This window comes from Vicugna pacos, chromosome 26 (assembly GCF_048564905.1).
Source record: "Vicugna pacos chromosome 26, VicPac4, whole genome shotgun sequence".
NCBI lineage: Eukaryota > Metazoa > Chordata > Mammalia > Artiodactyla > Camelidae > Vicugna > Vicugna pacos.
In genome coordinates this window covers 5,861,567-6,114,921 of record NC_133012.1, presented here as the reverse complement: position 1 = coordinate 6,114,921, position 253,355 = coordinate 5,861,567, and the positions used below count along the sequence as shown (strand labels likewise).

Sequence of the window (253,355 nt, the reverse complement as noted above, 5' to 3'; positions counted from 1 at the left end):
GAGGACCCAGAAACTGAGTGCCCTGTGGCACCCCGCCCCCGCCCCCATTCTCATGCATTCACAAACCAGGGGGCAGGCAGGGCCCCATTTTGACCCCGGAGATGAGATACCCCAGGATGTTAGGGGCCATGTCAGTCCTATAACGGGTCCTCCTGACTCAGTGCCGTGTCCTTCCCACACCCAGCACAGATCCCTGCTTTTCTTTTCTCTGTTCCCCTCATTCCCACCGCCCCCACCCCAAACACAAACACACACACACATACACACGCACACATAGGGATGTGGAAAAGGTAGGCAGCCAGATCTGGCCTGTCTGCCTTGGCCTTTGACCCCCTCCTTGGCCAATTGACATGCACCCCCCGCTGGGCGAGGTCACCCGGCAGCGAGGAGGGTCTGCGCCTCCGTGGTCTGTGGCTTGAATCCTGCAGTGGCTGCAGCAGGGCTGTGAGAGGGAGCGGGGCTTCCAGACCGGCCCATCAGGTCAGGGGCCAAGGGATACCCAGCCTCAGCAACCCCAGAGCGGTGAACAAAGTTCAAACCAAAACACGGACCACCAGACATCTCTGGTCAAGCCTGCAGGTCAATGAAAGCCCCCAGAAACGTCGGGGTTCCAGCTGAACGGGCATGAGTCGAGGAGGGGGAGGAGGGGTTAGGGGAAAGTGATGGCGGTTGGCTCTGAGGTCTGAGATGGGTTGTGGAGAGGAAGATTCCTGGCTCGGGGGGAGAGGGGCGGGAGGGAGAAGGAGACTAGGTCCAGGGCCAGTCGTGTGCACGGGACACACGGGGCCTCCAGCCGGCTGGGCCGCCTTGGCTCCGAGGAGGGCAGCGGCCTTTCTGCGTATCGGGAGGCGCTAGGGCCTCGCGGACGGACGCGCTGGCGAGGGGAGGGCGCCCTCTCGGGAGGGCGGGCGGGGGCTGGCGGCGGCGGGAGCGGCGCCGCGCCGAGCTGCCTCCATCCATGGCACGGAGCGGCGGCGGCGGCGGCGGCAGGAGCCCGGCGCGATCCGCTAGATCTCAGCCCTGCGCCGAGCAAGCAGGCGACGCGGAGGGGCCCGGCCTCAACCCGCCCGGGAGCGCCTCGCAGAGACTCGGGCCGCGCCGCCGGGGGCCGCCTGCGCTGCGCTGACAGCCGCGCCCGCGTCCTCCCCGCCGGGGCGCTCGCCGGACATGCCCCCGGGGCGCGGCGGCGGGGACCCCGGGGCTTGCCTCCGCCCAGGGCCCCCCGCCCCGCCCTCGGGCGCCCCGGGCCCTCGCTGAGCACGCCTCCCGCACGCCCGGGTCCCTCTGGCCAGCGCGCAGACGGGTCCCAGCGCTGTCGGTACCCGCGGGGCGATGGGCTGATGGGCGCCGCGGGACGCAGGATGCGGGGGGCGCCCGCGCGCCTGCTGCTGCCGCTGCTGCCGTGGCTGCTGCTCCTGGCGCCCGAGACCCGGGGCGCGCCCGGCTGCCCTGTCCCCATCCGCAGCTGCAAGTGCTCAGGGGAGCGGCCCAAGGGGCTAAGTGGCGGCGCCCCCAACCCGGCGCGCAGGAGGGTGGTGTGCGGCGGCGGAGACCTCCCGGAGCCTCCCGAGCCCGGCCTTCTGCCTAACAGCACCGTTACCCTGTGAGTACCCTGCTCCGCCGGCCCGGCCCGATCCCCGACGAGGGGGCGAATGGAGACCAGATGGGAGGGGTGGGAAAAGAGGGTCAGAGACGATGCCGCCACTTCCGAGACTCTAGGACAGGCCTGAGTCCAGAAGCTGAGAAGGGAGGCTTGGAGAAGTAGGGGAAAGAGTAAAGCTCCAAGGGTGTAGAGGGAGGAAGGAGCTTAGGGGGCCGGGTGCGCCCCAAAGAGAGGCACCGCGAGCGCCCACTCACCTGCACAGGTGAAGGGGACTGCGCGCTGGCGGGACGCCCACTCCCCTTGAGTTTCCAACTTGGGCTGATGTTGCGGACTTCGGGGACCTGATGTGGGTGGCATGGGGGAAGGCTCAGGAAAGATGAACGCCCGCGGCCGAGTAGGTGGCTGTGGTCGTTACCACCGCGGGCGCGTCCCTGGCCGCACTGGAGGAGTCTCCTGGGTTCGCCCCGCGGGCCTGGCTCCGCCAGGTGGGGGACGCTCCAGCCGACCCCGGAGCCTGCTAGCCTATATAGGACAGGCGGGAGGGTGGGCTCGAAACGCTCTGTCCTTGGGGTGCAGGCGCTTCTGGTCTAAATGAGACTCTGGCGTCCTGATTCCTCTTGGGCCCCTGTCCCGCCGCGGGCATTTGTGAAGTGAGCTCTGCTCTGGGCCCTGCATCCCTCCCACTTCTTTCCCTCCCCGGATATAACATGAGTTTGGCTGTCTCACGATTGACTTCTTTGCGCAAAGATTGCGAAGAAAGCAAGCTGGCTGAGGGGAAGGAACCGTCCTTCCGTCATCCCGTTTCCCTTCTCAGCCAGGGCCTTATGAAGCCCTCACTTTGCTGGCAACCAGCGCGGCTCTTTGCGCCGCAACCCCACCGCAAGCCGCCCCAATGGGGGGTCCGAAGTCTCCGCAACCGCAGTTAGCGACCCCTCCCCACCGCAAGGATTTCCTGCGCAGACCACGTGCTCGGAGCCCCACGCGTGCCGTGGAGTGGAGGGTCCGGCCCTAGCGGCGACCCCTTCCTTTCCTGTCATGGATCCAAACTCCAAGCCGCTTCCCCTTCCCTGTCCTCCTGACCCCAGTGGCAACCGTTTCCCTACCGCCCCTTGCCCGGAGTTGGATCTGGCTCACAGTCTGTCCGATTGTGTCCAGAACAATACAGTAACGCCTCTGGTTGGGTGAGTTCAGAGGCTGCCTGCTTCCTGACAGGACACAACTGGTCAGCCTCTGACGTTGACCGCCTGGCCTGCATTTTCCCAGCTGGGGTGGGTGTGTGTATGTGTGCATTTGGGGAGGTGGAAGCCGGGTGTCTGCTCTCTCCCACGTCCCAGCAGCTCAGGCATATGGTCATGGCCTGGGAAGGCAGCTGTGGCAGCCAATTCAGGTCCCTCGGAGGGTCCACTGGTGTTGAAGTGTCCAGACAGGCCTGGGCATTCCCCAGCCCACTCAGTTCTGGAGGAGAAAAATGCTTGCTGTGTGGAATGGCTGGGCAGGTGTCTGTGTGAGTCCCCGCTAGGCAGTGATAGTTGGGTTCTGGGGTGGGGTGGGGGTGGTGCGTACTGGATCTTGTGGCTAGGCTCACACACATGTGCTGGGATTAGGGAATACTAACATACTGAAGGCAGAAAGAAGGGGGGAACCTTAAAAAAGGTGGTTTTGCAGTACATCTTAGAATGATTTGGCAGCTAATGTTTTCCAGCCATAGCTAATTCCCATCGACCCACTCTGAGCAGAAAGCAGGGCCAACACTTGGTGAGAATATGCTGGGACAGGGTGGCAGCCAACAGCTCAGCTAGCTCACCTTGCCATCCCAGACCATCCCCAGAAGGCCTCCTCCTGCCCTGTTTTCCCAGGCCACTGACCTACCTGGCTTATGGTACCTTCCAAAGGAACAGCCCCCCTGCACCTAGCCGGACATCCCCAAGGACAACAGACAGGGCAAGCTGGAGCGGGCCGTGAGAGCCCACTGGCCCATCAGTCCCGGGGGCGACTAACACCAGCCACGGACACATCACTTAGTCTCTCCCCACAGGCTCCACATAATCCCATCCTGATTGCAACCCTTCCCCCAAGCTGGCTTCTGAAGGGAAAAGAGCCCACGTTCTTCTTCAGCAGAAGGTGGGCAAGGATTCTCTGCTGGGGGCTCAGTGCCTCCAGCACACCCATCCCTACCCAGCGTGCATCTTGAGGGAAGAGGAAGAGGAGGGCTGGGAAGGGGATTCCACTGCTCCAGCCTGGCAGCCAAGAGAGGCTGCAAGCACCAGAACCTTCCCACCTCCCAGACTCCTCCTCCTTACTCTTTTAAAATTCTTTTTTTTCCACACACATTTCCCCTTTCACCTCTTTGCCCATCACCTGGTGCAAACAACAGGACTTGAGCCAATAGTCTGCATTTTGACTTTGCCTTCCCTCTGCCTCTCCTGTTTTCCTTCAGAAAGGGCCACCAGCTCCCAGTCCCCTTCACACAGCACCCTGGCCGCATGGGTCCTCCGGGGGGACTCGGGCCCCCACCTTGGCCGACTGTTCAGGCGGAGAAAGTGTTAGATAAGGCGCCTGTCTGCAAGCAGCCTGCCGTCTCTGCTCAGCTGCCAGGCCGTTCAAGGGCAATCCTGTGAACCATCCTGTTCATCTCACTGCAGCCCCTTCTACCCCCACCCTGTTATCTCAACTTCTGCCTTCTGTTTTTGTAGACTGCAGGCCCCCTCTCCCCATCCTTGGCTTTTTCCCCCTCTCTAATGGATTTTCATTCGCACTTTTCCAGGAAAGCAGAACTCTTGGCTTCCTTCCCGATCCATCTGTCCCTCCGCACCCCCCCAGGCTTATGGCCCAGTCCACGGGGCAGCTGTGGGCACGAATGTTCCCTGCCGTCCAGAGCAGGAGGCTTGAAGGGTCTCCCCGGAGGGGAAAGGTCTCGCGGGGGATGGCTTATCACAAGGCGAACCTGGGTGGGGGAGGAAGACGCAGACTACTGTGACCCCCCACGCCCGCCCCTGGGCAGCCCTCTGGTTCTGGGCTCTGGGAGTTAGAGTGAGGGGGAGGAGGGATAATAAGGAATTCCAGGAAAGGACTGATAATGGATAACTCTAGAAGGAAATCTGCGGTGAGGACCTCCCAGGACCTCTGAGCAGCCTCTCGGAGGATACCAAGCAGTGTCATAAATTCCTAGGCCCCTGGGCTGGAAAGGGCCTTAGGGATCAGCAGGTCCAGCCCCTACTGCTGCATCTGACAGCTGAGCACACTGAGGCCAGATGCGGAGGGGGCCAGGTCTTGCCAGCGGTCACAGGGCTTAGCTGTCACCAGCATCAGGATTAGCTGCTTGGATTTGCTTACTTTTTCTCTCAGGTAAGAGACTCCCTGTTCACCTGGCTGGACTTGGGACCCAATGGACTCAAAGGCTGCTTTAAAAAACCCAGTTCCTTCCCAGCAGGACCCAGGCCCTTTGACCTGGGAACATTCCAAGGCTGGGTGGGGAGGGGGAGCGGGCATGGGACGGGTCACTCACTCCAGATTCTCCCAGAGCCGACAAGCCCTCATCCACTCGGCCTCCCCTTTCGGGGGACTGCCCATCACTTAGGCCAACCTCGTAGGGGAGAAAGGGTATTTGCCCGACAGATGTGCCTGGCAGTGGCTGGGACCTTTTGCTGTGAGTTTGGTGGTCTTCATGGGGGGGAGGGGAGCCCCCTTCACGGCCCCTGTGCTGGTCCCAGCCTCAGGGAAGCAGTTCTTGAGCACAGATCTCCCTCTGGACCTCCAGCTCCAGACAGGGCCCTCCCCTCAGGACCCCTCACTCCAGCCACCAGGATCCAGTTTGGGACGGGGGACTTTGGGGCAAAGTGTGCCAACTGTTTGCACAGAGCCTGAGGGGAGGGGAGAGACGCTGACTGGAGGGGCGGGCCCATGCGGCTTCCCCACCCCCTTCCCTTCCACCCTCTTTCCCCCATATGGTTCTCATAAGGTCTGGGCTCAGAGACAGCAGCCAGAGGAAGTGGCTGTGTACAGAGAGCTTTTGTGCGGGAGAGGAGGGGGAGGGGGAGGGAGCGAAGAGAAAGGAGAGAGGAAAGAGGTAGGAGGGTGCAAGGTCTCAGCTGTAGCCCCCCGATGACTTGGGCTCTGGGACCCCCGCTTCTCTGAAGTGGGGGCCCCAGAAGAAGCCTACGTCGCCCCCTTCCCTGACCTTTCTTGACTACCCACTGGAGGAGCCAGCCCAGCTCCAGGATTCATCAGCCCCTTCCTGGAGGTCTTCCTGGAGGAACCCCCGCACCAGGCAGACAACAGCCCTCTTCGCTTTCTGGTTGAGTCCTCAGCACACCCAAGAGACCAGAGGTGCCGAGCCCCAAAGGGAACTGCTATAATTCAGCCTCCCAGGGGGACCAGGACCCAGGATGGGTTATTTGGCCTGAATCATTCAGAAGCCATACAAGGACCCAGCCACTCCTGATCCCCAAGGAAGACCTTTCCTGACGCCCACACAGATCGCCCCTCTGTGTCCAGGTTGCAGGGAGAGGCAATCCCTGCTCGTGGTGAGTCTGAGAATTTCCCCCAAAGACACAGGCAAACCAGTGTAATTCGAACCTCGCCATAAATTGACCCTTAAATTTGGGGTCATGTTTTGAAAGGGAGCGAGTGTTTCTAAATTTCTGCCACATGGGAGCCATTGGGATAAGAACCCTTTCCTGAAGGAGAAAAAGTTCCAGCCACCTTGGAGCTGATCCCTGTCCTCCCATTCAACGAGCTCTCCTCACTGAAGCCCAGAGAGGGGAGGCGAGTTCCCCAATGCCACACAGCCTAGACGAGGACCCCTCACTCCCCCACCACCCTGAGATAGAGCTGGCCCTCCTTCTCCGTAGGACTGGACAGAGAGCAGGGGAGGAGAGAGGAGGGAAAGAGCCCTGGGCTGAGGAACCAGAAGGAAAATCCGGTAACTGCTAGGAAGGGGCTGTTCAGAGGGGCTGTTTATTTTCATTCCCCCAGCCCAGCCGCTCTGTTCTATTTAGAGCTCAGACACTGACAGGACAAAGCTGCCTCCTCCCCTTCCTCCCTTCTCCAGGGGCCCCCATCCTTCCCAAACTCCAGAACATTCCTCTGCTTTTAGGACTGGGTGATGGGGGTGGGGGAGCAGACATGTGGAGTGTAGCTAACTCGGACAGTCTCCTAGGACCCGGTTTTCCCAGCCTCGGGAGTGGAGAGAGACAGGCTGCTAAGATGGATGGGGCCAGGTGAGGGGCAGGGGACCAACCTGTCACGGAGGAGCAGGGAACCGGCTGGAGAGAGTGGCCGAGGAGGGAGTTCCAGCCTGAACTTGAGGGGCCAGACAGCTCCCAGCTGGAAAGCTAAGGGGAGGTGTGAGAGCCCCCTCTTCCCTCTCCTCTCCCCGCCCCCATTCCCGCAGGGCTCTTTGCCTGCTGGGAACCGTGTTGGAGCAGAAACTCTAGACTTCAGGCTCCAGGAGACGCAGTATCCAGGATGGGAAAAGCCACCAAATGTAAGGAGTGGGAGTCTTCAGTCCAGACCCTTCTGTTACTGAGAAGACCCCCAGGGAGCAGCTGACCTGCTCAAGGTCACACAGCTCCTAGCCAGACCCCAGGCCTCCCGCCGGTCAGCCGGTTCCCACACAGACCAGTCCCAGACGTCCTCCCTGGGGACAGGGCTGGGAGGTCCACTAATCCACTTCCTCCATGAGGATGTGTGAGCCTTGGGAAAGGGGCGCCCACCCCCAGTGATGGCCTAACACGTGTACTGAGGAGACCTCTGTAAGACATCACTGTGGACTTGGCTGGGGAAGTGGAGGCAAGAGGAATCCGCCTCTGACGGGAAGACTGGGATTCACGGACCACCTCCACCTTCCCTGGAGCTCTGCCCCTCCACGTACCCATCCACTCACTCCACCAGCCCCTGCTGAGCATCCTGTGCCTGGAGTTGAGAAACCTTGTCTCTGCCCTCAGGGGCCTTGCAGTCTTCCTGGAGCAGGACAGGAGCAGTGCCTCCTCTGGGGTGAAAGGATTAAAGGACTAATTTACACTTAGATATTATAGACTGATAACAGACAGAGCCTTTCAGGTTTATCTGTATTTAAAAAGAAACCCATTTTCTTCACCTAAAAGCTTGGTGGTGATGTTAGGCCACATGTGCAGGAAGGGTTTAAGGTCGTTTGGGAGTAAATTCCCAGCTTCCTCAAACTGGTGGACACCCACACACAAATAGTCCATCCCGTGTGACATCGCCCTCCACCTTCCATGAATGTTTGTGGACCCGAGCGTCCCACAGGGCCAAGCCTAACGCACAGTAGGTGTTAGTGTAGATTTGGAGAATGAATGAACGCCCAGGGGTGAATGATTACAGCAGATGCAATTGTATGCGCTCAAGCCCCAGTGCTAGGGGCCCCCAAATCCCTGACATGACCACCGGCCACCACCATGACAGATTAGTCCTCCCATCCCAGCCCCAATTTCTTGGTTCTGCCCACTGACCATCAGGATGCGGTGCTGTTGCACAGAGAGTAGGTTCGAGACAAGGAGGCAGGAAGGCCCACGTGTGGGAGCCGTTGCAAGACAGTGTCCCTCTTGACCTTCACCTCAGGCCCTGCCTGGACTGCTGGCTTCGAGGCCAAGGTCAGAGACCATCTCAGGACATGGCCCTCTAAAGCCTGGGGAAGGGAGGCCCTACCTGGGTGTCTGCCTAACCAGTAGCTGTCCAGGGTCGCCTGGACAGACTTCCAGCCAAGGGAGAGCTGGCCGGAGGTGCTGGAGTACTGTGCGTCCCCTCCAGCATTTCTGTCCCCTGCAGTCGGGCTCAGTGGTCGTTGGGCAGCCTTTAGCCTGAGGTGGGTCACAGCAGGGCCCATGGACTAGAGGCGGTCTCCTGTTTGGAGGCCCCATCATTGTACCAGCCGTGCTAACATGTACCCAAAACAGAACCAAGTGTTGCCAATTGGTATAATGTGACATTTGGTAGTTATATCGTTAAGCATTCATTAATTTAGTTTTGTAGCATTTATATTTCAGGAGTGATTTTTTTTTTAGGTTTCAGATGTCCTCGTGGGCCCTGGGTGCTGTGCCGGGGGAGGTGAGGTGAAATGCTGGAATGTTGTTTCACCCTGAGGTGCAGCTGGTTATGGGCCTGAGGCCTTTTTGGTGTCAGCAAGCAGACCACCCTCCTCCCCTCACGGAGGGTCCCCTGAAGACACTGTTAGGGTACCAGCAGCAGGCGTTGGAGACAGAGCCTTCCCAGCACAGAGGGCCTTGGCGATGGCTGGATTCCAGTCACAGGCTCCCTGGAGAGCACCGAGCCCCAGAGTCCAGGCCTGTGATCTTCGCATCTGTGTGTTGCGGCGGGGGAGGCTGGGGGGATGACATACATGACTCTTCCTGCACATGTGAGAACCTTTGGTTCAGGCCTGTGCTGGCCCCACACCCCATGAAGCAGTGCCCACATGACCCCTCCAGGGTCATCTTTGATGTTGGGCTGGGACCTGGTGAGTCCCTGTGGCTGCCCAGAGGCCACAAGGCCTCTGCAGATGCCAGCCACTCACTCCCTTGGCCTCCAGCCTCATTAGCGGTAACTCTGCTGGCTTCTCTTCCCTAAAATAGGACCCTAGCCGGGAGAGAGTTCTGAAGTGGACTCAGTGTGCCCCCTCTCCTTGGCTGGATTTCAGATTCTAGGGTAGAGAACAGGGCACCCCAGGGACTGGCCCCCCTTCCTGTGAAAACGTGATGTTAGGGTAGCAGACTGCGGGTGCAGGGCCGGGGGGAGGGTGGGAGGAAGAGGCTGAGGCTGCCGCTGCCTGGGGTCTGAGAGCCTGGGGTCTGAGAGGCGTGGTTGGGAAGGTGATGTACCTGGTGGGCTCCCTGTGCTGGTGCGGGGGGGGGGGGGGCCGGGGAGGCTGAGCCTGTCCGGGTGGGGTGGGGGCGTCGGGATGGGGTAAAGACGCGTCGTGTCTGAAACTCTAGACAGAAGCGTGTGGCCGCCCTGCCTGTTTTCCTCCCAAGACAGCCTAGTGTGGTGGGAACACTTTTCTTCCTACTGGATGAGGCTGTGCGCATGTGTGTGTATGTGCGTGTAGGTGTGCGTGCGTGTGCGTGTATTTCATTTACCCCATTAGCAGCCCCGTAACTGCCAGCTCCCTGCATACCCCCAAATATTCTCTGTCCCAAGTCAGTGCCCCTCTCCCTGACCAAACCTACAAGGGGCACCTCCAGAGAATGAAGCTGTTGGGCACCAGGGAGGCCATTCTGCTGATAATCTGGGTCTGAAGTAAAACCAGCTCAGCCCAGTCTAGCTTGTTAAGGCCAAAAGGTCCAATTCCGGGTGTTTGAGGACTTAAACCATACCGACACCTGCTGAAGTCTGTCCAAGAGCTGGAAACATGGCAAGAAGGGGCTCATTGGAGGAGAAGGATGCAGTGCTGTTTGTCTGGTTGCCCCTGCTTTTGTGAGTAGCTTAGAGGGTGGGGGGTCGAGAACAGCTTCTCAGCCATGAGAAAAAAAAGCCCTCATTTCAAGGATTTCCAGGCTGGAGGTTGCACTGGGCTAGCCAAGCTGGAAACATGGGCTGCTGCTGACCCCCACCCCCACCCCCGCCCCACTGTGCCCTCTCCTCCCCAGCCCAACAGAGGCTGCCTTAGAGAGCTTGGGCCCGGGGGTGAGAGCCGGAAGATGAGTTGTTCTGGACCAGAGGCTGGTCCCCACTTGCCTTGGGGGCCTGTCCCCATCCTTTACTCTGCTCCCATGCGTATATGCACGCGCACCACCCTGGTTGCCTCAGTATCTCTCCGGCAGCCCAGACTTCCTCCTGGGTCGGTGCTGGCTACAAGAAGACTGATCAGGGATAAGGATTAAAGCCACCAGCCCCTTGTGGCTCCTGAGTACTTGCAGTGTGGCTGGTCTGAATTGAAATGTGCTGGATTGAGAATCCACACCAAATACTGATATTTTCCCAAAAAAGGAAAATATCTCACTGATAACTTTCCATATCGATTACATGTTGAAACGATAACATTTTGGATACATTGGGGTAAACAAAATATATTATTAAAATTAATTTAATTTTTAAACTTTTTACAAAATGTGGCTACTAGAACAGTCTAAATTCCATATGCATCGCACATTGTACTTCTATTGGCTGGCCCTGGGTGAAAGAATTTGGGGGATGCGAAAGGTGTTCAAAGGGTAAAGGCCAAAGAGTCTGGAGAATGTGGGGTACCTATCCCCCTGCCCCCGCACCACCTCTAGACTAGTCTGGACAGGGTTCTCCAACTAGGATCCCTGGATGTAATCTCGGAGATCTGGCAGTCGGAGAATTTTTTTAATTTTCTGTTTTCAATTCAATGATCTTTAAAGAAAAGTCTTTGCAGATGATTTTGAGATAACTTTTTGTTCTAAGGTATTTTCAAAGTGTAAGGTTCTCCTTTCTAAAGTCAGCGTTTCTCAAACTGGAATCCTCAGGTGATATTGGCAGGAAATAAGAACCTTTTCCCCTCCCTTTAACAGTCCATACTCTCCTCAAGTTTGAGAATGTTCTCGGGGTTCCCCTTCATGCATGGGGATTTGTGATAATCTGGCCTCCCATTCCTCTGTCCTTCCGTACCACTTACCTCTCCCCTGTGCCCTCATCTTTTTTCCTCCCCAAGACCCAGGGAGGGGCAGCCCCTGGGGGAAACCCTGGGGGTTGGGGGAGGCTGAAACAGATGCCCCTTCTTCACCCTCCTTCCTGACATTTCAGGACCCGCCCCAACATGCCTACGGATACTAAGAGGTCCTCAGGCCTCGCTGACATTTAATGCAACTTCTGAACCTCAGACTCTGAGGATGTGTGAGGGCATGAGCTGCAGATGAGCTGGGCCGGCTTTGACTTAAAAGTCTCACCATCCAGAGGCTGTCAGCACCGAGGGAGCCGCCCCAGCGCCACCAGGGCCTGGATGAGACTGTTAGGCGCCCTAAGAACTGACAAGATTATTTACAATCGGCCACTCTATATAATGCAAAGTGAAACTGTTCGAACCCATAAAATGAGAACAAAGCGGTTCGTGAAAGTTCTAAGTGTTCGTGTGATGACTACTGTGATATACTTTTTGAAATATCAAGATGACGTTTTGTGTGTGTTTGTGTGTGTGTGTGTGTGAAGCACTTTGGGCCCACCCCGAATTCCTCCACACAGTCACCCTTCAGTCCTCGCTGGGAAGTGTCACTACTGAAGGGATGGTTAGGTGGAAACCAGAAGGGGAGGAGGGGTGTCTGTGAAGAAGGGAGACGGGAGGAAAGAGATGAGGGGTCTACCTCTTCCCACTGACCCCGAAAGCCCCTTCCACCCTTGCCTCCTTCCCGGCCATGGTCTGTTTTCCATGTGCCTCCTGACCGTGGAGGAGCTGGGGCCTCAGATGTCTGGGGTCCTCTCACTGCCTGTCTTGGCATGTGCAGCCCCACTCCCAGTGAGCTCTGAGCTAAGGCCTCTCGTGCCCTGTCCCCAGCCCTGCCCTCTCCCTTCCTGTCCAGCCTGGAGGCTGCCCACCGGAGAGAAGGCCTGAGGCCTGCACCTCTGTCCTTCCCCGTCCGTTTTCCACCACTCAGAGCGAAGAAGGGAACCCCTTTGCCTCAGCCCGGGGCAGCCAAGAGGTTGGGCTGGGAGGCTCATTAAAGCTTTTTAATAAGCAATTAACTCATGGGATGAGCCCTTTGGCTGGTCTGAACGCTCTCCTCCCAGCAGGGAGCCTGGCAGAGAAAGGCTGAGTGGGTGGGCAGAGGGGGTTCAGTCAGGAGCTTGGGGCCCCTTTCCGCACCCCCAAAACAAACGAATAAATAAACAGGACTTCAAGTGGGCAGAGGCTGGGGCCTGGGCTTCCTCCCATCCCCTCTCCCAGGAGGCCCAGGACTCCATCAGTTTCCGGTCAAGGCTGCAGCCAGGCTGGAGAGGCCCGGGCACTCAGTCCCTCTGAGTTGGCGGCCTATGGCGAGGGGTCCCTTTCTGGTGAGGTCCTCGTGCTCACAGAGTGTTGGAGACCCCGAGGAACAGCAGCTCCTCCCACCTGCTCCCACACCTGCCGGGCTGCTTGTTCCACCTGCCAGGGTCCTGACCAGTTCAGCTCATTCTCCCCACTACTGTCCTCAGGATGCTAGGCTGATGGCTTGAGCAAGACAGAGCAGTGGGGGCAGGAGGGGGGCGCTGTGGGCTCGGCCCCATGGGCTCGGCCCCGTGGTTCCAAGGTGCAAAGGGAGCATTTCATCTTCACACCTGCTCAGCGTGCCAGCATACAGAGCCCTGAGTCAGACCCAGGCTAGGGGGAGGCCCAGGGCAGATGAAATGCCTGAACCAGGGCTCAGTGAGCCAGCCAGCCTGTCCAAACATTCACTGGCTTCTCCCTGTGATCTCTTGGAGCAGATGGTGGGGTTGTTCTTTGCACAAATTCAGAGGGTGCCACTTATACAGAAGGCAACATTCTCCCATCTGTGTTCTCCCTGTTCCTTCAGGCTCTTGAGCAACAACAAGATCACTGGGCTCCGGAATGGATCCTTCCTGGGACTGTCCCTGCTGGAGAAATTGTAAGTGCTTGGGCAAGTTGGGGCGGAAGTCATGGGCAAGAGTTCAATCCAAGGAGAATGAGGAATATTGGCTGCTGAGGGACACCCCTCCCGGCAACCCAGAGCCTGCTGGCTAAGGAGGGCCCAGAGTCAGACTTGATCACCAATAGGAGGGCAGAGGGGCTGGTCTGGGAGAGAGCGACCAGCTCCCTCACCAGGGACGGCAGAGAGAAGTAGGGACACCTCGCTGGTCCAGGCGGGATGGGGCTACGGGAAGCTCATTAACGCTTTTTAATGAGGAATTATCTCGGAGGGTTGAGCCCCTTAACTGGCCAGCAGCTGCCTCCCCCTCCCAGCTGGGGGCCCAGCATAAAGGGCAGAGAGAGGATTTAGTGGGACTGAGGCCGCTTTCCTCCTTCCCTAAACACAATCAACAAACAAAGCACCAAAGGGCCAGAGCCCTGGGCTGAGGGTGGGGAGAGTGGATCATATCTGATTCTCCACCCCCCACCCTGCCCCACCACTGCCCTGGTATAGAGCTGCATCAGAGCTGCATCAGAACAGCATCTTCAGGCTGCCCTATGGGGCCCGGCAGGCTGGCGTGGGATTCAGGGCTGCAAGGGCCCTGCTGGCCCAAGAGAACTTCCTTCCCAGAGTTAGGGACCTGCCCTGGTCACGGGCAAGTCCGTGCCAAATGAGGGGTTTGAATCAACCCTTGTCGCAATTCCCAGTTCCGCTGGCGGCTCCCAGATCCACAGCCTGTTACAAAAGCTTTGGGTCTTGTCTCCTCCGTGGAACACCTGGGCCTCCTGCCCCTCCTGGAGCCCGATCCTTGCCCTCTCCCCCACCTCCAAGCCCCTCTCTCCTCCCTGGGCTCCCACCCTGCTGGGTGTTCACAAGGCCTCCAACAGGGCCCTGCCGCCTCTAGTGCCATTTTGCCTAAAAGTCTTGGATCAGAGCAATGGAGGATAGTAAAGAACAAGGCAGAAGCGCGCTCTTGAAGAGCCAAAGAAATTGCAGTCAGTGAGACCACACACTCCGCCGCGTGGATTAGAGTGAAGCAGGTTGGGGTTTCCGTAAAGTCCAAAGGAGGGATCAGCAAAGGCTGCACCGTCCAAGGGCAATAGGGATGCACTGTCCACACTCTCTGCCCGACACGGAGGGTAGATCTTTAGCCAGGACAACAAGCTTATGAGTTCTGCTCTATCACACCTACTTCACAGGGAAAGGGAAGGCCTCTTCCCCCTCCCCCGGGGCTGTGAGGAAAGCTTGACGGCCTGGCTGGGTTAGTAGGGGTGGAAAGGGGCCAACCCGCACTTGGGATGGAAAGGCAGAGTGGGCTCTGTGTGATCGGGGCGTGTTGAGGGTGGGAGGCGTCCGGTTTGTTGTCCGTGGTGTATGTACAGCCGCGACCAGGTCCCTCTGCCCGTCTGCTCAGACAGGGAGAAAGGGCTGCCACCAAGCTGCTATTTAAGGCCCCTTCGGTACCAAGAAATAGGGAAAGATTTTATCTCCCACGAGCAGCTAAGCATCCGGGAGCTGTGATTCCTACACTTAGCCCAGGCTTGGTCTTAGAGGGCCAAATGGCCGGAAACCAGACTCTCCTTCCAGGGATGTTTTGGAGAAAGACAAACCACAGCTGCCTGCCGCCCTTTGCCCCAGCCGACCAGGGCCAGTCACCGGCCAGAGTCCGTCTCCCGAAACCTTAGCACAAGCGAGAGCTGCCGGGAGCCTCTTGAGGCCTCACAGGCATCTTCCCATCTTTGCCCTTTCACCTCATCAGCGAGGGACCTGCTAATTCTGCCCTCTTGTCCTCGTCCTTCAATCTCATGAGGGTAGATTTTCCCACGATGATGAGGAGAAGGCCCTTTCCTTCCCACCACTGCAAACCTACCCACCCGGACTCCTGTCTACAGCACTGGGACCCGGGTCACCGCCCAGCAGGTGCATTCAGACCATGGGAAGCAAGCAGAGAAAAGTGAGAGGCAAGCTGGGAACAATGACTAAGTGCTTAGAAAGGGCACTGGAGTGAGAGTTCAAAGTCGTGAGTTGGAGCCCCTGACCTGGTAGGTAGGAATTGTCTGGTAATGTGCTGCAGAGATGTTCCCTGAGCTCCGTGTGTGCTGAACAGGCAGACCAAGTGTGAGCTCCGTGTGTGTGAACAGGCAGAGCGAGTGCCCGCCCCCGTGGAACTTACCCTCCACTGACGGGACCCAGAAAATAGCAAATAAATGCATAATAGGTCAACAGACCATAAATGCTGCAAAGAAAACCAAAGTGGAAGGGTAAGGGGGACAGAGAGCAATGGGTGGGGGTGTTGCTTTATGTAGTGAGGTTAAGGAAGGCCTCGCTGAAGGTGACAGAGCCCAAGCCCCAGGGAGGGAGGAACCTGGCAGGTCAGGGAGCCGTTGGGAGGACCCTGGGGGCCAGTCTGCCTGGTGAGTTTGAGGCACAGAAGAAGGGCGGCAAGACGGTAGGTAATGGGAGATGGAATCAGAGGGATGCCTCACTTTGGGGCCTCAGTTTCTTCATCTGTAAAAAGTCAGGGGACAGGGTGATTTGTAAAGCACATTATGGACTTAAAATTCCACGATCCTTGGATGTGTGCATGTGCGTGTGTGAGTGCGAGAGAGAGAGACCCACAGTCCTGCAGGAGAAGAAAAAGAGCAGAAAACCCAGTGATGCAACCAGGATTGCAGAGGAGGGGAGGCCTCTGGGCAGAGGGGATGCCAAGTTCAGCAGGTGCCCGTGCCTCCCAGGGATGGAGAGGTAGTGCAGAGGCTGGAGGACCCCAGGGTATCCAGCCTGGCTGGTCACCACTGTATCAGGCAGGCTTCTCCAGAGAGGTAGGACCAATAGGAGATGTGTGTGTGTGTGTGCGCGCGCGTGTGTGTGTGTGTATATGTGTGTATGTCCTTATATAAATATACAAAGAAATTCTTTTCTTTCTTTATAAAGAAATTTATTTTAAGGAAATGGTTCATGTGATTGTGGGAGCTGGCAAATCCAAAATCTGCAGGGCCAGCCAGCAGGCTGGAAAGTCAGGCAGGAACTGAAGCTACAGTCTTCAGGCAGAACTTCTCTGGGAAAAATCAGCGTTTTCCCTTAGGGCCTTCAACTGATTGGATGAGGCCCACCCATATTAGCAAAGTCAGCTCTTTAGTTAAAGTCAACTGATTGTAGATGTTTACCACATCTACTAAATACCTACAGAGCAGCACCTAGATTAGTGTTTGACTAAGTCACTAGGTGCTGTTGTCTGACACATGAAATTAATCATCACAATCCCTACTCACTACCCCAGGGCTAGGGAGAGGTCCTAGAGATGCTAATTCATCAGGTCGGCAGGGGCCTGGGAATTGTTAACAAGGTATGCGGGGCGATTCTCATGCTCATTGGGGTTGGGAACCAGTGGACCAGATGACCTCTACACTGTGGGCCCATTCATCACAAATGAGACGCCGTGGCCTGGCGTGCAGTTGGTGCCAGGAAACACTGATCTCTCTGTCCTGTCAGGCTCCACTGTCCAGGCCGGGGCAGCTGAACCCACGGCAGTCTCACATCCCACAGTCCATGCAGCAAGTCCTGTGGGAGGATTGAGGCCCGTCTGAGAACTGAAACAGTAGGTCTGGGCTGCTCCAGACTGGAGTCTGCCAGCCCGTGCTGAGAGCCCCTTTGGCCTCTGCGAACGGGTCCAGTCTAAGTGTGGGGGGTGCAGGTCTGCATGGCCCCCGTTTGGCAGCGCAGGGCCCTGAGGCTGGGAAGGGGACACAGAGAGGGCGAGGAGGGGATGTGCCTGAGATGATCCCGTGGGAGGACCCATGCTCCAGAGCAGTGGGGGTGGGATGGGAGGACATAACTTTGTCAGCCAGGCAGGCCGGACAAGAGGACATGAAACAGTCCAGCAGAGCTCATGGCCAGCCCAGGAGTGTGCAGAAGGGCCCAGACATGTGAAGCCTTCTTCTTTGTGACCTGTTGCCCTCTGCATGGACTGGCCTCATGTTGCCCAGAGGAAAGACCTTTCGGGTGGAGGGGGAGGTGATGAAACTCCTCCCTGGAGCAAAAAGAGGCTGGGATTGAATGCCACCTCAGTCATTTGCCTTCTGGGTGCCTGTTCAAGCCCCAGGCTTCTCACCTGGCCCATGGGCCAGGGTGCAGCTCCCTGGCAGGTCATCCGGGAAGAGGGCCAGGGACAGCTCGCCTCTCAGTACACGGCTGTCCCCTTCTACTCAGAAAGTTCCAAGTGGCAAGCTGTCATACTGGCTGCCCCTCATCACTTAGACTTGTCCAGAGCCCCCAGCCCTCGGGGGGCAGTCATGGGGTTGAGGTGTACACTCGGGGATTCCTTTGGTCCTTCACATCTCTGCCCAGATCCCCCACATTCTGCAGGGAGCAGGCCACCAGAAGACTTTCCTGGGCTCTGGATGCCCCAGTCACAGCGAGAAGCCGCCAGACCCGGGACCGAGCCGGCCCCACGGCAGACAGCCCCTAGGAGAGGCCCAGGGAGCAGGGGCTGGGCGTGCACGCCTGTGTGTGGGTCTGTGTGGACACACGCCCCTCAAGGCCTGTGCACGCCTGGGAGAAAGGGTCTGGGGTGGGGAGCCTGGGCAGCCCCAGGATGATTTGTCATTGCCTAATGAGATTAATGAGCCCCGGGGGCTGGTATGCAGCGATGCTGGGGCGCTCATTAGACGCAGATGCTCACGGGAACGATGGGGGGGCCTGGAGGGGCGGGGGTGCGGCTCACCCGCCAGGTGGTTTCCATTAATCTGTGGGCGGAGCCAAGGGTAAGGCCAGCGGGCTCTGTCCTTCCTCCCCCTCCGTCGGCACTCACGCAGGAGAGGAATGCAGCCGCAGCCGAGAGGCTGCCCCGGCTCTGGCGCAGCTGAGGGCCCAGGAAGGGAGGCTGATGGGTTTGGGGACAGCCCTCTTGCTCGCTGATGTAGGCCCCATGCCTGGCACAGGGTATGTGCTCAATAAATACCTATTGGATGAGATCAGAGACAAGAGGGGCTGGGGCAAGGGGGTGGGAGGGAAGCTGAGACCATCTGGGGTTTCGGCCTGGCCACCAGAAACTCCCTCCCTCTCCTCCCCACAGACAACCTCCATACCTGCAGGGGTGTTCTGCCCACTCCTCTGCCAGCCCTCCCCCACCCCACCCCCAGCTTTCTAATGAACCCTGGAAGTCCTGGAGGGCCCCGGAGAGCGGCTTTGTGGCCTCCAAACCTATAATTTGGTTTTCAAACCCACAAGCAGGGAGGTCTGTGGGGGCCAAAGGGAGCCCCACCCTGTCCAAAATGTGGGTACATGCGCGCGCACACACACACACACACACCATCATACAAACTCAGACACTCTTAACAGCTTTCGTGAGACATAATTTACATACCATAAAGTTCATGCGCTTAAAGCATATGATCCCAGGACTTGGAGTATACTTACACAGTTGTGCAATCATCATCATCATCTAATTTTAGAACATTTTCATCATCCCCTAAAGCTTTGACTCATTAGCAATCACTCCCCATTCCTCCACCCCGTTTCCCAGTCCTAAACAACCACTAATCTATCTTCTGTCTCAATAGACTTGCCTATTCTGGACAGTTCATAGAAATGGGATCACACACTATATAATCTTTTGTAACTGGATTCTTTCACGGAGCGTTATATTTTCAAGGTTCATCCATATTATAGCAAGTATCAACACGTCACTGCTTATTATGGCCAAATAGTTTTCCATTGTACGAAGATACCGCATTTTGTTTATTCATTCCTTAGTTGATGGACATTTGGGGTGTCTCCACTTCTTGGCTTATGAATAATGCTGCTATGAACATTCCTGTATATGTTCTTGTGTGCATGTATGTTCACTTCTCTTGGATATATACGAGGAGTGGAATTACTCGGTCATACGGTCACTTTAACTGCCCAGCTGTTTTCCAAAGTGGCTGCACCATTTTAAACTCCCACCAACAATGCATAAGGATTCCTTCCAATCTCTGTTTTTTTAATTCTAGCCACCTTAATAGATGTGCCGTGGAATCTCACTGTGGGTCAGATCTGCATTTCCCTAACAGCATTGAGCGCCTTCTCACGCATTAATTGGCCATTTGTATATCCTCTTTGAAGAAATGTCTATTCAAATCCTTTGCCCACTTTTTTTTTCAGCTGGGTTATTTGCCTTTTTATTATTAAGTTACAAGTGTTCTTTATGTCTTCTACATAGAAGCCCCTTATCCCCAGACATTTTCTCTCATCCCGTGGGCTGTCTTTCATTTTTTAATGATATCCTTTAAAGAGCAAAAGCTTTCACTTTTTATTAAGTCCAGCTTATCAATCTGCTCTTTTATTGCTTGGGCTCACACACTAACTCTTACATACTCAGCTTCCTGAGCTCTTCTCTTTCCCATGAAGGGCATAGGACAAGATCTGCTCCCAGGAACACCCTGCCCCCAGCTTCTGCCATAAGGTGTCCTTCTCCTCCATGTGGATGTAGATACAGGGAAAGGGGTGTGTCCGGGCTCTGGTCCGTCTAGGTTGGGCAAGGCGGGTAGAGAGGGAGGCTCCACCCATAGGCTGCACTTTCTCCAGCTTCCAAGACCAGGGCTCTGTGGAAGCAGACGAGGGGCGTGAGACTCCACATCACAGAAACATCTGTATCCTCGTGACCTCGCCCAAGAAATGAAGGGATCCGATTAGAAAGTCTAGAGCAGGGGTTCGTCACCTTGGTTCCACAAGCCCCTGAAATTGTTACCGGAAAAAGGGAAATAAGAATTACCTCAGTTCTTAGTCACCTGAGAAAAAAGAATTTCTAATGAGAGACAGAAAGCGTGATATGAGTGAAATTTTTATTAGTGAAGTAGAAAGATAGTAAAAGACAGTATACTCCCAAGACCTGGGAGCAGGCCAACCCAAGAGATGAAAAATGGCGCCGTTCCTTTGTTTTACCTGTTTTCATATCCTGTTTCATGATTGATTGATTGATTGATTGATTGACAACTCAGGTTCCCTGCGCTCTGGCCCGCCCATCCCCTTTTGGGCAGGTTCATTGGGTCAGGTTATACCAGGTCCCCCTCCCCTGCGCAGCTGCAGCGCCTTGGTTTTAACTGGCTCCTTTTACTGGCCCTCTTTTAAAGAAAGTAAAAATTTCTGGAGTCCCTGTCCCTGAACACAGACCCACTGCCGTTTTCTGGGTTGATCCTTTCCTCTTCCTCTCCCCCTGCCCAGTGCTCATTTCTATCTAGACTACCTAACAAAATCATGTGCACAATGTTGAGGGTAGTGCGTCCTTCTGGGGCGGGAATCCACAGCCATCATCAGATTTTCAAAAGGATGTTCCCAGCCAAGAAGGGTGCAGAGCCACCAACCTATAGGCACCTTGCAGGTCCCCCCAGAATCTGAGCTCTATGGTAGCATTTCCTCCTACTGCCAGGGGGGCATGGCCCCAGAGCTGCGTTCCCTGCCTCAGCTGCCCAGGGGCCAGACCCCAAACCCCATCAGGCTATCAGCTCAGCTCAGGGAGCCGCCCCTGGCCTGTGCCCCCTTGGGAGAGGACCCAGGACTGGTTGGTCGGGGCCAGCAGGCCAACTCTGAGGGTACTCTGTCCAAGGGCTGCTTTGGTCACCCTGGAAGCCACTCTGAGGGCATGAGGCCAGGGGTCAGAACCACTGACACTTGCTGGAAGCTCCCGTCTCAGAAGGCCCCAGCCTGGCCACAGGCTGCAGGAAACCCAGGGCAGGAAGGGGCTGGGCCCAAGCGGGCTGCCTTGCTCCCATCTGCAGAGCATCAGTGGGGCAGCCGGGTGGGGGTTCTGGAGGGGGGCTGGGGAGGAAATGAGAATAAACACAGTAAGCGGAGAGGGAAGGGGCGGGGGGCTGTGGCCTGGGCCCCTTGGCAGCCCATGAAGGGAAGTGACACAATGAGGAATGTGTTTCCCTCTGCCCGTCCCCCGCACGGGGTGGGAGGCAGAGCCCTGAGAATGGCCAGACCCCAACAGGGGCCGGGGGGCACAGGCTGGAGCAGCACTGGAGGACGGGGCTGTGAGGGCGGGGGTCTGGGCAGCAAGAAGAGGGGTGACCGGCAGGAAGGGCGCTTACTCCGCTGTCTCCAGCCTCCACCCTGCATGAGCGTTCTAGGGGCTGTGTTCTCGAATGTTCCCTGTCTGCACCCAGCACTGGGCGCCTCCCAGCATGCTGGCTGTGGAAGTCATCCCGCCTCCAGGAAACCAGGCCCTTCTGGTGGCTTTCTCTTCTTTCTCAAGGGGGCACAGGGTTGTGGAGGAGAGGGAGCTGAGGTATGAGGACCCATGGGCTGTGGGCAGGGATCAGCAGGGGATCCATTTCATTTCTCTCTGTCTCTGTCTCTATGGTTCTGTTTCTGTCTCTCTCTGGGGGTGTTTACGTCCCCAGCTGGGACTGCCTGTGTGAAAACAGGCCCCCTGGTGGGACGGCACCTCCCCATCCTGGACACCCATTTCCTCTCCCCCAGCAGGGAGCCGACTCGGTTAACCCCCTCCTGCCCATAACCCAGAGGTGCCCCTGAGCTTTGACAGGCAGAGCCAAGAGCCCCTGCCTTAGTCTGGGCTGGGGGTGGCAGGGCCTTGGAAAGCAGGTTGACCCCACTGGCCAACCTAAGTTGCTTATTCTAGGAATCCCCTGTCCTTGCCCTCCTGGGTCCTTGGTTGGGGCCGGGAGGATGTCAGAAAGCCAGGAGTGAGCTGGGAGGCTGTAGCCCCCTGCCAGGTGCCAGGAGGGGAGGCTGGCAGGCAGTGAGGCCTCCTGGTAAGGTCTCTGTGGGCCTGTTCTGATTTGGGTAGGAAAGACCCAGGTGGCCCTTGGGTAGGTGGGCGAGTGGCTGGTCATCTAGGCACCTCTCCCTGTGGCTGTGCCCATGCAGAGGACGGAGTGCTGAGGCAGGCCAGGGGGCCAACCCTCACCTTGGGCCTCAGTGGTCCCAGAGGGCTAAAGGGGTTGGTGGGGGGCTGGGGCCAGGTGGGCACTGGCCAGTCCCCTGTGGGCAGAAAGTGTCCCTTCAGCCCTGCCTCTACTGCCCCTGGGGGACGTGACAAACGGGAGGTTGAGTTGGAGCCACTGGACCCTGGGACAGAAGTGACTGACGATTCACCTGCAGTCTGCGCCTCCTGGTGGGTGACCCTTGGCCCTGTGGAGCCTGGGGGAAGGGGAAGACCACCCTCTTCTGTCCAGTCTGTGACTTGCTGGAGCTGAGCCTGAGGTGACACTTCCCCTGTTCCCCTGTCACCTTCTCTCCTCACTGTGGGTCCTAGGAGACCTGGGGGAATGCAGCAGGTGACCACAAACAAGCCTTCGCCCCTTTGGCGTCAGCTTCCTCACCTGAGGACTGAGGGGCCGGCCTGGGGATGAACTGCCCTGCCTGGAGTCAGAGACTCGGGTCAGCATCCATGTGGTCACCAAGCAGTCCCGTGACCTCTTCCTCACCTGCCAGACGGAGAGATCTGCAGGCTGGTGATGAAAGTACCTGTCCCTTTACCTTCGTGTAGCAATTTACAAAAGACCGGAACACCCCTTGTCAATGACTCCCACAGCAGCCTTGAGAGACCGAGAAACTCAGGGCAGCTCAGAGGTAAAGCACATGGGAACCGAGGCCTCCTTTATTTCCACCGTGTTCCACCTCCTCATCCCACCCGTCTCTTGGCCTCTGCATCCTCCCCAACGCGTGTGACCAGTACCCCTTATGGTAGCCAGGGAGGCTGAGGGGACCCATCTGAGGGGCTGTCCTTCATCCAACCTCCCGGCCAGCACTGAGGAGAGCAGGGATCGAGAGGGAAACCGAGAACCCAGCACTTCTGGAGGCAGGGAGGCTGCCCACCCCCAGGGGAGCCATGTGGCCCCCCTGAGTGAGCAGGAGAGGTGAGAAGACCTCACTTGCCTCCCACAGGGACCTGAGGAACAACATCATCAGCACAGTGCAGCCCGGCGCCTTCCTGGGTCTGGGGGAGCTGAAGCGCTTGTGAGTGGCCTGTCCCACCCCCGCCCCCGGCCCCTCTCATCCCTGAGAAAGTCCCATGGGCCCACTGTCCCCCTTCTCGGCCTCCCTCACTGCCCCCTCCACAGCACATGGGCTGGGGACAGACCAGCAGACATATAGAGCCCCGGCCCCATCTCCTTTTTTCTCCGCTCCCCCACACAAGCCCCAGCACACTTTTTAAAATGTGTGTGTCCCTCACAAGTAGATCCGTGTGCTGCCACGTGGCCGACTTGCTGAGGTTGTGTGTGTCTCCCCAGAGATCTCTCCAACAACCGGATTGGCTGTCTCACTTCTGAGACCTTCCAAGGCCTCCCCCGGCTTCTCCGGCTGTGAGTGAGGGGTGGTGGGGGGGTGGGCAGAGGGAAGGCTCCCCCACACCCTCACGGGAGCCTGTGGTCTCTCCCCTCACCCCTCCCTCCTTGGGCCCAGAAGAGCCTGAGATCCTGTCTCCTGCTCCCTGCTCCCTGCAGAAACATATCTGGAAACATCTTCTCCAGCCTGCAACCTGGGGTCTTTGATGAACTGCCAGCCCTTAAGGTGGTGTGAGTATGCTTCCCCAGCCCCAGGACACAGGCCTTTGCTTCCTTCCTCTGCCCAGGAGGGAGACACATAAGCACCGTGACCACGTGGCCAGCCTCTGAGGAGGCAGTACCGACAATGGCTGCAGCTCCACCATGCGCACCTTCTCGTGCAGGGGTGGTGTGAAGGTGGTGTGTGTGTCTGTGCACACAGACAACACACACACAAACCTCTGCCCTCCCCGACCCCCTCCAGCCTCAGTCCCTCCCTGGGGCTCCATCCTCACCCCGATAAGCCCCCACTCCCTCTGCTTTACCCTGAGGCCCCTCCACCCACTCTGCAGGGACTTCGGCACCGAGTTCCTGACGTGTGACTGCCACCTGCGCTGGCTGCTGCCCTGGGCCCGGAATCACTCCCTGCAGCTGTCGGAGCGCACGCTCTGTGCCTACCCCAGCACCCTACATGCCCAGGCCCTGGGCAGCCTCCAGGAGGCCCAGCTGCGATGCGGTGAGCAGAACCCCCACCGCAGGCCTCAGGTCCTAGGCTCCTTCCTCAAGGGCCATGCTGGCTCACGGCTCCCTGTGTCTGCAGAGTCGTGGTGCGGTGGTCTTGGTCTCCAGGGCATCCTCTCCCTCAGATCCCACTGGGGGCCGGTCCGCCATCAACTTTTCTGAACTTCCTTTGGGGCTGCTGTCTGTTTTCATCTGGTCCCACCTCTTGGGGTGACTAGTGTGCTGTGGAAGGGAGCTCTTTTATTCGTCCACAGCCCGCCTGCTCTTCTCCTGTTCTCTTATCTCTGGAGACTCTCCTGCCCCCTTCTCCTTCCCAACCAGAGTGGGCTCCTGACAGAGGGGCCTGGCCCTGCCCCTACCGGGGCCCCCTGCCGGCACACTCGGGCCTCACTGCTGGTGTCCCCTCCCGCAGAGGGGGCCCTGGAGCTGCACACACACCACCTCATCCCATCCCTCCGCCAAGTGGTGTTCCAGGGCGACCGGCTGCCCTTCCAGTGCTCTGCCAGCTACCTGGGCAACGACACCCACATCCGCTGGTACCACAATCGGGCCCCCGTGGAGGGAGACGAACAGGCAGGCATCCTCCTGGCAGCCAGCCTCATCCACGACTGCACCTTCATCACCAGGTACAGGCCCTGCGGCCCCTTCTCAGCCCACGGTACCCCTCACCCCCCACCCCAGGGAGCTGGTTCCTGGAAAAATGTGTGCGTGTGTTTATGGGGACCCAGGACTAAGTCATAAACGGTCTGGAAAAAGGATCAAAATTAAATGCTTGATAGAAAAAAATGACTGCATGGCCACGTCTTCAGTGCCTTTCCAATGCTAGAGCGGCTCTCACCTAGATCATGGGACCTGATCGCTCCAAAAGTCTTGCAAGAGGTATTATTTATCTTCCTGATAGAGGCGGGGAAATTGAAGCTCAGAAAAACACTATCATAAGGCCAGTCAGTCTTAAAGGGGTAGGTACTTCTATCCCTGGCTGGATTAAAGAAAAAGAGCCTGAAGCTGGTGCCCTGTGCACCCCAGGGCGGTGCCTGGGTGCTCCGGGAGGGCGGCGTGGGCGCTGGGAGCGCCTCCAGCCAGCCCTTCGCCCGCCCGCAGTGAGCTGACCCTGTCTCACATCGGCGTGTGGGCCTCAGGCGAATGGGAGTGCTCGGTGTCCACGGTCCAGGGAAACGCCAGCAAGAAGGTGGAGATTGTGGTGCTGGAGACCTCGGCCTCCTACTGCCCTGCTGAGCGCGTCGCCAATAACCGCGGGGACTTCAGGTTCGAGAACCCCCCCTCACCCCCTGCTCCTGCCTCTGGGACCGCAGGTGATCCTTCTCCCTGACCGCTCTAAGATGGAGAAAACACCTACTTCTGTCACTCAACTCTAAGTCCCACTGTTGTATTTAGAGACCATATCTTTTTGTATAAAACCATCCTCTGAGATGTGCTGTGCACAACAAAGGGTTTTTGTTGTTTTCTGGTTTTTTTTTTTTGCTTCTTTACACGAATATTTTTCAAAGTTTTCCCACTATGAGTATCACATTTTAATATCCCAGTGGCCCCTTCAGTGAGGCAGAGCAGGTGATCTCCCCATCGTACAGCTGAGAATACTAAGGCCCAGAAAGGATAAGTGACTTGAACTCAGGACTCCAAGTCCAGCCCCTCCAACACCAGTGCCAGCCCTGTCTCAACAAACGCAGACTTAGAAAGAAGGTGGAACTTGGGAAGCCCTTGATTGCCAGTCTGAAGACAGTCTTCTGGACCCCTCCCCCAGGTCCCAAGGGGTCTGGCCTCACAGTTCTAAGGGCAGGGGAGGGACCCTCATCCTGAGGAGCCTGGGTAATCGGAAACTTCCCATCTCTGTCCCCAGGTGGCCTCGAACTCTGGCTGGCATCACAGCCTACCAGTCCTGCCTGCAGTACCCCTTCACCTCGGTGCCCCTGAGCGGGGGCGCCCCTGGTACCCGGGCCTCCCGCCGCTGTGACCGTGCTGGCCGCTGGGAGCCGGGGGACTACTCCCACTGTCTGTACACCAACGACATCACCCGTGTGCTCTACACCTTCGTGCTGGTGAGGCTGGGAGAGGAGGGGAGCTTGGGGCGTGGGGAATGGGAAGGAGAGAAGCCTGCTGGGCCCACGGGGTCCGGGGAGGCCACCCTCGTGGCTGCTCCGCCCTCCTCAGGATGCAGCCAGGGGCCAGGGGGCCGGCACATCTTGTGGTGCTCCCTCCTCTAGCCCCTCTGCCAGGGGATTCAGAACTCCCAGGGTCACACTAGGGACATGTGAGCCCCTCTCAAGCATCTGTCCCCCAGCACAGCAAAGGCAGCCTTAAGGGGGAAAACAAGGACAGCATGATGTCGTCCCATTGTCCTTAGGCCGGTGGCAAGAGCAGTGGGTGGCCCTGAGTCAAGGAGAGCTCGCTCCTTACATGCTCCTCCCACCTGGACTAGACCCCACTCCACGGCCCTGTCACCCTGAGCATTAGCACAGAGGAAGGGGCCCCCGGGGCCGTTCTGGGGTAAAAAGACCAAGACTGGACAATGCCCTTTCTTCCCCACACCCTAGATGCCCATCAACGCTTCCAACGCGCTGACCCTGGCCCACCAGCTGCGAGTGTACACAGCCGAGGCTGCCAGCTTCTCTGACATGATGGATGTAGTATATGTGGCTCAGATGATCCAGAAGTTTCTGGGTTATGTCGACCAGATCAAAGAGGTGAGATTAAGTCCAACCTGTGGAAACCCCCCGCCCCGCATCTGCTCAAGCCTCTGGCACCCTGGCCCTGGGTCCCCAGCCCTCAGTGACTCCCTGTGCCCTCCCCGCCCAGCTGGTAGAGGTGATGGTGGACATGGCCAGCAACCTAATGCTGGTGGACGAGCACCTGCTGTGGCTGGCCCAGCGCGAGGACAAGGCCTGCAGCGGCATCGTGGGTGCCCTGGAGCGCATCGGGGGGGCTGCCCTGAGCCCCCACGCCCAGCACATCTCTGTGGTACTGTGGGTCAGCTGGGTGGACCCTCCTTAGGGGTCTGGCACAGGGAGGGACCTTAGAAGCAACTGGGAACAGCCCTCGTTATCCGGGAGCAAGTCCTCCAAGTGTGCACCTGCTGTGTGCCCAGTGAGCAAGAACACTGAACACAGTTGTGCAGAATCAAATCCCGAGTCATCAGGAGCAGTGCAAGGGAGAGGGAGGCCAGTGACACCAGTTATGCATGGCTTTACGGGTGGGCAGGGAATGCACAGGAGGAAGGGGAGGAGGAGAAGAGACAGGAGGAAGGCTTGGGAGCAGGGCAACAGTACCAGGAGGGAGTGAGGGGTGACGGAGACTTCTGTTCCCTGGGAAGAGGGGTATTTCCAATGGTGGGCCTAAGCAGAGCCGGGCATAGCATCTTCTGTACGTGTGAGGTTGTGCTGGGCAGTTTGGGAGATACAAGGAGGTGGGACGTGGACCCTGCCCTCTGGCCCAGTTGGGGCAGAGCTAGGACGGGTTAAGAGGTGAGCCAGATACAAGGTGGGTGTGAGTGGGTGGGAGGACGGGACTGCAGAGTGGGAAGAAGGTGCCGTGGCCGCGGTTGGGAAGACCACCGCAGACTGCCTGGCTTGAGAGACAGAGAGCAACCAAGGGGAGGGCGTCGGCCTGAGCAGATCTGTGGTCTCGGGCAAGAGAAGGCTGAGAGAGGGGTGACCAGGTCCCTGTCCCCAGAACTCAAGGAATGTGGCACTGGAGGCCTACCTCATCAAGCCGCACAGCTACGTGGGCCTGACGTGCACAGCCTTCCAGAGGAGGGAGGCAGGAGCGCTCGGCGCCCGGCCCGCAGGCCCCAGCCAGCATCCCTTGCCTGAGCCAGAGCCCCTGGCTGACCAGCAGCTCCGCTTCCGCTGCACCACCGGGAGGCCCAATGTTTCTCTGTCGTCCTTCCATATCAAGGTGGGCACCGGGGCAGGGAGGATGCTGATGCAGGCATCAGATGCAGGTGCCTGGGGGCGGGGGGGGGCGGTGTGAAGGGAAGCAGGGCTCAGAAAGGGGGGCCAGGAGAGGTGGGAGGAGGGGCTGGAGGACACCAGTGCCCCAGGGGACCCCAGATGTCTCTGAGGAACTCCTGTGTCCCCCCCAGAACAGCGTGGCCCTGGCCTCCATTCAGCTGCCGCCCAGTCTGTTCTCATCCCTTCCGGCTGCCCTGGCCCCCCCAGCACCCCCAGACTGCACCCTGCAGCTGCTTGTCTTCCGAAACGGCCGCCTCTTCCGCAGCCATGGCAATGCTTCCCGCCCTGGAGCCGCCGGGCCTGGCAAGAGGCGTGGTGTGGCCACCCCGGTCATCTTTGCAGGAACCAGTAAGGGCTTGAAACCCCCAGTTACCCACCATCGCACTGCCCGGGGTTCCCTCCCACTATGTGCCTTGTGCCTTTGTCCTGCCCTTACCTCGCCTGCACTCTCGACACCCTGGTGGAGGTGATGAGGATGGTAGCCCCGCACCATTTTGAAGGATGATGTGGGGCAGAGACATCCTTTAAAGGAAGGTATTGGTGGAGAAAAGGCTCAGAAGACACTGGATTTCATATCCCAGATTTGCCAGATTTCAAAAGGGCTGTAGGCACAAATCCTCCACCACATATCTTCCTCCGTCTTGTCCCCGACCGACCGCAGCCCCAGAGTCCTCCCTTCCTGGGCATGTTGCCACCACTCACTTGGCACTTAGGGTGGGCCACCTCCCGGTACTTTTGATTTTGACTCATCCTTGTGTCTCCCCAGTTAGGCAAGGACCTGGGGGGCAGGCCTGCATCTGGCATATATCCCCCAAGCCTAGAGCAGGCATCAGTGTTCAGTGCATGAGCCCGCCTCCTGCCTCCGGGGCCTGTGTGCCCCTGAGCGGACCCCTCCCTCCCCCATAGGTGGCTGTGGTGTGGGAAACCTGACAGAGCCGGTGGCCGTTTCCCTGCGGCACTGGGCTGAGGGCGCTGAGCCTGTGGCAGCTTGGTGGAGCCAGGAGGGGCCGGGGGGACCCGGAGGCTGGAGCTCCGAGGGCTGCCAGCTCCGCTCCAGCCAGCCCAACGTCAGCTCCCTGCACTGCCAGCACCTGGGCAATGTGGCTGTGCTCATGGTGAGTGTAGTGGGGGCCGGGGGCACTCTGATCACTGAGGCCACAGAGAAATGGGCCTCGGGGCAGTCAGGACTCACGGGGAAATATCCCTCTGGTCTTCCCCACACCTGTTCACCTTTCAGGAGACAGGGAGGTCCTGCCTCCACTCCCACATCCCGACATGGAGAGAGAGGGACCAGGAACCCCCCAGCCTGGTCTTCACAGCCTGTCCTCTCTGACACCCAGATGGTTAAAGTGAAAAAAAAAAATCTGAGATCCTTTCTTCTTTCTAGGCCTCCTCCCCACTCAGCCCTGTCCAGCTCCCTAGCCCCCAGCACATCTCATAGCCCGCCTCCCCAGATGCCGAGCGGGCATGCAGCTCTACCACAGAACCTTCCCCCTCCTTCCTCAACACTGATTTGTAGGCTGGGAACCTGAAAAGTCCCAGAAACGCAGGTCATTAACACTACTGAGACTGACTTTCCTTTCTAAGAGTAGATGTTGGGGTGCTTACATCTTTGCTGCCTGGATGGCCTGAGGCCCAAAGCTGACTGGGCTTGGGAAGAGGGAAACTGGCCTAGGGGACTGGCCAAGACTCCACGGGGCGGCCTCTCTACCCTGGGCTTCCTAATACTCCTCTCCTCTCCCCTGCCCTCCCAGGAGCTGAGTGCCTTCCCCCGGGAGGTGGGGGGCCCAGGGGCAGGGCTGCACCCCGTCGTGTACCCCTGCACAGCCCTGCTGCTGCTCTGCCTCTTCTCCACCATCATCACCTACATCCTCAACCACAGGTGGGGGCTCCTGCAGGGAGGGAGGGTGCGGTGGAAAGGCCACAGGGGTCACTAAGTACTGGCAAGTGTTCCTTTCCTGGGCTCCTGCCTAGCCTTTTACTTGAAGGTTCTGGGGCTGGAAAACACAGGGGTTAAGGGATCTGTCACATTCACACCCATGCACATACATGGATATCTGCTTTTCCCCCTTTGGCTCTGCCAGTGACCCTGAGAACCTATGGGCCTGACCTTGGGTTGGGTGGCCCATTAATTAAAGACTGTTTCTGAGGCAGCTCCATCCAGGTGTCCCGGAAGGGCTGGCACATGCTGCTGAACCTGTGCTTCCACATGGCCATGACCTCCGCCGTCTTTGCTGGAGGCATCACACTCACCAACTACCAGATGGTCTGCCAGGCGGTAAGCAGGAGAGGGGCTGGGGTGGGGGCCCCAAGACTGATGGCAGCCCGGCATACAGTAGGAAGGCACATGGGAAGAAAGGGGTGCTTGTGCTAAGAGGCTCCAGCTCCACTGTTCTGTGTCCAGCCCTGTGGGGAAGGTGGGCATGAGAGTAGGGGGCAGAAGGAAGCAGAGAAACTAGGAGACAGGACTTCAAAGTGGAGAGTGGGGATTTGCAATGGAAGAGAGGTTGGAGATGAGCCAGGTAGCAATGGCAGGGTCATGGAGAGTCCCCGGCATGGGAGAGAAGCTGGGGCTGGAAGGAGAGAGGGTAACAGCAGGGACAGAACCTTGGGGAGGATCTGGGTGGAGCTGGGGGCTGGGCACATGGGAGGCGTGGAAGGTCACTGCAGGGCTGAGGTTCTGGGATGGCCGGTCCCCCAGCCTCAGTGCTTTGACTCCCCAGGTGGGCATCACCCTGCACTACTCTTCGCTGTCCACACTGCTCTGGATGGGTGTGAAGGCCCGCGTCCTCCACAAGGAGCTCACATGGAGGGTGCCCCCTCCACAGGAAGGGGACGCTGCGCTGCCTGCCCCCCGACCCATGCTCCGGTGTGTGCCTCCATCTGTCAGCCTTGTGGAGGGAAAAGGCTCGGGGTTGGGGGATACGACACCAAAATTGGTTCTCGCAGGGTGGATGCAGGGTGGGTGGGTCCAAGGTCCTGGGAGGTCACACTCCAAAGACAGAAGAGGCAAAGCCCTAGATGGCGCCAGGTTGCCCAACCCCATGGAGGGGGAGCATCCTTGGGGTTTCAGGCCTGACAAGGCCAGGAGAGAAGTGACTCCAGACAACATTAAGCAGGGATCCTGAGAACCTGAGCGGCACCCCTGGTTTCTGCACCTCTTAGGATGACAGCAATTCTGGCCTCTATCCCTTAGAACAGTCTTGGCCAAGTCCCCTAGGGATCTACTGATCCTGCCCTGTAGGGGGCCTTGCATCTCTGGCAAAAAAAAAAAAACAGACAATTTTTAGGGAAAAAAGAGGTGAGACAGAGACCCTAAGTTGAGGGTTCTGAGAACCTGTCCGCCCTCGATCCCCATCTCTCACGCCCAAACCCCGTTCCTCCCCAGGTTCTATCTGATCGCCGGAGGGATCCCACTCATCATCTGTGGCATCACAGCTGCGGTCAACATCCACAACTACCGTGACCACGGCCCCTAGTGAGTGTGCTGCCTGCCCACCCCACACCTACCAGCCCCGCCCTGCTGCCTCCTTCACCGGCAGGGGCAACTGCCTGCCCCCGCCCCTACTCCCGGCCACCCACCCCTAGCCCCTGCATGTTGACCAGTCTGCCTCTCCACTCACCATAGCCTACCTACCCACCCACCCAGCCTCGGGGCCCCACCTCAGACAAGCTGTCCATGTCTCCCCTCAGCTGCTGGCTCGTGTGGCGTCCAAGCCTGGGAGCCTTCTACATCCCGGTGGCTTTGATTCTGCTCATCACCTGGATCTATTTCCTGTGCGCCGGGCTGCGCTTGCGGGATCCACTGGCACAGAGCCCAAAGGGGGGCGCCAGCAGGGTCTCCCTGGAGCCAGGGGAAGAGCTGAGGGGTTCCACCAGGCTCAGGAGCAGCGGCCCCCTCCTGAGTGACTCAGGTTCCCTTCTCGCTGCTGGGAGTGCAGGGGCCGTGACACCTGGGCCTCCAGAGGATGGTGACAGCCTCTATTCCCCGGGAGTACAGCTGGGGGCGCTGGTGACCACGCATTTCCTGTACCTGGCCATGTGGGCCTGCGGGGCTCTTACCGTGTCCCAGCGCTGGCTGCCCCGGGTAGTGTGCAGCTGTTTGTATGGGGTGGCGGCCTCGGCCCTGGGCCTTTTCGTGTTCACCCACCACTGTGCCAGGCGCAGGGACGTCCGGGCCTCCTGGCGCACCTGCTGTCCCCCTGCCTCGGCCTCCCGCGCCTCCCCGCGAGCTGTGCCTGCCGCCCCCGAGGACGGGTCCCCGGTGCTCGGAGAGGGGCCCCCGTCCCTCAAGTCGTCCCCGAGCGCTAGCAGTGGCCACGTGCCGCCCCCGGGCCCCTGCAAGCTCACCAACCTGCAGCTGGCGCAGAGCCAGACGTGTGAGGCGGGGGCGGCGGCCCGCGGGGAGGGGGAGCCCGAGTTCACGGGCTCACGGGGGGGACTCGGCCCGCGCCACCCCAACAACGTGCACCACGGCCGCCGGGGCCACAAGGCCCGAGCCAAGGGGCACCGCGCGGGGGAGGCGGGCGGCAAGAACCGGCTAAAGGCGCTGCGCGGGGGCGCGGCCGGGGCGGCCGAGCTGCTGTCCAGCGAGAGCGGCAGCCTGCACAACAGCCCGTCCGACAGCTACCCGGGCAGCAGCCGCAACAGCCCGGGCGCCGGCCACCGGCTGGAGGGCGAGCCCATGCTCACGCCGTCGGAGGGCAGCGACACGAGCGCCGCGCCGCTCCCCGAGGCCGGCCGGCCGGGCCAGCGCCGCAGTGCCAGCCGCGACAACCTCAAGGGCGGCGGGGGTGGCGCGCTGGAGAAGGAGAGCAAGCGCCGCTCGTACCCGCTCAACACCGCCAGCCTGAACGGCGCCCCCAAGGGCAGCAAGTACGACGACATCACCTTGATGGGCGCGGAGGCGGCCGGGGGCGGCTGCATGAAGACAGGCCTCTGGAAAAGCGAGACCACAGTCTAGGGTGGAGGCGGCCTGGCCCCATGGGGGCCCTCAAAGACGTCTATCGGTACGTCCCCAGGTTTGAGGCAGTAGTGCCTTGCTGCGTCCGGGCTCACCAGCTTTCGTCCTGGACCCTGAGGAAAGGAGAGGCAGAGGCTGCCACTGCCGAGGGGCCATCCTGCGGAGTAGCGACAGACAATCCCTGAAACTCAGGCAGGATTCAGTTCCGTCCCAGCCCAGGCTAGTTTCGGCAGTACCTGCCGTCCAGGGGTGGGAGGGGAGGTCCTATCAGCCTGTGGAGTGACCAAGAGTGGAAGGGACAGCACAGGTCAGATGGATTCCTCCTAAGGTACTCCCCACACCTGTCCACACCGTCTCACTGGCCGCCATCAGCCCTATCATGCAAACATAGATGATGGGAGCCTGAGAACACTTCTGTCCTCACTGCTCTCCTCTGAAGTCACCCATCTGTGCCCAGATACAGTTTTTGGCTTACAAGGGAGCCAGCCTACTAGATGAGTCAGACAACCAGGGCCAATGGGAGGGAACAAGGTGCTGCTTTTCAGATTAACTATGCAAGAGGAGAAGGTGGGGCGGGGTGAAAGGCGGCAGTGGGGGAATCAACTAGTTCCATGGAAGAGGGGCAGGTGGAAGGGTGCACAATTAGGACTAGACACCATTCCCACAGGACTGGCAAACCATACAGCAGGGCTCAGAGGTGGCCTTCAGGACAAAGCCAAGGCCTGACACCTAAGAAGCTGACTGCCTGATGCCTGGGGATGATCTGAGGGAAGTCGAGAGAGGTAGTGCTTAGATCTGGGGCCAAAGCTAGTCATGCCCTAAACCCAGTCCTACAAACCATGCCCTTAAGAGGGGCTCCAGGGCTAGGCCGCAGCACGGGAGGAGCACTTACTGTTCAGTTACAGAACTTGCATCCCGCCAAGGGACCGAGGAAGAGCACGTCCCTCCCTCCATGAGGCCCCATGGGAGAGGCGCTCCAATCATTGGATCTCCAGCTCTATATTAAGGAGAAACTTCCAAAACATCAAACCAGCTTCCGGCCTTATAGAAGCCTGAGCCAAATCCCCGAGGCAGGGGTAGGGCCCCTGCAGCTCACCTGGGGCCTCCACCCTCACTACTTTTATTTAAACACCAGCACTCACATTTTCCCCCAACCTAAAAAGCCACCACCAGCCTTTGATCACAGGACCCAGCAAGAGCGGAGGGAACCTTGGGCCTTGTGAAGCCACAGGAGAACCAGGCCTGGTCCACACCCCCTCCCAGGCTCCACGTCACCACAGCCTGACCACTAAGGCGCGAGAAGACGCAGGGGTTGGGAGAAAACCCGCACGTGACGGGATGGATCCTGTTATTTATGCTTGCTGCACAGACAATATTAGAAAACAAAGCAAAAAGCGAAAAAAAAAAAGCTTTGTATTATTCGTCCACATATGCTGGCTGCTGTTTCCATACCCTGCCGACGCCTTAGCACTGGAGAGCTTTTTGCAATACGCTGGGGAGAGGGGAGGGAGGGAGGAAAAGTGCCAAAGAAAACATGTTTTTAAAAGCTCGGGTTTTATACAATAGAATGTTTTCTAGCAGATGCCTCTTGTTTTAATATATTAAAATTTTGCAAAGCCCTTTGAGCCATGACCTTACTCCACCCACGGCCCTTTCGTTATGTGGGAGAGGATCTCTTGACACCACACACATGAACCCACCAAAGCCTCTGGATGGACACAGGGCAGAGGGCTGCCCAGTTCTTGTCCTCTGAGGGCTGACACGCTGAGAATGCCAACTGCTCAGCCCCATCAGCCCTGCAGTAGGGTATCCAATTCGAACCAGGAGTAGGAGAGCGCCTGACAGTCTCCTAACAGTCCCAGAGGAAAGCCAGCCCACAGAATAGGAATACAGACAACCCACTTTCTGGGACCAGGGGATGGGACTCTCTCCGACCCAGCGTCCCTGCCTTCCTTCTGACTTCTACTCCAGCACCTGGGCTCCCAATAACTGCAGAGCCTCTCTAGGGTCCTTTAAACAAGAACAGCAATACTTAAGGACTTGTATACACTGATTTCTCTAGACACGTTGGGCCTGTTATCAGGCTGCTATCAGAAGGGTCATGTGCCCATCACCCCGGATGTGCATCAGGGAGGGTTAGGAACACTCATGGCAGCCTGTCTAGCAGCTTGGGCTCTCTGGAAGTCCCTGACTTCCTGAGGGGTACGCAAATACTGCTCGATTTCACTATCAGAAATGTTCTCATCTCCGGTGACCGTGGAGACAGGCAGGGTGGGACAGATCCGCTTTGGGGGCTTCAACATGCAGGGTGGGAGGAGGAGAGCAGGGCTTGCTGGCCGCTTCCCCTCAGGCAAATCTAAGGAGCTTCCCTCCACCGACTCTGTTCCCTGTCCCTGCCCCTGGCCTCGGCCCTGTAGCTCCTTCTCCCCGATGTCTGTCCCTGCCGTTCCATCTCGAAAAGCCTTCCGGACCAATGTGTGGCGATGCTGGAGAAGGTCACCAATGTGCTTCACCACAGACCGTTTGTCAAGCTTCAGAACCTGCAACCAGGCCAGCTGCTCCGCCATCCGCAGCAGCACGGCCAGCAGCTCCTGCAGGCGGGAGGAAGCAGGGTAGGGCAGGTCCACGTTCGCCAATTTACAAAATCGGGCAAGGGAACACGTCAGCCGATCTGAAGGCTGCAGTGACTGCCAAGCCAGGAAAGTAGCGGCGGTGATGACAGGCAAGGGATGCCGCCCGGTCACCAGCCACGTCTCATCCGCCAGCTCCACCAACTGCAGCGTTCGAGATAGCATCTTCTCTTTGTCTTCCACGTACTTGGCTGGCACAGATGGGGAGGCTTGAAACAGTTTGAAGCTGCAATAAGCAAAATGAGGGTCTGGTCTCAATACCTATGGGGAACTGCTCTTCCAAGGTGAGGAAGATGGGCAAGCTAGTCTATTCTCCTGGGAACACTCAAGCTTGCTGGGCACAAGTTTATCCTGGTACCAAGGGAAGACAGGGTGAGTTTCCTGATAGAGAGGGGAAGGGCAGGAGGATGCAGAAGGGAGCTAACATTTGTTGACTGCCACCCCCCATCAGCCATTGTTCTGAGTGCTTTACAAACGTTCTCCTCTCATCTACTCCACACTCCATTCTGTGCATTTATAGTTGAAAAACTTGCCCCTAGTCACCCAGCTAGAAAGTAACCAAGCTTCAAACCCCCGACTATTTGACACCAATAGCCTTTGTCTTCCACATACTTGGCTGGCACAGATGACAGGGCTTGAAACAGTTTGAAGTTGAAATAAGCAAACTGAGCGTCTGGTCTCAATACCTATGGGGAACTGCTCTTCCAAATATTTGTCAGGCAAAAAGAAAAGAACACAGCTACTTACAAAAAAAAACAAAACAAAACAAAACAAAAAAAACACTTCTAACTCCAGCTCTGTCATTTCTTAGCATCCCTTCAATGCTAACTGCAGATGATCCTGCTGAGACAGGGTTGTATGCAGCCAAGCAGGCCGTGTACAATATGACATGTGGAACCCAGGAGCCCTGTGCCAAGGTCAATACCTACATTCCTACATCATTAGGTTCCTGTGAGAGCAAAGGGATTTGAAAATTCTAGCATTCAGGAAATGTAAAATGGGATTAATCTGGTTAGTACTAGGCACCAGAGAAGGAGAAGAGATTTTTCTCCCGCACCCTTGTAAGATGAGCTTTGGTCCAAAGGAGATGGTCAGAGGTAAAAGGATTCAGGTCTAAACCCATCCCATCCCAGTGTCTCCCACTAGGCAGGTACCTGCTACAGTAGGTCTTCACCAGGTCTACCAAGCACAGAGACGGCACATCCAGTCCCAGGAGTTTCACTATCTGCATGTAGGTGCCAGAAAATACATCCAAATCTGCATAGAGCAGGGTGCAGATGGTTCCCATGGTCAGGGGCCAGTTACGCTGCCGGCAGGTAATTAAGACACAGCACCCCACCAACACCTCCTTCTTCTGCAGCCTGGCAGCTCGGATGCCAGAGTGCCGGTAGGCCTGTTGGTAGTAGGCAACTGCTGTGTCTTCAAATGTTGGTGGCAGCTGCAGAACTCGACAGAGGTCTCTCACTCGGCGGAGACCTAAGAAAACCCACAGCAGGAGAGAGGGGTCCCAAAAATACATTAAAAGGATCATACACCATGACCAAGTGGGATTTATCCCAGAGATACAAGGACTTTTCAATATCCATCCATCAATGTGACACACCATATTAACAGACTGAAGAAGAAAAGCCATATGATCGTCTCAGTTGATGCAGAAAAAGCTTTTTATAAAACTTAACATCCATTTAAAATAAAAACTCTCCAGAAAGTGGGCACAGAGGGAACATACTTCAACACAATAAAAGGACATATATGACAAACTCACAGCTAACATGGTGAAAAGCTGAAAGCATTTTCTTTGAGATCAGGAACAAGACAAGGATGCTCACTCTGCCCGTTTTTATTCAACATAGTTTGGAAGTCTTAGCCACAGCAATCAGACAACAAAAAGAAATAAAAGGAATCCAAATTAAAAAGGAAAAAAGTGAAACTGTCACTGTTTGCAGATGACATGATACTACACAGAGAGAGCTGAAAGGAGCCACCAAGCAGCTCCCAGCAATTTCTGCTAAACTTGCCTCAGATAGCAGATGCACAAATAATGGACCTTTCTACAATAAAAGTGACACTTGGTGAGGTCATTCTAAAGGCATAATAAAGACATCTGTGCAAAGAAGTCACATTTCAGCGCCCATCTTTTGGAGGCTGGTTTGATTTGGGGCCAGGCCAAGCCAAAGTTTGATCTGGGCTCTTTGAGTCAACTTCACACATATCCTCAAGAAAATCTAAACCTTCTACTGATTTGCTACCTCTCTTAGAAACATCTCCATCCTTTATTTCTAATTACCATTCTCTTCTATGCTGCATTACACGGTAATGCTGAAAACAGGAAAGGCAAGCAGATGGGCTGGACCATCAGGAGAACTTTTTTTAAAGCCACTGTATCAGAAAAGGTTGATTCTTACCTCGTTGCTGGCTGCGACTAACTTGTTCGTTTTCCCCTGTGCTTCGGGAATAGGTTACTTCTGTAATATAGTGGACAAAAAATAGCTTGTTTAGATTTTATTCACCAAATCCCTGCCCTCCTGCCAAACAAAACACGAGGAGCAGAACCAAAATCATCAGGTAATCTGCTCCCTGTCTCACAAAAGGTGCCCATCTTTACACCTTAAAGGTCCATCCTGCCATCTATGACCACAAGCAGTACTAGAGACTGAGGAAGATCAGGACTGCAGGAAAGTAGTTCCAAATGTTCTAAATTTCTACTTGTCCTTCCTGTACATCCAATACAGGCAATTTTCCTGCCTGCAGATTTTGAGGGCTGCGTTGGTCAGGGACTTGGAAAGCAAAGAAAAAACGATGCTTTTGTCAATCAGTGTTCAAAATTACTTCGGGGTAATAGTATTTTCTGTATTCACAAGGAACTGACCCACAATCCTCCCACCATGTCCAGATTAAGTAAATTGAGTGGAACTTTGTTTCTCTCTTTGCTCTACTTATTCCAAGTTTATTAATACCTACTACATATACCATACACGGTGCTAAGGAAACACACGTGAACGGCAGTTCCTGACTTTCTGTAGCTCACTCGTTCACTTTAGACCGTTTTCTCCCGTATTTAAGTGTGTACATGACAAGCAGAGGACAGGAGATAAGCAGAATCTAACGTCAATCCCTCCACCGCCCCAGGCTGTGCCCAAGGCCCTGGAAAAGCCGGCCCAAGTACCTCGGAGGTTGCCTTCGTCACTGAAGGTGGTCGTAAGGACTCCCTCGGTGACCACGCAGCCACATTCGGAGCACACCAGCTGGCTCTGCGAATAGTGCGAGTCTTCCACGAGCTCAGTGGAGCCGCAATCGGGGCAGCGGCCTCCGCCCGGCATCTCACAACCCGTCCAGAGCCGAGGAAGCTTCCAGACAACCGCCTCTCACGTCGACAACAGCCACAGTGCAGAAACAGGAAGTAGGAGGGGAGCTTTCTAAGCTCTGCACCTTTCTCTTCCGGTCAGAGCGACGGCAGTACCATAGGTAGTTCCCTCCGCGCCTGCGGCGGCGCGCCGCTTCCGGTCCCGTTCTCCTTCGGACTCGGGTAGCAACGTGAGCTAAGCGATGAGGTTCCTGGTGTGGACTGCGTCTTCAGGACGCAACCTGTAATTAGTTCCAAGTGGGCCAGACTAAGGGTTGCATTTGGGTGCGGTTACCACCTACGTGTACTCGCATAACGGAGAAGAAATTATGGCCATCCACAAACGTCTCTCCTTTCTAAAGCGCTAAGAGAATCGCAGATTCTCCGCTTCTCTTTCATAACGAATGTTTACTTTTGCCATAGTACAAAATTTGTGTCTAAAAGGGAGAATAGCGTAGTGAAAGAGCAGGAAATTGTGTTCTTTACACAGCAGCTTCCCCTCGAGCAAATTGTTTGCTGTCTTTGCATTCCATTTTTCTCCAATGTAGAATGAGAGCATTATAAGATAAAATGGGGTGTGGGGGTGGCGAGAGAACAAGGATGTTGAGTTAAAATCCAGAGTGGCAACCTCAAATGCTTTCAGAGGCGAGGCAAGGAATGTCTAAAGGAGTTGGTGAGAAAGACTATGCGGCAGTCAGGCCTTTGACAAACTGAAGATTCAAGCAGATTTGAATGTTTTTGAAACATTGAGCTTTAAGATGCTCGAAGATCCTAGCTTCAAAGTTCCTAGCATGGTATAGTTCAAAGAAGCTTGAGCAAAAATGTGCCTCTAGCCATGTTTTTTTTTTTAACAATGAGAAACCAAGCTTACAAATTAGAGATTTTTGTATGTTATGTTTGAACACAAATTAAAAGTCACTAAAGAGAGTGTGTTTTTTCATAAATAAATCCTAATAGCACTCATTAAGAATAAAGATTTTAACACTTGAAAGTTTTAGAATCAGTTCTGTGGGAAAAAAAAAAGTTGAGTTAAATGACAAAGACAACCAGAGGTCAGTCCCTTCTGACTCCAAGAAAATAGATGGGAGTCATCATAGCAAGTGCTGAAGGTATGTGGAGAATTTCTGTTTCTCAGTCTGATAATGGAGAATATCAGGAGGCCCTTGGAATTATCAGACTTTAGAAGCTGTTGTGGGCTCAATTTCAACCTTTCTTTGGGAGTTGGGGTAGAGGGTGAGATCAGGACTTCCCCCTGAGAACAGAAAATGACTGGACAGCTCCCATGCAGACTGAATTCAGGGACAAGAGTGTCTTGTCAACCCCTTAACAAATAGAGAATAATTTAGGAATTAAATACAGGTTACAGCTGCCTTCCTTAGAAGACCGATAAATTATGTGCCCTGGAGCTGAAATTTTTTCAAAATAAAAATCAAGCTTATTAGTCTGAAGAGACAAGGCAACACAATGACCATGTACCCAGTGAGTCCTCAAACAGGATTTGAGCTTCAAACATAAAGGATTCTGATCAGACAGAGCTATAGCTTCTTTTGAAAGAGCTACAGTTAGCCATCAGGTACAGAGGACTCTATGCCTTAAAAGACTGTGAGTTCCCTGGACCGTGGTACAGAACAAGAGCATCTCTGACAAAAAAAAAAGATTGCATTTTGCCTATAATCCAAGCACCAGCCTTCTCTGCTGAAGGTGTCACTTTCCTCCAGTATAAATTGGGAAAGATATGCTGTGCCTTACAAGAATTGTCCATGCAGCCCTTCTGGCTCACAAGTCCCTCACCTCTTCTCACAGCTACTTCAAAGTCTACCCTCCCTCCCTACTGCACAACAGAACTCCCTGCATCTTGGACCTCAGTGAGTGGAAAGGATTCCAGGTGTTAGTTGGCCAGTGAACACAAAGCAGCTAAACTTCTATTTTTTTCATTTTCCACACAAGCATCACATGGGACAGTTAATGGATTTTGCTGAAAGGTTGAAGAACTTAATGTGATTATAGTATAAAGGAAAAATTTTTTGTGAAATGGGAACTTTCATCAGGCTCTCCTCACAGGTCAAGAGGAAAGCATTAAAAACCAAATAAACCAAAAAAAAACCTTCAAAAGATGTCAGTCCCTTCTTTTCCACACTCAGTCTCTCTCTTTGATAGCCACATCTAAGAATACCATCCCTTCCCCCAAGAGACTGTATTCTCAGAATGTGAGGACTACCCTCCTTTTTAGAGAAGTCCCATTCACGACCACAGGCTTTGATCAGACTGGAGGATCCACCCCTCCCCCAACCAAGGGATGCAGTAATCCCCAACAGTCCATTCCCTGACATGCGAGTTGCTCCTTCCAGACCTACACCACGTGAGGGCTTCAGCACGACGGCCGTGGGTGGGCTTTGGTGTTCCAAGTCCCCTCTCTTCTCGGCTTCCCTGCCAGTGTGAGGTATGGCTGAAGATTTATTTCTGGTTGTCCAGCAGATCAACACTGATACACGCTTGCATGCTCACGTGTGTGCATACAGCTCTTGGGGACATCCACTAGTTTTAGACAGTGCGGTGGACATCCTCACTGGGAAGGGGAAAGATGTCCTTAGAAGCAGCATAATTAGCATTGGGCATAGTTCTTTATGTTTTCATATAGAACAGCATCAGACTCTTCTCATCCCCAATTTTGTGCGGATCTGGAAACTAACTGTATTTTTTTAAAGTGGGATTTTATTACAGAGTTATCTGCCCATACCTGAGCCTGGAATTCTGCTTTCCCCAACACTACACATAGCAAAGTGGAAAAGCAGTTTTATGATCCTCTAATCCTAGGGGCAGACGGAAGGAATTCTCTTTTCCAGCCACAACTATGTGACTATGTGATGAAGTAAGAGAGCCTTGCCCTCAGACATAAACAGGCTGGGAGGTGGGCAGGACCCAGGCCAGAAGATGGCGCACTCTACTAAGACATGCCAAGTCTGGGGTTCATGTTCTCAGGAAGAAATGTATTTACTTAGGAAATTTATTTGCCTTCCTTCAGGAAATCGGAACAGATGCATCATCCTTAGTGCCTTTCCTGTTGCTATGAACTCTACTAAGGTTGCCATCATTCAACGACAGTGATTATCTGTTTAACAGACACTTCTTGCAACCCTGTCCCCTCCCCTCCCTGAGCCTGTGAAACTGGAACTGTGTTTCTCGTCTGTATCCCCGGAGTCCACATGGTACCTGGCATGCAGGCTGTTGGAATGCTGAGTGCCCGGGCTGGGCTGGATTAGAGCAGAAAGCTGCTGGCATCTGCTACAGTCCAGATGTGAAATCCGGATCATAAGGCCAGAGTTCTTTCTAGAGAGGAGACAGAGGAGGAAGGCACTGTGGGCCTGGCCTGAAAGAAGCCCTCGGCTAGATGAGTGTATTCTGATTAGTTGTTTGTCTGTCCGACTTCCCCTTTGTTACAAGTCTCTCTGGGGATGACCTGGCTTTGTCATCCCTGTGTCCCTGGAGCACCTCCTGTAGCTGTTCAGCTCCCATGAGCACCTGGTGGGACTGTCAGAAGCAGCAGAGACACCAAATTCCTCAGGTAGGATCATTCCTAATCTGGAGAAGGTAACCAGGGGAAGTTGGGCTGCTGTCAGGGCCTCACCCCTGGGTTCCTTCAGGCTCAAATGACTTTAACCCAGTTTCACTCTGAGCCCAGAGGACAGTCTCCTGGTCACACTGGGCCTTGGAGACTTTCTGACTGGATTTCCTCCCGGTCTCCTCACCTCTTTGGTGGACACTGTTTTCTTTTCCAATACTTCCGGTGACACGGCCTCGGGACAGGACGTGGCCAGGACTTCCTAAACCCTGGGGGCAAAAGCCTTCCCTCTTTCACTTTCCCCTTTTGAGTTGTTTATTCTGTGACCCCAACAGACTTTCCCTCCTCTGGACTGAGGGTCAGTCACTGTGTTCGATTTCTTGACTCCTACGAACAAAGGCATCTGGGAACTCTGAGAGGGTGGTCGCAGGCCCCGAGCTGCACAGGCCTGGAGCGTGAGCAGTCACCTCACCTGGCACTTCCCTCCCCGAGGAGCTGTGGCTCATCCAGCTGTGTCTTGAGGCATTGGGCCACGTGGGCTCCACTTTCCCTGCCTGCTCCAACCCTCCAGGATTCCAGGTCACTCAGAACGTGATCTCCTTGGCCCCCCAAATGATCCTAGACCAGGGGCTGGCGAACCTTTTCTGTAAAGGGCCAGGTAGCAAATATGTAGGCTTGGTGGATGATAAGGTCTTTGTCTCCATCACTCAAGTCAGCGCTTGCAACGTGGAAATAGCTGTAGACAGTTACTTAAAAGAGCATGCCTGTATTCCAATAAATTTGGTGGACACTAAAATTTGAATTTCATGTCATCTCTGTGTGTCATGAAATATTATTATTTTGATTTTTTTCTTTAAAAAAAGTTTTTTGCAGGGGGAGATAATTAAATGTTTATTTTTAGTTTTTTTTCGATGAAGGTACTGGGGATTGAACCCAGGGCCTCATGCATGCTAAGCACACACTCTACCACTGAGCTATGTCCTCCCCACCATTTTGGTTTTTTAAGTTAAAACATGTAAAAATTTCCACTATTCAGTGTGGTGTTGTTGACTGTTGTCATCTTTCTGGCCATTCCATGTCTAGACTTATTCAGCCCACATTTAAAAAAAAGGGGGGGGGGAGTGCATCCTTGGCTTGAGGTCTACATAACAAGAGAGAAGCCATAGCTTGCTGACAGCTGCCCTAGAACTCCAGGTGGGAGAGGTGAGGAGTGCAAATCCTTTCTTAACAACCTGCAGTGGGACCCCAAGCAAACTCAAGTTCTGATGTCTCGGGAGGTCTCCATTTCCTCATCTGCATGATGGAACTATTCTCTGTCTTGATGAAAATAGAAATAGTACTCAGCAGTGCTTAGCAAAAAGCAGAAACTCAATAAATGGGCCTTCTTTTTGTGGTCAAGTTTCAGCCTGAAGTGGGCACTTGACACGCAAGGACAGAAGCAGCTTTCTCTCAGCATCGCCGTGGTGACTATTTCCAGGGCTCAGGATACAGGCGTCTGTGTAAACTAGTCAAACATCGAATGGTGAAGTGAGGACATGCTCCCTCAGGAGATTTGGTGGCTTTGGGATAGCTGGCCTCACACAGCTCAGCTAAGCCAGTTTTGAACTTGAATGTGAAACGTTTGCTCCTGTTTTCCCTGGAGGGGAAGAGGGCAGAGCCCAAAAGGTGATGCCAGCCCACAACAGAAGCCCAGCCCTGTCCACTTAGAGATGGGGCCCAAGGGCTAGAAGAGCACATGCTGCTGACGCTTTGGCCGTGGTTAAAGACAGGTAACTGTCCCCTGTGAGTGACATTTTCCATAGGGAGGGGCGCAGGGCACCCCTCCAAAAACAAGGGAAGTGAACCTTGGGAGGGAACACTGGGGGTCATTTATGTGAACTTTCCCTTAGAGTCTCTCCTTCCAGAAGGCTTTTTGTTCGTAACAAACCCGGAAGGCTGGGAGGGCTTTTGTTTGTTTGACCTAATTTGTTTTAGTTACTTAAAAAAAATCGTAATACAGTTTTTAAAGGTACTCATCTGGGCAGTCCCGAACCCAGTGTGAATTCACATCATGCTCCAGAAGTGAAGACTTCACCCTCTGGGAGATCAGTGGGGCAGGGCTGGGGAGGTGGGTGGTGGCATGGGGGGGAGGGAATCAAGGAAGTGGCCTTGTTCATATGCTCAGCTGAAGGTGACCGCTGCCAAGGCAAAGGTGGCAGCTTTCAGCACTAGGGACAGGAAATTCAGACAATGTTCTTTGGGTAAATGCCATGGTCTCTCCAAAATACGGGAGTTTCAGGGTGAAGGAATCAGAGGTGTCCCATCCTCTGCAGGAGAAGGGGCACCGGGACTCCTGGGTGCCAGGCAAGGTGGCGGCAGCAGGAATCCAGGCGAGAGACCCTCGTGAGGGGACAAACACTGGTCTCCCAGCGAGAGGTTTTCCAGGAAGACAGGAAATTTTTAGTGCACCCATTATGAAACTACAGACACAAATTTCTGAAAGGTAGTACCATTTTATTTAGTGTTGTAGGAAATTTTAGGTTACTTCTTAAAGACAAAACCAAAGAAATTCAAAATTCCCCAAGTAACAAAGCAGGAAATAATAATTCTATAATCCAAAAATGCTGGGTGGGCTTTCAATCAGAAGGAGGAAGAAGTCAAGTTAGTAGCTCACATAATAGACAGGCGCAATCACAGGGTTGAGGTTGATACGAATACTAGCAGGTTAAGCGCTCCACCTAAGGCAACAGATCTTTCACAGCCTTGAGGGATCATTGCTGAGTAGTTCTAAAAAAGGAAAAAAGGCTGATGGGGAGAAGGCGCCCAGGGAAGGAAGATCTGTATCCTTTAACATTAAATCGCCTTTGGTCTTCAATCCAGCCTGTGGCTGAGTGTCGTGGCTCCTCCTCCCTCTATGCCCTTCTGAGCCCCCACTGTTAGCAAAGCTGTATCCCATTTACGTATCCCATTCACCACGCACACACCCCTCCACCCGGGGTCATGGTTGTTCACCTGTCTGTATGGCAAATGGCAGACTTCCGTGCACCTCCATTCTGCTACCCAAGGAGGTTGACATTCAGGAAATAAAAGGGGTGGGCGGGACATCTGCCAAAGTCCAAGGACTGAGATGATATGAAAACAACCGGGCAAAGGATTGACATGTTTTCAGCAAGCTGGCCTCTAACTGAAGTTCGCTGCAAGGTATTTGGTATTTCATCAGATATGTCCCTGAAGTTCTGACTGCTCTTCCCGGAGGGCAGCCAGGCAAGGCCGAGAGCAAGCTGCTCCTGCTTCTCCAGAGCATAGCCCCCTCCCAGGGCCCATCAGTTCCATGAGCACTAACAGCAGCTAGAGGCAAATCTGGGCTCTCCCTGTGCAGACAGATGGGTGTAAGCCCTCAGCCCCACGCCAGCTGCAGGAGCTCCAGCCCTCCAACCCACCAGCCCCTGCTACTGGCTCCGAGCAGGCTCCAGCTTTCCCAGGTGAGTTCTCCCTCACAGTAGAGTCCTCAAGGACAGCTGTTACCCAGTGGCCTCCAGGTGACCCACTCTGAGAGGTGTCAGAATGCTACATGTTGAATTTTTTTTTTCCAGCAGTGGTAGAAACTGAACACCCTCGAAGTAAATTGTCCTTCATTCTCCAGTTCTCAAGTGGTATCTCAGAGCAGAGACGTTTGCCTCCACCCGATGTCCCTCTCAAACCTGGACTGAGTCCCACACCCGAGGTCCTAGCAGCACATCTCTCCACAGCCACCACCTCTTGGGAAGAACTTGGGCCTTCACACCAGCTCTTCCCAGGAGAAACTGCTCAGCACACCTGCCCCCCCAGTGCCTTGGGTTATCACAGTCAAAATACATTTACATCAAGTAAAAAACACATTGCAGGGCAGATATATACACATACATTTTCAGAATTCAAGAGAATACACGGCTCTCTTTATAGAGATGTAAATAAATTTCACAGCACTACAAAAAAAACAAGTCATCTGAGAAGTTTACAGTGGTCCCCAGGACTGGAGGAGAGTATTAAATAAAACAGCTATATTAAAAGCTAATTAAAAGCTCATCAGGTAAATCAAGTTCAGTATCATCCTTCAGATTAAAGTGCTCTGATATTAACTCACGTGGCAGCCAATGGGATCCTGAAAAGGGATTCCACTGCCAATAATCTTGCTTCTTAACTTCAGTATAACAAGAACGAACACAGAAGAGAGTCCCAATTGAATTACCGCTGTTATCTCAGCCCTGCCCACCCCCTTGGCCAGTGATACCTGTCCCCCATGGGGGATGTTGAGATTTGATGAGATTCTGTCAAAACTGGGAGGGAAAAAATGAGTAATGCAGAAACATGGTATTTTCAGGTTACTAATCAGTATCAGGTTACTAACAGTGAGATTACCTGAAGAGTCTGCACAGGTGCTATTAGTTAAGAAGGGCAAGTGTCCTAATTAAATATATATAATATATATATGTGCTAATCTAGTTTTCAAAATATAGCGATCTGAAAATAAGTATCTTCTTGCTCTTCACAATTTTATAACAAGGCAGGGAAATGCTGGGAAGAGCTGCTAAGGAAACCAGGGATTCCAGTGAAGGCACAGGGAGGGAAGGGCCGCAGGGGTCCTGCTGAAATCAGGTGGAACCACTTTAGTAACTGCTTGGGTCACCCGGTCCCTTATCAAGGCACTGACCTGGCCACCCTGGCCGGCAGGGACCCTGCTATTGCAAAAAGAGGGACTCTGAGCGCCTTCCCCAGCTGCAAAGTGACTCTAACCCCCCTGGTCTCCCTTCTGTACCTCCATGACAGGCCCTCTGGATTGACAGAGAATGGGTTTTAAGGCTACAGAGTAGTGGCAGCTGATGTTTGCAAAAGGCAGCTTGTTCCAAATTTAAAAGGCACATCAGAGGTGCTCCCTAAACGCCTCTGCTCCAGTCAAAACAAAAAGACCAAGTCTAAGAAACCAGGCAGGTTTACCTGGTGGCAAAATTTCACATCTGCAGCCAAAAAGCCACGCCTGAGCTACTCAAAAGCCGAGAAAGTCCTGTATAACACAGCCCCAATCACATGGTCCTTGGCATCTCCCCCCAAGCTTTAATGACTGGGGGAGACGTACTTTAAAAATCTCAACATCAAACAAGGAAAATCCCAATGTTAAAATACATTAATACCCCAGCGCCATCTGAACCCTCTGTACCAGGATCAGATCTTGTGACGTCTCTGGTCAGGGCATAAAATATTTACAACATGGCTAAAGGCACAGTGGCATTTGAAAAGAAAACCCTGGGAATGTACAATAAAAGATTCATTGTAATCATTAACCTGACTTCCCCAGGCAGGATGGACTCTTGCCAGATAACAGGCAAGGGAGACGGGGGATTCGGAGCCTGGGCACCGGCTCTCAGGCACACCGAGTCCTCGGCCTTGGGAGCGGGCAGAAACAGATTCACAAAAATGTCTCGGTGCCGGAGGCTGACGACTCACATCTTTCCTGCTTTTTTGCCGACCTGCGAGGGGACCCGGAGGATGTTGGGGGTCTCCTCCATGACCCGGACCAGCAGATTGTCGATGTAGTCTTCCAGCTGGCGAACCTGAGACTCCTTTTTGCTGATTGTTTCTTTCTGCCTGAGGACCAGCTGGATCAGCTCATCGTGGGTCAGCTGTGCGTAAGCAAAGGCAGGGTCCGAGGGCTTGTATTTCTTTGGAGAGGGGAGAAGTAGGGAGGAAAGTGATAAAGTCAGCAAAGTCAAACAGCTAAAAGAAATATGTAAGAGGTTTCTTAGTGACTAAGTCTCCTGGGAATTCGTTTTTGATTTGGGTGGAAAATGGGTTGTTGGCTGATGAAGTTTTCTGTAAAGGGCCTTTTATTCCTTTAGACTTGCTGAAGGCAGACATTCATGGGGTCCCCCTTCTAGACCTCCATGATTCTACTGGTGATTTCCCAGAGTCTTCAACCAAAAAGTTGCATGTCTGGGAAAGCACTCTGGAGACTGGTTGTACAACAATAAGAATGTACTTAACACGGCTGAAATGGACACTTAAAAATGGCTAAGAGGGTACATTTCGTGTTGTTTATTTTATCACAATTATTTTTTAAAGCTGCCTGTTTGCATAGCCTATCAAGAAAAAAAGCAGTCTTCATAAACAAAAGTCAAGAATTTGTCCTCAGGGGTTCTCAGATTATACATCAGTTATCAGAAGATTTTATTTATTCAGAAATGTTGATTACGTAAGATGGTCTGCAGGAGAGTTAAGGAGATGGGAAGAAGCAGTTGTCACCTGAAGGGAGCGGCAGGCAGGTGGTCCTCGAGAGGCGAGGCCAGGTCCCCACAGTGCCCGCCACACCTGGGGCTTCACCTGAGGTTCCAGGGGTTGGGGCCCAGAGAGGGACGACATGCCCCTGGTGCTGGACAACCAAGAGGCCACGGCTACCCAGGTGCTTGGGACAAGCCCCAAAGATGGAGTGGCATCTGAGCTAGACACTGGAGATGAATTAAAATTAATCTTCCCCTCCAAGTAACAGGATTTTGTTTTAATTTACTCATCATGGAAAAATCTCAAATCCAGAAAACGGAAAATATTATTACCCATAACTCCAACACCTAACATTTGGGTCTCTTTCTTATTTTTCCTGAGTTTCTTTAGGATATTTTTTACAACTTTACCATCATACAGAATCAAGTTTTATAGCTTTTTTAAAACGATTATTTTGTGAGCATTTTCCCACTATTAAATTTTAGAAAAATTGCCTTTTAAATGGACGTGTAAAATTCCATTATATTTTAACCGTCTCTCTGTTGCTGGATATTTAGGTTGGTTTCAATTTTCATAATTACATAATAACATACTTATTTAAATGCATGAACATAAACTTTTGGTCATATCCCTAAATATCGTCTTAAGGCAAATGCATAGAATTGAAAAGGCTTGTACACTTGAGGAACTTCCTACAAACTGTCAAACAGCTATTCAGTTTGGATTCTGTAATCTAAAGAGGAAAGTATGTAGGACTTTGAAATCATTGGTAGTTCCTATTTTTGTGATGACAACTAAAAAAATTAAAAAGCAATCCAACAATTACAGAAAGTGAGCAGTGGCCGTGGAGAGGAAGAGGTGCACAAAACATGCCCATTAAATCAAGAAACAACAGGGCCCATTGTCACATATTTCCTTCCAGGATTTTTACACTGGATTTTTCCCCCATAGTTGTACTAATAATGACGTATATTCAAATTTGTATCCAACTTCTCCCATATAATATGACAGATGATTTTTGGATCTAGTTGGCTGTATTATTTTCAAATGGAAGTGCTGAAGCCACCTGAATAAATAATACATTCCTAGTTATTAATCATCTATAAAGGATGGCGGCCCTGAAACAATAACCAAAAAAAAAAAAAAAAGACATTATAGCAGTGATTCAGCTAGCTTTTCATAACTTCAGCTATGCAATTTCTTTTCTGAACCTCTCTCTTTGCGACATTCCAAAGAGTAGTTATTTTTATAAATACTGTTTGTGCCTTAGTACAAAGCCTCTATTCTATGGCCGGCCAATAGCGATCTCCAGGAACCTTTCCATTTTGACTCAGAATATTTACTAGCTATGGTCCAGGACCAACCACCCGCTTTGCTGCAGCCAGGCAGAGGGGCAGCAGGCGGGCACAGAAACTGTGAGCAAAATAAGCAGCAGTGGCCTTTGTTTTAAGGCAAGTTACTGTCTTGGTCAGGGCTGGGAGATAAGCCCCTGGTTAAATGAGCTTTGAAGAGTAAACAGAATGGGAACCAAGGGTCTTCTTGCTCACTTCCCGAAAGCTAGGTGTTTGTTTCTCTTTGGAGCCAAGCTGCATTCCACAGTAAAAGGAAGAGGGCAGAGGAGGCTGCCGAGTGACTCCAGTTTTCGGTATTGTCCTTTCCATGCTGTTCTACCCAGTTTCCTGGTAAATATCGTTAACCCCGGGAAGGCAAAAGCTGCCTGTTCCACACAACCACAGAAGCCAGCCAAGCCGAGCTGATGCAGTTACAGTCCATTTTTCGGCTTGGGCTAAAATATAGTAGGTACACAGTTCTGGCTACAGCTGATCATCATTTTGAGAATGATGCTGATCAACGATGCCCTGTCAGTAGGCACCACAAGGGAAGAGAGAGCAAGGCTGCCAGAAGACGCTAACTTGTTTTCAGCAACAGTTTGTTAGCATGACTCAGCCTCTCCACCCGAAACTCAGGTCTCGGAAACTCAGATCTCCGGCTTTCAGTGAACCTTCAGCCCAGCTCCTGGAGGCAAAGGTGGAACGGAGCCAGAGGCATTAACCACCACCCAACAGTTAAAAAATGCTTGTAGGGAGTGGGGGAGGGAAATAGTTCAGTGATAAGAGTGCCTGCTTAGCATGCACAAGGTCCTGGGTTCAATCCCAGTCCCTCCATTAAAAAAGAAAAAAAGCTTGTAGGAATGAAGGAGACATGAGCGAAGTTTCATTTTAAAAACACAAAAACTCTGCGATGTCCTAGAATCCATGGAAATGTAAAATCTGATTGAATGAAACTTTCAGATGCCCAGCACTATAACAGAAATAAAGTTTATGTCTACCAACTGCAGTACCCAGCGGTCAGTTAGGAAATTCCTCTCCGCGTGTTTGAAACACATCTTTGCTCGTTAATGGTCCCCAGTTACTCAGTAAATCATTCTCCTCCATCCATGTGACAATGAGTCAAAGACCAGAGGTGTGTAACAAGGCACAACTCTAAATCCCTCTGATTTTAGAACCAGAAAGGGCAGGATGAAGACACGCCACAGCAGAGAGCACCTGGGGGGTTGGTTTTGTTAATGTTCGTCATCCAAGCCTTTTAAAGAGAAGGAATCCTCTAACTGAGCAATATTCTTCCTGGAAATCTAGCTTAAGGAAATAATCTACAAGAAGGGAAAAGATCTATGCAAGCAATTGTTGACTACAGTGTTATTCATATTGAAAAACAGAGAACAAGCTAACAATAACCGGGGAGTGGGTGATGGCATAACCATTTCAAAGAATAATTAAGTAGCAACATGCAGAAATGTTTCTGATCTAATACTAAGTGAAAAGGAATCTCAGAGTGTTTACATGCAGGTGATGGAGCTGGAAAATCACCATTTTGCAACTACCATATTCACCAGCAGACAGCAATGGAGAAAGGCTGATAAGGAACAGGATGTTTACATGGTCTGAAATTAATTCCCCCCACACTTCTTACTCATCGTTAAGGGAAGAAATAGCAACTTTGCCCTGAAGAAACTAGCGGACACCGCCTGAACTAAGTCATCAGAGTTAACACCCCACTAATGGGACAGGCTGGTGTCAGGGGCCTCTTTACACGAGACACTGAGAACATTATTTCTATGGTTAATTCCTGCCAAAAATGCACAGCCTTGACCAAACCACGAGGAGACATAAGACATTTCATATTTAGGTGTAAAAGGAGCATGATGTATGCAACTTACTCTCTAGTAATTCAGAAAAAAATATGTACATAGATACAAAGAGAATGGAGAGGGAGAAGGTGAGAAAACAAATCTGTTGAAATGTCAACAACTGGTGAATTGGGGTGAAAAGCACACAGGAGTTCTTTGTACTATCCTTGCAACATTCTTAAAGTTACAAAAAAGTCTATCTATGTAATGATTACAGTATAAGAATTTTACTTTGTTGCCAAGAGGAGAAAAACGCGTGGGAAAATGAACGTATCTGATATGAATGGGCCGGGGGTGGTAGTGGTGGTGATGCTTTCCTCTTGTTAAAAAGAAGTCCTGGTGTCAATCATGTTGCTTGAGACTCAAAAAAAATCCAGCGGCTGCCAAATAACTACAAGGGGAAAAGTAAGCATCCAGTGGAAAGTGCAGGGGCTTCCAGAGATGATCCAGAGACAAGAGGCATATGGTTAAGTCACTCCCAGCATGACCTGCTGCCCCAGGAGATGTGTGTAACGGTGGGTCTGACGGTGTGTGCTGTCGATCCCTAACTAACACGCCTGCTTCTGCAGAAGACGTACCTTCATCATGGCTTCGTTGATCAAGTTCTCACTGATGATGGTGGCAGTTCCCAAGCTGGAGTTCGCAACCTTGGTGGCTGTCGTGTTCATCGGCTTCACAGGATGAGGTCTAAAGAGAAGGGGACAGAAGTTTTAGACGTGTCTGTAACGGCAGAGCCCGGAGACGGCCCAGCTCCTGGGGGCAGCCAGCAGGAGCGGTGGCGGGGGGGGCGTGGGGACATGCCGCACTGGCATCTCCGGTCCCTCACACGCCAGCATTCCTTCAGAAGTGAGAGCCGTCAGCACCAAGCAGCCACACGCAAGCCAACAAGGCACGCCTTACAGCCGGGTGTCCTGACCTTCTCACAAGACCCGTGGTCTTGTTCTCAACGTCAGGAGAACAGCGGTGGTTGCCAGTGGCAGGGACGTGGGTGGTGGAGATGAAGGTGGGTCAAAAGGCACAAACGTCCAGTTATAAGTAAGTTTTGGGATATAATGTAAAAAGCACGATGGCTATGATTAAAATACTGAATCAGTTTTTCAAAGTTGCTCAGAGTGAGTCTTAGAAGTTCTCATTACAAGGAAAAAAAAATCTGTGACTCTGGGAGGCAGTGGATGTTAACTGAACTTGTGATCATTTCACAATACATACAGTTATCAAATCATCACATCATACACATTAAACTTATCAACTTTCTATACCTCATTCAAACTGGGAAAAAAGAAAGAAACAAAGGAAGAAGAAAGAGTTCATAACAAACATGCCTGCTTTCCACTGGGCGGTGGTTAGAGCAAGATTTCAGCACTGCTGGGCTCTCCCACCCAACGTCAGCTGGTTTCTGAGACTCTAAAATAAACGAGTGGTCACGGTGCTTCTCTGCGATAAGAGCTCCAAATCAGACCGTGCAGAACGAGCCCGAATCTATCTTTGAAGATGACTGCTACTGTGTTCTTGCTACAAAGTTCCTGCTGCAAACGCAGGGGTATCTTGTGTTGTCCCCAGCCCAGGGGACAGCCCTTCCAGCCAAACAGGGGGGATGGACCATCAGAACAGCTGCAGACAAGAAGCAAAGGGGAGGGTGCTGGTAACATTCAGGAGGACGGTCTCCCCGACTCTCACCTGTGCTTGGCTGACCCCGATCCAGCGCTTGGCTGAGCTGAGACCGGCTGTGTCTCTGAGGGTGAGACCCAGGCCTGAAGAAGCGGCTTCCTCTTGCCAGAATTTTCCACTTTACCCGCGGAGCCCTCTGCTGTTGCTTTTTTTTGAGATTCTGCTGTATTGGTGTGGTGGGTGTCAGAGTGTGGAGAGCTGGGGGGAGGGTGTGTGGCAGGAAAGGGCTCAGGAAAAGGGGTGCTGGCCCCAGGGGGAGCCAGGGTGGCAAGAGGCTGACCTGGCCTCCCATTTCCCACGGGTTTTGCCTCCTCGCCATCACCAGGGCCCCGCGGCTGTTCATCCAAGTGAGAGCTCTCGCCAAGATGGGGCTCATGAACTGCTGGGGCTGGAGTCTGCTCTGGGGAAGCTGGGACAGGTGCCCTGGGCGCTGCCCATCTGGGGTCCTGCAGGCTCTCTGCTGACCTGCTGGCCTCTCCGCTGGGGCTTTTCTCCATCTCAGGGCGAGTGGGCGAGGTGCTCCGAGAAGAAGCCCCTCCTCCCAGAGCCGCCACCTTGGCTGGACCCCTGTTGTCTTCATCCTGATCCACTCTCTCATCATCTGATGCGACTTCGGGGATGGAAGGAAGGGTCAGGTCCAGATGGGCCATAACTGGGGGCTTCATCTCGCAGGTTGACTGGAGGCTGCACGGGGGATCAGGCAGCAGACCTTCGTGGTCACTGGCTTTGCTCTGGTTCCGAGCCATCCAAGTGTCGTCTCTCTCAGTCCTAAAGAGAGGACTGTCTCTCCCCGAGCTGGCCGTGCGTGTGGGGCCGTCTGAGAAACCCCCCTGGGAGGATAGGAGGGGAGGGCGACCCGCCAGGGAAGCGGGCCCAGGCTCAGCCACAGCCTCCCTCTTCTGTGACTCTCCTGCATCCCACGTATTTCCAGGGACAGCCCCTTCTCGAATTGGCCCCTGGGGGTCCCCTCTGTCCCTGTGGATGAGCGCAGGGGCCTCCTCCACCTCCTCTTCCATAAAGAGCTTCTCGGAAAACGATACCCACTTCTGGATCTTCTCTCCACCCTCACTAGCATCCAGACCCATCTCTTCCCATCTCTGCATCTCCGAGTCGAGTGAGGGGACCAACTCTCCCAGGGGAAGGGCGGCTGCTGCTTCTTTAACTGCAGGACTCACCCTGCCATCTCCGGCGGTGTCCCCCACAGGTGACCTAGACAGACCCTCTGAGTCTGTGTCCTTCCCCATCAGAGGCTCCCCTGTGAGGCTTTCAATCCTGCCTCTTCCAAGAGAAAGGGCAGATGTTACTTCTCCAGCCTCTTCAGATGAAGGGATGTCACCTTGCTGTTTTTTGGGGGGAATCCCCAGAAGCTCTTCTTCTTGCCCCATATCAGGCGGTGTCAGGAAAGACTGTTCTGGGTCATTCCGGCTGGTCTTCCCCATGGGAGAATCTTCCATTCCTTTACCCACCGGAACAGGGGGCTGTTTGGGAAGTGAGCCCTTGGTCCAAGAAGCAGTATCTGGATCTTGTATTAAGCTCTCCTTTTGCGGCTCTGGTTTAAGAAGCGAAGGTGGTTCTTCAGAACTGGCTTGGCCAGTGTCTGTGGACAGCCAGTTTTCAATCGGAGTGGACGTGGAGATGGGGGCTACTATGGGGGATGAGAAAGAGGAGGAGACAGAAGGAGACTGAGGGGACTGGCTCTCTGAATCATGCCCCGGTTTAGACAGGACAGGTGTCTGATCAGAACTGGAGGAGAGAGCAGAGAAAGAGAGAGCAGGGCCGGGGCGGGGAAGGAGGCGGGGGCGGGGTGTGGGCTGACCCTCTGGAGACACGTCCAGTCTGCAAAAAGGACAAAATAAAACCTGCAGGTCAGTTGCAGACGCAACGTGAGAGGCAAAAAGAACATGTAAAAATAAAGGTTTTCGAAAGGCGAGAACTTTTTTTTTTTACACTGGGGGCAGTATCTTGAGAAGCTAGAGGAACACCAGTGCTTAACCCACAAAAGGCACACTTTTATCACCAAGCACGGCTGCCACAGAAAGGTCTGTGGCAACAGAAACAAAAGGATCCAGGCAAAGCAACAGTCTACAGTCTCGTCTGGTGATAAACAAAAAGCATCTAAAAAGTGCAAAGTCATATAAGGCACACCACAAGGCAACAGGCAGACTTTGAAGATAAACAGTGTGTGTGTGTGTGTGTGTGTGTGTGTGTGCGTGAAATCAAAGTAGGCAGAATCTCAAAAAAAAGCCTCTCCCACCCTAGACCACAGGAATATCGTGTGAATGTGAGTCATGCTGAGAAACAGAACCGCCAAGGCTCTTGCGACAAGGCGCAGAGTAAACACACACTGAGAACCCTCAAGGGTCTCTCAGGCCAGCAAACCCACACCAAAGTGCCAGGAGGAAAGTCTACATCTGCCCCGGAGGGACGGTAAGAGCTTCATAAACCCGGTTCCGCAAATACCACTGCTGAAACCTGGTCTTTCCCGACGGCTACAAGACCCAGGCGTTCCACTGTGGCCTGATTATCTCACTGAGATGGACAAACCAGTCCCAGGTACTTTTGCCAGAAGCAAAAATGTTTGCCGAGAAAACGCTTGCGGCAAAGATGATTACACCTGGGAGATGCCGGACTAGGGACAGACCACACCTGCAGTGGCTCGGGGTGGGGACACGTCACTGCAGTCCGTGCGGGTGGACCCGGCTGGCAGCAGGGACTGGCTGAGAAACAACTCAGACTTCTACCCGGACCACCATGGACCAACAAGCAAGGCCTGCCCTAATGTAGGCCAGGCTGCGAGGCCAGAGGGAGGGGCCGAGACTTACCGGGGTTTCACAGCTCTGGTCTGGGGAGCCCTTGGCAAGGCAACTGGTGGTGCAGGTGGAGACTCGGGCTGTGGGTCAGCTTCAGGTTCTGGGATCTGCACATCTTCAAAGGGGTTCAGGGATCTACCTCGTTCGGAGACAACAGCCGCCGGCTCTTTCTCTGACCTCCTCCCAAGGTCTTCAGCTGGCCCCGGCCTGTCCTCCCGGGGTTTCGCCCCCGAGGGCGGGCCTTCCTGCTCCTTCCTGGGGGCAGCAGACGGGCTTTCACCCTCACTGCCCTTGGCTGCGTCCTTCCTCCCCGTCACCAGGGAGAGCAGAGAGGACTTCTTGTTCTCCTGTTTCTTGCTCTCTTTGGTTTCTTTCGCAGCCTCCAAGGTCGCTGGAGCAGTGTTCTCCCGAAGGTCCGCGCTGCCCCTTGGCTGGTAGGATGGCAGAGTCATGGACTTGAAAGAGTCCTTTGTGGAAGACTCAGAAGACACGACACCTCCCTCCCCAGACTCTTTCCAAGGCCGAGTGGCCAGGTTTTCCGTAGAGGAGAACAAACGCTTCTTCCTGAAGCCCTGGGGGGACGGGGAGGAGGACGGAGAGCTGTCCTTGGTCTCACTCTTGGCTTCAGGCTGCTCCACGTAGACGTGGTTCCCGTTGATACAGACGTTAGAGCGGGAAAGGACGTCATTCTTTGACCGAAGGCCGCCCAGGAAGGAGAGCCCTTCCTTCTTGGGGAGGCTGAAGTTGATCTGGTTCAGCTGCTTAGGATCCTCACTGGCTGTTCTCTTGTGAGACAAGACTGTGGGGAGAAGTGAAAAGTCAGGGGGATGGGTCACAACTGGAGGGGGCGAGGCTTTTGCCTGCATCTGAGAACATTTTTGGCTGTCACAGCTGGGGTGGGGGGTGTGCTGCGGGCATCAGCAGGTGGAGGCCAGGGTGCTGCTAAAGATCCTACAGTGTACAGGGTGGCTCCCACGACAGAGTTATCCACCCAAACTGTCAATGTGCTGAGGCTGAGAAACCCCGCGTGGAGCCAAGGAAAAGGGCAGCGCTCTTGATAGAGGCACAGAACCTGGCCAATAGCAGGGATTTGGTGGTTGAAACTGAAGTTCAAAATACACAGTTAGTTCAGAGTTAAAGGAACTGGATTCCTCAGCTTTCATTAGGGATGTATCCCATGGATGCTCAATATAAATACCCGATGAATTAATGAAATATCAGAATTACCGTCAGGTTCCATGGTTTCACCTTTAATAATAAAAATACTCCTGAATGGATTCATTCTGCTAGCTCCAAAAGCTTGTACTAGTGCACGTCAGTTATAGAGCCAGACATTATAGAAAAGGCATTTACACAGAAACCAGAGGGTTAGAAATAGAGAAGGCTTCCTAACCAGGATTACCCATCACTACCACCACTACCATCATCACCACCACCATCACCATCATCAACCATCACCATCACCATCATCATTTTAATAACTGAAGGGCTGAATTAGCATCTTTCTCTTAAGATCTGTTTGTTTCTTCTCTCCCAAAGCAAAGTAAGCTAAGCTGAGAGAGAGACCACGTAAGAGGAAGGAGGAGGAAACTCACCATCTGAGGCGGAGGATGACTCATCCTCGTCATCATCCTCCCACCGGGACTGAAAGTCTCCAGGACGAAGCAGCACTCTGTCTGACTTTGAAGTGGGCAGGACAGACATGGACTGGGAGAGCGGCGTTTTCTGCAGGTTGGACTTGGAAAACAAGGTCTTGATCCTTGACTTCTTCTTCTTGTCTTTGGAAGGAGACTCGTCATCGCTGTCCACCACGGGCGCCACACTGGGGACAATGGCTGATGCGGTATCTGACGCGCTGTCCTTGTTCTTCGCCTTGATCTTGTCCTTTAGTTTCCCAAATGGATTCCGAGACTTGTCTTTCACGGAGAGGTCAAACATGCTAGCGGTCATGTTGTTTCTCATAAACTGGATGTCAACCTCAATTTCTCCTCGCTCTTTATCCTTCTTTCCTGGTTTGGATTTCAAGGTATACCACCTACAAGGAGAAAGGCTGGGAGGTCACCTTCGAACTGAAGGGCTGCCACAGTGTTCACAGCCCCCCTCCCCCATACAGACGCAGCCCAGCCTCTCTTCTTTGTGGGGGGAGGAGGACATAACTTGCAGCTTTACTTCTGAGAAGACACCCCCTGGGCAAAGATGGGATCTGACCCTCTACTTAGGGTGCAGTCACCTAAAATCTTGATTCAGTAACGAGGTATTTCTAAGAACAAAATAAACATTCCATCAGATCACTTCCTATGACTGGTTTTTTCCTTCAATGTAGGAAAAATGCAAAGATCAACACACAGTTAAGGTACAATGCAAGTCTACAACTGCATCTCAGAGGAAAGTGAGAGTTGGTTGAACAGTCCCTGCCAGGGAGTGATGGAAAATATAAGACAGAGTTAAAAAAAATATTTATTAAAGTAAAAGAAGTGAAAGAAGCCAGTCACAAAGTGACAAGCGTTGTATGGTTCCGCTCATGCGAGGTGCCTGGAGCAGTCAAGAGACAGAAAAGAGAATGGTGGTTGCTGGGGTGGGGTGGGGAGTCAGTGCTTAATGGTCATAGGGTTTCAGTTGGGAAAAGAAAAGTTTTGAAGATGGACGGTGGTGACAGTTACACAGCAATGTGAGTATACCTAATGCACAGAACTGTATGCTTAAAAATGGTCAGAATGGCCAATTTTGTTATATGTGTTTTAACACAATAAGAAAAAATGAGAAACTGACAGGAAGAATCTGCCCTTAGCTTAATAATCAGCAAAAAGAATATTTCAAGCACTATTCAAGTACTTCTCTTGGTCATTTGCAAACCATGTGACAACAAGGCAAATGATAATATATCAGCCCAAATCCACTGAAAGACAAACCAGAGAAAGGAAACCTTCCCGTGTTATTTCCACCCAGTGGCCTGCAAGGACGAGCCTGTGAGTAGCCCGGCCTCCAGAGAGCCAACAAGTCCAAGCACACAGTCTACCCACGGCCACCCCGGGTCACCCTCACACCGAGAACCCACATTCTGATGCTCTTTTCAGTGACCTAGTTTAGAGCTGAGGGCCGTGGACTTTAAGGAAATGATGGTTTTGCCCAAAGAAGCAGGATTTCCTCCTTCACCTCCAGCCTGTCTTGCTCACAGGGCAGATCGCTGCCCCCACTATCTGAGCTCACCCTACACTTAAAGGGGAGCAGAAGCACACTGGGAAATACCCTCCTTCAAGTCTCACAAGAATGACTTGAAGTCGCTGTTACACCCACTCTGCAGATGAGGCAATCGAGGCTCACAAGTCAGGGATCTAGTACAAGGTCTTGCCACTGTTAAGGGCACACAGCCAGGGTTCTGCGCCAGCTCTGCAGCTTCTCCAAAGGTCCCTTCCCTCACACCGAAACTCCTGCCCTGTGTTCTCTCCTAACTCACCCTTGCTGACCACCCCCTTTACAACACTCAGGAAAGAGGGCTGAAATTTAAATTCTTTCTAAGGAAGGTTTAAGCTTCAAAGTTGTGCCCTAAAATAACAGATGGGGGGAAAGCCCACTGTAGCTGGCATCCACCATAACTCTTAAGGTTACACGTAAAGTCCAGTATACAAAGTCATCAAGAAGGACTTGAATTGGATTAACAAAATACAGCCAAGATCTGAAAAAATGATGTGAGCTACGATTTTGGACCTCTAGGAGAAATCTTTTATGATTTTTAAAACTACCGTCCACAGCTGGAGGCGGGGGAAGATGCAGACAGACTCACCCCGCCAGCCAGCCCAGCCGAGGGTCTTTCCAATACATTTCCCAGGGCCCAGCCTGGCACAGTTTGCATATTTGTCACTTAGATGTTGAGAGGATTATTTGTATCTTTCTCTTCTGACAGTCATGTGCTGAACGGTAGCCTTGGTGACGAGTGGTGGTTCGCTTCTGTAAATACCAATGGTAAGCACCTGAAAGGGGGAAGTTGCTGAAAGCTGAATGCGGAGGCTCAGATGACCACACTAGCCACAAGCAGAGAGCCTCACCTCTCTACCCAGGGGCGGGGCATCGGTCAGGGCCTTCTCCCAGCTCTTCCACACAGCCTTTCTGTTCGCCCTCCCAGGGGACGAAAAGACCTTCAGAGAATGCCACTTGCCAGTTCCCGGAAGGGCCGCCTTCCCCAAAGTTTCGGCACCAAAGTCTGTTTATTTTGAACAAAGCTGTAACCAACTCCTGGATCCTCCTGGGGGCCTGTTATCACCTGATGTACCAGTTCAATCCCTGGGCAGCAGAGGGGGATTTGTTTTGGAAACTTCTAACACCACTAGGAGGTGTAAACAGGCACTTCGGACTGTTCCTGTTGCTTATTTTCACAAGCAAACCTAAAACCAAAGACCAGGTGGCCAAGAACAGCCACAGGGCTGTTTAAGGATGTGAACAGCAGATGGAATCACAGGCAGGTAAGCAGCCCATGTGAATCTGTGCTGGATTTATTAAAGCTGGAAAGGAAGGCAGGAATTCTTCCAGCAATACTATCCTGATCATTAAATTCAAACAGCGTAAGCAAGGAGGCTTTGACACAAGCATAACTTGATAATCTGTGAAAGCCACGATCCGTAAATATCTCACCCTAAGAAATTCCAAACCAGAACATATTTGTGGGTTTCAACATTTAAGCACTGGTTCAAATTTTAAGTGTTTCTGTCCATTTGACTTTCAGTGTGCCTTACGGAAGTATTTTATAAATAATCAGGTCCCAGGTACGGCCACACAGCATGTGATGGCAGGGGTGGGTGTGTCCCAGCTCTACCCAGAAAGCTTGCATTATCTCAGAAATCTGGGCTGGGTTTTTCAGTACAAAGGGCAGAGTACAGAAAGCAAGCCATAATCCCAATGGAGCAAGTTGATTTTTAAGCCCATATTTTAAAAAGAAAATTCCTGCAACCTCTCAAAAAAAGGAAAAAATAAAATGACCCCTTCTATAAGCAAATAATCATTTTTACTTAGAGTTAAAACTCAGTTCTTCCAAAATGAAAAAAGGATCTCTGAATACATAGAAAGTAACAGGAAACGTATACCAACTGTGTTTGAAAGTAGTAACAGGCTAAGGGTAAAAATTCAAATCATACAAAATGATTCAGAAGGAAAACCTGTCTTCAGACCCCTCCATGTCCCTCAGTCAAGTGAGGATCTTGAGAATATACGTACAAGTCAAAATGCATATTATCCAAACAGGCTGCCTTACTGTTTGGGAGTTCTTTGGGTTTTGATTTTTTTGGTCAAACACAAGACAACTACTGCTAAAAATATAGGAAAATTCACTTAAGTCTTCCACACTTTCAGAAAGATGTCTTATTAAGAACAGCAAGGGGATGTAATAAAGAACGAGCTGGGTACGGGAAGGAAGCCACGCAGGACACAGGACACGGGATCTGCCTCCCGAGTGGCCCCAGCTGGAGAACCAGTGCCTGGAACTACGCTGTCAAATCTGCACTTTTAAACAGTCATTTTGAGAACAGCTAAAACCACCCAAGCGTGCCCCATGCTCAGGGCTGGTTTGCCTCTGAATGTCTGTTTCTCAGCACGAGGAAGCTGATCCCGGGGGCCTTCCATCAGAATGTGACAGTCAGGGCCGTGTGGTTCCTGCCACTGGGAAATGAAAGGTCTCACGGTGCATCCCTGCGGACATGCGGGATTACACTTGTGAAGGACTGACTGGTACGCCTGCAGCTGAAACAAACATGTTTTCCCTTTGAAACATTCCAGAGGGTAGACGCAGACAGAAAAAATGATGGCTTCAAAGATTCCAGACACAGAGAAATGATGGCTTCAAAGATTTGGTTCAAATGTTTTTTACATGGTAGGCACTGTTAATAAAAATGAAGAGGTCAGAATTTTTTTTTTTCTTACGGAAAAAAAAAAGGAAGAAACAAAAATTGAAGAGGCCAGATTCTGCCCTGAAGAGCTTACCCACCAGTGGAATGGGGAGCAGGCTCACCAAACATCCCAGAGGGTTTGCCACATTGAAACAACTGCTGCTTTTTCTTCCTGACTATGAAGCATGAGAAAATAATTAGACATGAAAAGAAACTCCTGCTAAATCTTACAGTTTCATCACAAATACGGACTCACACACAAAGGAGGTTCTCAGCTAATTTAAATCCCCAGGGGCTCTAAGAACCACTTACTTGGGGACTCAGTAAAATGAATTAACACTGTACCCTCCCACTGGACACAGGAGGTCCAGGAAAGACACGGCAAAGGAAGACCATCAGCTCTACGAGTCACTTCATCTTTACGTGTTAGTGTTCATTTCAAGGGATCCTCGTCCACGGGTCCAAAGTCAGTGGTGGACTGCCTCTTTCCCTTACTGTGCAAAATCTCAACCATGACTTGTCGCATTAGTTCGCCCCACGGTAACCAAGCTTCGTGGCCCAGGGGATGATGGCCTCAGGTGAGGAAGGAAGCAGGAAGAACAGAGCAGCACCTGAGTGTAGTGTTTGAGGTGGAGGACGCACTCGATCTTTCTTAGATGGAGAAATTTAAAAAGCCAGTTCATTGTTTTCTCCGGGGAATAAAATAAGGCTGCAAGTCACGTGGGGTTGGCAGATGAGAATATGTACAGGGGGTTCTGAAAGGGAGTGATTGCACATGGGGAAAAGGCCCAGCCTCTTCTCTTGGTAGCCTAGAAGCAATGCGTAGCAAACAGGGACAGAGGTGCTTATGACCTATAAAATATTTGTGGTGTGCACCCTGCAGAAGCTAAGCAGTCTAACGAGTTTTGTTATTGACCCAGGTAGCTGGTCCTCATTACCTAACTCTGAATACAGAATCATCAGTCAGCCAGCTTTGCCTCCTGAGGTGGACCGTCTCCTCTGCCCACTGTCAGCTACTTGCTGGTAGAACTTGAGGGTTGCAAATGGCTCCTTTTTCACCCTAAACCCTAAAACAGCCATTCTGACAGCACTGAAAGGCTATCTGTAGCCACCAAATTCGATCCTAAAAGGCTGGTAAATGACATGGTAAAGAAGAGATGACAGAAAAAGCAGGTTGAAAGACTTTTGATCTTTCTATACTATTTGCTCTACAAAAATTCCCTTAGAAAGTACTTAAAACAGGTTACAGAAAAACTTTTTAATATGTTTAAAAAACTGACACATGTGTTAATCCAACCATTCATTCCCTTTTGATGTATTTTCTTGAAGTCTTTTTGCTGTACGTTTTAATAACTAGCCGAGAGACTTTAGACAAGTTACTTAACTTCTCTGTGGCTCCAGCTCCTCTTCTGAAATGGGGTTAAAAGCACCCACCTCCTTCCTTAGTGGAAGTGGAAGATGATACTAAGACCTACCTTTATTTAAACTACATTTGGAACTTTGTGTAAATAGAAATAAACATGAGTTTATTTCAAAAAAAAAAAGGATGTTACGAAGATTAAATGGCATAATAAATATATATAAAGAGCTTAGAAGAGTGTCTGGCACTCAATAAACACTCCGTAAGTGTTAGCTATGATTATGACTTAGTAAGACACATGCAATTCCGTCGTAACGTGTTAAATATAATTGTCTCACGGTCTTCACACTCACCATTTTTAATGGCTGTATGGGATTCTGTGAGGTGCATTTATGCCACAGTTCACCCGTGCACAAGGCTCTCAAAGGGAATTTAAAATATCAGCAGTTCAGACTGACTGTATTCCTAAGGATCCACACTTAGGCCAGCAAACACAAAGAACAATGATCTGCATTTGAAGGGAGTAGGAGAAGACTCAATTGTAAAATCAGTTTGTAGGACACAATTTCCGGAAGTGAAAAGTACACACAACTTTTTAAAATACCATGATCAGCATACACTTTCTGGAACTGATCACAAGATTTCATGACCATCAGATAGAATTATACAGGGTTTCTTTGTAGATGGGAGAGACAAGAAATAGAGGGTCCCCAAGCTATTTCAGACATAGGCCAAGACGACATAACTGGGTAAAGTATAAGGATCAAAAGACATATTTCCCAAGTTGAAAGCAATCCCAAGCTCCTTGTAGGTGAAGACTAAAGGAAAGGCATCGGTCTTTTAAGATTCTGTAAGAATGAGAAAAATGCCCGTAAATGTCCACTGCTCCTCCAATCACCTAGTACAATTTTTCAGTTGATCATATCTCAAAAAGCCACAAATGTTAATAATAGTCTACCATCAGATCAGGTATCTCGCCTCTTGCCCAAATATAAACACCACTGGCGTATTCTCTGAGGTCTGCCAAAGAATAGTCTCGCGGCAGCCATGGGGTCCTCTGTGACCCCTGCAAAGAAACGTTAAGGACGGAAAAAGAATATGCAGTGGTTTGGTCCACCACCTCTTGGTCAGGATCAAGGAATATAAACTTCAGCAGGACAACATCAAAGAACATTCAGTCCACTCTCTACCCAAAGACAGACTTATGCTCCTTTCTGTGAGGGTTCTGGCAGCAAAGCATCCATGATTTTAGCTTGTAATCAAGGTAAGTCCCAAAGAGGAGGGGAAAACTGCACATCCAGAGTGTTTTAAAATCCTGTTCTAACAATAAATGGTTAGTAAAAAGGAAAAGGAAAACCCCAGAGGACTGGGGCTGTAGGAGGCGACACCCTTAAAGAAACAGCCCAGGACCCGCCTGTCGCTGGTGCCCCTCACACACAAGCAGATGCCCTGTTTTTTAATGATCACAAGAGGCCTTTTCACACCAGGCTTTCTGGAAGCCTCACTCATTCTCCCCAGGCTAGCCACGTCCTTTTTAACAGAAGAGAATTTTAGAAGTGAAGTGTGTAGCAGTCACACCTCTAGAAATGTTTCTTTGGGATTTCCTATAAAAGCCTTCCCTCTGCTCCATTCAGAGGCCGGCATCCAGGAAAAGACACTTAATTACCGCTGCCTTTTTTCTCTCTGCGGGCACATTCCTAAATGTGTCCCTCAGGGACACCCTGGAGACCAAAGCCCTTGATTTTTCTCTAACAGATTATCTACAGACCTCTCCCTGCAGGAAAGGAATTTCTCGTCTCATTAGTGGCTAAGAGCGGCTCCTTTGCCAAAGGCACGGTGAGCTGCAGGTGACATGACCCGGTTCTTCGGTGTCGAGCAGGAGCGCTGACAACAAGCCGTCCCCCAAACTGGGACACCGGGAAACAGAAAGAAGCAGGGCTCTGACCTCCTACTGTGGCCACCCCTTGACTTTAATCCAAGGCCTAATGTGAGATTAAACAGTTCTCCACGTCCACAGGGCCAACAACCACAGCCACTCACCCAGAGACGTCTGAGCTCCTGGGCCGGGTCACACAGCAAAGAACGAGACGGAAGTGATCCCTGGCCAGGGGGACAGTGGGTGAGCGTCCAGCCTGGTCTCCTCCTGAGCCAGCTGGGGCATGACCCTAGGACACCTTAAGGGGAGCAGAACCCACCCACCAAGTTTATTCCAACACAGTTGACGTAGGCAGCAGGCTGGTTTACGTCAAGGGCTGATACAAGGATCTGAGTGTTAATTTTGTTGGAATTCAAAGGCCCTGGGGTTTAGAGATCCGCACCAGATCCAGAACCAAAGGCCACCCAGGCACTGCTCTGAGATGAAGATAAGGCCTTGAAAGAACTCCTATCACTCCCTCCACTGGGGCGAGGGTGTCTTAATCCCCTGGAGCTAAACCAGAGCTCACATCCCTCCAAAAGGTGAGACGCACATGGCACTTAAAATTGTAGCAGTTTAATGGATAGCTAAGATTGTTAAGGGGGAAGAAGGGGGAAAGGTATAGCTCAGTGGTAAAGCACATGCTTAGCATACACGAGGTGCTGGGTTCAATCCCCAGTACCTCCATTTAAAAAAGAAAATTTTTTTAAGGGGTGTAGGAAGAGTGATCTCAGCAAGTATGTCAGAGTTGATGACATTTTAATAAGCACATGTATTGTTTTTAATGTAATTAGAAACTTTTTCAGTTAATAACTACAATCAAAATGACACAGATGCTATTCACAAAAACCTCCCTCTGATGGTAGTTGTAGAAACACAACCAAAGTCTTTGTAACCAAAAGGAAGTTTAAGCAAAACAAAAAGGGTACAAGGCTCTTTCGCACACACGCCTTCCCTGATGTGAAGAACTTCTAAATAGTGGACTTCCTGGCGTCCAGAATTGTATTTTTCATGTATGGGTTTACCCTCCCTCGTGTTGTATATTATTTTCTCCTTTTCTTCGTCCTGTATTCCTTGCAGCAGTGACCTCACCGTGGAGCACACGGGGTGAGGTCCCACCGGCTATGCTGTTACAAAACAAAGCCTTGGCCTGTGTTAAAACTGCCAGTACCTGAAGACACACAGATACACACCCTGGCTTCAGTGGTGTTTCCTGCTCATTCACTCCAACAGGAGACTCACCTCACAGGCATCACTGCCCATGTTGCCTCTGTAATGGTGACCTCACTCTCATATCACGGTGACAGAAAGAAACCAGCCACCATTTCCTGGTTCGTTTTCAACGGCAAGTTCTCCTTATTTTATTTGTTCATTCTTATCACTTCCTCTCACTCATCCCCACCCACATCCACTCCATCGCCATTACACCAACGGAACCTCTGAAATATTTCTGAAATCCACCCACCTCCGTCCATCACCACACCCGTCACCCTGGTCCCCGAACCACCAATCGTTGCCTAGATTACTGCCAGAGCCTCCCATTTTGCCTGTCTGATTCCAGGCACGGCCTGCTCCAAATCTGTTCTCCACCCAATAGCCACGGTGATTTTTCACAAACTAGATCACATCACCCCTCTGTTTTCAAAACTCAGTGGCTTCCACCACTATTAAATGAAGCCCTGCCTTCCTCCTCAGCTCAAACTACACAACTTCTCCAGCCTCCTAGGAGTTCCTCCCTCAGGGCCTTTGCACAGGCTGCTCCCCCTACTACTACTCTTCACCAGAAAAATTCCTCTTTATCCTTCAGATCTCCACCTCGGAGAGGCTGTCTGCAATCTCCTGCTTTACATTATGTCCCTTTTGCTCTTTTCTCTTATGATAACCCTGTTCTTTCCCTCCACCAAACTTACCGTAACACACTGTTATTTATGGGTTCATTTGTTGACTGTCTATATCCCCCACAAGGCTCTGAGCTTCCTGAGAGCAGGGATCATGTCTGTTCTGTTCATCATTGTTTACAATGTATACCCAGTGCCTAGTACAGAGTAGACATTAAAAAATATTTACTAAAAGTATGGATGAACTTTAAAGACAAGGGGAAAAAAAAAGTTAGAACTTTCCCCATACTATTGTCTTACAAATATGATCATAATCAAATTAGACCACAAAAAACACGAGGGAACAGTGACTCTGAAGCACCCTCACCCTTCTTAGTCATTTCGTTCCCCTGCTGGATCCCAGAGCCCACAGATCACTGGTCTTGGCCACTAAGCTATCAGTTTCCAGTGCTAGGTGGGAGGGGACAGTGCCGGGTCAGAGGTGGGAGGGTTTCCAGTGAGGCCCAGTGTCATCTTTAAGGGGAATCCCAAGCAAAGAAAAACCTAACTAGTAACAACATTGCTCAGATTTTCCAGTCTGCTACAAAAAAGCTAAACATCCTTAGGAAACTCAAAGACACATGCACAAATTTGTGAATTCTAGATCTCTGCTCATCTATCATTTCTCTGCCTCCAAATCTCCCAGAAAAACAACTACCTGGACCTTCTTTCTAATCACTTGAATTTCCTTTGGTAACTTATTACACCGTCTTACTCTACTTAGAGTTCTCCCAAGTGTCTCGCCTTTATCAGTATCCAAGTCCTCTCATATGCAACCGAATTCCCTCTTGATTCTTCAAGAGATACAAGAAACTGACTCTCCATCACTCACTCTTCAACCTGGAAGGCTATGACAGTATTACATTTCATGCTATTTAGTTACACACTGGCCTGAATGAATATTTTAATCTGTCTTTAAGAGAGCATTTCCCCCAATTTTATTGCTCTTAGTATCCTAAAACGGTTTTGTTTGTTTGTTTGTTAAATCAATCTAGGACCCCAAACTACACAAGACCAGAGAGCAGAGCAGAGAATCTCACATGTTGGTCACCTGATTCTGCCTCTCAGATTCATGTCTGTTTTATGATCTTGGGACTTAACTGACCCTCATTTAAGGCCCAACTGAGTGAAACCCCAGGTCTTTAACAGATCCGTACACACAAACTGGCTCTCCGTACCCACAGGTTCTGCATCCTTGGATCGAAAATATTTTGGGGGAAAAGAATTCCAGAAAGTTCCAAAAAGCAAAATTTGGATTTGCTGCACTGGCTACTATTTATGGCATTTACATCATATTTACAATGCATTTACATCTTATTAGGCATTACAAGGAACCTAGAGATGACAAAGCATACAAGAGAACTGCGGAGGCTAAGTGCTAATATTAAGCCATTTTACATAAGGCACTTGAGTGTCCACAGATTTTGGTATCCCTGGGTAGAGGAGGTCCTGGAACCAGTCGCCCTTGATATGAGGAACAACTGTATCAGTGCAAAACCAATTCATTTAAATCTCTTCTTTTTATTTATTTCTGTATTTTTATTGAAGTATAGCCAATGTTGTGTCAATTTCCAGCGTACAGCATTATAGTTCAGTCATACATATTCATACACATATTCATTTTCTTTTTCATTATAGATTACTACAAGATATTGAATATAGTTCCCTGTGCTCTACAGTGTAAACTTGTTATTTATCTATTTTATACATATCAATTTCTTCTTAACTAAAGGGGCCATACACACTTCCCTGTTAAATGTATCCTATCCATATGAAAGTCTGTTTCGTGTTTAAAGATCTGTGTCATCACACTAAACAAGGTCCCCACAACCTGAGTCATTACAAAAAGCATAGTCTTTTGACTCCAAATATGTGATAGACGGGGGCTTATCAAGAGAACAAATGGAAATATTAGTAAGTTAGCTCTTAACGCCTTGAGTTTCAGCTCCGGGGCCCATGGGAGAAGAAAAAGTCATACTCCAGAGCAGCAACTCTTCTTTGTAGAGATTAACGCACAAGCACATGTACACCCACACCAACCTATAGACCAAGATTTGAGCTTTTGTTTTGTTTCTAGCTTTTAATGTCTAAGGTGGAGTCACAACCATTAATAATTAATTCAAATGACTTTCCTAGCCCAACTAGTTTTTTTCTGTTAAACTTCTGCCTCTCAGTGTATATCTCGTGCTCCAAATTTCAGCTACCTTGAGCACGCAGGTGATGTACCAGGACACCAGACAGGCTTAATTCAACTGGGTTCCCCCAGGACTTTGGAAAGTCCCAGGAAGTGACAGATAGAAAGCTTGCCAGTTCATCTACTGCTAGAGGAGCAAAGATGACATCCTTTGCAGTTATTAATAAAAAACATCGACTAAGCACCATTTTCCCACAAGTTGATACTAAGTGGGCATAAGCTCATCTAATAGAGATGGGAGTAATCACCTAGGTTTCGGAATACATCGGAGAGGATGAGGAAAATGAAGATGCAGAGATTGAACGCTTCTTTGTTCTTTGCTTTATGAGGGGGAGGCAATTAGGTTTACTTCTATTTGGAGAAGCGACTGGGGATTGAAACCAGGACCTTGTGAATGCTAAGCATGCGCTCTACCACTTGAGCTATATATACCCTCCCCCCACCACCCTTCTTGAAATAAGGAGCTTGAGGAGGTTTTCATTCCTTACAAAGCAGTAACAGACCCTTTTGAATCTCTACACAGGGCTCCATTAATCCAGGAAACTGGAAACATCTTATAAACATCAATTAAGGCTGGCCACAAGCTCCATCTATAAATAGGGAAACTTGGGTGTTTGGAGACCAAGCTGTCCGAAGCCCAACAATGAGTCAGGGCCAGAGTGGACACCAGACCCAGGAATCTGGACTCCCCATCTCTGGCAGGGAGATGTGATCTATCTTTTCAGGGAATAAAACGTTCACGTAAGAAACAGACGGCAGAAACAGACGATAAGATCTGCACATCTTGGGATGGGACAAGACAAAGGATGGCCAACGGTGCCTAGTTGAAGCTGGAAAGGAAGCCAGCCCAAGGCCCCAAATGTCATTTAATCAAACGGAAAAGTAATACTGCTTCATCTCTGCTCAGCAAAGACACAGCTGCTCACCTCATGGCTTGCAAATTAATGCCTCAAAGATACCCCATCCACCTTCACCTTGAGGCTGTCTGTTTTTATCTGATTTGAGTTCAGAAGTGCCTATTCATCTCTGACCAGATAAGGGAAGCAGGTATTACAGTTGCAAGCACCCTACAGAAAAGGGAGTCCAGTCACTTCAAATCATCTGGCTTTTCCTGTCTCCTTCACCAGAGAAAGTTAAAACACTGTTTATATCTAAAACACAGTGTGAATCAGAGTGCTTCATAAACTGCGGGAATTAGGTGATAACATGACTGGCTTGCATATTTAAGGTCCAGCAAAGCAACCAGTTAAGTTAAGCAAGGCTAGCTTTTGGTATACTAGAGGAGCATAAGCAAATGTTCCATTCCAAACACCTGCAAGAGAGAACTAATAAATCGGTAACACGCTGGAGTGATTTCCCAGCAGGAGTGTGATACCCTAACACAGAAGTCTTGAAGGGGAAGCCACAGGTGAGCAGCCAACCACCCCGAGTAGGACTGGAGACAACGTGACAAACTCCAGAGAGAAACAATGCCTACTTTTCAGTTCAGCTTGGCCAAGGGCTCCAGCCATCACTGGGAAATCCTTACTGATATGGGGCCCAGGGCAAACAAGCTTAATATTTCTCGCTCTGAAAGTTAAGACCAAGCTGTTCTAGCATTCCTGGGGGAGGAGAGGAGGGGGGGGAGGAGAGGAGGGAGGGAGGGAGGGAGGGGCAAATTCTCTCGACCAACCCCTTAGGCGGCAGTGAGGTGGGGGGTGGGGAAGACAGCCCTCACCCGGCAGCCAGCATTCCCCATTCCTCAGCACCCCCCACCCCCCACCGGGCACTGTAACGCCCAGCGCTGTCCCTGGGCGAGCCTCTAGGGCCATAGTGTCAGTGGGTTTCACTGCTCCGGTTAATCCTCCCTGAACCCTGGCCCAGCCATTCTCCAAGTGTCCGGTACAGTGAAATACCCAGGAAGCTTTCCACGTAAGCTAACGCGTATATCAAATATACACTCTACCCACACTAAGCCCGCATGCATTTTTCAATTCATCAAAAATTCATTAAATGATTACTAAGTTTCAGGCGGGGAGCGCGGTCCTGCAGATTAAAAAACGCCCCAGGTACTCCTAACCCCGCTTTCAAAGGGCCCACATACCGGGAGAGCTGGGGCGGGATAGCCCAAGAAGGTGAAGCTAGGTGAGAATACTGTTACTGGTCGAGGGGATCCCTCTCGAAAGCCCTCGCCCCGTCCGTCCCCTTGGGGGGACACACTCAAAAAGGGTCTCACAGCCCAGGTCACGCATCCTCCCCTCGCTGTCCCGCTCCGCGTCCTCGCCCCCGGCCCGCACTCACTGGGTCTTCTTGCGGCCCTGGTCCCGGTGCAGCTCCCTCAGGTCCACCTCGGCGCGGCCCAGGAACTTGTCGAGGCCGAGCAGCGCGCGGTGCAGCACGGTGAGCTGCAGGGTGGCGGCGGCGGCGGGCGCGGCCTCGGCCGACAGCAGTGGCGGCAGCTCGAAGGTGGCCTCCTCCCGCCACACGGGCGCGCCCAGGCTGCGCTCCGACACCGAGGTGGCGTACTTCTCCTTGCCCACCTGGATCACCGCGTACGCGTCGCTAGTGCCCCCAGGGCCTTTGGCCCTCAGGCCTCGCGCCTGCAGCACCGTCACCTGCACGTGGGTTGGGGACCACACGGCCCCCAGGCCCCTGCCCCCCGAGGCCGCCAGGGACATGGTGACGGCTCAGCAGTCCGACAGAAAGCAAACAGAAGATCGCCGCGACTCGCGGCCTCTACGGCCCGCCCCGCCGCCCCGGCCACTTTAAGGCTTCCGGCCACGCCCCCTCACGGCCACGCCCCTCCACCCGCCCCACCTGCGAGTGCCGGGCCCGCCTCCTACGCTCAGGCCCAGCGGAGCTCCCTGGTGCCGAGGGCGGGGCTGGCGCGGCGCGGGCGGGGGCGGGGCTTGGAGAATTCCAGTCTGAGGGTGGGTAGGTGAGGGCTGGGGTCCCCAACTGCCAAAGATCGCGTGGTCCAACCAGAACTGGCCGGAGCAGCGACTGGGCAGTTAGACTTCATTTCCAATCTGGCGTTGCCAACTGGCAGGTGTGTGGCCTTGCACAGATTACCTAACATCCTTGGGTCACAGTTTCTTTGTCTGTAAAATGAGCTAACAATCACCCCATAATAATGTCACCTGGCACAGGGTGAGCTCAATAAACGGTAGCTATGAGGGTGATAAGGGACGCGATCCTAAATTCACTGTTTTTCCTGCTTTGGCCGTTACTCTGGAGGAAAATGGGTTCAGGGATGGTGCCGGGTGACGGGGACCCAGAAGGGTGATTTGAGAGCCTGGAAAGGGGAAGGTAAAGGAGAGGGGCGGGAGGTGGTGTGGGAGTGTTGTTTTCCCCACCCTCACCAAATAAGGTGAGGCCCAGAGGCTAAATCCGGGAAGGTGAGGAAAGGAGGAACTGAAAATGGGATTGCCAAACGGGCCTCCCCGAGGCGGTTCCTCATTTCTCCCTGGCTGGACCCTCCTCAGTCTCTCCTAGGCCTTTACCTCTGGGCGCCCAGTCAGACATTTCCTTGTTCCATTAGATTGGCCCATTCCCTTCCTTCCCAATATCCCACTTCAAAGAGTCAAATATTGATCATCAGATTGCAAGGGTGACTTTGAAGGTTTTTTAGGTTTTACAGTTAAGAAAAGGCTCAGAGCAGAGCAGTGTTTTGTTCTAGTCCCTACAACAAAGCCGAGAGTAGAACCCGGGTGTCCTAACTCCCATCCAGTGTTTTCGCTTAATCCCTTGCTTCTTCCAGATCCTCAGAACCCCAATCTTGAGACTCTAATGAACTCATCTCTAAACAGAAACAAACTCACATACATAGTAAACAATTTTATGGTTACCAGGGGAAGAGGGTGGGAAGGGATACATTTGGGCGTTCAAGATTTGCAAATATTAACTACTATATATAAAAATAGATTTAAAAAAACAAATTTCTTCTGTATAGCACAGGGAACTATATTCAATATCTTGTAATAACCTTTAATGAAAAAGAATATGAAAACAAATATATGTATGTATATGTATGATGGACGTTATGCTCGCCACGAGAAACTGACACATTTGTAACTGACCATATACTTCAATTAAAATATAAAAAGAACCCCAATCTTGGATTGCTTCTAGTTTCCCACCTGACCTCTAGGTTGATCTCCCTTCTAGCCACACTGTACACTGCCTGCTCGAAATCCTGCAGGGTTGCCTCACCACCAACTACATTAACCTCAGACCTACCAAAGATTTCAAGGCATTCCTGTCTGGGCCGCATCCTGAATCACTCTCCTCCATCTCCTGAACAAACTGTAGTCCAGATAATCTCCCTGCCTCAGGCCTTTACTCACTTGGTATCACTCCATCGCATGCTTGCCCTGCCCACCTCTCTGCCTACCCACGTCCTGCCCACAAGAGGGCTTCACTTGGATTTCTCCAAGATTTGGTTTCTGACAGCCCTCTTCAAGGCAGGACCAGGTGGTGACTTATTTGTCTCCTCCACAGCCCCTAGAGGAAACCTGGGCACACAGTAGGTCCTCAGGAAGTGCTATGGAATTGGAGAGTTTGCAGGTTATCCCAACCCACCATGGAGTGCATAGTGTTTCCTTTCACAGTGTAAGAAATTGGAAGACAGACATTATGCCTCAGGTTTGCGACTGAGGGCGGCTACCATGATGGAAAGGCCTATTTAGTAGGTTGTAAATATTTAACTGTGATCGGAAGGGAAAAGGATGCAGGCACCAGACGTGTAAGTGGCAGGAAAGCCCAACAGAACTCTGTTGTTTGTGCCATTTCCCCTGCTTGACAATCTCTTAACCTCATTCAACCTCGTGGCTCTCTTCATTATTGTGAAGATTTATTGAGAATGCGCTTGGCGCCCAGCATGGGCTAAGGGCTGCGGATGGAGGGCACACACCCAGTTCCGAGGCACACCATGACCCAAGCTGTGAAGGAAGTCCTGTGTTAATAAAATGCTTTGGATGTTCCGAGGAGAGAGCGATTTCTCTAAGCAGGTGGATTATGAAGGAAGTGCCTTGAGCCAGGCCCTAAACAATACCAAATTTGACAGGCAGACATGGGGACGTGGAGGAAGAGCATCTCAGGAGACAGCAGACCAGCCAAAGCCAGGGGGCACATTTAGGAGTTATGAGTACTCCACTGGAGCTGGATTGTGGGATACTTTGGGAGGACGCTGGGGCTGGGTGGGGGAGATAAAACAGCCAAGGTAGGTGGGCCTAGATCAGGCAGATCATGAACACCAAGCTAAGGGGAACACTTCAGGTGGTAAGGAGGTGTGAGCAAAAGTTACCAATAGCAGGGCAGGTCACAGCCAGATGCCTATCCTCATTTCCACCTGGGACTGTCTGCTTCTGGCCCCATTCTGCCCTACCCCGACCCATAGGCGTGACTATTCTAAGTTGATACTGCATTAAATAAGGCACCACCGTACTCCCCTCTGCCCACGGTTGTCCTACCTGTCCACTGCTCCTGTGCACCCTAGCTGGACCAAGTCAAAGATTTTCAGCTCTGGTTTCCTTCCCCTACACTCACATCATTTGTGATGCCTCCACAGTAAAAAAAAGAAACAGGGATGAAGCATAGCAGGACAGCCTGCTGGGTGTGACATGGGCTGAGTAAGATGCAAAGCATCCTATCCACTGGTGGAAAGGAATAGAAGGCAGAGGGAGAGGCATGAGGGAGGAAGAACCAGGAACACTGGTGACGTCATGTGTTTGGGTTTCTGTCAGACACCAGCAGGCTCTGTGTGAACGCAGAGAGGGTAGGTTGGGGGAGAACAGGGCTGCCTCGCCCCTACCCTCCCCAGAGAAATCCAGACCCTGCTCTCTAGACACTTAAGGAGTGGAGTTGACCAGAAAACTTGTCAGAGGAGAGATGCCAGGAGGTCCAGTACAGGGCGTGCTTGGGAGCTGGCTTGCTGCCCTCCCACACTGCCTTCTTGTGGCTTCCTCCCCTCCTCCTACCACCAGAGCACCTTGTCCCTCAAGGCTTACCTACTGATTGCCCAGAGTCTAAGAGGCTGTCTTCTCTCAGTTTTATAGAGCCACAGTCTAGGTGGGGGGGAACAGACCCAGCGACAAGGACAAGGACGAGGGCCAGCCTGGTCCCCACCTGCCCTCGGAGGAATTCACCTGGGTCTGCTGACCCCTGTCGGGTTCCCTGAATTCCGAGGGTTTTGTAAACACCTCCCACAGCCAGGGTGTGGAGAGATGACTGCTCTCTCCTCTCGCCCTGCCCCACCTCCAGCCCTGGCCGGGAGAGGAAAGAGTTTCAGTGGACAAGGGGCCCGCCCGGCAGGTTAGACCTGTCCTCCTCCCAAAGCAGCAGAGCAGAGAGAGCCTGGGCCTGGGCCTCTCCCTGGGAACACTGAGCTTTGCAGTGAGGTCTCAGGGGGATCGGCTTTTAGGCTCGGCTGGAAGGTTTCCCCTCCGCAGCCATCACGTCCAGCCACTCCAGGTGGGAGGCAGGGCCGGCCTCCCCACGGCCCCTCAGTATCCCCCAGAGCATGACCGTTCTCAAAAGTCACCCTGGGGATGGATGCCTGACATGCCCTCCCAAGGGAGGAGCAGAAAGGGGCTGGTGGGGCTGCTGGTCCTTCTCCTTTGCCTCAGACTCTGGGGTGTGGTGACAACAGTCCATCCATGTGACTCATTTGCTGGGGTGCTGCATAAACAGCCCTCTGGCTTCTCAGGGTCCAGCTGCCTCAGCCTCCTTCCTGCCTCTTCAGTTGACTGAGATTCTTTCCAGATGCAGGAGCAGGGGCATCCTGCTTCTCCACAAGATCCAAGTTCTCTTCCCTTTGCCCCAGGGGCTGTGGCAATGAGGAGGCTGAAACCATGGCCCAGCGGACAGAGGAGGGAGGGTCTCACCAGGCAAATGGCTCAACCATTTCCCTACAATCTTGTCGACAGTATTACTCTGTTGAACAAAGCTTCCCTCACGGATAACATAAAGGTATTGTCTTTCCAACCTGTCAGGTCCCTTCCAGGAAGAGCCCTGAATCCCACAAATGAAAGGTATAGAGTGTGCAGCCCTCGCCTTCCCACCTTCCGCACAAAGCTTTCCCTCTGCCGCTCCCACGAGGAACCGCTGCCTGTCTCCCAGCCTGTTGCTGCTGCTCTGAGTCAGCACTGGTTTTACTCCCTGGCAAGCACCCCGAAGGCGGGAGATGTGTTCCTCACCTTTGCCGTAACCATCTCTAGTTCTCCCAACTCCATTGCCAGTGGACAGCAGCCCCAGTTAAGTAGAGGAGACACGAAGGACCCCTTAAACCTTCAGCATTAATCCATTCCCTTCCTTCCCCCTCTACCACCACCTGGATAGCCATCTTTTTAAAATATAAGGTTTACTGTTTCTAATTATAAAAGAAATCTGCGTTCATCGTAGATGTGAGCCATACTGCACCTTTCCAGAATCAGTTTCACTGCATACGGGGGTGGGGAAGCAGAAGTTTTGAGTGTTTACTCCTCTTTGAATTGTCCCATTGAAGCTGCCCCTCAGGGTCTTGTTCTCTTCCTGGCCTCTCCCGTATAAGCCACAAGCCTCTACTTTCTCCACCGCTGGGACCCACCTCCCTTCCTAGGACACAGAACTCATCACAGCAGAACCAGCCAGGAGGGGAATGTGAGTAGCCCCACCAACCCTTTACTCCTCTTCCCTCTCGAAGCCACAACACATGACACAGGGCTGATGGCTGCGCTGACTTTTGACACCCTAAGGAATTCTAATGGAGACCTGGAAGCTTAAAGCCCAGCCCAGCCCTTGATGCTTTGAGAGGTCTGAACCAGGTTCTAACCAGCTTCTCTCCTTAAGGGCCCTCTTCTTACCTGCCCCTTTCACCCCTCTTATGAATCTCTGCCCACCTTCGAGAAATCCCATCCCTTACCCATCCTAAGATGTGTAATATTTCTCCTAAGTCTGAAAGATTCACTCTGGGGTAACTTCTTCCCCACCACCACCCCAGAGACCCACGCTCCAAGTTTGGGGATGCCTTCAGCAAGGAAGGTCAGTGATACTAAATTTTCTAGAAAAGCAAGGGAACCAAAGGGCCTGTTCCTTGGCATGATTGGGTCCTCCAATTCAAGTTTTCTTCAAAACTTGAAGACCCAAAAAATACATATACATGTCCCCAAAACAAACGTTTCTGAGAGAGGGTACCACCTAAACCCCATAATGAGAAAGAAAATATTGTCATCAGCATCCATGATTTTAATATACGTCTGTATTTAAATCTAACATATTCAGAATATGGAAGAAAGATGTTTATATGACATAGGAACAGATGTCTTAAAACAAACTTTCTTATAGCATTCAGCATAGCTATAAGCAAGGAAAGAGGAAGAAAATGAAAATGTGCTGTAAACATGATATACAGAAAAGTGCACGAAATTGTCCAGCCTGGTGAATTTTCACCACCCAGATCCAGAACTAGGTTAGAGTCAGCACCTGCAGAAATCTCCCTGGAGTGCCCCCAAGTCACTAGGCTCGCTCCTTTCCAAAGGTAACCACTAACCTGACTTCTATCCACATAGATCAGTCTTGCTATTTTTGAACATTATGTAAATGACTCATATACGTTAGGTATTTATTTGAGGTCTGGCTTCTTTTACTCCGTTTTATGTTTGTGAAATTCACCAGTGGGGTTCACATAGCAGTAATTTGCTCACCTTTATTGTTCTGTAGTTTTCCACAGTGTGACTATACCACAGTTTATTTTTCATTCTACAGTTGAACTTCTGGCCCCCAGAACTAACAGAGAGAGAATAAATTACTATTGTTTTAAGCTGCCAAGCATGCGTGGTAATTTGCTACAGTAACCACGGGAAATTAATCCAAGCCTATTAGGAAAAAATTTGCTATAGATTCTCCTATGTCTTTTGGTGCATCTGCATAAACATACACACACTCCTAAGAATGGAATTGCTGGATCACAGGATGGATATACGTTTAGCACTAAGAGATATTGCCAAACCCTTTTCCAAAGGAGTGATACCAATTTATACTCCCATTCACAACTTCTGAGAGATCCAGTTTCTCCACGTCTTTGTCAGCTTTGGTATTGTCAGTCTTCCCTAGTCTGTCCTGGTGGACATGCAGTGGCCTTCATTTGTATTTCCCTGATGACTGATGAGGCTTTGTGCTTGTTTATCGGCTGTTTGGACATGGTCTTTCGTGATGTGCCTATTCGTTTCTCTTGTCCATTTTTCTTTTCGTATTGATTCTTCCTTATTGATTCACGGGCTATATATGATATATGTGTGTATATTCCACCTTTGCCAAAAAAAAAAAAAACTAATGCAAATATCCTCTCCCACTCTGTGGCTTGCCTTTTCACTCTCTTAGTGGTGTTTTTGAGTGAAAAGAAATTCCTACATTTAATGAAATACAAGTTACCAATCTTTTATGGTTAATGCATTTGTATCCCATTTAAGAAATCTGGGGGTAAGGGATATAGCTCAGTGGTAGAGCACATGCTTGGTGTGCACAAAGTCCTGAGTTCAATCCCCAGTGCCTTCGTTAGGGGGAAAAAGTTCGAAAATAAATAAATAAATAATTTTATTTTTTCTTTTAAAGAAATGTTTGCTGCATCAAAGTCATGAATACAGTATCCTTTATAATCTTCTAGAAGCTTTATTGCCTTACTTTCACATTTAAGCTAGCAACTATCTAGGATTAATTTTTGTGTATATTTAAAAGATAATTTTCCCCCAAAGAAGCTAAAACCATGACTCAAACAGATACAAAAATGAACACATGTTAAATTTTTACTTAACTTATTAAGAAAGAAAAGTGGCAAGGTGTTTCAACCTGTTCCAAGGTGAATCCAAAGAACAGACAGGTGTTTAGGTCAGGAATACTGAAATGAACGTGCAAATTGACACAAAACTGGTTTTTTCCACTGGGGGTGGTGTCCATCCATCAGATAGAATTTATTTTCATGAGTTTTGCATTGCTATCGATTACCTGTAAGTTAGAGTTATAAAACAGCTGCCATAAAATCAAAATCAGATAACACAAAGCTATGCCACAGGAAATGCAGTTGTCCTTGAAGCACAAAATTTTCTCTAGTATGTAATATGATAGGGGTCAAGGTTCTTTTTTTTCCCCCCTCTTAGACTCACTGCCATTTATTAAAAACACCAGCTTTCCCCACCAGCTCTTCAATGTCACCATTATGTGTGAACTGGCTTCTGAACTCTATCCCACTCCATTGGTCTATTAGTCTATTCTTTTTTTCTTTATTGAAATAGAGTCGATTTACAATGTTGTGTTAATTTCTGGTGTGCAGCATACTGATTCAGTTATACCTATGGATATATATTCCTTTTTGTATTTTTTCATTGTAGGCTTTTACAAGGTATTGAGTATAGTTCCCTATGCTATACAGCACGACCTTGTTATCTATTTCATATATAGCAGTGTGTGTCTGCAATATCAGTCTATTCCTGAACCAGTGCCACACCCACCATCTTAATTATTATAGCTTTATAATACATATAGGTATCTAGTAACGTGAAGCCTTCAATTTTGTCCTTCCTTTGTCTACATGTCTTGGCTATTCTTGGTCCTTTGCATTTTCATATACATTTTAGAATCAATGGTTCATTTCTTTTAAAAAAAATTGTTCAATTTTGATTGAGATTGCATTGAGTTTACAGACTTATTTGGGGAAATTTGACATCTTTACAATATTGAATCTTCCAAACAATGAACAAGATATGTCCTTTTTTTTTTAAACATTTTTCATTGAGTTATAGTCATTTTACAATGTGTCAAATTCCAGTGTAGAGCACAATTTTTCAGTTATACATGAACATACATATATTCATTGTCACATTTTTTTTTCACTGTGAGCTACCACAAGATCTTATACATTTCCCTGTGCTATACAATATAATCTTACTTATCTATTCTGCATATGCCTGTCAGTATCTACAAATTTTGAAATCCCAGTCTGTCCCTTCCCACCCCCAACCCACTTGGCAACCACAAGTTTGTATTCTATGTCTATGAGTCTGTTTCTGTTTTGTATTTATGGTGTTTTTTTTGTTTTTTTTTTTTTTGGTTCCACATATGAGCGATCTCATATGGTATTTTTCTTTCTCTTTCTGGCTTACTTCACTCAGAATGACATTCTCCAGGGACATCCATGTTGCTGCAAATGGTGTTGTGTTGTCGTTTCTTACAGCTGAATAGTAAGGTATGTCCTTTTTAAGTTTAACTTCTCTCAATATTTGTCATTTTCTATATAGATCTTGTATGTCTTTTGCTAGATTTATTCCTAAATATTTGATTTTTTTTACATTTTTTTATTGATTCATAGTCATTTTACAGTGTTGTGTCAAATTCCAGTGTTCAGCACAATTTTTCAGTCATTCATGGACATATACACACTCATTGTCACATTTTTTTCTCTGTGATTTATCATAACATTTTGTGTATATTTCCCTGTGCTATACAGTGTAATCTTGTTTATCTATTCTACAATTTTGAAATCCCAGTCTATCCCTTCCCACCCTCTACCCCCAATATTTGATATTTTTGATGCTATTGTAAATAGTATGGCTTTACATTTTCCATTTCCTAAAATAGCCATTGATAGTTGATAATAGCCTAAGATAAGTCAGTCAGTCACAAAACACAGAGCAACGCTTGGTCCTTCTTCAATCTCCCTCTTCCTCTCTGACATATACACCCCCCAGTGGGGTCCTTCAGGCCTGCAAGGAGTGAAAAATACAGCTTCTAGGTCTTTAAATGGCTGCTCCCTTGAGAACACAAACATAACCATTTGAAAATGGTGTTAAATTCTTAACCTAAGGCCTTCCTCATTCACCTCAGTTTCTTCTTTTTTTTTTTAAATATCAAGCCTCTTTTATTTATTTTATTGAAATATAATTCACATAACATAAAATTCACCATTTGAAGTGTGTAACTTGGTGGGTTTTAGTATTTTCACTATGTTGGGCAGCCACCACCATTATTTAACATTATCATCACCTGAACATTATCATCACCTTGAACATTATCATCACCTGAAAAAGAAACCCCATACCTTTTAGCAACCAATGCCAGTTCCTCCTCCTCCATCCCCTGGCAACCACTAACCTGTTCTCTGTCTCTGTGGATTTGCCTAGTTTGACATCTCTTACAAATGGACTCATACAATCTGCGGCCTTTTGTATTCAGCTCCTTTCACTTAGCCTAATGTTTTCCAGGTTCACCCAGGTTGTGGCGTGGGATAGAACTTCACCTATTTTTCTCTCATCATTTCAGTTTTCATCCAGTAAAGGAGTGAGGGGGTCAGAGTCAAGGCTGTTGGGTTCTGCTTCCTTTTTCCACAGGAGATCCTCTCTCTGCCATCAATCGCGAAAGATTCTGGATGTTACGGTGACTAAGAGATGGAGTCATTTTCTTATATTAGCACTAAGTTCAGCCAATATCAGAACATCTAACCTTCTAGAACCATATTTTTCTTTCTATTTATTTGTGTCCTGCCCTGTTTCAAAAAAGATTTAAGGCTGCTTGCAAAACCACATAAGTGAAGATAAACAACATAAATTAGAACACAGGAAAGGTGACGCAGAGGGAAAACGAGGGTAGGGGCATGAAAGTGCGCTAAGAGTGAGCGGCGTGCCATGGAGCCCCAGAGGCACGCTGGGCTTTGGCCTGTTGGGCTTTTAAAAACTTGCTGAAGCTGTCAAACCAGTGTTGTTTTCATTCCCCAGAATCCTGTCATTGTTGGGGACAAAGCCCAGTGAAACAATCAAATCCGGATTCCCAGGACAGAAGACCTCCTACCTAATCTGATGCTCTAACCAACGCAGAAACGTCCGCAGTTGACCAAGCAGTCCACGCTTTCTGGAACGCACACTCACTGGAGGAACTCCTGAAATTTAAAAATATGTTTAAGGAGGTGGTTTTTCAAGTATTTGCTCTGTTTTACTGTGGAGTCCCAGACACCTCAGAGCAGTTTAGCTTTCTATGGAAAGGGGGACTCCTACAACCAGAGGGCACAGGCAAAGCCTTCGAAGCCACCCTGAACCAGGAGGAGGGTGAGTCAGTCTGGGGGATGCAGGGTGTGTGGGAATGCCTGCTAATTTCCTTACCCCTCCCAGACAAGCTGCAGGTGGCCGCCACCCAGGACTTCACCTGAACAGCATTCCAAGGACATTTCGGATACCAACACACGTGAGAAAACGGATGAGAACAGATCTCAGCCTCCTCCTCCCCAGGGCCAGCCGAGGAGTTCTTTAGAGGTCAAAGAGGAAGAAGATTCTGATCTCCCATACCCTCCTCTGCTCTGGCAGATGGAAAGAGAGAATTACCAGGGTAGATGTGCTACATCTCAAGTTAAAAATTCAGGTTTCGTCTTCCCGGCTCCCAAGTTTGCTAAACAGCACCACCTGCTGTCTCAAAAGTCAGGAAACAGGAGAGAGCGGATGTGTGTGAGGTTTGCAGATTCACATTTAGAGTGGACTTGAGTTTCCCTCCCTCTGCACCCATGAGACTCTCAGGAAAAGCCCTCTTCTCCACAGCGCCTGCCTCCTCCATTTCAACCCCTCCTCCATCAAAACCCGCCGATTTCCCATAGCTTTATGTGAATTCAACCCCCAGCACCACATCAATGATTTCTCCAACACCAACTCACCATTGATCAAACAGATCCTAAGCGCACATTCTGCACTGCACTTCCTGGTAGGAAGGGGTGGTTAGCTGCTCAGGGTCTGGAAGGGTAGACCCCTAGAAGGTCTCACGGAGGATGTGTTGTTGACTAGCACCTTTTTTTTTTTCCAGTATTGACGAAACACACATAATATGACATTTACATGTTTTAAGCTGTACAGTTCAGTCCTGTTAAGTGCATTCACATCCTCGTGCAACCCATCTCCAGAACTCTTTCCATCTTAATCCCAGTCACATTTTCAACACCACTCTCCCCGAATTCTCACTTTCTACTCCCTGTCTCAGAGCTCAAGTTCTTCTTGACAGTCATACATTTTTTTCCCGTCGACTCCATAAAGCCTCGTGTGAGGGCCCAGGAAGACTGCCCCAAAGAGGTACTGACTTTGGCTGTAAGGGAAACTGCAGGAAATGAAAACCACACTCAGGTGCCAACTCTAAACTTTGACAGATTGAGGCTGCGGCAAATAGCCCAGATTTCTGCAGAATTGCCCTATCCCAGGTGGCATACCTGGTTCTCGTGTTCTATGGAGAAAGGAGCCAATTAATCAATAAAAGCGCTATCGCAAATATTCAAGAACCTTCTATGTGCCAGTCACAGATTCAACAAGACAGATTCAACCCTTGTGCTATTTTACATTAAACTGGCACAGAGAATTAAACAAAATAAATACAAAGTGTGGTAAGAAGTATAAAGGAATCAAAAATAAATATATTTGGAGGGGAGAAAAGATCTTACTTTGCAGGATGGGTACATAAAAGCCTTTCAGGGGGAGACCTGTAAGCTGAGAGCTGGGCTCCACTCAATGAAAAATACCTGACCTTGCAAAAAGCAGAGAAGGAGTTACTGGCAGGAGAGTCTGTGCAAAGGCCCTGAGACAGGAAGCCCTGTTTATACTGGAGGAACTGGAAGAAGGCTGCTATGGCTGGCGTGTGGGATAGAACAAGGGAGAGAGTGGAGCTTAAACCCTGAATCACGGGGTCAGGTATTGTGTGTCCGTGGGAGAGGAGTAGGCGAGCACACAGATCTGGCTGCCGCAGAAAAGGGAACCTAGAGCGAAGGAAGAGAAGGCCTGCTGGGGGCGCTCAGGAGCAGTTCGGGGTCCATCCTCCATGCCCTACCCCTACCCCACCGCGGGTCAGCCTTCCAGTCTTTTTGCCCAGGGTCCCAGGCCTATTCCTAGGTAGAGAATGCCTTTCTCCCACCCCTGGGCTCCCACCTACCCGCAGGCTGGTCGTTGGCCCCTTAAAAACCGCCGCCCGCGGTCGGATGCTCGGCCGCGGGTACCGCACGGGTCTCCTAGGTCCGCTCTGTCCGGGAGGCTGCGCGCTTGCCCCACCACAGAATACATCCTCGGCTTTCCTCAGCCCAAGGTGGGGCGTCCTCCCGACCCTGCCCCCCCCTCAACGCACACACACCCGGGATTTGGGGCCGAGCCTGGGGCCATCTCTGCCTGCGGAGAACGGAGTTTCCTGATGCGTCTGCAGCCACTTGCCGAGCAGTAAAAATCGGGCGCCTCTCCCCGATTTTCTTTCACTACTAGGTCTTGCTGGGACTCACAGCCGATGAAAAAGGGGGGAAAAGGCAGCCCAGGAACTCTGGGAAAGCTCAGTGGGCGACCCACAACCGGTGTGCTGCGCCCGCACGCGTGGGTACGCGTCTCCGTGATCCCCTGGAACCCCCTGGAAGCCCCGCGCGCCCCGGCGGGGAAAACCTCGGGGTCCCCGGGCACCAACAAGATCCCCGACCGCAGGTCGAGGGGCGGCGCTGTCTGCACTTTGGAATACTTCCTCCTCGGCGCGCTCCTCCCGAACATGCACACGTCAAGTACCTGAGGAAGCCTGGGCCAGCCAGGTCGCCGTCGCCGTCAGTGATGCCCGGGAGGAGCCTGCCCCGCTCCAGGAAAGACCGAGCCGCGGTGTCGGTGCAGAACCGCGCGAGCCGGGGCCTGGAACCTGGCCTCCCTGCAGCCTCGCCGGCCGGCGGCTGCTCTCGCTGGTGGAGCCCACGTCCTGGCACAGGGCTTTCCCCGTCCTAAGAAAGCCTGTAGAACAGTCCCCCGCTCCTACCTGTGCCTTCATCTCCTTGTCCGCACCAGCCCTGCGGTGGGCAAGTCCCCTTCATCCCTTCTTCCCCGCGCAGAGCGCAGAGGACCGCATCTGCTCCGAGCCGACGTGGGTCTCCAACTCTTGCTTCTCCGCGAGGCGCCAGAGGTAGAGTTGGCTCCGAGCATGCGGACCCTGGAGGCTCCTCTCAGGCCTCAGCAGCCTCCTTCTGGGCCCTGTTCTGGGTGCTTATTACCAGCTCGGGGGTAGAGGCAAGAAAGAGCCCTTGAGGGGCAAGAATGATGGGTCGATGGAAGCAGCCTGTGTGGGAAAAGGCAGCATCCGCTGCAGGGGTCAAAGCACCAAGCATACCAACTCCTGCAGACCTTCCTAGCTGTGCGACCTGGGCGGGGCAGGTTACTGATGCTCGCCCAGACAGTAAAAGAGGGTGATGATGGTGATGCTGCTGCTGCTGATAATGATAACAACAACAATAACAATAGTAATAATAACCACTTACCTCTTTGAATTGTTATGAATATTAAATAAGTGCTTAGAACAGAACAGCTTGAGACAGCATCCCATAGTCATTAGCTGTAATAGTAATGGTTATTGTTACAGTTTGGACTCCATCGAAGAGCCAGATGGGGTCACTGACAATTTCCTCAACTGAAGACCCCACTTCAGGGGCCAGTCCTGAAGACCTTCGGAACCTACAGTTTGGGCAACTAAGTCCTCTTGAGTTAACCTTTTCCTGAAACTCACTTAGCACTCATTACATGTCACCTTTTATGATTAACTCCCTCCCCCCTTTTTTTTTTTACCATGTGAGTTGTATTTCCCCAGCCAGAGTGGAGGGCACCATAAGAGCAGCCACTGTGTCTTATACCTTTTAGTATCCTGGGAGTTTGCAGAGTTCCATGTATTAGCAGATACCTAGTAAGTATTCATTCCTTATTAATATGCCAGGGACCCTTGCTCAGGTGGTTCTCAACCCTGGGATATCCTTCCAGCTCCCCTTCACCTATTATCCCGATCCTAGCCATACATCAAAAGCCAAACCAAGTCCTACCTCCGCATGAGATCTTCCCCAGCTATTCTCGCCCACTCGAAGTGTTCCTTTTCTAAATTCCTGGCATATTTACTATCTAGACAACCTACTGTGACTTTTTATTACATTCAGCTTTGAAATGGCACTTCTGTTTCAGTGACTAAGGTTACCTTCCAACAAGACTGAAAACCTCTGGAGAAGAGGATCTATACTGTTCCTGGTTTTTTGTTTTTATTTTGTTTTGGAGGGGTTTTTTTTCTTTTTTTTGCACACCTTCTGATGTCCAGATGCTATGGTCTGAATGTTTGTGTCCTCTCAAAATTCCTGTGCTGAAACCTAATCCCTGATGTGACAGTATTTGGCTGTGGTTAGGTCATGAAGGTGGACCCCCCGTGCATGGGATTAGTGGCTTTATGAAAGAGACTCCTCACTCCTGACACCATGTGAGGTTACAGCCGGAAGGTGCTGTTTATCAACCAGCAGGTGGGCCTTTCACCAGACCCTGAATCTGTTGGCAACTTATCTTGGACTTCCCAGCTTCCAGGATTCTAAGAAATAAATTTCTGTTGCTTATAAGCCACCCGTTTATGATATTTTGTTATAGCGGCCCAAATGGACTAAGACACCGGATTAGGGCATTAACATGGCAGGTACTCAACAAATATGAGACATCCCCTTCTTTTCTGGGTCCTTTTTCCCCTTCTTTGCTGAGGCCAGATCAGTGCTCCATAAACAGAGAGTGCTTTGCAGAGAAATGAGTTGTAACAATGAATAATCAGCACAGGATTTTTGCAAAGACTGAATCTTTTATTCCCATCAGGAGTCATTTACTTTTGGAAGTTACTTCTTGGAGTCCTTTGTGAAGAGGACAGCCTCACTGATGCTCTGAGTGATGTAATCTATGTTACAGGCATTGATACAGGTGAAATTGATCCTCCCATTCCTGGGGATGTAGATATGCTTTTTCTTGACCAGGTATTCCACCTGTTGGGCTGGTGATAACCACAGGGTCTCAGATCCTGCGGTGGCCACCTCTAGCTCCTCTCTAGCCCAGGGCGGGTTACAGAAGATAGGGAGTGTCAGCATTTCTGGGGATCCAGAAGAGTCTTTAAAGCAGTTCCACTTTCCTCAGGAAAGAATCAAGGTGTAGGGTAAAGCTATGGACTGGCATCTAGTTCACGAACTTTATGCTCAGATACAAGCCCAAATTCAAGGTCAGGAAGAGGGGAGCTTCCCCCTCCTAGACACTTACAGCTGAGTCCAAGATAGCTGTGGGACCCCTTCTGCTCAGTGATGTGATCCCAGGAGCCAGGGGTTCCCAGGAGCCGGAGCTTCTCCTTCACCTTTTCCTTGATGAGCATGATGTTATCCACAACCCCTTCCAGACTCTGCTTCCTGCCAAGGGAAAGGCAGCAAAAAATTAAAGTGTGAGATCGCCCCATGCTCTCAACCTGCTCATTGCCTTTCCACTCTTTTCCCTTCAAAAGCCCCCAACCAGAGCACCTGAGGTCACGCTCGAGGAGCCAGGGCATCTGGGATGGTTGTAAATGGGAGGGGTCCCAGCCCACAGCAATGTAAGCGAGCAAAGCAGACTGTTAAGCAGACTTTGCCAGAGCAGCAAGCCTTTGATGCTTCTTCATCTCCACCTGCAATCTTGAGGAGTTCCAATAATTCAGTAATAATTTGTCCTGTGTCCAAAAATAAGGTCCTATTACCTACTCCCTCAAGGTTGGGCACTCTCAGTTTAGACACTGACATTGGTACATTGGCTCCTCAGTACAAAGAGGCAGCATGTGCAGGAGATGCACCCACTGCATCCTGCGGATCAGCAGGTCTGTGCTATCCAGAGGCTCTGCCCCTCCCCCGTCCTGCGCTCACCCCTCACCCTTACCATTCTCCCTGCAGAGCAGGGTTACAGAGGATGGAGGTGATAATGCGCGCACCCGTGGAAGGAGGGCTCAGCCACAGGGCCCGGGCGTAGTTCATCAGCTGGGAGAGGACGCACAGCAGGAGCTCGTTGCTGAGGGCCACCACGACAAGGATCCCCACTCCTTCATCTGCGGCATCAGGACGGACAGCCTGTCTCAGCCTCCCCCACCACTGCCAAGGCCTTCCCCTAGGTCTCTGCCTCCAGCCTGGCAGGAGACAGAGCTGGGCTACAGGGCCCTCAGCCCAGCCCAGCCCAGCCCGGCCAAGCTGGTAGCCAGGCCCCAGGAAGTTGCCAGAGGCTCTTCTTCCAGAAAAAAGTAGTAGCCACATGTAAGAGTCTTAAAGGTGGGAAAGACCTGAAAGATCACTAAGTCCCACCCCCTCATCTTAGAGGAAACAGCGTTGCCTAAGGTAGGGGATGAGATGACTAAACTGGAGTCAGTTTTAGTAGCTGAGTTGAGACTGTACCACAGAACCTGACTTGGGGCTCAGTGCCCCTCCCTTCTGCCTCCACCGTGCCCCCTCTGGAAGCCTGGCAGGTAGGAGGTGTCAAGCACATCGCTTGGGCCCCTGGCATGGCACCACTTCAGCACCAGGCCCTCCCTTCTCCTGCCCACACCGTACCGTAAATGCCAAAAATTTTGGACAGAGACTGGCTGCAGAAGAACTCAAAGCCTCGAGATACAAAGTATTTTAAGAATCTAGTCTCTTCTTCCAGATCACCGGTGGATAAACCTTGACAGGGAATGTCAAAAAATGGAAATATCCGCTTGCTCTGTAGGAGAAAAGAAAGTGAGACAAGGGACGGAGGAGACAGATGCGGTGAGAGACGGGAGAGTCAGGCGGGAGGGCAGGCGCACCTTCATCATGGACATCAACTTTATCCACTGACTCTGTGACAGCTTGCAGTTGGCGACGTTCCCCATCACAAAGACACAGCCGCGCGGGGCCTGCTGCAGGTAGAGACAGTCCCATCAGGCGCAGCCCCTGCCAGGTGGTGGTGGCCCCGCGAAACTGGGAGGAGACGTGGTCCTCCATGTTGGTTTCTACTTAAGGGCTAGGAATTGAAGACTCGAAAAGGCCTTGGATGACTAGTAGGGTGGAGGGAAGGAAAGGAAAATTAAGTGTAAATCAGGCCTGGGGAGACGTTACTGAGCAGGGCACCTCTACCTCTACCACATCCAGGAGCATGCTGGGGTCCAAGCACAGCTTCGTGGAGTCCCAGAAGGAGCATTCATAAACTGAAAAACCCAAGTCCTGGAAGATGAGTCCATACGATTCTGTGGGAACACAGCTCCCCATTAGCTGCTACATCAGAGAATGGGCCTGGGGGTCGGTGGCCAAAGGTAGGAAAATAACAGGAAAAGGAAAAGCATTCTTTGGCCCGCCCATCATTTTTCTCATGACAGAGAGCGAGGAGGATAACACTGAAGACTGCACATGGGGTGGGACTCGGGAACAGGGCGATGGGGACCTGCTGTCACCCTCACCTGCCCATCACTCACCTTTTTGAGAAGAAATGATGTAAACTATTTGAGAATCCCGATACCAGGTTTTGAGAAACTGGGCTCCAAGTTGGAAAGCACCACTGTCACCCACAGTGTGCACACCCCCTACCTGCCAGCAAAAATTAAGTAGGAATAGTAGAAGAGTGATGGGGACCCCAGTCCCCCCAGGTGGTGACATTTCCCAAACAACGCTTGGGAAGGGGTACCACTTTCTCCAGGAGGTCAAAGCCACATGCTCCAATACATACACCTCCCTCCATCCACTTATTTAACCAGGTTTACTGAGCACCTACTATGTGACAGACACTGTAGTAGGCACTTGGGATAAACCAGGGAACAAAACAAAGACCCCCACCCTTGTGGTGTTCACGTCCATAGCAATCATGGGCAGCCTTTGTCTGCAAAGGGCCAAACAGTAAATATTTCAGGCTTTTGGGCCATATAACTACTCAATTCTGCCTTTATAAGAGAAAGCAGCTCTTGGCAAGACAAACCAATCAGTTCCAATAACATTTTCTGGACACTGAAATTTGAATTTCGTGTAATTTTCATGTGCCACAAAATAATAATCCTCTTTTCATGCTCAACCATGAAAAGAACATAAAACCATTTTGAAAAGGGTAATGGCGATGCTAGCACTTCAGACTCAGATCATTCCCTTCTCGAAAGAGCCTGCGCATCAGCGGTGTGGGCTGGTGAGGAGAGCCCTGGCTTTGGGCTCCGATCCTGGCTCTGCCCTTCCATGACTACGCTTGGGACTCTCTGACCCTCGAGGGGGCCCTCCGAAGTCTCTTTCAGTTTTAAAACTGTGCAATCTCTGATCTGCACTCCTTGTGTCTCTGTGAGTGAAGGAAGAGCCCTGCTTCTCACCCTGTTCTCCATAATGACTTGGCTGTTCTTTCCAAAGAGGAGACTCAAGGAGGCCTGGATGAATGAATTCATGCCCATCACTGGCATGTACTCATAGTTCAGGGAGGGATCCTGTGCGATCTGCAGTCGGATCTTGCGCACCATGGGGGACACCCAGGGTTGGCCTTCCTTGGTCATGCAGACTGTGAGGGGAAGAGCAGAGGGAGCTTTGGGCGCCAGGACTTGGTGCCTCTGAGTTTGGGCTCTGCAGACAGCCCACCAAAAAATTCACCTGTCCTGGCTCTCTAAGAGCTTTGGAAAGTTGCCTAGGAAAAGGCAACGTTCCTTTTCTATTACCCTCTTTATGAAAAGAATGTGTTGTTAGTGAATGTGTATAATTTTTGCCTTTTTTAAACAGACAACAGAAACCTCTGCCATTTTAAAGGACAAAAATGACTGACATCTAGGTGGCCAACAGGCGCATGAAAAGATGTTCAATATTGCTAATTATTAGAGAAATGCAAATCAAAATTACAACGAGTTATCACCACACACCAGTCAGAATGGCCATCATTTAAAAGTCCACAAACAATAAACGCTGGAGAGGGTGTGCAGAAAAAGGAGCCCTCTTACACTGTTGGTGGGAATGTAGGCTGGTACAGCCAATATGGAGAACAGTATGGAGGTGCTTTAAAAAATTAAAAATAGTGGGGATGGGGAGGGTATAGCTCAAGTGGTAGAGCGCATGCTTAGCACACACAAGGTCCTGGGTTCGATCCCCAGCACCTCCTCTAAAAATAAATAAACCTAATTACCACCTCTCCCAAAAATAAAAAAAAAAATTAAAAAATTTTTTTTAATTAAAAATAGAGTTCCCATATGATCCAGCAATCCCACCCCTGGGCAGTTATCTAGAAAAGATGAAAACTGTAATTCAAAAATATACATGCACCCCAATGTTCATAGCAGCACTATTTACAATAGCCATGACATGAAAACAACTTGAATGTCCGTTGACAGATAAATGGGTAAAGAAGATGTGATATATATACAATGGAATACTACTTAGCCATAAAAATGAAATAATGCCATTTGCAGCAACATGGATGGACCTAGAGATTATTATACTAAGTGAAGTAAGTCAGACAGAGAAAGACAATATCATATGTTATCACTTATATGTGGAATCTGAAAAAAAAGATACAAATGTACTTATTTACAAACCGGAAGGACTCGTGGACATAGAAAACAAACTACGGTTACCAAATGGAAAAGGAGGGAGGGATAAATTAGGAGTTTGGGATTAACACATGCACACTACTATATATAAAACAGATGAGCAACAAGGACCTACTGTACAGCACGGGGAACAATATTCAATATCTTGTAATCACTTATAATGGAAAAGAATCTGAAAAAGAATATATACGTGTGTGTATGTGTAACTGAATCATTTTGCTGTACACCTGAAACTAACACAACGTTGTAAATCAACTATATTTCAAAAAATTAAAATTAAAAAAAAAAGACAATGTGAGAGTTATAGATGCATGAAACCAAACAAAGGTGACCCTGACTTGCTCAGCGGCAAGGGCTGGCTGCACACTGAAAGTGTCCGTTTTAGGAACTAGTCTATGTTCAGGCACAGGAGAGGGAGGCGGGTAGAATGAAGAGGCTGAAGGAAGCGCAGTGTCCCTGCTGTCCTGCATGTAGGGCTGCGGGAGGATACAGCTCTTACCAAACACCTGGAGCCCTGAGAGAAGGGCAGAGGACACAGAATGACCCGGGACATTTTCTGCTCTTTTTCCCACTGGGCGATTCTGTTAACAAGGACAGATCTCAGCCTGCGGAGGCTCCCGACTACCTCCGGACTCCTCTGCCGCGGTGGAACTCTGCCCTCCTAGAGGTAATTACGGTATACTACATCGCACACTACTAAACTACCACGCACGCATCTACCGCTATAGGCCAGGAACATCTTGTTAGGGTGATCGTCTTGTTTGTAGGTCTTCAGCAAGCTGCCTTCCAGCTTCTGGGCTAGAGGCACATCTGTGAACACGGACAGACTGGGCATTGCTGAGCGAGAGTGAAGCCAAGACTATGCCTCCGCTCCTGAGCTCTTCTGCCCGGCAGCCTTCCTCCAAGTCTGAACCGGACAGACCTGCCTCTTCCCAGAACCTTGGTGGCTCCAACGCAGAGGCTCCGGACAACTGGTTACTGGAGCAACAGAACCCCACCACGCAGTCTCCATGGTGGCCATCCTCAGGGCTGTGGGAATATTCCAAAGCACTTAGGGAGCATCCTCTGAGAGAAGGGGCTGGGGGAGAGCAGAGGAAGGAATTCCCAGGTGCTTCTCCTTAACTCACTGCCTTCTCTAGTCACCTTATCAGAATAACAGATCAGCCCCCTAGAAGATGGAGAACCGTGGGCAGGCAACGAGCCACGGCAGGACTTCTCCTGCAGCAGAGAGAACCTCAGACCCAGCAGCAGTGTGAGTTGAGGGATAATGTTTAAAGAACTATTACTTTCATTTTGCTCAGGGCTCCAGATGTTCAAAGGAATAGAAAGAAAATGCTGTTTTCTCCTGCAGTTATTTTAATAAAGAGTCTAATGGTTAGAAACAAAGTAATTTGCAACTTGGTCAGCCCTGTTTTTCTCAGTGATCTAGAAGCAAGCACTTCTACAACTGTGAACTGTTCCAGTGGAGGCCGAGCAGCCGATGCAGAAGGTAAAGGTCAAGGGCAGAAGGAGTTGGCTTCTAAAGTATGAGGTTACACCCCACTAGCTGGGGCAGCCAATGACTACCTGATTGTGTCGTGCAAAGAGCCAGCCCTCTTCACTCGGGGGAATCTGTGTGGTTCAATCTGCACTCCAGGATCCACCCCCTAATCAGGTCAAAGTTAGACTTGACCTGGGGCCCCCGTCCTTGCACGGCCCCCTCCCTGTCACATTCCTGCTTCTCCAACTTCTTTGCAGGGCATGGCCTCTGAAAATCACGTTCCCAAATTCCTGACTTCACCTGTGCTTCCAGGGAAACTGCCTTGAGACAAATGACTGTGAAAGTTATCCCTATAATGGTAAAAAAAAAAAAAAAAAAAAAAAAAAAAAAACCTTTAAAACTTCAAAGAACAAAGAACACAGATATCCAACAATCAGTCCACAACCAGAGCTAACATTTTGACGTACCCTCTTCCGGTTTTCTTCTCTAAGATGCTTCTGTTTTAAGATTATTGATATCAAAATGGCCGTGTCATTTTTCATCATATTTTTTTCACTTCACATTTCCGTTGTGAGAATCTTAACATCTGTGCCAATGAGAACTTTCTATGGGCGAGTAATAAAAATCCCAAACCAAAGTAACTCGAGCAAGAGATGGAATTGATCAGCCCTGTAACTGGGCGGGCCAGGGTGTTTCTGACTTCACTGGTGGGTCGGATTAGAGCGTAAGGTGTCATCAGGGTTCCAGCTTCATCTTCTGTGGTTCCCTTGGCTCTGCTCTTTAGGCTGCTTCCGCTTTGTTCTCAGGCTGACTCTGGACATGGGAGCAAAAGCAATGTAGCACATGTGCAAAAAAGGATACATATTTGAGGAATTTATATTGCAGCTCTATTGCAAATAAGCTAAATGCCAATTACCGAAGGAATGTTTACATTAATAATGGGATGGCCATATAATGGAATTCTCTGCAGCTGTGAAAGGCAGCCCTACGTGTACAAATGTGGGAAAATCTCCAAGATACATCATTAAGTAAAAACAAAGGAGGTACTAATAGAGAGCAAAGTGGGGAACATTTTGGGGGAAATAAAAGATACGTCTGCATGTATATCCACAGAAAATCTCTGGAGGGATTCCTGAGAAGCAGGTAACTGCGATTGCCTCTTTAAAGTGGAACTGGCTGGTTGGTAGAAAGGACAGGGAATAACTGACTTGCTTTCCACCATAATGTCTGAAGCAAGGTCCTGGATCAACACCCCACCGTGCACAACAGACAGCAGGCAAGACATGTGAGTAGTCTTCGCTCCCCAGGGAAACAGGGAGCTTGCCGGTTATAGGGGGGATTGGCTTTCCCCAACTGGCTCATGTTGGTTCATCAGTTACCAGGGAAACCAGCAGAAGGGCACGCCCCTCACCGCCCCTTCGATAAACTATCTTAGCAGAGATGAAGATTAGAACAATCACTAACTGGTGCAGAGGCATTTACTGACTAGGCTCTATGATCAGAGGGAAGACCAGTCAGGTGAGGGGCATGTAGATGAGGCAGGCGCTGGGGGAGCAGGGGATGTACAGAGAGCGAGAGAACAGCCATCTTGAGTGGGCCGATCGTCCACTTACAGATCCAACTCCAGCTTCTTTCCTAACTTCAGACGTGGGAATCCAAATGCCTCTTTAATATTCCAATAAATCATTAATAGATTTTTCAGATTTACTGTGTCCAAAAACTAACTCATGTTTTCATATCCTCCCATCATTTTCCCCCCATTTTAGTAAACGGCAAGTTCATTCTGCCAGGTGCTCAGGCCAGAACTCGCCATCCCCAACTTCTCTCTTCCCTTACACCCTACATCCAAGCTATCAGCAAACCCTGTCGGTTTTACTTTGTAACACATCTGGAGTCTGTTTCCTCAATAAGAAGTTGTTGCTGGGAGGGATGTTTGGGTGGATGAGCAGAGGGTATAATCTGTGTTTAGATGGATGACAGAGGGTACAGTCTGTGTGAAGGTACAGAAACCAAGAAAAATGAATTCTTTGGTGAATTAAGTCTGGTTGGAAGAAAAGTGTATGGGGGAGGGGGTGGTGAGAAATCAGGTTAGGAATGTAGGCACTTGTCCATCTGATGCCAGGTCCTTATGTTCAGGGATCCGAATCTCACTCCCAAATGATTCAGAAAACCACTGAGTGATTTTAGGAAAGAGAATGACACTGTCAGATCTATATTTTAGAAAAATCCCTCTGGGAGCTTGCAGATGATGAATTGGAAGAGAGCCAGAACAAGGCAAGAAGTCCAAGTGTAAGCTATTTTAGTTAATTCGATTAAGAAGTGATGATGGCTTGGGCTATGGCAGTGGCTAATTGGTAGACTTGCCACATGTCCTCCATAAAAATACCATGCCCCAGACCAAGCGTGGAGGGAGATGTTGGTTCTGAAAAAGAAACTGCCTGATGTAAACAATAACTTCTGTATCAGTAATAATGTTCACTTACTTTTGTCCAAATTTTCTACCTTTTTTTAAACATAATAAACAGAGCTTTTTCATTACAACAGCTTGCAAGAAATGTTCAAAAGCAAGGGCAAGGTTTTTTAAAAAATGTTTCATGTAAGATCAGAAGTGAGCAGAACACAGGGGTCAAACCAGCAAGCTCGCAACCCTACGGCAGGGATGGGTGTGAGAGTGGGTTAGGGAGAAAGAATGAGTTTGCTCTTGAGATTAGCTCTTCCCTCTGAGTCTTGATGTTGCTGGAGCAGTAATGTTTGCCATCAGCCCCATGTTTCTGTCCTTTCCCCAAGATGAGAAGAATTTCCCCATTGGCAAAGCCACTGCCTGCGGCTCTGGACGAATGTCCCAATGTCAACTAGACTCAGACTTGGACCCAAGGGGAGTGCTCAGAGGGGCCCGATCACATGATCCAGTGACTGGGCGAGGAGACAGAGAAGCCGTGGGTGGCACTGAGCTGATGCAAAGCTCTCCCATTCCCAGCTCTGCCTTCTCTGGGGAGAAGTGACCCCTCCCCTCTCCCTTCTGAGAATACTAACAGTGGAAGCAATAAAACTTCATCTCGTTTCTTGCTAAAGAGACTTCGGAACTGTGTTTGCTGTGCCTTTATGTTATCCAGTGTGACTCCTCACTAGCAATACAGAAAGGAAAACTGTAGTTAAATGGGCTCTGGACCTTTGGCTCCTAATTTTCTTAAAAGATTTTGGGGGCAGGGGCAAGGAGTTGCAGAATGTCTGGTCATTCCCTCACTAGTGAAGAACAGAGGCTGAGATGCTGTTCCTGGAACAGGCAGGCAAGAATCTCCCACAGTCCTTTGGAGGAGAGTAGAGCATGACAGATCATGGGGACTTCCTGAGCTCCAGTCCCATTGTATTTTGGTTTCTGATAGGAACTCTTTAAAAACAGCACCAGAGCAAGACTGTTAGAAAGAGCAGAGCCTGAGGCAGGATCATGAGGGAAGTCTATATTCGTTTTCTATTGTGTCACAAATCACCACAAAGCAGCTCAGAGCCACAAACATTTACTCACAGTTTTCATGGGTCAGGAGTCCGGGTACCGGTTAGCTGGGTCTTCTGCTCAGGGTCTCACCTGGCTGCAATGATGATCTTGTTGGCTGGAACCACAGTCTCACTTGGGGCTCAGGAGCCTCTCCCAGGCTCACATGGACTCTTGCAGCTGTAGAATGCATGGTGGTTAGCTCCTTCAAGGCTAGTGGCAGCATCTGTCTTCTTCTGTCGCTGACCTTCTTTTAAAGGGATCACCTGATTAGGTCAGGCCCACCCAGGATAATCTCCCTTTTTACTTAAGTCAACTGATTAGGGACCTTAATTACCTCTTCGATATCCCTTCACCTCTGCCATATAATGTAACATGACCACAGGAGTAACATCCCACACCTTTGCCATTTCTATTTGTGAGAGGCAAATTACAGGCCCCACTCACATTCAAGGGGAGGGTCCTTGGAGGTCATCTGCCTACCACAGAGCCCAAGAGCTTCTGGCGAGAACAGCACTTCCCTGAGGAGGGACTGGAGTGGATGATAATCTTACAAGACCAGGACTCTTAGTGAAAGGGTTCACAAGTGTCTCTCACTGTAGTGGGTTGAACAGTAGCCACGCCCCAAAGATATGTCAACCTGGAACTTCAGAATGTGACCTCACTTGGAAGAAGCGGTCATGGCAGACTTAATTAAGGTCAGGATCTTGAGATGAGATCATCCTGGATTAGGATTAGGCCCCAAATCCAAATATGATGTCTCTTATAAAGAAAAACCTGTGTCTTTATAAGGGACAGAAAAGGAGATGACACTCAGGGACACAGTGGGAAAGTGAAGACAGAGGTAGAGATGGGACTGATGTGTCTCTAAGTCAAAGAAAGCCAAAAATCCCCACAGCCACCAGAAGCTGGGAAAGGGACGTGGAACAGATTCTCCTCCAGAGCCTCTGGAGGGAACTAGCCCTGTCCACGCCTCGATTTTGGACTCGCAGCCTTCAGAACTGTGAGAGGACACATTTCTGTTGTTTTAAGCCATGAAGGGTGTGGTAATTCGTTGCCGCAGTCTTTGCATGTGGAATCAAGTTAAAATGAAGTCATTCTGAAGTAAGCTGGGGGCTGATCCAAATGGCTGGTGTCCTGATAAAAGGAGGGAAGTGTGGACACAGACACACTGAGGGAGAAGAAGGCATGCAAGGGTGGAAGCAGAACTTGCAGTGATGCAGCTGCAAGCCAGGCAACGCCAATGTCGGCCGACAACCACCAGGAACAGCCAGAGACAAAAAAGGACTCTTCCCCAGGAGCCTTCAGAGCGAGCATGCTCCTGCAGTCAACACCTTGATTTTGGACTTCTAGCCCCTAGAACTGTGAGAGAATAATTTTCTGTTTGTGGTCCTGTGTTATGGAAGGCTTGGCAAACTACGACATCATCTCCCTCTTCTGGTTCCTTAGAGTTCCACTCTCATGTATGTACCATAAAGCACTGATGTCCAGAAATGCCCTCAATCTTAAACCTTCTGTGCATCCTTAAAATTAGCTCATTGTACGTGTTGCAACCCAATGATGTGGTGAGCCAAACCAGGACTGAAATGTCAGGCACAGGCGAGATCAGGGTCTGAATGGGAAACGAGAGCAGGAGGAGGAGGTGTTCAGTAACATGAATGTGAAACCAGCGGAGTCAGTCCGAGGTGGGGATGAACCTGTAGAAGAAAGACCAGGAGGACACACCCACGGTGACCAAAGACAGGTGGGTCCAAGGACCAGACTGTTTATGGAAGCAGAACTAAACAAGGACCAAAACCAGGAGACCTGGGACTAGTCATAGCTCCGTGCTCTGATGGCACGACTTCCACTTCAAAAGCAGCCTGCAGGAGCTAAGGAGAACAGTAATATAATCTCCATTTGATTCGCAGGCAAACAGAGATGCTACAGTAACATGCCCAGTGTGACTGATTGTGAGCAGTGTGTGTGGGGAAAAGAAAGTGAACTTCGGAGTCTGGTAGCCAGGGGTAGCAAACTCTGATTTCTGTGTGGCTGTATTTTTTACTCTGTTGTTACTACAACAAAAAATTTGAAGAGCACCTCTTTCTGAGTTGGCATATTTATTGGTGTTCACGAAAGGGGCATTTCCTTCCTTCTTTTCTTACTTGTTTTTCCAACTCCAAATCCCATGCAGTGTAGACTACCAACCACAGTGTTGCCTTTCATTGACGAGTAATCATGGCTACTCACAATTCACCTCTCCAGAAGTCAGTTTCTACACCCATTTTATCAAAGGATGGGGCTAAACCTTTTCTAGGGTCTCTTCCAGCCAACTTGGGAAGTCCACACATGTTGTACCTCACATCGCCATCAGGGGGCGCGCCTCGCACCGCTGAGCCCTTGGATGGAGCGCCCCTGCTCTGCATAAACGCTGAAGCTGCGAAGCTCTGCCTAGAGATTCACGGAGGTAGATGAGAGCCAGACATCCCTGTCACCCTCATTCCCCTTCTAAAGGCAAGAGAGGAGAGGAAGGTTTATTCGCAGTTTATTCTATACATGAGGAAACTGAAGACAGCATTTTGATTTTCCTCAATCTCATGATAGGATGAGCTGCGAAATGTTCAGTGGCCTTCTGGAATTTCTGCTAATTAAACTGAGTTGCGCGTTATACCTAATTAGCCTAAGGCAGACTTGGCCAGGGCTTTTGGCCCTGGGGTAGGGGAAGGTTAGCAGAACTGGACCCTCACTGCCGGCTCCACTTCTCCCCCGGACAGACACACAAACACAGACATATTCCCTCCACCACGGGGTCTGAGAGGGAGCCTGGATCTCTGGCTTTGGGGATAGAACCATAAAGAAGCACCTTTTCCATGGTCTTCACCTGGGCCCCGAGGACAAGAGAGAGAAGCTTCTCCACTCTGTAAGGGTTGGGGGATGCGCTGGTGTAGGATAATAGCCCTGTGACTGCCCATGGGGACCCCAACATGCATTTACCACCATGCCCCAGAAACTTCCAGGGGGAGAGTCCTAGAGAAGTCTGTCATCACCCTCCGCTGACCCTAATTCTGCCTTCCCTTAGCAGTTCCCCACAACCCTCCCCAATGCAGAAGGCAGGTCAGCTCTGAGTCCTCCGGCTTAGCCCTCTTCTCCCAGTCACTTCTGCCCACACCCAGGCAGGGCCAGGGGTTCCCAGGGCCCTTTAGTCCTCATTGGTCTGTGAGTCTTCACATCTCTAGGCTCAGAGGATGGGTGTTTGTCTTTCACAGCTGAGTGCTCGGGCCCTGTGCTAGCGAGAGCAGCCCGCCAGGCATGCAAGGACGTAAATCTCCCTCAGCCTGACACCTGGCCACAAGTTGCTGGAGAAATGACCAGAGTTGCTGGCTGCCTCTCCATCTGTCAGAGGCACTGGTGACAATTCGCAGACAAGAGTCCGCAGCTCCGGTGCAAGTCTAAACACTCCCGAGGAGCCTGACAGCTGGCACACGGGTGCGTGTCGAGCAAGACTCGAGCCGTATGAGCTCCTGGATCGCGTTCAAGGACAATTCTACAATCCAGAGCCCCCTTCCTCCCACCCCTAAATCATTCTTCTCCCCCGCCTAGGTCTGACCTGGCAACTTCGCTCAGCGATGTTGGGAAAATATCCCAAGATGGGGAGAGAGGCCCTCTTACTTACTCCTAGGCTAAAGCAAGACTTCCCTCTCCACTAAGGGTTCAGAAGTTGAGTTCTTGCCAAGAAACCTTCCACATCTCAGACACCAGAGATCGCGCACCCCTCTGGGTGGAAAAGGAGAAAGTCATCTGTGGTATGCAAACATCCTAAGAAATAAAACCTGGACTCCTGGACAAAAGAGCCGCCGAGTCCAGGTCCAGTTCCCAGGGAACACCCATATGTGGAAATCCACTGAGCTTATCCTCAGGGCAGATCAAAGTTTTATAATTCCGGAGCCCCTGAACTTAGCCGAGGCATTGTAGTTGCTGTCATACAACACGTTAAACTTCTGATGATTTACTGGCACTCTGCCCATGGAGTTGAAATAAGAACTCACAAAAATGACCCAGGGGTTTCCACAGAAATTTTCTTTCCATAGGAAACTGCCTGATAAGGTTGCTAAAAATTGGAATAAAGGGGGAGGGGGAATGATCAACGACTAACTTCAGTTTGACTTCAAAGGGATGATATGGACTTCCGCAGCCCAGGAAAGGAAGTGGGAAGGTGGAAGTTTGGGAAAGGATGGGAAATGTCAGAATATATTTATAACCCAAGACGTCTGCCCAACACAAACAATGCTCTGTGCCTCCAGACACACCCACACACGTCCAGCACCGAGCAAAACTGGCTCCTGATGGCAACGGGAGCTCATGAATCCACCATAGGCTTATAGAACAGGAGTGACACTTCCTCCTGTGGGCCCTCTGCTCAGTCCTGGGAGTACGATGGCTTCCAGGAGATCGGAAAGGGTGGGGAGGCAGAAGTGTCAAAGGCTCAAACTCCGTTCCCTTCACCCAAACAGACTATTCATCTTTTTGTTTCATGAGGATTAGGAAGAAAGGAGCAAGGATTAGTCCTAATTTATTGCCTCTGTCAAAAGCTAGCTCCAAGAAGGGAGTAAATGGATTATGAAAAGAAAACAAGTAGAGAAAAAAGAGGGTAACGGGTAAACTGCATTCAGTAATATTTATTAATTTGATTTTAAAAGGAAAAGAAGAGATCCGTCCTAATGGTTCACCTCCTTATGAACCCAGGAAACCTCCCCTACCCCAACCCTAGAGAAGTCCTTCTGACACCACTGTGAGGTAGATCAGAGCCATCCTGTGTCTTAAAGTGACCGAGGCTGGTGCTTAGAGAGCCAGCATGAGAGAACCAGGGACAAAACCCCAAACTTGACTTTTCCTAGCATCCTCTTCTTAGCCTGGGTCTCCAGGCCTCCAGGACACTGAATGGCTCCGGAGGTCCGGGTGGCAGGAGGAATGGAACTGGGGGGGGGGGCGGCTCTCTTAGCCCTAAGCACACAGTACACAAGTCAGCAAGGTGATGTGTGCCTGGCCAAAGCTACCCCGCCTGCCGCAGGGGCAGCAGGGCACAGGCAGCCGGACACTCCAGCTACTGAGGTAGTGGTGAAGTTCAGGGCTGGGCTTTAGAAACGTTCTCTCAGCAAGAAAGAGAGAGGATGGTGAAAACCCACTTGGTAAGAAATCCCCCTTCCCAGCCAGGCCCCCCTCCCCCTCCCATGGCCCAGTCATCAGGTTCAGGAGGGCAGGATTTTCCAGCTGGGAAACTCCACAGGGCTCATTCTGAACAGAGGCCAGAGGCTTTCCAAAGGTTCTGGATCAACGGAGTTATTTCTTCAAGGCCTAAGAAAGTCCCCAGGAAGCCCTGGAAAAAAAAAATGGAGATGTCTTGGGATGAGAGGGCAAAGGATGGGGAGGAGGGCACTGGGGGCAGGGATTGGAGGTCAGGGACCTGGGAAAGCACCTGGAATTAAACAAAAGCTTCCAGGTTCCACCCAACCACAAAGGGCCACCCTGCCCTGTTCCCACCAGGAAGAATTCGTGCTCACAGGTTTCTCACTTCCATCGGCCCTCAGGTGGGTTCTCACCTTCAGAGCTATCAAACTTTTCAAAGAAACCAGAGCTGAGCCCCAGGGCTGGGAAGGGGGGTGGGGGTGGGGGCTCTAGTCTTCTCTGCAAGTCATAGTCAGCCCAAGAGGCGGCAAGAAATCTGGGCAGAGAGAGAACTGAGCTAGAAAACCCAAAGTAGAGCCGGACAGACGGCTCAGAGCCCTCGGGCACAGTGCTCCCGGGCTGAAGAATAACCCACCCTCCCTCCTTTGCTTCAACCCCAGGGTGGAGGGGGTCGGATACGGGAAAGGAAAGGGACCTGGGTTACATTTTGGCTCCCTACTCCGTGCCTCCCTTCTCTCAGTGCGGAGGCCCTCTCCAGACCCATCGTCTAATACCAAAAACCAAACTCAAATAATTGACCAAAGGAGATACCGAATGCTTTTTGATCCCGAGCCGCAAACCCCTTTGCCTCGGCTACCTACCGGTCGAGCGATGGGCGCTGCCTGGACTCCGCCGGGGTAGTCAGGGCCACGGGGACGCCAGAGAGGGCACCGGGTGGGGAGGCGGCGGCGTGGTGCTCCCCCCTCCGGCAGCGGCACAGCAGGCGGCGGAAGGCGCTGCGAAAGTCAGGGCTGCGGCAGTAGATGAGAGGGTTAAAGGCAGAGTTGGCATAGCCTAGAGAGTTAAGGGCGAGGAAAGCCGGGCCGGGCACCAGAGAGGGGCCCCCGAGGGCGCGCACCACGTTGGCCACAAAAAAGGGCAACCAGCAGAGAGTGAAGGTTCCCATGATGAGACCCAAGGTGCGCAAGGCGCGGTGCTCCCGCAGGGGCAGAAGGCGAGCCGGCCGCCGGCCGCAGGAGGGGACACCCGCGGGCGAGGCGCACGGCCGGGCGGGGCCGGGGGACCCGGAGCAAGACGGAGCCGGCGGAGACTCCTCTGGCGGGAAGCGGCCCCGCTCCCGGCGCAGCAAGCTCAGTTGGCGCCTAGCCACGACGAAAACTCGCGCGTAGACGAAGAGCATCACCAGGAGCGGAAAGTAGAAGGATACCGAAGAGGAGAGCAGCGCGTAGGGCATGTTGGAGGCGAAGGCGCAGCAGCGCGGGTTGGAGTGGCAACGCTGCGCCTCGGCGTCGGCCCCCATGCGCCACCATTTGCTCATGATGGGCGCAAACGACACCGCGGCGGACACGATCCACACCAGGACCACGGCCGCCCGGGCGCGGCGTTTGGTGACCAGCGCCCCGTAGCGCAGCGGGTTGGTCACCGCCAGGTAGCGGTCCACAGCCAGGGCGCACAGGGTTTCAATGCTGGCGGTCACACACAGCACGTCTACCGAGGTCCACAGTTCGCAACCAGTGGCGCCCAAGGGCCAGTGGCCGGTCAGCGCCAACGTGGCCCCCGGCGGCACTACCAGTAGTCCCACCACCAGATCGGCTGCGGCCAGCGAAGTCACAAACACGTTGGTCATGGTCTGGAGTCTTGGCGTCCGGGCGATGGCCACTATTACCAGTAGGTTGCCTCCCACGGTGGCCAGCACCGCCAGCGCCAATAGCGCCCCCGCCAGTGCCACCGCCCACGGCACCCCTGGCAGCCCACTCGCGTTGGCAGTATTGGGCCCCAGGGTGGGGACATCTGGCCACGGAGCCAGAGAGCTATTCCCATGAGGCCACGGAGCCATTCCCGCGTCGCGCGTGGGGCGGGAGAGAGGGAAGGGATCACCCAGCTTAACCGGCTCAGGGGTGGGGGCAGCGGGGCGTGGGAGCGATTCCCCCGGCCTGGGCCATCTTCCCCAGTTGACCAGGAGAGAACGCTCAGCCTCACCACCCCCCACCCCCACTCTTGGGTGCCACCGCTGGGGAGTGGGGGAGGAGTGGCGGCCCTTAAAGGAGCAGCGACCAATAGTCTCGACGCTCGGCGTCAGGAGAGGAATTGGGGGATAGGGAGGGAAAAGAAATGGATACCCGACGTCTCTATTAGCCAAATCTGGATTACGGCCGCTGTGACTTCCCTGCCACGACGTGCACGCTTCTGCAATGACCAGCTCCACGCGCTCAGCACAGTACTCCGGGGGCACTGATTTTCTGGAACTCTGCACCAATTTCTCCGGAAGGTCCAGCAGCAACGCTAGGGAAAGGGGAATGAAGAACCCCGCTCCTTTACCGTGTCAGGGGAAAAGGTAACCCTCCCAAGGCAAGCGGAAGCCCCCACAGTAGCCCGCCATCTACTGGGGTGCCCTCCCTTAAGGATATTGTAAGTTAAGTTTACATAGGGCAGCCAGCGTCTTCCCTCTTCTCCTGAGACCTCCTTCCAATGAGATCTGGCCCCTTCCCTTCTATTCATTTACCTTCCCTGTCACTCTAGTTTTCTGTTTTGTTTTGTTTTGTTTCCTTTTCAGCTGATAGAAAAATCTTCCATTTCTCAGCAGTCTTTATCATTGTCTACTCATTTTAATATGGATTTGGCCTCATGTAGCCTGAGAGGCTGAGAGTTTCCCTTTATCTATCTTCCCCACTCCACAGTGCCCCCTCTGCACACTTTTCCACCTAGAAAACTTCTAGCTGGTCTCCTTCTCTTAAAATGCTCCTTTTGTCAAGACATGCTAAACAGGACCACATGGGTCCCAGGTTGAGGCTCATCCAACCATCACCCCCAGCTCTCTACATCCATCACGATGGCAAAGTGTTCCCTCTACTTCCTGGAAGATTTTATTCATAAACTTTTAAAAATTAGAAGACACTGAGTTGAGGAATCCCCATGTTGTGTCTTTGTGTGTGAAACCATGGACCTGTTTTTTCTTCTGTTATCTTTTTTTTTTTTTTTGGCCTTCTTTTTATTGAAGTATAGTCAGCTTACAATGTTGTGTCATTTCTGGTGTACAGCATCCTGTTTCAGTCATACATATACATGCACATATTCATTTTCATATTCTTTTTCATTATAAGTTACTGCAAGATATTGAATATAGTTCCCTGTGTATACAGTAGGACTTTGTAGTTTATCTATTTTATGTATAGTACTTAGTTTCTGCAAGTCTCAAGTTGGTTTTCTATGTCTGTGAATCTGTTTCTGTTTCATAAATAAATTCATTTGTGTTTCTTTTTTATATTCCACATATAAGTGATATCATATGGTATTTTTCCTTCTCTTTCTGACTTCACTTAGAATGATGATCTCCAGGTCCATCCATGTTGCTGCAAATGGCATTATTTTATTCTTTTTTATGGCTGAGTAGTATTCCATTGTATATACCACAACTTCTTCATCCAGTCCTCTGTTGATGGACATTTAGGTTGCTTCCATGTCTTGGCTATTGTACATAGTGCTGCTGTGAACATTGGGGTGCATGTGTCTTTTCAAATATAGTTTTCTCCAGGTATAGGCCCAGGAGTGGGATTGCTGGATCATATGGTAAGTTTATTTTTAGTTTTTTAAGGAAACTCCATACTGTCCTCCCCATAGTCATAGACCTGGTATTTTAACACCTCTTGAAGTCTCCCCTACAGTCCAGTTGGAGGTTCCCCTCGCCTGAAGAAGCCCAGAGCCTCCTCCCCTTCCTCACTCGCTCCCCTCACCCAGACAGAAGGCTGGTTCCTGAGCCAAGCTCTCCCAGTCTCTAAGCTGGGTCCTCTCAAACTGGTTGTGGGGAGATGAGGCTGCAAAATAAGCCCCTGGGTTCAAGTTGTAGGACAGGCAGGAAGATATAATACCTTTATTAAGTCCTATTAGAACCTGATCCTTGAGCTGTCTTGCTTTCTCCTCTGAAACAATGGGGCAAAAGGGAAAAAAAAATTATAATGGAAAATGCCTCCAGGGCCATGCCTTAGCGAGTCTCTTTTGAACAGCTCTGTATTTCAAAAGAACTCTGTATAGTCACTGGTCTAACCAATCCCTCTGGGAGGCCAGGGGCTGGGAGTTAGACTGGAGGGGAAGTGAGGACCTAAAATTATCCCCAAGGAAAAAGAACCAATTCGTCTCCTGGGGACCTAGTAGCTCACCCACGAGAGGGTTGTTCAGTGGCTTCCAAGCAAATGCCTTCCCTTTACATGCAGTACCCCAAGCAGGCCTAGCGAGTGGAGGTGGAGAGGTCTGGCCTCTGCCCCCCACCCCCAGTCATGCCCTGGTGGTGACGGCCCCACTTGGCTGGAGTCTTGACTGTGGCCTCCTGTTGACCATCAGGGCAGTCACTCCCAAGCCAGGTTTTGCAACACCCCAGAGTGTTGCCAGTTATCTGAAAGGGGTGTCATAAGATTCTCAACCAGTCATCTCTAAAACAAATCCATGTCATCCAGCAGTCCCCACTCCCCTCACCCTCAGGACACCAGAGTGTGGGGAGGGGACAAGGCAGGGAGAGGGGTGCCAGGAAGTCCAGCAACTTCAGAGTTCAAAGCCTGCCATTGCTTTAGGGGTGACCTTGTTATTCTGAGGAAGTGTGTAAAAATGTTTATGTTTCAAAAAAGACAAGATTTCCCAAACTATGTGAGTGTGCCTGCATTTGGGGAATGAATAGGCTGATAACCAAAGGAGATTATGTGGAGAGGAATTCTGGCCCCTGTTGGAGGAGGCTTTTATGAGCCAGCAGAGAGCAGTGCTTCAGCACCTGGCAAGGGGCCCCACTGCTCCAGCCATGCCGTCCCCCCTCACCCACCTACCCACCACCCCGGCCACCACCGCCATTCTCAGGCTGACCTCCTCCCTCCCATAGTCCCCCAACCCCCAACCCCTGCCTTGATCTGTGGGATTATTCTCTTTTTTTGTGCTTTTGTGTTTCCTAATTTTATCTTTTGAATAGGTAATGCATTCACATTAGTCAGCGATCAAAACATACAAAATGTATGGGAGGTTATAGCTCAGTGGTAGAGTGTGAGCTTAGCATGTACGAGGTCCTGGGTTCAATCCCCAGTCCCTCCATTAAAAAAAAAAAATGCATGGGATAGAAAATTGCCTTCATCCTGGTTTTCAAGTCCCTAGCAGGTCACCACCATTAGTCTCTTGTTTCTCTTTCCAGTAATATTTTATATATGAACAAGTCAATTCCAGATGCATTTGCCTTTGTCAGTCCTTTTCTACACAAATAGCAGTAAAATGTACCCACTGTCCTGAACCTTGCATATTTTACTTTAACAATATGTATCTGTGACCTCTCCATGCCAAAACACAAAAGCTGCCATTTTAGTATTCCACTGTTTGGATGTACCATAATCTGTGAAACCAGTCGGCTATTCAGAGGCATCTGATTTACTTCCAATCTTTCCTAATAGATGACATTGTAATCGTGTGATTTTACACGTGTGTGAATATATTTGAAGAATAAATCCCTATAAAGAGAATTGCTTTGTTGTGAGGTATACACTTGGCAAATTCACGAGATACTGCCCCACTTCCCTTTCCAGGCAATGTACTCATATACCCTCTTGCCATCATTTTTGCTGGTCAGCCGAGGGCTGGAGGCAAGTGGCCTCCTGCTCTGGGAAGTCATCCTAATGACTGGCCCCAGGGGAGCTGGTGCTGCCCAGTGTGTAGAGGTCAGCCAACTGTGGATACAAGCAAACATTGCCCAGAGAGAGCTTTACTCTGGCCCTGGGTCCCCAGATAACCTTTGTTCTGTGCCCTTGGAAGCAGACTATGAGTGTGGGCCTCTGAATCTACTGAGGTCAGGCCGCCAGGCTGCTGCTGTTTTTGTGTTGGGGGCTCCAAGGATGCAGGTCATCCTGTGGTGTCAGGGGCCCAGTTGTGTGATGGTCCGTGATTCAGCAGAACCAGAAGAGGCAGCAGCTGCCTGATGCGCAGAAGTTCTAATGGCAGGTGTTCTCTCCTTCCCTTGTTGGTTGTATCTTGTGCTCCATCCTGTAAGTATCATGGCCAGGTACATGTGTGTGCCTGTGTCTATGTTCGTGTTTATGTGACAGGGTAGGAGGAAGCCTAGGGGACGTCAGGTGACTGAGCCTTGGACTTCGTCCAAGACTATGTGCATTCCAATTTTCCCCTCGGTTTCCTGTCTCTCTTCTACTGTAATCATCCATTCAGTTTTTGAAATGCTGTGTGTAGATGTGGACTCCAAACTGATGGTTTGGTGTTTGCTGTTTCTCCTTTTGTCACTATTAGTCTGGGGGATAAGATGGTGATGGCACAGAGTAAGGGCTAGAAAAGATCTTAAAGATCAAATTCAACACCAAGATTTTACCGAATTAAAAAGCTGGTGGGAATGTAGTTTGGTGCAGCCACTATGGAGAACAGTATGGAGATTCATTAAAAGACTAAGAATGGACTTACCATATGATCCAGCAATCCCACTCCCAGGCATATATCTGGAGAAAACCCCAACTTGAAAAGATACATGCACCCAATGTTCATAGCAGCACTATGTACAGTAGCCAAGACATGGAAGCAACCTAAATGTCCATGAACAAATGACTGGTATAAAGATGTGGTATGTATGTGATGGAATACTACTCAGCCATAAAAAAGAATGAAATAATGATGTTTCCAGCAACATGGTTGGACCTAGAAATTATCCTACTAAGTGAAGTCAGACAGAGAAAGAGAAACATCATATGATATCACTTACATGTGGAATCTAAAACAATGACACAAATGGACTTATATATGAAACAGAAACAGACTCATAGACATAGCAAACATTATGGTTACCAAAGGGGGAAGGGAGGAAGGGAGGGATAAATTAGGAGTTTGGAGTTAGCAGATCCAAACTATATAAAATAAACAACAAATTTCTACTGTATAGCACAGGGTATTATATCTTGTCATAACCTACAATGAAAAAGAATATATATATATATATGTATATATATAACTGAATCACTTTGCTGTATACCAGAAACTAACACAACATTGTAAATCAACTATACTTCAATTTTAAAAAATTAAAAAATAAAAAAGCTGAGGCCTGGAGAGGAAACTGAGGCGGGGCCACAACCACACAGTAAAGGTTCATCCCCGACAGGTGCCCGGGCATCCGAGGACCTGGCTCCTTTTCCAAAGCACCTGCCCTGGCTCCCTGCCAGTCTGTGGCCGGTGCCATCTCCCAGCCTGTCCTCTAGGACTCAGAAAGGACCTTGCCCGGCCCCTAGAACTGAAAAGGAGCCCCCAGCCTAAGACGTTCCTTTTCTTCTACAACATGGCATGGCCAAATCTACCTACATCTGATGCTCCCCAAGGAAAGGAGCTTGAAAGGGAGGCAGAGAAGGGGCCTCCATTCTTAGGAAACAAGGTCCCCTGGTGCCTAAGGCTTGGGACAAGAGGCTTAGATGGGCAGAGAAATGGGTGGGCAACTAGAATTTTCTAGCAGAGACTTTTCTCTTGTCCTTGGTCATCTATGGAAGAAAGGACTAGGAAATGTTTCTTTTTCTCCTATAGTAGGAAGAGAAATCTTTGTTCTAATCTCTGAATAATCACTAAAATCCTTGACCAGTAGAGAGGCTGCTCCCCCGGGATGGGGAAGGATCACACAGCCCCCCTGCAGCCCAGACAAGAATTTCTTGGGGTTCTGGAAGGGAGGTGGGGGAGGGATCTGGAGAGTTGGGGAGGGAGACGAGCAGGAGAGGGTGCCCACCAGCCCCCAGATCATGCCTTCCGAGTCACCCTGGATACTTTTTTGGCTCATTTCCTTACATCCCATTTCCTTGATTGGAGAAGGAGCAACGTGGGAGAGGGCGGATCCACTGAGCTGCTTGGATCTGCTGTCTCCCTGGGAGGGAAACTCAAACAAGCTAGAGCCCTTTCAGGCTCAGAAGGAGACTGGCACTCAAGCTGCACGTTCTCTGGCCTTTCTGCCCCATCAGCCCAACTTTCGCCCGAGGAACAGGTGCTGAGCAAAGCAGGGCCAGCACTTGGAAGGAGAAGCAGCAGAACAATGAGATGGTTTCTCCTCCGACAGGGACACCCAGGCCTCGCATGATGAGCCCCTCCAGTTAAGACAGAGCAGAGAGCTTTCCTGTCTGGGAAGAGGAAGGAAGCTGAGCCCTGCAAATCCTTTTGGATGGCCAAAGCCCATCAGGAAGGAATCCAGCCGGAGGTGGTCGAAGTGCAGATGGCAGCAGAGAGGCTGTGCCGGGGGAAAGTGTTTCCTGTTTTTGAAGATGTCATGGATGGGAAAATGCCATTTTTTTTTAATCCCAAGGGGAGGGAAGGGATTTTGCTTCAACAGGAGAGGGAGGAGGAGGAGGAGGGGACACCCTTGAGCCTGTCATGCAGCAGTCATCACGGGAGGACCTTGCTGGTGGGGGTACGGCAGCCCCAGGCTCGCTGGGCACTTCTCTCTGTGCCAGTCCCTACATCAGGCCTCCTGATATAGCGGTGACTAGGATCAGCTCCTGCCCCCAGGCAGGGGGCTCCCAACGCATAGAAGGGGTTGGGGTTCACTCTGTTCTGCGGGAAGAGTGCTGCCAGTCTTGAATCAGCAGCCTTGGGTGCAGACATCGGGCGGGACAGCTTTGTCCCGTGGTGGAGAAGAGAAGGAATGCATGGAAGGGCACCCCTTGGGGACACCAAGATGACACCTTCGAGGACAGCCTGCTGTACCTTTCACTCAGCCTTGAGATGTCCTCCTCTGGCCTCAGCTGGAAGCTTGTTCTACCTTCTCTGCTGGACAGGGGTTTGGGCAAGTGTCAGGCAGGGGGGTGGAGGTACAGCGGGGGCTGGAGCCTGGAAGCAGGTCTTTATCAGTGACCCCCTCTGCTTCCTGGAATTTGGATTGTCCCCTGGTTCCTTGAAAGAGACAAAAAGTTTAAGCCAGTGACAACAGAGGGTGCAGAAGAAGAATGGGTGAAGGAAGGGCGGAGTTCTGAGCTGGGGCAAGTCGGGGTGGGGCTGGGCTCCCCCAGAGCAGGAAGGTGGCTTTGTTTGGAGGGGCACAGTTTATCTGCAAGCCCAAAGTGAGGAGGGCCTGGAAGGGGCGGGGAACAGGGAGACAAGGAGGAGAAGGATATAAACAGTGCTGGGAATGCCGGCTCTCTCCTGGGAGGTGGGGGCAGTGGAAGACAGCCCTAGATTTCTAAAACACATCTTTCCCTTTTTGGCATCTGGACCCCATTAAAATATTCCAGATGAGGCCATGGGCATTCAAGGCCCAGGGTGCCTGTGGCTTCCAAGGCCCCTTCAGGACCACAGAATCCTAAAGAAATGGCATTAGGAAGGGAAAGAGTCCTTGTTAAGGGCAGTGTGGGCCTCCCACTCCCTCACTCCCTCTCGGGAAGAAGGAGGAGCCAGTAAAGCAATTGGAATCAGTTTCAGGTGGTGCCAGGGGCCTGGGGACAAGAAGGATCCATCGTTTTGGGGAACCAGTTAGAGAACTGCCCACATTCTTTGACTGGCCATCCATCTTCAGAGCCGAGATACACACCCAGCAAGGCAGAAGCTCAGAAGGAAGAGCTCTCTCCTAGGGGCGCACACACAGATGGGCACAAGTGTCCCCCTCGCACGCCATACACATGCAGACCAGATATTTCATCATCAGAGTCACACAAACTCAGAGATGCATACACACGACCAGAGACTCAGACGTACACCCACCCCCGCCCAGAGAGTCATCGCACGCATGTGCAAAGTCACGCACAACCAGCCCAGGCCCACTTGGCCCTAGATGCAAGCCCCCAGCCCTGCACCGAAGCCCCGAGCCTGTGCTCCACGTGGGCACGCTCCAGCTGTTGCACTGGGAACGAAACAGCAAACCTCAAGGCCGCAGAAAGCTCAGCCCCGCGCAGCAGCGGAACCAGGTCAGAGGCCGGCACACTTGGCTGCATCTCTCACCACTCATCTCTCAGTAGTGGTGCTAATGGCGCAGAACTGCAGGTCCCGAGTCTGCCGTGGGAAAGTCCTTTTAAAGCATGAAAGGAAGAGCAGCCTAAATTAAACCCAGCATCAGCCCTGCCTGCTCAGAGGGGACAAGTCACTGGCTCCCCGGCTCTCCCCAGTGCGTTGTCATTCATCCCAGGGAAACTGCTCAGGCCAGTCCTTTTTTTGGAAGAGGGATGGCTGAGAAAGAATGTCTGTCCTCTTGTGTTGATTACTCACTCATCATTCAACACTTACCATATACAACCCTGAGCTGGGCACCGAGCTAGGTGCTGGGAGACCCTGAGAGTATCCGACGTGGTGGCCAACTTCAGAGTCCCAGAAGGCAGGACTGAAACACGAGAAAATAACAGAAGGGCAGTGATCACCAGATTTCAAGGAAGAAGAAATCCCTTCCAGATGAGGGGGTTCAGAAAACAATCTGATGAAGATGGGAATTGTAGATGAGTGTTAACAAGCGTTAACAAGTTTTCAGGATGACACAGCATGTGACTTGAAGACAGAAAGATGGCTTCCTCCAAGGAAAACATATTCTCCTGAGAATTCCATCATTATAAATGCATGTGCTTTACTGAAGGTTTTATTTCTTATTAAAATGGAAACACCTCTGAAAGAACGTCTCTTGGTCAGTTATACCTAAGGGTGAATGACTTTACGAGCTCCATTGCTGAGAAGAGTTTGCCCAAGGGGTAGAGAGTGTGAGGACCTTGGATGCTCTTGGGGAGGAAGGCGGAAATTTCTTTCTGGACGGACAGTCCAAACCCAAGCACGGGCAGGGCTTGGGGGACTGAGCCCTTTGATGAAGGAGAGGGATGGGCCCTTTGAACAGCTTATGCGGGGTGATACCTCATGTTCAAAGCATAACCAGGAAAGTTCAATGGATTGGATCACGATTCTTTCGTGAAACTTTGAAACAAGGAACGTTTTGGCAAAATAAGGGGAAGGAACTAAGGGCTGGGTAACCTGAAATCCAGGCTGACCAGTCACAAAGGTGATTACATGTTTTGGTGGGGTTTTTTTGAGGGAGGAGGGTAATTAGGTTTTTTTTTTTAATTTTAATGCAGGTACAAAGGACTGAACCCAAGATCTCACACATGCTAAGCACACACTCTCCCACTGAGCTAACCCTGCCCCTGTTTAAATTAAAACAATATAGCACAACTTTGTAAATCAACTATACTTCAATTCTAAAATATGATAAATAATTAAAAAATAAAACAGTGGTGGAGACAAAAAAGGAGCTTACCAGCAAACAGCCTGGTGAGGCTTGGAGATTCACTAATTCAACCAGGGTTCTTTACAGAATAATAAACCTCTTACAGCTGCTTTGGTGTTTATATGACAAACTCATCACAGGCCAGTGGGAGACCTGTTTGGGGTTGACCAGCCCTCCAGGGAAATTCAGGGCAACTGGGGGCCTGTTGGGGAGTGTCTGGGTTCTGTGTCATGAGTCAAGTTGTCCCAGGTTCCTTAGGACCAGGACAACCAGGACTCAGGGGCCCACTTCTGAAGACTCTATCTGGAGTCTCTGAGGCAGCCAGCGCTGCCCTACATCTGTCATACAGGGAGCAGACTAGAACGAGTCCAGCCTTAGGAATGCAGCAAGTCAAATGGCTAATTCTGTTTTCTCGCTTGCCGCCAAATCCTGCCTCCTTCCTGTCTGCATCCTTCCCTCTTTGTTTCCAGTGTCCTAAGTACATTTTGTAAAAAGAGATCAAGAAACAGAAACTACCCCCCTCCCCGTCCCAGACAGCCCCACTGCCTGTCCCCACTACTTCACTTCCCAAATTTCACACTGGCAGACAACTGTGTCCAACCTCTGCGTCACTGGGGAGGTCTTCCCCAGGGCCCATCCCTCCTCTCGGTTCCCTCAGCTCCCCCGAGGGAGAAGGAGGAGGCCTGGGGGTGGAAAGGGAGCAGTCGATCTAGGGGTGAGGGGGCCCCACATGTGGAGGCCTTCGTGGGGGCTGTGACAAAACTGGCCAGTAGAAGGGTGGGAGGGGAGCTGCCTTGGATACCAGCAACCACTCAGAGATAGAAGGGGAGCCTTCTCTGGGCCTCTGGCTAAGCAGCTCAACTTGTGGGCAATGTGGAGGTATTGAAGTGGCACAGCCTAGAGAGCACACAGGGCAACGGCGGGAGGCGGCGGTGAGAGCTGTGGGCAACACAGGCGGAGGGAAGACCCGTGATGAAGCAGCCCTCTCAGCCCCGTGCTGCGCTGGGTCCTGGCAGCCACCACAGCCACCCAGGCCCTGCTCGACCAATTAAGCATCATTCAGGGCTCATTTCTTCCTTGAGCTTCTTTGCTTGGTTTGGCTTACTTTCCACTCACATGTCTGGGCTCACATCTCCCCCCGGACAAGAAAGTGATTCCAATGTCATGATACCATTTAAGACCAAAGGCCGCAGCCCCAGGTGCCAGGGAGGCGTTCTGGGATGGCGCGATGGGAGTGAGGAAGGCTTGGGCCTGCGGGAGACAGGGAGGATGCTCAGGCACCATCTGTGATCACCAGGGAAATGCCGTGGGCCCCGTGGGATGGGGAATCCGCACCCATAGGCTAGGGAGTTGCATTTTTAGTCACTTCCAGCATCTGCAGTCCTCTCTATAGGCTGCAGGAAGGAAGTCCCTCCAATGTAATCCTGCCACGACCTCCCCCACCTCCTCAGTATAAAAACGAAATGCTTCCTACAGTATAGCACAGGGAGCTATATTCAGTGGCCTGTAGTAACTAGTAATGAAAAAGAATATGTCTATATATGTGTAACTGAGTCACTATGCTGTACACCAGAAACTAACACAACGTTGTAAATCAACCATAAATAAATAAAGCCACTATCACCACCTCCAAAAATAAATAAGTAAATGAAATGCTGCCTCTCCAAATGCTTCCAGCCTGGGAACCAAAGGGTCACTGGTGCCTGCTTTTCATTCCAGCCACTGTTTCCACTCCTCCCGGCCCCCACCCAAGCCCTCCACCCCTAATGAGCCATTGAGTACCGGAAGAGGAAATGCCAGCAAGATGCGGGGCCAGGGGGCCTGGTGGCCTCATGGGCTCCAAAGGAGAGCTTGGCTGTCCTGATGTCATCGCTTCGGGCTCTTCCTGCCCAGCTCTGGGCTGGTGCTGGCAAGTGATGAAGCCTCTGAGCTACTTAAGCTGGGATCTCGGGTTGCTGATGCACCCTGGAAACAAGATGCTTGCTGGGGACCAGGCGACTCCGAGAAGAGCAGGGCAAGAATATTCATCTCAGTCTGTTCTGTCCACAAAATAACTGAAGACCCACCGGGTACAGAACACCTTCCAGGGCCTGGTGAGAAACAAAAAAAGTAGAAGACACAATAATGTCCTTCCCAAGCCCCACGTGTTGTAGGTGTTTGAATGCACAGCTGAAAAATAGGAACACTCACCAATTTTCATGTTAATGAGGGCAAAATAATTTGATGAAATTCAAGGGGGATATGCAGAGGAAAGTATAGGAGCTAATCCAGGAACATTTTTTCACAGGTGAGTTTTTTGAGTTTTGAACTGTTTCCTGATGGATGAGGGTGAAAAATGTATGTATATGAAGCTTATGATTAGAGGTATAGTTTGCATCCCTGTAGCAAGAAGGATGTTACCTAGAGAAGGAAGAACACAAGTGAAAAACATTCAAACCAAAGATACCCTTACCCCTTTGCAACAAGAAACATTAAGTGTGAGGTTTGGAAGATGGATGATAACGAATCAGCATGTTGGAACAATAGAGCATTCTAGCTAATCAAACCCTTTGTTTTTTAACAGTGCCTGTTTTAAAACTCTTTCTTATTCCAATTTATACTAATTGGAATGCCTTTTAAGAATAGTGGGATGATTTTAGGCTTACCCCAAGACATATTGTGGATATCTGGAAGTTATTTTGTTAAATAAAATCCTGAGAAAAGGGGAAGTTCTCACAACATACAGGACTGAGCTAATGGAAACAGATTTCCTCCTAACCCCACAAATATATAAATGTGCTAGATAAACAACCCTCTCTGTTTCTCTCTCTCTCTCTCTCTCTAAAACAAAGGTTTAAAAAAAAATGGAAAGGAAATCCCCATATTCTAGAACCAAAGGTGGAACCCACAGCCAGAGAGAGCTGTCTTATGACCCTGACCAGGCCATCAGGGAAGGCACTGGGCCTAGGTGTGGGCTAGAATGGAGACCCTTGGGTAAAGCTGCCCAAAAAGGAACTCGAAAAACTCTTGCACCAGTCCAGAGAAGCAGAAAGCAAGATTGCTGTGTCTCAGAGCACAAGATGGGGTGTGGGGGGGAGAACAGTCTCCTATAAGAAATTACCAGCTCAAGCCTACTTTGTGTGGATCTAAACTTCCACCACGTGCCCCATGAGGTGAGAATTCTAAGCCATGCAATTAACATGAAAGCTCCTCCAGGCTGTGTTCAGCCCTAGGGTCTCAGCAAAAGAAAATGCAAAATGGTTTTACGTCTAGAGCATTCTCACTGAACTGAAAACAGCCCTGGCTGAAGATGAGTACGTGATAAATATTTAGAAACCACAAGAAGAAATGAAACACCTGAAGAAAGCTAAGAAAACACAGGTAATGGGAGAGTCAGCATTCCGAGAACGATACATAATGGAATAATCTGAAAGACACTGCAAAATAAGCAAACTTAGAGTTACTAACAGAATAGAGGCTGTAATGAAAAAAATAGGGCGTTTTTAGAAAAGGGCAGCCAAATGTGGAAAAGAGCCAAATAGAACATCTAGAAACAAGCAGTCACCGAAATTCCTGATTTCCCCTTTGTGTGTGACTTGTTCCGGGTAACCCCAGTTTCCATCCTGCCTCTTCACCTAAATTTGCAACACGTTCTACACCTCTCCTTTCTCCCATTGAAATGAGAGTTCTCAGAAGGCAAAAGGGCAAATGGTCTATTCAGGATCGAGTCCAGCACGTAACTATTAATCAGGAACAGGAAGATACCAGGCTTTTAAATGATGGGTACACCTGGGGAAAGTGGAACATGACACGCTCCCCCCGTCCATTGCGCCTCATGAAACCAGCAGCATTTCAGATGCTTCCTCCCAAACACCATGTACTCCTCTCCCTAAAGTCCCTGCCATTCATGAAGGAGCTCAAAGAGGGTGAGGAATTTTGTCTGGGAAATGAGACTCCCTGTGTCCACTACGGTCTTCCAGTGTCCCTGTGACCGTGGACGGTTCAGTAATCAGATGAGGGGGAAGCCTCCTGAAGTTCAATCTCTACCCTCAAGAAAGAGCTGGCCAAGGTTTCTTCCTCCTCCTACTTCATCCTGGTCTCCTGTGTAGCTTATACGGGGTAGGTAATTCCTTCCAGTTTATTCTTTTTTATTTTAAGATTGATTTAATTATTCTAAGGCCTGTGTTTTTCCATCCAAATGTTAGAATAAGCTAATCTATGTCTACAGAATATCTTGCTGGGATTTTGATAGGAATTACATTAAACCTGTAGATGAATTTGAGGAACATTAATATGTTTACTCTGTTGAGTCTTCCAATCTACGACCACAGTAAATCTCTCTGTTTATTTAGGTCTTCTTTGATTTACTTCAGCAGCATTTTGTAATTTTCAGCCTACAGATCCTGTTTGTGCTTTATTCAATTTACACATAAGAATCTTGTTTTCTTTGGAACAATTATAAATGGTGTAGCATAGTAAATTACTGCTTCTGCCTGTTTCTTGTTGGTACATAGAAATGCGATTTGTTTTGTGCATTATCTTGTATCCTGTGTTCTTGCAGAATTCACAGCGTGGTTATAGGAAGTTTTTTATAGTCTATGGGATTTTCTTTATAGACAATCATCACATCTGCAATCAGGGACAGCTTTATTTCTTCCTTTCCACTCCGTGTGCTTTTTATTTCTTTTTCTTGCTTTATTGCAGTGGCTAGAACTTCCAGCACTATGTTGAGTAGGAGTGGTGAGAGCAGACATCCTTGCCTTGTTCCCAGTCTTAAGGAGAAAGCATTCAATCTTTTGCCATCAACTATGATGCTAGCTGAAGACTTTTTGCAGATGCAAAGTTGAAGTAGTTCCTCTCCATTCCTTAACTTGCTGACAGTTTTTATCCTGAATACATGTTGGATTTTGTCAAATGATTTTTCTGCACCAATTCTTAAGATTACATGATTTTTCTTCTTTAGCCTGTTGATATGGTGGACATTTTTCTTAAATCTAAACTTGGCGTGGTAGACATCTGAATGTTGAATCAGACTATATATCTGGAATAAATACTACTTGGTATGTAATTATTTTTATATTAATTTTTTTATAATGATGGATTTAATTTGCTAATATTTGGTTGAGGATTTTGAGAGAGACAATGGTCTAAGTTCATAAAAGATATTGATTTATGGTTTTCTAAGTCATGAGAGATACTGGTTTATAGTTTTTTTAGTATTTATCTGGTTTTGATATCCAGTTAACACTTGCCTCATAAAATGAGTTGGGAAGTGTTCTTGCCTTCTCTGTGTTCTGGAAGAGGTTGTGTAAAATTGGTGTTTATTCTTCTTTAGATGTTTAAAGCTGGAGTGATATCATCTGAACCATTCGATTTCTCTTTGGGGAGGCTTTGGCTAAATTATAGACTCAAGAGCTGCAGAAGACTTTGGAAATCAAGTCCCACATCCGTCACTACATATGAAGAAACTGAGCCTTGGGGTGAGAGAAATGACTTTCCCAAAGCCACAGAGCTAGATAGCAGCAGAAATGGGAAGAGCCTGTGGTCCAGGATGCTCAGTCCAGCTCTCTTTGCTCCTCAGTAAATGGTAGTGGCTCAAAAAGCAGAGTCTTTCTTTCAACTTTCAGACACCTGGCATTCACGGCCCCATCACTCTCCCGTAGGAGATCAAACGCTTCCCTGTGTATAAGCCCTTGAAAAGAAGGTTCCCCACGTCCCTTCCAGCCCACAGTTAGAACCAGAAAGGGCAGAGGTCAAGAGCAGGGCTGGCAATCCAGGACCACGGCGGCAGAGAGACAAAGCTTCGGTAACTAAAATCTCCCAAGAAAGAAGCAACCGCAGGGCTGATCAGCATGTGTACCAGCTCCCTCTATCGGTCTGATGAGCACTTGGATGAGAGATTGGGTCAAAGAGGTACAGAGAAGGTGGGCACCTCTCCCAACAGGGTCAGCAAACAGGAGGAAGTTAGGTCTTCCAGCTCGCACCCCTCTAGTACCAGCCAGAAGCCACTTTCCAAACTGCAGGTAAGCAGGCAGAAGAAAGGAGAGGATGGATTACACGTTCACACTAAGACAACTCAGCATTCCTATGCTGGTTCCTCTACCCTGCTATGTTGTTGTCCAGCAGAACTTTCTGCAATGGGTATGTTATATATCTGTGCTGTCCATCAAGGTAGCCACCAGTCATATATGGGCAGTAAGCACTAGGGTTCGTAGTGCAACTAAAGGACTAAATTTGTGATCTTATTAAATTATAATTAATTCAAATTGATATAATCATATAGGACCAGCGGCTACTGTATTGGATAGCAATACAGTAGAGGAACCCCTGCAAATGCATTTATGGACAAACCTGAAAAGCAGGGGAACATCAGAATCATAATCTACCATAAAAGAAAGAAGCAGGAAGATACAACGAGTCACTTAAAATTGAGTTAAAAACCCCACTCCTCAAACTTGCACCAATATTACGCGATGCTCTGGTTTCATTTTATTTGGGGTCTGTGCACACTAGTTTTAAAAAATCCACTCAGTCGACTTGCCTGCATTGCTCACCCCAAGCTCGGGAAACGTGCCCATATCACCAAGGATCTCAGGCTCTGCCCGCCAAAGGCCAAGGTCAAGGCTCAGACCAAGGCCGCAGCTGCAGTTCCCGCTGGAGCTCAGGTTCAAGCTCAGGCTCCCAAAGGCCCTCAGGCCCCCAAAAAGCCTCCAGAGGAGAGGCTTTCATCTGCTGATGTGAGGATAGAAGGACTGGTGAGACCCCTGGGCTGCTGTCTGCATGGAGCTCATGTCCTGTCCTGTTTGTACAAGTAAACCTGAGGCAGGAAAAACAAAAAACAAAACCCAAAAGTTTGCAGTAAGACCACTAGAGGGCGCGCTAGCCCAGCAGCCAAGAGGCTGGGAACCAACCGCGGGTAAACCTCTCGCCCTCAGGGGAGACTCTTCGGTTCCCCTAGCCCTTCCCACGCTCTGGGGTGGCTCCGGGAGAGTAAATCGGGCCACCCCTTCCCATCACACCCTCATGTCTTTCTTTTCTTCTTATTTGTCCGCATGTTTTCTCATGTGTACAAGCCAACCCACTGACCCTGAGGTCTGGATGGCAGGCTATCTACCGGCAGTGCAAGGATACCTAATAAATGTCACATTTTGTGCCTCAGATAACGGAAATGGAGAATCCCAGGCAGAAGCCCAGGCCTGGAAATCAAGAGGCGAGCTCTGAGACAGCTCCACATTCTCCAGAAGCCCACCATGTCCCAAACATTGTGCTACACGTTTTATCTAGGTAGATAGCATTGCCTCCATTTTACAGATGAGAAAATTGCATTTCAGAGTGGTTGGCAAAGGTCACGTAGTGAACTCAGGATGTTTTCTTTACAAAAGCTGTGGAATTAATACTGTGCCATCAGCTTTGAGTTCAAATATGTCACGGCTGAAGGCATTGCTTTCTGTGAGATCCAGTGAGGCTGGGAGACAATTTTGGGGTTCAGTTGGAGTCAGAAAAAAGGGAAAGAGAGGGTAGTTACGTTGGAGACCCACCTGAGGAGCTGGAGGAGGGCACGATCACCAACCAGAAAAGCAGGCTGGACCCACCCTAGGCAAGAGTCGCCAAGGGTCTTGTCTGTCATGGACTGAATGTATCCAGCCCACAGTTCATGCATGATGGTAACCCCAGATGGGGTGGTATTGGGAGATGGGGGCCTTTGCAAGGTTGTAGTAAGGTTTAGATGAGGTCATGTGGGTGGGGACTTCTATGATGGGACTGGTGTCCTTATAAGGTCTCTCCTGTGGTGAGAAAAGAGCTGGCCTGAAAGGGAGGTCAGACTGGATTCTGGTCCTGCCTCAGGCATTTCATAGCTGTGTGATCTTAGGTAAAACCCTGTTTCTCTCTGAGCCTCTGTTTATTGGGGGGTTTTTTGTTTGTTTGTTTTGTTTTTTAATAAGATGGTAAGCATTGTTCTGGACGCCCTATAATGTACCCGGTCAGAGTTAAAATTTGATGAGTCCGTAGTTTTCTGGGAGGACAGTTCTAAGAACTTTAGGATTACTTTCATACCTCGTTCTAGAGCAGCACTATCCAATAGAATTTTATGAGCCATAAATATAAATTTCTTCTGGTCCTGCCAAAAAAGTAAAAAGAAGCAGGTGAAATTAATTTTAATAATAGATTTTACTTAACTCAATATATTAAAAATATTATTTTATCCTCTAACTCAGTACAAAACAAGTTATTGAGATTTTTTTTTGTACTAAGTCTTATAAATCTAGTGTGCATTTTACACTTGTAATTGTGGATTAGCTACATTCCAAGTGCTCAGCGGGCACCTGAGGCCAGAGGCTATCATGCTGGACAGTGGAGACCCAGAGTTTAGCTCAGGAGTGACTTAACCCAGTCTTATCTTCCCACCTCCAGCTCACCCTCCTGTAGTCCATTCTCAAACTCCACAGCCACCAGTCTTGTTTCTAAAAAGATAATTGTGTCACTCCCCAGCTTAAAAGATCTCTGATATCTCCTCCCCTTAGAGGACAAGGTCTAAACCCCCGGGGCATTTTTAAAATCCTTTACAATCCGTCCAGATGTTCCTTTTAAACTTTTCTGTCTCCTCTTCCCTTACAAGATGTGGCCAGAGCAGGCTTTTCCGTCCTCCTTTAGAGATCTCCTTGAAGAGTCATTCATCCTTTAGTTCATTCATTCATTCATTCATTCATTTTAGGAGAGCCTACTAAACCTCAGGCAGCATGGGGGGCGACGGTCCCAAACTCAAAGGGCTGTTAGGAACCTTCTTTGACCAACATTTACCCCTCCCCCGACGCGCACCCCTACCGACGTCCAGCCCCTCCTCGCCCCACCTCGCTCCAGGTTTAGTCCTCATCACCCAGCTGTGTGGTTTGTCCACGTGGCCGCCTCCCACACCCTCTAGGGGCAAGGAATGTGCATTCTTGGCCACTCTTCCATGTCTGCCACATCGTAAATGTTCAATGAACTGATGAATGACTAATCAACCCCCACCTTCTCATGAGGAACTAGTGCACCGAACAGGGAGGGTTGAGGGGACCTTCAGGCCTGATGTCCTAGTGTTGAAACTGGCCTTCCCAGAGTGGGCCGAGTCGGCTAGGATCCCTGCACAGCTGAGACGCGCCTCTGTCCCAGCGAGGCATTAACCCAAGTCAGCTTCCCGACCGCCAGTCCACTCAACCCGTCCCTGCCATCGTGGCCCACAAGGGACCCGAAAGGAACAGGGGCGGGCGCAGGCATCGGCGTGCAGGAGGCGGTGGGTAGGGGGCCTCCCACCCAGCGCTGGGCAGGGACGCCAGCCCTGGCAGCCCCGGGGAGGTAGGCTGGGCGGCGGCGCAGCGGGAACTACAAATCCCAGGGGGCGTCAGCTCGAGGGGCGGAAGGGGCGGTCTCGGGCGGGGCGGGCCCGAGCCGGGAGGAGCGAGGCCAGAGGGGCGAGAGGGCCACGCTCCGGCTGCGGGCTGCAGCGCGCGGGAGACCATGTCCAGCGGCAGCAGCTGCAGCCAGACCCCAAGCCGGGCCATCCCCGCCACTCGCCGGGTGGTCCTCGGCGACGGCGTGCAACTGCCGCCCGGGGACTACAGCACCACCCCCGGCGGCACGCTTTTCAGCACGACCCCGGGAGGTAGGCGCTGGCTCCGGGTGCGCGCGGTGGGGAGGACCGACTGGGCAGAGCGGGAGGGATCGGGAACTGGCAGCTGGACGAGACGTTCAGGCTCAGGGCCACGGTGATTGGGAAGACCGGCTTCGCGGAGGGGGCCACAGGGAGCGAGTGGGGGGCCGCGTCCCATCGCCTGCCTTCTGGGTGCGTCGTCGAGTCGTGGCTGAAAATGCCACATTAGTTTCCTTCTTTCTGGGAGAGACAGCTGAGTCCCCGCACGTAAACAAACGCACGCTTCCAGGACTGCCACTTGCCGAGGGGTGCTGCCCCCTGTGGGTGTTGGGGGCTGCTCTGAGGCAGAGTAGGGTGGGGTCGGGATGGCCCACCCATCCAGGAGAGGCCTGGCCTGAGGATTTTAGTGGGGTGGGATGGGGCTTCTCCGTTGGGGTAAATGACTCTGGCAGAGTTCTTTTTCCTTCCCGAGGCACCCCCAGCTTTGGGCTGAGGGTGCTCGTGTGCTCCAGGAGCTCCTCGGCGGCACGGGTGGCAGATTGCCCTTTAACGCGTGTGAATCTCCGGGGAGGGACCTGGGGCCGCGGGCCGAGCTGTGCAGAAAAACACGTTCTTTTGTCCGGGGGGAGGGGGGACCGTGTGACCTCCCAGAGGGTGGATGAGGAAGAGGAAGCCGAGCTTGTGCGGGTGAGGGCTAGCCTTGGGCTGCTCTCGGGAGCTTGGCATTCCCTCCCAGCCCAGGAGCCCCGCGCACGGACGCTGATGAAATCTACCCGCGCGTTTGCATGATGAAATCCTTGTGGCTCACTACTTCCCTCCCGTCCTCGCGCTGCCCTCGCCCGCCTCTGTCCTTCTCCCCTCCCCTGCGCACTCTTCCAACGCTTCTTCCCAAACTACTCAGAAAAACGCCGCAGGTCCTCTGGCGCTGGGCTGAGAGGCGCGGGGCGGGGCTGCAGACTCTTCGCCTGCCAGCGTCGGGGCCACGTGCTTATTTTCTCAGGCAACAGTCCGGGGAGCACAGCCAGAGCCAAGGTCCTGGGCTGTTTGATCCAAAACATACAACGTTAGAACTGTTGGGGATCTTAGATGTTCTTATCCAACCGTGCCACTTTATTCCAGGGAAGGCGTGCACTGAGTCCCCAAACTTAAAAACCACCTGTTCAGTGCCCAGAATCATACTATTTTCCCAGATTGAACAAGAAATAGCAACCAAGCGTGGAGGGGAGAGATGCTGTCTCTTATTAAAAGCGATCCAAGGAAGAGTTCCCAGCGACTCTTACACTGGTGACTCAAATTCTCTTTCCTAGCTGGATGTTATATGGTCCATGCTGTTCTTCTTTTTCTGTGTCATAATGAGTCCACTGGGACCTTTCCAGACAAGCTGGGGGTTCAAGTGAAGGTGTGAACCTCTGCTTGATCTGTTCAGGTAGGCTCAGGTAGCCCTGCTTTGCACCTTGCTTGCTACATGGGGGCGGGTCAGGTTGGAAGTGATTGGCAGCCATGCTGTTTACAGGGAACTCTGATCCACTTCTCACTTTGGACTGAGAAATGGGAGTTTGGGGCAGATCTCAGCCCATCTCCCACATTTTGAAAGTCTTTAGTTGGGAGAGAGGGGAAGGGCCTTCTGCATCAGAGTGTAACTTAGTTTCTGAGGCCAACAGGCAGAAAGCTAGCAGTGCCAGAAACCTAAAACCAACACTTAATTGTCTGGGGTGTCCAGCCGGGGAGGCATAGCTCACAGTTCATAACCCGGAGAATCCAGGCTTGCCTCTGCCTCGGTCAGTGAACCTGGCCTGCCTCGGTCAAGGCATGGAGTCTTCCTCCAAAGCTGCCTCCTTTGTCAGGGCAGAGAAGCTTGACCTGATGAGAAAAGATCATTCCTGGCCCCCTTTTGCTACAGTCCAGAATGTTTCTCAACATGCATATGAATTACCTGGGGAACCTCATCTCAGTGCGAATTCTGATTCTGTAGATTGGGGGTAAGGCCTAAGAGTCTGCATTTCTCAGTGGCTCCCAGAGATTGGTGTAAGTACCACGCTCTGAGCACTCAGAAATTAGTGGATAGTGACAGCCCTCATCCTTTCCGACTGCTGTGGTCTGACAAAAAGCGATGCTTCTACCCAGGTAAATGTCTCTCGAGGTTGGGTTTGGCATGAGCCGGGCTCTCAACACCCTGTGTGGACGGGAGGTGTCAGAAGCTATTGGAGTTAGTGCTGGTCACTCCTGCTGGAAATGGCACTGCAGTGTTTGTCCCTGGAGCAGCAGATGATTTGAGCCATCTCTGTTCCTCTGATTCCAGTTTGCTTTTCGCGGTCATTAACCCGCCACAGGTTGAGCCACTGATCTGGAGAACGTGCAAGAAATTTACTTAAGAGAGTGTCGCATATGAATATTTGAATCCATGGAGTCTTGAAAGTCTCTAGTAACACCATAAGCCAGCAGAACCTTTGAGCGCGTCAGAAAGCTTTCTCCAGCCTCCCTCTGCCAACCTCCACGTTCCCAGTTCCATGTTGGACGTTTGACCCCAAAGCTACTGGGGTTGTTGCTTAGGTGGCTGTCACACCTCAGCCCTGTACCTGGATGAGGTTAACCAGAGGTAAGCAGGTAGATCTACAGGTGTCACTGGCAACCTATTTGGTTAGACAAACAAAGCGAGTTCTCGGGAAGCTTACCTTGGGGCAGCTCCCAGGTCTGGCTGTGCAACAGACGGTGCCCGGAAGAGGGGTGGGGAGGGCTGAGCACTGAAGCCAGAGCACAGCCAGTGTCCCGAGGCCTTAGTCACAGTGTCTCATTATTAAAGATTAAAAGAACTTGACATGAAGGCAGTGAGGGAAATATAATAGGCCTCTTTTTACACTGACCTGAGCTTGCTTTTAAAGTGTTCAGAACATTCCACACTCTTTGCCTCGTTAAAGACTTTGATGAGGACCCTGTCATAGAACATCCAACTCCCGCCAATGCGGGTGAGCCTCCCTGTTCTTAAGGCCTTCCTGGCATGGGAAGACCGTCTGACCTTGAGGGCTTGGGTTGGAAGTTACAAAGATGAAGACACAACCTAACGTAGAATTAGAAGCATCGAAGTTGTATCTATAGACTGAAGCAATTAGGCAGACATCGGCTCCCACCCACCCACCCCCTTTGCTTATAGAACTTGTATGATCCTCAAGTGAGGACTGCCTGCTCCAAGTAGTCAGCCTGGTCGGCCTTACCTCCTCATACAGACACAGCTGCTGGATCTGAATTGCTTTCAGAGGCTTACATAGATATCTTTTTCAATATCCTCAAAGGTGGCAGGGCTTTATTATTTGAAAAAGGAGTTTGATGTTTTTGGTTTTTTTCCCCATGAAAGAGCAAAAAAAAGTCCTTCATTACCAAATTTGTTGAAAAGGGCCAGCAGGATGGGACCATATTTGTCTGTTGGTGTAAAGTAATCAGGCATTTTGTCCTGTGGATCTGTATTTGATGTCATTCCAGAAGAGGAGTTCGGAAGGGGCAGCATTGCTGAAAAAAGGATTACTTCCTAAGGTGAAATGAACGAAAAGTGTTCATTGGTGCACAGAGATTGTTGCCTGTCCAAACAAAGGGAAACCTGTTACTTTCCAGTCTTACTGAGATCCATGCCAGTGTTCTTTCTCCACTGTGATTCAGAACAGTGAGTCACGTGTGTTTGTTTACACGCTTGTTCCCTGGGTTAGACAGGAAGTTCTTTCCCAGCCAGCTTACTCGTCTTTGTAGCTGCCACCAAGAGTGCCACGTCTGGTGTTTAGAAGGTGAAGGGTTGAAAAGACCGCTGCAATGACAGCATTCTCAGGGTAACCTAATTTCTCTACCAGCAGACCTGGGTCTCAGCTGGCTTCGTACGGACGTCTAAGTTTTCTTTTCTGTCCTTTCAGTTACAGGGTATAATGATTTGTCTTGGAATGTCCCAGGGGCAGGAATTAACTTTCTCTGAACTCTCCCACTTCCCCCAGTATTGCAGGTGACAGCGTTAGTACCTTTCCCAGCTATTATGGAGCGGAAGGTAGAAGGAGGACTTTTATATTGAACAAGTCAGTTTTGGGGTCTGGGACTTAGACACTGGGCTTAATGCTCTTCATTTCCTTGTTTGCACCCAGCATCGCTGACTAGGCGGGAGTAGGTAGCATCTGCCCGGGCATTTGGTTGCTCACTACCTGTGCCTTGTAGTCCACTGCCTGTGTCGTGAAGGTTCGTGCGGAGAACTCAGATATTAGGCCCAGACAGAGATACTTACCTTGATGAGAATGGCTGTAGCATCATCCATTGCTGTGTAACAAGCCATCCCCAAACGCAGTCACTTGGACGACAACAAAAATCTGTTATTTCTCTTCATTCTTTGGGCCCACAGGGCCTTCTTTGATCATCTTGCCTGAGCCCATTCATCTGACTGCATACAGTTGGCAGCTGGATTGCCTTGGGCTGGAAGGTCCAGAGTGGCCCTAGCTACCTATCTGGGCATTGCTGGGGACAGCCAGAAGGTTGGGGGCTCTCTCTCTGTCCTCCTGGCCCCTTATCATTCCAAATGTGAGCTTGTTTTTTTTGAGAGGGGGTGGTAATTAGAATTTTTTTTACATTTTTTTATTGGGTTATAGTCATTTTACAATGTTGTGTCAAATTCCGGTGTAGAGCACAATTTGTCAGTTATACGTGAACATACATACATTCATTGTCACATTCTCTTTCGCTGTGATAGATTTTTAAATTTATTTTTAATGGAGGTACTGGTGGTTGAACCCAGGACCTCATGCATGCTAGACATGCGCTCTACCACTGAGCTATACCACCACTACCCCTAATGTGAGCTTATTTATGTGGCAGTTTCCAAGGCCCCTTAAGGACTAGACCCAGAAGTCACATAATGTCACTTACACAGTGTTCTGTTGGTCCAAGCAGGCTGTAGGGTCAGCCCAGATTCAAAGAGATGGGGAAATAACTCCTTTGAATGAGAGAAACTGCATGTGCAAACAGGGATTGGGAGGCGCTAGGGGAGCCACGCATTTAAAGGATCTTACTCAAGGGCCGAGCCTCAAAGAACAGCCCTTGGAGGGAACTTCACTGCCTGCCTGCTGTGTGGCCAGCAGAGTTGAGGGCCAGGTGTAGAAGCAGATAGGACATGAGCCCCTAAATCGGTTGTTGATCTAGGAACGGGGGACACCTTCCTGAAAACACTTGAGTCACAGACCCCATGCCCCGTTTTCAAGGCTTTGGGGCCAGCTCCACAGAGTAAACCGTATAAACTGGGCCATACTGGCCTGGTGTCCCGCCTCCTCTTACTAACCACTGCCCACCTACCTGCCTTTGGGAACACCCTTCCGAGGAGCCTGTGCTTACCCAGCCGTACGCAGCACTCCCATTTGAACATCCTTGATTTTCCTGGAGTACTGATGACAGAGTAGAGTCGAGTTTCTGAGCTCAGGGGTCCAAAGGTGGGTAGGGGTGAGCATCCCGGGAGGTGCAGGCGGGTTCACACGCGGTGTGTACCCAGTGAGGCACGCAGCATGGAGGTTAAGACCTGGGTCTCTTGCCTTAAAGAACGTGTGCCAGTGAATGGGTCTCCTCTGCTCTTCCAAACAAAAGGGGATAGTGGGCCAATATGCTAGGGCTGCCGTAACAAAGCCCCCAGACTGGGTTGTTTAAACAACAGAAATTTTCTCCTCGATCTAGAAGCTGCAAGTCCAAGATCAAAGTGCCGGCAGGGTTGGTTTATCCTGAAGCCCCCTCCACCCCTACCTCCCCTCCCCCTCCCCCACCCCCTCCACCCCCCCTCCCCGCTTGCAGCCCTCTTGCCGCCTCTTCACGTGGCCTTCCCTCCGTGGAATCTCTCTCTCCCGCTACGAGGACACCAGCATATTGTTTTAGGGCCCCACCCTAACAGCCTCATTTTAACATAATGGCCTCTTTAAAAGTCCTTATCTCCAAATACAGTTACACCCAGGTACCCTGGGTTGGGACTTCAACTTGTGAATTAGGGGGGATGCAATTCACTCCAAAAGCAGGGCCCTTCCCCCTTCCAGGGGCCGCATTTGCAGCTGTGTAACGGCTGGGGGGGGCATTCAGAAGAGTTGATGGTGAATTTCGGGGTAGCTTTACCCTGCTCCGCACAGGTGCATGGGGAAAGGAAGAAGCTTGGCCAGCCCTTAGGATTCCTTCAACTATTTTGTCCTGACCTGTTTCTTTGAAAGCCTTGTCCCTCCTGCTTAATTTGCAAATAAACGGGCCTGTTCCCTGATGGTGTCTGAAGGGAGAGACTAGCTGGAAGGCCCTTTGGCGAGCCCTTTTGTCACTCACTGCTGGTCTCATTGTTACTCCTGGACCTGCCTAAGGTTCCTGGCCTCAGAGCAGCATCCCGATGTGGGGGGGGGGGTCTCTGCAGAGCTGGTGGTGCCAGAGGCGAAGGGAACTCTTGGAGACAGCACGCTCTGCTCCTCTCACCAGGATTCTCTCCCAGGCAAGTCTGCTCCTCTTGCTAAACAGACTGCCCCGCAAGAAAAGCTGCCCAGATGCACGCAGTCCCTGCCTGGTGCGTAGGGGATGGGGAGGGAGAGCCCTGGTGGACCTGGCACTGCATGCACCTGCCTCCTGGTTGACAGGCACTGCTGGTGCGAGCTGGATGTCACCCCGTCCGAGGGCGTAGCCCACGCTGCTGGCTTATGTCTGAGCACGGGCGTTCGCACCCCTACCCGGCCCTGTTGTGAAATGCTCTCCCTTCCCTGGAATGGGGACAGCAGTTCTAGGAATTCCGTTCTTGTACTCTTGCTGGGCCTCCCGTCCTCACGTCCACCGCTCAGGCGAAGAATGCTTCTGCGGTGGGTGGCGGGGGGGCCCTCCAGGGAAAGCCGGGACCAGCTCGTCTGGATTTACAGGAGCTGCATCCCCGGGGAGTGGGCAGATGGAGAGGCCTCCCTCTCGGAACATCGTGTTCTGGCCAAACACGCAGAAGGATACTTAGAAGTCTGCAGACTCCCGTGGTTTTCCAGTTGCTGGGACCGGCCCAGGTGTTGTGGGCACACACGGCACCAGTGATGCTCGGGTTGATGAAGAATTACCTGAGCTCGAGAAGAATTTAGGAAAGTTTAATAGGGACACTGCTATAGGTGACAGTGGGCCGCGGGGAGAAGTGCCTGCGTGAGCGCCCCCGGGTTACGCATGCAGTGTCTATATTGGGGGGAAGGGGCTATTTACACAAGGAGCAGGGGCTGCATGATCCATTCATGCACAGGTACCTGGTTGGTTGTCAGATCTGTCCGGACTTCTCTGAACAATAGGTTTTACGACTTTGATAAGAGCAGGATGTGAGGCCTGTCTGCCTATCGTGTTGTGAGCCGGGCTATCTCCTGGGGCCATGAGTCTTGTTAGGGTAAACACATCTAGAGAAGATGTTTTATATATTGCAGAAATGCAGGTATGGGAAGGATCCTGCAGTGGGGAGTGGGGGTTAAGGTGTCAGTAGGCTCCAGGCACACAGAGAGCCCAGGGGTGGGGGTTTTATGATCCCTGAGAGCTCCAGCCAGCTGACTCCACACCAGGCACCTTCCTAATTTAAACAGAGGTTGGTGTTTAGGGTCAGAGGCTGCAAGGGGCCAGCCTTTCTGAGCCTCAGTCCCTGTCTATGAGTTGAGGATAATGCGTCTCCCTTGGCCAGCCGGGGGCAGGGGGGTAGGAATTGAGGGGCACACGGAGCTTACAGCCAGGCAGTGCTGACGCGGTGATGCGACCTTCACAATACTCCCGGGAGGATCTTGTCGGTACCCTCCTGCTAGAGCTGAGGAATAAAGCCGGGTCTCAGGGCGGTTTGGCTTTGTTTTCAGATTTATTTATTTTTTTAATGGAGGTACTGAGGATTGAACCCAGGATCTCGTGCATGCTAAGCATAGCGCTCTACCACTGAGCTATACCCTCCCCCACAACTCAGGTTTGAACCCAGAACTTCTCCCTCTAAGCCCGGGGCTGGTTGCACCCCTTTAAGCACCTGCCCACAAGAAGACTCTAAAAATAAGTGGTTGCATGTCAGAGCTGGAATAGACCCTAGAGAGTACCTACAAAGACTGGCCTGGGGTTGGTGCTTTAAAAATAGTTTGAATGAGCCTAGAACAAGCCCTTGTTTACGGTGAGGAAACCAGGCCCGGGGCGGGGTTGGGGGGGTAGTTTGGGTGGCTTTATCAACCCTAGCAAACAGATCCTCACCACAAAGCATGCCTAGAGGAAAAATGCTTTTCTTGCCTTAGGTGCACATCTGGAGTTTTAAAGTCCCAGAGAACAGTGGTTACCAGACATGCCAAAGCTCATGGTGGTTCTTGAAGCCTGTTTCTGTGAACTGAAGGATGGAAGATGCCCTTACCCTCCCCCATCTCCCCATCTATCTCCCCTTTTTCTCCCCCAATTCTCTTTGCAGGGTTGCTTACCTCCCACTGATTTGTCCCAGCTTTTTTTTTTTTTTGGCCCCCATATAGCTGATTCCTGGTGTAAATGGGACTGAATAAAGAGTAAAATACATCAGTGAAGCCACACTGGTCCTGGCAATAGTGGGGATTTGTTTGGTTAGGGCTTACTTTGTGTCCAGCCACTGTGATGACCCACACAGTGACCCTATGAGGTTGAACTGTTGCATTGCCACGGTCCCCATTCTACAGAAGAAGAAATCGAGGCACAGAGACGTAATGGAGTCATAATGCCCAGAGTGGTCTGAGCCAGCACATGGGAGAGCCAGGTCTCTAACCACTAGGCTGTAGGAAGAGCAGCAGGTGTTCATCCCTCAGTGATGATATTCCCACCCTCTGCCTCCGCGGCCCTGGGACCTCTGGCAGCCGGCTGGGCTTATGCTGTCCTCATGTTGTTAGGTGATGCATTTAAATGTGCTTTCCGTTAGAAGACAGCCTGAGTTATTCTCTACATGTAGTTTAAGACCCAACTGTGAACTCCCAGCACCCAACAGGATCTCAGCTACACAAATGATTTGAAGTGTTTGGTGGGGGGGTGTCTGCCTATCTTCCCCCCCCCCCAGCTCTGCTGGGTGACAGGTTCTGGATTCTCCTGCTCTGCACCTCCAATACCTCCGAGGTCATCCTCAGACCACCTCTCCCATGGACCACCCCCTACTTGGGGGCAGTGCAGAATTGGGGTGACATGGATGCTTCTCTGGCTCTGGGGTTTAGGGTCAAGGGGCTTGGTTTCTCTGTCACCAGAGCTACACACAGAATAGATCTCTTCCTGTCCCTGTCAGGTCCCCGCCTATGCTTCTGTTTTTAGACACCACATACTTGACTGTACTTGTTTGTTTCCAGGTCTTTCTCCTCCAGCTAAACTGTGTGTCTGAGATCAGGGAGCTGTTATTCTGTCTCACTGTCCCTTGGGTCCCTCACACCTGGCATGCTGTGGTCCAAAGGGGTTCAGTGAGTGAATACACAACCTACTCTCCGGGCACAGGGTTGAACAAACATTGGCAGTTGTGTGGGTGAAGGTTAACACTTGTCCCTAGGTTGAGGTAGTCCCCTCCTTGAATACAGCTCCTGGAGTTAAAGTCCAGTGTGGACGGGGCTAGACACAGCTGGAGAGGTGCTGGGGGGCGAGCTCACCACTCCTTCCCCAGCCCCGCAGAGAGTCTCATTTTGACTTACTTCACTACGCATAAAGCCCTCCAGGTCCATCCATGTTGTTGCAAGTGGCAGAATTTCATTCTTTTTTATGTGAGTACTATTCCATTGTGTACATATATACCATTATCTTTATCCATTTACCTGTTGATGGATACTTAGGTTGCTTTCATATTGCATATTGTTTTTATTACTGTGACTCTTGAGAAGCCAAATAATTTGCAACAATAGCATTTCTGTTTTTCTACAACTTAAAAAAATAGAGTTAATAATGGCTTCATTTAAAACTACGCTTAGTTTTCTTTCAAGTCAGCCCTTCCCACACCCGCAAGCCTTTCTAAAATGCCTTAGTATGGTTTCACGCATAAAGTCAGACTTCTGGATTTCTTCCCCACCTTTTCCTCTTTCCTAAATGAGCAGAGTTTGGTTGTTCTGGCTCTGCCACAAAGCTGCTGACTGACTGCGGGTTCCCGGAAGCCCCTCGCCTTTCTCTGATTTGGGTAGAACACGTCCTCCTATTCAGCCTTTAAAAGGAGGGAAATTCCCACATGGCCCAACCATTAGGATGAAGCTTGAGGACATTATCCTAAGTGAAACAAGCCGATTACAACAGAACAAATACGGTGGGATTCCACTTACGTGAGATACCCAGAGCAGTCCAACTCAGAGAGACAGAAAGCAGAACGGGGTTGCCAGGGGCTGGGGGAGGGGGCAGGAAGTTTATTTCATGGATAGAGTTTCAGTTGTGCAAGATGGAGAGTCCTGGAGGTGGGTGCCCAACAATGTGGGTGTGCTGAACCCCAGTCAACTACATTTAAAAATAGTTCAGGTGGTAAGTTTTATGTTATTTCTATCTTACCACAAATATTTTTTTAAAAAATCGCTGGGGGCTAGTGAACTTTATAGAACCTCCCCAGAAGCTGCCAACCTCCAGGTTTTTGTGGGGGTTTTTTTTTTTCCGGTTTTGGGTTTTTTTTTTTTTTTTTTTTTGAGATGATTGAATCTACAGTTCTTGGGTCCCTACTCTGTGGTGGGCAAACCAACAAAGAAGCCAAGGTGAGAGGGGGCAGAGGGATAAAGAGGTAAGGTACCAGGCCGGGAGGACTGAGAAACAGAGAAAAGTGGTCCCTCCCATCTGTGAAGCCATGACATGCCTCCTCAAGGAGAGGGCACCGTTTTCTCCATTTGTAGCTCACTGGGCTTCTCTCACAGCCTTCACGCTGCGCACGTGAAGCCCACAGCCCTCCACGTGGCAGATGAGGAACCTGCATGTCACAGGTGAGGCCCAAAGGGGGAGGGGCGGGCACAGAGGCACAGGGTTGGCAGCAGAGCCTAAAGTCTAGCTTGGGTTCTGTGCTCTTGGCCGGGCACCCCTCCCCCTAAGAAACGTGAGCTGTGAACTTTAGTCCTCCTAGGGATGAAGAGGAGGGCAGTCAGCCCTCTCATCATTGCCTGCCAGATGAGGAGAGGAAGACCGGGTGGCCGCCTAGACAGGCCAGAGTCTGACCAGGCTGACGGGAGCAAGTTGGCCAAGTTCATCCTTACGTATCTCTCTCCATCCTCTGCTCTTAAGCAATTCCGGGTCCTCCTCAGCCCTGTGAGCAGCCCAATCTCATTAACTCGTGTCAGAGCTCAGAGATGCAAATTGGTCCCTCTCCTCTCCAGGGGATAATAGGCAGACAGTGCCTAACATCGAGAAGTGAATCTCAGCTTTGGAATGTCACTCATCAGAGCCCCTCAATGAGGGAGACATTTCAGGGCCTTGACAAGGAAGGGCATACCTGAAGTCCTGGAAGCCTGGTTCTAACCTGGGATCGTTCACTGTCCGTCTGCAGCCTTTTTTCTTAATCTACATTTGTGTTCCTTATTTTTGTATATATTTTTTTTATTGCAATATAGTCAGTTTCCAATGTTGTGTCAATTTCTGGTGTCATCTTCAGTCTTTACCTTGCATTCTACTTGTAGACGCATATTTAGTATGTCTCTTCACATCATCTTCCCTTTTAAATTTAGTTTTTACTATTTTATGTACATTACACCTTATGAAACATATAACATGTACTCTTGTCATGTTAAATTTTAGCCTATTGTATATATTAAAAGGAAGCTTGATGTCACAACTATATATGGAAAACCAGATTCACTTGCCATAAATAGAAGGTAGCTATAAAAAGAAATACAATGACAACAAGACAGTTTTAAATTCTAGCTGGATTCCTCTGCCTGCCACAGGCTTTGAGCCTGAGGCCTGCCCTTTGTTGAGAAGGGAGTTATCAGCATTTATGAGGGAGGTGCTATATTACTGGGGGACACTGGTGCTTTAGAGATAGGATCATACAAGGACCAGTCCTGAATAACCTCACTCTTCACTTATTTGATGAATCATTTGGCCTCCCACAAGGCTCCTGGGTCCTCTGCTTGAGAAAACACTCCTTTATAAGGTGTCTCTCAAGGAGCTGTCCTCACTGGAGGGGTCCTGGGTTGGTTTAAGGATAGTCAGTAATTCTATCAGACATGGTTGCCACCCCCTAGGGTGACATTTGAGAAAGGAGAGTGAAAATTAAAGGAGTGGAATGCAGACTGTGTACCAACCCTGAAGGGTGGTGACACGTCGGAATGGATGAGGAAACGGCTGCCAGGCGGAATAGGGGACAGAGACTGGTGGTCAGGGGAGGTGGGCTGAGTTACAGAGAGCCTCTGTGGGGCGGGAGAGCCCGGGTATCACTCTTCCACAGAGTTCGGGCAGGAAAAGTTCTCATTTTTACTAGCTAGAGGGATCACTTAATTTTCTGTTTGCTCCTTTGTAAAATGGAGTTTAAAATGCTGGATACCCCACAAGGGCACTGTGAGGATGGAATCGAAAAATGCATAAAAAAACGCACTTTCTCCGCTGTCAGATGTGATGGTCCTGAGTGTTAACACCAAGCGCAGAGTCGGGGAGTGAGTTGATGAGCTCTGAGGTGAGAGCACAGGGTAGGAAGGATGCGTTCAGGTGGCTATCGGAGTGCCCACGGATGGGAGTCAGGGCAGTTTGGTGGCAGTAGAGTCCTGGGCTGCAGCCAGGCATGGAGTGAGCCTCACTCCTCTGCCCAGGCTTTTGCAGGAAAACCAGATACCTCTGCTGCAGTCACGCCTCAAAGAAGTGGGAAAAAGAGCAGGAAGGGGCTTTGAGACGGCTTGATCAGTGTCCCCGCCCCCTTCCAGGTACCAGGATCATCTACGACCGGAAGTTCCTGATGGAGTGTCGGAACTCACCTGTGACCAGGACGCCCCCACGGGACCTGCCCACCATCCCGGGGGTCACTAGCCCCACGGGTGAGGAGCCTCCCACAGAAGCCAGCCAGAACCACCTGCGCAGCAGCCCGGAGGACAAGCCGGCGGGCGGTGAGTGGCGGCTGGGGAAGGGAATGTGTGTGGTCCCATCTGGTCGAGGGAATTCCAAGGTGGGGTATGATGGCAACTGCCCCACCCTCCGTGGAGTGGCCCAGAGCCCAGATGTCGGGGGGAGCGGGGCTGTAGAACTTTAATCTGGACCAACTTTCCCCATGAGAGGGGCTCAGGAACACTAAAGGTGATTTGGCCTCATTAGTAACCTCATTGGTGGAGAGCTTGTTTGAAATGAGAGGGGAGCAGGCAGCCACTTTGATAAGCACTTTGATAACCTTTATATGATTGTCTCTGAAGCCTGTCCATGTGTCTGCAACACTTGGAACACACCCACGACGTTCATAGTGCAGGAGGTGCCTTATCAAAGGCGCTGTGTCCTCACCCTCTAGGAAATCACGTCTGGATCAGAAAGGCATCTAGGGCGCCTTCTGCAGGGCGTTGTCCATGGTTCTCCGTGAAGACAGTAGAAACAGTGAAATGAGTTGTTTCTGCAGGGTTTATATGTGTGTGTGTGTGTGTAGCAAAAGCTTTTAAAGATTTTATTAGCAAAGCAAAAGTGCACCTCCAGGAGGGGAAGGCAGGCTGATCCAAGAGCCAATAGCAGTGGTCTTTGTCCCTTCTCTTACACCCTGGCTTAGAGGTAGTCTCTGGATTGACAGCTCTTTTCCCTGGTATTTCTGCAGGCTTGACATGGGGATCCTTCCTGGTGTCTGCCCCTCTCCCCTCCACCCAGCTCCCTGCCTCCCCAGCTGGTAATCAGAGCAGCCAACCTGGCAGAGGTGTGTGTGAATTCACTCTCTGTGGCATCGGGACCGGCTTGCCAGAGGTTCTGAGCGCCCCCACTGTGGGAGGATGCAGCATAAGCCCTTGCATACGACCTGAGTCAGCCTGGAACCTGCTGACCCTTCACTGGAAGGCAGTCTATCAAGCCCAGACAGAAAGCAGCTGGGACCTCGGGCTGGACAGGCTCTGCTGACAGCAGCAGAACCATCTCTCCGGGGCTGGCAGGATGTGATTCATAATTACCTTGGGAGCCCTGCCACCTGAGATGGGCCAGGGTTGCCTCACCTTCAGACTCAGGGAGCAGTGGATGGAAGAGGGGTGGCCCTGGGCACACACAGAGAGCGGTAGGAGGGACTGGCTCCCCCCAGGCAGCCTTGCTCCCTGCCCTTTGTTAAAGGACTAAGAGAAGGATGGATAGACTCATGTGGTCGGTCCCCAACTTTCTGCCTCAAACCAAAGACTGGAAGTTGAGGATGTGGAGGTTGTCGACGCCTGAAATTGGCATGTCACCAGTACCTGAAGGCTGTTCATCACCTTCACTTGCACACCCTGTTCCCTCCCAGTTTCTAGAGTTGCTCTGTGCCAAGACAAATGCAGGTCAGCCCAGCAATTTCCCTGGCGCACAGCTCTGACCCCCTCAATAGCAGCCTGGCAGTCCCCACGGTTGCTGGGATGGGGTGTAGTGGAGAGGGAGGGACGTAATTTTCCATTTTGCTTAACTGGATATAAGAAGCCAAGGCACCTGCCCTTGGATCCACGTATTGTGTACACAGAACCACAAGAAGAGTTGTTCCCCTGTGGGGGTCAGAGCAGGCATCCTGCCATGGGGAACCTTGGAGCAGCCTGGCCCTGGAGATCAGGGACGAGGCTTCCCATGAAAAATGAAACAACCTTCTGCAGCCTGAATTATTTAGAAAATTTAATGGTAAAAGTTGGGTGAAGGCAGTGAGTGGCTCAATTACCCAGGCGACTGCTTTACCGCAAGGTTAGGCTGCTCCGTGGGTGATCGGGGGTATGCCTAGTAGGTTACGGTGCCGTTTCTAACCCAGAAGCTGGCACGTGTGTTCAAACAGGTTTCAAGTTTAAGGAATGTTTGTCCGTGGAGTTGCATGTATTTCAAATCCCAAGGAACCATTCACTCTTATTAAAAATAATAAAAATTTTACAAAATTCAGGGCTGTCACCTCTCCTGTAGAGAGATGTGATCTCTCCGCTGTTCATTTGTGGTTTTTTTGTTTTGTTATTTTTCAGGGAGGGGGAATTAGGTTTGTTTGTTTGTTTGTTTATATTTATTTATGTAAATAGAGGTACTGTGGATTGAACCCAGGACCTCCTGTATGCTAGGCATGCCCTCTACCGCTGAGCTCTACCCTCCCCCCTCCGCTGTTCACTTGGGGTTGGGGAAGAGAGTATTTCCAGGAACTCCTAGTCCTGCTTGGACTCTGGCAGCACAGACCTGGCCCCTGCTTTCCTCTTAGGAACAACGGGTTGGAAGGCCATGCCTCTTCCTGGCCTCTAGAATGTCAGCCCTACCATGTGCCCATGGCTCACCTGACCCTCTGTCCCATCTCTCTCCAGGTGAAGAGTCACAGTTTGAGATGGACATTTGAAGGACCAGCCATCGGATCAGGCAATGCCTCTGGGCTCCAATGGCCTCTCGGGAGAAGAGCCACACCAGCCAGGCCTTAAGCAAGCGACCATCCTGCGCAGGCGTAGGGCGCGGGGTCGGCCACCCCAGCCCCCTGCTCCCTCACTCAGGGCACCTGCTCCCCTTTCCTCTTCATGGACACCAGCAGATACCTCCATGTGCCTCCCTCCCTGCAGGAGCTGTCACCCCAAGGAGAGGAACCTCAGGCACACCCTGCAGCCCAGGGCAAGCCAGTGGACACAGACAGGAGCCCTTCTGAGTGGTCCTCCGGCTCTTCCAGCCCCGTCCTCTGGGGGCGCACCTGCCCCTTCCTTAGGACGGTGTGGAAAAACTCCCCTCCCTCCCTTCCCAAGAAAGGAAATAAAAGCCACCTTCGCCCTAGGGCCCAGAGTTGGCCCCTGTCTGAGCTCTTTTCAAGTCTAGCTAACACCGACTACCATGTGTCCAGTGCTTGTCAACACTTTCTGTGTATCTTGTTTGACAGTCACACGGATTATGTCAGGTAAGTAGAGCAAGTCTTACCTTCATTGTACAGCTCGGAGAAGGGAACGGTGCAGCCTGGTCCATGACAGATGGGCTGGGCTTCAGCTCTGCTGCTCTCCATCTCTTGTTTTTCAGCGGTGGGTGCTGCCTCTTTTCTGGGCTGTGTCCCCGCCCCCCAAACGTGCCCAGTGACTCAGCCCTCTTTGCTCTGTGGTCCCCTTCCCTGCAAATGTCAAAGGGAAGACCCTGAGCCTCGGCCAACTTAGTCTCCTTGAACCTGTGCCCTGGGATATTTGTCCAGTGTTCCGTTGTGTGAACGGCCATAGGAGCCCAAATGTGAGCAGCTCTCTGCCTTGGGGATTTCACTGAAATGTAAACTTTCTCCGTAAGAAAAGGTGGCATAAAAGATTATAAAGGGTTGGGCACCGGCGAGCAGTCCATGCAAGGAAGGCTTCATGGAGGTGGTGCTACAGCTGGGTCCCAAGAATGAGTGGCTGGGGAGAGGTAGGAACCATGTCGTCAAGGTCACGTGGTCTTGGGGAACCAGGCTGTCCGAGGCCAGGACATCAAGTTGCCTGCTTTGGCCAGAGCAGGCAATTTGTGTGGGTGTGGGTGGCTTTTATACCCAGCCAAAAAGGGGGGGCCAGATTTCTAAGGGCCTTGAACGCCAGCCAGAGGAATTGCTGAGAAGCAGCAGGTGTTTCTCATCACAGAGTGTGCTAGGGGATAGATGGCCTTGGATCAGGAGGCAGTGGCTGACCTGGATCTTACCAGCTCTGGACTCAACATTTGTCACCCTGCCATTTGGGGAACAGCGGGCCTTCATGGACGTGTCCCTTTCCTAGCCTCTTCTAGAGCTGAGCAGGAGTCTCCCCCTCACAAGGACTGAGGCAGCTGGAATCCCTGTGCCTGGTGACAGTGTGGAAGTTGTTGGCTCCAGTCACACAGCATATCCTTTTCCTACAGATAGGAAGTGAGGAGATAGAGGGGCCACCACCAGAGCAAAGGCAACAAAATCTCCAGCTAGGATCAGACTAGAGATTGGATCAGCTCCCTAAGCCCTTGGCTTCCACTAAAAGTATCTTACTTCCACCGGGCATCCAACCAGAGGTCTTGCTCACAAGTCTGCATGATCATATCAGGTCCATTACCCTTCTTGATCCTACCTCTCAGGGTCCAAGAGGGTAAAAAGCTGGCTTCTCTGACCGTAAGAAAATTGTTCACAAGTTGTGAGCCTTTCCTGCTGAACAAAAGTGTCCCCCAGAAAACCCAGGTCTTCCTTGAGCATCACCCTGGCTGGGTGCTGTGCGGTGGCAAAGATCCACAGCAGTCCTTGTCCTCGGGGAAGTTAACATCATTGTCCTCAGAGAGATAAGTCCCATGGTCCAGTGTGACACCCACTGGGATAGTCCAGGAACTTTGTGGTTGGGCCGGCCCACCCTCTAGCATCAGCAAAAGCACTTGTCACCACCGTCAGGGAACCCAGTGACAACACTGGGGCAGATGGCACATGCTATGAACCAGGAAATGCAAAGAACAGTCTTAAGCTGTAAGTGTGTGTTTCCCAAGGAGCTTACAACCTGACCTGGAGATGAGGGGTCCTATAGCCGGTGAGTAAAAGGACACCGTGATGTCATAAAGCAATACTTAACGTGATCGTCGGATGCGTGGAGGCTGTCAGTGCCAGGAGCTCAGGGGATCTGAGAGCCTTCACAGAGGAGGAGAGACTAGGACAGATAGGGTTTTAGTTTCAGGAGGGCCTCCCTGGATCGTGAATGACCTAAAGTACGGGGGACAGGAGAGCTGTTGAGCTGGAGGCATGTCAAAGCTATTGGCTTTTCTATACATGAAGGAAGAAGCCGATCAGAACCATGGAGATGGGAGAAGGGGAGACTTGACCGCACTGGGTAAAGTGGAAGGAGGGGAGAGGCCACGGGGGTCTCCAGTCTGAGTGAGCCAGAAAGAAATGCCAGCTTCAGGGCTTCACAGAGTAAGCGATGAGAAGGCCAAACCCAGAACACTGGGGAATGAATGACCCAACCAGCCTAAGCAGAGCATCAGGACCTGATTGATTTTTCCAGCCTCCACTGCTGTCATCTCTCCAACTCCCAGGCAGCCAGGCGGAGGTACCGGCAGAGGCCATCTTTCCGCTGGCACCCTTTAGTGTGACAGTCACCATTAAACGACTCAAAGTAAGGCCCAGGGACACAGGGCCAACCGAGAGATGCTGTGGTCTGAAAACCAGCGCTTTGGGAAGGGTGGGCTTCGTCAGCAGACCAGCAAATGTCTTTTCCAGCTGTGTCCACCTCATTCTGATTTCACAAGCCTTTGCTAAGCCTCATCCATACCCAGCATGATGCGAAGCCTTGAGGCAATACAAGAGAACCTCAGGACAGACACCTGAGAAAAATTGGAATAGTCGAAGGAGGCGTGATGAAGTGCCAATCAGAGTGACAGGTCAGCGGGACAGGAGCAGGTGACAAGTGCGGAGGACACGGAGGCTGCAGGGGAAACTGCATAGGTGTGTCTGGAATGAACATAGTGTGTGTGAGGCTGAAGTGTGTGGGCAGCACAAGATAAACAGATCGGATGGCTTTGATTGTTGGGGTGGGGGGAGAACATTGGTTAAGTGCTTTCCCTCTGCCTGGAGTTTTACTACAATCTTACTTATGGCCCCAATAATGTAAGATAGGTGTTTTTATTCCCAGTTTACACATGTCCGTGACTAGCGTGCGTCAGAATTCGGATTCCAACTTCTATCTGTCCAGCTTCAAAATCCATGCCCTTTGGAGGGGGAGTGATTAGGTTTACTTATTTATTTTTAGAGGAGGTACTGGGGATTGAACCTAAGACCTCATGCATGCTAAGCATGCACTCTACCACTGAGCTACACCCTCCCCACCCAACCCATGCTCTCTATGCCATATTGGTTGGAACTGAGGCCTGGGCTATAGAAGATTGATAGCATTTTCTCATTTATGCAAACACTATCTATTGAGTGCCCACTGTGAGCCTATGTGCAGGCACTGTTTTAGGCACTGGAGATAGAGCTGTGAGCAGAGCAAATCCCTTTCCTTCTGGAGCTGACCTTCCAGAAGATGCAATCTGCCTTTAGGGGCTGAGGCATGAATGTTCTTGCTTTGTGCATCCGGCTTTACTGCTGAACTCACAGACCTGGCCTCTTCAAAATAAGCTTCAGAACTGAGCACGGCCAAACCTCCCTGCCCACCCCTCCCCCACCCGAGCAGAGGACACGCACCCTTTGCTGTGGGACAGTTAATCCCGTGCAGAAGGGCCAGCACCCCAGGGAGGGGCAGTAGATGCCTTGGTTTCTGGAAGCAACTAGAACAAAGCCTCCCTCCCCGTCTGCAGCCGGTTAAAGGAGCATGAGTAAGGTAAGGAAATTGCAGATAAACTGGGGGGAAGTATGAGTCACAGAGATTCAGTTTTCTTGAATGCACACATTCCAAGGAGGATGATTTGAATGTGTCTTGCCAGGAGAGTGGCAGAGAGGTGGCTCCGTGGCCAGAGTGGAGGTCCATCCCTCCTTCTCCCAGCTGTTCTGAGGCCAAAGCACAGGGAGACAGTTTTAAAAGGAAGAACTTTGAGCTGTCATTTTGTTCCTTATTGTAAGGTTCTCAAGAGGAACGAAGGTTTTTAGTTTCTAATTATGATATGCAACTCAGTGCTGCCTCCTGCTGGGGAACTTCATTAACATCAGTTATTTCATTCCCTTCTGTTACGTGAAGACAAGTGAAGGGTGGTACCTGTAGTCAAACTTTTCCCCAGTCCCTCCACCCCAACGCGGGAGAGGCAAGACTGCTCTCCAAAAGACACTCAGGACTCTGAACTGTTCGAACTTCCTTAGACTGTAGGAGAGGTTCCAGTTCGCGTTGGAATCCTGAATTTAGTAGTTGCCAGGGATACTGCTTTAGGCCTCCAGATTCCTGGTGTTCCTCTTACCTGATGTGCAAGTAATAAACCCTTCTCCTTGGGGCAGGGAGGGGAGATGTAGTCACTCAGGTGACCCCACAGCTCCTGGGACAGTTTCCATGGTGACCCCTCCAAGGACCACCAGGAAGCCCATCCTCAGCCGTGTCTCCTGGCTCCCAGGCTGAGCCTCTTAACTCAGACAAGGGAGCTTTCCAGCATACCAGAACGCTCTGGTGTCCTGCACGGTGACCTTGACACCCGAATAGTCTGTAAGCCTGATGAACTTGGCCACTCCTTTACTCAAGTCCCTGACAAATTATGCTAGTGGTCTGATTTGGGGAAAAGTAATACGACTTCCTCTCTCCATAGACAGCAGCGTACATCAGCCTTTCCAGGTCAAGTGGTGACCCCACTGCCCAGAGGCCAAAGAAATCTTTGCTTGTGGGCACTCAACAGGCAGTAGATAGTCCCTCCATTGTCAGGATGACCTCCAAGCAGAACTTTTGGCTACTGCCTCCTCTCTCCATCCCAGACACTCCAGTTTCTTCTTCCTTACCCTAGACTTGACAGCTTCCTTCATGTTCCTGCAGGGTTGAGGTTGGGCCATTGCAGCCAGGAGGGAGAGCTGTTGATCCTGACCTGTGAGACAGCCGGCCTGCGGTGTGTGGTACCCACGTGGGCGCTACACACCGTGTACATGGCCAGATGGGGATTCAGGGCCAGCATGGGGTGGGTAGCAGAGGGCCCTGGCTCTGGGGCCTGCATCGTGAACACTTAAATCCTTGAGGGAGTCACTGCATTAAAATTTCTGGTTCACTCAGAACCTTCCTTTTGTCAAGAATGGGAAAGAAAGGAGGTCGTGACTTTATCTTTCCCATCCATCCCCGAATGAGGCAAGCTCACGCTTAGGTGTCCCCTACTTCGAGTCTCCTCTGATAACTGCTGCCCTCTTGACCTTTCCCAGATATTTGGGTGTCCTGAACCCCACAGCTTCCCTTACACTGTGACCTCCTCACTTCACCTCATCCCCTCCACTTCCAACACAGCAGCCATCTACCACATGGGAGCCTCACCCCAGAAAAACTCCCCAGGGCCTAACCCATGCATTCTAAACAGCCTCTATCACAAGCTCCCTGAGGAGCCGCAGGAAAGCTGCATCTTGCTTGGATGATGAGATTTTAAATAAATACATCCTTGGTCTTCGCCCCAGTTCTGGCACAGAGCTCCTGAAACCTTTGGCATTTCCTGTGATGAGAGTGATAAAGGTGTCTTCTGGTTTGTTAATGAGGTGACTTTTGGAAATCTAAAGATGCCGGGCACAGGTCACTAGGGGAGCCAACCACGCTGTTAGAAGTCTGGAACTTTTAGTCCCAGCCCTGACCTGCGAAGGGAGAGGGGCTGGAAATTGAGTTCAATCATGAACAGCTAATGATTAATCAATCATGACTTACTAAAGCCTCTGTAAAAACCCAAGAGGAGAGGGTTCAGGGAGCATCCATGTTGGTGAATACACAGAGATTTGGGGAGAGCGGGGTGCTTTGAGAGAGCACGGAGCTCTGTGCCCTTTCCTCATGTCTTGCCCTACGCAACTCTTCCATATGGGAATAAACTCTCTGAGTTCTGTGAGCTGCTCTGGCAAATGAACTGAACCCAAGGAGGGGGTCGTGGGAACCTCTGATCTCTAGCCAGTGGGTCAGCGCAGGTGACAACATGGACTTGCTATTACCATCTGAAGTCATGAGGTGGACAGTCTTGTAGGATTAAGTCCTATGGGATCAGATGCTCTCTCCAGGTAGGTGGTGTCAGAACTGAGTTAAATTATGGGTCACCTAGTTGATGTCCAAGAATTGGTTGGCGGTGTGGGGTAACCCCGTCCCCACACACTGGGACTGGTACCAGAATTAATAGGTGCCCTCTTAACACTTAGAATGGGCCCTGAGCTTCCAACACTGTTCCGTCTCTAGCTACCCCCTTGCCACATCAGCGATTCTTGACTTGAGAGAGCATCAGAATGGCCTGGAGGGCTTGCTAAGACACTGGTTGCTGGGCGGGACCCCCTAAATTTCTAATTCAGTAGGTCTGGAGTGGAGCCTGAGAATTTTCATTTCTCCCAAGTTCCTGGGTGATTCTGACACTGCTAGTCCTGGAGCCACACTTTGAGAACTGCTGGCACAGATCTCCTAAACCCTTTGGCATTTCCAGTAATAAGAGTGATGAAGGGGTCTTCTGGTTTGTTAATGAGGTGACTTTTGGAAATCATTTGATGATTTGATGGCATCAGCTCTACCAGTCCAAGCCTAGCACGGCAAGCCTACCTTCGCTGCAGGAGCCGGAGTGGAGAACCGGCGGGTCGGTGCCCCTGGGTCCTTGGGTAAGGCAAAGACAACCTGTTTCCAAATGCCTCAGACTCCAGAGGAGCCACAAGCTCAGCCCTCTGGGTTGCTGTCCCCTGGGGGCACAAGCCTCATTTATAGGAGAGAGATGCAGTTCTATTCACCAACAAATATTTCTTGAGTACTTTCTATGTGCCAGGCGCTGTGCTAGGTAGGTGTCTGAGATCCATCAGAGACCAAAACAGTTGAAAAATCCCTACCCACATGGAGATTACCTCTTTCTAATGAAAGGATGAGTAGAACTCTTCGAATGTGTTTAGTAGGACCCAGATACCTGGTTACTGGAAGTAATCTGGAGTGTTCAGTCGATCCACTTTATAAACATTAGAGATTAAGGACCAAAAGCTCAGGCAGAGACTAAAGGAATGTTCCCTTGAGATAAAGCACCGCAATAATTATCATCTTTTGGACAGTTGTAACAAACACAAAGTGCTGTGTTTTGCTTTATAGATGATAAGAACACTGGGTTATGAGTGGGGGCGGTGGTGGAGAGAACAGAGGGAACCCTAGGAGTCAGAGTCCTGGGCATCTAACCAGCTCCTCTTTTTTAGGAAAGGATAAGAAACTTTTCACAAAGGCTGGTGCAGGGATGGGACGTCCTGGCTTCCATACAAGTCCTCTCCCGTGGATACTGAAGCCTCCTCGGAGTCAAGAAGCCTCTCTATAGAGTACAAATACAATTCTTCTGGAGGGCTAACACTTTTCATCTTTGCCAGGGTGCTGGATGTGATTCTTGGGCCCCAGCTCCAGTTGGCAAGGAATATAACTATCTTTTTATAATTGTCGACTGGAAAAAAAAAAAAGCACAACCTAGAAGTTGAGAATTATGTTTTATTTGGTAAAAAAAACTGAGGACTTGAGCCCAGAAGACAGCCTTTCAGATAGCTCTGAGGAACTGCTCCAAAAGGTAAGGGAGGAGCCAGGATATACAGGAGTTTTGCAACAAAAACCAGGTAGTCAGAACATCAAAAGATTACTGTTAAAAAAAAAAAAAGACATCTCATATAATGAATTTTGTGTGTTTTTCTGTGTATGGGAAGATGCAAGAGGCTGGGGATCATTGAAATCATTCCTTTGATGTGCATCTTAGGGCCAGCATCCTGCTTTTCTCCATCCTGAGTCCCCTCAGGGTGCACCTTCCAGGGCTGCATTGACTGATGGCTCGACGGCTTGATGGCCGCAACATCCTTTGTTTACTGATATGACAGGGACATTTTTCATCCACATAATTCATAATTTTTCACCCAGCATAATTTCTCTTTATATTCTCTTTATGTTCCTTTATATAATCCGACAGAATTTCTCTTGAACTTTGTCCAGTTGTGAGTAATATACCCAAGCTTACTCTGAGGCTCCTTTGTCTTCCTGGGAGATTGTTTAAATCTGTGGGAGAGGGACTCAGGTGTCGGGACAGGGGTCAGCTGTCCCTTGATGCTGTCCGCCCACTTAGGCATCCACTGAGCCGTCCCTCATCCCATCTAGTTATGGGCTCAAGTGAGTCATTGAAGCCCTGGCTCCCTCTGCTACTTACGGGCCAGGTTAAAGGACACGGGAGTCTTCCTGCCTCTTCTGCCAGGCCAAGGCACCCACATCTCTACAGTCTGAGTCCCGGTCTAGATTTACTCCATGGTCACTGCCTTCTCATATCCTGGGTAATCTCTTTGTGTGGGAGTAGAAGCGTTTATCCCAAATATTTTAGTTTTGTTCAGAGTGTTTATAACCGACTTCTTTTTCTGTCTGGAGGCGGTGAGGCACATTAGAACCACGTGGAAAGCTTTTTTTTAATGCTGGGTTCAATTATATTGTCTAAAGGGTCTTTTAGTTCTTTTTTTTTAAGCTCCCCAGGTGATTCTAATGGGGGAGAGTAATTAGGTTTATTTATTTAAGGGAGGTACTGGGGATTGAACCCAGGACCTCGTGCATTCATGCCTGATAGGCATTCACTCTGCCACTGAGCTAGCCCCACCCCAACTCCCCAGGTGATTCTAATGCAAAGCCAGGGTTAAGTACTTTGAGGGAAGGAAGAGGGGGAGGGGTGGGGCAAGAAGACTGAAAAAGGGAAGAGAGGAAAAATGGGCTATTTCAGGCCTATTCTGCTACATTAGCTAATAGCGAAGCAGCATTAGCTATTATGAGCTCTATACAAAGCGCTGTTGAAAGGGAACACATTAGAAAGACTAGTGGGGAGGTGAAATGAGGATAGAAACACTCTACTCCCTGTTCCAAGCGTGGTCCTCAGGCCAGCATCTCTGCTATCAACTGAGAGCTTGTTAGAAAAGCAGAAATCTCAGGCCCCACCCCAAGATGTTTGGCGTCTGTGAAGTGTCCCGGGTCAAGGTGGGATGGGTGTCCAGGTAGTAAAAGAATTTATCAGAGACAAAGGAAAGGGGAAAACTCAAAGATGTGTATCAGACTATTAGGGGTACGCTGCCACAGACAACAGCTGGCCACACTGATGAGAGGTGCCTTCATGAGCCCCGAGGACCGGCTGTTGGGGTCTTTTATAAGATAGGGTCACAAGGTGCCAGATCGGCTTGTGAAAAAGCCTCTGATTGGTTGTAGGTGAGGAAAGAAATTTAGGGTCCGTGAAGGGCGATGGGGTTTATGACTGATAAATTGGGATGAAACAAGCCAGCCTGGGCTATTGTGAGATTAGGCATTCCCTAGGGCTGTTAGCTTGTTAGGGAGAACACACCCAGTAAAGAATGTACTTTATCTGTTGAGGGAGCTCAGGCAGACATCCGAGAGCCCAGGAGTGGGGGGCTTTTGACTTGGAAGGACGCCAGTTGGCCCCACCTGAAGCACTGCTCTAGCCACTCCAGCTGGCCCTCCATATCATCTTCTGCATCCGTGGATTCAACCAATCTCAGATCAAAAATATATTTTTTAAATACCAGAGAGTTCCAAAGAGCAAAATTTGAATTTGCCATGCACCGGCAACTATTTATATAGCATTTAGATTGTATTAGATATTATAAATAAGTAATGATTTAAAGTGATATGCATAGGTTATATGCAAATATTATGCCATTTTATATAAGGGACTTGCGCATCCGGGAATTTTGGTACTGTCTGGGGCCCTGGAAACAGTCAGTACTGAGGGATGACTATTTTGCTAAGGGCAGGCTCCTGGGAGGAGGAAGAAGTTCTGAAAGTGGGTTGTTATGTTGCAGGAATTTCTAGAAATCTTCATTCATCTTGGAGGAAACAGCAACAAAATATTCATACAAGAGGTGAGTGTGGGTGCTGACAGAGAGACATAAAGTGGATTTATTTATTAAAATTAATTTATTTATTAAAATGTGGGTCAGTTTCTGCACTGAGAAGTTATTCAGCCACAATTAGAATCCAGTGTAGTTCACATGTATCTCTGTTTTCTTTTTAAATGAGAAGAAAGTCCTCAGTCTCTTAAGGGTCTGGAACATCTTTTTTTTCTGCTCAAAAGATGATAGAAATAGCATTGTCGAACCCAGGTTCCTGTGTCCGATCCACAGTGAGGCCAAACAAACAAAAATGTCGGAGTTTGGAGCGGAGAAACGTGCATTGCAGGGCAAGAACGGGTGGCTTGTGCTCAAAAAACCCAAACTCCCTGTTGGTTTTCAAGGACGAGATTTTACGGCAACATTCGGGGTGAGGGCTGCAGGCTGTGTGACTTTCTTCTGATTGGTTGGTGGGGACGTAACAAGGTGGTGTCCAGGAATCTCCATCATCCATCTTCTGGTTCCAACCAGTCTGAGGTCCCAGGTTATTCTCCTCCACCTCGGGCTGGGGAAGGGGTTTGGGGAAGAGAGGGGTGCTTAGATTCCATAGAACAACTCAAATATGTGTATTAGATTGTTATATGTGTCCCTCGAGGAGGAGCAAGGACTTGTTCTATCCCTGAGCTATCACTTCTTGGCTGCTCTCCCTCTGTTCCTGCATTCCCTCACTTTCCTAATTAGTAACTGCTTGAATTTGCTCTTTGGAACTCAGGAAAGATCTAGGAGACAAAAGCCTTTTTCTACAAACAAGAAATGAGGGTGTCGACTGAATAAATGCACAACCTAAAAGTTGAGGGTTCTGTTTCATTTGGTGGACTTTCTGAGGACTCGGACCTGGAAGGTGGCTTCTCAGATCACTCTGAGAGACTACTCCAAAGAGGCAGAAGAGGAGCCAGGCTATATAGGAGTTTTGCCACAAAGACCAGGTAGTTGGGACATCAAAAGATTATTTTTAATTAAAGAAAACCAGACATCTCAAGTTAATGAATTTAGCGCTTTTCTATATGGGGAGATGCAAGAGTCTTGGGCTCATGGAAATTGTTCCTTTGAGATGCACCTGGTGATCTCGGGCCAGTATCCCTTGCTTCCTATCCTGAGTTCCCTCAGAGGGCACCACTGGGTGTGGCAGCAGAGGCCAGGCTACCTGCTTGTTTCCAACCTGTGTTCCCTCCGGGCGGTGGTTGTAGTTGATGACTTGATGGCCACAGCATCCTGTGTTTACTGATATGTCAGGCAGTATTTTTCATTCGCAGGGGACAAGGAAAGGCTCTTGTACCTGGGAGGATCTCGCAGGTTCCTGCTTGGTTTCAGTCCCCTATTTTCTTTGAGGGTCCTCAGTCTTGAGGAAGACGGGTGCAGGACAAGAAAAGGAATAAATTTGTAGATAGAGAGGCTGATCATAAACTCAGCCTCAGCAGGGGAACTCGTTTTTAGGGGAACTCAGTTTTAGTAGCTGAGTTCACATCGGTCCTGGGGAAATTACTTTGTGTGGCTTAGTCCACTTACGTGTAAAGCTTTAAAAATGTGTTTGTTACCCCAAAACTGGGTTCGCCTCTCGGTGGCTGTCGACCCAAAAAACACAACCAAGGCAGAGTGGGAGAAGGAGAGATGTATGAGTTGCAGCAACCTGAGATCTTTCCCAAAGCAGTCTCCCCAACAGCAAAACTGAGAAGTTTTAAGCTCAGGGCATATACATATTCATGAAGGAGCTTGGGCGGTCGCCAGAGTCCGAGTTTAGTTGATGGAAGTCAAGGTCAGAAAAGGTCAACGTCATCCTCCCTTAGATTCCAGCGGACCTGGTGGTTCAGGCTTCAGTGGTTTTTACCACTGAAACAGAACTGGGAGCCTTTACAACTGATAAATTATCTTTGCTATTGTTACTTCTCTTGCCTGATAATGGGTTGCTTCCGCATTCTTTTGTTCCCTTAAGATCATGAATCACCGACACCTGTTTAAGGGCAATTTGAAGGAAAAATGCTGCAAACTATATCAGTAAACAAAGAATGCTGAAGCCATCAAGTCATCAGCCGCTGCCGCCACCCCCCAGTGAAGACAAGCCTGCAGCCCAGCCTCTGCAGCCCCTCACAGTGGTGCACTCTGAGGGGATTCAGAATAAGAAAGGACAGGATACTGGCCCTAGGTAGCAAGATGCTTGTCAAAGGAGTGAATTCAATGGGCCCAAATGTTTGCTTCCTCCCACACATAGAAAAGCACTAAATTCTTCAACTTGAGATGCCTGGTTTTCTCTAGGTAACAAGTAATATTTTATTGTTCCAACTACCTGGTCTTTGTTGTAAAGCTCCTATATATCCTAGCTCCTCCCCTACCTCTTCGGAGCGGTCCCTCAGAGCCATCTGAGAAGCTGTCATCCCGGCTCGAGTCCTCCTGCCAAATGACTCTCAACTTTTAGGCTGCACATTTATTTCAGTCGACAGTAAGCATCATGGCCAAGTTTAGCGCACAGAATGGCTTAAGCCAACAGTGGCTTCTATTGTGTTAAGAAAGCCAGGCCTGCTTCTCTTTCTCTGGGGACCCTCTACCCTGTTTATGCCCACTTTTTTTCTGATTATAAATCTAATTCATAGAAAAATCTTTAAAAAGAAAGAAAGAAAGAAAGAAAAATCTAAAATACTACAAAGGTACATTATGGAAAGAGTAGAAATTCTCTGTAATCACTTCCAATTCCTCAGAGGTAACCACGGATAAAAGTCTAGTGAGTACAACCCCAGATTTCTTTTTCTTTGTGTATATATACTAACAAATATGTAAAAGTAGTGACACAGGAAAACGAATGCGGGGCATGAGCAGGGCCGTGTCCCAGGTCTCAGTTGAGCCCCTGGGACGTGCCCCACCAGGTGTGGTCCTTGGCTTTGGGCAGGAAAGAATTCAGTTCTGAGCCACAGTTGAGTAAAAGTAGATTTATTTAGAGAGACACACACTGCATAGAGTGTAAGGCAAGAGAAAGGCAAAGGAAGAGGTGTGGGAATTGGGTGCTCAGGTTAAAGTAAAAGTAGGTACACACTCCATAGACAGAGTGGGGGCCATCTCTAAAGAGGAGGGAGTGAAAAAGGCTACTAGGCATGATGTTGCCAGTTTTTATGGGCTCAGTAGCTTCACATGCCTGCAGGTGGAAACATTCCAACTGCCCTGGGGAAGGGGCTGAGATTCCCAAGAATTGGGCCACCGCCCATTCTTTGGCCTTTTGCGGTTAGCCTTGGGACTGTCATGGCGCCTGCGGTCATGTTATTTATCACGCTGTTACAATGAGCATATAATGAACCTCTAGGTCTACTAGAAGTCAAACCTCTTAATCCTCAAGGCCAACTAGGAATTGAATCTTCCACCATTTTGGTGTTGAATTGCTGTCATTCCTTGAGTGGCTGTGCCCTGCCCCCTTCCCTTCTGTCTCAGTAGGATCATAGTATAATACTGCTTTTTTATTTCACACTCCTTTTTAGTATCAAGTCCAGAAGATCCCTCAGCCAAAGCAATTGCTTCTTGAATGTATTAACCTCATCCAAAGTTAATTAAATCTTATAGGGTGAAACAGTGGTCATGATACTGTTTTAAAACTTGTTTTTTTAACATTCATCATTCAAGTCAGAGACAATAGCTCAAGCAAAGAGAAGGAGGCAACGGTGAATGAGTGTAGGGTGGGGAGCTGATCCTTTTGAACATTTTAGAGCATATTACGAGTGAGACATCATGGTGTGCTATGAGCAAAATGATTACCTGTGTTAGACCTCGTACAGATGAGCTGAATGGGATTACAGACCTTGGGGGTCCACAAAAAAAATGCTAATTTATAATTGAGGACTGTTGAATCATATACACCTACATAAAAACTGCAGGAAGCAAGGTTTGCGGAGGAAATAAATTTGACGTGGGTCTTGATGTAATACACGTGGATATGAGATGGAGTGAGGGGCCATTTGGATGCAGGAAAGCAGAGCAAAAAGCCCGGGAGCAGGACCGAACCTAGGAATGCCAGGAATGGTGGATTCCAACAGGACGGGGCTGTCTGGGTGCTCTTGAGCCCTGAGTGGAGCCTGAGTTTTCTCTGAAAGGCAGTAAGTAACCTCCTCTGGCAAGATGAAGTGATGTGGCAGTGTGGAAGGACTGGCCGGGATGGACTGGTGTAGGTAAGTCTGCAGTGGGCTGATTGGGCTGTGCTAATCCACGTGAGGTGGTGAAATGCAAATGAGATAGTGGGCTGGTGGGAGGCGGTCATCTGAGAAGGGACAAATCTGAGACATGGCGGAGAGAAGAGAGGAAGGAGACAAAGAACTCTTCTTTTTTCAAGCCTTTATTTACTTCTGATTTGAGCAGTACGTGTGCACTGTCCAACCCCCGAAAAGACAGAGAAAGATAAGAAGCAGTCTTTATAATCCTGCCACTCTGGAATAACACTTGTGAGCATTCAAGTACTGTATTTGAGGATGACAGGAGAACTGGCTCATTTTTTGACCACCACGGGGTGAATCATTTCCCCTCCAGTGGCAGCTGTATCCCATCAGCTTTCTGACAACCTGCTAGGGACAGAGAAAGAGCTTCTAAAACTGTTTCTTCTGTTTGTCCACCCTAAACGTCCAACCCGGTGCTCTGTTAATGATTTTAATTAACCTTATCTTGAGGAGGTGCCCAGTTTGGTGGATGCTTTGCTTTCCAATCCTAGAAATTAGGTCTGGTTCCACCTTAGCCTCACCGACGTTTACCCACAGGTGTGCTGGCTGTGGAATTCTAAAATCTTGAAGCTCGAATACTCTCTTCTCTTACCTCAGCCTTCCACCATCCCAGTTCCTGTCTTCTCCAGACTTCCGGACACTGAATTCTTTCTACTTTTCCTGTCCCTCTGCTTTCTCAGGTTACATGGTTAAACCACCTGAACTGCTTTCTCTCTGTCATCTTTGATTGTCTCTACTCCTGGTCTTCCCTTTTACCTGCTGGGCAAAATGGAAAACTCAGATGAGTGTTTCCATTCATCTTTGCTGGGAGATGTATGTAGCTCAGTGCTGTCAGAGGACAGCATGGAAGATGGAAATTGAAGCCACAGCAGGTGTGCCGTCTCAGCCACCGATATTGTCCCTTGGTCTCCTGTTCCCCTTAATAATTACACACAGCATACTTATTCCATTCCTTTTTTCCCTCTAGTCTCGGGAGATGAATGGAGTCCCTCCTTACCATCAAGTCTAATTTCTCCATCTCTTCCAGCTGACTCAGCGCCTCCTCCCACTTCCTTCAGAAAACTGCTCCATCAACCATCATGTGTCCTATATTTTCAACCTCTGGCTCCCTACTGATGAATGAAACTGTTTCTTCAGGCTGTTCCCCAATCCTGCATTTCCTTCCAGTTACCATCCCACTCTTCTCTCTCCTTCAGAGTCATCTGTTCAGGGACAATTTCAAACACACTGAAACAATGCAGAGACTCATGCAACAAATAAACAAATTTAGCAGATGTTCACATTTTGCCTTATTGACTCAGGTTTTTTCCTTATAGAAATAAAATGCCTCGGGAGAAAAAGTGGAAAGATTTGTCTAAACAGCTATTTCTGCTTCTATCCCTCTACTCCTCAATCCATTGCATTGTGGGTTCTGCCCCCACCACTCTATCACACCACTGAAATCATTCATGACTCTGATTTAAAATGAATCTGTTACCAACCTGAACTCAGGTCAGCTCTGACGACTAGAAGCAAATTCAGTCTACTGACACCAGGTGGTGGTGAAGGAAAGTACGGCCTTTATTGCAGGATACCCAGCAAGGCAGTGGGAGACAAGTGTCAGATCCACTCCTGTTTGGTCTTTGGGTTAGGGGTGTTTTAAAGGGGAAAACCAAAGACGCTGGGATTAATTATTGTCTTGTGATATTTCTTAATCATAGTTTCAAGGGTTAGGATGTCTCTGGTTTACGATTCTCTGGTCAAGTGGCCCAAAGCTGGGGGTCTGTGAGTTCATCTTGCCCTGGAGAAACAACCTGAGTTTGTACATTAATGATGATGTTTTTAATAGCAATTTTAGTACATTAAGGATATTACTGAGAACAGTAGTTTTAGTCATCTGACTCTGGTTGATTAGTATTCAGTTGGCACAGGATTGAGGTCAGAGGGGACAAGAAAGGGAACAAAGTTTTGGATAGACAGATTAATCATAAACAGTAAGGGAACTTGGTTTAAGGGGGCATTGGTTTCAAACCATTCATGATCTTCATTTAAAATGCACGTGCTGCCTCTTGGGGAGTAATGGAAATGTTAGGGATCTTGATTGTGGTGGTGGTTTCATAGGGGTATGCAGCTATCAAATTCATCAAATTGTACATCTGAAATATGTGTAGTTTGCTACACAGAAATTATACCACAAGTAATTTGTTTAAAAAAATGTAGGTGTTGTCCAAGGTTCGATCCTCAGAACACTGCCCTTTGAAAACAATGCTATACCAGTGTTTTTCAAATTGCTGAGGTCATCAAACCAATTTAGCGTCTCACTACTAGCATTAAAAATAATAATTATAATACAAAGTGCAGATTGTTTCATGAATTTTTAATTTCAGTTGTCAATAATGTGTATACTGGGCCCCGTAGCAAAATGTATTTATGTGAGTTGTTGTCAAGATATTTGAAAGATGTTTTTCTAGATTAGTTGTCTTCAAAATTTTTATTTGCATGAGTTTATCATTATAAGTGATTTAATACCTGCCATAATCCGTTCAAAAAAAATAAATTTTCTTTAATAGTTGGAAATTTTACATCATCTCCTTTCCATTCTTCTTCCTTCATAAGATAAAACATACATATATATATATACACACACGACATGTAGATAATATATGTGAATATCTTTTTTTACTAGAAAGTCTATAATACTTCTCTGAAATAAAAATATGTATAAAGTTGAAATTAAATTTTTATAAACTTCCTGTGACCACAAGGCTTTAGTGTTAAAATATTTCTTTTGTCAATTATCAGTATACAACTGATCAAATAAACATAGTATACATTTTGATTATTAAACATAAAAATTAAAATTTTATTAGGGATGCAACTTTTAATGAGACTGAGAATTATTATTTTCAGTTAATCCACATGTCCATGAATATCACTATTGCTAGAATGAGACAGGTTCTGCATCAATCCTATTCCTATTTTTTGTTTATAGATCTAAGAGCTGACAATCTTTGTTTACATAAACAAGCAGATTCCCGTGTAACACTTACTGAATCAGTTGAACTCAGTTCTTTCAACTACTTAAAAGATCTATGTCAAATCACATGGTGGATCTACCATCAATTTTCAATTAACTTTAGATTAACAGAAGAGTCACAAAAATAGTTTAGAGATTCCCCCATATACCTTTTTTTGTTTGTTTTTTGGGGGGCAGATAATCCCCCATATTATCTTTAACCCAGCTTCCCCTACTGTTAACATCTTAGGGCATGGTACACAGATCAAAACTAAGAAATTAACATTGCTGTAATACTATTCATTTAACTATAGACTTTCTTCAGATTTCATCAGTTTTCCCACTCATGTCCTTTTCTGTTCCAGGATCCAATTCAAGATCCCACATTGCTTTTAGTCCTATGTCTCCTTGGTCTTTTCTTATCTGTGATTTTCTCAGTCTTTCTTCGTTTTTCATGATAGTCATAGTTTTGAGGTGTATTGGTCAGGTACTTTCGATAATTTTGGCTAATTTCTCTTGATTGGGTCACCAGACATTTAAAAAAAATAATTGATAAGCTGGTAACTCAATTAGGTCCTCCTTCAATTTCGTTAAAAACAAATAATTACGAAAATCAAAATATCTACATATTTCCAGTTGCTCTTGTGTCTGGTGTCCCAGAGGTCTGTACACCCTGGGACAATAATATATCATAGTAAGACTGGATTCAGCCCTGGAGAGAGGTATGCCTTTCTTTTATGAAATGGATGAAAGATGTATCCTTAGGCAACTTTTTAGAAATTAGGATGTAAACGTTGATTTCCTGAAAACTCTCTCAGCCTTAATACTTACAGGGGTTTGTATTCTATGGCTCCGAATGATTCCGCTCACTCCAAATGATTTCACCTACCTGCATGGTCGCTGATTCCTCAAGTTCTTACCTTTGGTCCGTACCTGTTCCGTTGTCTAAGGCTCAAACTACTCTAAACTCTTAAGTGCTCCTGCACCTGGTTTCCTAATACTCGCGCTTCATTTTCCTCCTCTTAACAATACCAAATGGATGCAGCTTCTGGTACACACACATTGCTTCCTACTTCTTGAGCCTGGAGGCTCCATCCACGTCCCACCCCCGGCGCTCACCTGTGTAGTTGGGGCTCTGTATTCAGACTATCTAGGCTCCCATCTCTAGATGCCACTTGGAAACGAGCTCAAGGTGGCAGATCACGAGGGCAATACAACCAACCACTCGTCTCTCTGGAAGATGTTTCCCACGTTTAACCGTGAGGAATGTCAGCAGTGCACATCACAGTCTTCAAAGTTCCCAGGCTGCCAGCGCTCTCAAGGCGCCTCATCTGCGCGGTGATTTCTAGTCTTGGCTACGAAAGTGAGCAGCGTCCACCCTGAAATGAAGTGAGTCCTAGACGAAATTCAACTAGTAATCACACGTCCCCAGCCTTCATCTCGCTGAGTCCTTGGCTAATGAGCTCCGAGGCCCCGCCCACCCCTGCCTGCCCGCCGGACCTTAAAGCAGGCTTGGAGAGCGCCTTCCCTACGCAGGCAGTGGACCCACCAAGAGCCTTTACTATTTGAAGGTTAGAGGGCCAGTCAGAACGTATGCGAGACGGAGCTAGTATTCTCGCGAGAAGTCTGGGAGACGACAGTGATGGCGGCGGCGGGAACCGGTCCCGGGCCAGGAGTGGGTGCAGGACCCGGCCCGACAGCGGCTGCAAATGCAACACCGGCGGAAGAAGGGGAGACGAAGCCGGTAGTAGCGGTAGTAGCCGCTCCGGCCGGAGAGGGGACGTCCGCTGCTCCAGCCGCCGAGCCCGGCTCCGGAGAGGCCGAAAGCGGGTGAGACGTCCTGCAGCCCTAGGAGGACACGGAGAGGGAGGCCCGCCCCCTCTTGGAATCCCGGGAGCCCTGCTGCCCGCCCCTTCCGAACCTCGGCCCTGGGGCCAACGGCTCGCCCTGCCCCCTCGGAGACTTAGTCCCGCCCGCCGCTTGGCCCATCCCCTCCGCAGTGTATCTCAGACTACCCTCCTTTCTGCACCTTTCTCGCCAAGTTTCTCATCCTACCTCCTGGCTTTTATCCCGGCGCGGGGCTGGTAGGTCACTCTTCTAGCTGGAACCCTTCAAAAATCCCAGAGAGGAAACCACTTTGCATTTCCAGTCTGGAGGAGGTAATGATCCCTCTGAAAACAGAGAAGAGCTGCATCTCTACCAAGCTACCCCAGGACCAGTTCTGTCCCGTGTAGACCGGCCTATAAGGGCCTGTTAGTTTTCCTTTACCCCGTGGGCCTGTGTCTGCCTTGGCCACATTCTTCCTAACCCTGGGCATCCAGTCTGAGAACAAGCTTGGCTGAAAAAGCTGTAGGAGTGTGAGGTTCAGCTGTACTTTGAGCATCATCTGTTCAGGTTTGTTTCTCCTGAAAATTCTTTTTTTTTTTTTTTGGTGGGGGGTAATTAGGCTTATTTATTTACTTTTAGAGGAGGTACTGGGAATTCAAACCCAGGACCTCGTGCATGATACGCATGCACTCTACCACTTGAACATACCCTCCCCCCTTGAAAATTCTTACTTGAGTCCTTTCCTTATCTCCTAGCGATGCGAACTCGGTTGATGTAAGTGGTGGCTTGGAGACAGAATCCTCTAATGGGAAAGATACATTAGTAAGTATTTCTTTTTGGATGTTTGTAAAGCAGAATGGAGTTTTCAAATGAATCAGAAATACAGTCAGGTCAATTAACTTGATTCTCTCATGGCTCTGCGGACACAGGAAGGTGCTGGGGATACCTCAGAGGTGATGGATACTCAGGCGGGCTCCGTGGATGAAGAGAATGGCCGACAGCTGGGAGAGGTGGAGCTGCAGTGTGGGATATGTACTAAGTGGTTCACAGCGGACGCCTTCGGCATAGATACCTCGTGAGTATTTTTTGTAGCCTTTGTAAGATCGCCTTGTAAAATACTAGATCTCAACGTGTTCAGTGGTTGAATGGTTTGTGGACAAATGTAAGTGCATAGTATTTCCTGTGTCTCCTCGTTCCTGTTTAGGAGTAGTAGGATTTGGATCAGGAATTGTTTGAACACAGGAGCGTGTTTTCTGCCTACTGAAGGCACAGTCCTAATAGGTACAGTGATAGGCATTATCCCTGTTTTTCCACTTAGGATCTAGATGAGAGACAAAAGCATGCAAATACAAAGCGTGATGTAAACAAATTTGGGACAATATCATTTAAACCTTGTATTTCATGTTACAGATTTTGGGGAAAGGGTTGATGTCTATGGTACACAAAGCCTGATGTCAAAAATTTGAGGTGGCCTGTGCCTCTTCGTGCCTGAGCCATCCTTTTTTCCTTTTGGTTTCTAACCCACTCCCTTTAGGTGTCCTGAATTGTTTGTAAAACCAATTTCCAATCATTTACCTCTTCTAGTGAATTAAAGTCATTTTATGAATGATTGTGAATGAGAGGCTCCTTTCCTCATTCTAGGGATTTGGTCAACAGCTAGCAAGAATGACTCGCTGTCTGTGGAAACAGCTGTACTGCTGGCTCTCTGTGCTGCTCTTTATGGTCCATATTATATGAATAAATCTAGATAAGACTATCTCAAAATAGGGCTGCATTATTCTGAAATTTATCCTCCTTGGGTGGGTTTGTGAAGAAATTCCTTCCTTTATAATTTGTTGTTTGCAGTCTAGTTAAAAAGTTAAAGAAATGCTAATAGCCTAATTAACATGTTACTGGTGACTAAGGATTGAATGTTTAAAAAAGAAAGAAAAACACTGAAGGATCAGGAAGAAAGAATTGTGACCTTGGTAGAAAGACCTATAGGGAAAATGTGCATGCTAAGCAAGGCTGGTCAGGTAGAAAAGACCTACAGTTGGGCCACTTTGGCCAGGGAGAATTTGTTTGGATAAAGAGAGCCTAGGAAAGAAAATTTACCAGAGACAGAACTTGGAGCAACCCAGGGAAGGATCAAACCATGGTTCAAAGTTTTGGTCGAGACCAGTTTGTACCTGAATCTGAGAAGTTACACCTAAAGCCCAGCAGGTGGGACAGATGATCTTTTGCAGCTGATGGAGGCAGTGCATGAGCCAGCAAGGTATGAGAAGGGCTGCTCTAAACACCTGACTGTGTTTGAGTTCCAGAATTAACTGCATACCCACCTGTCTCTAGTATGAGACTTTGCCTTCTGTAAGTGAGCTTATCTCAGTGGGCTATCTCAGGGGTTCTAGAGAGAGATAAAGGTAAGAGAACTTCATCTTAACATTCATAAGGATGCTTCTTCGTTCCTTGAGTGGTGGCAGTAGACACACACTTGGGAACCTTCTCTTTAAGGATACCTTAAACTAGTTACAGCAGAGTCCAAGATAAACCTGCCTTTATTTTGATGTCTTCTCTTCCAACTTAAACCGGTCTTTTATTTTTCTGTTACTGTCTCTTTTTTGAGACTAAGATCTCTTTCTCAGTCATCCAGGGCAGTCACCACACTCTGTCCTACCCACCCCTATGGAATCAGCCACCATGCTTAACCAATTTTTTTTCTTCTGTACACTTGCCTGACCTTTCTGTTTTTATTATTTCACTCTAGTAAGGCCATTTTTTTTTTAAACCTTCTTCTGGAACTGCTACTTCCAGAAGTTTGCTTCTTCCAAACATGCCCATTTCCTGATCTCTTCCTCCCTTCAGACCCATCCTGTCGCTAAACTTAACCATTTTCACCTTGTTGCTTCCCCTCATCAAGTTCCTCCTACCCACAGAGAAAATGCACCTCACCTGGCATGTAAGGCTTCCTTGAACTTCTTGTCTTTCAAGCCATATATATATATTTTTAACCGTATCCCTGATAGGTCTCCTCTCCTGGACACGTTTGTTTACACCAGTTTCCCCCTTTGCCTCCTCATTTGTGCTTTGTCATCTGTACACAAAATAATTCACCTGTAGAAAGAAAACCGACTCATCTTTCCAAGTCCAATTCATAACTTGCGTCCTCAGAATTCTCCCTAACTCTTAAATCTGAAGTTACTGCTTGGGTCCTTTAAACACTTGTAGACCAATTATTCTCTGCCTATAGGATTTATTTGGTAGTAGGGCAAGTAATGTTTTGTGATTCCTGTATTGTCTTCTTGAATAAGTATTTGTGTTTTATTTTTTATTGAGGGGACAGATAATTAGGTTTATTCATTTATTTTTAGAGGAGATACTGGGAATTGAACAGAGGACCTTGTGCCTGCTAAGCATGTGTTCTACCACTTGAGCTGTACCCTCCCCACAAGTATTTGTGTTTTAAAATTTACCTTTTTGTATGTCTGTCTGCCCTTTCTAACAATGTTAGTGACACTTTAAAATAAAGATACTTACATATAACTTATGTACAAATGTTTAGATATAAAGATATTTAAAGAGATTGGTTTATCTTCTTCCACAGCTGGCCTGGCATACTCTTTTTAGGTGCCCAAAAACTATGATAAACTAGCCCGAGCCAAGTTCTAGTCAGAACCTTCCAGTGCTGAATTATCCACTGTGGTGGATAATGTCTTAGTAAATTTTTGTAACAGAAAATCCAGGCATTTGTGAAAATATGAGCCCTGTTTTGGTTCTGGTGACCTTTTCAAGTTTTAAGGGTATATTGATCCCATCATTGTCTACCTGTCACTGAGGGAGAGGATGCCTGTTGGTGTACTTCTCAGAAACGTGTGTTAGGAAGTTCACTAACTTGCACAATTTGGCTGTTCCGCAGGTCCTGTCTGCCTTTCATGACCAACTACAGTTTCCACTGCAATGTGTGCCATCACAGTGGGAACACCTACTTCCTCCGGAAGCAAGCAAGTAAGGACAAACTCTGGAGCCCTGCAGATTTCCCTCTGGTTCTCTGGGAAGGAAGAGGGGCTTGGGCTTAGCCCAGTGAGGAAACCTTTGCCTGGTAGCTGGCGGGAGTTCCCGTGGGGCTTAGCGCTGAGTTAATTGGTGCTGTCCATTTCAGATCAGATGATAACTGTACTCTTTTCTGCTATCGTTGTTAATCTGCGGACCATTGAGCTGAACATTCTTCTGGTAATAGGAGTATACTACTCTGGGTGACTTTTTCTTCCTTTTTGTTTTTGATAGACTTGAAGGAAATGTGCCTTAGCGCGTTGGCCAACCTGACGTGGCAGTCCCGAACACAGGACGAACATCCAAAAACCATGTTCTCCAAAGATAAGGTAGAGGTAGCATTATTGTCATTGCGATTATGCAAAAGAATTAGAAGGCACTTCTAAATACAGGGGACCCTTGAACAACAGGGGTTTGAACTGCGCTGGTCCACTTATGATATGTGGATTTCTTTTTCACTAAATACGTATTACAATATTACACAGTCTGAGGTTGGTTGAATCCTTGGGTGTGAAACCATGTATACAGAGGGCCAACTGTAAAGCTGTATGAGGATTTTTGACTGTGGATGGACAGTTGGTGCCCCTAACCCCAGGGTTGTTCAACGGTCAACTATACACTCTTGAACAATAAGTTTCTAAACCTCTCAGTTTTTATTAATCTATGACTGTAGACTCAATGGTTACTTTGTTCTCATTCCATGTTATTTACTAACTTGCTGGTGTGTGCACATTATGTCACTTGGCTTAACTATTAGTGGATGGATCCTTAAATAGTTTTGATTGGCTTTATAAACGCAAACAACTGTCCCATAATTAATAACCAGATCTTGCGGGAGAGGGTATAGCTCAGTGGTAGAGCGCATGCTTAGTATGCACGAGGTCCTGGGTTCAATCCCCAGTACCTCCATTGAAAAAACCAAATAATAAACCTAATAAATAAACCTAAATAAAAAACCAAATAAATAAACCTAATTACCTCCCCCTTGGGAAAAAATTTTTTTTTTTTAAATCGGCTCTTGAGGTGAACCTTCTTAGCTTAGTTTGAGCTGTATTTATAGATGCTTATCAGAGTTTGTCAGGGGAAAAGGTCAATTTATGCATGCCTTTTATTAAAAAGAATTATCCTTTACTGTTAAACTGAAAAACCACATGACTAAAGTCAGGACTCAGAATTAGATGATTAGTCCATCCATGAGTCTTTTCTACTGTGATTCATGGTAAAAATACGACAGTTAAGTAAATTTCAGAATGATGAAGCTTACAGTGACCCAGTATACATGGATCTCTGCCCACTCTCATTTAAAACTGAAATAAAAGTTTCACCCACTGGGCTTACCCTCTGATCTTTTCCTTCTGCACTCTGATATTTTCCGTTCTAGTCACTGCTAGTTTTGACCTGCAAAATTGATTTTATAACCTACTAATTGACTGCAACCTACAGTTTGAAAGACACTGATATAGGGTGTTTAGTGAGACCAGTATTTCAGTATCAGATTCTGTATCTTTTTTACTAAACAGAGAGGTTAGGACTTAACCCTATAAGCCAGAGGAGTCAACAGAGGGTCCCCTTCCCCCACCCCAACTTTTTTCCTCCATTGAATGGAATGCATTTAAATAGAGGTGTGCCATGATTAGATTTTGTTTTTCCCCCTTAAGTCTTTTTTCCCAAATTATTATTTTGGATTTTTCAAATACACAGAAAAATTCAAATACTACAACGAAAATCTGCCTATTTTTTCCCTAGATTTGCCAGTTGTTAATATTGTGCTGTGCTTGTTTTATCTCTTCATATCTGTATTTTCTCCCTAAATTTATATGAGACTAAATCGCAGATACTATAATACATTACCCAGTATTCTCTCATAACCACAATACAGTGGTCATACTCAAAAAATTTAATGTTGATGCAATACAACTATCTTAACATACACAGTTTATATTTTTATGTATATGGTGTATATTTTCACAGTATTTTTATTACCTTAATAATATCCCTCCATCCAGCATTCAATCAAGGATCACACATTAAATTTAGTTGTAATGTCTTATCTCTAGAACAGTTCCTTAATTTATTTTACTTCGTTTTTTTGGTCTGCTGTGACATTTGGAATTTTGAAGAGCCCAGATAATTTGCCAGGATGTTTCTCAATTTGCATTTATCCAGTGGTTTCCTTATGATTAGATTCAGGTTACCTGTTTTTGGGAAGGCTGTTATGTAGGTAGTATGAGTTTTTCTCTGTTTCACATCAGGAGGCATAAAATAGTGCTTTGTTTTATTATTAGTGATCCTAAATTTGACTATTTAGGTAAAGAGTTTATTAGTGATCCTAAATTAGACTACTTGATTTCTCCATTGTAAAGAGGCCCTTATTCTTTGTAATTATTAAATAATTCATGGGGTGATACATCGAGTTTGTGTGAATGTCTTGTTCTCTTAACCCTTTTAAGCAGTGGTTGTAGCAACCATCTAGCCTGAATCAGTTAGTGAAGTGGTTGCTGTAAAACAGAATACATTTACTGGTTAAACTTCTTCAATAAAGAAGATTCCATTTAAAAAAAATTTTTTTAAATCATTGTGGATTTGCAGATTTTTATAGTCCACTGTGAGATTTCTGGATTACTGCTCGGATGAGACCAGTGTAGCCCCATCCAGGCAGATACCTACACTTTTTGGTGGGTCCCTATCAGTTTTTGAACTCTTCCTTTTTTCCTGGAACAGCAAGATATTCCAGTCTTCCCTTGTGCTTTTCCTGATTCGACCCTCGTTCCTTTTAGTAAAAATTTGGTTTTCATGGAACTAACTGGTTGAAAACGTTAGTGATGGACTAACTCTGCTGGAGTGTGGAAGATGGTCTAGGGTAGGGGAACTATAGTGCCAGAAGACCAAGCTCAGACCAAGTTTCAGTCATGTAAGCAGGAACTGACTGAGGACCACAGTCATAGCAGTGGGGATGGAAAGGATGCCTGACTGGTAGGAAATTTCTGAAATTTTAAAATTCATTTGGTGACTATTTGGATATGGAGGTTGTACGAGAGAACTAGGATGACTCGGTTATGTCAAGCATGTGATTCTGGGTGACAGGTGACTGAGTATTAAGAGCAAGAACAGAAATTTGCAGAGATTTGTGGGGTGAGATACAGAGTTCAGTGTTAGTCACAAAAAGTCCGAGGTGCCTGCGGGATGCCCACATGGAGATGTCTCAAGCAGGGAGGAACAGGAAGGAGCTCAGGAGATAGAGCGCGGGGGAGTCATCTTCCAGATGGCAACCGAGAAAATAGGGTGGATTGTTTCCCTCCTGCTGGATCATAAGCCCTGCGGCTAAGATCTGTATATACTTACTTGAAATTCCCCACAACCTATATGCTTGCATGCAATTTTGTATTCAGTTATTAAAAAACTAAACATGGATTTGTCTTTTGATTCCGATGAAGTCTTTGAAAGTGCTGCAGGTTTTTGTGTGTGTGAGCTTAATTTTGAAAGCAACTATAAAGGTCTTAATATTTTGTTTTAAAAATTAGGATATCATACCATTTATTGATAAATACTGGGAGTGCATGACAACCAGACAGAGACCTGGAAAAATGACTTGGCCAAACAACATTGTTAAAACGATGGTGAGTACACTAAAACTGACGAGACTCGACATTTAGAATATCCATGTTCTTTTGTAAGAATTTTTTTTTTGATTTTACTGAAAGAATATGATGACTAAGAAGATGGAAACAACTTAGCATTAAATCTTGAAGAGTAATTGTAAACTTTAATAGTTTTCACACAGCATCAGTAAGTTGCACATAAAGACGTGGTAGTTTTACACACGACACTGAAACCTTTGTCCAGTGCACTTTTGCAAGTATGATTTTATATTGAAATTGGAGACAGTTTTCTTTGATTTAAAAAAAGCCAATAGCACTGTTCTAAACACTGTTCTTAGAATTAGAGCACCTGGGGGGAGGTCAGCGCCAGCTGTTGACGGTACTTATCTCTGTGATGTGGAGGGAGGGATGAGGGTTAGGAAGGATGGTGGCTCTCGTTTTCTCTGTTTGAATTTTTTTAATGTCATATATTAATTTTGAATAATTTTTTAGTTTCTCTATTTGAATTCTTTGGTTGTGTATTAATTTTCTAATCAGAGGGAAAAACTTTATATATGTGTATATATATATATTTTTGGAGATTACACCTAGGAATTGGAGTCAGTGGTTGATCATCTGTTCAGTACTTCTTTTAAGTATAAAATTTCCAGTCATACTAAAATATTAAAATACTATTTCCTTTTAGAGTAAAGAAAGAGATGTGTTCTTAGTAAAGGAACATCCTGATCCCGGAAGTAAGGACCCAGAGGAAGATTACCCCAAATTTGGCCTCCTAGATCAGGTACAGCAATATGCTTCATATTCCCCTTTTGATTTTTAAGCCACGGGGACAGAGAATCAGGCTCTGATTACATTTGTGTATTTGCCACTTACAACATACTGCCATTCATGCCCGTAGCCTGGTGGGCTCCAAATAAGTGGTTCTCACTACTTGTGGAAAGAAAAGGACCCTCACCGTAAATGGGGGAAACCATTGTTTTGGGTCTGGCTCTTCCCTAAAGTGTTAGGACTTGATACATATCAGTTTTATCTTTCTTGACTTCAGTTTCCTCACTTGTAACCCAAATACGCCATTCCAAGTTATTTCTAATTTTCTTTCCATCTCAAATTTTGCTCTAAAAACATTTAATGTGAAGAAAAATGTGTCTTGAAGAATTTGTGTTGTGTGTCCAGCATAGCATGAGGAAAAAGATTTCCAGTCTTGGTTCAATGACAAGGGTCACATTTAGCATCTCAGGAGGTCAAGTCTTTTAGCTCTGCCTTTTAGCTCTGCCTGTTTGCTTTGCCAGCAGTGAAAATTCAGGTTTCTGTCTGTCTTCTTGTAAAATGAGAAGTTCTGGCCACACTGGGCCTGGACTCCCACAGGGAGCGCTGAGTCAGCGGGGCTTAGGCACTGTGGTCCGGTCTGGTCCACCATTGCCCTTCCACCACCCTCACCCTGGTTGGCTACCATTCGTCCTCGTTCTGAAACCACTTAGCTCCTTACCCTTGGCTGCCTCACACGTGTTACTTGCTCATGCCTGAAGCATCTAAATTTGGGACCCCTACAGTTTCAGACTCTAGGATTGTCATTGTTTTAGTATTTCTCCTGTTTTTTTGGAGCATTGCTAGGTTGGTTTGATGATATAGCCTCCCTTTATAATTGAACATTTTTCCCCCCAGGATCTTAGTAACATTGGTCCTGCTTATGACAACCAAAAACAAAGCAGTGCCGTGTCTACCAGTGGGAATCTAAATGGTAAGCATGTAAATGTCTTCTTGATGAAATATTTGTAAGCTGTTGAATCCACATGTGCCTAGAATTGGGTTGACTCTTAACCGGTATTTCCTAAGATGCTTTAAAGTCCAAATCTCAATTTTTAGGAGCTAGCCAAGGATTTGACAGATGGTAGTAGAGGCGGACTTTTTGTCACTTGACACCACACTTTGGTCTTAAGTGAAACAGATTTAGCGTAAAAGGTACAATCCTAAGGTCAGATTTACTGTGTTTATGTTAGACTCCCCATCTGTATCCTCATAACTAACACTCAGTTTAGATAGATTTGCTCTCCATTCTTTTTCCTTAATTCAGTTGTTATTTAACAAACTTCCTATGCCCATCTTCTAATTTTTCTTGCCCTGAGTCTTTCAGCTTATTCACATGACAGCATTTCTGTGTTGACCACCCACTGTAGCACGTCTTTCTGCCTAACCTGTCCAGCGGCAGGAATGTCCTTTGTTACTAATGGTAGTCTAACAAGAGTGGGGAGAGCGGAGCGGTAGCTAGCTACACGTCTGACACGTGGTGTCATTAACTTGTCTTTTGGAGTGGTAGCACCTTAAATATGTAATCATTTCCACTGTTATTAATATTCTAAGATGGGTTGGAGATAACTAAATGTATTGTTCATCTTTTTACCCTATTTCCCCCTTTTAATTGTTAAAATTTGACAAATACATGGTGCCACTTCTGTTCTTACAGGTGGAGCCTCTTTTGGAGGTGAATTCCTCCTCTGTCTTCTTTCAGCCTCTCAGACTTAAGTATTTTGTGGTTTGGAAAATGCTTTTTGCTGAGTTGTGGTAGAAGCTAAAACTAAGTTAAAATTTTAAAGCATTGTGACAGTGGTGGCCATAGCACTTACTATGAAACAGTAGTTCCGGTTTAATGTTAGTAATTAAAAGCTTGTACGTTGTCATATTCTGCCTGACACGGCCAGCAGTCCCCTCAGCATTGCTTGTTTTGTTCGAGATGGACCTAAAACTTCTTTCTTGAAATAATTGAAATGCAAATACCGATAAAAACTTAAATAGTTTTTTGACTAAGGTAACTCAAACTAGAAACATTGATGTTGCAACAGGTTTGCAACAGTTTAACATTAAATCTTTCATGAGGAGTACTAATGACACCCAGTGTGTTCATAGAAGAAAGTTCTGCATCAGTCTGGTCCTGTCTAAGCAGAATATGACCTGCCCTCAACGTCTTCATCCTCTTTATTGCAGCAGAACTGCTGGTAGTTTTCAAGCTTGTCTCGAATTAAGATGCAGTTGTTTACATAAAGGTGTTTTCCTACAGTTCAGGTTTTCTGGAAGATGGAAAAACAAACTAATTGAGAGGAAAGACAGAACTGGACAAAAATTTCAAAGTACTTAATTCAGAAATACACAAGGTAGTATTCCTTGTGACCTTATATAGCTCAATACGTATATATATATTTTTTGTATACAATTTGTAAATTCTCTATTGATATTTTCTCTTCATTCCACAAGCCAGGTCAGTCTAACCTGAATTTGATGCATTGGCACAATCTTAATAATTGTAAAAATTGCCTACTAAATTGGAAGCCGCCTTTCCTACTCGTGTTATGGACGACCACAGTGGGTGCCTACCTAGCAGCACTGGAGAGAAACACCTTTTTAGTTCTTCTGTTTTTGTTTTCCATGCTTAGTGTACTTTTGTCTTGTTGGATATTCGAGTTAAGTGCTTTAGCCCATGTCGTGCCTTTATTATGTTTATGGAATATACTGTGTGTAGTTCAAGCGAGCAAACATTTACTCATAGTGAGGGTATTCTCTCTTTATGGATGTTTGTATTGATTTGGGTGGAAAAAATAAACTCGATCCACGCAGTAGTGCAATAGCTTTTAGCGGTGGGTGTTTGGAATCTGAATGAGTGAAAATGCATTTGTGTCACAGCTAGAAAGTGTCCTAGAAAGTTGCAGTTCAATGAGAAAGGAAGGCTGGAAAGGCAGCGCAGGTGTCGTTAGTGCCAGGTCCATTTGACTTACTGCCCTAACCCAGTGTCCTGGGCTGTGAGCCACTCAGCAGACTCAGTCCGAACCGGGGTGAAATCCAGGATGCTTTCGGGACGGCAGTCCTGTAGTGTTACACAAATGCACGCTGCGAGTGTTAGTCCCTGTGGAATGTCAGTGTCAGTCGCAGTTCATGGAAAGTGATCTGCCTTCTCTTCACAGGGGGAATTGCAGCAGGAAGCAGCGGAAAAGGAAGAGGAGCTAAGCGCAAACAGCAGGATGGAGGGACCACGGGGACCACCAAGAAGGCCCGGAGGTAGGCAGAACCCCCCCCCCCCCCCCCCGCCACCGTTAGAGTGTTCTCTGTGGCTGGCCAAGGGGGAGAGCTCGGGTGTCTGAGGGTACTAGCCTTTTTATTATTCTCCAGTCCTAAGCCCTTTGAGGATAGAATAACCCCAGGCTAGGTATCTTGTTTTAGGAACTTGTTTGCTACTTAAAACGGCCCTGGGGGAGCACCCTGTAGTGGTTTACCTGGGAGCACAGTTTGGTTAAGGCATCTTGAGAAAGGATAGGTTTGCCGGAGGGAGTGAAACCGGTACGGAGTGTTGGCTCCGTCACTGAGCTTCCTGTCTCTTCCCTCTGGGGACTCTCCCTTCACCTAGTTCAGTACTGAGGTCATGAAGTCCAGGTCATTTCTTTCTCAGACTGGCGACAGGGAGGAAGGTTCTGTTCATTAGTTTATCATAATAAATACGCTAAAGGAAACTGCCTTGGTTTCTCTTCTCCTTTCTCCCCTCTGATGGACTGGTTCACTTCCATAGAAATCTGTACAGATAAATAATTTTCATGTCCCTGTTTTGCCTGCAGAGAGCAGGGTGAGCTATTTGAATACAATGAGAAGCATTTGAAGTTGCCTATATTCCAGCTGAAACCTAATCGGTCAGAGGCCTTTCTTACAGAATTGAAGGCACTTGAGCTAGAGGGGGTTTTAGTTTCTTGATTTTATTTTTTCCTTTCTGCAGTGACCCTTTGTTTTCTGCTCAGCGCCTTCCCCCTCACGGCTATCCCTTGGAGCACCCGTTTAACAAAGATGGCTATCGGTATATTCTAGCTGAGCCCGATCCCCATGCTCCTGACCCCGAGAAGCTCGAACTGGACTGCTGGGCGGGAAAACCGATCCCCGGAGACCTCTACAGAGCCTGCTTGTATGAACGGGTCTTGTTAGCCCTGCATGATCGAGGTGGGCAACCTATTTATGTTCAGGAGGGACCCAGAGTTACTTACAACTGTTGTTGTTAGCCCTGTCCAGCCTGAGTCAGTCTGTTACCCCTCCCTCACCCCCATCTCTACCTGGACTCAGCCAGATTGTGTAGGAAATAATGTCCTTCTTTGTCTCTTCTTACAACCTCTAGCTATTTATATATAGTATAACTTTTTTTTTAAAACTTTCTATTTTGAATGAATTTTAAACTTACAGTCAAGTTGCAAAAATAATACTTTTGTTGGGGGGGAGGAGAGGTAATTAGGTTTATTTATTTATTTACTTTTTTTTTAGAGGCGATATTGGGGATTGAACCCAGGACCTTGTGCATGCTAAGCATGCGCTCTACCACTTTGAGCTATACCCTCCCCACTAAGTTGCAGAAATAATAGAATTTCCATATATCCTTCATCAAGCTCCTCCTAATGGCAAGATCTTACACAACCATAGAACAATTACCAAAACCAGGAAATTAACATTGGTAAATGCTATTAATGAAACTAAAGGCTTTTTTTAAATTTCACCAGTTTTTCCCCTCATGCCTCTTTTCTAGGATCTCACGTTGCATTCAGTTATTTCTCCTTCGCCTCTTGCAGTATTATTCAGTTATTTTGTTGAATATTCCTCTGAGGGTCTGTTTAACTTTTTCGCACGCTTAGACTGATTTTGCACATATTTTGGGAGAACCCTGCAGACAGGAGTCCTTCCCTTTGCGTCATCTCATGGGGCGGGTGATGTCAGTGTGTTTCGTTGGTTGTGTTGACATGATCCCTTGGTGAAGGTGGGTTCTGCTGGCTCTCTGCCGTCTTTCCCTCTGCTGTTAGTAAACATCTTAGGGAAAGATACTTTGAGGCTGTGCAAGTATCCTGTTTGTCTGTAAAGTTTTGCCCACTAACTTCCTTTCTCCGTGTATTATTAATTATTTGTCAGTGTGGACTTAGGTATTTAATTTTGTAGAGGACATTTTATTTTGTTGCTCAAATTATTCCAGCTTTGACCATTAGGAGCTTCTTTAGGTTGGTTTTTGTGTTTTCTTTTTTGTTGTTGTTGTTGTTTTTAAATTTTCTTTAATTGAAGTATAGTTGACTTAGAATATTAGTTTCAGGTGTACAACATAGTGATTCGGTATTTTTATAGTTAGTACAAAATAATGGTTCTATTTCCTGGTGCTGTATAATAAATATATCCTTATAGTTTATATCATGCATCTGTATGTAGTTTGTACCTCTTTATCAACCTCCTTCTCTTTTGCCCCTCCCTCTCTCCCGACTGGTGACCACTAGTCTGTTCTCTGTATCTGTGTCTCTTTCTGTTTTGTTATATACATTCATTTGATTTTTTTTTTTTTTTTTTTTTTTTTTTTTTTTTTTTTTTTAGAATCCACATGTAAGTAATAACAGAGTATGTGTCTCCCTGACTGACGTTTTACTAAGCAGAATGCCCTCCAGGTCCATCTGCATTGTTGCAAATGGAATCTTTTGTCCTTTTGATAAGCCCTATCTCTTTTTTTCCCTTAACTTTCTGTTGTCACAAGATGTTTTTGGCTCATCTCATATTTTCCAGTCTCCGTTCCAAGCATCAGCTACTTCTCCAAGGAGCCCTGGTTCCTTTGGAGAATGGTGTTTAGAAGTGAAGATATAAGTGTTTGTTTGGTATGCTCACTGTTACGGGGTGTCACTTCTAGGCGCCTCCCTCAGTGGACCGAGGTGGGAGATGTATGTACATGGTTAACTGGCACATTCACACAGGCCTATACTGGGTTTACACTGATGCCTCGAATTTTAATTAAATACCATAGAGTTGTTCCAGCCTTCCACCTTTCCGTATTTGTAACTTCCTTCTCCAGCAGTGAGAAAGAAACCTGACTCTTAATTATCTACGGTATATTTTCTTGTTTGTTCATTTCTAACAGATTCAATAATACACATTTTTTTAATACACATTTTGTTTAAAGATGTACAAGGCACATTCTGTTTAATCCAAAGCTTGAGGTAGTTTGAGAGTTGCTAAGCACTGTAGGAAACATGCACTAACTGGATCCCGGCATGTGTGTGCCGCTCCTTCTGTCCTAGGCTTGCGGGGTCCCAGCAGGACACTTGGTTTGGTTCCTGTCTTCCCCACCTCCATCGGTGTGGCTCTGTTTCATCATGTTTTCCGTTTGTAGTCCGGCGGGTTCATTTGTTAGTGTTCATGCCGTTTGGGGTTCTCTGACGTCTTGGGGGTGTATCTGTGTGTCAGGAGTGTCTTTGAAGGGCATGTGCAGCATCACTGGGGTTCTGAGAGTTACTGTTGTTCAAAAAGGTTTACGCAGAGTGTTGTCCTTCCTCATCCCTGCTACCCCGTTCTCGTTTCCTCTTTTTTTCCCACCACTTTCCTTTCCCACTCACCCCTTACATGTAACCAGTCTCTTTAGTTTCTAGTTTATCCTTGCTGTGTCTCTTCCTGCACAAGTGAGCAGATACATGTGTATTTCCTTTTATCTCCTTTTTTCATACCTGACGGGCAGCCCACTGCAGATTATCTTGCATTGTGCTTCGTACAGTTACTCCATGCTGGTTCAGAGATCGTCCTCATTTTCTTCTTTTTTTTTTAGCTTCATGATGCACCGTTTTGTGAACATACAGCCACTCTGTATATGGGCATTTAGAGCGTTTCTAGGATTTTGTATTCACAAAGGCAGTGAATGACTGTAGGCATATATGTGTTTTTGTATTGTTGGTGGTATATTTTCAAGGTAGAACTCTAGAAGTGGGATTGCTGGACCAGAAACATGAGCAAGGATATGTGTGTGACTCAAACAGGAGGAAGCACCAGGTAAACCTACTCGAGGGACATCCTGCAGACTGAGTGACCAGCACCCTTTAAAATGTCACGGTTGTGAAAGACCTGAGGAGACATGGCAGGTAGATGAAACGGGGATCTTGGATTAGATCCTGGAACAGACAAAGGATATTATTTGGGTAATTGGCTTAACTTGAAGGTGACCTGTAGACTAGCTGGGTTTTTGTATGTGTGTGTGTGTATGTTTTTATTGAAGTGTAGTCAGTTTACAATGTTGTGTCAATTTCTGGTGTACAGTATAATGCTTCAGTCATATATAAACATACATATATTCATTTTCATGTTCTTTTTCACCATAAATTACTATGAGATATTGAATATAGTTCCCTGCATTATACAGCATGAACTTGTTTATCTATTCTATATATATGTATCAGTTAGTATCTTCAAGTCTCTAACTCCCAATTTATCCCCTCTCACCCCCGGCCCCTGGTAATCACAAGATCTCTATGTCTGAGAGTCTGTTTCTATTTTGCAAATAAGCTCGTTTGTCTTTTTTTTAGATCCCACATATAAGTGATGTCATATGGTATTTTTCTTTCCCTTTCTGGCCAGATTAGTTTTATAGTATTGTGTCAATGTTAATTTTCTGGTTTTGATAACTGTATTATGGTCATAAATGGTGTTAATATTTGGGGAAGCTCGTGAAAGACATGAGAACTCTGTACTATTTTTGAAAGTCTGAAATTGTTTCGGATATAAAGTTAAGTCTTCTAAAGGATGGGTGAATTCACATTAGGATCCAAACCTTTACAATCAGTTAGTTATATTTTAGGGAATCAATAGAATAATTAATTTTAACCTTCCATCTTAAATAATCACATTTAATAAAAACTGTTTACCTGATGGCATTCTTCCTTTTTTTCCCCTCTGTCCTTCTCCGTTTATATCTTATGTTGAGACTTTTCAACTCCTGAGTGAATATTTCAAATTCCTCACCTGATATACCAACTTTTTATTTAGTTTTAGTGGCAGGCAGGAGACTCCTCTTTCTGTGGCAGTTGTCTTCGAGTATTCAGAGAAGTTTCAAGCCTTTGTTTTAATCCCCATCACTGCAGCTCCCCAGTTAAAGATCTCTGATGACCGGCTGACTGTGGTTGGAGAGAAGGGCTACTCTATGGTTCGGGCTTCTCACGGGGTTCGGAAAGGTGCCTGGTACTTTGAAATCACTGTGGATGAGATGCCACCGGACACTGCTGCCAGGCTGGGTTGGTCCCAGCCACTAGGTGAGCTGGGGCTATAATAATGGATGGTGGGGAGAGAGGTATAAACCAGCTGGCTAAGCTTCACAACTTCTGAGGTTACTGGATTGTGGGCATAAAATTCAATTCCTGAATTGAATTTTGTGGTTTGTAATTCCTGGGAATATTTTTATAATTCTTTGCTTGTGAGAAATTGTTAGCACTTTTACAAAATTGGCAAAAACAAACCAAAGAAAGAGTAGGATCTTTTCCTTTAGCAAACCAGAGGTGACTTGCATCCTGACTGCCTGTATATGTTTTTATTGGGACAGGTAACCTTCAAGCTCCCTTAGGCTATGATAAATTTAGCTATTCTTGGCGGAGCAAAAAGGGAACCAAGTTCCACCAGTCCATCGGCAAACATTACTCATCTGGCTATGGGCAGGGAGACGTCTTGGGATTTTATATCAATCTGCCTGAAGACACAGAGACAGCCAAGTCACTGCCTGATACCTACAAAGATAAGGTGAGTCTGTCCTCCCCAGAGATGACTGGGTTTGAAGACCTGTGGCAGCCAGTGCCTGCAGCTATGTGTTCTCTTGTGAGGCTGATTCATCTTTCACAGCTTTCCCCAACATTTCTTTATGAAAATTTTGAGACATAACAGAGTTGAAAGAAGTTAAAAGTCGGTGTCCAAATACCCATCACCTAGATTCTGCCATTAACATTACCCGTTCATTCCTCCACCCGCCCACCCACTCATCCATCCTATCTTTGTTAATGCACTTAGGAGAATGCTGCAGCTGTCAGTACAGCCCTCCCCACCCTACTCCCCACAAGTGCTTCAGGATCCGTATCATTAAATAGAGTTAAACTTTTGTTTATTTTTTTCTTTTGATATAAAATTTACATAAAACAATGTACAAATTTTACATAAAATGAAACATACACATTTTAAGTGTACGCTCACTTGAGTTTGGCGTTTGACCCAAACCCCTGTGGAGACGTAGAATCTTACACCACAGGAAGTTCGCTCACACTCTTCCCAGTCATTCCCAGCTCCCACCCTCAGTGAGGCAGCCACTGGTTTGAATTTCTTTCCCCCATCATAATTCTATTCCATTAGTCTTGCTTGTTCTTGAACTCGTATGAATGGAACCATGCAGTGTGCAGTCTTTTGTTCGTGGTTTTTATTGTTCAGCATAACGCTTTTGAGATTCTTCCATGTTCTTACACGAATCTGTAGTTTGTTCTTTTATACTGCAGGGTAGTTTCCATTGTATGTCACCACAGTGTGCTTATCCATTTTCCTATTGATGGACACTTGGGCCATTTCAAGTTTGGGGTTATTATAAAGTTGCTATGAATAGTCTTGTACAGATCTTTTTGTCAACATGCTTTTTTTTTTTAAGGTGATTGAGACTATTTTTTTGACCTTTATGGAGGGGAGTTACTCATTTATTTTATTTATTTTAACTTTTGGAGGAGGTACTGGGGATCAAACCCAGGACTTGTGCTTGATAAGCATATGCTCTACCACTTGAGTTATACCCCGCCTCAGCCGCCCCTGTTTTCATTTATTTTTAGTCATTGCCTAGAAGTGGAATTGCTGGGTCAGTGTACATTTAGTTTTACAGGAAATTGGCAGACTCTCCATTCGCACTAACAGTGTATGACAATTTTGGTTGTTCCATGTCCTTGCCAGCATTTGTTGTCTGTCAGCTTAATTTTAGCCATTTTGGTGGGCGTGCAGTAGTGTCTCGTTTGGTTTAAATTAGCATTCTTTGATGACTAATGATATTGAGCAGTTTTTCGTATGGTTATTGGCTATTCATCAGTCTTTTGTGAAGTTTCTATTCAGATATTGTGCCTTTTTAAAAACTTGGGTTGTTATTTTTAATGAGTTGTTGTTCTTCATATATTCTGGATTATAGACCTTTGTTGGAATTGACTTTTTAAAAAATATTTTTCTCCTACGCTTGTGACTTGCCTATTCATTCTCTTGATGGTGTCTTCTGATGAACTGAAGATTTTAATTTTTATGAAATCTAGCTCGGATTTTTCTGTTTGGTTTTCTGTTTGTTTTTGTTTGGGGGAGGAGGTAAGTAGGTTTACTTATTTTAATGGAGGTACAGGGGGTTGAACCCAGGACCTCGTGCATGCTAAGCACACACTCTACCATTGAGCTATACCCCCTTCTCAGATTTCTCTTTTACAAGTCTGTTGCTTTCTGTGAATTAATCTCTGCCTGCCTCCAAGTCATGAAGATACTCTTCCATGTCTTCTTGGGAAACATGGTTTTTAGCTTTTACATTTTAAGTTTTTGATCCACCTTGAATTAACTTTTGTGTATGATGTGGAATAGGGGTCAAGGTTAATTTTTTTTCTGTGTGGTTACTCATTTACTCTAGCACCATTTTGTGAAAATCAAATAACTGTAAGTGTTCTGGTCCTGGGCGCTCTGTTCAATTGACATATTTGTTGACGCTTACGCCAGCACCACACTGCCCTGACGATTGTAGCTTTAGGGTAAGTCATTAAGTCAGGTAGGGTCTGTTCTCCGAGCTTGTTCTGGTAATCAGCAGTCAGACCACGATGTATTATTGGTGGTATCAGTGTTGACTGCCATCACCCCTCCTGCCACCGAGAACCTTAAACCACATGAATTCCTGGTTGTACCATACACAGAGGTCTGCAGTTACCTTGAGGATACTGTATGAGTGTAAAATTATTTATTTTTACTTATAATAATTTGTTTTTAATTTAAATGAGCAACTAATATGTCCATAAAACAATGCTATGGATCTGTTCAAAAGCGACCTCTAAACTGATACAAAATGACCTTGGTATATATTGTTGAATGAAAAAGGCAAGATGCAAAACAGAATATATAGTATGTTATCATTTCTATGCCCTTTTTTGCTTTTTTTTTTGTGTTTTTGCCTGGTGTGGTCTTAATTAGTTTTTTTTTTTTTTTTTTTTGACAATATTAACATAGGCCTAGACTTTGTAGAAAGATAATAGGACACTGGAACTGCAGTTGCTTTTGGCTACAGGAAACTGAGTATTGAGGGACATGGTGAGAGGGGAGAGATTCTCTTCAATTCTATGTTCTTGTATAGCGTTTGAGCTTTTTCTCACCATACTTAATATACGTATGTGCAAGGAAATTCAAACATTTTTTTTTAAATGCCGTGTATTTATCTGAGAGTGAATAGTTACTTAGACTGTTGGGAACCAATAAGAAAGGAGTGACCCCAAGACCACCTGTGGGGGAAACTGGTACGAAACTAGGAGGGAAATGCCCTCAAAATCTTAGTAAGGGCCTTTTGTGAAAATGTGTAACAAACCTGTGCCATCTGTTAATTTTTAAGAAGCACATAGTTCACAGTCTAACAAAGCTGACTCTGCAAAGATTTTTAACTTCTGTTCAGAACATAAGGACTCAGGACTCAGTGCTATTTGTGTGAATCTGGCTTTTTTAAAAATTTCATGATGATGTAGCTAATGCTTTAATGTTCCTTTTCTTTCATTCTCTCTTGGTTTTCAAGGCTTTGATAAAGTTCAAGAGTTATTTGTATTTTGAGGAAAAAGACTTTGTGGATAAAGCAGAGAAGAGCCTAAAGCAGACTCCCCATAGCGAGGTGAGTCACGGGCAGCAAAATGTCAGAATTAGAAGACTCTGAAGACAGAAGACCCCTTATTATAGAAGAGAGGACAGTGAGGCCCACGACGGGCGAAGGGGTATCCACTGACACAGCACAGAGCCAGTGCGCTCTCCTGCCTGTTGTGTTTGGCCCTTTCTGGGGTGCCTGCTGCTGCCAGGGGAGGGGTGACCTGGGTTCTTAGAGAAAAGGATATAAAACAGCGGTCAAATAAGAATGTCTGTGAGCAGGTGAGGAAGCAAGTCCAAGATGCTTATTCCTTATCAGAGGAGAAGTCAAGTCAAAGGGAGGAACCCTGGAGGAGAGGCTTGGCCTCGCTGGGTGACCCCGGGGTGGCAGGAGCTTGAAGTCTCCTTCAGTGTCTTCAAGAACTTTCCCTCTGTCCTTTCTCCTTGGTGGTTGGGAACATGTCTGCCCAAGGTCACAGCACAATAAAGAAGGGCTGGTACCTCTGCCCTGGCCATTGGGGCCACAAGCAGACAGAGGCAGGGAGGAAGGCAGCTCTGAGCTGGAAACATTTTTTTCCATAAGAAAACTGTGAAGCCACCTGCGACAGTAATAGAAGTGGATGTGGGAGAAGTAAACCAGGGTTCCATTTGTTTCTAGGGAAAAAATAGTAGAGGGAAACAGTTAATCGCTCTAAGGATGATACAGCCAGAAAATACAGCCAGGCAGAAGATAGCGCTTGCTGGGAGAAGAGGCAGAGAAAGTTCCTTCAGAAAAAGTAGGCTTTTCTGAAGTCCATTTGTAGGGTGAAGGGAGAATGTTCAGGATGGTTTCAAGAGAGAAAGGGCAAAGAAATGAGAATTCAGAGACTTTGACAGGAGATCCTACAAGATTTTCAAAGTAGAAACGCAGAAGTAAGACCCTGAGGCCAGGGAAGGGGGACAGATAGATAAATAAGCTCAAAAGAGTCTAGTTCCAAGGGATCAGTGGAAACGGCCAATTACTTTTTTTTTTCCCCCAGTCTTTTTTGGGGGGTGGGGTGGAGATTAGGTTCACTTATTTATTTATTTTTAGAGGAGGTAGCGGAGATTGAACCCAGGACCTTGTGCATGCTAGGCATGCATGCTACCAGTTAAGCTATATCCTCCCCGGACCAATTACTTTTTATAAATGCAATCTAATGAATAATAGAAGGTAGAACCGTTTGGTATCAGTAGCAGAGGAATTCAGAAATTCCTGAGGACCAACTGGAATAGAGTACGTAGACAGACTGAAAAATCCGAGGTATTACATGAATGTCAGGCATGCCTGTTACACAAGCTGTGTGCTGTTCTTCGAATTCTTTAGCAGTCCTGTCACCAGACTGGTGATAAAGGATTCTCCAGCTTCATTCTTTTTTAATTTAAATTCTGAAGTAGAACTGTGGTTTTTGTTTCAGATAATTTTTTATAAAAATGGTGTCAATCAAGGTGTGGCTTACAAAGATATTTTTGAGGGGGTTTACTTTCCGGCCATCTCGCTCTACAAGAGCTGCACGGTACGTATTATCATCTGTTCATCCCATGAGCAGGACTTGACAGAGAGAGGTGAATGGTTGCAGTGAAAGAGCCATTGATCAGCTTTTAGAAAGAAATCTGAAAAGCCTAGGAGTGAGATGAGAATGTGTTCCTGCTTTTACTGTTTGTTCCCAAAACACATGGGTGCTTCACCAAGAATTTGCTTGGATAAATAAAGATCATGGAATGATTGTAACACATACTTTTCCTTTGGAGATTACTGTGGTAAATGTTACTGTTCAGTGTAAAGGATGTAAAGTATATACGGACACAAAGCAATTTGATGTTACATGCCATGCTAACCGACCATTAATAACTTACTTATATTGATTTTCTTTTTTTAAAAATACGATCCAGCATGAAGAGGAATATTATTAGAGCCTCTTAGTTTAAAGAAAAAACTTAATTTGAAAAGGCAGTGCCTGGAAACCTCCATGTCCTTTCATGCTGTCAGTAGCTGCCACTGAAGTGATACAAAGAAATCCTTAGGTTAGAAACAGAAATCAACACAGGTCTGTTTTATTTACCTGATACCGGGTGGATATAGGGTATTGCCCACTTTTGGCAATATTAATATATATCGTTTGTTCCAGTTATACCCTGAAGATCACAGCTCCATTTAGAGAGGAAAATTTCCCTTGTCACATTTTAAGTTTTTCACTATCTTCTTCTGTTCCTTCGTGTCTGCCTGGATTGAATTTATCCTAGGTCTCCATTAACTTTGGACCGTGCTTCAAGTACCCACCAAAGGATCTCACTTACCGCCCCGTGAGTAACATTGACCATGTCTGCACGCCACCACCCCTCCCCCTCCAAGTCTCTGTTGCTTCTTGCTGCACTTACTCATCTCACCTCGTTTCTCCGTTCCCTGTTCCCCCCGCAGATGAGTGACATGGGCTGGGGCGCCGTGGTCGAGCACACTCTGGCTGATGTCTTATATCACGTGGAAACGGAAGTGGACGGGAGGCGGAGTCCCCCGTGGGAACCCTGACCACGTCCTTTTTTCTTGGCAGACACGGACTTTCTGGGGAATACTACGAGGGGGGTTTGGTTTTGTTTTTTTAACTGTCGCAAACATTTTCCCGAAGCTACCGCGGAACAGGCTCTGCGGTAGCAAATGAATGGCGGGGCCGGGTGTGACGCCTGCCCTTCGACACGCTCTCCCGTCTATGACCGAAGGCTCTTACTTTGTGTGCCATATCCCAGCAGCTGCTGACCCCAGGGCCCCAGGAGCTCCCCGTGAAACCGGGGCTGTGCCATGTACCCCACCAGCCGAGCCCTGTTACCTTCCTGTGCTTTGTAAGGAGTGGGTAGTCTCATCCAAGTAGCCAGCTCATCCGGAGACGTTTCTTCCGGTGGGCCTTGCCTCTGTCCCACCTGGTTCCCGAGGAAGCAAGAACAGCTGAAATCAGTGGCTGTACATTCCAGACCCATCTAAAAGCTCTTTCGTGTGGGTGTGTTTTTATTATTAATATTGGGATACGCTTTTGCACACTGGGCTCCCCGAAACTGCTAGGTCTGTAGGACTGTAATTGTGAAAGGCACTCGCTTGCAGCTTTAACAATTAGAAACTCCTCCCAAATAAAACTTGTCTTCCGGTGTGTGTGGCACTTTGCTTCCCTTTCAGGTTGGGGTCCACGTGGTGACCGCGTCGGAAAGGTGGGCATTCTGAGGAAGGGGCGCCAGTGTTGGAGGAAAGAGACAGGTTTCTGTGTCAACCCCTCACCCATTGCTTCATTCTCTCCAGACTCTCAGCCACCCCCTCCATCCCGGGAAAGCTGGACTCAGGACCGTGAACAGGGGTTTAAAAGGGTTAATGGTCCCCTCCAGCTCCTTCCGATGAGCCTGCGTGTTGGTCAGTACAGGTTCTCTTCCTGCCATGTTTATCTTTCTTTGTAGTCGCTGACGATTATAGGGCAGTTTTCAGAAGACTAAAAACTGGAATGTAAGAATGGGCCTTCCCCTGGGGTCCCTCAGTGTTTCCCTGGCCCCCTCTGTTGGGTACTGTTTTTTTGTTTGGGGGAAGAAGGTATTTAGTTTCGTTTATTTGCTAATTTATTTAATGAAGTTACTGGGGGTTGAACCCAGTATGCTAAGCACCAGCTCTACCACTGAGCTGTACCCTCCCCTCAACAAATGGATCTTTTTTGTTGTTTGTTTTGGGGTGGGGGTAGGTAATTAGGTTTTAATTAATTTTTTAATGGAGGTGCTGGGGATTGAACCCAGGACCTTGTATGTGCTAAGCATGTGCTCTGCCACTGAGCTATGCCTTCCCCTCCCTGGCCCCCTTGAATCCATCAGTCGCAGTGCCGTCCTCCCAGGATTGCTCCAGACTTCGAGTATAGCAGGTGATGGGAGAGTGGCTCACCACCAGGTAGGGAATATATTGCCATGAATCACCACATATGATTCCTGTTTAATAAATCTCCCAAATTTCAAGTGACTATTGGTATCTTAACACAAAAGCTTTGACTGATGTATTTGTCTCTTAGTGAATCACCCAGGCTCTTTGTTTTGGCTGTCCCAACTCTTAATAGGAAATCCACAGAATCAGTCTGATCGCAGGCTGAGGTCTGTTTATTCGTGGCTGTTCTTAAAGAGCAGACTTGGTCATAAAGCTTCTGGATCATCAGAGTTTGAAGAACTTGAGTAAATGAGGGTGGTGTTATTTAGAGGAAACCGGGGGTAAATTCTTTGTAATGTACATTACCACATATATAAGTTGTACACTCACTCCATTTAAGTAAGATTAGGATTTTGTACATTCTGCTTTCATAAATCAGAGATTCCAGAAGTAATGATTTTTGCCTGTTGACACTTCATATTCTGTGTATGTGTTTGGATAAGTTTCATTTGAAGGGCTCAGAATACCTACTCTTCATGTAGACCTACATAGAACGGTTCCTGTATGCAGATCATCACTGACAACTCATTTTATTCCACTGTAGAGTTAAACAGATGAGAAAGCATCTCCCCAGGCACCTCAAAGACACAGTTGCATGTTTGAAAAAGGCCGATTATAATTGAACTCAAAAGCCATGGTGTGTGTTGAAAGCCCATTTCTTTATTATCCGTGTGTTCTCTTGAAACCAGAGTATATGTTGCTCTGCACATCTTCCACTTCTTAGGTGGGCGTGGATGATGATTCTGTTCTACATGTATTTCTACAGTTATCCCCTCACTCTGAAGCCCCTGGCTGGATCAACATTTCATCTGTGCCCAAAATAGACTACTAAGAAATAATCAGAATAAATAATAATAAATACCTCTATCAGTTGTAAAATTTCAGTACCTCAATAAATACCGTCATTCCTGCCACTGCTAATTTGTTTAATAAATAAGGTAGGGAGCTCTGATTGCAAATGGTCTAAATCATCCATGCTGTTAGCACTAGCATGGAAAAGCTTCAAGTGGTAATGGCTGGGTTTTCCTCCTACTTAGAGATTGTAGCCAAATAACTCCCTCTCAGTGTATATTTTTAAAGCATATTCTCTGAATCCTGGGAAAGGATTTGTTTTTGTTTTGGGGGTTGGGGTGGGGCTCCAGGACCAATGATCACCAGCTCCCCAGGTACCAAAAAACTATGCTTCCGCAATCTCTTGATGTCGATTCCGCACGCAGAGCAATTAAGCTGCCCTGCGTGGGCCGCTCACGACAGAAGCCCATTTTAGGGAAAGGATTTTATCACCATATTACCCTGTCTTCCAAACTGTCTCCTCAAAATAGTAATACATTGACCTGTTTAAGCAGATAAATTGGCAGCCCCAAGTCAGACTGAGAGGTGATACAATTGACTGAACTAAAGATTCAGTTCCCATTTTAGGTCTAAACAGTCACTAGTGGGAAAGTAATAAAATTTGATTTCATTTAACTTAGTAGTACCATTCATCTTTGGTCATCTTTGGTCCTGCCCTTTTAATTAGGTGAATACAAATCTTTGGTCATAATCATCTTCCAATGCCCATTAATCAGCTTTCAGCCATAGTTCTTTTAAGAACCAGTTTAGGCTTGTGCTTATTGTGTAAATTAAATTTTTAGGAAAGATTAATGGTAACAGGTCCTACAAAATTGAATGATCTAAGTCCTCTAGTTTTCCCTTTGAGGTAGGAAATTTAGTTTAATGAATTAAGCAATCTTTTCCCACGACTCCTCTAGCATGAAGTTGCAATTTATTAGAATGGATTTTTAAGAGTAGAATTTAAAAAGTGCTACACACTGAAGTTTTTATGTTAGTTATGATTCTTTATTCTGGCTGCTGCTCATGGAAGAAGCAGGGAAACCATTCTAATAGTTTTTATTTAGTTCTGTATTTTTTCACTAAGATAACTTGGGTGAGATTTCTCGAAGGCACCTGCTTGTTCTTTGGTGCGGCTCTCTACCCACTTGGCGGAGGAGCAGGGGGTTGCTGGGAGCCCTTGTGTAAGGCCTGCTGGGTCCGCACACCCCGCCCGCAGGAATGGAGCTCTTGAGCCCTTCATGTCTGAGGTCCCGATCCCTGTGTTTTACACCCTCTGCACCCTGTGTCAGCTGGTAGCATTTTTGAGATGTTTTTAGGTAACTATGTAAGGGCTCAGAAAAAAGTTCTACAGATATTTTGGGACCCTTAACCTTCATTTTAGAGCTAATCAGTGAATGAAGTTAGAAGAGCCTTGTCCCCATTTTCTTGGTACTGTTACCGATCTGAGTTCTAGTACCATTCAAAACACCACTACCCCATCCTGCAGGCCCCAGGTGAAGCTCTTGCACAGACTTGGGGGCTTCCAGCAGGGACCTCGCAATGGGCCTGCACGCCAGCTGAGCCGGAGACAGCTGTCTGGTCTTCAACACCTGGCTTCAAGAGCAGAGCTGGACTCTAGACGCTTGCGCAGGTGGTTGGCAAAATCCACCTGGGTCTGCGATAGGACCTGGTTGATGATCGTCTTTGGAAGCCATCCCTAGAGGTGAAGTTAGAAAAATTTGGCCATCTTGCAGGTGATGTCCCCCTCTAGACACCGCCATGCCCTACCCCCGGCGTTGTGGGTTGCCTAGGCTTGGCCTTCTGGCTCTGGTTATAGGTACATCCTTGCAACTGATCAGGGTCCTGTTCCATGTGGGATGATGTGGGAGAGGTTAAGAGTATATTTTTTTCACCACCACCTTCCCAGAGTCACCTCCTGTGCCCCTCACCTTGAGGTCAATGCTGAGCAGCCAGGTGAGTTTGGTCTTTGAGGGGCTTCCAGCCAGAGGATGCAGCACCATGCAGGTGGGGCCATGCTCAGCTCTGCCGGATGAAAACAAGTCGGGTCAGGAGGACAAGGCAGAGTTCTCTTAACGCTGATTAGTTCTACCAGCCACACTCCTTAAGTACCTCATCCTTCACCAAATCTCATCAGAGAAGTCCTTTGCCAAGGGTGAGATTTAGCAGTTCGCGTGGTTACCAGCTCCTCAGAACAAATGCTAGTTGGAGCTGGAACCTGGAGGCCTCCTGTGGTGCCTTTTATTTGCCAGATGATGGGGAGGTCGAGAAAGGGTCCAGGGTGTTGCCTGGGACCCCTGGAAAGCTCAAGTAGCAGCTGTGTTCTAAGAGGTACGGATTCTATTTTAGTCAACATTTTGGTCATACCTGAACAGCTAAATCTCAGCCCTATATATTGTTTTAGAAAATTACTAGGGTTCTTAAACTTTCTGGGAAGCTCAGGACAAAATGGCTATAAAGATTGTATGGGCAATCTTGTCTTCCTCTGCTAAGGAAGGTAGGACTCTTCCTCCATGGAAGGAGGCTGAGAGTAGATGGGACCAAGGATTGGTTTCTTGGGAGTCAGGGGTTCATCACACATTTGGTAGGTGCATGTCCCCAACCCATGTTAAAAGAGCTTTTGAGGCTGCTTCCAGTATTACCTGATAACACCCTTCTGCTCAGGCATCTCCTCGAAGCGCGTGGCCATGCCAGCCAGCACACACATGGAGCCCCGGCGCTTGGTACAGCGCACACTCACGAAGTCTCGGGGCCCCACGAGGTTTCCTGCTGCCTCTGCAGCCAGCTCATGGGTGATGACTGTGTCTTTCCCAATCTTCTGCAGGATCTGCCAGGCCACAGGGAACCAGAGTCACTACTCAGCCAGGCTGGGGCCGAGGCGCCCCTACACCCACCCCGAGCTTGTCACCACCCCACCTTGATCTCCTTGACATTCGGATTCCACTCGCCCATGGTCTCCATGCGCTCCACAAGCTCTTCATAAAGCCTCTCCATGGGCTGATCGACCACCACCTCCAGCCGGAACACCTTGCCCACATCTGGGACCACTTTACTTAGCACTTCGTCCCCATTCGCCTGTTGGGAGGCAGAGAGGAGCCCCTGGGTAAAGGTTAGAGACAAACATTCCCAGCCGAGGGCACAGGGACAGTGCCAGGCGAGGCAGAAGGGGAACAGCCCGGAGAACTCTAAGCTAAGCCTGCAGAAGCATGGAGCTATCTCTGGTTACAGTAGAGGAGGTCATCTTCCTGCCACAAGCCTCGTGTGTCTGCAGACTGGGGAGGGAAACTGGTCCCTGGACCCTTTTTTCTTGGGGGTAAATGTTGATGGGGTTGGGTAGGTCCTTACTTCAGAAGCTCAAAGATCCTAGCGGGCCAAACCTGGGAGTGGGGAAAGTGGTGTCTACAACCAGCTAGCTTCACACAGATTTTTTTTTTCCTAGTCCAATACCTCATTTTACACCCAAGGATGTAGAGCCAGAGGAGGTCAGTGAGATGCCCAGAGACCCTTAGCTAAGAGCATTGCTGGGCCTAGATCCCAGATTTCCTGACTCCCAAATTCGGAGTCTTTTAACTCTGAGAACTTGGAGAAGGAAAGATCTTCCTTAAACTTTGGCCAGTGGCAGCACCAGAGCTTTTGGTAAAGACAAAGCCACCGGAGTCTCAGAGTCACCGGCCTTGAACACATGCCTTGTTACTGGCTCCTGGCACAGGTGCAGCGCTCAGGGGCAGAGCACCCGAGAAGGCCTTAGGCCACCTGTGTTCTGATCCAGCCCCATTGCAAGTGAGTCCAGATCACCCCTGCAAACTCATCTGGAAGGTAGGCTAAGCACAGACACTGCACATTGGCTCTGGAACTTCTGACCCAGGGAGGGTGAGGCCTCTACTGCACCTGAATCCCAGTCCCATGGCCTGCACGGGTGTTCAGTGCATGTGGAGGGTAGATAAGGATTCAGGAACAGTGTTTCTCACACGCGAGCCTCCAGGATGTCTTTGGGGGAAGGGGCTATCTGGGGATATATCCTTGGGAAAAGGAGAATTCTCAAGTTAAAAATGCTTGCTGCCCAGTGACTGCTGCATGAGGCAGGAATTCTGAGAAGAGCAGAGACCCCAGCTGGCCTTGAGGGTGGCCCTGGAACCATGAGGAACTGTGGCTTCCTCCACACCCACCCTTACCTGCTGGCTCTCCCTCTTCCAACCTTCCTGGTTGCTCAAGATGCCTAGGGCCCTCTGCATGGCCTCCTCTCCCTGCTGGATATAGGCCAGTTCTTGGTCGCTGTAGAGAGTGTCCTCCAGCTGAGAACCTGGATACACAGCCAAGGAAAGACTGAGCTTCTTGGCCTTCCACTGGCTCTCACCCCTTTGATCTCTGGACCTGCTCTTTCCTCTGAAGAGCCAAGACCAAAGCCATAGGGTCCAGCCTGCAGGTCCAGTTAGACCCAGGTGAGAGGAGGGGATGTGGCCCTGAAGAACTCCATTCCCATCCTCTCAGAGTGAGTGAGGAAAGCGTGGCGGCGGAGGGGGTGTGGGGGTGGCGCAGGGGAAGGGGAAGACCAGAGCCACAGGCACATTTGTAGCCGGGAGCCTCCTGCCGCTGGCAGAAGCCCAGAAGCCTCTGCACTTACCAAGCAGAGAGCCACGGCGCCGAACCTGGTTAATCCACGCTCCTGGGGTCGGGCCCCCCAGGGCCCTCCAGTTCAGCTCCTGGCCAATGGCCAGCACAGCCTGGTGCCTCAGCCCTGCGGGGAAGGAAGGGAGCCATTACTTAGGAGTGGGAGAGCTCCTTAGAGATGGACCATTCCACCTCCTCATCTTGACAGCAGAGGACAAAAGCTGGGGGAGAAAGTGACTTGCTCAGGAACACAGATCTCTAGTAGGAACTTGAACTAGAGCCAGGTCAGCTCCAGGTCCTGTGTCCTTGACTCCAGGCTGCCTCCAGGGCCTGGAATTCACTGCCTTTCACCTGGGCTGGCCAGGGACCACACTCAAACTTGCTGAAATTCTTTCTTGGAAAGAAGCTTTGTTCAAATAACAAAACATCCTGCTACAGAAGCCTTTAAGGCACTCGGTGCCGGAGGTGTGTGCGGCTGCCCGCAGCAAGGGGACTTTGCTGAGTGAGTGCTCAGCACGCTGGGGCGGTCTTGCTGATCTCGTGAGAACAGCCCCACTGCTGAGTACAGGTCTTCCAAGCATGGTTTCCATCCAAACAGTAGCTAGTTCAACCCACTGTCATTGGAAAGGACTTGTCATTAGATTGTGTGCCTTTCACCGATGGCAGGGGATTGACTCAAATGACCGTGGGTCCTTCAGCACCTGATTTCTGCCTCCTGACTGTAGGATGGAAACAGGACTCCCCACCTCACCCACCTACATTCTCTCCTGCTGTCTCTCCCCTTTCGTTTTCTTTTCCCTTTCTCTTCCCTGCCCCTGTCTCGGGCTTGCCAATACTGCCAGTTGGCATCAGGCTTACTCCCACCTCTGCCACTGTGGCTCAGACTTTCCTGGTACCCTCAGTACCAATCTTAGACAAAGGCAAAGTCAGAGAGAATTCAAGACAGCTAGGAGCCCTGGAGGGGAGACCAGAAATGACCAAATCTGGAAGGGACACACATGGGCACCTGAGTATCCAGCTCAATTCTTCAGTTAGGGGGAAATTGAGGTCCGGAAGGGAAGGCTCAGTAAGAGGCACAGCTGGGACCAGATCCTGAGTGTCCTGCTTCCCAGTCCCGTACTTGCCCCACTAAACATTGCCTGCGAGCTCCCGGTCCCCCGATGCCGCCTCCCCGGGAGCTCACCCTTCATGTTCCGCACATGTCTGTAGGAGCTGCCGGCACACAGCTTAAACGTGGCGAGGAGCATCGTTTCCTGGCAGTCGGGGCAGACGCGGAGGCTGGTGCTGCTGCTGCTGCTGCTGCTGCTGCTGCTGTGGCCTCTGCTCTTGAGGGTGACTGACTGCTCCTGTCCTTCCTGAGCTCGTCAGAGTTGGCCTCTGGGTCCTGCAGCCACGGCCAGAGTGTGTTCTGTGTCTTAAATGCCTCCAGCCGAAGGCTGTGTTGCATCACTGGGAGATAAAAAAGCCATCACTCACCATGCAAAGGAAGAGGTCAAGGATAGAGAGATTGCCTCATAAGGAGCCTTTGGCCATTTTTGGGGGGGGTGTGGGGAGGGGTGGGGGTAGTGCACAGAAAGAAGCAAGGAGGTTGGTGCCTGACTTGGGGAGGGGGGATGGAGAGGAGGGGAGAGGAGCAGCAGAAGTCAAGGCAATGTAGAAAAAAGTATGTAGCATGTGACAGTGGTTTTCAGGCAGCATGTGTGGTGCTGTTGAATGCAGCTCTGTAGCTGTCAGATCTAGAATTAAGGCTCTGAAAACTATTTGTTTTTTTTAAAAAAATCATTTATTTTATTTTGGGGCGGGAGGTAATTGGGTTTTTATTTATTCACCTATTTTTAATGGAGGTACTGAGGATTGAACCCAGGACCTTGTGTTTGCTAGGTGTGCGCTCTGCCACTGAGCTATACCCTCCCCCCCGAAAACTGTAGTTTTAAAAATATTTCCAGGTGATTGCCTTGCAGGTGTTCTGTGAGCTGCACACTAGGCTTTGAGAAACTATCCTGGAACAGTGCCCCGGGCATCTGCCAAGGAGAACTTAGTCATCTAGCCCCAGGATGAGGGGCCTGACGTCTAGGTAGGAATGTCACTTGCCACTCAGTTCTACAAGAAGCAAGTCATTAGCCCCTGCAGTCACTGACATACAATACACCCCGAAAGGAAGATCAGCGTAGGATACTTTGTGCTCTGGGAAAAGAGGCAAAATGAGCCCTTAGTTATATTTTCAGGAGAAATTTTTTTATCAGCCTACATTTTCCCCATACTTAGAAAAGCACTAGAATCATGAATGGAGGTATCTGTGACTTGTGACCAGCAGCAACCTTCTACCCAGATGTGCCCCTGATTGCATGTTCTCCTTCACCCAAGTCATATACATGCTGGCCTCCCCTCTCCCTCTTTAGAGCAGTTCCTCTGGAGAGGCTGTCTCCCAGGCTATAGCCCTCAGTAAGCCCCCAAATAAAACAAACCTCACAGCTCTCATCTTGTACTTTTTTAAAAAATTAATTTGTTCTTTTTTAACACCTTTATTGTATAATTCTTATCCAGTAAACTATACATATTTCAGATGTGCAATTTGATGAATTTTGAAAAGATGTATGTGCTTTTTTTCCAGTCAGCAGTTTTGGTGACCATGAAAGCACAGAGCTGACTTCTCTCCTTTACCTGAACTGTACTGGGATTCAGAACCTCAGTGCCAGCAAGGACCTCTTAGGCCCGTCCACCTCTTCAGCAAGTCCCGCTGAATTTGGGTGAGTCTTTCCTGGTTCTCAGATCTCCTGATTAATTGATAATCTTGAGTCTTATTTGGTGGCGTATAACAGGGACCTGGCCTCAGTTAAGAGATTGTGGTAAGAGGCTGGCTAAAACATCTTTCCTCAGTCTAAATAAGGGGCATCAGAAAGCCAACCTCTGACTAACACCCCAGCCAGATTTGTGTAAAATACATATGGAATACTTATTGTTACAAGTAATTGTGTGATTGGGAACTGAAGGCAATCTTGCCCTGAAAATGGTCAAAATGGTAGTCTAAAAAATAATTCCTTCGTTTTATTCTTTAGAGTCCATGTATGAATGAGATCCCATGGTACTTGTCTTTCTCTGTCTGACTTATTTCACTTCGCATAATACCCTCCAGGCCCATCCATGTTGTCGCAAATTGTGGAATTTCATTCCCTTTTTTATGGCTGAGTAACATTCCACGCCTTCTTTATCCATTCATTTGGTTATGGGACACTTAGTTTTCACCCGTACCTTGGCTGTTGTAAATAACGGTGCTTGGAACATTAGGCTGCCTGTATCTTTTCAAGTTAGTGTTTTTGTTTTGTTTGGAAAAACACCCAGGAGTGAGATCGCTGGATCACGTGGTAGTTCTATTTTTAGTTTTTTGCGGAGCCTCCATATCGTTTTCCACAGTGGCTGCATCAATTTACGTTCCCACCCACAGTGTAGAACGGTTCCCTTTTCTCCACATCCTTGCCAACATTTGTTATGCATGCTCTTTTTGATACAGCCGTTCTGACAGGTGTGAGGTGATCTCTCATTGTTGTGACTTTCTTTTCTCTGATGATGAATGATGCTGAGCTTCCTTTCATGTGCCAGTTGGCCATCTGTATGACTGTTTTGGAGAAATGTCTTTTCAGGTCTTCTCATTTTTTAATCAGGTAGTTTGCTTTTTCTTGATGTTGGTGCACGCGCTGTTTATATATGTGGATAGTAACCCCTTAGTGGTCGTACCATTTGCAAATAATTTCTCCCATTCAGTTGGTCGTCTTTCCGTTTTGTCAATGGTTTCCTTTGTTGTGCGAAAGCTTTTAAATTTTATTATGTCCCATTTGTTTATTTTTGCTTTTGTTTACTTTGCTTTAGAACAGAGATCCCCAAAAAATATTGCTATAATTTTGTATCAGAGAGCATTCTACCAATGTTTTCTACTAGGAGTTTTATGGTATCCAGGGTTACATTTAGGTCTTTAATCCATTTTGAGTTTATTTTTGTATATAGTGTGAGAAAATGTTCTAATTTCCTTCTTTTACAGGTAGCTGTCTAGTTTTCCCAGCACCACTTATTAAAGAGATTGTCTTTTCTCCATTGTATATTCTTGCCTCCTTTGTCATAGATTAATTGATCATAAGTGTGTAGGTTTATTTCTGGGCTCTATTCTGACCCATTGATCTATGTGTCTGTCCTTATGCCCGTACCATGCTGATTACTGTAGCTTTGAGTACAGTCTGAGGTCAGGGATGATGATACCTTCAGCTCTGTTTTTCTTTCTCAAGATTGCTTTAGTAAGATGGGGTCTTTTGACATTCCAAAACTAGTTTTGTGTATGCAGTTAGAGAATGTTGGCTTGCTAAAATATTTTTTTTCAGAATTCTGCCCTTAAAGGAACAAATTCTTCCAGTAAGAATTTGCTTTTCCTTATCTGCGCCTTGAGCTATAAATGTTCTGCCAGTGCCCTCAGGACTAAGTCCTGAGGCAGAGAGGAAAAAAAAGAGAGAAAAGAGGCCTTTTTAAAAAACATAAGCAAGTAAACTTAACTTATTCCAACTGTTACTTATAAACTAGTGAGTTTTATGTTGTAATATCTGATTCATAACTCAGTTTTAAAAATGAAGCTATGAAATCTCTGGTTGTGTCTGTATGTCTGTGTGTACATTATAGATGTGATATGTCTTTACCTGCAGATGGTATAACCAAAGTTAATTTGGAAATGAGCTCTATTTAATTGGCTTAAAGGAAATTAAGGGCCTATATAAATTCTCAGAAACTAGCCCAAATGAATTTCAGGTTCACATGATCTGGGAAATATTCAATATTAAATTAATATTTGGTATTAAAGTTAGCTTAAGTTTGTTGGCTTAATGAATATAGACGTGTCTTTAGAGTCATCAATATTAAATATAATAGCTTTATTTCACATAGGTTTACTAGGAGTCAAATAAGACCTTATCATTTCTGTTATAAAAATTTGACAGCAAGAAAAATAACTTGGTATGATGAAATTTTAAAAGTAAATTTTTAGGTGAACCCTTTAGAAATAATTATACTTTAGGAATGCCCCCTTAAAAATAGTTTCCCAGATATTTAGTAACTTGAAACTGGAGAGTTTTGATAAATTAAGTTAAAATGATGAAGGTTTATTGAATATAGAATCATTCCCAAATAAAATAGATACTAAAACATTAACTATTGAACATAGGCTTCTTTTTACAGAGAAACTAAAGGTATTTAGGACAACTAGTAAATATATTTGGTGTCAAATTGAGACATTTTCTATAAGAAAGCACATGTTTTTAGAAATTATAAATAGTATTTATAAGTTTGCCAGTCTACAGAATGCTAATGGAAAAGACAGTTCATAATTGCTTAATTATTAGTTTTCACTAGAAATTAAGGTGCTTTTTTTTTAAGAGTTGAGCACTCTAATTAAAATATGTAATTAAAGGTACTAAAAATTAATAAGGAGAACATTTTTGTTTGCAAGGAGAAAAAAGTATAAGGAATGGAAATGAATTTAGTTAAGGGAATAAGAAATAATTTTGTCCTAAAGAGAAAGGGAAATGCATAAGACAAAAATCTGGAGGCAGAAAAGAAGTTATAGAAGGTTTGTGAAAAAGAAACCCCCCCCCCCAAAAAAAAAGAAAAGAAAGGTTTGTATGGGATCAGGACTGGCTAAGAGTAGAATAAATTTAATTGAGTACATGAATTTTAATATTTAAGGTAGTGCCAAACCTGAATTTGGTTTTCTGTCTCTTGAGAGGACAAAGTTTTCTTAGAAAATTTATCTGCTTTTGGTAACAGATTATAAAGTTTATTTTTTGAAGTAATCTGTTGTAGCTATCTGTATTTGCCTTTGAAATCTTTTATTGTCACTTTGGTTAAATAAGTGTAGTTTCACAGTGACCGAAGATCCTATCTGACCAAGTGTTTTTAAACCTTTTTGGTATTTTTGACAACCTTTTCCAAATCAAGTTTTAAATGAAACTCTTTGACCTCTAGTTAACTTTGAGGTTTTCCAGAGGCCCCTGGAACACCTGAAGAGATTTGTTTTCTCTCGTTATCAAAGAAAGATGTTAAATCTGGCACAACATTGTAAAATGACTATTACTCAGTGAAAAAATGTTAAAAAAAAAAAGAAGTTAAACTTGTTAGGCTTCTGTGGTATGTTAAATGACATGGAAAGCATTGTCAAATGAATGGTAATAAACATTCTTAGGTTCCATTGTATGGGTAAATGTTGTAAATGTCCTAAAAGTTATGTGAAACTTCTAAAACTTTAATATGTCCTTGTATAATGTTATCAGTCATAATTCGTTATTATTTTAATATTGTATGTCATAAAAATAACCAAATTCTTTGACATTTGCACTGTAATCAGTCTTTAACTGTACCTTTTAAAGTCATTTGCTATTTATAGACAGTTATTATTGTATTCTGATGCTTTTCCAAAAATACTTTATCTTCAAGAATATACACGGAAAGGACCTTTTGACAAGTACAGGTTTCTGATAACTTTCAGATCATAGCAGTGAACTGGGTAAGAAATTAAAGAATTCTAGTAGAAACCCTGATGGCTTCATAAAACTATTAACAAAAGATCAAGAATTAGTTACATAGGACTGAGTGAACTGATGAATATGGTTATAATTTTTATGGCTTTTTGTCTGAAGTATTACTAGCTTTTAATCTTTGTTTTCTAGGTATAAGGAAACCTTATATCTTAGCCAGGTGTAAGGAAACCTTTAACTAATTGTGACTTATAGCAAGTTGGTGAATTATACATTTGTAAGCAGAACTGAAACATTTATCTTTTTTTCTACCTGATCCCTCCAGAAACTGGAAATTTTTAGGTTCCTAACAGCCTTCTCAGGTGAATAAGGAAGGTCACCTCCTGGAAGGTGCAAGAATGTCAAGATATTTTGGAGACCTTGAGAAGAGAATTCATGCAAATCTATAGATGTCGCAGGCGGAATCTGATGGCAAGCTCTTGGCATGGCTTTCCTGGCCTTAAGAGGCCTTTTAAAAGTTCAACCTGAGATTCCTTGTGAAAAGTTTCAGCACAGCCAATTTAAAAGAATCTATATGATCACCTATACTTATGTAAAAAACCAGGCCAAGTTTATTTTGCTAATAAATTAGTCTTAATTTGGCTGTATTTGGTAGAAATGAGGGTGATTTTAGAGAAAAAACATTTAAGTTTCAGTGGATATTAAGGTATAGTGTTCTTAATTGTCTTCAAGGTTTATATTAACTGCCCGAGACTTACTTCTTTTGCTGGCTTCTTGTTGCTCTGTTACATAATTATAAAGTTTAATTGAATTATTAAAAGGACATTATAAGTTTGTTTCTGAAGCTTATCACAGTAATCTTTGGATGAAGATCAGATGCCCCCTGACCTGTAACAAGGAGATGATGTATACTGGAAAAGACATCATTTAAAGGACTTTCTCCAGCCTGGATGGAAGGACCCTTATCAGGTACTCTTAACTAGATAGTGAGCAGCAAAACTGAAGGGAATCGACTCTTGGATTTATATATTCCACTTAAAAAGTGCCCCTGCTCTGGTCTAATAGAGAGGACTGCTGACCTTGAACTCACCTTATAACAAAACTCAGAGAAGAAGCTACACCCACCCCAGGACGAGAAGATGGCCATATCAGAAGCAGAGTGCTGGGCCTGACCCATATGGCTGTTTATAGTATTTTCTTAATTTCTTGGACTTTTGCATAAATCAAATGTTTTTCTATTATGGGCACAAATTCTATGCAGAATTCAAAAATTAATCCAATTATTGGGTTTACAGTCGTTACCTACATCCAGTACTTCTGGGTTACCTTGGTGGATTTCTCCTCTCCATGGCTCTAACTGGATGGTCCTCAGGAAATTCCTTTTAGAAGAAAGGAGTTACAGTTCTGTTCAGGACCCCCTCACTTGGCCATCAGTCATACTTGCTCTGACCTTGGCCATAAATATGCATTTTCTTTTAAAGGTTAACTAAGGTCAGTCAGAGCAATGAGCTAAATTTCAAAGGATATAACTTCCTGATTATTAGGAGGGACCCTCCCTCAGTTATGGGATGGATTTATATGACTACCACCAGACAATGATCATTTAAGTTGAAAGGCCCTTATATTGGTAACAACTAAATCATACTAGATAATCAGTCTACTAACACTAGGAAATTGGGTTGAGTACATTATGAACAATGCCAATATATCATTTCCCTTAAAGACAGCGATTGGTCTGGAACAGACTGGGTCAGACGACCAGGGGATATGCTGGCCTGCACCTAATGGAAGCTCTTGACTTGAAGTATTTACTTATGACTTTATTAAGGCTACTAGCTATGTTACTTACATTCTGCCTATTTTACAAGATCATTTTTTCTTGAATTACCAAATGTGTAATTGAGCCTCCAGTGAAAATAAAGATGTCTAGGTGACTTGAAACGAACCAAATATATAGTTCTGTATGAGATCAGTGATTGCAATAGTCATACTCTAGATAAGGGAAGAAGCAACAAGAGGGAATCTGTTCCTGGACCATAACAGACAAGCATGACATGTGGCCCAGAGACTTTTGGCTACTGATGAATAGGGTTTAGTTCAGTAATAGCACATCGAGTGACCTACAGTGAAATCCTCTCCAGACCTAGGAACGAGCCTTCCTAGCGCTGTGGGACAAATTGGTCATGAAATGCCTCCCAAACCTTCGTTGAATCTATGACCAAACGGAGGGCACTGCCAACTAAGGAATGTTGCCTACCATCCAGTTCTACAAGAATTGGGTCACTAGCCACTGCAGTCGCTGACCAATACACTCTGAAAGAACTCCAGGACGAAGATCAGGATGAGACACTCTGTGTTCCAGGAAAACTGGCAGAACAGGCCCTCAGAGAGTTGGAACTGCTTCTGGAGAAATTTTTTATGAACCTGGATTTTTGCATCTTCCCTTACTTAGAAAAGCACAGAAACCTTTGGTGATACCTGCTTCTCATGACTAGCAGCGGCCTTCTACTGAGACGCGTGTCTAATTGCATGCACCTCCTCACCTAAATCATATTTACTGCGGGGCGTTCCTCAGAGCTCAGAGCTAAGAGGCTGGCTCCCGGCTATAGTCCTTGGGAAGTCTCCAAATAAAATGGAAACTCACAGCGCTCACGTTGTGTGTTTCAACTAACAGTGGAAATGACCCATTCAAGGTCACACAGATGGTCAGGCGCAGGCCTGGGACAACAATACAAGTCTTCTGACCTTCAGCCCATCTTTACACGTGTGTTCGACTGTTCAATTATTGATTCATCCGTTTATGTCAAAGACCTTTTTCCAAAGCCCTATACGGAGTCAGTCCCCTTCTCAGGAGTTTGTTCTGGAGCAAAGATGGTGCCTCAGGGCTGAGCTCACAAAGCAGAGGGGAGAGCTAGCCAGAGGCACAAAGAGAGGAGGCCCGGACCTGGCTGCATCCCACACCCTCCTCACACTGTCCGAGATGAAGCTCGGCCAGGCAGACTGCGCCACAGGGCTTGGCATGAGCTGAAAGGTTGAAAACACAGGATATTGTGGTGCTCAGCAGTCTTTGCACTCTGGGGGCCAGTGTTCTGAATGGGGACTCAGGAGGTGGCCCTGTCTCTCCTCTGTATTCCATGCTCCCACCCAGGCCTAGCGAGGGGGAGCCCCTCCCAGCCTGTAGGCTGGTCTCTGATGAAATCTTTTCCCTTTATGGTCAGCCTTTTAAGCCAGATTCACCTGGCAAGACTGTTGAGAGTTGTCACACTAGATTTGTCCCCAGCCCAGGGACTGCCCTTTAATGAGAGAGTTCCGAGTCTGGTCACCTCTGCCTGGAGGTAGAGAGAGGGCCTGAAATGCAGGGAGCAGTGGAGGGTCCCCTCCCAGCTCTTGCTGTCCCCCTCATTTTAGAAAGGATGAGAGGAACAGGAGCTGCTCAGGCGCCTGGTGTTCATCCGGAACAGGTGAGCCCCACACGCCCCCTCTAAGCCCCGCTGAAGCAGTAGGAAGGGGCCCGCAACCTGGAGAAGCCCTTGTGATGGGCTCCACTTTGAGCAGTGGCTGCTGGGAGGCCCCGGCCCATCCTCAGGCCCCCTGTGACCCTACCCGCACTGTGAAGCCTTCCTTAACCACCCAACCTTCTGCAACTGGCCTGTCCCCTATTGACAGTCCCACCAGAGGGGCCATCTCAATCCTGATTTGTATAATGGCTTGTGTGTGTTTGCTGTCTCTTCTATGGGCCTGCCCGCTCCCCCACCCCTCCCCAGCACTCAGCTCCAGGGGGCACAGAACAGGCTCCTTCTCTACGGGGCAGCCAGTCTGGGAAGCCACAGGGGCGCAGATATGTCTTCTGACTTAGGCAACCTGCCTGTGGGCTTTGTTTCCAGCCCCTGCAGAGTGGCAGGAAGATGGCACTGGAAGGAGAGGCCTTGGCCTCTTGTTTGTCTCCAGCCTGAGCTGGAGACGTAGAAAGAGGTCAGGGTGTGAGCAGGAAAGGCTGCAGGCCAGCTTCCCGAGGTGTGTCCTCAGACGTGGCCCACGTGCGCCCTCGTGCACGTGCGTGTCTTGGGGAAGGAGGTGGGGAGAGGGGAGGAGTTATTACGGGACTATCCATGCAGATAATGTTCAAGGCCTTGCCGTTGCTGTCCCATGGAGAATTATGGCCATTGTGGCACTGTGACGGGGAGACGGGAGGATGGGGCTGATGCTGATGTCAGAGGCTGCTGTTGACTCCGGGCAGGCGGGAGGTGCTGGTGACCTCCTGGGCCAAGGCTCCCTTCCCTCAGCTGTTCCAAGCTGACTGACTAGTTAACTCTCACTGTCCCTCTGAGCAGTAAGTTGGGGACAGAGGTCTGGGAATTTCTCTGGTCCTGGAAGTCATCTGTATCTGGCTTTGGTTTTTAATGAGGGCAGAGCCCCCAAAGGAGACCGGAGGGCGCAGCAGGCCAAGAAGGGAGATGACCAGAGATGGGGCCCAGGCAGGACAGAGCGCGGGGAGGAGGGACCAGGGCTGGGGAGGGAGGGAGGGCTTTGCAGATGAGAAGAGGACTCCACTCATTTACTCAACAATCCTTTATTGAGTCCACTGTGCTGCTTTCCAATTCTGAGGAAGAACCAACCAGATGACCTAGTATGGGGAGTTGTAGGGCAGACAAGGAGGTTTGGAAGGGAGGGAACACAGCGGGCAGGAGGAAGGGCAGGTATTGGAAGTCACATTTGAGCCGAGTGTGGAAAGTATGCTTAGGAGGTAGCCAGATGTGAAAGCGAGAGCGAGCGAGGGAATGTGGTGCAGGTGTTCCAGGTAGAGCAGATGGCCGGCTGCATGGGGAGGACACCTGAGGGTTGTTGAGCCATGGAGTGGAATGTTTGCAGGGTCTGGTGGGAAAGGAAGGCTGGAAAGAGAGACAGAGGCCAGAGCATGCCTGTCAGGCATGGGAAGACTCCTCTGCAGGTACCCAGGGGGCAGAGGCTGAGAGTGGAGGAGGCTTGCCTCGAGCTTGTCTGGGCCCCCAGGAGGTGAGCCTGGGGCACCCTGGGTGGTGTGGGGAGCTGTGGGCTGGGGTACAGACAGACTCCCAATCCCGCTTCCACCAATTTATGACTGTGAGCGGCTCACTTCTTCAATCTGAACTTCCTTATCTGTAAAACAGGGATATGTTTTCTTTTTATTTGTGTAATTCTCTCAGGGTGCTCATAAGGCTTAAATCAGGTAACAATACATCAGGAGCCCACAAGACAAAGCCCCGACTTCTCAGCCGGTCTCTGGGTCCTCTGAACCCTCCCCCCTGGCTCTCTCCCCTAGCCCATGCAGACCCTCTCCATAAAGGCTTCCCTTTGGGCCGCACCTCACCCTACTCTCTAGTTAGAATGTAATACCTTTTGGGCCCCCTTGAAAAATGTTTTATCATAGTATCAATGATAATTGCTCATTTCCCCCACCAACACCTTTTTTTTTGTTGTTAAAAAAAGACTTTTTTTTTTCAGCGCAGTTTTAGGTTCACAGTGGAACTGAAAGATACAGAGATTTCCCATAGACCCACAGCCCCCATACATGCAGTTTCCCCCTCTTTCCCTGTCTGTATACTTTCCAAATTTTCGAATCCCCAGCATTTAGCACAGTGCTAGGTAATTAAGATACTGAATAAGTGTTTAATAAATAAAGCATGGAGCCTAGCACTTCAGAGTCTCAATACTGATTTTTCCCCCCATCTCGTCCATACTGCTTATAGGGTACATGCTTATTTAATATCAAAAGAATGGAGTGTTATCCTCCAAAGGGGCCACTGTGAGGGCAGCAGAAAGCTGAAGTGGGGTGGGGTCAGAGGGAATAGCTCAGTGGTAGAGTGCATGCTTAGCACCCACGAGGTCCTGGGTTCAGTCCCCAGTACCTCCATTAAAAAAAAAAAAGTTAAGGCAAGTTTAACTCATTGGGCTTGAGGTAATTATGGATTATCTCCCTTTAGAGAACAGCTTATGTCCTCCAGCGCTCAATTCCTTAAACTGAGTTGGTTGCCATTATTTCACAGGTATCATTCTTATGTGTACAAAGGAGACAATCAGTGTAAGTTCACGGATGGTATGGAATCTATCCCAAGAGGCTGACACGGTGCTGGGGACTCAGCAGATGGCAACAGCTGATAGAGCGCTCCGTCTGCGCCGGGCAGCACTCTGAGCAGTTCACACGTAGTCACTCAGTCCTTAGAACCACTACCTGAGAAGTCGGTCCTATCAGGATCCTTGTTTGTAGAAGAGGCACTTGAGGTACCGAGATATGCAGCTGGACCAAGTCGGCAGAGCTCTGAACTGAAGAACCTAGGATGCACGATCAGGCGGTCTAGTCTGTGCACTTCACCTTTTAAAATCTCCTGCTTCTCTGTGAAAAGTGGCGCCCATGGCTGCCTCTCATACCTGGCACATCATAGCGTGATGAACGGCTATTCTCGTCCGCCCTCCATTCCCCGCAGGTAAGCCAGGGGTGCTGGCAGGGGTGCTGACAGTGAAAGCACTGTCTTTCTAAACCAGAAGAGCAAACTGAAGGCAGGTGGGCTGAATTTAACCTTCCAGATATTTTATTTGTCCTGCACCCTATAAAAATTTTGAGTTAGTTGCCAACATGAACTGTGGGGACAGAAAACAGATCAGTGGATGCCAGGGGCTGGGGAAGGAGGGAGGAGTTAAGTTCGAAGGGGCAGGGGTGACGGCTGCATAACTGTATGCAGTTGTTACAATTCATAGAACTGGACATTAAAAAGAGTGAATTTTACTGTAGGCAAACATATACATCAGTAAAACTCGGTCTGAGAGATGAATTCCCAGGCCATCTGGGTTTCTGACCTTGGGCACTGCCAGCACTGGGCCTGCCCTCTTCCTTGTGGTACTAGCAGCTGGTCAGCAGGGGTTCTGACTCCTCTCAGTTCTCGGTGTTTCCAGAGCAGCCGCATTGGAGGCCATTCTCCACCCCAGGTATAGCCAAGTGGTGGCAGCAACTGCTGAGTGTCTGGAGTTAGGGAAAAAAAATTATTTTTAAAAGGAGACCAGGGAAAAGTAGGAGGCCGAAGAGGGGAAAGAGAGGCAAAGCTGGGACGTAAGACAGGAGACAAGGAACAGACCTGATTTTATCCTCTGCTTCCAAGTAGCCCTGGCAGGCCTGGAGGAGTTGTTACAATTCATAGTACTGGACAGGCAGGGGAGGGCTAACAAGGTGGGTTGACCCAGAGCTTTGGGGCATGCCAGCGGCAGATCTCTAGGGTCAGTGTCCTAATTCTTTCAGGTTAGATCTTAGGTCACTTAACTAGACACAAACCCTGCTTAGTTTGTAAAAGCAAGCACCCATGATGCAGTCTCTTGCTCTCGTTACCTGGGGGGCCCCTGCGGGGGTAATGTGGAAGATGAGGGTGGGAGGAAAACACACCAAAGAATGTCTTGCTTCCAGCAACCCTGGGATACTGATTCTTACACCGGTTATTTCCAGATTCTTCAACCTGGAGGGCTGTGGGCTCCCATGAAGGCTGCCTGACAGAGAGCATGTCCGGATTCAGTGTAAGGATCACTGCTGACCGCTCCTGCTTGCTCGGTGGGTCCTGCTGTCTTCATCTTTGGGTGCCCTACTGGACTCTAAAGCATCTTATGTACCAGCTTGAATTCACAGCACGCCCCCATCCATCCATCAACCCAGCCTTCAACTCCGAAAATACACACTGAGACCTAATATATGCCCGGCATCACTCTAGATGTGGGAGTACAGGACTGAATGTGACAATAGCCCGGTCCTTAAGGGCTGACATTCTAGTGGGGGAGTGGACCAGTCAGTAAAGGGGTGAAATTTATGTTGGATTGTGATACTTGCTATGGAAAGGATGCAGGTGGGGGTGGGGTGCTGTTTAAAACAATTCGTCAGGGAAAGTGAAACTTGAACAGAGATCTAAAGGCTGCGAGGGAAGGATTCATGCCAGTACCCGGAGCAAGTTATTTCCTAAGCAGAGTGAAAAGGAAATTCCAGCTTCATCCAGGGCATGGCTGACTTTCAGGGGGTGCACCTGCTCTGCCTGTTGGCCTGTGCCATCTGCCACCTGTATCTCACTCAGCCTGACCTGCCACCTGTACTCTTGCGAGCAAAACTGAGGCTACTTTCCAGCCGTCACGTCTGTGTAACACCTCTGGGGTTCACGCTGACGTGGCATCCCCGAGAAGCCCTCCACAAGGAGCAGTATGAGGGTATCTGGCTCTGCTAAGTGTCCAGGGCCTGCCAGGAGTTTATCAGAGCCAAGAAAGAGAGCAGAGACTGCGGTTTAAATTTAGCTAAGAGCGTGCAATGTAAGGTCAAGGGCCAAGGAAAGGGAAAAAGAACAGCTGTTAAAGAGTGAGAGATACACTGCTGTGCCCAGTTACGTTGGGAGGAAGATGGTCAGGACAGGGGCTGCAGTAGATCTCCCTTACTTGTTTTCCTTGAAAGCAGTCTCATAGACTCCCCTATTGGAAAAAAACTATTAAAGATAAAACAAAGGTACAAACTGAGGTTGACTCTGAAGTTTGATAATAGCAGAAGGGTACTAGCAGTGGTCCAGGAGAAAAAGCACCAGATTTCAGCACCTGCAGAGCCTGGACGGGGCAGAGCTGAGGGCAGCTGTTGCACTGAGCAGTGTAAGACTAAGAGGAGGGAAGCAGGTGGTCTAGTTTCATCCTTCAGGTCTAATTCTTTGCTGCTGCCTGTGTGACAAAGGCCTAAAAGCAATATATTACTATGCATAATGACTGAAAGCTGGCTATAGCTTGGAAATTCCTGACCTACTGTGGAAATGAAGTTTTTCTTTTTTGAATGTAAGAATAAATCATCTCTCTTGTGATTACATTTAGAATTGTTTGAAGGAGGTTGAAAAGACAACTACAGTTAATCTAAATCTCTTGAAGGGGTCAGAAGTTCTGAAACAGTGGTGCTCAGAAAAACAAATGCTGTAATTCTGCCGACTCTCAAAGAAAATCTTCTTGTAAAGTTAGCACCTTCCAAAAGTTGGTGATGGGGTTTTCCCTTTGTGTGGGTAGTTAACAAATTCCAGCTCTTAAACAGTTTAAGATTAGAGGTGAAACACACTAGATAAATCATCAAGTAACAACTGTTCATCACAAATCCTTTACTTTGAAACCAACCCAATAATGAATAGCTCAGAAGTCAAATAGTTTATCAGCATTTGAGGCAGTTTTAAAATCACCTGAGCTCATGAAGTGTAAAGGATATTTAATACTACAAAATAACTCAACCACATAGGAATTGGATATAAACACCAAAGGACATCTTTGCTCAAGACTATAAAAAGTTAAATGTCTGGAATAATTTTAGTTAAAACTGAGAGTCAGGCGAGAGCAGTCAAGTTGGTGGAGTGAAGGACCTGGAGCTCACCTTACGTCAAAATCATAGCTAACTGAACAGTTATCGATGAAAAAGACTGAAACCTACCAAAAAAGATCTTTGACTGAACACATGAAGAAGGAATCACGATGAGCTGGGCAGGAGGGGCGCACTCACAATATAATCAAAACTGACCATCAGAGAGGATAACTGACTTCCTTTAACCCAAGGTGCTGGAGAAAACCAAGTCCCAGCTTTACCCTGTATTTAACCTTTAACCAAGTTCAGTACACAGTTCATTCCATGATACTGCTCGTTTGGAAAGTACAGCCTCTTACAATTACCATGCAGTTAACATCATACCAGAAAGGTAGCATCGTCGGGGGTGTCAGCCAAGACACATTGGCCAAGAATAACCCAGATGTTTCAGTCACTGAAACACCAACTTATTTGTGCTTCTTTTTGGTAACAGTGTAAGAGGCTCAAGATCGATCCAAACGACTAGAAAACCTAACGAAATTAATAGCATGTTTAGAGAAAAAGTCACCTGAATCTCATGAGAACATGGTTTGGAACAGCCGTTGGAGAAGGAGAAACAGCAGGAGCCACAGTGATGCCGTCTCTGGAGCACCAGGCTTCTGCTGTCATCAGTAACGGCAAAACGTCACTGAGAGCGCCCTCCTCAAGCCTGAAAATTTGTTTTTCTTATCAGAAAAAACATGCCGAGAGGAGAGGGGAGGACCTTAGTATGAGTGTGAGTAACTCTTAGGTTGGAATTGTGACAGAAGGGGAATCCCAGTGTGTGTGAATGGATCTACAGCTTATACCTTTGAGAGCAGAGATTTAATTATGTCTCTTCATTGCAGGCAACTCACGCTTGGGAAAGAACACCATCATTTTGAGATTTGTATTTTATTTACAAGTAAATGAAGAAAGTCTCCTATAACCTCTAATTTGGGGTAAGAAGAGCAATATAAAGAAGTAGCTGCTGGCTCCACAGCGTTGTGTGAAAGCAGTCCCTGTCACTGTTTCTTTAAATGATGATTTTCTTATTTAAAAAAAAAAAAGAACCCACGTAATTTCTTCATGTTGTATACGTGGAAGACTTCAAAATAAAAATGACTTTCCCAATCTCTACAGTAGTCTTTGTAGGCCGTACCATGTGTGAAGCGGCCAGGATGTCACCTTCACTCAGTGACAGCCCCTGCTCCCCAAAAGCAATGGCCTCTGAGCCAAAGGCTTAATACTCATCAAGAGTGTCTGCTCGAGGGATGGAGAGGCCTCGGTCCTTCAGAGCCTGAACTTTCAGCTTCTCAGCCTCCAGCCTGGTCTGCTGCTCCACCCTTTGTTCTTCTAGGATTTCTTCAATGGACACTTGCTGGAGGGGTGTGTCACTCTCCTTTTCTAAGTCCTACAAAACAAGCAGGTTTGGAAAACTTCACCTGATGACCAGAACATCACATCTAAAGCAAAGGGGTTGAGGGTGGTTTTTTTGGACTGGTGGCAGGGCTCAGATAGCCTGACAGACAAATAGTACAAAGAGATGGCTGGCAGTGGTCCTACAGAACACATAAGCGTGTGGGAACAGGGAGCAGTACCAGTGTGTATGACTAAGCTTCAGGTTATCCAAAGTCAAGTCCTACACTAGTCTCTTAAAAAAAAGAGAGAAAAAGAAAACAAGAAAAGAACATCAGGGCTGCTTACTAACAGCTATCTCCCCGACCCCAGCCAATCCAAGAGAGAAGTTACCGATGTCAGGATGGCTTCAGGGTAAATTTTGTATTTTTACAGCTTAATTTCTGGAGGGGGCGGTTTGCTCAGAAAGAAGGTAGGAACATTGATTCAAAGTAGCACTGTCGCTACCCCACCCCCTGCATTTAAAGGCAATAAACTGTCCCTCTGTCACATTAACTAGGAATTGTTAAATCATAACACAGGACTTCCTTCCCCTCTATGACAAGTCTTCTGGAGAAAACCTCAGCAGACCATTTGGCCAATATATTTCTCCACTATTTTAATTTAAAATATTTTTGCTTAATAGAAATTTTTTCCCCTTATTTCAAAAAAACACGTTCCTTGTATGAAATTTAGAAAACAGACAAGAAGAAAAAAATTAAAAAAAACTATCCATGATCCAGTGTGGAGGAATAATACTTTGGTGAACATCCTTCCAGTTTTTCTATGTGTATACTGACTTAAGAAAAAGCTCAATGCAAAATTGGCTGTTTTTTCCACTTAATACAGCGTATTATGCTTAATATTTTTACTTTTGAGCACCTACAAACATTTAATAACTGATTTTATAATGCAAAGCCTTGCTGTAACAGTATCTCACTATCAACAGACTCAGTTTATGCTCCTTAAAATGAACCCGCAGGTTATTCTGTGGTTTCGTTATGTGGAATGTCCATACAGACAGGGATCCCTACTTCTCATTCTCCTCTGTCACTTTTAATTATAAAATTGTGGGAAGGTATCAACACATTGTCCAGATGTTCCAGCCTGCCACTGGATACTAATCTTCATGAGCTGCCAAGGCCTCAGAACCCACAGGCGCTGACATAGCAGATGGAGGACTCCGGCCAAAGAGGTCAGAATGAAAGCCACACTTTTACATAAGCAAGCCCTGCTCTGGGTCAAAACTTAATTGCATCCAGCAAGATGTATGTTATCAAATGTAATCTTCCCTCATACCCCACGGGCGGCAGAAGGGAAGATAACGTTCTTGGCTTAGTGTACTACACCTCTTGGACTTTTCAATGTTATGCATTGAGTTAGTCATGTGGTTATGATAATGCTGTTTCACAACGATCAGTCTGTTACTTCAGACCATGTGTGTCTCATTATCCTTGAGGTAGGATCCAGGGACTGGATATTTACAGGAACTAAATGGTTTCTAGGTTTGAGATTCCCTAGAATTGGTATGGAATTTCTTCACATTGACTGCTGATTTGTGTAACTATGTACGCATTCCTGAACCATATTTTTTCAGTGGTACCACCGTAAAAATTCTGCAGCATGCAAACCATAACATACAAAAAAGGAGTACTTTTCTCCAGAGAAGGGCTCCCAGGAAACAGTGAATAAACGCAAGTTCACTTCTCTTCACACACAACCAAACAGGGCCATTTGTGCCAATGTAACTCACACAGGAAGTGTCAGCTGTGGCGTTTACACTATTTTAGTTTAAATTGGTTCCCCTGACAGTGAAGTGATGTATCTCCCCTTCACAAATCAAATTCAGAAAAAAATGAAAAAAAGGAAAAAATCACCTACAATCCTGCCATCCAGGGGTGGGTCAGCCTCTTAAGGTGCCACCAGACCACTTCCCAGTCACTTACTGCCCCCCCCACCCCAGGTGCTTTATTTCAACCTTTACATAGTACCAGGAGGTAACAATTTCCGCTGCTTAAACATGCAAAAATGATACACTGAACCAAAAATGTCAACCACAAAAATATTTTTTAAATTAGGAAGAAAATGTTATTTCATATATTTCACAGCAACACTTGGACAGGATTGACTAGTCATTCCTAGCTAACTGTTTCAACATGAGGTCTCGGAACCAACGTGACCCTGGCAGAACTACCTCCGTCCTTCCTCAAACGGCCTACCATTAAAAATAGCTATGGACCAAATCACCCCACTCCAAAGACTTCTGTAAACCTGACTTAAGATGTGGCCAGGTATTGGGAAACTTTACTGAAAACTTTAAAGATAAAATCAAGCAAACACCAAGGTTTGATTTTCCTGGAAAGCCAATAATCAGAAGCACCAGGCTTAGGTCAAAGATTTTACATAAAGTACTTCTCTTTTAAAGTAAATGTTTCATCTGAAATATGAAATCAAGTTTTATCTTCTTTTAAAAATGAGTACTCTGAGGGGGGAGGGTTTAGCTTAAGTGGTAGAGCACATGCTCAGCATGCATAAGGTCCTGGGTTCAATCCCCAGTACCTCCCATTAAAAAAACATTTAATAGACCTAATCACCCCCCAAAACAAACAAAACAAAAACTTAAAAATAAATAAATGCTTAAAAAAAAAGTACTCTGAGTACTTCTCTCTTTTTAAAATTTTTTTGGTTTTGTTTTTTTTTGAGGGGGACATAATGAGCTTTATTTTTCATGGAGGGACTGGGGATTGAACCCAGGATCTTGTGCACGCTAAGTACGCCCTCTACCACTGAGCTATACCACCCCCCCACCCCGAGTACTTCTAATATATATGTTTTGGAATAGTTCTCTAATAGTCCACACACATATTCAGAGACTTAACAGTAACACCACTTTAGAGGATGTGATTTAACTTGTCACCTGCCAGCTGGTCTTCCTGACCAGGTACCTCCTCCTCGGCTGTGAGCTAAGGCTCCAAGTGAAGGTGAGCTCCACTCTCAGGAAAGTTAACAGAAAGGATTCTTCTGCAGCCATTCTTTCCCCTCCCCACGCTTAAAAACACGAATGTCACTGTATATGCAATGTGCCTTTCCCCCAAACACCGCTAATTAACTTTCTGTCATGAACAACTGTTTAAATGACTACAAAATGTTTCAATGTCAATTAAACCATACTCCATTGAGTTATTCTCTTCTTAGGTATCAAGCTTCTATTTTCTATTAGAGATACCGGAATAATACATTAACAAACACATGTGTGTAGGACAGTATTTTTTTTTTTATGATATTGGCAAAATCAATGATATTTTGCTTTAGTCAAGACCTTTAAAATGCCACGAGGCACTTCAAGTTAACTGTTTCCTGTAGCTTTCCTTTTACAGAGTAACTTTCTTAAGCTAATTTGGTGGTTTCCTATGAGAAGCTGGGTGAATGTGGAAAATATATTTTTCCCATCTTGGAAAAGAAAAAAACCTAACTAGCATGATTAACAAGATCTGTAGCAGCTTAACAGTTTTCACTTACTATTTCTCCTAGTAGGACCACATTTTCTCCTCTGACCACAAAAATCCCTCGAGGAATATCACCGTATTTTTTGCCCACATGAATACGCTCCACAGTCTGATGTAGCACTAAGTTAGCTATAAGTGTACAGGGAAGAAACAAAGATATTTAGTTCAAATTACTCATAAAGGTCCATAACTCAATTAAGCAGTGAGTTCAAGTAGAAAAGGTTTAGCTAAACATGATTTTCAAACCTTCTAATTCTCAGAAAAGCTAAAATTTCTATCTCTTTCCGCTTCATTAAGACACACCACTTAGACTTTCAAACAACTGCAAACTGAGAGAGTATTTGACATTATGTTGCATGAATAGAAGAGGATGGTGGAAATGAGTTAAGAAAACTGAATTTCTTTATGAGGTAACTGCTAGTATCAACAATGGCTGTAAGAAAATAAAAATAATAGGGCACCTGGAACACTAAATCCCAAACAACTGCAGAAAGGAAAACTAGTTTTTTAGAAGGAAACAGTTTCTCTGTGTCGTGTGGGGGTGTGATATGATGGTTTACCAGAGCTGACTTTGTTTCAGTACTCAGGATTCATTTAATCTAATGGATTATGATACAATAATAACCTATTTCTTCCCTTTGTCAGATAACAATAATCTGGTCATCTGAAAGTAAAGTCAGTATTTACAGCTTTTCCTTCAAAGTTGTCTGATGAACTTGACTTAAGATTTAGAACCTCAACCTGTGAAGAATAATCACTTTTCTTCAGTTGATACTGTTTGTCTTACTTGAAGAAAGGCAGGTATCTGTGCTCTTCTTGTCTGTAATTTTTATAAGTTTTACAATTATGTTGTTTATCCTCATGGCCAAAGCCGCTCATCTAGCAGATGTCCAGCAAATGTTGATATGAAGTGAGAAGTTCCTCAAAACAGATGCAAATATAAGATCTCTTGAGAAAAATGCAGGAGGCAAAACCAAGACCAAGACCTTGAGTCCAATGTATCCGTAAGTGTAAAATCTTGACTTTAATGTTGGGGGTCCCTAAAAAGCTTCAGGAAAGGCCTTCCATCCAATTTTCATTGGACAGGGAGGGATTACCTTCAGTGCAAGAACTGCTTTGAAAAGTAGTCACACCCAAGCCAATGTACAAATAAGCAGCTTTTTCAGTGGATTGAGTTTATTTCTATCATCTGGCTCCCTCTAATGGGGAAAATAAAAAATAGCCCCAAACACTGTAATCGCCATGTTCGAGTGAAAACCAGTTTTTGAAATACAAGCTCATGAACAAAGCTTTTGGACCATCTAACTGTAATCTAGAAACTCAGAACAGTATTCCATTATGACAGACACGTGAAAAAAGTTGCAGATAAAAAAATTCAATATGCAATAACACAGAAATACAACGGGCAGCTCTTATTATGCAGAGTATAGGAGAAGCCCATAACTAATACATACCAAATTGATCAATGCTTCTTAAAAAGCCTATAAGTGTCCTTCCATCTCGAAGCAGGACCAAGTGCTTTTCTAGGGAGAGGAAAAGAGATCTTTAAAAAAAATGAAAACTGTTAGCTTCAGTGAGTTTACAGGATAACAACAAAAACAAAGCTACTAACAGATTCAGCTCTACCACTTCCTATTCCGATATATTTAAGGCAGAGCTCACTGGGGAATCAGAAGGATGACCAAGGCAGCCTGGGGTTCAGATGCGAAGACTGGTGGTGAAAAGAATCAGAGGAGCGTGACAGAGAGGAAAGGAACTGGGTGTGTGGTCAGGGGGCCTGACTGACTGGCTCCGGATGCTGATGCTTGCGAGGTACACCCTCTTGGTGTCGTGTCAGTGTCCATACCTGCCAGTTTAGAAATTGAGTCTACATGATCTTTGTGATCTTAATTCAAGAATTATTTTCCCCTCAACTTAGAAGGAAGTTTCTATTTCACATTTTGGAATCAGATGAATTATTTCATTTCATTTTGTTTTAATTAATTATTAATTTATTTAGAGTTATAGTCAGTTTACAGTGTTGTGTCAATTTCCTCAGGTGAATTATTTTAAAATACAAATAGTGCCTCAGACATATAAAAAGAGGATGCTGAAAACGAACTGGAGAAAAAATTCAGTAATATTTATTGAGAGCTATGTGCTGTTCTGGGACCTAGCTCTATAGCAGAACATAAGATTCAGAGTCATCAATCTCATGAACTTATATTCCTGGTGGACGAAGTCAAACAAATAAAAATGGCCTATAGTGACTAGTCTAGCAGAATAATAAACAAGATAGCAGGATAGTGGGAGAAAGAGGGGAAGCAGCTACAGAAGAGAGGGTGGGTGGCTAGGGAAAACCTCTGAGGAGGTGACTCTGAGCTGACAGTGAAGAATGACAGTAAGTTAGAACAGCTGGCAAAATTCATTCGTTCCTTCAGTGCCATACCTAAAGTACTTTCTAGATGCAGAACAGAGGAATAAGAGTGATTTTTTCCTAAAGGAATTTATAGGCTTCCTTGGGGTATAGTTAAGTACCACAGGAAAGCCAATCTTAATTATATGAAACTGAGAGAAGCTGTATCTACGGAGGAGGTATCTGAGTTCGACCCTAAAAGGTAGATAATTTCTGGCCATGGGAAGTGTGACAGGGAAAGGGAAGAGGAAGGAAATCTGTAATTTAGGTAGAAGAAAAAAGAGCTGTGTATCCAAGTGTTTGGCTAAAAGGTGAGCATATGAGGGGGAATAAAAGGAGATGAAGTCTGAAGAGTACTGGGAGCAGGCTGAGTCTGGGTGTGACTTCATAGGAAGCAAGGAAACACTGAAGATTAAACTGGCAGAAAAGAGAGCAGGTTTGAGGCTATTCCCAGAGTCAGAGGCATGAAGAAGAGACCTGAACCAGCGTAGAGATGGGAAGGGAAGGGCAAGGACTCAGACACTGAGGTTGTAAGGGATGGGCATGGACACCCAGTTATGTCTGCATATGTAGGTATATGTGAGAGAGCAGGTGCTGAAGAGAGGAGTTAAAGAAGATGTAGGAATTCTGAGTCATCATGTCAGGGAGTCACCATTTACCAAAAGTTGGGAGTGAAAGAAGCAAGCTCAGGTGGAAGGTTATCAGCTGTTGTGATTCTGAAGTGCCATCAGGCCATCTACATAGAAATGTCAACAGGCAGCTGGAAATGTAAGGCCAAACAGATCAGAATCAGAGTAATTATGGATAAGTCCAGGAGCTCTTCTAGAGATTTAAAGAAAGCATCAGGCCAACGATGGAACCTAAAAGACCATCTGTTTTAGGGAACAACAAGAGTTGCAGAGGTAAGAAAATTGGCAAGTACCAGTGTTAGAGAAATCAAGAAAATAAAAAATCCAGTGGTGACGGTATCACAGTGCTGCGGAGGGGAGGGAAGAACTCGGAGGAGTGCATGAGACTGATGTCTTTTTAAGAATGCATCTCAGTAGTGTATTGAGAACAAAAATCAGACTGCAGGGCTAACAGAGGTGGTATATTGTAGGTGGTCAAGAAGTAGAGTTAAAATGGGAGATGACTCAAAGAGTTTTGTAGGTAAAGATATGAAAAAAGGATGGGAATTAGACAGGGAAACACAACTGAGAAAAAATTTGAGATGACCAGAGAAGAACATACATGAAGGGGAGGGTGCAGGGGGAGACAGATAAGATATGAGAAGAAAAGGGTATTAATTTGGATTTTAAAAAATGATTTCAGACAATAGGAAGATAACTTGATCATAAACTCACTCTTCAATTTGCACACACTAACTATAGAAATTGTTGTAACTTGTTTGGAACTGTCTGTAAACTATTCTGCAGCAATTACAAGTTAATGAGACAGATCACATGATTAAAACAATTAAAAAAACGTTGCTTGAGGAATAATTCACAGATGACAGTTTAGAAAAAGGAAAGACAGGACAATTTATACAGGATTGAGCTCTGCCTCAAGACAGTGACAAGGAATAAGAGGTCTTCTTAATAAAAGCAAAAGAATACTGTCTAGGAAGGGGAAAAAAAAGTTTGAAGTGACTTAGCCTTTCTGGAAATGTCAATACCTTTTCTGGCAGCGGTCTCTACTACCATAACCTGAACGTCTGAAGGCTCAACGGCAAAAGAAGATTGCAAACGGACACACAACATAAAGCTTATGTTTAGTATCAATTAAGTCCAATTGCTGTTGTATTAATATTTTCATTTATTGATGAGTCCTTTCTCAAAGGAGTCTCATCCACCCCCCAGGAACCATTTGGTACTTTGAAATATCACAGGTGTGAGATGATGGACTGGGCTGGGGCTTGGGGGAGGAGGCAATTTTCACCTTTCGGCCTCAGCAGCCGAATCCCTGCAAAGCAGGAATGAATTCTACAACTTGAGCGGGGACTGGTGGAGGCTGCGAGAGACAGGATACAGGCAATAGGCTAGGAGGTGGGCAAACGGTGTGTCCCGTGGCTCCTCCATCCAGGGAAGAATGTCAACGCCGAATGCCCAGAACTCTGCCAAAAACACACCGCCCTCCCGCCCCAGACTCATTTTCTGAGCTCCCTTCCAAGAGGCACCCTCCTGGAAGGAAGGGTCTCACCGCAGACTTCACCTAGAGGAGATGAACTACTCACTGTCAATGTCCTCGATGAGGCTGGCGGTGCCGGGCATATAGTTCATTTTGAACTGAGATAAGGCTGCAGTGTATAGCGACGGTGGGCCAGTGTGTCCAATAACTCTTTCTTCCTACAGCAGTCGCCGCCTCGGCGGGACCGGGACAGGAACCCGGACCCGGACCAGCACGTCCGCCCCGGCTTTCAGTCGCCGGGGCCTGCCGGAAACGCCGCCATATTGCCCCCACCCACTTCCGGCATCACGTGCCCGTCTCCAGGAAGAGGCGGGACGTAGTGCGGTCCCGGGACTACATATCCGCATCCCTCATAAGAGGGAAAAGGAATTTAGTTTGGATAGATGGTGGTGAAATGTGCTCTCCTTTTTAAGGTACACGGTGCCACCCCTCGTTTTCCTGCTTCCTAAGCCTCAGAGTCACAGCGATCCGTCCTTAGACTCTCAAGACTCGGAAGCTGAGGGGGCGGGACCCGGCCTGAGATTGGCTGTTGTCGGCCGACCCCCCTCACTGCGGTCCATTCGGGCTAGCCGGTAGGCGCCTGCGCAATGGGCCGGCCGTTGGGGGCGGGAAGCGCCTCGGGGCAGTGGAGCCCATGTCGGCCTTGAGGCGCTCGGGCTACGGCCCCAGTGACGGTCCGTCTTATGGCCGCTACTACGGGCCTGGGGGAGATGTGCCCGTGCACCCACCTCCGCCCATATATCCCCCCCGCCCCGAACCTCCCCAGCCTCCCATTTCCTGGCGGGTGCGCGGGGGCGGCCCGACTGAGACCACCTGGCCGGGAGAAGGCGGAGGAGGCGATGGCTACTACTCCTCTGGAGGCGCCTGGTCCGAGCCGGGTCGAGCTGGAGGAAGCCACCAGGTAAGCTTTGCGCTATCTGTCCCAGGGAATCCGATAGGGGAGTCTTTGGGGGTGAGGGCCGTTGGGATTGATACACCTCCAAGAGTTCGTAATGAATCGGGCTTCCTGTGTTTTCCTTACGCGGGGTTTGGAGGGACCGAGACTAGGATCGTGGGGTGGTGGGATTTCCTTGAGTTCTCCTTGCCCCTCCTTTTCTGGTTCAACCATAATAAATGTCTTGCCATTAAAAAAGAGGAAAAGATCTTGCGCTGCCCTGCTAAGCTAAGTAGCAGACTGCGGAATCTCTCACCTGGGAACGACGTTGGGCTGGAGGGAGCCGGCTCTGCTTTTCGAGCCCTAACAATTTATCCTGCGTGGCTCGTCGGGCCGGCTCTCCACGAGAAGCCGGGTGGTTGCAGCCCCCTCCGTCACTCAGCAACCCCTCCCGCTGGGAAGGAACCTGAAGAAAGGGGAGGGATCTGGGCATTTAGCCCTTTGCCCCTAGTGCTTTGCTTGGTATTGAATCATGCGTAATCAGTGTTGTAAAGCACCTTTACGTGGATTGTTTTATTTGATCTTAACGGTGACTGAAACGTAAATGTCATCAAAGCGTCCCTATTTTACGATAAAAGAATCGTTGGCTGTGAGAGATTAACTCAGTTAATCTTTTCGGGCCTCTAACATTTTATCCCCTGTATTCCTGCTGGAGATATACTTCTGTTTCGTTAATGCCGTATTTTTCGTAGATAATTTTCGTTATAATTATATCCTCATTGATTGAAAATGTAATAGTGAAATTCCCACACATTGCTGGTGGGAATGTAAAATGGTTCAGTGCTTTGGAAAACAGTTTGGCAGTTCATCAGAAGGACGAGCATACTGTTAGGATATTACTCAGCAGGTCTGCTCCTAGAGATATTCACAGGAGACCTGAAAACCTGTTCACATAAAACTTGTATACAAGTTTATAGCAGCGTTTTTCATAATAGCCATAAAGGGAAATAACCCAAATGTCCATAAACTGATGAATAGATAAAATATACTGTCTTCATAGAATGAAATTATTTAGTCATAGAAAGGAATGAAATACTGATTCATTCAACAACATGGATGTGCCTTGAAAATATGCTACATTAATGCAGCCAGTCACAAAGACCACACATTATATGAAATGTCCAGAATAGGCAAATCTGTAGAGAGAAAGATTTGTCATTGCTGGGGCCTGGGTACATTGGGGAAGATAGACAAAGGGTATGGGGTTTCTTTTTGGGATGAAGAGAATTTCCTGGAATTAGATAGTGATGATAATTACACAACTCTAAATAGACTAAAAATCATTGAAATGTGCACTTTATTAGTTTTTATTTTTTAAAGCATTTTTTGGGTTTTTTGGAGGGGGTAATTAGATTTATTTATTTGTTGTTATTTTTTAACGGAGGTACTGGGGATTGAACCCAGGACCTCGTGCATGCTAAGCTCATGCTCTACTGCCGAGCTCTACCCTCCAAATTGTGCACTTCAAAAGAGTAGGTTTTATGGTATATCTTTTAAAAATTCTATGAGAAAAAAAAATATAGTATGAGAGGTTAATTGCTAAGAAGGGCCCATGATTTCTCTGTCTAAATCTGGAATAAGTAGCCTGTGGGACTTCAACCCCGTGACACTTCCCAGAGTGATGAAATGCTTGGCCTATAAGTAGGCAAACTACATCAAAGCTCAATTGAAGGGAAAGATGACGCCACTTTAGCTTACTGTGTTATCAAAACAGAAGTGTGTTTTCGGGTTAAGGTTAGCGAAGTGAAGATCTTATTATTGTGTAGGGAGTTGTCAGGTGTAGTGGAGAACAGGTGTGCACGCACGGTGGGTCATGGTGCCGGAGCTGTTGAGGATAAAGCTGAAATGTGCAATGGGCACTGTAAACCATTTCAAGGGTTTATCTTCCAGGTTGACGTTTCTGAAACTTGGAAAGTATGGGATGATAATTTCTTTTTATTGTTTTGGGTGGAGATAATTAGGTTTATTTATTTATTTTGGTAGAGGTAGTGGGGATTGAACCCAGGACCTTGTGCATGCTAGGCATGTGCTCCATCGCTGAGCTGTACCCTCCCCCCGGGATGATAATTTCTTAAGAAGGAAACTAATACAAAAAATATACATACGTGTTGTCATCCATGTTGCAAGTTTTTTTCCTAAATCATTGTTAACTGTATTCTGGTTTTTGACGTATAACTTTTACATTTTTAAATAATCAAACATGTCAAACTTAAAAAAAAAAAAGTTAGGCATCCGTTAAACCTTACTCTTTAAGTTTGTGGTCCATGGACCAGAAGAAGCTTCAGTGGAGGTTGCAAGAAATGCAGAATCGCTCCTGCTTCAGACTTACTGCTGCTGCAGTTTAATAAGATCCTCGTGTGATTCATGAGCACTTTCGTGTTTGAGAAGCATTGCACTGTAGAACTGAACATATTGAGATAATGGTGCCCTGACCCACTACAAAGACTTGACTTTGTGTTAACAGATTTAAATGTGGCAGGGGGAAAAATGGAAAACCTCCCCCTATTTTCTTTCTTTCCTAACCCTGTTAGTTGTCCTTGCAGCCCTGAAGTTTGATTCCTGAACTAGCAGCATATGCATCACCTAGGAGCTTGTTGGAAATGCTGCATTTTGGGCCCCGCCCCAGACCTGCCGAATCAGAATGTGCCTTTTAAGGAGATCCCTAGGTGATTTACATGTTCCCCGAGAAACAAGTCATCCAAGAGAGTACTGAGATGGAAGCTAAAAGCCGCAGTCTCATAACCTAATCTTGGAAGTGACGTACCGTCACTTCTGCCATATACTGTTGGTCAGAGAGACCAACCCTGGTACAGTGCTGGAGGCAGCTTCACGAGGGTGTGAATACAGTAGGTAGGGGTCAGTGGGAGCCATCGTGGAGGATGGTTACAACGGGAGGATTTGGGAAGACAGCTCAGTTAGGCTTCTGGATTTGTTCAGAAGGGAAGTAAAAAGGGCATGCGTTTGAAGAATGCCTGAATGAAGACAGGTTTTTTTTTTCCCAACACTTTATTATAAAAACTGTCAAGCATACAGAAAAGTTGAAATCATACGAAAAGTGAATACCCATATATTCACCACCTAGATTCTGTGATTAGTGTTTATTATATTTGGTGTATCACATCTCTCTATCTTATTTTTTGGTTGCGTTTCAAAACAAGATACATAGATTTGAAAGACATTTTCAAGGGTAATTGGAAGTGAGAGCTGCAGCAGAAACAGAAGGTAATTCTGAATTGTTAGTATTTCATAGGAATGACAAGGAAGAGGAACAGGTTTTTATGGGAAGATACGGTTTAATTTTGTGCCAAAAGAACTAGCGATTGGTTAATAGAGGAGCTTTAAAAATACAAAATATAAAAACTTGGTAAGGGTTTATGTACTGCCTTTATTTCATTTCTTCTGGGAGCCAGCTCATCACGGTGGTTACCGTGCGCCAAGCTCTGGATGCAATGTATGTGATTGATTAGAGAGAAGTCTGTGATTTTCTGGGTGTTTTTTTTTTTTTTTTTGATGTCCAGTTTTAGAGTCTGTGGCATCCAGGAGTTGCTGTCTGTGGGACCAAAACAGTAGATGTGGGGCTCAGGAGGGAGATAGGGGTTGGGGACAGTGATTTGAGAGTCACCAAATAGAAGCATAGTGAATTACCAAACTGGGTCATGCTGCCTGGGGAGAGCTTTGAGGTCTAGGATGGATGACAGAGAGAACCCAGCAGGAGACCATGAGCAAGAATAACAGAAGGATGTTAGGAAGTCAGGAAGTCATGCAATCAAGACGAAGTGAGGACACGGTTATTTTGTAGGTAAGTGGTAGGAGAACTGAAGAGAAGCAGCTGGATTGGCAATTAAGGAGGTATTGTTGATTTTAGTGGTGGGAGTTTAAAATAATATTAAAGTAATGAATGGGAGGTTTGGGTGAGAAGACAACTAGTGGAAACTGTTAGTAAATGAGAAAGTGGTCACTGGAAACCAGGATCTGAGGGAAGAATTTTTAGGATTAGGTGGCTTGAGGATGTTTGTCAGCAGCGGAGGGTAACCTAGTGGATTGAGAGAAAAGATGCGAACAAAAGGATGGAATGTGATTTGGGGAGAGGCGGATTAGGAAGTGAGGAAAAACTGAGAAACCTCTTCAGAGCTAGAGGGGGGAAAAGGAGGCTTGGAGTTAGTTGGACGAGAGGAACGTTGAAGGAGTTCATAGCTCTTGGTGTCCTTTCTTGAGGTAGGGAGGTCATCTGAGAGTGAAGTGGTTGGGATATGCTGGGAACTTGCTATGGTAAATGAAACAGGTGCTGGGAAAAGGGAGGCAGTGTGGGGGAGCATGGAAGAGACCCCGATGAGACTGAAAATGAGAAATGTGTGATGGTGGAGCATAAGGTGCTTTTTGGTGGTTTTGGAATATATAGCTATAAAAATAATTTATAATGCATTCCCTCCCCAACCCTTTTTGTCTAATTCTCGTGCAAAATAAAACAAATTTGTAAATAGATCCTAGGTAGTACCAGCACTACTCAGATTCCTCAACTGTTAGATTTATTTGGGCTGGAGGTATTTTGGGAGGCATGGCAGCAAGTTACTTTGTAAAGTTAACCATATATCCACTTCTTCCGGAACTAGTTAGTTCTGAGATAAATATGAAAGGAGTTGACTCCAGCCTTCATCTGAAATTTAGGTATTTCTTCTCAAAATAGAAGACAGTAAATAATTTTGCATAATTTTAATGGAATCTCCTTTGCCACAAGCACTTTAATTCACATTACTAACACTTGTAAAGACCTTTTATCATCTTTGTCTAGTTTACATCATCTTTTATCATCTTTGTCTAGTTTCAGACAGCAAATAAAAGTTTTGGAAAGACTTAGGCACATGATAAAATTGGCAACTTGGTCTGTAGAACGGCTGTCAGCTTCAGCCGGTTTCCTGTGAAACCAAATGCTGTTTCACAGAATTCGTGTCATGTCAGGAGGTCCTTGAGCTGCAGGCTTTCATTGTTACTGGGAGTATTTTTAGATTTGTTCCATTTTGTACAAAAGGAGGAAAAAGAAGCAAAGACAACTTTTTTTTTATTAAGGCTTTTTTTATGTAAGGCTTAATTTTTACATCTTCATTAAGGACGTTTTTCATATAAAAATTATGGTGTATTTACATACTTGTAAATTTTACCATTTTTAAAGCATAGATAGATCTGTGAATTCTGATAAATGCATACAGTCATGTAACCACTACCACAATCAAGGTATAGATATTTCTCCATCTTAAAAAAAAAGACTCCTAAAATAATATGGAAGATTTAATTTTCATTCATCTCTAAATTCCATTAAAGTTACAAAAAAGGGACTGTGTTTCTCATTGTTTTAAAAAGTATCTTTGTGAGCTCATTTGCATAACATGTATGTATTTATGCACATATATTCAATATTTTGCATGTGTTTCAATCAGTTGCAGTAATTCTTTTTATTGCTTAAATGATCCCCTCTTATACCAATGGGAGCCCTCTCTTCTTGGTTTCTAAGTCCTTTTGACATAACTTAACATGTCAGTAACGTCAATTGATTTTTGACAACTTTCTTGATTTCTGGTACAAGATGTAGCAGGCCTATTCTGTATTCTGTTCTAGGCATTATTATCAGGCATTCCTTTAAAAAACCTTGATTTTTTTTAATTGGAGAATTATATTTAGAAGCTGTGTATGTCAGAATCCAGGCTGGAAAACAGAACCTACACTAGTTCTTTTGAAAGAGAGAATTTGCTTTAGGAAATTAGTTAAATGGGTATTGGAAATCTGTAAAGGTAAAAAGAGAAAATGGAATAACACAGGAAGCAGTCTCAACTCCTAGGGCTGGGCAATAAAGAGAGGAGGTTGGGGTTATTAGACCCTGGAAAGGTGGAAGAATGGCTGGGTGGAGCTGGAACCGGGGAGGAGGCATTGCCGAGCTGGTGCTGGGAGTTCTGGGAAAACCAGAAGAGTCTGGAGACTGCTGCTGACTGGGCTTTGCTGGCCTGACACTGGCAGAAACCTGAAGCAAGCAAACAGGAAGGAGCGGGTCCATTCTCCCCTCCTCCAACCTAGCGCCCCCTATTGGGAGAACCAAACAGTAAACAAGTGGCAAAGGAAAAATGTTTGCAGACTCCCTCCCCATCCTGCATAACAGAGTGCGGTGTTTGGAGCTAAGGGCCAGTAGCTTAATAACTGGTACAGAAGTCAGATTTGGGTGCTGGGTGTACTGACTGCTACTGTGTTGTCGTTGCTTCTGGCACTTTTCAGTGGACAGAGTTGCATGCATTTTAAAATAGAAAAATAAATGAGTTCATATATCTATTAATTCAAATTTAACATTTTTTCTTCTTTGATTGTATTTATTACTTTTGTGTGGAAAATCTTGGTTCTTAACAATATTAAGATAATTACAAACACTTGTGCAATCCTACAATATTATATAAAATAACTTCAAAATAATGCCAGTTTCCAGTTCTGGCGTGACAGCATGAAGAGCTATGTGGACCCGGTCCTCGGTAAAACTGATGAAAAATATTTTTAAAAAACAACCAGATTAAAGTCTCTGGAAATGATCTTAGGGAATTTAGTAAACGAAGAAACATTTATTATAGAAAATGTACTCAAATTCAGTAAGAACAGTGAGATTCTGTGCTGTTTGAACCAAGACCTCCTCCCCTCTCTACCCGCCAACCCCTGCACCTCCCCCCAGCTCAGTGAGACAGACACTCCATTCCAGACTGGAGCAGCGAAGAAAACAGGGCTCCTTCTCCCCCCAGGTCCCAGTCATCCTGGGAGGGGCAGCACATCCACATTGCTCATCTTGCCTCTCGCAACTGTTGCAGAGGGCAAGTTTCGGGCAAGTTTCGGACAGGTGTGGCCAGTAGAGGTGGTTCCTACCTGTGGGATGGAGGCTTTACCCTGGGCAGAGTACTGCTGAGAACACTGGGTGTGATCACCCTTACTCTGACTTGTAAGGTAAGTAAGCTGGGAAGGCCTGAGTCTACTGCCCTTTCCCCCCAGGTGCTCAGCTCTTAAAGCAAGGGTGTCTCTCAGAGAAGCACACCATTGTCCCCATCCCAGCTGCAGAATGTGGCTCAGACATTGTATCTGGAGGTAGAAGCAGGCTGTAAAACTGGTAGCTCAGAATCTTTTCCCAAAGGAGCTTACTTTATTTAAAGCATTAGAATGTGGAAAAGCTGCAGCCTAAGGATGTTCTGTGGAGGTTGTTGTGAAAGACAATTGGAAGGAGATCAGTGGATTCACTGGAGATACAGACTAAACTGTAGGCCAGCGGGTTTGCTAGAGAGAACCAGGGAAAGAGATTGCCTGGGGGGAGCCTTTTGGGGTCAGAACAAATCTCAAACACTGACTTCAGGAAGTGTCCCTTCCAAGAAGCCCAAAATTGATCGGATCCATTTGTGGAGCAGTTAACGTCCCAGGATCTTGTTGGAAACAACAGAGAAACTAGCTGGAAATTTGTGGAGTTTTAACAGCTAAGTGTGGTCAAGGTATACGTGTGTATGTGTACACATACATATATACACATTCATTGAAATAATTAAAATGCTGCATTAGAAAATACTCACTTAATGTAAAAGAAAGCAATAAAGGAAGAATTGAGAAACAAAAACAAATATGAGATATAGAAAACAAAAGTGAAATGGCAGATGTAAATTCAGCTATATCAATAATAACATTAAATGTGAATGGATAAAACAATCAAAGACAGAGATTGTCAAGCTGGATTTAAAAAAAGAAGATCCAATTATATGCTATTGTGATGTAATAGAAAAAAAAATGTAGGTTTCTGCCTCATGTTCTTGACACAGAGCTCCTGAAACCCTTGTAAAAAAAAAACCCTTGGGAGGGTGACACACCCCAGCTCCACAGGGACAGAAACACCCCCAGACCTTGTCCTATGTATCCCTTCAGCTGGCTGTTCATTTGTATCCTTTTTTCATATCCTTTAATAATCTGGTAAACGTAAGTTATATGTTTCCCTGAGTTCTGTGAGCTGTACCAGGAAATAATCAAGTCCAAGGGGAAGGAGGTCATGAGAACCTCCAGTTTGTAGCCAGGTCAGCCATAAGTTGTGGGTAACCTGGAGACGTACCCAATTTACAAATGGGCAAAACATAAAAAAAAGAGCCATTTTTTATGAGCCAATGAGCCCATGAAAAATTCAAAATCAGGTCGTCAGGGGACTGCAAATAAAAATCACAATGAGATACCACTTCACACCCACTAAGATGACTATAAAAATAAATAAAACCACAGAAAAAACAGGTGTTGGTGAGGAGATGGAGAAATTAGAACCCTTATACTTTGCTGATGGGAATGTAAAATGATACAGCTTCTTTGGAAAACAAATACCAGTTCTTCAAATTGTTAAACAGAGTTACTGTGTGACCCAGCAGTTCTACTTCTTGGTATATAGTGAAGAGAACCGAAAACATATGTCCACATAAAATATTATTCATGGGTGTTTACAGAAGCATTATTCATAATAGCCGAAAGGTGGCGACAGTCCAAATGCCCAGAATGGATAAGCAAATGCAGTGTTTGTATACAGTAGGATATTATGTGGTCTTTCAAAAACGAATGAAGTCCTGATACGTGCAACAACAAACAGGCTAAGTGAAAGAAGCCAGTCACATGGTATCACATATTACATGATTCCATTTATATGAAATGCCCAGAATAGGCAAGTATGTAGAGACAAAGTAGATTGGCGGTGGTGTAAGGGCTGTAGGGATGGGAGATAAGAAGGTCTAGTTGAAGGAAATAGTGTTTCTTTCTGAGGTTTTGAAATGTTCTAAAATTGATTGTGGTAATGATCACATATCTCTCTAGAGTATATCTGTGGATATACTAAAAACCATTGAATTGCACAGTTTAAATGAGCGAATTGTATGGTAGTGAATTACATCTCAATAAAGCTGTTACTACAAATATTAACACCAGTTCTATGACTAACAGTTAACTAATGGATGCAGTTTAGGTTTCTTTGCAGTTCATCTGGTCCTTAGAATATATTCCACTAATGATGTACAGTCAAAGTAATATGATTTAGAAGTCATTTGAAGTCATTCTTTTTTATGTATGCACCAATTTGATATTTCGTTATCTTATCACCTGACTCTTCCTGTAGTGAAAAACAACACCAAGAGTTGTGGCTACAACAATGAATATTTACTTCTTGCTCATGTACTGTGAGTTCACTGCAGTGGCTCTTTTCCAGGCTCCGGACTGGGTTTGAGTTTGTCCATGGGTCTTCTTGTTCTGGGACTCTGGCTGAAATGACAGCTCCTATATGGGATTTGCTGATCTTGTGGTTGGAGGGCAGGGATGCAAAAGGGTTGCTAAGATTTGCAGTGACTCCTGAATCCTTTGTTTCAGCTGGCCCTTATCGGTTCTTATTCATATTTGTCACTTACCTGTATTTCTTTTGCATACAAGGTTAAATTACATTTTTAAAATATGTGAATGTAAACCTGTTTTTCCAATTCAAATCCATCGTACATGATTCTTCCTCATCTTTCTTTAGTCAGTATGTTGTCCTTTCCCATGTGAAAAATACTGGTTCCTAATAACATTGCTTTATTTATTTATTTGTTCTATTCTACAGCACACACAAAGTAGTTTAAAACTTAAAATACCAGTATCATTACTAATAGCATTCTCTGTAAAGTTTAATATTTCTTTGCATTTCTTTTGTCTTTAGACCACTAAGGTTATTCATTCGGAAAACTGTTCAAGAGTTACTTGAATTAATTATGTGTGTGGTTATCCATTTATTAGTTTTTTTAAAAGATAAAATACAGTTTGAATTCAAACTAAAGTTTCCACATCAACTTAAGGGTTTGAAATTTCATTGTTCTTTTTCTTTAACTTTTTTTTATTGAGTTATAGTCATTTTACAATGTTGTGTCAAATTCCAGTGTAGAGCACAATTTTTCAGTTATACATGAACATATATATATTCATTGTCACATTTTTTTTTCGCTGTGAGCTACCACAAGATCTTGTATATATTTCCCTGTGCTATACAGTATAATCTTGTTTATCTAATTCTACATTTTGAAATCCCGATCTGTCCCTTCCGACCTCCCACCCCCTTGGCAACCACAAGTTTGTATTCTATGTCCATGAGTCTGTTTCTGTTTTGTATTTCTGTTTTGTTTTTTTTAGATTCCACATATGAGCGATCTCATATGGTATTTTTCTTTCTCTTTCTGGCTTACTTCACTTAGAATGACATTCTCCAGGAATATCCATGTTGCTGCAAATGGCATTATGTTGTTGGTTTTTATGGCTCAACAGTATTCCATTGTATAAATATACCACTTCTTCTTTATCCACTCATCTGTTGATGGACATTGAGGCTGTCTCCATGTCTTGGCTATTGTAAATAGTGCTGCTATGAACATTGGGGTGCAGGTGTCATTTTGAAGTAGGGTTCCTTGTGGATATATGCCCAGGAGTGGGATTCCTGGGTCATATGGTAAGCCTATTCCTAGTCTTTTGAGGAATCTCCATACTATTTTCCACAGTGGCTGCACCAAACTGCATTCCCACCAGCAGTGTAGGAGGATTCCATTTTCTCCACAGCCTCTCCAGCATTTGTCATTTGTTGACTTTTGAATCATGGCCATTCTGACTGGTGTGAGGTGATACCTCATTGTAGTTTTGATTTGCATTTCTCTGATAATTAGTAATACTGAGCATTTTTTCATGTGCCTATTGATCATTTGTATGTCTTCCTTGGAGAATTGCTTGTTTAAGTCTTCTGCCTATTTTTGGATTGGGTTGTTTGTTTTTTTCTTATTAAGTCGTATGAGCTGCTTATATATTCTGGAGATCAAGCCTTTGTTGGTTTCATTTGCAAAATTTTTCTCCCATTCCGTAGGTTGTCTTTTTGTTTTACTTATGGTTTCCTTTGCTGTGCAGAAGCTTGTAAGTTTAATTAAGTCCCATTTGTTTATTCTTGCTTTTATTTCTGTTGCTTGGGTAGACTGCCCTAGGAGAGCATTTTTGAGATGTATGTCAGATAATGTTTTGCCTATATTTTCTTCTAGGAGGTTTATTGTATCTTGTTTTATGTTTAAGTTTTTGATCCATTTTGAGTTTATTTTTGTGTATGGTGTAAGGGACTGTTCTAGCTTCATTGCTTTACATGCTGGTGTCCAGTTTTCCCAACACCATTTGCTGAAGAGACTGTCTTTATTCCATTGCATATTCTTGCCTCCTTTGTCAAAGATAAGTTGACCAAAAGTTTGTGGGTTCATTTCTGGGCTCTCTGTTCTGTTCCATTGGTCTGTATGTCTGTTTTTGTACCAATACCATGCTGTCTTGATGACTGTAGCTCTATAGTATTGTCTGAAGTCTGGGAGAGTTATTCCTCCAGTCTCTTTTTCTTCAATGATGTTTTGGCAATTCTAGGTCTTTTGTGGTTCCATATAAGTTTTATTATGATTTGTTCTAGTTCTGTGAAATATGTCTTGGGTAATTGGATAGGGATTGCATTAAATCTGTAGATTGCCTTGGGCAGTGTGACCATTTTAACAATATTGATTCTTCCAATCCAGGAGCATGAGATATCTTTCCATTTTTTAAAGTCTTCTTTAATTTCCTTCATCAATGGTTTATAGTTTTCTGTGTATAATTCTTTCACCTCCTTGGTTAGATTTATTCCTAGGTATTTTATTACTTTGGGTGCTGTTTTAAAGGGGATTGTTTCTTTACTTTCTTTTTCTGTTGATTCCTCGTTAGTGTAAAGAAATGTAACTGATGTTTCAATGTTAATCTTGTAATCTGCTACTTTGCTGAATTCTTCTATCAGCTCTAGTAGTTTTTGTGTGGACCTTTTAGGGTCTTCTATATATAGTAACATGTTGTCGGCATATAGTGACACTTTTACCTCTTCTTTTCCAATTTGGATCCCTTTTATTTCTCTCTTGCCTGATTGCTGTGGCTAGGACTTCCAAGACTGTGCTGAATAGGAGTGGTGATAGTGCGCAGCCTTGTCTTGTCCCAGATTTTAGTGGGAAGCTTTTGAGTTTTTCACCGTTGAGTACTATGTTGGCTGTAGGTTTGTCATATGTAGCTTTTATTATGTTGAGATATGTTTCCTCTATACCCACTTTGATGAGAGTTTTTATCATAAATGGGTGTTGAATTTTATCAAATGCTTTTTCTGCATCTACTGAGATGATCATGTGTTTTTTGTCCTTTCTCTTGTTGATGTGATGTATTACATTGATTGCTTTGCTTATGTTGAACCACCCTTGTGTCCCTGAGATGAACCCAACTTGATCATGGTGTATAATCTTTTTTATGTGCTGTGGATTCTATTTGCTAAAATTTTGGTGAAGATTTTTGCATCTATGTTCTTCAATGATATTGGCCTATAATTCTCTTTTTTGGTAGTGTCTGTGCCTGGTTTTGGTATCAGGGTGATGGTGGCTTCATAGAATGAGTTTGGGAGTATTCCCTTCTTTTCAGTCTTTCAATCTTTGGTATGAGTTCTTCTTTGTATGTTTAGTGTAATTCCTGGTGAAGCCGTCTGGTCCTGGACTTTTATTTGTAAGGAGGTTTTTTATTACTAATTCGATTTCATTTCTAGTGATCGGTTTGTTCAAGTGGTCAGTTTCTTCTTGGTTAAGTCTTGGTGGACTGTATGTTTCCAGAAACTTGTCCATCTCCTCTAGGTTATCTATTTTGGTTCCATACAGTTCTTCATAATATTCTTGTATGATATTCTGTATTTCTATGTTATTTGTTGTAATTTCTCCATTTTCCTTTCTTACTTTGCTTATTTATGCTCTCTCTTTTTTCTTCTTTGTGAGTTTGGCCAGAGGTTTGTTGATTTTATTTACTTTTTCAAAAAACCAGCTGTTGGTTTGATTGTTTTCTGTGTTTTTTACTCTCTATTTATTTCTGCCCTGATCTTTATTCTTTCTTTCCTTCTGTTGCCATTTGGGTTTTTTTGCTCTTCTTTTTCTAATTCTTTTAGCTGGTGGGTTAGATTGTTTATTTGAGATTGTTCTTCTTTTTTCAGGAAGGCCTGTTTCGCTATAAACTTCCCTCTTGGCGCTGCCTTTGCTGCGTCCCATAAATTTTGTGTGGTTGTGTTTTCATTTTCATTTGTCTCAAGGTATTTTTTAATTTCAGCTTTGATTTCCTCATTGACCCGTTGGTTTTTTAATAGCATATTGTTTAATCTCCATGCTTTCCTTTTTTTCTCCTTGGTTTCTCTGTAGTACATTTCTAGTTTCATGGCATTGTGGTCAGTAAAGATGCTTGAGATTATTTCAATCTTCTTAAAATTGTTGAGGCTTCTTTTGTGCCCAAGTACATGATCAATCCTAGAAAATATTCCATGTGCACTTGAAAAGAATGTATATCCTATTTTGGGGGGGTATAATGCTCTGAAAATATCTACCAAGTCTAATTTTTCTATTGTATTATTTAATTTTCTGTTGCCTTATTTATTTTCTGTCTGGAAGATCTGTCTAGTGATGTTAATGCGAAGTTAAAATCTCCGACAATGATTGTATTCCCACCAGTATCCCCCTTTATCTCTGTTAGTAATTGTTTTATGTACTAAGGTGCTGCTAAATTTCATGATTCTTATATGACTTATCTCCCACTGTGAAGATGCTGATTTTCAGCCACACAAACGTAATCACTCATTTTCAGCTACAAACCTACACAACAGTATCAAAACAGTACCAACAATGTCGGTAATTATTAGTATGATTACTAAAAAGAATCCATTTTAGTGGCCGTAGGGGGAAGTGCATAGAGTATGTCCCAGTAGGGATGCTGGTCACATTACTGTGCTTTACAGTCACTTGAAATAGTTTCTCTTTGGGGGATTGTCCTGTCAATTTAATACTCAGTGTTTTTTGTTTTGTTTTGCTTTCTTTCAGGGATTTAAAAATATTTCATTATCTTTTGTAATTATGTAAAGTATTTATCATTGTTCTAAAGTCAACTGTACAAAACAGGGTATATTTAAAGGATATCTACCTTCAATCCCTGTCCAACCGTTTTGTTTTTTAACTTTTTATTGTAGAAATTTCCAAACATCTGTAAAAGAAGAGAGACTAGTATAATAAAACTCCCAGATATCCATCACTTATCTTTAGCAATTATCAAGTTGTTGTTAATCTTGTTTATTATACATCCAGTCACTTGCCACACTGTTAAGTATGGTAGTTTAAAAATATGTTTTAATATTTGTTTAGAGAAGTCTTGAGGGCAGGTTCTGATGGAGCTGATCTGCTCTCCTGGAAAAACAGATGACTGATAAAAGAAAGGGTAGTGAGAGCTGGAGGAATAAAGTGCTTTAGAAGGTAGAAGTTATGTGGTCCAGAGCTATGTGGAAGGATTGGCCTTTTAACAGGGCCAGAGACACTTCATTCTTGCTTTTTGGGAAGACAGTGACAGATATGGTACATTGTAGATTTAGTAAATAGGAAGATGGAGTTTCTGTCTGATTGCTGCTGCCTTTTTTTTTTTTAAGTGAAATACAAGATAAAGTTATCAGTTGAAAAATGAAGAGTAGCCTAAGAGGGTATGGAGATTTGAGGGGACAAAAAAAGGGAAACAGTTGTTCTGGAGAGTGAGATGCATGTCCAGAGGAAGTGTAGTGCAGTTCTCGGCAGTGCTGAGTGTCTGCTTGCATGAAACCAGAGAGCCTGTGTTTCCCTCGGCTTGTGCTTAGATGAAGCACACAAATGGAGTCAGTGGATAATGGGGTTTAAACTGGGTGAGGTGTTTGCAGGTTGAGTGCATCTGAGGGAAAGAGCGGCAGGGGATTCAGGTGTTGGGAAGCTGAGTAAGGAAGGAGTAAGGACACGAGTGGGTGGAAGAGGTAGTAGAAATGTGTGGGGTGCTTCCAAGAATCAGTAGGAAAGAACAGAAGCCAAGGAAGTTCTGGGGATTTGGGTGTTCACCACACTCAGCCAGAGTGAGTCAGCTTCCACTCCTGTCTTTTCACCTCTTTAATCAAGATTCAAATTCTTGGTAAAGAAAAATCAATTAGTCAGACACCACTTAAGGGCAAGGAAGGGAGGGCATTAATCAGGGGAATTTGCCTGACTGAGAAATTTGGTTGTTAGGATCTGACGTTTGCCCATAACATTTTCCTTGTAATCTGGCTAGTTTCTATATTGCTCTAGTTTTTGTGTTATGTAAGGGAGATGTTACATGCGCGGCTTGTATAATGTCATGTGGAATGATGGCATGCTTTGAAAACAAAGTATTATGAAACTGGTAAGTAGTGCAGTTAAGCTATGATGGTGATAATTAAATTCTCAGTGACGCATCTGCCAGTGAATTTCTTTCTGAGACCATATTTCAAGATTTGAAGATTCTGTTTAAGCTTAAAATTATACTTAAACTGTAAAGCTCAAAGCAAAATAACTCGGCTTATGGGTAACAAATGTATATATTAAAACAGCCTGAAGGGGTTTGAGTTGATCTGGTCTCTTATCAGAGTATATTGGCTTATTGCAAATGACTGCACTAACTTTTTGAGTTGGAATGAAAAGCTGTAAGGGTTAATGTCACAGGTGGATTTTCTCCTTGAAGGGGTAATGATTCTTCATCAGTTCCTAGTACTGAGTTAGCTGTGGACAGCCAGCAGAAAGCTTAGCTGTAACAGAAAGTAGAGGAATATGAAAAAACTAGGGGTGTGGCCAGGCAAAGAAGTTGAGTATTGAAGATGTATGCATTTGAAGTAAAGTTTAGTAGTAATATTTTCAAGTTCCAAAGTTGTTGAGGTAAGTAAATACTACTCTCCTTAACAAAGAACTGTAATTGTGTTGCACTAATTAAATTAGTAGTGATGGGGTTAGTGATGGGAGAGGGATAAAGGAATCCATTGTCTCTAGTTTTGCTAATTATCTTGACATAGTAGACGTATCATTGATATATCAGTTGTTTATCGTTGGTATAATGTGTAAGAATAGTTAATAATTGCTTTTTCTAGAACAAGTGATTTACCATATAATATATCTGCATCGATTTGAATAATCAGTGATTTTATAGTGGGGAGTCCCATTGCTTTTTTTTTTTTTTTTTTGGTACTTATACCTGCCTTTGTGAACTTTTCAGAATGATATAAGGATGTTAGTAAAAGTGACTCTGTTTTCCTTTTGTTCCTTAGGAGCAGCCACCTTATCCTGGCTACAATTCTAACTATTGGAATTCTGCGCGACCTCGGGCTCCTTACCCAAGTACATATTCTGTAAGACCAGAAATGCAAGGCCAGGTATGGTCTAAAATTGACAGACTTTCTGAATTTTTTATTAACTAATTGATTTATTTTCAGAACCTGTGGAAATTTCATACTAAGATGTGTGGGTTTTTGTTATTTAATGGACTCTGTACTTTTAAAAAAATTTTTATTGAAGGATAGTCAGTTTACATTGTTGTGTAATGGACTCTATCTTAATCATTTTAATGTTTTTAACTCAGAGATAAGGAAATATCTAGGAAAAGGTAGCTGGAGGAATAGATTATTTCTCAGGGCCTGGAAACAACAAATACAAAATGTACTTCTTTTTAAAAATAGGGCCTGTTTTTGGAGATACAGTTGACATATACCATTATGTTAGTTTCAGGTGTACAACATAATGATTCAGTGTTTGTATACATTGGGAATGATCTCCGGAAGAAGCCTAGTTAACATCTATTACCTTACATAATTATAAAGTTTTGATGTGTTGAGAACTTTAAAGATATACTCTCTTTGCAACTTTCAAATATGTAATACAGTATTTAATTATAGTTACCATGCTATACACCCCCATAATTTATTTTATAACTAGACACTTGTACTTTCTGACCACCTTCACCCCTTGGGGAGCACCCCCAACCCCCGCTCCACCTCTGGCAATCACCAGTCTGTTTTGTGTGTCTATGAGTTGACTTGTTTATTTTTTTGTTTTTTAGAGTCCACATATAAATGAGATCTTATGATATTTGTCTTTCGCTGTCTAACATGTCATAGAGGATAATACCCTCAGGGCCCATCCATGTTGTCCCGAATGGCAAGATTCCCTTCTCTTTTATGATTGAATAATGTTCCATTGTAAATATATACATCTATATGTATACACACACCACATTTTCTTTATCCATTCATCCACCGATGGACACTTAGCTTGTTTCCGTGTCTTGGCTATTGTAAACTTTGCTCCAGTGAACACAGTGGCACAGCTGTCTTTTCGAGTTAGTGTTTTGTTTCCTTCAAATATATTTCCAGAAATGGAATTGCCGGATCATATGGTCATTCTGTTTTTAATTTTTGAAGCATCTTCATACTGTTTTCCGTAGTATAGTGTCTGCACCAATTTACATTCCCATCAACAGTGCACAAGGGTTCCCTTTTCTCAACATCCTTATCAACACTTGTTATTTCTTGTCTTTTTGAGAATGATCATTCTAACAGGTGTGAGATGGTATCTCATTGTGGTTTTGATTTGCATTTCCCTAATGATTAGTGATGTTGAGCACCTTTTCTTGTACCTTTTGGCCCTCTGTACATCTTCTTTCGAAAGATGTCTATTCGGATCCTTTGCCCATTTTTTTAATCTGATTTTCTTTTTATGTTGAGTTGAATGAGTTTTTTTATATACTTTGGATATTAACCCCTTATCAGATCTATGATTTGCAATAGTTTTCTCGCATTCAGTAGGTTGACTTTCATTTTGTTGATGATTTCCTTTGCTCTGTAGAAGCTTTTTAGTTTGATGTAATCCCACTTAGTTATTTTTGCTTTTGTTGTCAAAAAACTTGACTTCTTATGACAAATATTAAATTATAAGTATTTCAAGCGTTCCAGAAGAGTACATAAAATATGTACATCTTTTTTTAATCTAGCACCTAGCTTTGTCAGTTTTTAAGTTTCAGAAATCTTTTAAAAAGTAAAATAAATACAATTGGAGCCCCATGTAACACTTCTTTCCATTTCGTGAAGTTTTATTTATTGTCTCACATGTGTTCTCATGTTTTTACTACTTGCATATGAATTTTATAGTTTTATTTAACATGTTTTTAAACTTGGTATGAGCGGTTTCATACTAGCTTTCTCCTGTAGCTACCTTTTTAAACTCAACATTGTTTTTCCCTTTTCTATTGTATAACGTATGAGACAAGAATTTCCCTCAGGTATGGAATAGGTGGGTTTGGGGATGTACATCTTTATTTAATATAGTCAAATTGTCATAATGGTTGCACCAATGAGGAAATGTTTAAACAGTTAGTCTCTGTGGGGGAGGGCATAGCTCATTGGTAGAGTGGATGCTTATCAAGCACAAGGTCCTGCGTCCAGTCCCCAGTAGCTCCCTTAAAAAATAAGTACATGAATAAACCTAATTACCTCTCCCCACAAAATCAATAAATAAGTAAACAAGGAAATAAATAAATCATTGCCACTTAAAATTTTTTTTAAGTTAGTTACCCATAATTTGGCCACCCTAATAAAGCAATAATTGTCTCATTTGCAGATTTCCTTCCATTTTTTTTCTATCCAGATATCATATTTCTATATGCAAATACTTTTTAAAAACATGATTGCAGTATATACCATTTTTAAAGCAGCTGCGTTTAAGCAGCTTTCAAAGAATTTGAATTTTAGATCCAAGTTAGAATTCTCTGTAGACTGATGTTCTCTGCAGAGTTAAAATTTCACATCACCATCAACTATATTAATGTAATTCTCCTGATAGAGTTCAAAGTCACATACTCTATTCAATTCTGTTCTAATTTACTTGTGATATGGAGGCTAAAGTAATGGAAATAAGTTTCTTTATGGGGTTGAATAATTAATTCATTAAAAAAAATTATGTTCCTTTTTTCTCATTAATTTGATGATAATATTAATCCTTTAAGATTGATTTTGAGCCAGAGGAATTTATTAAAGTTAGAGCAATGTTTGATTATTTACTTAGGGAAATATAAAAGCAATAGGTTTTTAAAGTAATGATCACATTGTGTATATGAACTTTAGGATAAAGTTGGTCAGAGATAGTGGAATGCAAAATAAACAAAAAGATCATGTTACTACTTACCACAAACTTCCATTTTATCTGTGTCACCTTCATTCCTGTGACTGAAACTGAGAAGCAAGCATTGTTACCGCTTCACGCTCCATGCTTGTGGTTTGGGCTTTAAAGCATACAATTCAGTTGTTTTTAGTGTAGTCACAGGGTTATGCAGCTATCATCACTGATTCTAGAATGTTTTCATCACCCCAAATAGAGCAGTGTACCTATCACCCCATTCCACCCTCTCCCCAGCCCCCTGGCAGCTTCTAATCTGTTTTTTTTTCTATGGATTTGCCTCTTTTGGACATTTCATTTTCACATGTGGATATCCACATTTTGGAATCGTATAATATGTGATATCTTGTGACAGACTTCTTTAACTTAGCATAATGTTCATGCACATTGTGGCATGTATCAATACTTCATTCCTTTCTGTGGCCAAATAATGTCCTCTTCTGTGGACATACCATTTAATTTTTATTTTTCCACGAGCTGTGTCGTGTAAAGTGGTATCTCCCTGTGGTTTTGATTTGCAGATCCCTGATGACTAATGATGTTGAGCATCTTCATGTGCTTATTAGCCATTCGTGTATCTTATTTGGAGAAATACATATTCAGATCCTCTGCCCATTTTCAAATTGGGGTATTTGTCTTTTTATTGTTGTTACAAGAGTTCTTTATAAATTCGACATACAAGTCTCTTATGAAATATATGATTTACAGGTATTTTCTCCCATTTTCTGGGTTGTCTTTTCACCCTTTTGATGCTATCCTTTGAAGCACAAATGTTTTGAGTTTTGATGTCTAATTTATCTGTGTTTCTATGTTGCTCCTGCTTTTGGTGTCAAATCTAAGAAACCATTGCTGAAGCCAAGGTCACAAAGCTATACTCCTGTGTTTTCTTCTAAGAGGTTTTTTCCCCCCTTCTTTTTTAACAATAGTTTTGTTTTTACATTGAGGTCTGTGATCCACTTTGAGTTAATTTTTGTATATGGTGTGAAGTAGGGTCCAAATTCATTTTTTTACTTGTGACTATCCAAGTATCTCAGCACCATCTGTTGAAAAGTCTACTGTTCTTTCCCCATTGAATTGTCTTGGGACCCTTGTTGAAAATCAGTTGACCATAAAGGTAAGAGTTTTTTTCTAGACTCATAATTCTGTTCCCTTGATCTCTGTGTCTGTCCTTGTGCCAGTGCTAAACTGTTCTGATTACCGTAGATTTACATTAAGTTTTGAAATTGGGAAGTGTGAGTCCTCCAGCTGCCTTCTTTTTCAAGATTGTTTTAGGTATTCTGGGTCCTTTACATTTTCATATGAATTTTAGCATCACCTTTGCAATTTCAGCACAAAAGGCAGGTGGGATTTTCACTTGGGTTGCATAAAGGTCAATTTGGGGAATGGCATACATTACTTTCACAGTTGATGAAGGAGGCAGACAAAACTCCTTACTTAAAGTCATGAGTCACAGTTTTTCTCAGCAATATTAATTTTTCTGATTCCATCAATTGTTCGTGTTGATAAAGATCGTTTTTAGGACATGACATTTTTCCCGCTTAGATAAAGGAATTTATTACATGTATCTATTACATGTATTTAAGAAAGATTGACTTTTAATTTAGTGCTGACTCTGGAAGCAACAGCAATAATGTGAGAGAGCTTTTTGATACAACATATAAATTACTGGATTCTGAACCCAAAGGTATCTAGACACATAACCGTGTGGGATTAGCACACGTATATTTTCTGGTGAAATATTACACGGGGATTACACATTTTTCTTCTGACCAAAACAGACTCCTGTAGTAGTGTGTAGATATGGCTGGTTTCCTTTTTTCAGAATTACATGGTTTCACTCATTTGTCTTTCTAGCTGCCACCTCATGATCATTCTTCTCTTTGGTAGGTTTTCTAAATCTTACACAGTCTTAATTCAGAAACAGCTCCAATAAACCAAGAATGCACAATTTCGTGCATTTTCCCCCTAAGAGTATGGAATTTACATTTGTTTCTTTAGAAGCTTTTAATGCTGTGAGGGCCCCTGAGCAAGTCCCCGCAGCTGGTTAGTGTGCTGTGCTCACGTGTGGCTTACATGCCAGGCAGGTGCTGGGGGCAGTCTTCAGAATGCAGCTTTCCTCGTTTTCCAGAGCTTCGTTCTTTTCCAGAGCTTCGTTCGTCAGCTTGTAGTCAGGGTGGTCAGGGAGCGGGTAGGGAGGTTCAGGGGGCAGGTGTGGGCAAGCAGTGCACCAGCTCGAACAGGCCCTGTGTCCCTGGAGGGAGGGGATGCTCATTAGACTGCTGATGAAATTCCTCAGCTGCTTTCTGAGTTCTTTAAACTAAGGTTGCTTCTTATTTGCTCTTAACTCCTCCATTTGCATCAAGGACTATCTTCTGAAGCCCCAGAAGTATTTTCTTTCTCTTGGCCTCTGTGTCAGGCTCTGAAACTCAGCCAGGAACTCCTTTATTTTCTTTGCTGTGCTGCCAAGCTGCTGTTCAGAAGACTTTAAAACCTTGCAACATTCTGAACTACGAACACTAGCTCATCCTTAGTCACTGTCTGTAGCAACTGCAAAGCTAATAATACATATTCTTTTGACTCCACGATCGTTTGTAAACACGCAGGTTGTAGCTCTGATCTGTGGACCCAGTGGGTACTTGGGAAAAGTATGATGAGCAGGCAGGTTTTCTGGTAAATACTGTGATTTTTTTTGGTTTATTTAAAATCCTCTCACTGATCATTAAGGTAACTTGCTTTTCTAAAGCTCCCTGCCACCAGTATTTCCTGAAGAGTGAAACATGGATGTTTTCACATTGATTTTTCGGGTAAAGAAGACCATCTCTTGGCTTCTGGGAGATTACACGACAAAACATTGAGTGTCTGCCAATAGAAATGCTCTAACAAAGGAAACTAAAGTCCTTTTTACATTTTGAATTGAGAGTTCATGATACAAAAAGACGTTGGTCAGAACCTGTAACACCTTTTCATTTAATTTAAAGGGGAACTTGGTTATAAAATACAGCTGATTAAGTACTGTGGTTAGGAGTTCCTAGGGGACAAAAATTGAGATAGTTCTGTAAGTAGAGATACTGCATGAGGAAGCAGCCAGTGAGTGACAATAGATGTGGCAATTCTGAAAACGAGGATTAGTAGAAACTCAAGTTGATGCTGACTGCTGCTAATTATGAAGTCTTGGAGTACTTTTGTGGTGAATAGATAGGCACACCAGGAGGAATTATGGTGTTGCTAGAGGAAATCTTTTTTTCCCCCTGCTTGGATTGGATCTGTTTGCTGATTGATATTCATATACCAAGTGGAAGGGGAATCCATTAAACAGTGTGTCACTTTCTGGGTGAGAGACTGGACCACTTTTCTCTTCTTTGGATTCTACATCAGCACAACAGTCCATCAACTGTAAAGCCAACTTTTGGAAGAAGTATTTCCTCCTGGCTAATCTTTAGCTTGCAGTGAGACGCCATATGGTGTGATGTTATTTTGACTTTGGAATGCTAAGTCATATCGGCATTTACATCTAGAACAAGAACAGCTCTTGGAATTGTTTTGAATTTTAAGAGCTCCAGTCTCTTGATTTCTTCTGGAATCCAGAATGAGACTTTTACAGAAATTCAGTGCCCGTCAAAGACTTTATTTAGTTCTTCTTGTAGTTGCTCAGTTTCAGATTTCATGTGTTGCCATACCAGTTGACAAGTTGCAGATCGCAACTCGCTGTCCTTAGACATGTTTCTCTTCATGAAAATAGTCTACTTGGCCTTAGATGAAGTAGCGAGCGGCCCACCAGTTTCTAGACATACTTGGAATTTCATGACATTTAAAATTTTTTTTTACTGTAGAAAGTAATACAACTTTATTATTAAACATCCAGGAATAAAGAAAAGGGAGAAAAAACACTCAACTTCTGTCATCCTAATATATCTATATTTTGGTAAATTTGGTTTCAGCCTTTTCCCTATCATGTTTACATAGTGTTAAGCTTATGGTACATACACTTTTTTGTGTGACTTTTCACTTATATGTACTTTCCATGCTATAGGGTGAAAAAACAAGAACTCTTTTTTTTTAATATTAAAGAAATTTTTAAACACTCCAAAGTAATGAGAATAGCACAGTAATCTCTCATGGCCCCATCTCTCAGCTTCAACTAGTGTCAATCAAGGCCATAACGTTTCATCTATATCCTTGGAGTATTTTGAAGCAAATTCCAGCCATCATTACTATTTCACTGGTAAATACTTATGTATCTTGAAGATATAAGGAAGTCTTAAAAACAGTACTGCAGTGCCATTATTAAAACTCAAAGATAAACTAAAAGTAATACTTTAATATCATTAAATGTCTGGTTAATTCTAACAGTGAATTTTTTTAAGACAGAATAAACTTCCCTCAGTGAATAGTCCATAATCTACCTAATCATTCCATCAGTACAGGACATTTAGGTTGTTTACAAATCTGTGTGATTGCAAATAATGGTGTGATGAACAAAAACAACTTTTTCTCGGTTGAATCATTTCCTTAGGAAGGATTTCTAGAAGTTGAATAACGGTACAAAAAGTCACATGATGTTTTCTTATCGAGTCTTCAACTGTGTATGTTGCATAAGGGATTGTTTACGGACAGCAGCCTGTGGGCAGAAGACTTTATCAGCCTTGCAGTGGCTTTGACAAAGGGTGTTCCTTGTCCTTCTGCTCAGGGACGCCTTGCTGGGTCCTCCCTTGCACCTGTCCCTGCAGGAATTCTTTGGTGGGAGTAGCCTGTCTTCTATCTTCTTGCCATAAAGGTATGGCTGAGAATTTAAATTATTTCCCACAGAATTATGCCCTCCCTCCCACTTTGATCTGTCCCTCTATTTGATGTGTTAGATCAGGAATCAAATTTGAATATCATCTTCTTCAGTCATTAACAGCTTTAGAAAGCAGATTTCTTTTTTAATTGAGGTATAATTGACATATGACATTAGTTTCAGAGTATACATGTAATGATTCAGTATCTGTGTACATTGTGACATGATCACCACAGTAAGTCTAGTTAATATCACAGGGCTCTTTTCTTATTCTTCTACCTAAAATAAGATGGATTATCTAGTCTTAGAAGGATGAGTACTAGAGAAATTGATTCTATGTTTTTACCATTTTAAAAAGGTAAAGTACAAATTAATACATTAAGGTAGTCATTTAGAGTTTAGCTTTAATCTTGTTTAGATTACTGAACTGAGGGTTCTAGGTGGAAAGGTGATTTAAAACTGCAGTAAGCAATATATGAGGAATTTGTCTCTGTCTGCTGTTATTATCTGGGAAGCAGAGTGGGATGGTGCACAGAACTTGGGCTTGGGGTCAGATCTGGGTTCGCTTCCTGACCTTGGCATCATAATACTAACAACAGTATTATAAATAATTCCCAATTATTGAGCATACTATGTGCCAGACACTGTACTAAGCATTGTATATCTCTCGTCTCACTTAATTTTACAATAACCCTGCAAGATAAGTTCATGGTCTCCATTTTCCTGCTGGAGAAACTAAAGCTCAGGGAGGGTAAACGCAAAGCCTGTGGCAGGGCTGGGTCCGTCTCTGTGGTCTTTTCTTCTTACTGTTCTGTCATGCTTATGTGTTTCTTTCTCTAGCCCTTCTCCCAAGTTTCCCAAAATTCTCGCCTCTGGTTTGTGGGACAGGTTCCCTGCTGTCGGGGGTAACTGCTAGGTGCACTGATGGAAGTGGTGGAGAAGCGCTGCTCTGAGGCCGTCACTTCGTCGTGCATCACAATATACCCTCCCTCTGTTATGACATAGACTGTGCAGTGGTGGTCTGAGCTTAGTGTATGTGTATGATTATAATACATGAAAGAACACCTCAAAGATTGATATTTTCACTAGTTACTGGTCTCCTTTCTTCCCAAAGTTTTCAAAGTTGGGTATTAAGTCAGGGTGTTTCAGCTCTTCCACTCATTCATCCTTTTTCCCCTCAACTTTGCTTTTTTAGAATTTGAATTCTTATACAAACGGAGCATATGGCCCGCCATACCCCCCTGGCCCCGGGACAAATACCGCCTCATACTCGGGGGCTTATTACACACCTGGGTATGCTCAGACCAGTTACTCCACAGAGGTTCCAAGCACTTACCGTTCACCTGGCAACAGCCCAGCCCCAGTCTCTCGTTGGATGTACCCCCAGCAGGACTGCCAGACTGAAGCACCCCCTCTTAGGGGGCAGGTTCCCGGATATCCTGCTTCACAGGTGAGCTTTTTTCTGCTGTGTTTTTGTTTTTGAATATTAATGAATGGTACTGGATTTATTTCTCTGTTCACTTCAGGAGGTCAGGTTTTTATTTTTTAACATTCTGTGAATGATATCATGTTTATTTTTCTTTTCTTCAAGGGAAGTTCGAATATATCTTTATTTGTGCTTCCTTGTAGCATATTGATCCATTTATTTACAGTATCTTTGGGACAGACTTATGTTATGCTTCAGCCATTGAAGTGTAGGCCCTGTTCCTTCTGAACTTGATTGTCACTAACTCTGCCCCTGGTATCCTTGGAACCAGGCTGTTTTAGGCTTGGAGAAATTATTGCAACAGATTAGAGATGCTACAGTTTAGCCCAGTGGTAGCTAAAATATACCATTACGCATCTCATGTTTATACTGGAATCTTGTCGTTACTTCTTCAAGTGTGTTTTAGCAATGACCAGCAAATTTCCTTCCTCTCAATCCAGAACCCTGGAATGAGCATTCCCCATTATCCTTATGGGGATGGTAACCGTAGTGTTCCACAACCAGGACCGACTGTACGACCTCAGGAGGACTCATGGGCTCCTCCCGGTACTTACGGAATGGGCACCCGTTACCCCTGGCCTTCAGCTGCGCCCTCAGCGCCACCTGGGAACCTCTACCTGAGCGAGAGCACTTCATCGTGGCCCAGCAGTGGCTCTCCTCAGCCCCCTCCGTCCCCGCCACCCCCGCTGCCCAAGGTAGGGGGCCTTCTAAACGTTGTTCTTCTGATGTTTGGAAAATTAAGACAGCACAACATGGAACTTCTTTGCATTGGTTTGTGTTAAATGGGGACCAATCGCAAAAAGTTGGTGGCTACTGCCTATAGCTTTACCCATCCTGGTTCCCCCCCACCATTTTTTTTAATAGATTTTTTTTTTTACAGCAGTTTTAGGGTCACATCTTTTTTATGAAAGATGGAAAAATGCTGATTTACTGCTTGTTGTAATACTAGCTGAATGTTAAACAAAATCAAAAATTGGATTTTATTACCTCAGTCTCCGGACAGAAGACAAAACCAATGTGAAATTGCATGGTTTAATTAAACCATAGACTTGAACATCATTTGCTTGTCGCTAAGTTCCTTTTCAAGATTCGTCTTAAGGTTTTATCTCTTTAGGGGAGAAACTATCTAATTCCTATTTTTTAAGTTGCTAGACAGATTGCGAGGTGGCCCTGAGGATGACCTGCCTGAGGGTAGATGCCAGCCTTTCTTCTCAGGAATTCTCTGCCTTTCGTCTTTTTTTTCCTCTTTTTTTAATAGAATAAAAAGGAGTTTATCAGGGTACCCAGCCATAGACAGCAGCGGGCCACACAGATGAGAGGTGTTGTGTGAGCTGCCTTTTATCTTTTTAGGGCTGTGTTTTTCTCAGATAATTAAAGAGGGCTGTCCAGTTTCATTGGTGGGGAATCTTTCCACGTACCTTCCTAGTAAGGTGAAAGATGGGGGCTAACACATCTGATGTTGATGGATTCCTGTTAAAACTGCTTTCCCCCCTTCTTTGCCCCCCACTCAAGGACTCCTCGTATCCCTATAGCCAATCAGATCAAGGCATGAACCGGCACAGCTTTCCTTGCGGGGTCCATCAGTACGAGTCCTCGGGAACAGCGAACAGTGACAACTCAGAACTCCTGGATTCCCAGGTCCAGTACAGCGCTGCACCTCAGCTGTATGGTAGCGCCTCCAGCGAACATCCCAGCAGTCAAGATCAAAGCAATAATCTTCCTGAAGAGTGTTTATCTTCAGATGAGGGGACTCCCCCAAGTATTAAAAAAATCATACATGTGCTGGAGAAGGTCCAGTATCTTGAGCAAGAAGTGGAAGAGTTCGTAGGAAAAAAGACAGACAAAGCATACTGGCTTCTAGAAGAAATGCTAACCAAGGAACTTTTGGAACTGGATTCAGTTGAAACTGGGGGCCAGGACTCTGTCCGGCAGGCCAGGAAAGAGGCTGTTTGCAAAATCCAGGCTATACTGGAAAAATTGGAAAAAAAGGGATTATGAAAGGATTTAGAACAAAGGGGAAGCCTGTTACTAACTTGACCAAAGAACTCTTGATTTTGGTTAATTACCCTCTTACTGCAATGCCTGTTGACAACAAGAAGCAATACATTCCAACTTCCCTTTGATTTAAAACTTGAAAAACTGGTAAAGGACTTGGAAGAACATTTTGGTTATGAGTTGTTTAGAATTTTCAGACCAATGAATGTAATAGGAAGCTGTGGAGTTACTGATTTTGTCAGGTAGGCGTACCCTTTAGAAATGTATGCGTATCAGCAAGCTGCTTCTTACCAGCAGGAGGGAAATACACTTCATGTAACAGGCTCACCAGAAACCTACCAGATAAGACTGGATATTATCTGAGACTAACAGGCTGTTTTTTTAAACATCTGGATTACTCTGTCGCATTTTTGTACGTTGTGACTGCTTTCAACGTATACTTCATGTGTAAATTATAGCTTGGACTCCAGCCTTCTTGGACCTTTGTTTTGTTTTGTTTTGTTTTGTTTTGTTTTGTTTTGTTTTGTTTTGTTATTTGCAGTTCAGAAGTATAGTATTATTCTCTACTTCTTGGTACATTTTGTAGTAATATGTGAATATAATTATTCAAGAAACTATATTGGCAGTAGGCAATTCTGGATGAATTTGTATCTTTTCACCACTTGAATATAATGCAGTGTGTAGTGAGTTCCCAAGGAAGATTGTCTCCTTTTTGGTACAGATCGTTAGGTTAGAGTTTTACCACGTCTGCTTTTTATGTGAATATTGGAAGGTTAATTTGGAAAAGGCATGGGCACAGGAATGAAAATGTGGCCATTTTCTTTTTTGCTTCTTAAATTGTATTTGGGTAAAGATTCATTTAACCTCCCCCCTCTCCCAATTATCTTTTCATTACTGCTGCTTCCATACTGAGCAATATGATAAACACAGATGAAAAATAAAATGCCACAGTGAGTAGAAATCATAACCACAAAAGTAATAAACATGACCATTTGGGAATGCTGTTCCTCCATCTGAAATATTAGCTTCACCATCAGGACTCCTATGAGCAGATTTCAGCTCAGTTTATAGCAGAAACAGTGAGGGTAGAAGAGGGTTCATGCTCAGGGAATGAATCAGCCATAGCTAGATGGGAAATTATTGTGTTCTGTTAAAGGAAGATTTTTTAATCTTTATTTCTCTAGAATAAGTTGCATGGACAGTATTGCTTGTTTTATAAAAAAGATGTTTACCACCACTAGTAATAGTCACTTTAGAGCCAGACTGAAGGAAGGATGCTGAAAGGGTCTTAGCTGGATTTGCGTGGGCAGCCCTGTGCTATCACATAGAAGAGAGGTACATAACGTTTTACATCTGAAGTGAGTCCCAGTATACAGTATCTGTTATTGGGAAAGCCACTATTTCTTAATAAGATATCCAAATGACCATTTTCTTTCTTGACTGCCAAGCCTATTAATAAGATAATAAATCTATCAGCCATCTCCTCTCCTCACCAATGCAAACATATTATGTGATAAGAAGAAATAGAGTATGAATATTGGCCAGGTCTTATGTGTTGGTATGAGTGATTTTATGAGATAATAGGGTGACAATTTTATTCTAGGATTTTTAGTTTTTGGCCTACTATAGGAATGTTAAAAAAAAAAGGCTTTTCTATGAAAATTTCAAAGTTTATCTGAAAATTTAGAAGGGGAAGAATCTCAGAGCTAAGTTAATATTAAAACCAGTGAGACAGTGAGATAATTCAGGAGAGAACGCTACTCTTTAACTGAGTGCCCAAGGTACCAATTTCCCCGAAGTCTTGATTTATATAAAATCGTACATTATACACATATATACATATACATGTGTGAATGTTAACAGTTTTTTTTTAAACTTTGGGGTAATTTTAGACCTGAAGAGTTGTAAAAACAGCTTCTGTATACTCTCACCGTCTCCTTTTGTTACCGTCTTACATAACTATAGAACATTTGTCAAATTAAGAAATTAGCCTTGATATACTACTATTAGCTAAAGTAGAGAATTTTGAAAGTAGAGATTTTCTTAGTCTTTTCACTAATGTCCTTTCACTGTTTCAGGATCCAGTTCAGGATCCTGCCTTGGATTTAGCTGCCATGTCGTCATAGTGGCCTCCAATCTGTGACAGTTTAGCATGACAGCTGATGCGGTAATGTACTTCTGGTGTTGTTAACCTTAACCGCCGCTAGGATTCCCTGCTGTAAACTTACTGTGTTTCCCTTTGTAGTGACTAAATACTTGCTGGAGATGTTTGAGCTATGCAAATGTCTTGTTTCTGCTGAAACCTTGCCTCACTCGTTTTCACATCCACTGGCAGACCTTGCTCATGGCAGCTACGGCTGTGGTGTTCCAGCGGTGACTTCCTGTTTCTCTCATTCCCTCTACCTTCATTAACTGGAATTCTTCTGTAAGGAAAGGCTATTGCTTCTGGATTTACATTTTTTAATTATAATAAGATATTCAGGATAAGCACAAACTTAGAGTTGCAAACCATGATAGAATGATTCCAAATGCCAGTCTCAAAGAAAGGAAAATTCAATGGGGAACCTGTTCCAGAAAATATAGTGAACTTCAGAAGGAAAATAGTACTTATGTTTTGTGGATTTGGTTTTTTTTTGACTTAGTATTGACTCCAGGCTAAATTCAAATTTTTCTTGGTATTTCACATCTGGACTTTAAAAAGTGTCTAAATTTATATCACTTGGGGGATAATTTTTGTCAAAATCTTGAGTGAAGTTATCCAGACCTAGCATGTTAAACACAGCTATGTCTTCTTTATAATAAGCCACTATTATTCCAAACATAAATGCCAGTACAAATAGACAAATAGACCCTAAGGAAGTATTCGTGGGGTGAGCTATGCTGGTCTCCACATGGTTGGTGGGGAATTCTTTTAAATGCTTTGACGAATAGGGTTCTGAAAATAGGTTTTTAGTTGGTTAATGTAATACTGTTAGAGATAGGCAGATTTTTTTTTTTAAGTTGAAGAATATATTAAATTGACATAAAAAAGGTTTTTTGGAGGATGGATAGTTGAGACTGGAGTTTTTCATCTTTTTTATTTTTAAGAAAGTTATGAATTTAAAGACTCAATTTTATGGAAGTTAGGTGTTTATAAAGAGTCAATTCTGCACGAAGGAGTTCATGCTTCTGCTCCCACTCCCATTTTTCCTTCTACAAAAGTAACCGTCATCAATTGTTTTTTAGAAAAATTATCTCCATATTTTTTAATAGCACAATTGTATTGCTTCTTCTTGGTTTATCAATTTTAGGGCATTTCTACTGATTTTCTATTACAGAGGATGAAGGTTAGGTCTCTCTCTTTCTTGGTCTCTACCTTACACACATCTCAGTCCTCATCCCTCCAACTTCTCAGTCCAGTTACACAGTAATTCTGTTGTACTTTCTTATGACTGTGTAGACGCTGACCAGAGCTCAGTCATGTAGTAAACTGTGGTTGCTTTTCCTCCTCTGAACAACCCCTTGTTTTCCCTGGAAGAATCATTTGTCTGATTTGTTTTGTTTGCTTATGTACTTACGACTAATTTGACCTCAACTCCTCTATCATTTGTCTAAGTCTTCTCTTAAGATGCCCAGACATATTTGATCAACTTCAGACTCTCGAGGAAGTCTACCCCGGAGCCTTCTGACTGGAGAGGAGTGCCCTTTCATTCTGGGGCCTTCTGCTCGTCCTGGGGGTCCTCTCCACCTCTTCTGTTAATTTCCTTTTTTCTGTAGCCTGCGTCTTTCTCTTTCTTAGTTTATTCCCTCATTTTGGTAGCGTGTTTTCTCCAGCAACTCCCTGAAAAAGGGTGCATAGGAAATAATTTTTTTACATCCTGGATATTGGAAAATGTGTTTTCATGATCCTTTGTTTAAAACTTGGCTTTTCTCTTTGGAAGCCTTTAAGATATTTTTGTCCCCTCTGTTCTGAAATTTCCCAACAGTCTGGTGTTGGTGTGGGTCTGTTTTTGTCCATTTTGCTTGGCACGTTTCATCCTGGAACCTCCTGCTCTTACGTCCTATAACAGCTTCTTGTTCCTTGTTCGTTTCCCCCTCTGCTGCCCTAATTATCTCTGTGACATCTTCTTGGCATTGCTGCTGTTTCTGTTACAGAACCCTTAGCCTCATCAACTTTTCTTTTCTCTTTTTATTTTTTGCCTTTTTGCCGTACTTTGTGGGAGATTTACTCACTTTATCTTCCACCTCTTTTTGAGTTTTACATTTCTTCTATTATATTTTTAATTTCTATCTAATTTTTAATTTTTTGCTCTCTGTGTTCTCTGTGGGATTCTGCTCTTGCTTGTGATTGTAGCATTTTATATCTCTGAGGATAGTAATAATTTCTTGGTATTTTCTTCCTGCACAATGCATTTTCTCTGAAGTTGCTTTTTTTCTTTCTTGTTTGATCTCCATCTTTATCATGTGAGAGATATTTTTCAGATATCTGTTAGTTCTTGGTTGTGTTTTTTTACAGTGTTACTGTACTGGAGACCCAAAATTGTTTCTAGAAAATGCTTCCTGACTATTCTGTTTAATTTTCTTTTTTATCATAATCTATCTTGAAGGAGATACTATTTTAAGTCTGGGATTGGGAAGGGAGGGTTATCTGGGTACTTTTCACTCCTTTGTGAAAATTGCGTGGCTTTTCTCACCAGGACTGGTGGGCAGTAGCACATTTGTTGTAATAAAAAGTGAGGCAGAGGAGAGGCCAGCTGCTGAGAGGGAGGATTTAGGGGTTTCTGAGATCAGGGCATGTTTTCTCTTAGCCAACCCTTAAATGTTCTTTTATTTTGCAAATCATAACTTTATCTTGCTAAGCAAATGCCAAGAGCAGTATTGCCAGGTAAAATACAGGACTCTCAGTTACATTGGAATTTCAGAGAAACAACAAATCATCTTTTAGTACCAGTGTGTTCCAAATGTGTTCCAGTGTGTTCCATTGCATGGGATATAATGATACTAAAAATGATTGTTTTTCTGAAATTCAAAATAACTGGGAGTACAGTCATCTGTCAGTATCTGTGGGGGATTGGTTCCAGGATCCCCCCACCCCTTGGAGATACCAAAATCTATGGATGTTCAAGTCCCTTACATAAAATGGTGTATTTGCATATAACCTCTGCACATCCTTCTGTATACTTTAAGTCATCTCTAGATTAGTTGTAATACCTAATACAATGTAAATACTATGTAAATAGTTGTACATACAATGTAAATACTATGTATATAGTTGCCGGGTGTGTGGCAAATTCAAGTTTTGCTTTTTGGAACTTTCTGGAGGTTCCCCCCCCCAAATATTGTCAATCCATGATTGGTTGAATCTGTGGATGTGAAATCCACAGATAGGAGTGCCAACTATATTGTATTTTTTAAATTAAAGGTTTTATTTTGAGATAATTGTAAATTCACATGCAGTTTCCTGAAATAATGCAGAATTGTCCTGTACCCTTTACCCAGTTTCCCCCAATGGTAACATCTTGCAAAACTTTACTGTGCTGTCACCACCAGAATATTGACATTGATGCGATCAAGATACAGAGCAATTCCATCTACCACAGCTGTTCCTCCTGTTGACCTTTCACAGCCACGCCTGCTCCTCCTTCCCCACTGCACCAAACCCTTGGCAACCACTAATCTGTTCTCCATTTCTAAATTTTGTCGTTTTGAGAATGTTTTGTAAGTGGAATTGTACAGTATACAGCCTTAGAGATTGTTTTGTTTTTTTTTCACTTAGCATAATTCTCTTGACACTCATCCAAGTTGTTTCCTGTATCAGTAGTTCCTTTTTATTGCTAAGTAGTGGTCTGTGATATGGACGTACTGCAGTGTGTTCAGCCATTCCCCTGCTGACAGACATCTGGGTTGTTTCTAATTTGGGGCTGTTATGAATAAAGCTGCTATTATGTACATTCATGTACAGGTTTTTGTGTGGATATGGTTTTCATTTCTTTGGGATAAATGCCCAGGAGTGCAGTTCTGGGTCATATGATACTTGCATGTTTAATTTTTTTTAGGAAACTACCAAACTTTTCTAGAGTAGCCGTGCCATTTTACATTCCCACCAGCAGTGTATGAGTTTCTCTGCATCCTTGCCAGTATTTGGTGTTGTCCCTGTTTTTTTTATTTTAAGCATTCTGACAGGTGTGTGGTGGTATCTCATTGTGCTTGAATTTGCATTTCCTTAATGGGTAATAATGTTGAACATATTTTCATGTGCTTATTTGCCATCTGTATATTCTCTTCTGTGAAATGTCTGCACATGTCATTTGCTCATATTCTAACTGGGTTTATTTTAATAAACTTACTTGAGAACAGTTGAGATTTACAGAAAAAGCTGTGATGATACTACAGAGCTCCCATACACCCCTCCCCCTGTTATCAACATCTTCGTGTTGTACATTTGTCACAATTAATGGATCAATATTGATACACTCTCATTGACTAAAGCCCATACTTTATTCAGGATTCCTTTGTTTTTATCTAACTCTCTCTTCCAGGAGTCCGTTCAGGATACCGTATTACATTTAGTCATCACATCTCCTGAGGAGCCTCTTGGCTGCGATAGTTTCTCAGACTTTCCTTGTTTTTGATGACTTTCATAGTCCTGAGGAGTGGGTCAGCTGTTTTGTAGAATGCCCCTCAACTGGATTCGTCTGATGTTTTTCTCACAGTTACACTGGGGCTGTGGGGTTTGGGGAGGAAGACCACAGAGGTAAGTGCCCTTTCTTATCATATATTCAATGTATACACCACCAGCACAGCTTCTACTGCTGATGTTAACCAAGGTCACCTGGCTGGTGTAGTGTTTGTCAGGTTTCTCCACTGTGAAGGGACTCCCCCCAGCCTTTTGATCCTGTACTCTTTGGAAGGAAATCCCTGTATGCAGCTCCACACTTAACGAGTGGGGAATTAATCCTCCACTTCCTTGAGGGTGTTCATCTACAAAAATTATTTACAATTTCCCTGCAAGGTAGATTTGTTCATTCTCTCCCATTTGTTTGTTTAATCAGTCACTTACGTCAGGAAGGACCCATAGACATTTATTTTGTTTTTGCATTATGATCTAACACTACCTTGTTTATTTTGTTGCTCAGAATGATTGCCTTTGGTGGCTATTTGGAGCTCCTTTAGCTGTGTCCTTTTGCCATACCCCCATCATTGTCTGTAGCTTTTTGTTTGTTTTTTGGAGACTTCTTTGCTTTCCAGCACCACACGGTTCTCCAGGCTCATCTTGTATACATTTCCTGTCCTAGTCCTCGGATCAGTTATTTCTTCAGGAAGTTCTGGTCCTGCTTATTGAAGACTGGTATTGAAACCTAATTTGGGCTCCATTGTTTGTCTTTTTACTGTTGAGTTTTGAGAATCCTTTGTGTTTTCTGGATACTAGTCTTTTGCCAGATACGTGGTTTGCAGATATTTCATCCTAGTGTGAAGTAGCTTGTCTTTTCATCCTCTTTTCTTTCTTTTTTTTTTTAATTGAAGTGTAGTCAGTTACAATGGGTTAATTTCTGGTGTACAACATAATGTTTCATTCATACATATACCTACATATATTCATCTTCATATTCTTTTTCATTAAAGGTTACTATAAGGTATTGAATATAGTTCCCTGTGCTGTACAGAAGAAATTGTCTTTTCATCCTCTTAGCAGAGTTTTTCAAAGGGCAAAAGTTTTAAATTTTGATCAAATCCTATTTATCATTTGTCCCTTTTAAGGACTGGATATTTGGTGTCAAGTCCCGAGGTACTCCTTGCTTACCCCCAGTTCCTGAAGATTTTCTCCTGTTGTTTCCTAAAATTGTTACATTTTACATTTGCATTAGCCAAGAGGAAACCTTGGCTTGATGGAAACTTCCAGGGGCCCGAGGTGAGTCACCGTGCTGCATAGCTTCAACTGAAGTTATCAGGTTGTCAGCTCAAAACAGTCCTCACTGAAGATAGAGACATCGTAAGGAAAGTATAAATCACTTTCCTCAAAGTTTTAAAAAAAAAAAAAAAGGTTATTCAAGTTGAAGGCAGGAACTATTCATTTGTGGGTATAAAGTAATAAACTGTGTTTTCATGAATGGTTTATGAACTTATAAAAATCACCAACTTTGGGCTAGAAAAGAACATCACACTTGTTCTTTCAAGTTCTAACATTCTTATTTTATAAACAATGTCAGAAAGTGGTACAGCCGAAATTACAGCTGAGGTCTTCTATTCGCTGATTCAAGCACCCTGCCGCACAGCCTCTGCCTGTATGTTCTTGATTAAAATGTAGATTCATTTTCCAGTGATTAAAAAAAATTTTTCATGTAGATTCATGACCCCTCTGATTAAGTATCTCTGGGTTTGGACCTGAAAATCGACATTTTAATGAATCTGCTTAGCATACTTTCCAAATCATCAGAGCATGAGAATCACTGTCACAGCCTGAGGCCTTGTTATTTTATGGTCAGAGCATCAGAGACAGTTGAGGAGTTTTCCCAATTTTTTTATGGCTAGGTGTCCACCAGGGACTGAGAACTTCTGCCTTTAAAAACTATGTATCCTCATAGCATCAAATGCCTTGTTAGGTTCTCATACTTTTTGAATATTGGAAGATGGCTTATTCTGGAAAGAAATAGGAATTCAAAATTGATGCCTAACAATTATTCTGACTTCGGATATGAAATCCAGTTGTTTCATGACTCTTGGACTCTTGCTTTTGCTCTTGAGGCAACTTACTGGCCATTAGCATTATCTTTTGCACCAGATCACAGAGTCAGCAAACTACCACCAGAGACCAAATTGAACCCACCGTCTGTTTTTGTAAATAAAGTTTTATTGGGACACAGCCACATGCATGGGTTCACCTACTATCTCTGGCTGCTTTTGTGCTACAACAGATCTGATGATGTCTCAGAAACCTTACAGCCCATGCAGCCTAAAATATTTATCTGGCTCTTTGCAGAAAAAAGGTTTGCTGCCTCCTACACTAGAGAATTGAAAGAGGAAAAGTAGACTTTGTTTCAGATCTTACCTTTAAGCCTTTCCTGGTAAATGACTTGATAGATGACTGCAACAATAGCCAGTGAAATTAGTGGTGGTTTTTTTGAGAGGTACCATCAGATAGTGTCTTTCTGAAACTACCTACCTACTGGGCCTTCTTGGAATCCTAGAATTTACACTTGTTTTTAAAGCAGTGTTTTTCTTTCTTTTATTGTATTATCAGTTTACAGTGTTGTGTCAATTTCTGAAGAGGCAGTGTTTCTTAAAGCGTGAATCTCAAACCTGTCTGCATCTAAATCATCTGCAGGGCTTGTTTAAAATGCAAATTCTGAATCCTTCCAAAGACCTACTGAATGAGAATTTCTGGGGGTGTGCCTGAAGGTGTGACTAGCCCCTTTTCCATCAGTGTGTCTGGTCTCCGTCTCTGTTACAGTACTCAGCAAGGTGTATTTTTCTACCTGCTTGTCTGTCCTAGTGAGACTGAACTTCAGGGTAGGTATCGTGTTATTCATTACTTTCGTTTTCCAAGCCCCAGATTGGGTACATTGAATTGTTGTAGTTCTCAAAGGGCGGTCTGAGGACGCTGGGACTCTTTACTTAGACACGCCTTCAGGGGTCACAAGGTCAAAACTATTTTCTTAACAATACTAGGACGTGATTTGCCTTTTTTCACTGTGTTGTTGACATTTGCACTGTTGACGCAAAAGCAATGGTGGGTAAAATTGCTGGCACCTTACCAGGAATTAGGGCAGTGGAAACAAACTGCTCATTGTATTTTCCACTGCCATGCATTCGTAATAGAAATTGTGCCAATTTCACTTAAGAATGTGCTTCATGAAGAATGAAAAAAAAATTAACTTTATTAACTCTTAACCCTTCAGTTCACACCTTTTTCAAATTCTGTGTAACAAAATGGTTAGTATGCATTAAAACAGTTCTGCGTACTGAAGTACGCTGGTGAGAAGGGGTTCCTGGACCAGTTCCAACGTGTGTGTGGAGGCTTCCCCACACCAATAAGCAATTCCTAGACGCCAGCAGTGTATGGAGAATGCAGCTTAATTCTGACACTGTCTACGGGAGACAGAATCAGATTTCACAGGTAAAGGGCTCAGTCCCACAGGACCACCCTCCGCTTTAGACCGACTGACTGTAAATCAGAGATTCCCACGACTTCCTCCTCCTCAGCTTCAATTAATTTGTTAGAACCGCTCACAGGACTCAGGAAAACCCACTTATTTACTAATTACTGGCTAATTATAAAAGGATATTAAAGGATACAAACAAACAAACAAAAAAACCAGCCTGATGAAAAGATACGTGGTACATGACATAGGGGAAGGGGTGGAGTTTCCGTGCCAGGTGTACCCTCTCCAGGTGTACCACTCTGCCCAGTCCCCACGTGTTCCCCAACCTGGAAGCTCTCTGAACCGTGTGCTTTGGGTTTTTAAAGAGGCTTCATTACAAAGGCATGGTTGATTAAGTCATTGGCTGCTGGCAATTGATTCAACCTCCAGCCCTGCCCCCCTCCCCAGAGGCTGGGGGTTGAGGCTCAAAGTGCCCACCCTCTAACCACACGGTCGCTTCTCCTGGCAAGCAGCCCCCATCCTTGGGTGGGATCCAAAAGTCACTTTCCTTGAAGTGTTTTCAGGAACAGAGGACAAGACACCAAATATCCCACTGCTACAAATTTTTTTCCTGCTCAGGAAATGCCAGGGGTCTTGGAAGCTGTGAACTAGGAATTGGGGGATTAATATATATTCATTTGAATGACCAAATATGTATTTTCCTGTAAATCACAATATCGCAGCTGGTCTCTTGAGGAAAAAGCACATGACATTATTTGACTTGGTAACTGAGCTAGCTAGTCTTTTTCCATGGAACATCATTTTTATTTGAAAGTACACATGGCAAACTATGGCTATTCAGATTTAGGTATTTGACAGAACTCTTGAAAACACTGAGCTTGTCACTTCAAGGAAAACAACTGAGACTATTTGTTGCCAATGATGCAATCAGACCTTTAAAGAAAGAATTTTTCACTTCAATAAAAAAAAAAAAGAACTTTGGAAAATCTTTATCTGCTATGAGCTTGACAGCTTCCCAATACCTAAAAATGACTTTTCTAATGAGACTGGTGGTAGTTTTTAAACATACGTATATAAAATGAAATGTGTTACCATTTGGAACACTGCATAGCTCAGTGAACTGTTTTCCAAATGACCAATGCATGATGTCATAAATCACACTTGGGTGAAAGGTCCGTTCAAAGTGCAGGGCAGACCAATGGATTTTAATGTATCAGAGTTCAAAAAACTCACTGGTATGTTCTCAGATTCCACACTGCAACTCACTTTGAAGAAGCTACCATTTGTTGAATTTTAGGGTAGTATTAAAAAGAATATCCACAATTATCTGAAAAGGCTATTAAAAGACTCCTTTCTTCTCCAACTACATAGCTGAGTGAGGCTGGATTTTCTTCTTTTACTTCAACCAAAACTAAAATTGTAACAGATTGACAGCAGAGGCAAATATGGGAATCCAATGGTTTTCTAAGCCAGACGTTAAACAACTTTACAAAAATGTAAAGCAGTATCATTCTTTTCTCTGATTTAAAAAAAAATTATTTTGGCAAATAGTTATTTTTCCATAAAAATGTTTATTTACATGAAATGGGTTTTTCTTATTTTTAAATGAATTAAGTGCTTAAATTTCTCAGTTTTAAGAGCTAGTAAATAGTGATCGATAAATAGTAACACAAACAGTAAATGCTGATAGATACAACCTACATAAACAACACTTTAGGGTCCTTAATAATTAGAGTATAAAGTGTCCTAAGACCAAAAAAAAAAAAAAATCAGAGAATCTGGTATAGAGGCTGCAAGAGGGATCTGGAGAAAAAGGACCTAAATTCAAGTTCTGGTTCTGTCACTTGACTGACTTCAGTTCTAGGTAAGTTACTTACCTGCAGGATCTGAAGACAGACCCTGTGTTTCTAATTTTGGCTCCTGCTGGTAGTCTGTATGACTTTGGGTGAGTCACTCTACCGCAAATAGGGATAACCTACTTCATCAGGTTGCTATGAGGATTAAATGGGATGCTACTTGTGAAATCCTTACCGTTGTGCCTAGAACAACCCAGTAAGAGCAGCTACTATTATTAGTTATATTAGCTAGTCATCAGACAGCATTCTAGAGACGAGGACACAGTCCCGGCTTGCTTCATCTTCTCTGTAGAGAACAGAAGCTACCCAGGTGTTACACATTTGAGAAGGTATAAGTAAACTTGTGGATATTTGTGTGTGGCTGTTAAACTGTAAGAGAATTAATGTGTTACAAAAATCCCCTCTTTCAGCTTCTTTTTTCTCTCCGCTTCTGAAGAAATAACAAAACTGAAGAACATTCCCTGAACCCTTGCCCTATAATCTAGTTAGAAATTAGAAAGTATTTTATTGCATACCCAAAGGGACTGAAGTCTTCC

At 46.9% G+C, this 253,355-nt stretch overlaps 10 protein-coding genes, 1 long non-coding RNA gene, 2 other non-coding genes and 1 pseudogene across 24 annotated transcripts; 6 read left to right on the top strand and 8 right to left on the bottom strand.

Moving 5' to 3' along the window:
- Window positions 1-909: 909 nt before the first annotated feature.
- ADGRA2 (adhesion G protein-coupled receptor A2) lies at window positions 910-34,536 on the top strand. Of its 2 annotated transcripts, XM_072950273.1 has the most exons (19): window positions 910-1,603; window positions 13,066-13,137; window positions 23,032-23,103; window positions 23,379-23,450; window positions 23,592-23,663; window positions 23,984-24,147; window positions 24,565-24,778; window positions 25,254-25,418; window positions 26,011-26,209; window positions 26,705-26,854; window positions 26,967-27,128; window positions 27,840-28,064; window positions 28,252-28,468; window positions 29,027-29,235; window positions 29,875-30,002; window positions 30,275-30,398; window positions 30,844-30,989; window positions 31,509-31,598; window positions 31,814-34,536. In XM_072950273.1, the coding sequence occupies exons 1-19, from the start codon at window positions 1,341-1,343 to the stop codon at window positions 33,081-33,083; spliced, it is 4,014 nt and encodes a 1,337-aa protein (XP_072806374.1). In that variant the 5' UTR covers window positions 910-1,340; the 3' UTR covers window positions 33,084-34,536. The 2 variants fall into 2 exon arrangements, with proteins under 2 accessions (XP_072806374.1, XP_072806375.1); XM_072950274.1 differs by lacking the exons at window positions 910-1,603; window positions 13,066-13,137; window positions 23,032-23,103; window positions 23,379-23,450 and having other exon boundaries at window positions 25,292-25,418.
- An 82-nt stretch (window positions 34,537-34,618) lies between these two features.
- Window positions 34,619-39,130, bottom strand: BRF2 (BRF2 general transcription factor IIIB subunit). The gene is made up of 4 exons (XM_006201134.4): window positions 38,880-39,130; window positions 38,119-38,178; window positions 36,868-37,189; window positions 34,619-35,939 (listed from the first exon to the last, which is right to left on the bottom strand). Exons 1-4 carry the CDS (start codon window positions 39,031-39,033, stop codon window positions 35,210-35,212), a joined length of 1,266 nt encoding a protein of 421 aa, XP_006201196.1. The 5' UTR covers window positions 39,034-39,130; the 3' UTR covers window positions 34,619-35,209.
- An 8,753-nt stretch (window positions 39,131-47,883) lies between these two features.
- RAB11FIP1 (RAB11 family interacting protein 1) lies at window positions 47,884-72,458 on the bottom strand. Of its 2 annotated transcripts, XM_072950271.1 has the most exons (6): window positions 72,011-72,458; window positions 58,107-58,546; window positions 56,524-57,310; window positions 53,711-55,537; window positions 52,612-52,720; window positions 47,884-48,290 (listed from the first exon to the last, which is right to left on the bottom strand). In XM_072950271.1, exons 1-6 carry the CDS (start codon window positions 72,385-72,387, stop codon window positions 48,072-48,074), a joined length of 3,759 nt encoding a protein of 1,252 aa, XP_072806372.1. In that variant the 5' UTR covers window positions 72,388-72,458; the 3' UTR covers window positions 47,884-48,071. The 2 variants fall into 2 exon arrangements, with proteins under 2 accessions (XP_072806372.1, XP_072806373.1); XM_072950272.1 differs by lacking the exon at window positions 53,711-55,537.
- Window positions 72,459-72,696: 238 nt separating this feature from the next.
- LOC140689437 (uncharacterized) lies at window positions 72,697-83,984 on the top strand. Its single transcript, XR_012064374.1, has 3 exons — window positions 72,697-73,018; window positions 80,851-80,924; window positions 82,450-83,984. It is a non-coding gene; the product is annotated as an uncharacterized lncRNA (long non-coding RNA).
- Window positions 83,985-87,287: 3,303 nt separating this feature from the next.
- GOT1L1 (glutamic-oxaloacetic transaminase 1 like 1) lies at window positions 87,288-94,199 on the bottom strand. Of its 6 annotated transcripts, none has more exons than XM_072950267.1 (9): window positions 93,974-94,199; window positions 90,809-90,990; window positions 89,936-90,047; window positions 89,601-89,710; window positions 89,291-89,383; window positions 89,055-89,205; window positions 88,393-88,558; window positions 87,754-87,896; window positions 87,288-87,493 (listed from the first exon to the last, which is right to left on the bottom strand). In XM_072950267.1, the coding sequence occupies exons 2-9, from the start codon at window positions 90,983-90,985 to the stop codon at window positions 87,342-87,344; spliced, it is 1,104 nt and encodes a 367-aa protein (XP_072806368.1). In that variant the 5' UTR covers window positions 90,986-90,990; window positions 93,974-94,199; the 3' UTR covers window positions 87,288-87,341. The 6 variants fall into 6 exon arrangements, with proteins under 6 accessions (XP_072806368.1, XP_006201239.2, XP_072806366.1 ...); XM_006201177.3 differs by lacking the exon at window positions 93,974-94,199 and adding an exon at window positions 92,747-92,978; XM_072950265.1 differs by lacking the exon at window positions 93,974-94,199 and adding an exon at window positions 92,739-92,814.
- Window positions 94,200-102,262: 8,063 nt separating this feature from the next.
- ADRB3 (adrenoceptor beta 3) lies at window positions 102,263-104,404 on the bottom strand. Its single transcript, XM_072950114.1, has 3 exons — window positions 103,020-104,404; window positions 102,534-102,588; window positions 102,263-102,349 (listed from the first exon to the last, which is right to left on the bottom strand). Exons 1-3 carry the CDS (start codon window positions 104,213-104,215, stop codon window positions 102,263-102,265), a joined length of 1,338 nt encoding a protein of 445 aa, XP_072806215.1. The 5' UTR covers window positions 104,216-104,404.
- An 18,545-nt stretch (window positions 104,405-122,949) lies between these two features.
- EIF4EBP1 (eukaryotic translation initiation factor 4E binding protein 1) lies at window positions 122,950-138,986 on the top strand. Its single transcript, XM_006201131.4, has 3 exons — window positions 122,950-123,182; window positions 135,983-136,162; window positions 138,527-138,986. The coding sequence occupies exons 1-3, from the start codon at window positions 123,038-123,040 to the stop codon at window positions 138,556-138,558; spliced, it is 357 nt and encodes a 118-aa protein (XP_006201193.1). The 5' UTR covers window positions 122,950-123,037; the 3' UTR covers window positions 138,559-138,986.
- An 18,477-nt stretch (window positions 138,987-157,463) lies between these two features.
- ASH2L (ASH2 like, histone lysine methyltransferase complex subunit) lies at window positions 157,464-181,075 on the top strand. Of its 4 annotated transcripts, none has more exons than XM_006201130.4 (16): window positions 157,464-157,674; window positions 158,427-158,493; window positions 158,601-158,746; window positions 161,564-161,652; window positions 161,932-162,026; window positions 165,219-165,314; window positions 165,982-166,077; window positions 166,959-167,034; window positions 169,247-169,340; window positions 170,047-170,264; window positions 174,185-174,352; window positions 174,640-174,833; window positions 177,859-177,951; window positions 179,357-179,455; window positions 180,183-180,242; window positions 180,358-181,075. In XM_006201130.4, the coding sequence occupies exons 1-16, from the start codon at window positions 157,487-157,489 to the stop codon at window positions 180,463-180,465; spliced, it is 1,887 nt and encodes a 628-aa protein (XP_006201192.1). In that variant the 5' UTR covers window positions 157,464-157,486; the 3' UTR covers window positions 180,466-181,075. The 4 variants fall into 4 exon arrangements, with proteins under 4 accessions (XP_006201192.1, XP_015092218.1, XP_072806365.1 ...); XM_015236732.3 differs by having other exon boundaries at window positions 157,468-157,674; window positions 158,595-158,746; XM_072950264.1 differs by lacking the exon at window positions 157,464-157,674 and adding an exon at window positions 157,776-158,238 and having other exon boundaries at window positions 158,595-158,746.
- On the top strand, window positions 162,532-162,606 carry TRNAT-AGU (transfer RNA threonine (anticodon AGU)). The gene has a single exon. It is a non-coding gene; the product is annotated as a tRNA-Thr (tRNA).
- Window positions 181,076-182,516: 1,441 nt separating the features above from the next.
- On the bottom strand, window positions 182,517-188,730 carry STAR (steroidogenic acute regulatory protein). 2 transcript variants are annotated; one of them, XM_072950270.1, is made up of 7 exons: window positions 188,501-188,730; window positions 187,331-187,444; window positions 186,882-187,009; window positions 185,626-185,808; window positions 185,352-185,536; window positions 184,641-184,734; window positions 182,517-184,408 (listed from the first exon to the last, which is right to left on the bottom strand). In XM_072950270.1, exons 1-7 carry the CDS (start codon window positions 188,562-188,564, stop codon window positions 184,295-184,297), a joined length of 882 nt encoding a protein of 293 aa, XP_072806371.1. In that variant the 5' UTR covers window positions 188,565-188,730; the 3' UTR covers window positions 182,517-184,294. The 2 variants fall into 2 exon arrangements, with proteins under 2 accessions (XP_072806371.1, XP_006201191.2); XM_006201129.4 differs by having other exon boundaries at window positions 185,626-185,784.
- LOC116285758 (U11 spliceosomal RNA) lies at window positions 183,010-183,143 on the bottom strand. The gene has a single exon (XR_004195457.2). It is a non-coding gene; the product is annotated as a U11 spliceosomal RNA (small nuclear RNA).
- Window positions 188,731-204,056: 15,326 nt separating the features above from the next.
- LSM1 (LSM1 homolog, mRNA degradation associated) lies at window positions 204,057-213,026 on the bottom strand. Its single transcript, XM_006201128.4, has 4 exons — window positions 212,672-213,026; window positions 209,519-209,587; window positions 208,078-208,193; window positions 204,057-204,574 (listed from the first exon to the last, which is right to left on the bottom strand). The coding sequence occupies exons 1-4, from the start codon at window positions 212,715-212,717 to the stop codon at window positions 204,404-204,406; spliced, it is 402 nt and encodes a 133-aa protein (XP_006201190.1). The 5' UTR covers window positions 212,718-213,026; the 3' UTR covers window positions 204,057-204,403.
- An 86-nt stretch (window positions 213,027-213,112) lies between these two features.
- BAG4 (BAG cochaperone 4) lies at window positions 213,113-246,822 on the top strand. The gene is made up of 5 exons (XM_006201126.4): window positions 213,113-213,526; window positions 229,728-229,832; window positions 238,599-238,853; window positions 239,330-239,584; window positions 240,402-246,822. Exons 1-5 carry the CDS (start codon window positions 213,260-213,262, stop codon window positions 240,885-240,887), a joined length of 1,368 nt encoding a protein of 455 aa, XP_006201188.1. The 5' UTR covers window positions 213,113-213,259; the 3' UTR covers window positions 240,888-246,822.
- LOC140689387 (origin recognition complex subunit 3 pseudogene) lies at window positions 234,894-236,306 on the bottom strand (annotated as a pseudogene).
- Window positions 246,823-253,355: the final 6,533 nt, after the last annotated feature.

Coding starts and splice junctions, on each gene's coding strand:
- ADGRA2 (XM_072950273.1), top strand. CDS start 1,341: ATGGGCGCCGCGGGACGCAGGATGCGGGGGGCGCCCGCGCGCCTGCTG. Junction 23,104..23,378: donor CTGGGGGAGCTGAAGCGCTT/GTGAGTGGCCTG, acceptor GTGTCTCCCCAG/AGATCTCTCCAACAACCGGA. Junction 31,599..31,813: donor TACCGTGACCACGGCCCCTA/GTGAGTGTGCTG, acceptor GTCTCCCCTCAG/CTGCTGGCTCGTGTGGCGTC.
- BRF2 (XM_006201134.4), bottom strand. CDS start 39,033: ATGCCGGGCGGAGGCCGCTGCCCCGATTGCGGCTCCACTGAGCTCGTG. Junction 38,179..38,879: donor TGACGAAGGCAACCTCCGAG/GTACTTGGGCCG, acceptor ACTATATTACAG/AAGTAACCTATTCCCGAAGC. Junction 35,940..36,867: donor GTGAAGACCTACTGTAGCAG/GTACCTGCCTAG, acceptor TGCTTATTGCAG/CTTCAAACTGTTTCAAGCCT.
- RAB11FIP1 (XM_072950271.1), bottom strand. CDS start 72,387: ATGTCCCTGGCGGCCTCGGGGGGCAGGGGCCTGGGGGCCGTGTGGTCC. Junction 58,547..72,010: donor CAGGGCCGCAAGAAGACCCA/GTGAGTGCGGGC, acceptor TTCTCCTTGTAG/GTGGTATACCTTGAAATCCA. Junction 55,538..56,523: donor ACCAGAGCTGTGAAACCCCG/GTAAGTCTCGGC, acceptor TCCTTTTTGCAG/ACTGGACGTGTCTCCAGAGG.
- GOT1L1 (XM_006201177.3), bottom strand. CDS start 92,861: ATGCCCAGTCTGTCCGTGTTCACAGATGTGCCTCTAGCCCAGAAGCTG. Junction 89,711..89,935: donor CATCATTTCTTCTCAAAAAG/GTGAGTGATGGG, acceptor GTGTTCCCACAG/AATCGTATGGACTCATCTTC. Junction 87,494..87,753: donor CAGCTATCTTGGACTCAGCT/GTAAGTGTCTAG, acceptor GGTTATCACCAG/CCCAACAGGTGGAATACCTG.
- ADRB3 (XM_072950114.1), bottom strand. CDS start 104,215: ATGGCTCCGTGGCCTCATGGGAATAGCTCTCTGGCTCCGTGGCCAGAT. Junction 102,589..103,019: donor CAGCGCCCATCGCTCGACCG/GTAGGTAGCCGA, acceptor TTCTTTGAAAAG/TTTGATAGCTCTGAAGGTGA. Junction 102,350..102,533: donor CCGATGGAAGTGAGAAACCT/GTGAGCACGAAT, acceptor TTTTTTTTCCAG/GGCTTCCTGGGGACTTTCTT.
- EIF4EBP1 (XM_006201131.4), top strand. CDS start 123,038: ATGTCCAGCGGCAGCAGCTGCAGCCAGACCCCAAGCCGGGCCATCCCC. Junction 123,183..135,982: donor TTTCAGCACGACCCCGGGAG/GTAGGCGCTGGC, acceptor GCCCCCTTCCAG/GTACCAGGATCATCTACGAC. Junction 136,163..138,526: donor GGAGGACAAGCCGGCGGGCG/GTGAGTGGCGGC, acceptor ATCTCTCTCCAG/GTGAAGAGTCACAGTTTGAG.
- ASH2L (XM_015236732.3), top strand. CDS start 157,487: ATGGCGGCGGCGGGAACCGGTCCCGGGCCAGGAGTGGGTGCAGGACCC. Junction 165,315..165,981: donor ACAACATTGTTAAAACGATG/GTGAGTACACTA, acceptor ATTTCCTTTTAG/AGTAAAGAAAGAGATGTGTT. Junction 174,353..174,639: donor GGGTTGGTCCCAGCCACTAG/GTGAGCTGGGGC, acceptor TTATTGGGACAG/GTAACCTTCAAGCTCCCTTA.
- STAR (XM_072950270.1), bottom strand. CDS start 188,564: ATGCTCCTCGCCACGTTTAAGCTGTGTGCCGGCAGCTCCTACAGACAT. Junction 187,445..188,500: donor ACATGTGCGGAACATGAAGG/GTGAGCTCCCGG, acceptor CCTTCCCCGCAG/GGCTGAGGCACCAGGCTGTG. Junction 184,735..185,351: donor GAGCAGAAGGGTGTTATCAG/GTAATACTGGAA, acceptor TTCATCCGGCAG/AGCTGAGCATGGCCCCACCT.
- LSM1 (XM_006201128.4), bottom strand. CDS start 212,717: ATGAACTATATGCCCGGCACCGCCAGCCTCATCGAGGACATTGACA. Junction 208,194..209,518: donor AAGAAGCATTGATCAATTTG/GTATGTATTAGT, acceptor GTACACTTATAG/CTAACTTAGTGCTACATCAG. Junction 204,575..208,077: donor TGGTCCTACTAGGAGAAATA/GTAAGTGAAAAC, acceptor CTTGTTTTGTAG/GACTTAGAAAAGGAGAGTGA.
- BAG4 (XM_006201126.4), top strand. CDS start 213,260: ATGTCGGCCTTGAGGCGCTCGGGCTACGGCCCCAGTGACGGTCCGTCT. Junction 238,854..239,329: donor CCGGATATCCTGCTTCACAG/GTGAGCTTTTTT, acceptor CTCTCAATCCAG/AACCCTGGAATGAGCATTCC. Junction 239,585..240,401: donor CGCCACCCCCGCTGCCCAAG/GTAGGGGGCCTT, acceptor CCCCCACTCAAG/GACTCCTCGTATCCCTATAG.